The 288358-nt window shown below is 38.9% G+C and overlaps 1 protein-coding gene across 1 annotated transcript; it reads left to right on the forward strand.

The window, feature by feature from the left end:
- Positions 1 to 58379: 58379 nt before the first annotated feature.
- Positions 58380 to 176384, forward strand: LOC145979363 (uncharacterized). Its single transcript, XM_083112227.1, has 5 exons — positions 58380 to 58488; positions 130558 to 130696; positions 164820 to 164962; positions 171131 to 171269; positions 176108 to 176384. The coding sequence occupies exons 1-5, from the start codon at positions 58380 to 58382 to the stop codon at positions 176382 to 176384; spliced, it is 807 nt and encodes a 268-aa protein (XP_082968353.1).
- Positions 176385 to 288358: the final 111974 nt, after the last annotated feature.

Here is a 288358-nt window from a genome sequence, read left to right on the forward strand (position 1 = left end):
AGGATGATTAGGTGAAATTGATGAAAGGACAAAAACAAAGAGACACCTAGGTGGTGACCCAAACCTTTGGATCTTTGGTGGTGAGATTTGTAACAATGCAGTAGAGCACAATGCAACCTAATACAATCGAATGCAACACAATACAGTCTAATGCAATCAGATTCAATCTAATGCAACACAATATAATCTAATCAACATAATACAATCAAATTCAACGCAATAATAATTGAACCAAATACAATCAATGCAACACAATACAATCAAATGCAACTCAATATCTAATGTAACATAACACAATCAAATGCTACCAATTACAATCCAATGCAACCAAATAGCATCATATGAAACACGTAGCACAATCAAATGCAACCCAACACAATCTATTTCAACATAAAGCAATCAAAAAATGCAACAAATTACAATCTAATGCGACCAAATACAATCAAATGCAACTCTATACAATCTAATTCAACACAATCCAAAGAGAGATAACAGAGTGCAATAGACTGTAATATAGTGAAGTGAAACACAGCACAGCGTCTTGTTATAACTTGTTTTACAGTTATAATTACTTCCAATAACTGGTGACCGTGTAACATCGCAGCACTTACCAAGATAACGATTCAGCAGCTTTATGACCCGGGCATCAACGAGGCGCCATCTCTCGGATGGAATTCAAACCCCATTTCATCCCCTCCAACACATTCCCCGCATTGTTTACACCCCACTCAAAATTCCTCCTTCCCTGCAGAAGCAATCAGCGTCATAGGGAATGTCCCGCGTCCGTGACAAGTGGTGACATCTCTTGTCACTTCCAGAAACATCCATAGACATACAAAACGCCGAAGGTGGAACGTACCAGCTATTAAAAGGTGATATGGCTGCGACATCCTTCATCCCTCCAAGCAGTTTATTCATCGTAACCTTTAGTTTATATCTAGAGTCGAAAGTTTTATTTTGAGAAGCTGGTGAGATGTGTGGCCGTAAAAATATAGTGGTAGAGAGATAGTGTTGCCAACCTTAGTCTCTTGGAGATACATCTTGCTCTTTAGCACCAAATTAGATTTCCTACAGCAACGATCTACAGCCCCTGTTACTAGGGACCAAACTACTACTATTTGTACATGTTCTTACTATAGGTGCTATATTCTCAAGTGGTTCACTATAGCTTCACAAGTTTAAAAAGAAGACGCTGCAAATAGGTGTTGCACATCTCACACCACATTTCCCCACTCCCTTCTCTGCGGCGACGATGATTCGCAGTGTTGCAACCTAGAGGGAGCGGAATGGTCTGAGTATTTTTAACGAAATTTGAATGTTTATGTATTATTATTATTTATGTATTATGTAACTCCTTCTGATTTCGCAAATACCTTGTAACATTGTAAACAATTTCTATGGTCTGTCTTCTAAGGGACTTTCCAGAGCAGATTGTGGATTTCGTTGGACCCGGCATGATTTCATTTTCAGAGACAACAGTCATATAATTAGCCTCACGCACTCACACTCACCATTGTTCTCACACACACGAAACACACCACTTCAACAGCAGAGAAACGCCTCCGAAAACAAGAACCTCTTTCAAAGGAATGATGATGGGGTCAGACGGGGTTGAAAATAGTACCTGCAGGTGTGACGTCAGATGAAGAAAGATAGGGTTAAACAACGGTGAAATATTGTTCGCATACTGATATCGATAAGATATAAAAAAAAGAGGAGCTTGCATTTCAAAAATATGCAGCCAAGAGTAAAGAGCAAGAACATTTCAATGCTTTAGAAAAGAACACAGGCAAGCGTGTTATCAGATTGCCTTCTCGTAGTGATTGTTGTGCGATAAACAAAAGAACCTCCACCCCACTCGGCTTTTTTTTAAAAAAAAAACAGGCCACTGCTCGATGTCGCATTCATAAAATGAAGTCATTCGCCCTGTAGTTTCTCTTCGTTATAAACCTTAACGCGCGTGCGTAATACCTCAGTTTACGATCCACGCACCGCACGCATTTTCAAAGGCAGGATTAAATAATATTAACCACTGATATAATATGAACCGTCACGGCAGGTCACGCTAAACAGTGAAAATCGTTTGTCATATTTGTTTTAGCTTAATTTCGCTGAGTTAGCACCACTGGTACTCTCAAGGCCAGACCACTGCGTGGAAGAGTGGTGGGGAGGATAACGTAATAGGAAGTGCTCCGCAGCGATCTGCGCATATTGGGACTTAACTTGTTAGGTTATAGCTCTGTCCGAAAGGTTCAAAAAGCAGCACTCAATTATGGTCTTTTCGGAAGTGACGTCACCTAGTGCAGTTCGAAAACGCCAAGTAAACGAGCAATCGAGCCCGTAGGGTGTAGCACTCGAGATTGTAGTCTTCTTTACTATACTCTATCCTGGGAATCTTTGGAGCAGGGTCACGCAGCAGGATACATATAGCAAGGAGGTGGGTAGAGCGAAGCAGTACACGCATATACAAACAGCTGGGAGCTGATGTCGCTTTCCCCTCTATGAAATCCCGTTCCCTCGCACATGTTCGTTGCTCGAGCCTTTTCAAGGTGTGTGTGTGCGTGTGCAGCTTGAACTTTGTTCATTCCAAACGTTCATCTCCATTTTTAGCTCTTTCTTAATATTCCAGTTTGGCAACACTGGATGACGTCAGCGCGAGTAGGCCCATTGTGGTGTAAGGCCATAGCGTCTCTCTCACGTGCAATTCTCCAAAGTTCGAATGACAACGGGGAATTTTGTTCCAGCATTAAGAGAACGAGGATTGTTTTTACTGCCAAGAGAAATGTGTCATAAACTTGTACCAAGCTCATATCTTGAAGAAAGCAAGGGGTACATTAGACGGAAGATCTACCAACACGCGAACAGATCTCATTATCAGATACTAGGCATATTTGGGGTGAAAGTAAAATTTTAATGGCGGTGATGTTCGAGAGAGTTTGATTCTCGGCGAAAGACACATTTCAATGATTCTAATCTCCCTTTACACTCCAGGCTCAACCCTCATGATCTTACACCCAGAAAATAATCTTCAGCCGTAACCCCCTCAAAAAATATAAATAAGCATATTTTATAGGTTCACCGGGTCGATAGAAGCTTGCGCATTAACATCAGAGGCCACGACTTGTTTTAGTAATAATGCTAATAAACAGAGCAATGTTATAGTCCGTATGCCTTAATAGCGACCATCAACGCAAGCGCGCATGCGCTCGATGGACGAGTCCACTGCAAAATAGAGGTGGGGACTGCTATAGTGGTTTTCACATCGTGAAGGCACAATGGGCTCTTATGGACAATGCTTTTAAAATAATTTAAATGCAAGTTTTCATTGAAACCAAATTGAGAACATCTTTTCTATTCAAAACGTTAAATCGTGCCGTAAAATCGGAGGAATTGTTACGGAAAAAATCGACACTACTATGCAGTTGTCACTTGTGATGGTGGTGCTGAAAATTTGGCAATATTTTTAAAAATATGTCCTTAAAAAAATTAATTGGCGATTAAAATGTGGGGATTTTTTATTGGCGCAGTGGAAAATGTCGTCTCTGGCCAGATTTCGTTTTATAAGTCTACGTAAAAATTCACAGCGACAAAGTTGTAAAGATAATAATGATTTTTTTTTGTCTTCACTCAAAGGTTTCCAGAGGAATTACTTCCTGTAAATGCAGTTTGTTTTCAAGCCGATCAGCGCGCGAAGTAAGGCGACGCGCTGGCGTGAGTCTTGTAGTCATACTCAGGTGTTATGAGCAGTGATGTGCCGTAGACTATAAGTTTACGTCTACATGCGTTGTCTACACGTAATCTACATTGGGTTGTAGTTTACATAGACTACGTAGACAATCTAAATTGCATTAAAATTAATTTTCAAGGGTTTCATGAACAGAAAGTGACATTTTCAACTATATTGGTTCCTAACAAACTGAAAAGAATCCTATTTACAACAAAATTTTTCTTCTCTTCTCTCATCAACTATGGAAGAAGATAAATAGTATGAAAAAAACAACAACAGATGGCAGTCGTGAGGCAAAAGTGGTCTTTTTCCCATAAAACACTAGAATATTTCCTATATTAGGTTTCTTCCTAGATGAGAAATTGTTCGAATTTGGAAGGGAGCGTATGGAAAGTTCTCCTCACACATCAACAACTGATACGCAGTATAATATTCTTTTTATTCCACGGCGCGTTTTGCTAAGTTATCTCCTTTCGCTATGTTATTTACATAGATTACGTAATCTACGTGTATAAAATAGTCTACGTGTAGAATGTAGACTATCGTTGTTTACGCGTAGACACACATCACTGGTTATGAGTTCGTACGTGGCCAACAGTTCGGTGACGTTTTAACACTCTTGGTGGTCTGGTGAAGTGTTGTGTGTCGACATTTCGGTGATTTTTGCAAGTGGTTCATGAAGTGATTAATAGCGTCCTAATCTGTAAGTCTTCAGTCATCACAATGGATCGCAGGAAAAAGGGGTGAGAATTATAAGTGGGGAGAGAAAAACTATTTTAAGAATGTTCGAATATTTAAAGGAACCCTGGGTAAATATTTACTATAGTTCAAACACCTATAATTTCTTCGTTTCGTCAATCTCGGACATTCGTACTTACCTATCTGCTTCGCGGAACATTCCTTAACATGTATTGACGTTTTTTTGATCGAAGTAATTGCAATTTTTCACATTACGAGTACTTCTTTCTCGTAGCCTTTTCGCTTGCCTCAGACACAATATGGCGCGTACACTGTCCTACATAATCGCGCGTCGTGCTTATCTTTTGTCGATTTCCATTCGTTATGCAGTGTTTCAACCTTCGGAACCCAAGAAATACCCGTGAACAAAGCTCATCTGATGTACTTTTTTTAAAAAAAACTTTTTCGCATTTTCTTTTACGAAAGAAATTGTAATGTTTCGTGGCGCTATCCGTGAATGGTTTTTGGGGCTATCCGTCCCGGAATCGGTGGGAAATTTAAAGTAAAAAATTATTTTCGTTTGAAATTTTTGAGTCCTCCGATTCCGGGCTCCGCCCCTGGGGTAATTGACCTACTGCCCCCAACCGCTACCGCGGCCCCGCCTCCGCTCCGCTTCGGCTACCCGGCTTTCTCTATACAGTCCCTGTTAAAGGCATGTTGGCTGGAGTCACCTGCCCCCAAATGAGCCTCCAAACTTTTAAATTTGAAGAAATCAGTTTCCAGGATACGGAAAACTTACCTGAATTTCACCACGCGTCCACGACACGTCATGTTTCTAACTTTCGTTGCAAACACAGACAGTTCGAAACACTGGATACCCAATGAACGTGAACGAAACACAATCCCGAAGCGTGATGATGTACGAAGGTGCACGCGCCAAAGGCTATTGTCCGTCGGAGCATGAATTTTCAAAGAAGAACATGAATTTCCGCTATGATACATTTCCACATCACACAAAACACCTTCCCGATGTTAGACAATGCTACAGGAACTTATTATGGTAAGTACTTTCTTCTGTAAAAATGAAGAAATCTGTTAGAAGTATAGTAAATTAGTTCCGAACCCTGGACATAGTCTATCGTTAGTGAACTTTGTAATGTGGCTGGTGTCAGTAGGCGTACATCCTTTAGATTAAGAACTGAAAGTAAGAAAGGCTCACTCGTTACACCCCGGTAAAAAATGGTAACTGGACTAAAATACAAATCCAGCAGGGAAGTGAAATCTAATGATTTCATTCGCAGTGCCACAAGACGCAAATTTCATGCATTTCTGTTTAGAAATGTTCTCGCAACAATTCACTCTGTGATGAAGGAAGTTAACGACGATAAAGATTTGCCAAATTTTCCATATTCGACTTTCTACCGTTCGCTGCAAGAAATGTGGTTTGAATTCGAAAAGCGAGGAAATAAGGCTTTATTGATTGCAGAGGCATGTAACCGGTGTTACCGCAGGTAACAGCAAAATGTAAAGAAATTAAAAAGTTTGTTTCTAAATAAAATAACAACATTGTTAAATAAGTTAACCAGGTAAATATGAGATATAGCCCGAACGGATTTCTTCAAATTTACAGAAGAAACAACTTACTGAAATCAGTTTCTGTAGCATTGTCGAAGTTCTTCGAGGTATTTTCTTTCTGGGAAACTGAAAACTTCACCTTAGAATGCTGCAGAACAAGAAATAATCACTGGTTATGTAAGGAACTTGCATTTTCTGTAAAGCGACAACATTATGCCGTTGTTTCCATTATGTACCTGCAGATGGCGCGAGCGTCGAAAGTCACGGGGTCTCGCCAGTGTTTCCAAACTTGCTTTTTTCCTTTTGTGTTTTTTAACTATGCTTACCTAACCTAACCCAACCTAACGTAACTTTGCCGGAAATGATCCGTGGGGTTATCGTGAATGGTTTTTGTTGCTATCCGTCAATGGTTCGTGGGGCTATCGTGAATGGTTTTCGAGGCTATCGTCAATGGTTTTTGTGGCTATCCGTCAATGGTTCGTGGGGCTATCGTGAATAATTTTTGGGGCTATCCGTCAATGGTTTGTGATGACATAATGAACACGAAAGTAGGTATTTTTCGGTTAAGAAGGTTGAAACACTGCATACCCACTCCAAATCGACAAACACAAGCACGACGCGCGATGATTCATGACGAGTGCACGCCATATTGTCTGTTACCCAAGTGGAACAAGGAAGACAAATAATGACTCGTGATATGAAAAGGTGACACTATTTTATGGAAAAAGGCATAACTTCACCTTAAAGAATCTTCCGCAATGCAGAATGGGTAAGTATCAATGCTATAATTAGCGAAATAAATGAGTGAGAGGTGTTCGGGCGATATCGCATAATTACCGTTAACCGACAGCGTTGCAGTTGAGTGTATATTGCAGAGGACATTTTTTTCTGCAGCCGACAAAAGCGAAGAGACAGGCCGTTCCGCTACCCTCAAGAGGCAACAAGAGGAAAGGGCGCCAATGCAAGGGAACAGCGGGGAAAGACTTGGAGGCAAGTGTGCTAGGGGGTTATTCATATGCCTGTTTAGGGACCCCTGTTGCCGCTGCGGTCTACCGGATCAGCAAGTGTTGTCACATTGGATTTCCAGAAAAGAGCTAAATCCCACCTAAAATGGGGATACTATTTCTCTGAAGCAACTAGAGCTAGACTGCAAAGCCAAAGCTGGATTCAACTACAACTGAGACCGTTTAGTAAATAGACGAAAAGATAAGTACTTGATGCGATTCGTGATTTGGACAAACCTTGCTCCAAGAAACTAAGTTGGCAACAGTAGTACGTACATCTGGACTTCCTCCCACCGCTGGAGGAGGAGAATTCTGTCGCCTGCTCACCGCAGAAACGTCAAACTGACCCGAGTGTGTGATTCTTCATCCCCTTTTCACCTCATTGCAAAGAAACAGAGATGGTTGACAAGGCTCGACTGCTTGCTATTCACTGGATTTTCGCGGTAACTCCCTCATGGTGTAGCGTCAAATCATCGCCGACAAAACATCGCCAACAAAACATCGACGGTACAAAACATCGACGGCACAAAACATCGACAGTACAAAACATCGACGGCAAAAACATCGACATCAAAAACATCGACGGCAAAAACATCGACACCAAAAACATCGACGGCAAAAACATCGACGGTAAAAACATCGACGGCAAAAACATCGACAGTAAAAACATCGACGGCAAAAACATCGACGGTAAAAACATCGACGGTAAAAACATCGACGGTAAAAACATCGACGGCAAAAACATCGACGGTAAAAACATCGACGGTAAAAACATCGACGGCAAAAACATCGACATCAAAAACATCGACGGCCAAAACATCGACATCAAAAACATCGACGGCAAAAACATCGACGGCAAAACATCGACGGTAAAAACATCGACGGCAAAAACATCGACATCAAAAACATCGACGGTAAAAACATCGACGCCAAAAACATCGACGGCAAAAACATCGACATCAAAATCATCGACCGTAAAAACATCGACATCAAAAACATCGACGGCAAAAACATCGACGGTAAAAACATCGACATCAAAAACATCGACGGTAAAAACACCGACGGCAAAAACATCGACGGCAAAAACATCGACGGCAAAAACATCGACGGGAACAACATCGACGGCAAGAACATCGACGGCAAAAACAACGACGGGAAAATCATTTTTTGACAAAGTTTTCCACACTAATAAATTCATATCTAATCTCGAATATTTTGAGATGGGCTACCCTAAATTATAAAGTGTTTCAGTGAAACGAACAATGTGTAATGAGCCAACTCAAGTTGCCAACTTATAGTGCTACCGTGCTACCAATGTATAATGGTAATTGTTTTAAGAACGGTCCGCGAGGCCGAAACACGCCCTCTCAATAAAGACGTTATTATTATTATTATTATTGATTAAATTACAAACAATGAGATTGCGCAGTGAACGTGATTGTTTAGTTTCTGGTAACCATTTATCACTTCTCGCCGGCAGCGTTTGTGGTCGGGGGAAAGGGAAAGGAATGCTCCTCCGTGTGAAACATGAAAAGACCACCGACTATTGTTATTTCTTGTTTATTAGACGCAGGAGACCGAAAGGACCAATATACCGTGCGTCCATTTCGATCTGCAGCCGAGAGATCGGGAGAAGCGTGGCGGGCGGCGCTGACGGAGATGCCGACATTTGCGGCCTGAAAAATGAATAACATTCCAAATACCGAAAATTTCAATGTTACATGTGCACCCATAAAATAATATTAATAATAATAGTTTTAAGTCCTCTTTAGGCACAGAGAAGTTAATCGGGACTGGACGCAAAGTTTAAAATAGGATCTGAACCACCATGTGCTTTCACTGGGTATCGAACCCGTGACCCATTGATTACAGGGTAACACTGCGTTTCTTGCAGAGACAATTGGAAAAATTAGTTTCTTTTGCAAATAAAGTAACTGGTGATTGAAAGTATTTTTAAATTTTTCACTGCACTCTTACAAATGTTACAGTGATGGGTATCAATGACCATCTGAATCAAACTGTCCATCTAGTGAGTCACTTTCCCTCAGAATATTCGCTCTTATTCCCTTATGTCCACCTTATCAGGGACGGCGTTCCAGGCGGGCTAGGGGACAAAACATCTCTGGCTCCCTTCTCCCCAAGATTTATATAGTAGGTTAGACGCATTTCGACCAAAAATAGGAAAAACTAGAAGTTTTCTCACTCAATATTTTCCATTAACAAACTTCCATTTGGCCAATCATAACTCACCAAACTTGCTACAAAAATTGAATCACCATTATTAGGAATAGGTGTAACAGGTGCGAAAATATTTTTTTATAAGTAGGAGAACGTTCAACACCTAACGAACCTTTAAGCTTCATTTTCATAGCCGTGCGCACGGGAGGCAAAGGTGGCCGACTGTCTCCCCTAATCCTTTACTTAGAAATGCAATGTAATCTTATTGCAGTTATAATATTAAACTCTAAAAGAATGTTACCTATTTTTAAGTCGATACATGTCCAAGCAACTACGGGAGAATGGGTTGCTTGTATTACTTTTTATATAATTGAACTATTCCACTCCGTTTTCTAGGAAATTTCTTGTAATTACACTCACACATACTTTATACGTTAGCTATAAGTTGTGAGCTGTGTAGCTTAATATGGCTGGCGAATAAATGGCTCATACTTGGAAATTAATAAGTTATGTGTAGTTGTTTTGAATCTGAACCTGAGAGATTAATTTAAAGTCACATATAATTTAAACAGTGTGATCTTTTTTTAATAATGCAATACATATATAGCTTAATTGCAAGTAGTCCAACAAGGCATGGTATCTTCGAAAGCATCTTAAGAGATGCAGGATAGAAACTTATTCTTTAAAGATCCTATCTGTAACAAGATGGGCTTGCTGTGCGAATGCTACGACAGTCATAAATTCTTTCCGTAAATATTTGACATCAGGAAATAGTCTCAAATACAAAAGTAACTGAAGTGAAGGCAATAGAAGAGGACTGCTTTCGCAAATGAGAATGGCGGAAGCAAGGGGGGTCATTGGCCGTCTAAAAGTTTCAGGTTTATTAAAATTTACAAGTCAATGGTACTTTTATTGACCTCTTCGGGCCAGAGGAGCAATTTTTATGATTTCACAAATGTGACAGTTGTTTCACAAAATAGAAATAATCTTGGACGCTATTTTTATGGCCTAGAAAACTTTTTCATCCTCCCCAAAAAAGTTGAGCGGCAAGTTCGATTGTGACCCCCTAAAGTTAGATTCCAAGTTACACCCATGAACGTGGATAGATAAATTCCTCGTCAAACAAAAAAATAGATAATACGTGGCAAAATTATGTCTAAATGTGGCGGCGATTGGTTTCCAAAACTGGGGGAGGGGGAGGGGGAGGACAAGGACAGTTTACTTTCCCTTGGTACATAAGGTTTAGCATAGTGCGAGAGAAAATGTGGCAAAATGTATGAGATGGTGCAACTGTCCCTCCACGTCCCCATAATCTCCGCCTCTAGTTAAATGTGAAAGAACATTTTTCTACTTTGCAGCAAATCATGGGTTACCTTCGTAATGGGATTGATAACGAGGTTGAGTGCTGTATTTATTCCCTCAAATGTAACAGTTATTTAACAAAATAGTCCTGGATATTATTTTTATGGGATGGAACAACTTTTCGATTCTCGATTAGTGCAGTGGCGGCGATTAGGTTGGCATGGGGGTGCAGATGCCCCCCCCCCACTTTTTGCCGCTTTTGCCCCCGCATTATGCTAAACCGTATGTACGAAGAGAAAGTAAATTGTTTGTCCCCCCCCCAAAGTTTTGTAATCCAATCGCCTCCACTGCATTTAACTGTTGATGAATAACACAAAGCTTATAAAGTTCGTTAAAGGCAATTTTGAACGTTTCAACCATTGCAAGCAGTTGCTGAAGGGTTCTTATTGCTAATTCCCTTCCATATCACAACAGTAGTGAGCGGCGTAGGATTGTAGCTTTCCGTAGTTCATAAATTCGGAACTTTCTGAACTGAAACGGCCAAATCCAATTAACACATCACTTAGTGTTCTTAATAAAGCTTTCCTTTAATTTAGAAATTAATAAATCATAATTTTAATATTCTCTTCACATGTAGCTCTTCTGCTTTCACATGCTGGAATCGAAATGGCCTACTATGACAGTGCACAAATTATTTTCTGATCTCAGAAATGAGGTTAATATAAATCCAACCAACTAAATACTGCAATACGGTGCAAAAATCAGCACGCTTGGGGAATGTAGGCATAGCTACTCCTAAGACTCCGAAGAGCATTAACTTGCCCAAGCGTGCTGACTCTTGCACAAATTGCAGTATTTTATAGTGGAATTCGAGCCACTTAATGAAATGTACCCCAACCAGTGATTGAACACGGGTACACTTGGTTACAAGGCAACAGTCTTATTGCCAGACTACCTAGGTGTGGAACTCAATTTTAATATTTCTAATTCATAGTTTGTTAGCTCCTTGATTTCATAACGTCGTATTTCTCTCTCTCGGAATTTTTAGTGATAAGGATATACGTATACACTGCCTTTCACGGCCGAGGTGGCCGTTGGGCGGCGGCTAGCGCGTCGGAAAGTAAGAGCACATCTGCCGGCATTTAAACCCACAACTGTACGCTGACCTTGACATTGGACACGTCCGTGCTTCAGTATCCAGACAGCTGTTGTCCAGTTTGCACGTGTTTGTGAAGTGTTAAATTGTTAACAAGTGTTTTAGATTGTTTTGTTTTAGTTTACGTATTACCAGTTCTTTCTGCAGTCTAATAATGCCACGCTATCCGTACAATTTTAAACAAGGAATTTTTATATATGACTCTTACGTCATTACGAATTCTTGTAGTGAAGTTAGAATACGTATTGCAGCAGAATTACCAGATGTTTCTGTTTCACACAGAGACAGTGATCTGTTACTTGTGAACAAATTTAGGAAAATGGGGTCTGCTCTTGTTAAGGTAAAACGGCACGTGCTTGCTGAGGATAAAATAGACAACGTTGGAACATGATTGAAACATACTCCTCAGAAATCTCTCCGGCGCCTTGCACAAGAAACAGACATATTTCTAACGTCATCGTGGCGAGCTACCAAGCTTTTATACCGGAAGCCATATATCAGAAGGATTGAAAGAAAATATGAAGAAATAAATTGAAGCAATTTCGAAAGAGGAACTGATACGTGTTAGTGAAAATTTCTTATAAATATGTGGATGCAGGAGGACATCATTTCAGAAACAAGTTCTAGATCCGCCTATGTGTATGGCGACAACCTGTATATTTATGTCTAACACAAACCACTAGCAAAAAATTACAGCTAAATTATTCTCCTTATTTTCTTAAGTTCATATAAGGCTGTGTATTTTAAAAAATAAAACACGTTGTTTGTTAAAAACCCTTGATGCACAATCTACATTTGTGACAAAAATTCTAGAAACCCTTCTGGTGTGACTGGCAGAATTGATATCAGTTACAGATAAACCCTGATGTTTGTGAGAGACGATGTTTTGAAGGCTTCTGTCCAGTCGCTGTCACAAGGGGTCTGCTGTGTGAAGGTGGTCGGGGGAGGTAAAGCAAAGGGGCCCTCAGTCGGTTCGTACCATAGTCATAAAGGAACATTTCTTCCACATCCACAATATAACGAGCATACAACTATCCCGTCTATGAAGTTAAAAGCAGCAGAAGGAAACATGACACTTCGCATTGTTTACGATTCCATTGTTTGAGCTTTGGGGCAAGAATCAGGTGCTAATAATAATATTGTTTTGATGTCAGAAGGTGCGCGTGCAGCCCGAAATTATCGAATCAATGAAAATACCGCTCTTGCACAACAACCATGGCTGATAAGAAATCTAAAAACAAGATCGACCAATGTAGGCATGTTTGGTCGAAACAAAGAAGAGCTGTAGCTTCATGATGCTATTATCATAACACTAAATCCTATTCATGAAGCGAATCAAGATATAAATTTCACCTGGGCGAGTTGAAGTTTTAGCACCGATCTACTTTCCACCCCATTACTCACCCCCATCTTTCTACTCTGCTCCTCCTACTTTCCGCCTTCCACCAATAATATTAAAACATGACTGCATTATAAATTAACAGTTTTAATGACAAAAAAATAGCGGTTTTTGGTGTCCATGTTTTTGGTGTCGATGTTTTTGCCGTCGATGTTTTCGGCGTCGATATTTTTGCCGTCGATGTTTTTGCTGTCGATGTTTTTGGTGTCTATGTTTTTGCCGTCGATTCTTTTGGTGTCGATGTTTTTGCTGTCGATGTTTTTGCCGTCGATGTTTTTGGTGTCTGTTTTTGCTGTCGATGTTATTGGCGTCGATGTTTTTCCCGTCGATGTTTTTGGTGTCGATGTTTTTGCCGTCGATGTTTTTGCTGTCGATGTTTTTGGCGTCGATGTTTTTGGTGTCGATGTTTTTGCTGTCGATGTTTTTCCCGTCGATTCTTTTGGTGTCGATGTTTTTGGTGTCGATGTTTTTGCCGTCGATGTTTTTGGCGTCGATGTTTTTGGTGTCGATGTTTTTGGCGTCGATGTTTTTGGCGTCGATGTTTTTGGTGTCGATGTTTTTCTGTCGATGTTTTTGGCGTTGATGTTTTTGGTGTCGATGTTTTTGCCGTCGATGTTTTTACCGTCGATGTTTCTGCTGTCGATGTTTTTGCCGTCGATGTTTTTACCGTCGATGTTTTCGGCGTCGATGTTTTTGCTGTCGATGTTTTTGCCGTCGATGTTTTTGGTGTCGATGTTTTTGCCGTCGATGTTTTTGCCGTCGATGTTTTTGTCGTCGATGTTTTTGGTGTCGATGTTTTGTACTGTCGATGTTTTTGCCGTCGATGTTTTTGAAGTCGATGTTTTTGTCGTCGATGTTTTGGCCGTCGATGTTTTTACCGTCGATGTTTTTGTTGTCGATGTTTTGTACTGTCGATGTTTTGTGCTGTCGATGTTTTGTACTGTCTATGAAATGTAGGCGATGTTTTTGTTGTCGATGTTTTTACGTCGATGTTTTGACGTATAACCCTCTCTCATGAGTGGTAGTTCTTTCTAGGAGTGATTGTGGCTAAATAAATCATTGAGCGGATTGAAAAAAAAAATCAGATCAAAGGCATGTGTTGGGGGGGGGGGAGGCGGTAGGGTGGAGATGATAACGTCTGATGGCCGGTAACACTTTTGAAAAAGTCATGCCACGCCACTGATTGATTGAAAGAAACGATATTATACTTTGTCGACATTCATATTTACGAAAAATGAGTCAATTTACGAATGAGGGACGGAACATTGTTTACTTAGATGAAAGTTGGGTAAATGTAGGGCATACTGTGTCTGAAGTTTGGACAATGTATCCTATCACTGTAGGAAAAAAGAAAGTATTCCCATCTCAATAAACCGTAAGGAAGATATTAAGACATGGCTAACGTCAAAAAATGTACCTTATTCTGACGATTCTCTTACAAGAGAATTACTCAGTATTGTATATTCTGTGCGAGAGAGATTCAGAAGACTCGATTGCAGAAGAGCATGGGGCAGTTGTTTGTAGGTTTCCTCCACACCATTGTGAAATTAATCCAATTGAAATGGTATGGAGTCAGAAAAACGGGCATGTTGGACGACATAACATTAGTTTTAAGGTGAAGGAAACTGAACATTTGATAGGCAGCGCATTTAAATCGGTCACCTAGAAGCAATGGTGTAATTACTGTAGGCACGTCGAAGGGGTTGAAAATTATATGTTGAAAGCGGATCAACGGCAGGATGACATTGAAACTCTAATCATTAGATATATGAATGTTACTTAATGCTTGCATTTCATAAGAGTATCCCCATACTTTGTTAACTACGGTTAATAATAACAACAATAATAATAATGGAAAACTAACAACTATAACAAATGTAACAACAATTGTAACAATATACAATACATACAACATGTTTATTGTGAAAGGAAACAAGAGCGGTAATCCCGGCCGGCGATAAGAGCTAGCGCTTCTTAAATGGCTCCATAAGAGCCATTGTGCCTTCACGATGTGAAAACGACTTTAGTGTGCATTCGCTCCCTGGAAGAGTCCAATGCAGAATAGAGGTGGGGACTGCTGGTGTGCAAGCGCTCACTGGACGGGTCCACTGGCAAAATAGGGGTGGGGCTGTAAGTACGCATGGACATAATAGGAGTGGAATGAAAAAGGGAAAGAGATTCCGTGGAAATCTTCTGCTGCTGATATATAAGTTAAGAGGGCAGTTGAGAGTTGTAAAAGTCATCAGAAACACAACAATGTGAGCTATACTAAACAATCGATCTCATACAAAAGAAATGTTGATCTGAAATCTGCAGCCTTGTTTAGCGTATATTACTACCTATCTCACCTTTCGCCTCTAGGTTTGCTCCCTCGACCTATACTCCGTTTCAGGTGTCTGTAAAGCAAGGCCGACCATAACAGTAGGGAAGGGGAGAAAGCGAGAAGGTGGAGCAAAGCAGTACAGGCAGCCACGTCCCCCCACATGCACTCGCTTCCCCTCTCACGCGTTCATTGGTAGATCCCTCTCGAGTCACTACTTGAGCAGAGGACTTGTTTTCGTTCGCTTGCTCCAGAGACTACTGGGGATTGTAGTCTTGTTTTTCGTGGAGGAACAGTATAGTCTCCATTTCGCTGTTCTTTCATATTTTTTGTTATTCTTAAGGACATTTCGCCGACCTCCGAGGCATTGCACAACACGCTACGATGTCAGGGGGTTCCGGGTTCAAATCCAGGCATAGGCATGGGTGTTCTTTTTGAATGTCCCTTCATCAATTTCATCATATTATCATTCATCCTCATCTTTGCTATTACCCAAAAGTGACAGGAAAACGAAAGAAAATAAAACAATCAAAATCTTCTTCCTTTGTAAGGACCACAGACTCTACACAATACTCCTTCTGCCCTTGTAAGGACCACGGACTCAACACAAAACTCATTCTGCCGTTCTAAGAACCACAGACTAACCACAAAACTTCTTCTGCCCTTGCAAGGACCACAGATTCTACACAAGACTCCATAGGTCCTTCTAAGGACTATAGACTCCACACAAGACTCCTTTGGCCTTTGTAAGGACAACAGACTCAACACAAGACTCCATGGCCCCTTGTAAGGACCACAGATTCACCACAAGACTCCTCCTGCCCTTGTAAGCACCACAAACTCAACACAACGTCAACCCTTGTAAGGACCACAGACGCAACACAAGCGACACTCTACATGTCTCAAGTCGTAAAGATCAGGGAAATAGTTTCTGTTTACGTCCTTGGAGTCACAGCATCATCATGTCATACAAAACCGGACAATGATGATCCATTTTAATATAGGATGAAATCAAGTGTTCTTCTGCAACACAATGCTTAATTTCTTACATTTCAATCCTTTCTCTTCTTGATCAAGAAGGCAGGATCACTTGTAGATTTAAATCAGGCCAGAATGAGTCTAATTTATTTTGTAGAAGCATGCCTGTTAGGAAAAACCTAACAGACGCCATTCCATACATGCCCTTGTACGGTGATCCCACCTTTCGGTGAAATTGCCAAACAGAGTTTTGTTCAAAAGCCCTTAACAGAGTCTCTTGGAAGAATAAAGACTCTGCAACCTTTTCAAAATTACTCATCAATGAGTTTCTACAACATTGCAGATTTTTTTTAGTTCCACGAAATATATTTTCTAATATTGTACATACAATCTCTCTCTTTTACCTTTGTATCCTTGCAGGATTTTATTTCAGAAAGTAATCGATGCATGGGTCTCCTTATTGAATTCACTAAGCCTGTGTTCTTTGTTATCCCAACTTCAACTTCCAGACAAAGAGTTTTGCGGCCTAAGCGGAATCCCACTCGCTAGTTAACATATGCTCAACAAAAGAGATTCCTTAGCCAGTTCAATGCAGTAAAATAATTCAATACCAGTCTTTACAAATAGTATTGTTTCGAATTGGTCGAAAAACAAGGAAGTCAAACCAAGACTCCATCCGTCCTTCTAAGGACCACACACTAACCACAAAGCTCCTTCTGCCCTTGTAAGTACCACAGACTCATCACAATACTCCTTCTGCCCTTGTAAGGACCACGAACTCAACACAAAACACATTCTGCCCTTCCAAAGACCACAGACTAGCCACAAAACTCCTTCTGCCCTTGCAAGGACCACAGATTCTACACAAGACTTCATAGGTCCTTGTAAGGACTATAGACTCCACACAAGACTCCTTCGTCCCTTGTAAGGACCACAGATTTACCACAAGACTCCTCCTGCCCTTGTAAGCACCACAAACTCAACACAACGTCAACCCTTGTAAGGACCACAAACGCAACACAAGACGGACTGCAACCGACAGGTGTTGGGGTCGCGGAACTCAAACTGCATGAAGAACACCAGTGAACCCAGCTAACACCAATGGAAGTCATGGAAAGAAAACTATCAACAAAGAAGTTAGTCGCCGGAACAGGCATCAACCCTTTGTGCTATAGCTTAAACATTTGAAAGCCTTGCCCGCGAGATTAGCAAACAGCAGGATTCCCAAGTCTGGGCAAGCACTCTTTCCTCTGGTCATTTTACTTCAAAATTGCAATTTTAAGCCCTCTGAGTGGCCGAAACCTTGTAAGGACACTTTTAGAGGTGCAAAGGGGAAATGGAGGTGAGGCCTCTTTTAGTTCAGAAAGCAAAGTTTTTCCGTCGTCTCACGTTTTCCGAGACATACGTGCGGCATCAAGTGAGTAGTGCAATTGAAATCCATGGCTTTCTTTCCACGGGCCGAGGGCCATAAATCAGGTTGAAAACCGCGAGGGAACTCTCTTGCAACGACTCTCAGCAGAAAACGACCCTCTACAGACCAGTGTTGACACATTAAGAAAAAAATCCCTCTGTGGAGGGAAGTTTCCCTCGTCGCAGAGAAATTTCCCTTGGTGCAGGGTAATTCAGATAGAATATTAGGTGAAAAGGTGAAGAGAAATCAAAGGGAAATTTGAAGATATCTGACTCTTGTGTTTCAATCAAACACATTTGAAGCGTGGAAAACATTTTTCCTTTTTTGTCGCTTAATTCATTCTCTCAAAATGAACCATAATTAAAATATTCAATTGGCTTAAAATTATTATAATAACAGGAAGCTGGAAGAAAATAAACAGGGCAGTACGATTCCTGGGGGTGGGTCAATCATTTCCCGCCCTTGGTCCTCATGAAGCGGCTCTGAAGTTCACCTAGCCTCAAATAAATTATCTGGGAACAAGGCTTTGGGGAGTGGAGTAAAGCCGGCCAGAGCGTGGTGCTGATTACACTACCTCCAAAAAAAATCTCGAGATCGAAAATGAGTGTGGACTTACTTCACATCCCTCTATACGTGGGACGATGCAGTGAGCTCCGGGAACTTTCCCTTACCTACATCATATCTATCTATCTTATACAGGGTGTAATTTTAATGGCGCCCCCGAACCACAGATTCGTATAGAGGACATAAAAACAAACAACTTTTCTCAGTAAAATTTTTCTCGTTTGTGCGTCGATTCGACGATACAGCTTTTCAAAAAAGACTGTTTTGCCGCCTGGGTGCTGGCAACCCAACACAACATTTTAACTTATCTGTGACGTCATTTCCTGTGGTGAAACAGCGTACGGCAGTGTTGCAAGGAACACACAAATTTTGGGAAAAATGAAAAACTACCAACCACATAATTAGCTTTAAAACGAAGCGAGAAACGCCTCCAGTAAACCGAACATCATAGCCTACCAGCCAGAAGATTAGCAGTCATCTCAGTGGAAGGGGGAAGTGAACCAACGATATGAGAAATGGTAAAAACGTATTCAAATGAAGTGTCAATATCGGATTTTGTCTCAGCCTACATGTCAAATATCAACAACAATACATTTTATTGGACTTACAGCTTATATGTGGCTGCTTACGCCCAGCTACATGTTAATTAAATTTGGAAATCTCGTTGCAAGGTTTATATCTAAAGGTTTGTGTCCAGATGCCTTGTGGTACTTTTGTGCTGATAGCGAAAGAATCCGAGGTTCACGTTGTTACATTACGGCTAAAACACGTACAACCACAGTAACAATCTAATTATGAATCAGTAGCGAATATACTGTTCTGTTCACAGTTGCAAACTATTACATGTGTATCCGGTGCATAGATATACACAGTCGTCGGAGAGCTTGTATTACTACTACTTATATTCGTGTATTTTCAACCATTTTTGCCACTTGCCTCACAATGCCTGGAATATACAAATTATGTGTTGCTTACCTTTGGAATTTTGAGTTCTTTCATTTCTATTTTGTCATCTGTTCAGTGTGTCCTAGACAACTAGTATCAGAAGGACGAAGTGGATAGACTAAATTGTAAATGCCAACTTGGTAATTAGATTTGCAAATACTTGACATGTAAGCTGAGACAAAATTCGATATGATCACTTCCACTTGAATTCTATTTTCTTTCTACCATTTTTCTTATCGTTTGTTTACTTTCTGTTAGGTTGTAGAACATGTTTTCTCGTTTTGTTTCACGGTACATAATGTGGCTGATTGTAGCTATGTCATTATTCACTGAATATGTGTGTTCCTGGCAACCCTGGAACGCATCGCTTCACCACGGGATATGACGTCACAAATGCAATCAAATGTGTGTGGTTGCCAGCATTCAGGCGGCAAAACGGGCTTTTTTGAACGACTTTAGCGCCGGAACGATGCACCAACGAGAAAAATGTTACTGAGAAAAGTTGTTTGTTTTCATGTCCTCTATACGTTTCCGTGGTCCGTGGGCGCCATTAAAATGACACCCTGTATATACACACAGTGGATTCTTATTAATTCGAACTCCAAGGAGGCACGAGAAGAGTTCGAATTAAAGAGTGTCTACTGTATAGAGAATCTCTGCGTATAGCATACTACAGAGGACCAACAATAGATGTAGACACACGCCACTGCCCTCATCTCCGAAGATTATGTCCTGTTGTTCATAAACTTCCTCAATGGATCAGGTTTAAATATAGAAAGGATTGTCTCAGCCAGAAGTCTTCCTCATTTCTTTCGATCATCATTGGCCAGCAACATCAATGGAGCCCTCGCAATGCTCCACCCACGCTGGGCTCTGGACAATGTTCGAGACTCCATCAACCTCCCGGACGAACCTTCACTCAGCTCCAACGACAGGATCGTCTTCGTAATCGGATATCTGTTCGCCACAAATACGTGCGTTGAAAATAGGCAGACAAGTAATGTATACTCGAGTGCAACCTATCTTGACAGTGACGTCGTAACAGCATTCGCACTTTCATGTCTGCACTCCGAAAAAAGAAAAACAAGGGAATGAAATTCATTAGATTAAGATAGAAGGGAGGGAATTTCAAAATGTTACAATGCAAGGATTCTTGCAGAATATAATAACGTATAATAAATAACCATTAAATGAGCACGATACATAGACATAATAAACTGTACGAGACTAATTTGGATTCCGATAATGAATACGGGATGGCAACGCGCCTTCGAACGGCAAGCTCGCGAGACTTGAGCAGAAGAATATAGTTCCTTACTTGAAGCACGTTGCATCGTATATTGATACTGATATTGATATTTATTGATATTAATACGAGCCCTTCGGCTGTGCGTGCCAACTCCATTCGGCGCTGGTATGAAGTGTTTACAACTACGGGATGCCTCTATAAGGGGAAATTAATGGGTTGGCCCTCACGCCGCATGACAAAATGGTTCACAAGGAGTTTGCTACACGAATGCAACAACTGATGGAAGAGAATGTTTTCTTGTGAAAAAGCTGTTTATAGTGATGATGCACTCTGTGCATCTTTGTGGAACTTTGTTCTAAAGTGTCGTTGCACTGTTTTGACCGACTGATAAGCATGAAATTCCAGCACAGCGTAAGCTTTCTCAGCGCCTGTCGCCATTCTTAACTCACTGCTCAGTGCTGTGCTCTCCCGACAGAAATCTGAAACATACCTGCAAGAGGAGAAAACTGTTTGACTTTTTCTACATAACTGTAAAATTTCATGCCAATATATCAAATATTATAGCTACAGCAAACTCATGAAACTGCTCAAATCATTTATAATAACCCTGTACATTCTGTGAGTGTTGATTTCCTTATTTTCGGAAGCGATGGATCGGGACAAACCACGCCCACTTTTCGAGTGGATCAGGATCAGGAGTAAAATCCGTGAAAGTCCTGACTGTTTAATTTGATTGTTTGATTCCTTGTATCATCGGTCTATTTCAGTGGTTTCCAAAGTGTGTGCAGCGAAATGTTCCAATATTTTCACTGAAATTCAATCAATGATATGATTGCAACAAATATGTGCTTATCTAGTACTTTTTATATTTTTTTCTGAATTTAAAATATATGTTTGTTCTTTAACTTAAGGAAAGCAACCCAATCACTCTAACAGAACGATGCAAATGTTGGATACGTCTACATTCTGACTTGGGAACTGCGTGAAACGAAAATAATTGGGAACCCTTGGTCTAACCAGCTAACTGTAGACCAGGCGAACGAGAACAAGTCTCTGCGCAAGTACTGACGCGAGACGGCTCCACCAATGAACAGTGAGAGAAACGGGATTGTGTAATGGGCGACGGGAGTTACCCGGTTCTCTCTGTAAGCGTTGCAAACTTTTGAAAAGGATAATACCGAACGCACATGGTAAACGGACAGTATTTTTATCTCCCGGTCCGTACGATTGGTTTAAGAATTTCTTAGGGAAATATTAGGGATAAAACTGCAAGAGCAAATTTTGACAAGCCGTGCTTTTAGCGTACGGACTAAGGTATGGACCGTACGGTTGGCAACGCTGCTCTTTCACCACTCGATTTTCCTTCCACTCCTCTGCCGATATGCGCGGCCCTGCTCTAACTGGGACGGGGTATGTATATGTATTGTTTCGCACCATATGAGTAAGGAATAAGAACGTTTGCGGAAGCTAAAGATAGATGGCAGCACGAAGCCAAATAAGTTAAAGAATTATATTAGTGTATGGAAAAGTGTGATATGTGAATAGAAAGATAATAAAAAATGTGTGCATAAATAAATTATTTAAGCTACATGCGAGTTTTTTACAGGTAGAAAACAAATTATAAGCTGAAGAGAAAAATTCCGTTGTCTAACAGATCTGAATCTGTAAACCTGTTAGCTTATCTAAGCTCGAAGTGAACATAACAAATTTTGCAAATCCGTTTCAACAAAACCTTAGTCGGCAGAAAATGCAAAGACTATTCTATTCTTTAGGCCTGTATGTATGTATGTAATCTACACATCCTTTATACATGGTTATTAAAATTATTGGAGTGGTTTCGTGAGTTTGATGTAGCTTTAATATTTGACATATTCCCATGAAATTTTACAGTAATGTAGAAAAACTCACAAAGTTTTCTTCTCTTGCAGGCGTGTTTCGGGTTTCTGTCGGGAGAGCGCAGCACTGAGCAGTGAGTAAAGCTGGCGACAGGCGCTGAGAAAGCTTATGCTGTGCTGGAATTCCATGCATATCAGTCGGTCAAAACAGTGCAACGGCGCTTTAGAACAAAGTTCAAGAAAGATGCACAGAGTGCCAACTCTATTCGGGGATGGTATGCACAGTTTGGAACTACGGGATGCCTCTGTAAGGTGAAATCAACAGGTCAGCCCCCAGTGAGTGAATAAAATAAACTTTTAAGCGTGTGCGAGCGAGTTACACACGTAGCCCACAGAAGCAAGCAGAGATCTGAACATTCCACAACCAACCGTTTGGAAGATCCTACGGAAACGATTGCAACAGAAGCCTTACCGCTTACAATTGGTACAAGCCCTCACGCCCCAGGACGAAGTGATTCGCAAGGAGTTTGCTACACGAATGCAACAACTGACGGAAGAGAATTGTTTTATGAAAAACCTGTTTATACTGATGACGCAACTTTAAATTATGTTTTTTGAAAGTGGCACAGTGAACAAGTGACTGATATGCATGAAATTCCAGCACAGCATAAGCTTTCTCGCCATCTTTACTTACTGCTCAGTGCTGCGCTCTCCACAGAAATCTGAAACACGCCTGCAAGAGAAGAAAACTTTTTGAGTTTTTCTACATTACTGTAAATTTTCATGGCATTTTGTCTAATAGTATAGCAACAACAAACTCATGAAACCGGTCCATTAATTTGTAATAACCCTACTTCCAGCATATTTTGTGCCCCTCCTAGAAAAATATTCTGGCTCAGCCTATGACCTCTACTACACCCTGTATAATACCGTGTATGAAAATTATGACTGTGAAAACCTTTCCAAATCTTCTTCCTAACCAGGTCCCTGCTGCATGTAACTCTATTACTATTTTCATACTTTCGCCGAGAAACGAAATCATGGTTTAAAAATTAGTATCCCCGTAGGAACCATAATTATTCACTTACCTAGTTCTAAAATCCACTTCACGCCACCTGGCTAAAATTCAACCTGCTGCTTACCCATAAAATGCCACAGGCAACATGTCTCGTCATATAAATCTCTTTCAGGCCACGACCACCAAGTTGTGAAACCCAAGTAAGCCCGTGACGTCATTCTTTGAAAATTAGTACGTCCCGTGTCCGCAGAGTGACGCCACGCAGAGGGACTGTGAATTTAAATCCAGATTAATGAAGAAATAACGCTGGAAAGGTGTTGGTTACGAAAAGAATTCTAAAATTATGAAGGCTAGTAAACGTGCATCTTCACATTGAAATAAAAGTCTTCCGATTCTTGATTTCCTCGGCCAAAAGCAGGTCACCAACAATGGATTAAGACTATTATGTGATAAATTGAACTATTTAGTTAGATTTTTGTTAGTAATCGCTCGTTACATTCAATGAGTTGCTCTTAAACAATGAAACTTTACATAAAATATACTGTCCATAATTTACCAGATATCGTACACCCACTCAGTGGCGTATTTGTGACTTCATTTCGTTGGTAAAGTTTTTCTGGTGTTCAAATTTGCATATGTTACCAGTCAGTAAACATATTCCGGCATGAGTTTACAATACCGGACGACTCTCCAATTTCTATGAAATTTCGTATACTCACTAATTGAGACCTTCTAATCACGAATATGCATCTAATAATTGACGGTGAAGCATGGAAATTGTAAAATAACGTGTAGAAGTTGTAGAATAATCTTGTTAAATACCACGATGATTCTCCATACAAAGCAATTGACAACCATGATTCTTTCGCATTTCTTGTCGCACAACAGTTTTCCTACCTTGTGTTCGAGGAATGCCTACGAGGTTAGGTTAGGCCTGTTAGGTTAGGTTCCATTAGCATAAATACAATGAAAAAAATATTATTTAGGAATGTGAACTCGTTTGATTAGGTACGTTTGGCAACGGTGTATTGCACGCTGATTTTTTCATGTTGGGAAAATGGAGTCTTCCGTGGACCTGCTGTTCTTACGGTAGGGTTACGTTACGTTAGGAAAACATAGTTTATTTCGATGAATGAACAATGTCTAAATGTGAGTTTACAAAAAATAATAATAATAAAAACATTTTCGCATTAAATGACACATTTGAAAAATTCTGGATGTTATTTTAGTAGCTTTCTATAGGATCATATTTAAATATTTCATGGTTCGAGGGGGGGCATGGCCTCCATGACGGGCCTGGAGACATTCGCAAAGAACATCCATGCTCAGGCCGAGATTCGAACCCTGGACCCAAGATCGTAGCGCGCTGTGCTAAACATTGCTCCACGGAGGTAAGCATACCACAAAAATATCGTGTGCAGTGAACTAAATTGGGTGACGTGGTGAATGAACTATTGACAAAAATGGTATTTACTCGTCTTCTGTTTGAGGATAGGCTACAGCAATTGATAAAAAGAATGGAGTTCTTGTTCAAGTGAAGTATTCATTCAAGTGAAGTATTCATTCAAGCGAAGTATTCATTCAAGTGAAGTATTTATTCCAGCAAAGTATTCATTCAAGCGATGTATTCATTCAAGTGAAGTATTCATTCAAGTGAGGTATTCATGCAAGTGAAGTATTCATTCAAGCGAAGTATTCATTCAAAGGAAGTATTCATTCAAGCGAAGTATTCATTCAAGGGGAGTATTCATTCTAGGAAAGTATTCATTCAAGGAAGTATTCATTCAAGGAAGTATTCATTCAAGGAAAGTATTCATTCAAGTGAAGTATTCATTCCAGCGAAGTATTCATTCAAGCGAAGTATTCATTCAAGTGAAGTATTCATTCCAGCGAGGTATTCATTCAAGCGAAGTATTCATTCAAGTGAAGTATTCATGCAAGTGAAGTATTCATTCAAGCGAAGTATTCATGCAAATGAAGTATTCATTCAAGTGAAGTATTCATTCCAGCGAAGTATTCATTCAAGCGAAGTATTCATTCAAGCGAAGTATTCATTCCAGCGAAGTATTCATTCAAGCGAAGTATTCATTCAAGCGAAGTATTCATTCAAGTGAAGTATTCATGCAAGTGAAGTATTCATTCAAGCGAAGTATTCATGCAAGTGAAGTATTCATTCAAGCGAAGTATTCATGCAAGTGAAGTATTCATTCAAGCAAAGTATTCATGCAAGTGAAGTATTCATTCAAGCGAAGTATTCATTCAAGTGAAGTATTCATTCAAGTGAAGTATTCATTCAAGTGAAGTATTAATTCCAGCGAAGTAGTCATTCAAGTGAAGTATTCATTCCAGCGAAGTATTCATTCAAGCGAAATATTCATTCAAGCGAAGTATTCATTCAAGCTAAGTATTCATTCAAGCGAAGTATTCATTCCAGCGAAGTATTCATCCAAGTGAAGTATTCATTCAAGTGAAGTATTCATTCAAGCTAAGTATTCATTCAAGTAAAGTATTCATTCAAGCGAAGTATTCATTCAAGTGAAGTATTCATTAAAGTGAAGTGTTCAAGGTTGGAAAGTTTTTGTTTGCCTACCCAGCGTGGCGGAGTGGTAAATACAACGCCAGGGGAACCGGGTTGAAATCCCGGCCTGGGCATGGGTGCTAGTGTGTCCTTTCATCAATTTAATCATACCAGCACTGTTTCTCATCTTCGCGATTTGCCAAAATTGGCAGAAATGCGAAGTAAAATAAACAAAATTAAATAATAAAAATCAAGTAGCTTACCTAAATATTACACAATAGAATCCGCAATACTTTTTTTTATAAATAAGCATGAAATACTCGAAATTCTTTCCTTACTGTTGTTCTTTTATTAATATTCTAACTATTTGTGGCGTATGAATTTCGTATCACAGTCACATCACTTCCAAATACATTCTTTTTTAAGTTAGATCTGTTAAGTTTAGTTCTAGCATAAATACACTTTAGTTTTTCTGGGCTTGACCAAAAATGCATTATTTATATTAAGAACTCTAAAGCTAACTAACAACGAGAGCATTTCTCGTGACGTCAGTAGACGACGGTGTACAATACTGTGTGCCATAAGCGAGACCCTACTGAGGTAGTGTAGGCTTTGAACCCAGCATGCGCCACTGATATCTCACTTCCCTGTTCCCTCTCTCTTGACCTCCATTGTTGACAAAGCGACAGGAGAATGAGTAATGAAAGGAAAATTGAAGACTTTCTGCGACGTCAAAGAAGATATAAGCAGCTTGCGGCTTCCATAACTTTTATCAGGTCGAGCAATCTGAAATTAACCTCGAGTTGCCGTGAAGACTTGCGTGTTCCTCACCAGACGCTTATGTGATTGATGACGGTAGATGACGCTGCATCAACATAGCCTTTGTAGCAATAGAATCCCTTGTTCCTAAGAACAAGGATGAAAACCGACTAAGGGAGTAATCGTGTGTGGAATAGAACTTTTAGTCTTTTTCACCTCTTTTACTGGACATTTAATCTCTTTTGGGACATAAATTTTATTCTCTAATTCACCACTGTCACTTCCAAAACAGTTCTACTTATTTCTCATCACTCTCGGTCCATGTCCATCATTATTTTTGTACCCTCGTATGCACCTGCGTCGATAATAGTGAGTACTAGTTTTTCCGTATTCATTTACAAGTTGAGTTTTTCATTATTTTTATTCCATGGAAATACTTCTACTGTTCTACAAGGGGTCCCGGGTTCGGATCCTACTTTAAACTGTAGGTACAGTCCCAATTAGCCTTACTGTGCATCAAGTGGACTTAAAACACCAACTCAACTCAACTGTTCGACTCGCCACTGTCTTTACTATTTTTAGTGACAGTTTCCCTATATCTTTATTTTTGATCGCTCTCAGTACATGCCATTACTTTTAATCAGGGTTGTTGAAGGTCCAGGAACACATAAATTCTAATGGGTTCAATTGGGTTCCACTGCAGAACCGAAAACGTTTTTCTCGCACAATTTAAATTCGGTTCAAGTTGCGTATTGTTACATTGAAAAAAGGTTCCTGGATCGTATTTAAATTGATCCGGAAAAAGGTTCCTGGACCGAATTGAAATGCTTTAAAAAATTGAAAAGATTATACACTGCCTGGAACTCATTTACGTTTTCTGATATTCACACTGCGGTTGTAGAAAGCGTAGCACAGGGAATATATCAAAACGCTGTTGTTCTCTCGTGGGACACGTTCAAAAACTCCCTTGTCGAAGAGTTACTGTACGTAACGCAATGGACTATATTGAGTTCAAGCAAACCCGTCACGTGTTGCTCTGGCCTCTGGCATCCGATCGAGGAACCGCAGCCAATAGGAGCCGTCGATTAGGTAACGTGAGGCTGCTGTGTTCCCAGCAGATATCACAACAGGGACGGGAGTGCTGCTACAACCAAGTGAAGGAAGGCGCTCGAGAGAATGTGGCTACATGGAGAGGGGCAACGTGCTGCAGCGTTTGCATTCCGCCCATTTCTACCTTGTACCTTAGATTCTCGTGACAGCCAGCACCTGGATTAGTCTTTCATGCTCACAGGTGGATAATTGTTTATCGTCAGGTCCGTAATCGATCCAAGTTGCGTATTGTTTCATTTCAATACGGAACTTGGGCCATAATTAAACTGATTCGGAAAAAAAGGTTCCCGGACCGTATCTAAATTCATTCGAAAAAAAAAGGTTCCTGGACCGTATTTAAATTATTTAAATTGATCCTGGAATAAAGGTCCCTGGACCGAATTGAAATACTTTACAAATAAAAAGGTTCTTTACGGTCCAGAACCCATTTACGCTTGGTGATTTTCTCTCCTGAACCGGAATTGAATTTAATTAAAATTCCTAGACCTTTAACAACCCTGCTTTTAATGCCTAATTCTTCACCTTTGATGACTTTTGCGTAAAATTTGAAGTTTTTCTTGTGCGTCTGCAAGTCCAAGAAGCACACGTTTTTTAAATAAATACAATGAGTACCCGCCACACTTTCAAACATCCAAACTTATTCTTATAGAGTCAGTCAGTGTAGCCAAAGTATTAATGTTGTAGGACACTGATTTGGAATCTGTACCCACATAAATAATGATTCTAGATTTACCGATGAAAGCTAGAACAGCTTACTGGAAATACACATATCCTAACAAAAATGTCATAACAGTACTTTAAAGGCCATACAATGTCATAAAATAGTTTTAAAATGAGTACGCTATCATAAACACACATACAGTAGCATAGCATGCTTGAATGAAGCATGCACAGCCACATTATATAAAATAAACATTTTCCTTTGGAATCAATAAATAGGCTGAAAATTTTCGCGAATCTTTTATTTGCAGCGCGCGTTTAATTAACTAAATATTCCCCCAGCCATCAGAATATCGGAAACTAAGCATTGATTTTCCAAGAACTCGTAATTGAAAACCCAAAATTGCTGTAAATGGGGGGAGGATTGAAAGCGGATTGTGTCCTCTTTGCGTGGGTTTACATGGGCGGAAACAAGTGTCAAATGCGATAGCATTGCCATAATGGTTGAAATCAGTGATGTGCGTCTACGCGTAAACAACGATAGTCTACATTCCACACGTAGACTATTTTATACACGTAGATGACGTAATCTATGTAAACCACATGGCGAAAGGTGATGACTTAGCAAAGGGCGCCGTGGAATTAGAAGATAATTATACTGCGTATCAGTTGCTGATGTGTGAGGAGAACTGGTCATACGCTCCCTTCCAAATTCGAACAATTTCTCACCTAGAAGAAACCTAATATAGGAAATATTCTAGTGTTTTATGGGGAAAAGCCCACTCTTGTCTCACGACTGCCATCTGTTGTTGTTTTTGCATACTATTTATCTTCTTCCATAGTTGAATAGAAGACAAGAGAAATTTGTTGTAAATAGGATTCTTTTCATATCGTTAGGAACCAATATAGTTGAAAATGTCACTTTCCTTTCATGAAACCCTTGAAAATTAATTTTAATGCACTTTAGATTGTCCACGTAGTCTATGTAAACAACAACTCAATGTAATCTTCGAGCAGATTACGTGTAGACAACGCATGTAGACGTAAAATTATAGTCTACGGCACATCACTGGTTGAAATACACAAAGCGGATGTCCAACGGGCATTGCGAAAAAAGCTGTTTAAATGGAAGCTGATAGAGCGAACCGTTTTATGGAAGAGATGTGAAAGGTGTGGGACTGCAAGGGTGAAACAGGGAAACTAAGAGAAACCATGCAAAGAAAGGGAACTCTGAAAGAAGCAGATAAAGAGAGATTGGGAGAGATTACCAGAGATACATGGGAAACTGACAATGAGACGGAGAGAATGTTGGGGAAACAAATTAACTATCAAAGTGATGGGTGGAGAGTAGAGTTGGAAGTGGTCGAAAAAAAACGGAGTTTTTTCCGCGGCTTTTTTGGTTGGGCTTTTTTCGACTATTTTTCACAAAAATGTCTGAAATCAATTACAATATAGGAGTTGGCAGTATTTTTCCTGTTCCATGATTTTCGTTTATCTCCCTACTGTAAAATAGACACTAATTTCTAAATATAAAATACAATCTACAATATAAAATTCGTAGCTAGACATAAACAGTGTTTTCAAGAAAGCTGGCTTTTTTGAATGGGCGGTCCTTTCAGAGAGTTATCTTCATAATTCGGTAGGCTTGTTAAGAAAATCTATGTAGTATAAACATATTTACATAACTAGACTAGTTTTGTTTGCGTGTTTTAATACAACCTAATAGTATGATATGATTTTCAAAGTTTGAATTTATTATACGACACACGTACATGAAGCGAAAAAGAAAATACTGCTCTAGTTTTTAAAATCTAGTATCATTTTCTTTACATTAAATTTTGTGTTCAGTAAAATATATTTGTATTCTGGCTTTCCAGTACATCATGTATAATTTGGTTAAATGGCCGCTAAACCTGGTCACGAAGCAACTAGTGATATATTTTGGCTCCTTGTTGCAGTGGTTCTCAACCTTTGTGAGACCACAGCCCAGTAATTTATTTCTTACAAGTCGATGCCCTGATCCCAACAATTTCACTCATAAATACATTTCTGATCTTTAAAGTTTATATGAAAATTAATATGCACCCTTAATTAATATTAATATATCAACTATGGTATAATCATAGTTCAATTATGTATAGACTTGCTGTCAATTATAAAATTAGATTTAAATTAGTCGTCAACCCCTGGGTGCAACGGACCTTTTGCAGAGCGGCGGTTGAAAAACGCTGGCACTAAAACTGAAGCAGAAGCAAATAAGACTGGCCGCAAATGGCAAAAACGAATCTATTTTAGAAATCTGGACTGGACCTACAGTTTGAAATGAAATCTGTAGCACTCTGACTCCACTGAGGATTGAACCTCAGACCCCTTCTTATTACAAGGCAACAATATTACTATATGCCACCCCAGAGGCCCATTCATGATTATGAAAGGAACCTTCTATCGAAACGGCAGATTTTTTTCCGACAGTACTTGCAATTTTTTTCTGTAATTTACAGGCTAAATTAAATCTTAATCTCTGATGAAGTAACTAACAATCTTAAGTATAGGGAACATTCAGACCAAAGCAACACATTACAGTGGGGGTGTAACATTGAGTGGCAAGCGACAGTCTATAAGCAAGCATTCACCACACATGCAGAAACAAGACCGTAAAGCGACACGATGCGTGGCACTGAAGGAGCTTTCAGACTGAAGTCACGCATGACAAACGACACAGTCTCCTTCAGTATAAAGCAAAGCATTCATCCTTGCATGCAAGAACAACAGACTGAAGCGGCACGATGCACACCATTGAGAAAACAGTATAGTCCGAACAACATGCAAGTGACATGTTTAGCTCGTTGTCGCACTTCGGTTCAAAAGGTTGAATGAATTAGTGAGGGTCTGCTTCCAAGTGACACATGTCACTAGTTGCTTCGGTCTGAAAGTTCCCTGAAAATACTGTACAGATCAAGTGACAAGAGACACTAACAGCTTATGTTGCATTTACTTCTAAGGGTTGGTTTCCAAGAGCCACGTATCGCTTCAGTCTGAAAGCTCCGTTAAACAGGATATATACACACATTCACGTAATATGTATACTTCTGCATATGTGTTGTGAACAATAAACATTTTTAATTGTCCTGAAACATCGAATATTTTGATATTAACATTTGTTTCATATTTTATGACATCAACATTTAAATTGAGACACGTCTGTTTAATAGTCAGATGTGCTCATCAGGACTACACGTTCAGTTTTAACCCTAGCTTACCCGCACCGGGGAGCGACTCACAGGCCCACACTTTTTCATCACTAAAATTCAAGAAACCATTTTATTATTGAATCACTGCTTCCTTTGCTGATTACATAAGCAGTTATTTATTAATTATAATAACATAATTGCAAAAATTACTATCATTAATGTAAAATAATAGCCAATTATTACATGTGTCTCACATAGGCTATATTTTATCATTCACTAAAACTCACAAAATCCATAATAATTTTTATTAATGCTTTTTAGTTTGCATAAGTGTATTTGTTTATTATAATAATTACAATCATTACCAACCAATTATTCACTGTCACTGGCATGAGTGACTCGAATGAGATACATTCAAAGATGGTGCCTGATATACCCACCAAGTACATATTGCTTCCTAATTATATTACATTTAGGTTTTTATGAACAAAAGTAAGAAATATTGGGAACATCCTAGGAAACAATGTAATTTATTATTTTCAAAAAGTTGAAAAATCTAAAAAATAGAGGTGGTGGATCTGCGAAGGGCCTCCCCCCCCCAACTCCTTGGTTCGCTATGGCTAAAATTGTATCTAAACCACTATGCAATACCGTACGTGCCCACTGGGATTGGCCAATATCTGTCTCTTGGCTGCTACATAATGTAAATTTATTTTAGCTAGTTGCAAAATGTCACTACAACCCTGTAAATTCATAACAGTAACTTCAAGTGAAATAGGTTAGTTTATCGAAAAAAAACTGCCCATTCAAAAAAGCCGTCTTTTTTGCAACTCTAGTGGAGAGACAGAGACAGAGGAAGAGAAATCGAAATCAAGAAATTGAGAAAGAAATACTAAGGGGAAAAGAAGGAAGCGCTGAAAAAAGAACGATAACATAGAAAGCGATAGAGGGGGGATTAAGAGAGACGGAGATGGGCAAAGAGATGGGGAAGAGGAGGCAAGGGAGACTGAGACAGAGTGGTGGGTAAATCGGTTTCGTGAGACAAATCGAAGAAAACACATCAGAGATAGACAGAGAGAATCACGAGAGAAATCGAAACAAAAGATGAACTGAGAAATTTCATACCACGGAGAGAAACAGATATGTTCTGAAAGAGACAAATGACAAATGAACAGAGAAAAAGAGGGAGGGAAAAGAAGAGAAGAATAGAGAATCGGCAAAAAGCAAAACTGAATAGACAGAACGAAAGAGAGAGAAAGAGAAACAACCAGAGATTTATGAGAAACAGACAGTGAGACGGAGAAAATGCTGAACAGGTTTTGGGAAACAAATAATGTGACAAAGAGACGGAGAGGGAGAGAAATCGAAAGAACGGAGAAAGAAAAAGACTAAAGAAAAGAAGATGAAGCGCCGAAAGAAGTAGAATTTACCAGATATACATATATTCCGAAAGATAAACAGACACATAAAAGGAATGAGAAAGTGAGAATGGTAAACCGATTTGGCGATTGAAGTCGAGGAACTCACACACAGATAGAAAGAAAGAGAGAGGTCAGAGGTACGAGAAAGAAAATGAAGCAGAAGTTGAACTTGGATGAAAAGAAAATCAGATATCGAGGTGGTGAACTGGACTACAAAGACAGTGACAAACAGAGAGAGAGAAAGAGAGAAGCAATGATGGTGAGACTGTGAGATAAATCTAAACTATAGAAAGAGAGTGAGAAATAAAGAGAAGGACACAGAAAATAGTGAGAGGGAAGGAAATAGGAAAGAAAAACGAAGGGAAATTGAGAAAATAAGGGAGATCAAGAAAAGAAACAGAGAAGACGAGAAAGAGAAAGAAATATTGGGAGAGTATGTTGGAAGATAGATGAAAGGACAAACAGGACTAGACACAGAGAGAGAGAAAACACGCAGAGGCATAGGAAAAATCTATTTCTCTCGTACATACACGTCCATACTCTCTCATTTCACATTAGACTTTAATTAATGACTTCTCTTTCCTTCTACAAATGTAACTTGCGAATGTAAATGTGAACAAATTCCCCAGCGGCTTCAGAAATCTCTCACAAAACAAACATGAACATGACGGGAAGCGAGAACTCTGGTAGGCACTCACCATTTCAATCCCCCTCTTTTTGGTCCACCAGAAGAAATATCTCTCGTTTTTGCAATAGGTTCCCTGAGAGAAGAACTAACCAATCCGCGACAGAGTATCCTGAGAGTCACTCCACCATGCTTGCCGAGCGATGCGTGTAATCTACCTTCAAGGATAGAGCTTAAAAAAATTCGACGACAAACAGAGCAAAATCAAATTTCACGTCTACTTGAGAGTGTTTCTGCCGGTGGGGGGGGGGGATCAGGTCACGTTCTTCTTTTATACATACAGCGTAGTCATCCGCTACATTGTTAACAGATTGAACGACGAGATTGTTCTTCGTACAGCGGTGCTGGAAGCGGGGAAAACAAACAGACGCAGAAAAGGCACTCGAAATCTTCCGGTCAAAAAATCGCGGACAACGACGTGGAATTCGATACGTTGCGAAAAGAGAGGACGAATAGGTTCAACTGGCTCTCCTGTTTCAAACCAGGACTTCTGAGCAACAAGGAACAAATATTTATACGTCACGGTTGACACATGAAGAAACAAAGTAAACTGATTGGTAACAGTGAAATTCGTGGTGTAGTGGCTAGTGTAACGCGCTAATCAGCTAGAGGTCGCAGGATCGAACCTGAGTAAGGCATGGATGTATCACTGTGTTGGACTCATCTATATCCACACTCATCGACGCGATAAACCCAAGAGGTTAAGGTGACCAGCCGTCCCATATTAGCCGCCACAGCCCCTTTTTTTGAGTGTCTCGTTATTTTTTTAATACTTTAAAATGACTTAAAAGCCATTAAAGGCTGGATAATGCAAAAAATAGAAATAAATGCAAAATAAGAACAATGTATTTTGATTCTACCTGAAGAGAAACAGATTAATATCGGTGTAGCATTACTCTCAGAAAAAAAAAAATTTTTCATCAACTTTCCTAACTCTAATATAATACTATCCACAGCCCTGAATTTTCAGGGGTAAATTCCGATGATTTCAAATCAGTAGGTGATTCTGGAAGTATTTTGAATGCTAATAACGGAAATGACATCCATATTTTCCCATCACGTCACAATAAAAAAATTCATATTCGTCATTACAATACATCTACAGTCCCTACCAAAAGTTTAAGACCGCCAACTTTTTTCATATAAATGAATCCTGACCGAAGGTTTTTGGTACAAATATGGAGTGAAATTGTATGGAAGTAATATAGTGCGTGAGGCATATATTGGGGAAAAAAATATTGCTATACGTCTTGTAGTTGTTGAGATACGAAAGTGGAAAATCTAGTTTCTTCTTAACTGAAAAATCCAGCATTTTGAAGTACAGATGAATGTGTATACACGTAACCGACGTCGTTATGACAGTACTGAAATTTTTTCCAGTATTGTGGAACCTGAACGAAGGTTTTGGCGCAAAGAAAAAAAATAATAATGATAAAAAAAATCTCGTTTTATATTCTTTTTTCTAAAATTCGCAAAATAAAAAAATACAGCGAAAACTGAGAGGTCTTCAGATAACAATATCTTCCTCAGCGACTGCGCTGGAGTGAACAAATTTTATCAGTCATTAGTTGAAATATGTGTCAATAGATGGCGCAGAAAGACATATCTCGAGTAGCAGCATTGTTCAAGTCCAAACCTGTTTTCATTATGCTTATAATAAACAGGCTGTTTGAATCGCAAGCTACGTGATAATGGGGGAAAAATCTGTGCCCGTGGCCGTGAAATGGCAAATAATTGGTATGTACAGATGCAATAGGTCTCATAGAGAAATTGCAGTTGCATTGAATGTGAGTAAAACCTGCGTGGCGAACACAATAAACAAATTCAAGCAGCAAGGTACAGTGGTGGATAAACCACGCTGTGGCCGCCCCAGGGTAAGGTTCGTACGCGAGGACCAGATTATCTCCGAAGTATGGAATGAGATTACCAGAGCTAGGAATTTTAGGTGCAAAAATTTGCCAATAAAGGTGCAAAAAAGGTACCAGGAACCGTAGCCAATAGGAGCCGTTGATGAGGTAACGTGAGGCTGCTGTGTTCCCAGCAGATATCATAACAGGGACGGGTAGTGTTGCTACAACCAAGTGAAGGAACGCGCGCGAGAGAATGGGGCTACATGGAGAGGGGCAACGTGCTGCAGCGTTTGCGTTCGCCCATTTCTACCTTGTACCTTAGATTTTCGAGAAAGCCAGCACCTGGATTATTCTTTCATGCTCACAAGTGGATAATTGTTTATCGTCAGGTCCGTAATCGATCCAAGTTGCGTATTGTTTCATTTCAATATGAAATGAACAATATGAGTATGCTATCATAAACACACATACAGTAGCATAGCATGCTTGAATGAAGCATGCACAGCCATATTATATAAAACAAACATTTGCCTTTGAAATCAATAGATAGGCTGAAAATTTTCGCGAATCTTTTATTTGCAGCGCGCGTTTAATTAACTAAATTAACAATTTTTGTACAAAAAAGGTGCTAAAATAGGTGCTAATTTTCAGATGTAAAATTTATTGTGAGCAGTGTATACACATATGATTCAACTTGTCTGGATAAACACATAGAATATTCGCTGGTATTAAATCGTTTAATATAACTAAGCAAAGAAAATTCTCTGATACATTAGAAAAGGAAAACATGCTTCTTCTTACTTGCTTAGAATCAGTCACCTAGAAAACTGTTAAAATAGATTACATTCAAAATTTCTATGTTCTTCTGAGTCAGGCTACATCTGCGGTCACTAAGCAGATACTTGTAAGTTGAAAAAGAACGTTCAACGTCAACAGACACAATTGGTGCGTATTTTGTTTTCAACTGGTAATCCACATCCTTGTTGGTTGCGACTTCTTGAACATCAGGATTTTTGGCTAAACTTTGTTCTAACTTCTCTTTCCCGACCCCTTGCAACTCTCCTTGCATATCCATCAAAACAGCCCACTATGCTTCCTTTCAGAACACTGCTCCTCCAGTTTTGTGATTGCAGTAGTAAGGAAAGAGAAGCCATGTACAATATAGAGTTTATCTTGCAATTCCTGTTTAAGTGCAAGTTTTTTGGCTTTTTCTACAGCTGAGGAATCACTAGGCAAAGCATATAAAAATTTCGATATTGTATGGAAATGATTGCAAATAAACGCTGCACCTTTTAACCATGTACCCCATCTAGTGAGGATGGGAGAGGGTGGTAGTGGAAGTTTCGTAATTTCTACGTACTTCTGTATTCTAGATGGAGCCTTTTTCAGTATTTTCTTAATGCTAGAAACAAATTCGTTCACATATGTATATTCATCTTTAAGAGCTTCACAAACTCGGTGCAAAGCATGAACAATGCAGGTCACATGTTTTAAGTTACGATACATATTCTTCAGATTAGAAAATGTAAGAACTAACCACACTCTATCATATTTTACACCCTCCGGCCACAATACAAAACATGCATCATTGAAACTTTGCATTACACTAGCATTATCTGTTTTGCCGAGAAAATAAGTTTTTAAAAGTATGAGTTTCACTTGATGTCCAATGAGAGGTGCTACTAAAATGTTGAAAACGTACCTGTTTTGCCTATCTGTGGTTTCATCTAGTATGAAATAGACTGGATGGTCAGCTATTTGCCCGATCTGCGAGATTTTAGCTTCATAAAGAGGTTGAAGGTAAGATTTCCTTAAGGTGCTCTCATCTGGAACTAACTTCCCAGTATGTTTTTGCAAATATGATTTCATGACAAGATTGTTAAGTTTCGACAGAGGTATTCCACACCCTATAAATGTCCTTGCTGTCTCACTGAAAAATTCACTTGTATTTCTGGAACTCGAAGATGCAAGCGCCTCACCAATGCATTGCTGTCGCTTCTCACCTTTACCATCTCGTAGTTCTTTATTCCTGACGTGCTTCCCACTTTGTAGATGCTGCACAACCCGAGTGCGTTGGTGTTTGTCATCAACAGCAATAGAAATATCACACACATCACACCTCAGAACAGATCCATCACTCTGAATGCCGTCACCGCTAAACTGTTTAACGATGTCCTGCAGTTTCCCAACATTTACTTTATGTTTTGGCATGGTGAACAAGCAAATCCGATGCATCGATCAGTCGATCACAGACTGCAGTTACCTTGCTTGCTGAGACGGGAGAAGGAAACGAAAACAAAACAGCTTTCCTACAACAATTCGTAAACAATACAGCATAGGACAAAAAGAGCACAACTTCTAGCATTTGTAACGCGTCATTGTTGGCACTGTTTAAAGTCCGCGCGCTTACTACATTAACGTCCAAGAACTGAAGAAAGCCGATTCATTGTTGTGCGGTAAACAAGAATCGCGTGCCAAGAAGCCGTGCTCGAATGTGGGTGGAGTTAAACAGTGCGCGAGTTGTATTAAAAAAAATGATAAAGATGCAAAAAAAGGGCGAAAAGGTGGAAAAGGTTCTGAGATTGTGAAAAAGGTGCAAAAAGGTGCAACGGAAACACCATGAGTAGAGTTCAATACGTGCTTATTTTGGGGATGAGTCACTTTTTTACCCATTTTACACAAAAAAATTTAAGGTGCAGCACCTAAAATTCCTAGCTCTGGAGATTACGCACCAAGAATGCCAGAAATTGGTCAGCAGCATGGGAAAACGTGTTCAAATGTGCTTGAAACTTAAAGGTGGACCTATTGACTATTAAAATGTCACACTTCATTCATATAATTTCAGGAGAAATGTTTGTTTCCAAGTATATTTTCAAAGTTCATATTTAATGATTTTACATTGACCTTTATTTGGATCTATTAGTTAAAAGTGCATTAATATGCCCTTACACTTTCTTGATCTTGATGTGCCTTTCAATAACATTACATAATAATTCCAATTTTGTATTAAAGTGTTTATTTCATGAAAAGCAGTCGCATATGTACTTGTTCTGTTTTTCTGAAAAACACATGACAAGATGGTCTTAAACTTTTGGTAGGGACTGACTGTATTACCTACAGCATAAAAATTAATTTATGCAAGGGAAATGTAGGTTGTTTCCAAATCAATAAGTGATTATGAATGTATTTTGAGTGCTGACTACTGAAATCACATGCATGTTTTCCCATCACGTCAGGATTTTTCACAATTTCACAATCAAAAATTCTCATATTCGCCATTCCATTACGCCTATTACAGAACGCAATAAAATAAATTTAAACAAAGGCAATTTCGGTTTTTACAAACCAATAGGTGATTCTGGAAGTATTTTGAATTATGATCATGCACACGACATATATTTCTTCCCATCACGTCAGGATTTTTTCCTTAGATCATGATTTTTCCTCCACGTCATTAAGTTCAATGAACCCACTACATTATAACATTGAGTTTTGGACATTTTGTGAAGGAAATGTTTACGAGGGATTTCGAAAATGGAATTTACGTAATCAAAGTTTACAATTTTCATATCAATGTTCCCTGTGAAGATAAGATGGATTAAATGCTTACTATTCTATGTGAATTTATAGTTCAGAATTGGAGGCTTTGTATTGTAGAAAACCAATATTTTACCGCCATTTAAACAGAGCCATCTATTGAGGAAATGGTGGAACCTCACATTTTATTGTGAAATCAAGACAGTTAATATATTGCTATGTTTCTCAAAAAGAAAACTAGACGTGATGGGTACAAATGGATTTTACTTTTGGAATCAACATTCTGAAATTATTCATAGACAACAGTCATCTGCGAGGCCAGTGATTCGGCATCCTTTTTCGGAGGGACACAGCGCTAAATTCCCCAATCTTGCGGACTGCCCCTCTATAATGAGTACGAAAAGAAAGACGAATATTAAACTCTTCCTAATCGTTAAAAGCAGACTTAGAAAGCATCGAAACACCCTTATCAAGGTACGGACATGTTTTCCAAGAGGAAAACCAAAGACATTTTCAATCCAGACATCTGCAATCGTCACGAGTTTGGAAAGTTTTCCGAAAACACGTCACGAAACTCTGCCTTCTTGACAGTTCGCAAGAACGACGGTGAAAGAAGAGAGAAAAATAAAGAGGAATTAAATAGAATTAGATACAGTTAAATGGTTTCCTCCTCCAACTTTCAAGGCCCTTTTCTGTATGGTTTACTCTGCTCGCAAGCATCTGAGGGATGAGGGGGGAGGGGGCGTAACGTACTCAATTCAACCAAAAGCTTAAGAGAAAGCTCCACCGTCAAATGGCGAAAGTTTTATACTTGGCAAGGCACCAAATGTTTGCCAGATATTTAGACCAAATTACTCGAAAGTTGGAATAGTTTATTTTTTCGTTTAGGATCAATGTCAGAATCCATATGTTCAACTGTACAGAACACTTACCTTTGAGATTATTACACATATGTTAAAATTAAGATAAAAACGAAGTGACCATTTAGCCTGCATATATCATAAACTAACTAACTAGCCTTCTTAAATCCGAAGGTTCATGGCTGCAGCAACACAGGCCTTCCATCCGTCCCTATCCTGAGCAAGATCTATATACTCTTTTCCATCCCTACCGATTTCCTTTAGGTCCATCTCAACGTTGTCCCTCCATCTTCGTCTTGGCCTTCCTACAGGTCTCTTACCATCAGGTTTACCAACAAGAATCCTGTGAACTCCTCTTTCCTCTCCCATTCGTGCCACATGGCTTGCCCACCTAAGTCTTCTTGATTTAATCATTCTAATAATATCTGGACATGAATACAAATTATGTAGTTCTAAATTATGTAACCTTCTCCACTCACCTGTCTCCTCATCCCTTTTAGGTCCAAAATATTTTCCTAAGGATCCTATTTTCAAATACTCTCAATTTATGTTCCTCTTTCAATGTAAGTTACCAAGTATATCATAAAACGTGAGATTTCTTTAAACTGGTTAGTTGAGGGAAATTGTCGTAAGGTTTGATTGGTTGTTGGAGTTTGCATTCTCGTGGTTCGTTCCAAAGTTTGTAGACGAACCAAAAACACACTCAGTATATCAATATTGGTTGCACGAACGGATCAGACGAAACAATTGCATCCAAATATATATCAGCCAAAATATCTCGATTTGTTTATATCTTAGTGATAGAACATCTACATTCTTAATGGACGAATGGATGAAATCAATACTCTTTACTTGGAAAAGTAACTGTAAAGTAATTATTATTTTTGTTACTTGGAAATTTACCTGAAAAATCCGTCTCGTGAAAAAATTAAATACCGTATTTGCGGCGTATAAGACGCACCCCTTTTTTTGGACAAATTTTTGAGGAAAAAGCTTTATCACTTTATTTAAATAATGTACACTATTTCAAATGTAAAGTAATACGTAGGTTTACTTTCAAAAAATAATGTTCCTAATCTAACTTGGAAAGAATATATTTTAATCTTCTTCATTATACATCGGAAGGAAATTGTTTAACTTAGAACACAGAAAATTTCCAGAAATTGAGGTAATCAAAAACTGAGTATCGGCACCTTGTTTTTCAGAACTATTTTTAAGAAAAAAGTGCGTCTTATACGCCAGCAAATACGGTAATTCAATAAATGAATGAATGATGAAAAAATTGTTGGGTGCTTTGACACATGTGGCCATTTTGCACCCTTCAATGTTACTGGGAAATATCCCCTCATCTAAAATCCTTACCTAAGAGTTAAAATATAAGGGTAAGAAGCTCCTTGAGAGAAGTTAAAAGTCCAAAGGAACATTGCAGAGGGCAAACAAAACACATTAAAAAGGTAAGAAAACACCACAAGCTTCCTCACAGACAGTGGAAGGGACCAGATATTCTCAAAAAGCTAAAGACAATTGGTAAAGGATTGTCGTCATCTCCAAACAAGGATGATAAATAGTCGGAAAAGTAAAATCGACACATTCAATATGAATATGCCGATGTTAAATCCATTAAATAATAAAAAAGCAGGCACTTAATTCAGATGAATAAACAAAGAATTCAATAATTTAAAAATATTGTTAAGATAAATAATTAACGTGAGTCATGCAAATATTAGGGTAATGCCAATCAAGTTGTGCAGATGTCATGTTTCAAAAGCGGAATCTAAATGTAAACGAGTATTTCCCAATTTTGGCAGTTTCCGGTGCTCCAAACGTACCTGAGCATTACTCAGAACCTTTCACAGAACATCATGAACAAATCGTACACAATAACGCGCAATTTACGTTTGAACAATTCGGATAAATATTATGTGGCTGTTGCATAAAAAAACAAGTTTTGCTGTGAAAGAAATAAGCAAGAAAATTTCCAAGATTCATGTGCGGAGGATTGAGAAATATGAGAGCAAGTAATAATAGATTATGTCTTATAGAGATTGTTGCATTTGAGTTAATAACACGATGTTACTCGTATAATGAGAAGGCAAGTTGAGAAAGAAAGGTATGTTTTGTGACTTTAAGTTATTGTTAAAGTGCAGAAGTTAATACTGAGATTACCATTTTGTTTGAATAACAATTATTGCACTTTTTTTATTCTATTCTGACAATGTTATTAATTTGATGTGGTGCCAATACTTGAATATGGTTGTGCAACATCTATACTTTTCCAAAATTGTCTATTTACCTCGGCATCCGGGGCAGACCAGGGCCGGATTAAGGTGAGTGCTATTGATGCTGCAGCATTAGGCCCATTCCTGAAATAAGCTCGGATGAAAACAGACAAAAATTTTCCGAAAGCTGAACAGTTTTCTTTTGCTACATTAACCTGAAAATAAATCTTAGAATGAAATTTAGAGCCCCAATTTCGGACGCCTAGACACAGCGTCACTTATTATACAGTTACTATTCTTCTTTGCGCTGTGACGTAACTATAACGTCGTTGTGTTTATTGTTCACCGAAGATTTCAAGCATCAGACCCAATTTCGTCTTACTCCGGCCCTGGGGCAGACGCCCCCCCTCAAGCTACGGTTTGGTCATGTATACACGATTATTCACCAAACACCAGCAATGTCTTGGCTTCGTGACTAACAGAAAGTTTTGAAAAAAGAACGTTCATCTAACACGGATGAAAAACATTTCGCGTCTGAAAAAGCTTATAAATCGGTTATGAAATTCAGGGGAAAATGCAGATTCGACAACGCTTATGAAACTATAAAGAGAAGTGGGTGGTAATCTGATGTTCCTGTAGAAATGCCGGAGGTACACGTACCGCTGTTTTTTTTCTGTAGATGCCTGTAGGATTGTCTTTCTTGACACTTACCTGGAAAAAAGGAGAAATTTATTGAGATAAGCATCCGTAGTTGATAAATTCCTACATTACCATTGACGGTTTTGGATTGCTTGATGTCTTAAGTTCGCTTTATGCACAGATAGGGTAATCGTGACTGTACAATGTGCCTCCACTGGGTATCAAACCCAGGACCCTTTGATTACAAGGCGACGACGTTACCACTATGCCATCGGGGGTGGCAGTTTTAGAGGTAAGATGATAATAAACTCAGTAGGGCCAAAGATATTTAGCCGAAATCTTATCCACATACATATAACGTCCCTGGTTCAAATCCTGGCCTTGGCATTGGTGTTTTTTGTGAGTGTCACTCAGTTTCAACACTCATTATCATCGTCCCGATTAGCCAAATGTGGCAGAAAAGCAACAGTAAAACCTCGTTAATCCAGACTAATGGGAAGAGGGGATAAGTTGACCGGTTTAACAAAAGTCCGGATTAACTGAAATAACCTGAAAGAACAGTAGAAAGTGCATTAAAACTCAGTTTATAGCAACAAAACACTTTTATTATGGTGTATTTAAAGGGGATAGGCCTAAATACACTATACAGTGCAGTACAAAGTCTGCGGGAAACAGAATTTCATCAGTGGTTGACTGCATTTTCTTTGGGAAGTTCTCTTGTTCACTTCTAGCCACATTTAAAATATTGCATTCTGCTTTTTTTTGCCCTTTGCCTGTCCGGATTAAGCAAAGTCCGGTTTATCGGGGTTCGGATTAACGAGATTTTACTGTAAATCCATACCGAACGGTAAAAATGGTGGCCACTTTCTTTCTTGACTTCCGGTATTTTAGGACTTTGCAAACAGTTGCGATAATTACAATGAATTAGATGATAGAAAGTTGTGGTTTTCAGTACATTTCAAGGTAAATTTTATGTTCTGTACCTTCTTACACCATTTCTATTGAAAATGGCTGAAATATACGGCCAAAACTGATATTAATTGAAGAAAAGTGAAAGTTTGGCATTTTTTTAGTAGGGAAGAAATGTAATATCACAGCTATAATTCCTGTAGAGGAAACAAATACATCCAAAGTTTTACCAGAAAATATTTGAGCTCTGTTACTGGTTTCGTTTTTCATTATTTTTTTAAAAAATGTGGGCCGCAATATCTCTGGTGGGGACCTGATAAAAAATTGATATTTACAGCATAAAGAGTACTCTATGAGAGCTACCTGTAAAAAAATTTCGAGATTAACATTCCGTGGATAAAACAAGTTACAACAAGAGGAAGTTGGTCAAATGCTGGCAAATTTTTGTCATTAGTTACAAATATTTACTTTTAATGAATTATCATGCAATTTAAATCATTGTATTTATTAATAGCATCATGCCAATGGCATAGTAAACCCGTTGGTAGGTATTATGAATGAAAATATATGTAAGGCAGAGGATTGTCTGAACAGGTTAAGACAAGAAATAAAAATGGCCGCCAATTTCAAACGAAGTCAAGTTTTTTGGAAAATAATGCCTGTTTTGAACTACCCTACAACAACATTTTTTCTAATGCTCGAGAAACCAATGCTGGACCATTTGATATAGATTGACCCGACTGTACAATACCGAGGATGGGACAAAGTGCTTTAAGAGCGCTCCTTGGTCTTTTCTTGATGACGTAGAAGAGCGAGACAAAGTTCCGGAAACGTTTATTGGCCTGAACGAGGCAATTACGACCTGAGAGCACTTCCGGTCAGGCAGGAAATTGATTTCCTCGATTAACTTCCTGCTCTCCTCCCCTAAAATCCCCCAAAGGGGGAAATCTCGGGGGGCGCCCTCATCGAATTAATCAACCACTTAGGGAAACCGAAGGCTCTTCAATTTCAGTGCGAAACTGTCCATTAGGGTGCCCCGGAAACAGTGTCGAGTGCGAATTCTCACCCTTATTGCCATCAGTGGTTAACCTTATAGCACTGCACCGCGTTCATGAAGTCCGTAAAGGGGATAGCCTTATTGTGCTACGAGGGTCATCAATGAAACAATGGAACGTTTTGGTTTAAAACACAAACGACAAATGATATGGACAAAAAAAGATGATATAGAAACTACACACGCTTTTCACGAAAGCATTTTCTTTAACATTTTTGCTAGAATAAATGATACGTAAATGCTTCCAAAAACCTTATAGCAGATATCACTTTGCACGAGAGAATTTCACGGAACATATTGGTTAGCTTCTGCGATTACAATGTGTAATAGATACAGCACGAAAGGCACGAGGAGCTACACCATCTATTTCAGTGCACGGTGTTTACAATTGAAACAACTAAAATATTCTTCCATACGTGCACAGTAAACGTTGTAAAGTATATATTTAAGCAGTGCCATTGCTTTCGTACCTAATACATTTTAATTGGAAGCGATATTCCTCTTGGTTGAATAATTATCGTCGTTTAAAAGTGTGAAGTGATACGTTGTTAACATCTCACGCGGCCGCCATTACAACTGCACTCGTGACCTAGAGGTCGCTTGTGATTGGTTACGCTAAGAAAAATGCTACGGAGCGAGCCTATCCTGGAGAAATGTCATGAAATATGCCATGACATCTGAAAAACCATAAGATTTTTCACTTTACACGGCAGTATTTTAATCATGGCTTAAGTGTTAAGAAATATGCTAAGGAAAATGATTTCGTCGAAAGCGGGCCCCACAATGACGGTATCAACAAACTGATATCATTCTATAATAAGTGCTTGAATGGATATGGCGAATATGTGGAAAGTAGAGTATGGTATGTAGTTCCTGTACCATAATTTTTTTTTGCACACGTCAATTGTCGTTTGTTCTTTACACGAAAATGTTCCTTTCTTTCTGAATGACCCTCGTATATTTCACCCTCTGAGCAAGGACGAATCCAATCACCTTTTCCAGGGAGGGTCAAACAAACCCTTTCTCTCCGTGGGGGAAGGGGGGGGCAGGATTGATTAATTTGGTTCATTTTACTTCGCTTCTCTGTACATTTTTGCTAATCGCGAAGATAAGAATGATATGATGAAATCGATGAAAGGACATTCACAAAGAGCACCCATTTCCAGTCCGGGATTCGATCCCGGGATCCCTTGCGTCGTAGCGCGCTGTGATAACCACTCCTCTCCACGAGTGTAGGTTCCACGAGCAGAGAAAATAAGCATTTTGTCACGTAGGGCAATGTTTAATTCTGAATTATTTGAAAAGGGAATATCATTTATTTTACTTCCCACTTATCAAACACAATGAACAGGATTAAAATGTCTCTCCACTAGTCTTCCGTGGGGGTGGGGGGGCAGTTGCCCTCTTGAACTCCCGCTGGATACGCCCATGGCTCTGAGTGGTCGCCTCGAAGATTACGGGCTCCAATCAAGGCTTCTTCATTCGCGTTCCTTCACAGAATGTTTCCTTGTGATTTTCATCCACATCGTCTCGAGTAGTCAAAAGTTTTAAAACAAAAAAATTGAATCCTTAGCAGTAAGGTGACTCTTTTTAAGAGTCAGACACATTTCTAAGAATACATTAATTCCTCTCTCCTTAAAATTTAATAAATTGGCGTTACGTCCGTTTTGTACCCATACTACGTACTAATTTTGGTGCATCAAATAGAAATATCTGCAGTTATTTAGTTTCAATATGTATAACTTCTATAACAGTTGACATTATCTGTATTCGAGACGTGTAAGCCTTCCTTATTCTGCAAATAATTCTGTTCCATATAGCCCTTTCTTTCTTGCTCTAGTTCGGATTTAATATATAACAATTTATTTTAATTGGGATTAAAGATACCCTACCGTTTAACCGATGAAAGATAGCTATGAACCTGCATACTGGACCCCCATTGGTACGTGGTACACATTAAATCAAGTATTTTAATTACTAGAATATAAAATTCATTGAATAGGAATGGATGACAGTTTATTTAACAAAATTTAAATTTGGTATTAGAACAATAATATAATATATATATACATAAACTGTCGTTAACAATTATGGTCTCAACAATAACATTAATATATATATATATATATATATATATATATATATATATATATATATATATATATATATAACAAGATAATTTTCAATAGTTATCCTTAACTAATAATTGACTTTCTCTCCTTTTGCTGACTATTTAATTGGTATCATTATCATGGGCCTCCGGAAGGGGAGCAAGGGGGGCCGTGCCCCCCCTGGAAAATGAAAGTCAACCATAAATTATATATAGTTTTGACATATAATTTCATTTCAGCCACAACAATATTTATTAATTATTGTATGAATATGATAAATTCAAATTTAAGCAATGTTTTTGAGGAAACAATTCTATTATTGGGGAAAATATGTCTTGTTTGCCCCCCTAGAAAAAATACCTTCCTTGCCCCTCCCTGGAAAAAATCCTGCGGACGTCCATGATCATTATCCATCTATGTTTTATCTGATTGCCTAAACTAATATTTCTATGTTAAATGCCCCCTTTTTTTCTATTTGTCTGTAATGACGATCACTCGGTAAAGATCAACCAGCAAATTAATATAATACTACGAACAACTCTACAAAATTAAATAAAATAATATTAAACTAATTCTCTACGAAAGAAAATAAATTAAATCATCACCACTACGTGCGTCTAAGTCCTCTGTTGACCTCACGTCGAGTGCCCTGTTGGATTATGATTTTGAACGTGTGCCAGCTGGAAGTGGAGTGTCTCTGTTCAGGATTCTTTCCTCTAACCGGCAAACTGAATGACGTAACATCTGATCAGTGCCGTCTATTGGCTTTTACCTTAACCATACCTTCTTCCATTCAGAGAGAGAGAAACCAAAATCTTACACAGGCCATATCCAGTATCGAATCAGTTAAATTAAGAACATTTGTGACCAATAAATGTTATAGAAGCAGAACAAGGACCAACCATATTCTTTTTATTATATTTGTATTCAACAAACGCTGCCATCTGTCTGTAAAGGTTACTACTAACATCATAGTTCTCTCAATGTGTAGAGCATGACTTGACGAAGATAAAATGCCCCTGTGGCGCTGTAGTCGGTAAGCGAGTTGTCGATTCAATCAGTTGCTTGCATTGTTTCCCATGTTCATATTTGTCAAATTGCGTAGCATTGTTAAAATGCACGAAAGAAGGGGAAGCGAGAGGTGAAAACAAATGACTGTGCACTTAAGTTCGCAAGTTTCAAGGAAACGCTAATACGGACTGGATCTACAGTTTAAAGTGGAAACCCGAACCATTATGTGCCTCCACCTGGTGTATGGCTATTTCTTTTAATAAGAGTTGGATATATTGTTGACAATAATTAATTGAAGTTACTGAGGCTTAACATAATAAGCATATTGCAAAATCATATAGCAATTTAAGAAGAGAAAACTTATAACCGGATAGGTTATACTACTTCTTAGTGTTAGTAATATTGTAGATGTAAAACAGAAAAGAATTTCGGATAGGACCTGGCAACATTTGAGAGTGTCAATGGAGGACGGAGAAAATACCGTTTCGTGAAATGTTTCGTGTATCTGACTTTGTTCATAAATAGTTATTTCTTCTGTGTATGTTAGTTTTTACTTCTATATGTCTTCAGTGCATCAATACATTAATCTCCTCTAACACAGACTGTTATTTCTTGAGACATTACTGTTTTTGCTGTCCATGTGTGTGCTATAGTAATTTCGCTGTTTCGAGGTGAGTTAATCCGGTACGATTTGGTTGAATATTACATTCGTTTGTACCTACCGGTTACATGCTGTTATTTTGATATCGATATGTACACATAGAAAACTAAATGCATCATATCGATTGATGCACCAGAATGCATCGATTGATGTACTAAAGTGTGTTTTGTAGCTTCTTTAAAGAATCAGATACACATTTGATGCATTTTGGTGCATTTTTGTATGCCGTGAAAGAAACACCAAAGTGCATCCATCATTTGATTCAAGTGAGGATCCCTTTCAGTCAAGATGCACTTCAATGTATTAGTTGATGTTCCTTGATGCACCTTCCTGCATGTTTTTGGATGATGCACTTAAACGTTTGGTCTGAGCTAATGACCTTACGTAGCTCAGACGAAACGTTTAAGTGGATCATCAAAAAAGATGCATTCTGGTGCATCAAAACGCATCAGCTGATGCATTAAAGTGCATCTCGACTGAAAGGGATCCTCACTTGAATCAAATGATGCAGTTTGGTGTTTCTCTCACGACACACAAAAATGCACCAAAATGCATCAAATGTGAATCTGATTCTTTGAAGAAGCTACAAAACACACTTTAGTGCATCAATCGATGCATTCTGGTGCATCAATCGTTATGATGCATTAAGTTCTTTTTCCATGGAGAAAGTAGGAGTACCTGGGGGGGGTAGAAGTAAGGGGGTCCAAAAATCCAACTCGGCCGGGTGAAAATTTTGTTGAGATGCCTCTGCATTGATTGATTGATTAATTTAGTTTATTTTCCTTCGCTTTTCGCTAATTTTGAGTTACAAGTGACAAGATGTAGGAAATGAACTGACAATCAATGGCCATTGGATCAAACGCCAGGGTCTCATTAGTCTGCGAAATGCAGTCCAGGGTGTGCTACGTGGAAGTGAGTGTCATTTGTGTGTGCTACGTGGAAGTGAGTGTCATTTGGGCGTGCTACGTGGCAGTGAGTGTCATTTGGGTGTGCTACGTGGAAGTGAGTGTCATTTGGGTGTTCTACGCCACTTACACCACGAACCGCCACTGGAATATACGCACTATTACAGGTTACTAAATACTCTACACAAAATGTCTGGACATTACAATTTGGGTGTGCTATGTAGAAGTGAGTGTCATTTAGATGTGCTACGTGGAAGTGGGTGTCATTTGGGTGTGCTACGTTGAAGTGAGTATCATTTGGGTGTGCTAAGTGGAAGTGGGTGTCATTTGGGTGTGCTACATGGAAGTGAGTGTCATTTGGGTGTGCTACGTGAGTGTCATTTGGGTGTGCTACTTAGAAGTGAGTGTCATCTGGGTGTGCTACGTGGAAGTGAGTGTCATTTGGGTGTGCTACGTGGATGTGAGTGTCTTCTGGGTGAGCTACATGGAATAGAGTGTCATTTGGGTGTGCTACGTGAAAGTGAGTGTCATTTGGGTGTGCTACGTGGAAGTGAGTGTCATTTGGGTGTGCTACATGGAAGTGAGTGTCATTTGGGTGTACTACTTGGAAGTGAGTGTCATTTGGGTGTACTACGCCCCCTTACACCACGAACCGCTCCTGGAATATACGCACTATTACAGGTTACTAAATACTCTACACAAAATGTCTGGGCATTACAATGACACTCCAATGACATCATTGGGTTACACTGAGAGAGCCAATAACATGTAATTATTTTCCTCGCATCTAAAAATATATCCAATAACAGCTGTTAAACGTCCACAATAATGCTGGTATAATTTGATACCCAGGGGGATATCGACCGAAATGAAATTAAATAAATGCTCAAAGGGGTAGGAAACTAGGCGAATTTGTATCCTTTTATGACGAAATGGGGTAAAATGAACCCCAGGCGTTGTTTTTCAACGCCACTGGATTTCAAAGTTAACAAAGTACTCAGAGGAATCCTTTAGATGGTAAACACATCTGGAAAAACTGGTGTTATTAGCCGAAACATGATAGAAATGCATGGTTTCCCGTTTGTATTTAATCTATGGTTACCACGTTTTACTTGCCAATTAATTTGGTATACTTCCTTCGTTTCCGTTGTGATGTCTGAAGTGGGATTTTTTTTATCGCTTTCCTGTTAAACAGGATTATTAAAATTCCTGAACGTGAATATGGCCTCTGAATATGAACAAAAAATATTCTTCAAATTCAATTTTGGTAACAAATATCTGTTTTTGTTCACTGCCATCATAGTGGGAATTAAGGGGCTGTTCCCCCCAACCTATCCCAACTAGAGCCAAGCATTTCTGGCAACGAGGGTGAGTTTTCATCCCTGTCAAAGATACGCAGAAAGTCCCATTCTGTTATAAGCTCAATTTATGTTCAGAATGATTGATTGGTTGATTTTATGATGAGTATATCAGCACATAGGCTATTTCTTCCCGTCATGCAATACGAGGATTAGCTAAGTCAACACTTAGGACGGGCCCGAACAAGAAATAAAATACCTTTTAAAAACTTACTTACTCAATTTTTAAAACTAATTCATTCATTCACTACTAAACAAGAACAAAACCTCCAATTATAACACCATTAAACCCTGTTTTCATGATTATGAAAAAATATAAATATGCTGACCAAGGCAGTAATTTATTTTATTAAAAACCTAAAATAAAACGTAACGTTTCAACCTTCTAGCAAGGTCTTCTTCAGACTCTGCACCAAGTACAAATGTAACAAGGTACAAAATAGTACACAAAAATTACTCCCTCCAGACTATTAGAAAGTTGTTAGGAACTTTGGTGCAGGTAGCTTTCACTTTCCAACTGTACTTTCAACTAAAAGGCTAAACATAATTACTTTCATATAGAATGTGAAGAGATATTCATATAGAATATCTCACGCTCTCTTTCCTTCATTTTTCTTCCTTCTCCTCTCCTCTTTCTCTCTTGTCCTTTCCACTCTTTCTAACACCTTCTTCCATTCTTTGTTTAACTTCAGTCCCCCATTCCAGTTCATTATGTCTTCTTCACCTTTATTCTCTATTTCCTTGGCTTCCTTCCATTTTCTCACTAGCATTCTCTTCTCCCTTCCTATCTGCTTAGCCTCATCCCACTCTATGTTATGCCCTGTTTCTCTCGTGTGTTTAAATATCGCATTTCTCTCTCGCTTAAGTCGTACATCATCCCTTTGTTGTTTCACCCTGTCTTTCAGCCTCTTTTTCGTTTCACTTCGTAGATAATTCCTTCCTCTTCCTCCTAATGTCTCTGAGGACTACAATCTCCTTGCTTATTAAAAGCTGAGGCTGTAAGGGACACTCAGCACACACAAAAGGACACACACAGTCCTATGAGGATTATACTGGCCGTATGTTCAGACGCCAGAGCCTCGTTGGCCTGAAAGAAGCAGTTACCGGGTTGTACTACCTGGAAGTGAGGTTGACTTTTAGGTGGCTTACCAGAGGATCGCTCCCGAAGATGAAGATGAATGATGACTAATGAGACAGGCTGATTTTTTTAGTAGTGGCAACGATGCTACAGCGACGCTGTGCAACGGAGCCAGGCAATGTCATTATATCAAAGGTTAGTTACATGAAGTTACAGTTTTGCCACATGAAGGGAAATTTCCCTTTTGCAGGGAAATTTGGACCGAAATTTTAGTCAAAAGGGAAAAGGGAATTTCGATGAAAAATACCACAATTTCAGGGAAATTGTAAGGCCATCTGACTACATTATTACAGTTTATGTTAATTTTGAATTTCATATCTACATTTTTTATGTTATTATTTTCTATTCCTACTTGATTGATTGATTTGGTGTTCTATGTCCACTTTATGCACAGTAAGGCTAATCGGGACTGGACCTACAGTTTAAAGTGGGATCCGAACCACTTGTGCCTCCACCAGGTATCGAACCCGGGACCCCTTGATTGCAAGGCGACAACGCTACAACTGCGCTATCGGGGGGCCCCTCTATTCCTACTTGTTTCTGCTCCTTTAAGTTTATTGTACGTTGCTTTTATGCATCTTTGGATAAATTGTAACGATGAGGATTAACGATTAAACGGATTCCTGACCAGGATTCAAACCTGGGACATCTGGTCAGGAAGTGAGGAAACCGAAATGTGAATTTTTCTTTAAAAATATTCCTTACTCAAACGAATAACGAATTCAAAGGAATTCTTAACTACGTACTACTATTGCTTCCACCACCACCACTAATAACGCTGCTACTACTACTAATTATTATTATATAATTTGCTTAGGCGAAGGGAAAAATTGGTCCAAAAAGGGAAATTGTGCCCTCATATTGTGGCAACACTGCTCATTCAGAGAAAATGAAGTCACTCTTCCCACTCCATGCCCGTGCGCAGTAACAACAAGAACAGAGGAGTTCTGAGCGAGCGGTAAAGGAGTGCAGTCACGAAGTAGAAGCAGCGGATCTGGTTAAAAATTGAATGTGCCAAAGGTCGCACAACACGACAGTGTCACCATGGACTGCAACAGGCAACATTAAATCCCTGCGACTTCCACCTAATCCCTAAGATGATAAAAGCAATTCGTGGGATGCGCTTCCGAACAGTTCGAGATATTCTTCTGGCAGTATATCGCGGTCTTCACACTATCAACAGATTAGGCATTGCCATCAGCTTCCACATCGCTGGTGACACGTTGTACGAAACGCTGGGGACTACATCAAATACATGTAAAACGTAGAACCATGTATGTATCAGGAGCATATATTCTAGGCTAGCTCGTCTATCTGCGAAGCCTGAAATCTAGAGAAAAAAATACAGGAGAAAAATCGGTCAGAAATTGTAAATAATATTATTCCTATCAGTGAGATGATGATGGTGATTCTGGAGTTGGCAACCTGATTTCTTATAAGTTGGCAACCTGATTTCCTATGAGTTGGCAACCTGTTTTCCTATGAGTTGGCAACCTGTTTTCCTATGAGTTGGCATCCTGATTTCCTATAAGTTGGCAACCTGATTTCCTGAGTTGGCAACCTGATTTCCTATCAGTTGGCAACCTGATTTCCTACGAGTTGGCAACCTGATTTCCTATCAGTTGGCAACCTGATTTCCTACGAGTTGGCAACCTGATTTCCTATCAGTTGGCAACCTGATTTCCTACAAGTTGGCAACCTGATTTCCTACGAGTTGGCAACCTGATTTCCTACGAGTTGGCAACATGATTTCCTACGAGTTGGCAACCTGATTTCCTACGAATTGGCAACCTGATTTCCTAGGAGTTGGCAACCTGATTTCCTACGAATTGGCAACCTGATTTCCTACGAGTTAGCAACCTGATTTCCTACGAGTTGGCGACCTGATTTCCTACGAGTTGGCAACCTGATTTCCTACGAGTTGGCAACCTGATTTCCTATGAGTTGGCAATCTGATTTCCTACGAGTTGGCAACCTGATTTCCTATGAGTTGGCAACCAGATTTCCTACGAGTTGGCAACCTGACCACGGACCACGTGACATAGTGACACAGCCCAGTATACGCTACTGATATGTATGCTTTGTGGAAAATAAACAGTTGCCACTACTAAAAAATCAACCCTATGAAGCAATCAATGAAGGGCCACACAAAGCTTCAATCACCAAGTCATTGATGACACCAGAAAGGTAAAAGGGGGAGGCGAGAATATTTTCTGGGGAGGGAGAGTCACATTTAATAAGTCCCTATCGTACTACGTATACACAAATGCATATTCCTGTAAAAAGAGCATTCGTTTATTGTTTTCTTGGGAAGGGGCAATTAGGGGTAAGGATTTGTCCCCCAGAAGGAGCATCCATCCCCCTGGTCTCCTTTGGCACACATGAATTGGACACGGAACATAAACCCCACAGAGAATTATACAGGGTGTCCCACTCGCAGCTTTAACCTGGCAACGAACTGTGAACTGGACGTACCTTAGTCTGTGAGAAAGGCAGTCACATCACAATATGTGTCAGAAATGGCTATCATTGGCCTCCAACCGCGCTTTCCATAATTCACCAGCGTGCATCAGACTGGTGCACCAAAAATTCGGTGAAATACGGAAAGCTTCATGCTGCAGCAAATGGAAGCTAGGTTCGGAATGCGCGTGCATATTCACGTTTATTAGGAAAAAATCATTGATAGTGACTAAATCACAGAAGATATTTCATAAATATTATATATTTTCACTCAACGACATCTTATTTTGCATGTGCACTACGAAATTCAGTGGTATTCTTCTGTAAAAATGTCCAATATTGCCAATAGATGCTTTCCTGCATGTTGCAGCAGAAGACGGACGCATGTTTTGATGCATCGGTATACTTTATTTCACTTTGCGTGCAAGTGAAGGAGCAGTAGTATTAAAAATGTAGACAGTTTATACTTGCAACCAGTTTTTTCGCCTTCCGTGCAACAAAATCAGCGTGGCATTCCGTACTATTGCCTGCAGAACGCATATCATGAAACAGAACACGTTTCAGTGCAGACGACGCCATTTTGATTCACCAGCTGCACCAACTCTTGAGGCTGGTGTAAATTGATGACGTCATGGTTTAACCTGGTGAAAGTTATGGTGCGCACCGGTGAAATACGGAAAGCCGTAGCGTGTATGAGCGGTGCACCAGCGGGTCCATCGGTGGATTCTGGAAAGCGAGGCAAGACAGGCCTGAACACAACATCTTAGATTTTGTAAGGTGTGAACAAGCCATCGTTTGGCAGTAGTGCGACCAACCAGCATTCAGCACGTCGCTTGCTCAGCAACCTGACGTCACACCCCCTTTCGCTCTCGTTCTCAATCTGGTCTCCGTGGTGGAGTGGTTATCACAGCGCTACGACGTCAGAAGCCGGGTTGTTAAAGGTCCAGGAACCTAAAAATTCTAATGGGTTCCGCTGCAGGACCGGAAACTTTTTTCTCCCTCAATCTAAATTCGGTCCAAGTTGCGTATTGTTTCATTGAAAAAAGGTTCCTGGACCGAATTAAAATTGATCCTGGAATAAAGGTTCCTGGACCGTTTTTAAATTGATCGGGAAAAAAGGTTCCTGGACCGAATTAAAATTCATCCGGAAAAAAAGGTTCCTGGACAGAATTAAAATTCATTCGGAAAAAAGGTTCCTGGACCAAATTTAAATTGATTCGGAAAAGAGGTTCCTGGACCGAATTAAAATTCATTCGGAAAAAAAGGTTCCTGGACCGAATTTAAATTCATTCGAAAAAAAAGGTTCCTGGACCGAATTTAAATTCATTCGGAAAAAGGTTCCTGGACCGAATCTAAATTGATTCGGAAAAAAGGTTCCTGGACCGAATCTAAATTGATTCGGAAAAAAGGTTCCTGGACCGAATTTAAATTCATTCGGAAAAAAATGTTCCTGGACCGATTTTAAATTCATTCGGAAAAAAAGGTTCTTGGACCTAATTTAAATTCATTCGAAAAAAAAAGGTTCCTGGACCGTATTTAAATTCATTCAGAGAAAAGGTTCCTGGACCGTATTCAAATTGAACGGGAGAAAAGGTTCCTGGACCGAATTGAAATACTTTGCAGATAAAAAAGGTTCCTTACGGTCCGGAACCCATTTACGCTTGCTGATTTTCCCTCCTGGATAGGAACTGAATTCATTTATAATTCCTGGTCAGAAGTATCGGGTTCGAATCCCGGCCTGTTCTTTGTGAGTGTCCCTTCATCATATCATCAGTCATCCTGATCGCAATTAGCCAAAAGTGGCAAAAATACGAAGTAAAACAGTGAGTGAGACACACTGTATCGGATACAGGCGTCACAGCATCGCTATGATTTACAATCCAAGTCACGGGGTGAGCGTTATGAAAAGGTGCTTATAAACTTTCCAGCAATGCTAAAATGCCAAGGGGGTCCGTAAGGAAATTTCAACTTTAGTGAATCGATCAAGAAAGAAAACTAACATATTTGTTTCGCTAAACTTGAAGAGAAGATGCGATTTCCTGCAATCGTGCTCGAGGGCATTCCTCGCCGTGGATACAAGAGTCGGACAGAAGATTTGGGGCGAGATCCGGAAACAGGAGACACTCCATCTTCAATTGCATCCTGCCACTTCATGCTCCTTTCCTTAGGTTGAGCCCCGAGGTGTCTGCTATGCATCACGTGACTGATAAATCCATATCCGCTGCGAGCCTAGCACGAGGACTATATTGAATTTCTAGGTCGAAATATATCATGTTTCCTCTTAAATTTGTTCCGACAGTGACTTCGTCCTTTCTCTCTCTCTCTCTCTCTCTCTCTCTCTCTCTCTCTCTCTCCCCCTTCTCTCTCTATTTCTCTCTGTTTGTCTGCGTCTGCCTAGAAGCACCATGATCCGTCTATGAATAACACAGCTCCATTCCTCCCCTAACTGTTAATATTTTACAGCTTTCCCGAAGAATAGTCTACGTATTTATTGAAGAAGAGTCCTTAGTTATTAATGAACGCATTTATTGAAAAAGAGACCGCAGTTACTAATCTATACGCATTTCTCGAAGAATAGTCCACAGTTATTATTCTACGCATTTCTCGAAGAATAGTCCGCAGTTATTATTCTACGCATTTCTCGAAGCATAGTCCGCAGTTATTATTCTACGCATTTCTCGAAGAATAGTCCACAGCGACTATTCTACACATTTCCCAGAGAATAGTCCGCAGTTATTATTCTACGCATTTCTCGAAGAATTTTCCGAAGAATAGTCCACGCATTTTTCGAAGAATAGTTCGCAGTTACCATTCCATACACTTCCCGAATAATAGGCCAGAGTTATTATTCTATGCATTTCCCAAAGAATAGCCCACAGTTATTATTCTACGCATTTCCCGAAGAATAGTCCACAGCGACTATTCTACACATTTCCCAGAGAATAGTCCACAGTTGTTATTTATTCTACGACTTTCCAGAAGAATAGCCCACAGTTACTATACTATGCTTTTCCTGAAAAATAGTCTACAGTTATTATTCTAGTTTTCCAGAGATTAGTCCACAGTTATCAATCTACGGTTTTCTCCCGGGAAAATAGTTCACTGTTATTATTTTGCGGTTCTATTTTTGAAAAAAGAATTGTCCACATTCACTATCCTACAGTTTTTCGAGAGAAGTTAATAGTTATTATTTTGCAGAATTGTTCACAATTCACTATTCCACAGTTTTAAGAGACCCCTACAGTGCATGGCGTTGCCATTTGGCTACATCAAATTTACTGCATCGTAGTTATGTCAAATAATCGCTAGATGGGAGTTGTATGGCTTCATTTTATTCTCTGAAATATGAGTTTGCCGTTTGTAGAACTAGATGTAATGAATTGAACTTAAGGGCTCAATAATGTAGAATAATGTACTGTGACCGCGTTAGACTAGGTCATGGTCATTTTACGTATTATTTAGTAATTTTTATGTACAATAAAATGACATTTTTTTCTTTCGTATAAAATACACAAAATAATTTGAGTTTCAAGTTCACTTTATGTGACTGGATTACAATAATAACCTTGTTTCCAAATGACAATTATGCAGTCAGGGTCTTTTACAGTTCCAATATACTTGTTGCCAATTGGCAAACATGATACAAGAAGTAGCAACTGTAGCCACAGTAAGTAAAGCATTGTAGCACATTTGTACTGCTTCCTGTGAGCATCGGATGTGGTGTCATCGCGTGATTTGTAGTTGTGGGAGTTTCTTGTACATTGGAGTTTTATCTAGCGGTGTGTTAGGTGTGTTCCAGGACAATAGAGCAAAGTGTTGACAATACGAGGGGAGGCTGGTAAGTATTGAGCCTTGCCCAGAAAAAAAATTAGCTAGGAGGCTCAAATTTGCAGGGTGTACTGGTCAATTCTTCTATATCTAATGGTGCAAAAATCGACTTTCTATGATTTTAACTTCCCTTAGGTTTTCAGGTTCAAAGTGAAAATGGCAGCACCTACAGAAAAGCTCTCCAAGGGCGTCATAATGTTGCAAATCGTTGTCACTGTAGGTGTTTTATCAGATGGGGGAACAGATAATAGTCAGTTGGAGCCAGGTCAGGCGAATAGAGTGGATGGGGCAACACTTGAAAGCCTAAGGAGGTCTGTGTCGCCATTATTTCACCTGCAGTGTGTGGCGAGGCATTGTCATGCAACAGGATGACGTCTTTGGAGAGCTTTTCTTGAGGTGCTGCCTTTTTCATACTGGACATGAAAAACAAGTGAAGTTAAAATCATAGAAAGTCGATTTTTGCAGCATTACATATAGAATAATTGACGACTACACCCTCCAAATAGCTCAATTTTTTCTGGGTAAGGCTCAATACTTCTCAGCACTCCCTCGTATACGATATGTGGTTGACGACGGGAGTGTGAGGTCATTGGCACTATACTAGAAATCCCCAGTGGTAGCGAATTGGATCTTTATTTCGACGACAGTGACGTGGACACAACTTTTAATCCGAAATGTATAGGGTTGGGCATAAAAAAACTAGACTGCCTCATCTTGTCAGACATTCACAAACTATTATTTCATCTACATTTGCTCATTCCACTATTTTCCCCATCTGGTCACGTCACGTCACGTCACCCCTCCCCCGTATCTGCTCATGTTCTTGTTTCTAGAGCACATTAACTTAGGTTTTAGGAGAAAGTTATGTTTCAGACCAAGTGATATGAGGCTGGCCAGTTTATCGTGGACAACCCTGTATAATGTTGCAATTTAAAGTAACTCAATGCATGAAATTGTACATAAAATTAATATTTTTCACTATTTTTCGAATAAAACTTCATTTGTACATGTTTTATGTTGAAATTTGTATATTCTAAGAACAATAATCACAACTCAATGCACGATGTTGCCATTTGTCACATTTATGAAAATTGTTCATATAATTAACATTTTTCACTTTATTTTTTTAAACATTTTTTCATGTGTATATATTGACTAGAAAACAGAATATATTTTTTTTCATTTCATCAAAAAAATCATGACTTATAGGGTTAAGAATTATTATTTTTCGGTTTCCCCCTTGATGTCTTACATACATACCCCTTAATTGCTATTCTAGCGTGTTATTTTATGCAACGGATTTCGTTAACTATTTATATTCAATCTTCCTTCACGTTGAAGTGATTGTATTTTTACATTCCAAAGACGAAGAAAATATTGTTCGTCTTCTCTTCTTCTTAAAATGTATAACGCTAGTAGTTTGAGTGGATTCTTTTAGCATTTAATAGATCTGAAAAATCAGCGCCATCTGTTTCTCTTGATCTGGTGTTCATTTACAAGATCCTAAGTTTCACCCAAAGGTGTAGGGAACAAGACGCCTCGAATACTCCATATATCGAAGCGTATTACATGTACAGCGCTGCCACCTCTGGTGAAGCGCGAAAATACTTCCAAGCAGAACCCGGAACGCTGTTTGTGATTGGCTCTAATCTTCAAACGTGATTGGTTGACGCCTTGTTCTTTAGACGCAAGGGAGATTCTGCTCACGATCGCAGCTACTGCGAAAGACCAGCTGCGCAACAGGCAAGATTGACAACTTATGTTTTTCATGTTTTTTTGCTTAAAACCTGTTTCAAAACAGTTCGAAGCAGATGTCTTGCAATAACAAAACTTCCGCGTGGAGACGAGTTCATTCATGCATTCTTCCCAAATGTTTTTAGCAGTGTATTACAACGATGAAAGAAAAAGGCCTTAGATAGAGACATCTGTTGGGCTGCTGCTAAACTACTAGAAAATTACATACGTTTCGCGAAGCTGGTTCAGGCGGCTTGTTTTCCACCGTCTTTGGTCTTATATTCTTACCGTACCAGTACAATCAAATTAGGCAATTTGGAGGTAAACCTGGACATTCAAAAATATGAAACGAAAGTTGCTAGAATATGTAGTACTACTTGAAGTGTACTTGCCACAAAAAGTCCCAAAGAATCCTGTAGCGGGTTGCGGAGATATGATGTCATCAATATGGCCGCCGTCAGAATTTGTAGTGTAATCTTTAAACGCGTGTAACTTTTTATAGAATAGTGATAGAACCTTCGTTTTTGGACCAAATTAAAGATAATTAAATGAAGAATTTATAAAATAAAGTATATTGTCTCTATTCGACATGTTGTCTGAAATATATTAACAAAAAGAGGAGAAAATTAGATTTTTCATTGCCAGTTTTAACGTTAAATTAAAGTTTAACCTAGAAACGTAGACAAGCAGTGGCGTAGCTTCCGGGAGGGGCCCAGAATGCCTTTACAGAAAAGAAAGAACTCCATTTGCAGGAAAATGTGATAAAATATAGGACTACTAAAAACAGAATACGTAACCAGTGGTTATGAAAATCCTGCGAAGTAAATATACAAAACAGAGCAACGAAACAGGGTGAGGGAGTACTCAGATGAAATTGAAATGTTGAGAAAAGAAGCTTAGAGTGTCCAATACCGCGTGCAAGGAAACTGAGGGTTGATTTATATATCCTAGAACATTGAGTGGGTGTGGAGGGAAGGTGGAACACATTTTTTTAGTGCTGACAACTATGGTAGCCACAACAGGCTTTATCTCGGAAGGCAAGTCGTCTTTTTTGTTCCTCGCGCATTTTCCTTGTTCTGGAAAGCCTCTGCTGTCGACAGATACGGAGAGAAGGGAGAATATATGGCCTAAGTGTTGCATCTGGGAAGTTTAATGCAAAGTTGTGGGGTAAAAGACTGAACGAACTTGTACTGATTTATAGATGGTGGTTTCAGGATGATGAGGTTAGTAATACACATGGGTATATAGTAACTACATAGAGAAATATTGTGCATGTTAAAGTTTCATTACGTTACCAGAAATGTATGTGTATGTATAACTTCTGCTTTCTTACACACGGGTGTCCACACCTTACCAACCCCCTTGGAATAGGAATAATTTCCTACTACTTCTCCCTATACCTCCATTTTAATTGTAAATATTTTGTTTATTGCTGTTTCTTGTATCTTCTCTCTAACTTCTGATCTTCTTTCTCTCAGTATTAGAACCTCTTCGTTCCTGCTTACTTCCTCTCTTCTTGATCATTGATTTGTTCTACGTTTTCTCTTCCATTTTATGTTTCTTCTTTATTGATTCTCTGTATCGATCGTCTGCTGCTCCTCTTCCTTCTTTCTCCGCCTCTCTCTTTGTTTCTCTCTCTCTCTTTCCCTCTAGCGCTTCTTCATTCCTTTCCTACTCCTTCTCTAGCTTTCCTATTTCTTTCTCTTTGCCTTCGTGCGTGTTCTTCTCTCTTTATTTTTTCTCTCTCCCCCTCTGTCTCGGTCTTCCTCTTTCTTTATCTCATCTTCAACCATTATTTCCATCTCACATTTTCTATCTTCCTAAAGTCTTCTTTCGTCTGTTTGTGAGACTCCGTGTGTGTGTGTGTGTGTGTGTGAGAGAGAGAGAGAGAGAGAAAGATAGAGAGAGATACTGACTGATGAGTAGATAGAACTGAAGTGCGATTAAGAAAACAGACACGTACGAGGCCAGCATTTGAACATGAAACCTTCAGAACGGAGATCAACTCTGATATTGAGACGGTCGAAATCCATGTGATGCAGTGATGTGCGTCTACGCGTAAACAACGATAGTCTACATTCTACACGTAGACTATTTTATACACGTAGATTACGTAATCTATGTAAACAACATGGCGAAAGGTGATAATTTAACAAAGAGCGCCGTGGAATTAAAAGAAAATCATACTCCGTATCAGTTGCTGATGTGTGAGGAGAACTTTTCATACTCTTTCTTCCAAATTAGAACAATTTCTCACCCAGGAAGAAACCTAACATAGGAAAGATTCTAGTGTTTCATGGGGAAAAGACCACTCTTGCCTCACGACTGCCATCTGTTGTTGTTTTTTGCATACTATTTATCTTCTTTCATAGTTGATAATAGAAGAGAAGAGAAATGTTGTTGTAAATAGGGTTCTTTTCATTTCGTTAGGAACCAATATAGTTGAAAATGTCACTTTCCTTTGATGAAACCCTTGAAAATTAATTTTAATGCACTTTAGATTGTTTACGTAGTGTATGTAAACTACAACTCAATGTAATCTACCCGTAGATTACGTGTAGACAACGCATGTAGACGTAAACTTATAGTCTACGGCACATCACTGATGTGATGTCATGATTGCGTATCGTCGTCAAGGTGAAACGTTTCAGGGCACGTAGATAAAATGATATGTCAAATAGAAACCGTTGAAAGACAGAAATAGGAAGAGATATACAAATAAGTTAGAGATAGAGAGAGACAGGGAATTCGAGGGGGAGAGAGAGAAAGAGAAAGAGATGAAAGAAGATCGACATAGAGAGGAAAGAAGAACATTAGACAAAAATGATAGAGAAACATACAAAATTGAGTAAATAGGAATAGTGGGAGGAAGCAAGAAAAACAAAGATATGCTAAGACGAAATCTAGAAAATACACATGAGTGGGAGAAGGGGATAATAACTAGACCATTCTTCCTTATTCCATGAGGGGCAAGTGCCCCCTCCATCCTCGATCCTTACCGGCTGCGTTTCTGCAAATTATCCACCGTCACGTTCAGTTGCTTTTAAACAATTCAAGTTACAAGAATTGAAAGAGAAGTGCTAACAAATTGTACCGATATATTTCAAAATGGTCTCGGTTTTGGAGGGTTAGGAGCGGGGTTAACTTTAACCGCATTAGAAGCAGTAGTTTAATAACTCTGGCTAACTAACTATTACTTAACGAATCCAGATTTTCTTATAAATTGTTGCTAACATATCACACTGCACCGCACCAACTTGTCAACGAAAGGATGTCCTGTGGGACAACCCGCTATGCATAAAGCTTGGACCAGATAATAAATTATTCAGAAACTGTATGAATATTACTTATGATTTCCGTACAAAGTAGAATTCCACAAGAAAACATCACCTTTGAGGAAAGTTGCCATACGCGGTTGTTAGATGGCACTGCCGTCGCTGCTAACTAAAAAAATCTCTATTATCCCCTTGGGACATCACCGTGCGGTTGAAATTTCTGCCTGCAGATGCGAATATTTCATTCCAGACGGGAGACGTAATGCGGGCCCTGAGGGAGGCTGTTTCTCGCAGTGGTTACACACGGCCCTGCACATCTCGGTTCCGCTAAATCATGCATTTCACTGAAATTCCTCTGGAGTTTATATGTGATGGGGAAACGAAGGGTTTACAAACTAATGGAATGCTAAATACGGTTTTCAATGTCCCATGGGTTAGGGAGAGGGTGGGTTAAGTTGGAGGTCCTGTTGTAAAAGGTTTGGGCTGTTCGGGAAAGGAAAAAATCTCGCGTTCATTTCCCATCGCATTCGTCATTTCCGGTTTATAACTTCGTGGGTTTTCAGTTCATTCTGAGTCTCTAGTGCTCGTTTTTGTTTGGAGTCCACTTGATGCACGAGAAGGCTAAACGGGGCTGGACCTACAGTTTAAAATGGGATCCGAATCACTATGTGGATGTGCCTCCACTGGGTAACGAACCCGGGACTACTGGATTACTAGGAAATGACGGGGCGGACCTTGAGTCTCTTACATAGTTAATCCTGTAGAGTCCGTTCTTCAGTTTTCAAGCTACTTTTTTGTATGCTCTTGTCTTCATAACAAAATTATTTATTTTGCCATTAATCCTTTGCTTTACCGGCGTTGAGTATCGTTGAAATATTAAATAGTTTGGTTGGCATGCTTGCCTACGTCATTAATCAGTTTTGCAATTAATCCAAATTACGTAATTAAAATCGGCGAAATAGCTGTCGGACTATTCAATTTTTTTACACATAAATTTCATTAATTGAAATTCTTATTTAAAACATCTTATACTATATAATTTGATTTTCTTCACTCGTATACTATGCAGTCAATCAAGATCTTCCTTCATGGGTGTACCAATACGACATTGACACATAGCATCAGAGTTCATAATGGAACTCAGCCATTATTACACGACCAAAAGAGTTCCGTCAGTCCAAATAAAAAGTCAATACGTTGTTACTAACCTTTTCTTCAAATCAGAGAGATTATTCATTATGAATTTGTACCAACTGGACAAACAGTTAACCAAGTTTACAAATTGGAAGTGATGAAAGGCTGCGTGAAAAAGTTAGATGAACCCGACCTGAACTTTTCGCCAACTCGTGGCTCTTGCAGCATGACAATGTACCAGCTCACACGGCACTGTCTGTGAGGTAAGGTTTTAGTCAGTAAACACCTTTTCCGACCTGACCCAATGACTTTTTTCTTTACCCGAACTTGAAGGAAACATTGAATGGAAGAGATTTGGATGACATTCAGGACATCCGAATGGGGTAATATGACGATAGCTCGGATGACCATTACAGAAAAGGTGTTCCAAAATTGAAGGGTGAACTAGGCGCTAACGTTGGTTCATAGCTTTCCAAGGGGGAGTACTTTGAAAGTGAACGTAGTGATATTCAGCAATTGAGCATGTAGCACATTTTCCAGGACCAGTTCGCGAACTTAATTGTCAGACCTCATATGCACAGGAAAATATCCTCAGTGCACATGCACAGGAAATGGAAATCAGTTTCATTCTACAAAGCTCCAGAACTCGGTGGAGGGAAATTTGAGTTACTAATATTACTAAGAGCATCTTGCTTGTTCCTCTGTGAGCGTAATAGATCGTTCCTTATTTAATAATGTTTCGTTATTCACGAATTAACGGCAATTATACTTGCTGGGAAGTTCCATTGTCGTCGTCTCGGGTGATGGTTTGAGGAGAGGTGTCATCGACGTTACCGGATGGTAATAAGTAGGGGGTTGGTGTTGACAAGAAGATGAAGGTGCTTGGAGGGAAATTCTGGAGGCAAACGAGGTTAAAATTGCAAGAAACGAGCGTGGGTTGTCGCCTAGCCCAATTAATTATGATAAGCTTCAAGTGACAGGTGTCTTGGGGAAGAAGTTTCAGTCCGGGCAAAACCTTAGATCTTCGTCTCTTCAACAAGGTGAGCGCTGGATTGTCTTTTGTGTCGCGTAATATAAATACAGTGTTGCAATATGCAAGGCAAACCCATCAGCGGAGGGAAATTTAATGGGAATTTTCGCGAAAGGGAAATTTTGCAGAGTATTTATAACGTGGGAGGGAAATTTGTAGATTTCTAGGGAGGGAATTTTTCCCAAGGGTTCTGTTCAAGTCTGTTATTTCCTGGTTTCAATGATTAATCCATCACGAATCACCATAACTAATTAATAATAATAACATAGCAAATTATTGGGTGGGTAAGGATTCCACGGAACCATATAAGTTGGCGCTGCTCATTCAAAAGATAAAACATTAAAATACAGACCAAGGCAAAAATTTATAGTATAAACAATATAAACACTAAAAAGAAGATGATGTTTTGTATCTTTCATCAATTTATTGTGAAGCTTCGTCTGAAGGTGGAAACGTTACGATTTTAGTGTTTATATTTTTTATACTATATATTTTGCCCGGGTCAGAATTTTAATGTTTTATGAACATGGAGTCAAGGCTTAACTGTGTTATCATTCAAAAGGTTTACATTCGTTTCGTCGAGAAACAATTGTTTATATTCGAACACTGTTACGTGATTTCACGCAACCGTCTGCCATACAGACTTGCACTCCTGTTATAATACAGTACTGAAAATAGGGTTATGATGTAAGAAGTTATTTAAACCCTAGAAACTTCATTTTGGCACCTTCTTTCATGAAATAAGTAAGTTAAAGAACTTGACATGTTGTTTTATGTTGCTATTATCACAATATTACAGGGTTGTTAAAGGTCCAGGAATTTTAAATAAATTTAATTCCGGTCCAGAAGAGAAATTCAGCAAGCGTAAATGGATTCTGGACCGTAAGGAACAGTTTTATCTGTGAAGTATTTCAATTCGGTCCAAGAACCTTTTATCTGGATGAATTTAAATACGGTCCAGGAACCTTTTTTCCCCTAATGAATTTAAATTCGGTCCAGGATCCATTTTACCGGAGTAGATAGAAAATGTGCATTTGACCACAACTCTGATTTCTTGACTAAACGACCACAAAAAGTTGAAAAACTCACTTTCTCTCCCCGTTTCGCGCCTCATTTATTACGCTGACGACGTTTCACGGGTGCAAAAAGGCAGTGATGAGTGAAAGAGGAGCTCTCCTCTTCTCCTCCTCTCCTCTTCTCATCTTCTCATTTTCTCATTTTCTCATTTTCTCATTTTCTCATCTTCTCATTTTCTCATCTTCTCATCTTCTTATTTTCTCATCTTCTCATCTTTTTATTTTCTCATTTTCTCATCTTCTCATCTTCTCATCTTTTAAGGACCAAATGTTTGTAGATCGTGATCTTCGTAAACCTCTCTTCTTATCCTCTTATTTTCTCATCCTCTCATTCTCTCATTTTCTTATTCTCTCTAGCTTTAGAACATTGTCGTCAACATTAGAGATGAAGTTGGAGTGCTGGAATCAAGGGGGCCAAATGTTTATATATAGTGATCTTCGTAAACTTTTCTCTCGGGGGGGGGGGGGAAAGATGTGGCATATACACACGCGCGCGCTCTCATCTTCTCATTTTCTTATTCTCTTATTCTCTTATTTTTGAAAGATGAGTGTATTTTATCGTAATTTTCCAAGTCCGGGACCAAATGTTTATATATTGCGACCTACGTAAACCTCTCTCTCGGGGAGGGAACGATGTGCCACACACATACGTGCGCGCTTATGTATTGTAACACAAACAAACAAACAAATAATAATTGTTGTTTTTTAGGATGCCTGGCCCCTATAACCTCGCCGGGGGGGGGGGGGTGCATGGTGGCGACGAAATCATCACGAGTTTAGATTTGTACTGCGAATATTGTCAAAATTCAATCAACGTTGTTCGTTCTCAATGCTAGAATCTTACATAGATTATTCTCTAAAACGAAAATCAATAATCCTATGCCAAGCCCCCAAGGCATTCAGGCAATTTCTAATGTTCGCGTGGATAGCGACGCTCGGTAGAATTTTTCCTGTCCCACTGTGGAGCAATTGTGTTTCGTCGCCCAATGTAACATTTTCATCACGGACCAAACTATCCACAGCAACCCCTCCCCGAACCCATTCATCTTGCATCCTCTTTCGCCCGAAGAGATTTTATTTTTTTTCAGCTTTCCCACGGTTCTGAATGAAGAATCCATCACATCCCCGATAACAATAGAATCAGAGGGGAATATGACGGAAGCAAACACAGCAGCAACTTTCGCTTTTTGAGTTTTATACTGGGAATCGTTTGTTTCACACACCACACCCTGACGGGGCGTGGAATAGAGGCCGAGGGGAAATGATCGACAATACATACATGGGTGGAACTATCAACGTCCCGTTTATTGTTATTTGTCCCCACAGGATATTGTGCGCATCACAAAATCTTTTGTTGAAAAAAAATATAACATAAATAAATCAATCAACAAGGGTTTTATTTGCTAGGACATTGACTATAGCGCTCATTGTGTTTTCACCAAAGAGAGTTGCGTGGAGTAGGAAGGAGAGAAGGAGAAAAAAGGAGAGGAGTTCCTATATAACCTACCAGTTTTTTTGTACGTCATTATCATAGTGAACGTCAATCGTGGCAGTTCAGTATTCTTAATTGTTTATCTGGTAGTATATATATATATCATCGTGGAAGTTTTAGTGAGCTACAAGTTTTATTTTGAAGTTTCTCTATCTCTCTTGAAAGGTGAACGTCAATCGTGGCAGTTCAGTATTCTTAATTGTTTATCTGGCAGTATACATATATATCATCGTGGAAGTTTTAGTGAGCTACAAGTTTTTATTTTGAAGTCTCTCTCCACCTCTCTTGAAAGGTAAGTTTTTATTTTCATGATATATTAATATTTTTGTTTTGCGTCTGACACACACATATTCAGAGGAGTCATAAAAATTGACACACACTTACATGTCGTATATATTTTTAACCCCCTACAACAGTGCACACACACATACATACATACATACTGTTTGCGTCTAATATATATGTGGAAGGAAAAAATATCTAGCATTTTTCAACTTTTTTTCCTTCTGTTTCAGTGCGCTTTCCACTACCATTACCACAACCCCCCAAAAAATGTCTCTGTATATATATAAATAACAGAGAGAAAAAATGGAATCGCAACCAGGTCCCTCCGGTCTTTGCGTTAAAGTGGCATGTCGCAACTGCGGAATATTAATTTCTAAACGTAATATTGCCAGGCATTTGAAAAAATGTCGTCGACCGGATCATGATGTTGTAGTCTCGCCGGCAAAGAAATCTCGCACTGATGGGCATGAATGCGGTGCTTTGAATAAAAGTGCACGCATCATGACCTATAAATCTGGAAGCAATGAAAAGTATGACTCGAGCATCTTCCTCGACAACGTGAAATCTCTGGTAGTCGATAAATTACGTGATTGCCTCGTCAATGTTGCAATTAAAATTCATCTCGTCTTGACCTTGCTGTATGAGAAAGTTGTCTCGTCCGAGTCAAGTACTTTTAGCTTTTACGTAGGGTGTGAAAGCTTACACGATGACAATAACGAGAATCTTGACGAGATAGTGACACGGCTATTTGAGCACTTGACACAAAAACAAGAAGAGTTTGAAGGTAGAGGAAGTGGGTGGAGTCTTTGCGGTCACAACCACGTGTTAGAGCTTCGAGTGTGCAACTTCAACCCCTTACGCAGCGCTCAAAAAAACAAACAAACAAAAAAAAAGCAAAATGCAGTGTTAAACATACAAAGTAATGATCAGAAGAGTTTCCTATGGTCTGTCATCGCCGCATTACACCCAGCTAATAATGTTAACCCACAACGCCTGTCCAATTACAGAGGATACGAGGGGGGGATACGAGAATATGATGAGAGGAATTTCCTATCCCATGCCCCTGAATAAAATCAATCAATTTTTAAAAAACTATAGAGAGGAAAAAGGAGAAGATCTCGATATTTCTGTGTTTGGGGTTGACGATTGCGACAACATTCGTGTGTTAAGACCTGCGAGAAGCCAGAATAATGTAATTCGACTCTTGCTCGTAGATGGCCGTTACAGTTTGATACGGAATTTCTCACGATTAGTAGGAAGACAGATGAGCAAGAATCACGATAAGATCGACATTTGCGATCGGTGTTTGAGAATTTTTCGCGTGGGAAAGAAGACGAAAGAACAGCACAAGTGTTTTGGCTCCATGAATGCAGAACCCGAAGATGTCATGCCGGAACCCGGAACCAAGATGAAATTTCAGAAACACCAGGCTCTTCTCCACCATCCCGCTATCCTTTACGCCGACTTTGAAAGCTTCCAAGTTCCCATGACGTCTTGCGACCCTGATCCCTCTACCTCAAGCACGATCCAAATGTTTCATCACGAGCCTTGCAGTTTCTCCATCTACGGAGAAAAATTGAATGATGTCATCTTGTATTGCGGACCCGATGCGGCAAAACATTTTGTTAAGAAGATAGCGGAATGCGCGAGAGAACTTGCACCCAGCCTGAAAGGCTCTTATGTTTCTCCACCTGCCCTCACAACAGAACAACAACAGAGACATGACACGGCGACAAGATGCGCGGAGTGTGACCAGGCTTTCACCCCCGAAAATCACAAGGTCGTGCACCATGACCACCAGAATGGATTATTCCTGAACACAATCTGTAATTTGTGCAATCTCAAGATTAAGGAGTCGCATTTTGTTGCCGTGTTTCTGCACTACACGGAGAAGTACGATACGCATCTGTTCGTCAAAGAGCTCTACAACATAACTTCTCGAATCAGCATCATTCCGAGAACGAGCGAGAAGTACATCGCGATGAGAGTGTGGATCCCTCTCGAAGAAGGAGGAAGTGTGGAAGTTAGAATCCTGGATTCGTACAATTTCCTGTCCTCCAGCCTCGCCACTCTTGCAGCTCAACTCGGCGACGAAGATCTTGTGGCCACCAAGCAAAAGTGTTCTTCGGGAGGAGATGAAAATTTGAATCTGTTGCGTCGCAAGGGTGTCTACCCCTACGAGTACGTCAACGATTTTGACAAATTTGACGAGACGGAACTTCCACCCCGGGAGGCATTTTATTCTCATCTCACGGAGGACGTCTGTTCCGAAGAGGACTACGAACACGCTCGTAGTGTGTGGACGGCCTTCAATTGCCAAACTTTTCGTGATTATCACGACCTGTATTTGAAATTGGACGTGACTCTCCTCATGGACATTTTCGAGTTGTTTCGCAAGAGATGCATCTCGATCTACAAGTTGGATCCTGCGTATTTCTTCACGACGCCGGGATTGACTTGGGAATCGATGCTGAAATACACCAACGTGGAACTGGGGCTCATCGCAGAGAAGGAACAGTATGCCTTCATGGAGAGTGCGATACGCGGTGGCATCGTCCAATGTCCCCGAAAGCATGCTCAGGCAAATAATCCTGGTACGCCAGGTTACGATGCATCGAAGTCCAACACTTACATCGTCTACTGGGATGTCAACAACCTGTATGGCCACTCCATGTCCCAGTGTCTTCCCATCGGCGACTACGCGTGGATGACCGAAGAGGAACTCTCCTCCGAGGATTTTCTTCTCAACTGGAGCGAAGATAGCGAATGGGGCTGTTTCTTGGAAGTGGATCTCGATTATCCCGAAACGCTGCACAAGAAACATCACGGATTGGCCCTGGCCCCCACCAAAGAGAAGCCACCTGGAGGATCATCGGAGCCAAAACTCATACTAAGCATGGAGAACAAGACGAATTACGTTCTGCACTACCGACTCCTCCAATTTTACGTGCGTCACGGCTTGCAGCTGAAGAAAATACACAGAGGATTGAAATTTAGGCAGAGTAGGTGGCTGGAACCCTACATAGCCGAGAACACACGATGCAGAGCGCAATCGACATCGCCTGCAGACAAGGATCTGTACAAACTGTTCAATAACGCCATCTACGGCAAGACGATGGAGAACGTGCGTAATTACATCGACGCAACGTTGGTCACGGACGAAAAGAAATTCGAAAAGATTGTCGCGTCACCCTACTTCAAAAACTTCACTATTTTCGACGAGAATCTAGTATTCGTCGAGAAGAACAAGAAGCAAGTGATGCTCAACAAGCCGATTGCCATAGGTGCCACCGTCCTTGAACTATCAAAATTGCACATGTACCAATCGTACTACGACCAGTTTCAACCTTTTTATGGAGATAACATCCAAATATGTTACATTGACACGGATAGCTTCATTTTTCTAATCCAAACACCAAGCCTCGAACATGATCTGACTAAGATGAAGCATCTGTTTGATTTCAGTAACTTACCATCAGGCCATCACCTGCATTCGACGGAAAACAAAATGACCATAGGAAAGTTCAAAGACGAAGCGGCTGGTAATTACATCAGCGAATTTGCGGGGCTTCGTGCCAAAATGTACTGCGTCAAGATTGCAGATAAGAAAGAGATCAAGAAAGCGAAAGGGGTAGGAAAAATAAGTACCAGCAAATTCAACATGCAAGACTACAAAGAATGCCTGTTTCAAGGTGAAAGAAAACTCAGCACAGATCATCGCATTGCGAATAAATTACACGAGCTGTACACGACGCGCGTAACCAAGGTCGCATTGGATGCAAAAGACAACAAGTTACGTGTTCTCGATTGTCAAATCCACACGAGAGAGTGGGGCCACTGCAATGGAAGCGATAAATGTGACGTGTGTTAACTGTAATCGCATAGCCATGAAGTTCGCTGTGTCTTTTGCCATTCTTCAAAAACAGACGGAGGAAAAGAGGGGCCCTCAGGCGATGAAAAGTTGAAACTTGTTATTATGTCGTTAAGGCTCGCTCTAAACACGAGGCTCATTAAAATTCAACTCTCCTACTTTTTTCTTCTTCCTCGTAATATAATGACATAATTACATGTTAGAGAGCCTTTTGAATTTCATCGCCCGAGGGCCCCTCTTTTCCTCCGTCTGTTTTTGAAGAATGACAAAAGACACCTCATGTAGAAATTTAATTTAAATAACAGGGACAATGAATCTTTTTGGTTTCCGTAAACAAGGCATCATGGACACTGCACAACCAAATTCCAATAACCTCTTACCTTCCGTGTTATCTAAACTCAATGGTCTGTTGGTTATTCATCTCAATAGTATCTGGACGAAACTAAATGACGATGTGGGCAAGATATTTTATGTTTTTAATAACAATTTATATTTCTACGAGATTCCGATCGACGGGAAACTTCAAATCACCATGAATCCGGAGAACGAAGGGCAAAATATTAAAATTTCTACCGGCAAGAACATTTTTCGAATCAAGCACGACAAGATGCTTTCTAACATTACGTACGATGTTTCCGCAGGAGATTACCTGTACGTGGAACTCCTCGGAGACTACGACAAACTCATTCCTCTCTTCGTAGAATTACGAATCGTCTATCCTATTATAAATAACCGTTAACCAAAAATGCCTAACGACATTTTCGGCAACACCAAGCGTGTAGACCATGCAGAAGAGATTCTCATGTTGGACATTCGAGTTAAGAAGTTGAGGACTGATTTGATTGCTTTGCAGGAGACCTTAAACAAAAGTTTAGAGTCTGAGATCGCTACGCTCCAAACGCAATGTCTCGATCCTATTCTGAAAATCGATTCCGAACTGAAAACATTGATAAAAAATTATGTCGACGTACCTTCTTACGACAACATTCAAAATATACAGTTGAGCATGGATTCGCTTCAAAATGATTTGGCCAAATTACAGCAATTTCAATCGAAAAATGAAGATTTGGAAAAATTGAAACTCGAAATCGAAGAGCGAACTTCCGCAATAGAAAAGAATTTCTCTGAACTTCAAACCGTCGTGAATGATATTGATATAGAACGCTTGCAGGTTGTTGTTTCTAAATTACAAGAAGAATTCACCGGCACGTTGGAAGAAATCAAATCCAAGTTGCAGACTTTGGAAGATACAATGACGAACCTACCATCGTCGGACGAACTGCAGGTCATCGGTAAAAGCGTCGCGAACATAAAAATTCAATTGGAGGCTTATCAAGATTTCGAACATATTCAAACCACCATTGCTACGCTTCAGGCGTCTCTGGAGTTGATCAACGAAGAAATTAAAAATATTCACGCTGAAGCAAGTGTGTTGACGAGTATTCAGGACACGTTAAGCACAGTTCAGCAGAAGATCCAATATTTGGAAAATTTGAACGTCGAATCCAATCTTACTCATTTTCATCACGTACTGGACAACATACAGGGTGACTTGGAATTGTTACGAACGAGCGTGCCTTCAAGCGAAGATTTGGAAAAATTGAAAACGGCGGTGACGGCACTATCCGATTCGAGTGACATCAAAAGTTCGTTGAGCGATCTCGAGAGTAAAGTGGCCAATCTCCCCACCTCCAAAGAATTACACGCTTTGAAAAGGAACATATCACGTATGCTGAAACGACTGGAAACGGAAACGGCGAACGTGGAACAGATTCGAGACGAACTTGCTTCCCTGGTGTCGATGCTGCCCACTTCGCAGAGCGTCGCCGACCTTCACACGCAGTTTACAGAGATGCGAATCATCGTGAACGATCTTACCGAGAAGAGCTCGAAATTGAATCAAATCGAGAACCTTCAGAACATTGTGGTCAACATCAGAGATCAAGTTGGAGTGCTGGAATCAACGCAGGAATCAACGCTGACCTCTTTCGGTGCCAAGTTGCAAGAACTCAATGAAAGCTACAAGCAGTTGAACGTGGAAGTGAAAATCAAACCGTCATTTTCTACCGTAACAGATACCATAGTCGAACATTTGTTGCCCGTACAAAACACACTGGGTCAGCTTCACAGCAACCTCGTTAGCATCGATACTAAATTCGCTAAACTGCATTCTCTGCAAGCCATCGAAATCAACAGCGTACCCAATCAACAGAGAATCTCCACGTTCGTCGAAGGTAACAAACTGTACATGTTGCATCCTTATCATCCGTACTACAAGTTTCTCCTCGATGGTACGATTCAGATAAACGAATTTTCGTACTGGTCTCACGGCAGAAAAGCTAGCGTTCCCACCATGACTTTGATATCGAATCGTGGTGTCCAGAAAGCAGGAAACATTCCTCTGGCACGTTGGAACGAAACGCGCAACATATATGAAATACACGAAGACGAAGATCTCACCGTTTTCGACGTGAGTGCCGGCGATAAGCTGATCATTCAAAACACGAGCGAAGTACCACCCTCTTTGAATCCCATCACGCTTGTGCTTCTCTTCAAACGTAATCTCTAAAAATAATAAAAATGTCTAGGCAAGCTATCGTCCAAGAATTGCATAAACCTGCGCGCCGCAACTACAAACGTTTGGCTGTGGTAACCAAGGGAATCGACGACCTCTGGGAAAGTGACCTCGTGGAGATGAGTAGCGGGAAGTTAAAAAACGTACATAAATTGAACAAGGGCAACAAGTACCTCCTCACCGTCATAGACACGTTTTCGAAATTCGCATGGGCCCTACCTTTGAAGGCGAAAACGGGAACGTGCGTCACGGAAGCATTCAAGACAATTTTTCGCGAAAGCGGCGGCAGACGACCACGGTTTCTGCACACGGACAAAGGGAAGGAATTTTACAATGCCGTATTCCAAAAGTTTATTCAGAAACACAACATTCAACATTACTCGACCTTCAGTGGCGTCAAGGCCAGCATCGTGGAAAGATTCAATCGCACTCTGAAATCGCGCATGTGGTCACGCTTCACGCTTCAGGGAAGCTACAAGTGGGTCACTATTCTTCCGGAACTTGTTAACGACTATAATCACACACGGCACGCAACGATAGGCATGAAGCCAGCTGACGTTACCAAGTCTGACGAGCAACGTTTAATTTCTAGCGTTTACTGTCCAAAATACACCCCCACGACAAAAAAGGCTAAATACAAAATTGGAGAACAGGTGAGGGTCAGTAAATTGAAGCGAACGTTTGACAGGGGTTTCACACGAAACTGGAGCACCGAACTTTTTACCGTGGTTCGAGTTCTACCCGGGAACCGTCACACGTATATAATAAAGGACAGTGGCGGTGAAATTTTATTGGGGCGCTTCTATGAAGAGGAACTCTCTAAAACTAAATACCCCGACACGTACCTTATTGAAAAAGTTTTGCGCAAGAGAGGCAACAAACTTTTGGTGAAATGGCTGGGACTTCCGGAAACAAGTTGGATCGATTCAAACGAAGTGATTCTATGAGTACGTGGAATGTTGTGAAACGTTTACCTAATTCGGAAAGTGGAAGGAAGAAAAAGAACGGCGAATTGCTTCCCGACAGCATCCGCTGTCTGATCGTAGGTCCTTAGGGGTGTGGGAAAACAACACTGCTCGTGGACAATTTTCTCCTCGCACCGAATTGGTTAGATTGGAAGAACAGGCACCTGTACGTGTTCTCGAAAAGTTTGGAGCAATCCAAATACCAGCAACTGATGAAACTGTACGATGGTCTGGACATTGCAACGTTCGCCTCGGAAATAAAACCACTTGACGATTGTTGTGAAAATTCAGTTGTTGTGTTCGACGACGCCATCCTGGAAAATCAAAATGAAATTCGCAACTTTTTCACGCAAGGTCGTCACAAAGGAATGGATTGCTTTTACCTAGCTCAAACGTTTTCCAAAATTCCAAAACAGTTAGTACGCGACAATGCTAATTTCATATGTTTGTTTCGTCAAGATCACACCAACCTCAAGCACGCATACGATGACTACGTAGGCGGAGACATGAACTACAATCAATTTTCGGAAGGCTGCTCTTCTTGCTGGAATGGTGACGATTTCGGATTCGTGACGATCGACATGACGAGGAAACCCAACGACGGAAAATACAGAAACAAAATCAACGACTTTCTAAACGTTGCAACGTTGTGAGAAACGACGTATATAAATAACGTCATGACGAAACGAAAAATTGAAGACGAAAATCTTAAGCTTCGCGATTACCTCGCGAAACGCTTCAAAGGTTGGAAATCCGAGAATCGCGGATTCTACGAAGAGAAGAAACGTCAGGATCAACCTGTGATCGATGCCATCAGCGGTCTAGGTAGAGAAATTAAAAGTGTCACGGAACAAAATAAAAATTTGATCAATGAACTCGTACCGCTCGCAGCTAAAAGTTATGCTGTACCCACGCCCATTTCGAGCATTCCTTCGACACCGTTCGAACTGAAGGATGCACCGGCACGACGTCGAGCCATAGGCAGCACGTCGTCGTCTTCGGATAAAATCGAGTTGGGACCTTTGGCACGAGACTACCTGAGCACGGGGAAGTTCGACAAGGATGAAGTGTTCGGATTGTATCCCAGCATGGAAACCAACGAAGGCGGCGGTGTGGTGTGGAAGATTGGGAAATCGAAGGTGACCTTCGAAGGCAACGACATTAAAGTCAATTTAGGCGACAAGGATAGTTGGACCAGGTATCCGGGTACGGTGGGACTGTGGGAACTCGTCGCCAAAAAGCAGCCGAAAGATTACACCGACGAAGATTACCAAAGTTACAAGGAAATTCTGATCATGACGGATGCCTTGTACCAGAACAACGACGCCTCGCAGAATAGGGTGAAATCGAGCAGCGGCGAGAAGTACAGGAATCTCATCAAACCGATTTGGAACCAGGTCAAAACAGGCAGCGGCGTCAAACGCTACAACACGTTACCCAAAGAATTCGTTTGGGTGGACGACGTTAGGAAACTCGTGGACCGATTGTTGGTGATAGCCGGCGAGGAGAATGCAGGCAACCGTAATTTCTACAACGAGAAGGTTGGCATCGTGGACATGATCAGCACGAAATTTTCCAACTTCATCGTGAACGATGACAAGGGTATAGGTTACCTCATCAAAATCATCAACACGCTGCCTCCTAAATTTTGGAACGTGGCCGAAGGAAAGGGGCTTGTGAACGACATCATCAACAAGTTACCTTTCGAGATGCATTTACCAGGCTACCAGTACTGCGGACCGGGTACCAAACTCGAGAAAAGATTGGAGAGAGGAGACAAGGGTGTGAATCCGTTGGACGCCGCATGCAAAGATCACGACATCGCTTACAACACCACACAGATGGATCTGGATGCACGTCACGAAGCAGACAGAAAGTTAGAGCATGCAGCTTTTGAAAGGTTCGTCAGCAGAGACGCATCGCTGGGTGAACGGGTCGCCGCACTGGGTACCACCATCGCCATGAACACAAAACAAAAATTGGGGTGGGGTATATAAATAACATACCGTAAAAAACAACATGGCTTGCATAACTGATTTGCCACCCGAGCTACTATCTAAAATATTCAAAAAGGTAGTTAACAGAGATGTTAATAAACTTCTAATCATGGCAAGAATGACGCCGGAATTTCGCATCCCTTGTGAAATGGTTCTCAAGGACCATCTTCGGGAGATCAGCGGCCTGAGGTGCGGTGATCTTAACATTCTGCTTTCGGCTGCAGGGGAGAAATTGAACGATAGGTCGGACGAACTGTACGAGGCGATGCAGGGAAGAAGACGGTATACTGATGATTGGTACAAGTCTATGCAGGAGACGGAAGATATCACTACGCACATCATCGCATTTTCCGAAGCACGAACTTTCTTCCTCTGTTAAAAAATAATAATATATATATACGTGTCAAAAAAACTTGATATATAAATAACACACATCGTGAAAAAAATAATCTTCGGTATATATAAATAACACACATCGTAAAAAAAACAATTAAATTTCTCTAACACACACACTGAAATTTTTCTCTTCTTCGATATGACAACTGAAAAAATGAGTGATCTCCAAGCATTAAAACAAATGCTAAATTTGTCATTTGAGTATGTAAAAATTCGGGAATTGGAAGTCGACAAATCTTACACGATAACTTCCGGTTCAATCGTTTCTACCCAGTATGGCCCCAAGGTACGCCTGTTGCTCAACGCACAATACAGTTTATTTTTACCAGATCGATATGTTAATATGTTATCGGACGAGCAGCTATCTATTTTAATCGAGAACAAAACTCGAATCGTGTACAAGGGGACAAAGGAACTTTTTGGCAAGAAAACAAAGCACGTAATAGAATTTGTGTAGCGACTGCGGGGCCGTGAAAAAAAAATCTCAGAATATTTATATATAAATAACATACCGTAAAAAACTACACAAGAAAAATCTCAAAATATATATATAAATAACATACCGTGAAAATAACACATAGAGCATCAACATGAAGCCCAAGGGTGTCGTGTACCAGATACCATATTCGAATCTAAAAAATCTAGGTACCATCGATGGGTTACTCACCAAGAAACAACGCGAGAAGAAACGTTCTTGCTTGTCGAAAGGACATGGAATGAAATTGCTGCTCAGCACACCTCAATTGAAAAGGTTGCAGCGTTCGCGGAAACAGCAAAAGATCGGAGGTTTCATATTCAGCATCCCGGCCATCCTGGCAGCATTGGGGGCCGTTGGAAGTTTAGCCGGCGGAAGTGCCGCCATTGCGAAAACCGTCATCGACTCGAAGAAGAACAAGGCGGAATTGGAAGAACAGAAACGTCACAACCTGGCCATGGAGAAGAAGGGGAAAGGTATAACTAAAAAACAAAAAAGCAACCTCGATGCTTTGAAGAAATATAAAAAAAGAAACAGAAGCACTCACCAACCGAGACATTGAATCTCTGATCGAACCGTTACAAATCAAACACTTCAGAGGAGTTTTCATGTCCGACTCGTTACCTTCAAGCGTGAAAAAAAGAGAATGTGGAGTAGTCAACTTGGACGGTCAAGAAAATCCAGGCACGCATTGGATATGTTACCACAAAAACGACAATGATAAAGCATTCGTTTTCGATTCTTTCGGAGGTGTTCCACCTACAAATTTAATTCATTATCTGAAAACAAGCAAAACCTCCATATACTACAACGACGAACGCATTCAAGATTTCGGAGACGTGAACTGCGGTCATCTCTGCCTCTCCGTGCTCGCGTTTCTCTCTAAAATAAATAACCCTACGATCGAGGATTTCCAGAAAGCATTGTGGAACCTCAAACAGCATCACTAGGATGGGCGTATTCCATCTCACGAGCGAATCTTCAATCTTGAAACTCACGCTGCACGACGACATTGTCTATCCTAAATCCGTGGCTCTGCGTGCATTCTACAGCATGTACCTCATACCTAATGTTACGCAGCACAACAACAAAATTAGCGTCGGAAGCGAACACATCGTCGTCACGCCAGGACAATACAATCTTTCCACTTTGCAAGCTCAGTTACCCAAAGGCACGTACCTTTCTCAAAATTCGGTCACGCACAGAGTGGAAATCCTGTCGGCGACGGAGACCGTGGACCTGGGCACCATAGGAGAACTTTTAGGTTTCGAGAACAACACAAAACTCGAAGCTGGCATCAAGCACGTGGCAACAAACATTCCTAAATTTTTGGCCATAGAGACTCTGAACGTACACTGTAACGTGGCGAAAGGAATGATCACGAAATCCTCGGACGGATTGTTAGGAAGTCACAAGCAGACGGGAATCATAGCCACTTTCAAACCAAGTTCCGAATTCATGGAACCGATCATCTACACACCCTCTTCGCCGATCTATTTTCCAGTATGTCGCAACCGCATAGACGACATAGAGTTGGTGGTGACGAACGAGAAAGGAGACGTGGTGGATTTCGCAGGTGCAACAACTACTGCCATCGTGGAGATCAACGTATAATAAATAACCATACATGTAAAATGGAGCAAATCGAAAGTTACGAATTGCAATCTTTCCCTCCCAACCGTCGCACGTTCGCCAATCTCAACGAGGCGAACAGGGAGATCGAATACGACGTTGACGTAGGCGATGGGTTCATTCATCCTCACAGAGCGGACCTCTACCTTCAATTCGACGTGGTGAAGAAAGAAAGCGGAGACACGTTTCCCGCAGCAGCAAACTTGATACTCGTAGACAACTTCGTGCCTCACCTGTTCTCGCAGGTGGAGGTGAGGAAACACAACACCGTCATCGATAGAATAGACTATCCAGGCATCACGTCGACGGCAGTGGGAACTTTGAAATTATCCAAAACGGACGCAGCATACTATCAAGCGGGAGGATTCGAAGCCGGGACCAAAATATCGACGAGAAGTCACACAGTGCTTTTTCCCATGCGTCTGCTTCCAGGATTCTTCTCGGACTACAAGGAGATCATGTGGAAGGGAGGACTAAGAGTCACGTTTCGAAGAGCGGCCAACGACAACAACGCACTGATGCGATACGCTACTTTGGGTCCGGACGGCACCACGCCGATAGCCAACACTTTACCCGAAGCAGCGAAATGTGTCATCCAAAGCATGGAATTGAGAATGCCGGTGGTGGAATACGAAACAAACTACGCCCTCAAGTACAAAGCGGAGATCTTGAAAAGTCCGCAGGTACCGATTCACTTTCACGGTTACCAGTGCGTGCAAAAGATGGCGTCGGGAAGTCACATGGAATTCGACGTGACGACGCAGTTCAACAACATACAGTTCGACATGCCAGATTTCGTCGTAGTGCTCTTTCAGACCGGGAGGGACAAGAATCAGGAAAAAGATTCCAGCAAGTTCGACGACTGCAAGATCAAGAACGTTTATCTGAAGAATGGACGCAACGAAGTGTTCCCGCGCGAGAATTACAATCTTGACGTGACCAAAAACGATTACCTCAAACTTTACGAAGCGTTTTCGGCTTACAAACGCGTGACCGAGGGAAGCGTGGACATGTACTACACGCCTAGCGAATTCAAAGCACGGAGACCCATGACCGTCATCAACACATCTAAGAGAAAGCAGGTGGTGGTCAACGATCGAACCAACATCAAGGTCGTCTGCGAGTTCCACGATGCCTTGCCCGAGGATACCCTATGCAGTGTCATCCTGATTGCAGAGAAGTCCTTCGCCTACGACGTGAAGAACGAGAGGGTCACAGAGCAGTTTTAACAAGTTTTTTAACATCTTTTCTTGCACAATAAGTAATTTTCTGCACTAGCACAATCAGTTACAATGGCACAATACGAATTTCACTAGTTCAGATCAGTTACAAATGTCAATTTCATTAGCTATCAGCTACAATATCTTTTTGCACTATAGCACGAGACAATCAGAAAATTTGCACAAAAAATTTGTTGTTGTTTTTACACGTGAAAATTAACAATAAAATTTCTTTTTTATCGTTTCAGATGCTGTCGAAACATCAAAAACATATACACACACACTAGAAAATAAGCATGCAACTTTATTTGTAACACACACACATACATTCTCCATCTTCATCAAGAAAATATTATAATAAACATAATTATTTTTATCTATCTCATAATAAAACTCTATATCCAAAAAATATCACAACATCAAATAACACTAGAGTCGTTAGTACACGTTGCATGCATTACGGAGGTCCTCTGTAGGGTTTCATGGAAGTTTGGGGGAAAAAAAAAACACGTGAAACTCTACAGAGGTGCGGTAATCTATAACCGCAGCCATTAGAAAACTTTTACATTTTTGGTTGGGCACCACGCACCCTGGCGAGGTTATAGGGGCCAGGCATCCTAAAAAACAACAATTATTATTTGTTTGTTTGTTTGTGTTACAATACATAAGCGCGCACGTATGTGTGTGGCACATCGTTCCCTCCCCGAGAGAGAGGTTTACGTAGGTCGCAATATATAAACATTTGGTCCCGGACTTGGAAAATTACGATAAAATACACTCATCTTTCAAAAATAAGAGAATAAGAGAATAAGAAAATGAGAAGATGAGAGCGCGCGCGTGTGTATATGCCACATCTTTCCCCCCCCCCCCCGAGAGAAAAGTTTACGAAGATCACTATATATAAACATTTGGCCCCCTTGATTCCAGCACTCCAACTTCATCTCTAATGTTGACGACAATGTTCTAAAGCTAGAGAGAATAAGAAAATGAGAGAATGAGAGGATGAGAAAATAAGAGGATAAGAAGAGAGGTTTACGAAGATCACGATCTACAAACATTTGGTCCTTAAAAGATGAGAAGATGAGAAGATGAGAAAATGAGAAAATAAAAAGATGAGAAGATGAGAAAATAAGAAGATGAGAAGATGAGAAAATGAGAAGATGAGAAAATGAGAAAATGAGAAAATGAGAAAATGAGAAGATGAGAAGAGGAGAGGAGGAGAAGAGGAGAGCTCCTCTTTCACTCATCACTGCCTTTTTGCACCCGTGAAACGTCGTCAGCGTAATAAATGAGGCGCGAAACGGGGAGAGAAAGTGAGTTTTTCAACTTTTTGTGGTCGTTTAGTCAAGAAATCAGAGTTGTGGTCAAATGCACATTTTCTATCTACTTACCGGCTCAATTTAAATACGGTCCAGGAACTTTTTTCCCCGGAAATTTAAATACGGTCCAGGAACCTTTTTCCCCGGATGAATTTAAATACGGTCCAGGAACCTTTTTCCCCGGATGAATTTAAATACGGTCCAGGAACTTTTTCCCCCGGATGAATTTAAATACGGTCCAGGATCCATTCTACCGGCTCAATTTAAATACGGTCCAGGAACTTTTTTCCCCGGATGAATTTAAATACGGTCCAGGAACTTTTTTCCCCGGATGAATTTAAATACGGTCCAGGAACCTTTTTTCCCCTAATGAATTTAAATTCGGTCCAGGATCCATTTTACCGGCTCAATTTAAATACGGTCCAGGAACTTTTTTCCCCGGAAATTTAAATACGGTCCAGGAACCTTTTTCCCCGGATGAATTTAAATACGGTCCAGGAACCTTTTTCCCCGGATGAATTTAAATACGGTCCAGGAACTTTTTCCCCCGGATGAATTTAAATACGGTCCAGGATCCATTCTACCGGCTCAATTTAAATACGGTCCAGGAACTTTTTTCCCCGGATGAATTTAAATACGGTCCAGGAACTTTTTTCCCCGGATGAATTTAAATACGGTCCAGGAATTTTTTTCCCCGGATGAATTTAAATACGGTCCAGGAACCTTTTCCCCCGGATGAATTTAAATACGGTCCAGGAACCTTTTCCCCGGATGAATTTAAATACGGTCCAGGAACTTTTTCCCCGGATGATTTTAAATACGGTCCAGGAACCTTTTCCCCCGGATGAATTTAAATACGGTCCAGGAACCTATTTCCCCGGATGAATTTAAATACGGTGCAGGAACCTTTTCCTCCGGATGAATTTAAATACGGTCCAGGAACTTTTTCCCCCGGATGAATTTAAATACGGTCCAGGAACCTTTTTCCCCGGATGAATTTAAATACGGTCCAGGAACTTTTTCCCCCGGATGAATTTAAATACGGTCCAGGAACTTTTTCCCCCGGATGAATTTAAATACGGTCCAGGAACCTTTTTCCCCCGGATGAATTTAAATTCGGTCCAGGAACCTTTTTCCCCGGATGAATTTAAATACGGTCCAGGAATCTTTTTCCCCGGATGAATTTAAATACGGTCCAGGAACCTTTTCCCCCGGATGAATTTAAATACGGTCCAGTAACCCTTTTCCGGCTTAATTTAAATACGATCCAGGAACCTTTTTCCCCGGATGAATTTAAATACGGTCCAGGAACCTTTTTCCCCGGATGATTTTAAATACGGTCCAGGAACCTTTTTTCCCCGGATGAATTTAAATTCGGTCCAGGATCCATTTTACCGGCTCAATTTAACTACGGTCCAGGAACTTTTTTCCCCGGATGAATTTAAATACGGTCCAGCAACCCTTTTTCCGGATGAATTTAAATACGGCCCAGGAACCCTTTTTCAATGAAACAATACGCAACTTGGACCGAATGTAAATTGTGCGAGAAAAAAGGTTCCGGTCGTGCAGCGAAACCCAATAAAACCCATTAGAATTTATGAGTCTCTGGACCTTGAACAACCCTGCAATATTAAGGAATTTTAATAGTCGATGGTCTTAGTCACTTCTACCCTTTCAGCGCCGCATATTTTGTACGGAAAAAATGTACCCAAAGCACCCAAACAGTGTGCAAAACAATCAATAAAAACATCTGACGAAAACAGACGTACGCTTGGCAACATTGTAATGGCAGAGCGATGTTGCCGACAGTTGGGCAACATACTTTTGCTACATAGCCCCACCTGTCAACCAATCGTCTTCGAGGGTGTGAGTGCCAACAACCTCAGTTGCGAAACAAAAGCTGCAGGGGTAACATCGCTCTCCGTTACACCGTTGTCAAGCGTACGCCAGTTTTCGTCAGTTGATTTTATTGGCTTGTTTGTACGTACAGTGTTTGGATGCTTTGGGTACTAATTTTCCGTGCTTTGTGCCAGGGACGTATCTAGAAATATGTTTCGGGGGGGGGGGGCTCCGACCCAAGTGTCTCAATGTTTAAATTAAAAGAATTACATTAAATCAAAGTAATACTAATTACAATAAAAATAAATAAATATTATATTATTATTACACGAATAGGTAAAAATAGTGTATAAGAATATAGATATAACAGCGCATATTCATTACGTAGCTTACCTGTAGTTAAGATCCGAATAATGTACATAAAGACAAGTGCCCTGGCAATGAAATTAATGTCAAACAGATGAATAATTGAATATTTATTGAATAACAAGAATGATGCTACATGTAGTTGGAGAAAAGTAAGTTTCTGATTAATAATTTATGCATACTATTTTGAGTAGTAATGTACATAAATCTTCTTTGTAATACCATTCAAAGCCCAATATAATCCTTGTCTTGCAATAAGTTCGGAGGAAATTATACAACAAAGGCTAAACAAATATATTTTTCATTATTTAATTTTAGTACTTGATAAGTCTCTCGGGGGGGTCTAGATCCCCTGGACCCTCCCTAAATACGTCCTTGCTTTGTGTACTATTGCACAACCTTTATCCACATACGGCGCTCATCAACTCTATATCCCCCACCTTCTCGCTTTACAGAACGTTCATTTGTTTTGTCCAGCCAGCAACTTTCTCTGCCTTTTGACTCGAAAATGCCCGATGTCAGCCGAAGAGAATTCAACCGATCGCTGATTGGTTGCTTCCCAGCCGCCAGTTGGAATTGCGAGATGCATAGTGGCAAATTCCTCTCTGACGCCAGCTGATACAATGGAATGGAGAACATCCGAGAATGCTCTCCAATTGTCCAAAAATAGAAAACGTGAGGCAAGGCAGGAGATTATTTTCCCGCGCAAAAGGAAATTAATTACTAGGAGTACAGACGACTCGGTTCTGAAACTGCTGAAGTCCAATTAAATTGCAGCCTGCGGTGTTATGCAATAAACAACCCCTCAGGTGTTCAAATAGCTCGGAACCCTTCGCGGGATAACAAAAGGAAGGTGTAAAGGAGAGACGAGGTAAATTGACCCCCCGCGCCGTCACAACAGTGTTGCCAACTCATACAAATTTCAAAATTCGTAACTTAGCAACTTTAACAGTCATGTCAAATTACCAATGGGTAGGGACATTGAATTTTCGCGATGCGCGAAATCGCGGAAAGTGAAAAAAAGATGCAATTTTGAACATTCTGCACGTAACTACACCCCCAATGATGAAATATGCATGAGATTTATTCGCGAAGTAATGCGAAATCTGTGTTTTTCCACGAAATGAACGCTTTTTCGCGAAATAATCGTGAAATATCATCAACTTAAGTAGAAAACACGCAAAAACCGGCAATGGAGGTTGTGAGGCGCAAACTGTCGATTTGTAACGAAACGTTTGCCTAAAGTTTCCTACCACTTGCAGATGAAGAACATTTTATCTTCGATCACATTAGGAAGACGCTGCAAATTGGGATTTCCCATGCACATAATCTCAGTTCGAAAACTTCGCTTCCTGTCAAGCTGCATTCCTTTCTTCCCCCGAACTCAACTTCCAGTTTCATTGAACTTGCTAGCTGTAGCAGCGATAATATTAGTCTGTTCCTGCACATCAAGGGAAACAATGGTGTCATTCGTGTTCAGTCATGAATGAATTTTGTTTATCATCATGTGATTTTCAACATGTGGTTGTGTATGTGCAGCAGGGATTATTTTATTTGTTGGACAGCAAGGATATCCTTTAAATACATACAATGAATAAATCACTTGAGATATGCAATTTAGAAATGAAGTAATTTTGTGTTGATGTTTTCTTTTTTGTACTAAGTACTTGTGTATGTATACAGTATATAAAAATGAAGTAGTTTATCAATTTATAGCTCTTTTGTATGTTGTTTCCTCTCATGATGAAAAAGTGTGTGCCATTTGTTTCCCACCGCTGGTATATACCGCTGATCTATCATTTTATTTACCGCTCTCCTCAGTTTTTATTTACCATAAATTTGTCTCCCTACCAATGGGGCTTTTCATTGCCAAACTTTTCCGGTGGCGGCGCCACCCCTGTTGTTGTGTCCCTAAATAATTTCGTTCGTCATTTGGTTGCCCTAAGCTTTACGTTGGAGCGGGATGGGATGGCTATTGAAACGTTATTTTCAATGAAGGTAAGAATTTCTCGTGTAAGTCGATAATAAAAATGCGTTTAGCAAAGCTTTAAGATTATGTATCCAGTCATAAGTTTCCGAAAATTAGATCCTGCTGAATCTAAGAATTAATATATGAAAGCGCAACGGAATGGTTGCGAAAACGGGCTAGAACGTTTATGCACAAAGAACACTAAACGTGACGTCATTTGGGTCGTCTCTAGCTGCCATGGGTCGATAATACAAAAATTTAGATTTTTACACTATGCATTGCTTTTTTTCTGGTTGCGAGCATGTGTAATTCAACGGCGGTAGGTAAAAAAGGTAAAAAAATAGGTAAAGTGTTCCCCTGTGCATAGCACCACGCCATGAAGGCGTATAGGGGGTGTGGGGGTAACGCCCCACCCCAAAATTATAAAGAAAACTGTACTAAGTGCGTAAACCCATGATAGATATTATTATACACTATGTCTAACATTATGCCCTATCCGATAATTTAATATTCTCCCCTCGTATTTACGTCCTTCTTTTTCTTGGTAACAACAATTTCAAAATTATAATTCCTGTAAAGAATATAGGCATAGAGGTTGTGAGAGATGAAACAAAAAAAAAAATTGTAATAACTATTCTTGACGATAATTGTGTGTATATAAAACAAAGGACGATATTTACTAGATACGTGGAAAAGTATAATATCACGTTTAAAAAATCAGTTATTAAAAACAACTATAAAAATTAAACTACAGTCGCGCAGAATTATTATGCATTATTCTTTACCGGATTCACAACAATAGATCACTTAAATTGTGAAAATTACAAGTGACGTAAAAAAGTACTGTGCAAATTTTAAGGCTTTTTTATAGTTCCGATATCTCTTCTGTTGTTGACGATCGTATTTTCAAACATCTTACTCTTACAGCACTGATTATTCAACTATCATGTTCATACATCATTTCTGAGGTTAAGATGATATTAAACTTGCAATTTAATGTAATATCATCACGTCCGGCATCAAATTCCCCATGTATTTAAATGGGAGAACAACTGCCGATCAAAACGTGGGGACACAACATGGCTGCTGCCACCTACAATAGTTTGCTTTGACCAGACCCATTGCTCGGTCTTCAATTTCATATCTTTACGTTCCTTAGTATTCGAGATATCGACAGATCATGCATCGATTCTTTGCTGAATGATTTGGTTTATTTTACTTCGCTTTTCTGCCGCTTATGGCTAATCGCGACGATGATGATGTGATGAAATTGACGAAGCGACACTCACAAAGAACACCCATGGCAGGCCGGGATTCCAACTCGAGACTTCTGGCGGCGTAGCAGGCTGTGCTAACCAGATTTCTATCTGCTTCAAAGTAGTAGTAATAGTACCAAGGTCGCCGCAGGATTTTTCTCAGAGGGGGCAGCAGTGCTGAAAGTAGGGGAAAGGGTTAAGAGAATTCTCATAAAACATCCCCAGCCCTAGGGTAATTTTCATTGGCCCTTAATCCGCTGTCCTTTACGGCACTTTACGTCCATGTTTTCACGCTATAATGTCAAAATTTGAATTATATGAAGTTTTTCAAGAAATCTCGAGGGAGGGCAAATGCCCCCCCAGGCCCCCTTCTGCGGGCGCTCTTAAATAGTACGTTTTTAAATATGTTCTTCAGACACTAAGACATAACTAAAATATTATTAAATATGCTCAACTTTTTCTAAAATCGGAAATACAAATTATGATTGCTTGATTCGATATATTTTTTTACTTCTCTTTTCTGCCACTTCTGGCTAATCGCGAAGATGAGGATGAATGACGAAAAGATGAATGGGTAAAAGGATTATACTGGCCGCGAGTCCAGGCGCCAGAGCCTCGGTAGTCTGAAAAATGCAGTCCAGGGTGTACTATGTGGTAGGAAGGACATTTACATGTCTCTAAAAGGGTCATCCCTTACACCCCATGCAAACTACGAATCTTCAAATATAACCTATATTTGTCATCAGTGGCAGCGATTGAATCGGGAGGGGCATGGTGGCAAAACTGGGGTGGCACGGACAGTATATTTCCCTTGATAGATAACGTTTAACATAGTGTGGGAGCAAAAGTGACGAAATGTGTGGCGGAGGGGTCTTACAACTCCCTCACTTGCCCCCCTAATCGGAGACACCGTCTGTCATGAGTTTTCCTTCTTCCTTCATTTCAAAATATGTACGGCTTCCCCGATGGTGCAGCGGTAGCGTCGTCGCCTTGTAATCAAGGGGTTCCGGGTTCGATACCCGGTGGAGTCACATTAGTTAGTCCGGATCCCACTTTAAACTGTAGGTCCAGTCGCGATGAGCCTTACTGTACATAAAGTGGACTTAAAATACCAAATCAATTGCCGTTGTCTTGTAATCAAGGGGTCCCGGGATCGATACCCGGTGGAGGCAAATTAGTGGTTCGGATTCCACTTTAAACTGTAGGTCCAGTCCCGGTTTGCCTTACTGTGGATAAAGTGGAATTAAAACACCAAATCAATCAATGAAAATGTGTACTATGTAAATACCACAAACCATGGGACAACAAGGAAATGCCGAAGCTTGGTGCGTACGGGTGAGGAGACAGGTGTGGCGACAAAGCACAATACTGCCGAGGACACCAAAATAGCTACGGGGCAGGGGTGAACAGTCTGTGTCGAGAGATCAGAGGGGCACGACAGCTGAATGGTGAGTGCTGCCAGTGCAGAGACACAACTCTCCTGCAGGGCCGCCTGAGGGCGTGGGGTTTAACCAGTGATGTGCGTCTACGCGTAAACAACGATAGTCTACATTCTACACGTAGACTATGTTATACACGTAGATTATGTAATCTATGTAAACAACATGGTGAAAGGTGATAACTTAGCAAAGGGCGCCCTGGAATGAGAAGGAAATTATACTGCGTATCAGTTGCTGATGTGTGAGGAGAACTTTTCATACTCTTTCTTCCAAATTTGAACAATTTCTCACCTAGGAAGAAACCTAATATAGGAAATATTTTATTGTTTTATGGGGAAAAGACCACTTTTGCCTCCCGACTGCCATCTGTTGTTGTTTCTTGCATACTATTTATCTTCTTCCAGAGTTGACAATCGAAGAGAAGAGACATTCTGTTGTAAATGGGATTCTTTTCAGTTCGTTAGGAACCAATATAGTTGAAAATGTCACTTTCCTTTCATGAAACCCTTGAAAATTAATTTTAATGCACTTTATATTGTCTACGTAGTCTATGTAAACTACAACCCAATGTAATCTCGCGTAGATTACGTGTAGACAACGCATGTAGACGTAAACTTATAGTCTATGGCACATCACTGGGCCTAACCCAGGGTCCACCCAGAGGAATAACACCTCGAACCAGAAGACGGGACCGGTACACAGCCGCTATACCCGGCACTCACCTCTCCTCATAAGGTGCACCGTAAACAACGGACAGATTTAAATGTAAATACATAACTTCATATGATGCTAAAATCAATGGAATTTTCACTATCTTTGCGAATTGTAAGCTCGAAAAATGGTATTTCAATTATCCGACCTGGCAACCACCTGGAAAGATGGCCATTCGTTGGGATTTCCACTGCGATAACAGAAAATGCTCTCGGGGCATTGTGGGTGAGAGATCAAGCGTTCTAACCAATGAAGGGGGGAATGAACGTTGGAGATTGGCGGACGGGCACGGGTCAATTTTTACTTTAAGCAGCAATTTTCACTAACAAATGTACTGAAGTGAAAATATTCTGATTAATTCGAATTTTTCGGATTCCGAAATGTAACGTACCAATGAAAACGTGTCCTCCCGTTTCCCCATATCCCGTTTCGCCTTATTGCGTTTTCACCTCCCCCAATAGAATTTCAAATGATTTATGTGACACGAACTTTCTAAGGCGAAACGGGACATCCCATTTCGCCTTACACACAAAAAATTCCCACCTGGGAATATTATAGACTTGAAGGGTAATTCATAATGGAAGCGCAGAGCTTGTGATGTTGCCTACCTTGGCTCCCATTGTCCTGTCGGTTAGGTTAGGTTAATAATACATTAATAATAATGACCCTTCAAGTCGATAATATTCCCTGGTGGGAATTTTTTTGTGGATAAGGCGAAACAGTATAAGGCAATTTCCAGTACAGCAGAAGCTATTTTAAACCGGAAAGACACAACAGTAAAACAGTACCCTAGTGTTAAAAAGAACACACGAAAGAAGATAATATAAAATAAACAAAATATAAACATAAGCAAGCCAAGACAGTACCAAAGTAAACAGATTACTTCCACAATGCATTAGTCATGTACAATTTTTTCGAAGTTGGTGATAAAAGACGAATGTGAACTGAAAATATCTACTTCGTTTGAGATGATATTGAATTGGTTCTGTAGCCTATGGAATAATGAACGTTGTATTAGTGATAGTCTGGGAGTTGCAGTGTGGAAAGTCTCCTTGCTCCGTATTTTATGTCTGGGCACTCTGAGGGAGAGTTCGTGGAGTGGGATGCTGCATCTTAGGTTTTCATTAATTATCTTGTGTAGTAATTTCATATCTGCAACGTATCTACGTGATTCTGGAGTATTTATGTTTAAGTTTACAATCAGATCTCTCTTAGGTAGGTGTCTCAGGGCCGGTACTCTATATCGAACGATGGAGGAAAAAGCTGAGAACACTCTCGATCTTGGAGGTATGAGAAGGGGCATCCATGCTCCAGATGGGTGAACAGTATTCTAGAATGGGGGACACAAAAGTTTTGAAGTAAATGGAAAGTGCTTTCGGGTTATGGATTTCGGTGAATCTGTAAAGTAAGCCTAGCATACGCATTGCCTTTTTTGTGATGGTTGATATGTGATTATCGAAATTTAGTTTTGAATCTATGAGGATACCTAGATCTCGGTGTTGTGCTTCTTTTGCTAGAGGGAGGTCGGTGAGTGTATAATTACCTTCAAGAATGTTTTGCTTCAATGGAATTGTTATGTAAGAGCATTTAGAAGGGTTTGTGGACAGTTTTAATCGCTTACACCATTCAGAAAACTTGTTTATGTCATTTTGGAGAAGTCGCATGTCTGATGGCTGTTTTATTTCTCTCATAATCTTGCAATCATCGGCGAACATTGGAATTGCGCTTGAGATGGGGGAATTAAAGAGATCTGTGAGATCATCCAGATATAATACAAATAACAGAGGGCCGAGAACGCTTCCTTGCGGCACACCAGATATAACAGGAAGCCAGTTAGAATGAGTTCCAGTAAGTATAACACGTTTTTGTCTATTACTTAGATAGTCTTTCAATATTTTTAACGTGTTTCCAGTTATATTAAATCTGTCAGTTAATTTATGCAGTAAATAATGGTGATCCACTGAATCAAAAGCTAGTGTCACATAAATCACGCGAAATTGTATTGGGGGAGGTGAAAACGCAATAAGTCGAAACGGGCCGTAATCCTTGAAAATCATCACTTAAGAAACTAATTTAATGATACTGGCCAAAAGAAACGCCTACACACAATCGAACAAATGCTGTCTATGATTATACCATAATTTATATTTTAATATTAAATTTCAAGGAAACACACTAATTAACGTATAAAATTAAAAAAAATAGGAAACTATTTTCGAGTAAAATTGTTGGGCTTGGTGTTGGTGCATCGACACAAAAAAACGAATTTACCAGGCCGCGGGCTCACAAAGGTTGAGAACCGGTGGTCTAAGGCGTCTTGCTTTGGGCTCCAGCTACGAGACGAGTCTCCTAGGGGAAGCGTAACAACTTTTCTCCTGAGATTTCGGCCTGTGTATGGGGACCGGTGATCACCCACCATCGTGAGGAAATTGGGGTGAGTAGCGTAACCCGGTCATGGAAACAACAACGATTGAGGGTTCGTCGTGTTGACCCCACGTCATCCGTAGCTTGTTGGATGATCTTCTTGATGCCGATAGTCGGTAGGTAGGCTGTTCCGCCACCGGTTACATTAAGGTTTTCTTCTTAAACCTTGTAACGACCGCCATGTTAGGCAGATTTCAGTCGTATATTGGCATTTATCTTATTCGTATACTTTCAAGTTAAGAACTTGGATTAAATTATTTATACTTAATTGTTTTCATAATTCATGTATATATTTATGTTTTATCTTATGTTATAATATTATTCGCGTATTTTTGCAACATTTATTCAGAATTTATAGGCTAATAATTATCCCAAATAATATATGCAACGTTTTCATTGCTTTTCAAGCACAAGTTAAATACATTTCTTCTTAATATCGATTTTTGTTCAACAATGTACAAGATTGAAGTAATTTGTCTTCGTTATAAACTAAATCTTTATTTAATCATTTTTATGTGCAAGGGCAAATATGAATTATTTGATAAAATCAGTGTACTTATTTCTATATAGTTTAATATTGTAGAAAAGTATTTCTCCCTCGTTTTCAATAAAATATCGTTTTCCTATTGGCTGCTTATGTTAGGAGTGGGGGAACCACGCTACGTGTTCTTGGCGATGTAAAAACTTCCACGTTGGCATTTTTAATTGTTACCAACCTGAACTTTAGCTTACTATCGCTACTTAACATTGATGTGTTGTATAAATTATCAGTTTTTCTTGTGTTATTTTATGTTATGAGTTTGTATTATTGTAAGATAGATAGAACAATCTGATATGCTGCGCCTCGCGCTTGAGGTAGGCAGTTGAGGTCTTGCTATTAACTGTGAAGGCGGTGCGCGGACTCTCGTGTTAAATAAATTGCTTATGACTGCCTGCGAGCGTGCATGACCCAACAAATTATAACTTTTAACTTGTGCGAATCAGCATGTACGCGCGCGATTCGTGATTAAAGATTTTGGACATTTTAATTATTAAGTATTTGAATTTTATTTACTGTCACGTGTCGCAATTCGGTGGTTTCCTTCCTGGAGGAATGTGGATCGTCTTAATCCCGATCCCTGGGTGAGAACTGGTGCTCCCAACTGACCAGCCGGAGCAAGGAGCGGTGTGTTGCCACTTCGGATCTCCATACCCTGAACAGCCCTTTCGACTAGCTCCAATTCTCGCGATGAAATCCATTGCATGTTTTATACATGCTGCCTTCTTCATGCGATATTTAACGTAGTTTCTGTTAATGTAAGCGTGTTCTCAGGTACAGCAGGAGCTTCACTTTTCAACTCTTAAAAAAGAAATTAAAATTACGATAATTTTCTTCCTTTAAGAACAAAACTGGTAACATTTTCTACTAAGGCATGATCATGATATTAGAATAGAAGATGATGTTTAGTTAATGGCTGGTTACGAAATTTGCACTTTTACTAAATTTCACAATAGTGGCCCAAAAATTATCACGTTCGAACCCAGGGGTCCAGTGGCATAAAGTGGCACAAAAAGGGACTAAAAAAACAACAAAAAATGTTTTGACAGGAAATGAACTGGAATCAAGTGTTCCACTAAGGTTGGCTACACTGCTGCCAATTCTCGTGGAAAGGTGTTCCGGTGCTAACGTCACGGAGAGCAGGATTAGAACTTTTTAATAAGGCCGGGGGGCAAAGGAGGCCGACGACCAATTAATTAATTTCCCCGCCGCCTCTAATTGGCGTTCACCCGAAAGAAAGAAGGGATTAACTTCCAGAGACCCCTTCGGAGAAATTTCCAATAAAACTTTCTCTCTTTTTCGACTCCAGGAGAACGGTTATTCGGAAGCAGCTGGAGAAACCTTCCGGAATCGATATATCGATTACGTGTCCATTATTAAGGGGATTTCAAACTTTGGAAAAAAAACACTATCTTTTAGCGGTGCGTTTCTTTGTAGTCTTGTTCTCAAGCCTTACAAGTCTCGGGCCCTACAGCGGGTTGGGGAGGGTGCTCAAGGGATTCCTCCCCTCTTGGCTAGACCAAGTCTCCACCAAAGATACATTTTTACCCCTGCCAGGAACGAATTTGCTTGTTGGTTTATTATGCTGCACACAGAGGCGTTTTGAATATACAGTTTTTATATCATAACACCATTAAGCCTTGTTTCCATGATATGAAAAACTCAATATGCTGATCAAGGCAGAAATTTATTTTATTATAAAACATAAACTAAACGTAACGTTTCAATCTTCTAGCAAGGTCTTCTTCAGACTCTGCACCAAGTACAAATGTAACAAGGTACAAAACAGGACGAAATATATACACAAAAATTACTCTTAAATCATTGTTTAATACATCTAAATCACAAAAAAATGCCAACCTTGAATAAAAGATATGCTCCGTTTCCCGAAATAGAATTGTATTTCTCAAACTGGTTAAAGATGGCTGTTGGTCGAGTTGAAACATGGGAGAGAAATCTCGAACCCGTATCGATTTCGATACGAGATGGAGGTATCCATCTACAAATTCAAGACTTTGACCGCAATCAAAAGCTGAATCATCGGCCGGATCCAAGGGCGGAAGGGGAGACGGGCTGGAAGGGGGGTGGCGAATTGCCAAGAACAATAGCAGCAGTGATGTGCGTCTACGTGTAAACAACGATAGTCTACATTCTACACTTAGACTATGTTATACGCGTAGATTACGTAATCTATGTAAACAACATGGCGAAAGGTGATAACTTAGCAAAGAGCGCCGTGGAATTAAAATAAAATTATACGCGTATCAGTTGCTGATGTGTGAGGAGAACTTTTCATACTCTTTCTTCCAAATTCGAACAATTTCTCACCCAGGAAGAAACCTAACATAGGAAATATTCTAGTGCTTTATGGGGAAAAGACCACTCCTGCCTCACGACTGCCATCTGTTGTTGTTTCTTGCATACTATGTATCTTCTTCCATAGTTGATAATAGAAGAGAAGAGAAATGTTGTTGTAAATAGGGTTCTTTTCATTTCGTTAGGAACCAATATAGTTGAAAATGTCACTTTCATTTCATGAAATCCTTGAAAATTAATTTTAATGCACTTGAAATTGTCTACGTAGTCTATGTAAACTACAACCCAATGTAATCTACGCGTAGATTATGTGTAGACAACGCATGTAGACGTAAACTTATAGTCTACGGCACATCACTGAAAAGCAGTGACAATTCCAGACGCGTGTTCTTCAACGATACCCTTTGACGTAAATACTGGAAGTACAACTCAACTAATCTGGGGATGAAGAAGCTGATGTTTGACGAGTCTACACTCAAAAGGGGAGGTAGGTACAAACAGGCACGAAATACTTCCTATATTCCAGATCAGTATTTCCTTTGTATGCATGGTCGGTCCTAGGTGGGTCCGAGGACGATGTATATACAGGGTGACTCAATAAAAGCAGGCCTCGCGTGCACTTTTTGTGATGTCTCCTACATTCATTCACGAATCATCCTTATATTGTAGGACATGGCAGAAGCAACGCCTGTGAACACAACAAGACCTCAATGGAAGCTCGAGCAAAGAATATATTGCGTGAAACAAGGCTCGTTCAAGAAAATCCAGGAGACTTTCATGCAATAGTTCGAATGTGAGAAGAGCCCCTCCAAAAGCAGAATACAGAACTGGGTGGACCACTTTGAGAAGTATGGGACCGTGGAAAACCTGAATACAGCAAGTGAAAACTGTCCAAGCCACTCAGGACGTCCCAGGAAGCGTACAGCCGAGCTGGTAGAGAGCGTGAGAGAGTCAGTTCAGCAAAGAAAGGTATGGCGAGGTCCTCAAAACCTTCAAGAGTGAGCTACAGACCCTCTGGTTCAAGCAAGATGGAGCAAGCTCTCACACCTCAAACCTGTCCCGAGATTGGCTGAAAGAGAAGTTCGGAGGCCGTGTGATCAGTCTCAAGACTGATTTTGAGTGGGTACCTCATAGCTCAGACCTTAGCCCCCCCCCCCAGATTTCTTCCTTTGGCGCTATCTGAAGGACCGAGTGTATGCAGGAAAACCAGGACCATCACTGAACTCAAGGAAACCATCAGGGAGGAGATAAGACCCATTCCTCGGCCTTTTTGTAAGGACGTCTTGGACGACTTTGTGCTGCGCCTCAAGAGATGAACGAATCTAAATGAAGGTCATCTCGAATACATGCTCTAGAATGAAGAGGAAAAGACCAAAGACTTTCATGTTTTAATTTGATGTTCTAAACCAATAAACTAGTTATAACTGAAATTGCATTTAATTCCGACACAAAATTAAGACTTGAAGCCTATCGAAAATTGAGGCCCGTTTCTTTTGTTTCATACTGTAATATACGAAGGCCCGTAACAAACATTTTTCAGAGATTCGAAAAATAGTCCCTTAGTTTGAAGTATAGATGTTCTATGTTATAAATTTAGTATTCTCTAATAAGACTAAGATGTAGAACGTGTTCAAGGTTAAAACCAAGAACTGTTGGAGGCCAATGAAAGTTTCTAAAATAGTTTCTTTTAATTTCCGATGTGCAACTGTGTTCCGCACACTTCTCCCCCCTAAACATTTTTTTTCTTTTTTTTACTCCCTCTTTCATGGAACATTTTCTGCGAAAGAGTTGTCGTAGTCGGCCCCCGTGGCGGAGTGGTTAGCACACCGCGCTACGACACCAGGGGTTCCGGGTTCGAATCCCTCTCTGGGCATTTGTATCCTTTGTGAGTGTCCCTTCATCACATCATCACTCATTCTCTAGGGTTCGAATCCCGGCCCGGGCATGTTAGTGTCTCTTGATTGGGACTGGACCTACAGTTTAAAGTGGGTTCCGAACCATTATGTGCCTCCACCGGGTATCGAAACCGAACCCCTTGATTGCAAGGCGACGACGCTACCACTGCGCCATCGGGGAGGCCCCTGGTGTCTCTTTGTTCCAGTTTCAAAGGATTCTAGTTTCCATAGCTGCCACACAAGCGCAGGCGGCGCATCGAACGTTACACTTAGAAAGTATGCTTCTGCACTCTTGCGAACGAAAAGCCACTTTTGTCCATGACCAGCGGCCCTGTAAGAGACGGAAAAATTCCCTTCCGCGGAACCTTTTAGGTGCTTCTGAGAACCGAAGGGGCGGAAGGAATTCAATTTTGTCCGAGTACTGCTTTTCCTGGAAACACATATAACTTCATCCCAGCCAAGACTTTTCCCCCCAGGATTGTATTTTATCGTTGGACGAAGAGAAAGTGTTTTCTGGTTGGAGGAGGCGGAAGAAGTTTACTGGTGGAATGTTTTATTGCCTTCTGGATGGATCTTGGAAGCTCCACTCTGCGGACAATGCCCAACCTTTTCCCGGGCATTGATTGGAACGGAAGAGGAATTAGCTATCTTCCATTTCCGCCGTTTGATGTACGACCTGACGTCACGCTAAAAGGTGTTCCTTAATTTATTCGTCTATGCTCTGCTTGGAGCTTCAATTGTGACGTCATCTGTTTTCTTAAGGAGACGATTTACAGTTTCGCACCAGTTTATTTATTTATTTATTTGTGGCGGAGATTAAGGCTCATGCCTTTTCTTACACTCAACCACATACAAAATTTCATAATATAGAACATATTCATAAATTGATTCATATATAAACATTGCAAATAACGATCATACATATACCTTTCATGTCAAACAAACAGCGGTAAAAATATGTAGAAATCAATGAAATACATACAGGGTGTCGCAAAACTCTTTCAACAACGCTTGGGAGCTGGTAGATATCATAAAAACAAGTAACGTTTCCCTATAAAGTTTACCTCGAAAGCGCTTAGTTTCTGTGCTATAAGCGCTTAAAGTCTATCCTGTACGTATGCAACCCAACACAGCAAACGCTTGCTCTGACATAACTAGCAGGGGCGCGTGGCAGGGTTGCCACTAGCGTTCCTCGTTAAGAGAGACGACTTAAAAACAACAACTTGGGAGTCTTGCCTGAGCAAAATCCAAAACATTAATGATACTTGCGATGTTGTAAGTAGGATTCACAGTATTTTTAAACTGACCAAAACAAATAATGGGCAGACTGAAATTCAAGATTACTCATTCTAAAATATCTCCATAATTGATTGATTGATTTGGTTCATTTTAATTCCCTTTTCTGCCACCTTTGGCTAATCGCGAAGATGAGGATGATATGATGAAATAACAAATGACATCAATGTCTAGACCAGGATTTAAACCCGAGACACCTGGCGCCGTAGCGAGCTGTGCTAACCACATCACCACGGAGTGTTTCGTACATCATTCAATATCAACAATTGCAAGGGACACGTGATATAGGGGAAATCCACGAACGAACAAATGTAAGCATGATGTGTTTGCTGCCTCGTGTTTCGAACACGCAGACTGTAATGTAATTACAAATTATTTATTAGAAATAAAGTGAACTAGCGCTATTGCAAATCGAGTTCGTTATAAAAAGCAGGCTGAAAAGAAACAAAAATCACCGGCAGATAAATATTCTTGAGCCATTTCGGTGACTGAGTACGTTTAGTGATCAACACATGATCCCTCTCTACCGAATGTTCCGGACACGAGTTTCGACCTGGACAAAAATGTCACTGAATCTTATGTCCTCGCATTTACTATTTGCCCGAAAGTGTAGGAAAATTACGTACAATGAGAATAATATAAATTCACACGAATTATTCCGGAAATTCATCTAGATGTCAGAATCTCGCTCGTTTGCTACAAAACGTTGTTTCCAGGGTGAACTAAAAGTTGACATTTTGGTGCCTTCCGAAAATATTACTCTTACATTTCAATGTTGATATCAAGTTGCTACAATGAATGATAAATATGTACAATTTATGACGTGTACTCAATGGTTTCCTTTTGATTATTTTTTTTTCACGTTCCATGTTAAGAATGCTAAGCAAAGACACAAAATGAGAAAACTAATTCGCACACATGAAAAGAGTGTAAATTACGAGGATTTCTCTTGATGTATCAATATCAAACGATATCGTGAAGTGCAGAACAAACTAGTCAGGCAGTAAGTATGCACCGAACTCAATGTAATTCCTTTCAATGAAATATTAATGTCTTCCTACAACTTCTTTAATAGAGCATTCAAGATTAACCAGTTTGAGTGGAGAGAAAGACAGAGATAGAGAGAGAGAGAGAAAGAGAGAGAGAGAGAGAAGGGGAGAGAAAGTTTTTAATTCGCATGTTCCTAGTATTGCAAATAATCCTTGGAATTTTCTTGATACCAATTTTTGAAACACATAATTTTTCTTACATGCATATCAGTTGTCGGTAAAATTTATAGGTTGCCACTGTTTTCTAAAATAAGCTAGGGGTCTTGGGTTCGAATCCCGGCTTGGGCATGTATGTTTGTGAGTGTATATTCATCAATTTAATCATATCATCATCACCATCTTCGTATATTAGCCAAAAGTGGCACAAACAGCTAAGTAAAATAAAGCAAATCAATCAAGCAATGAATCAATCAATCATTAAATTAAAAGAGCCTCGCAATTATTTCCTTATGAGACAAACACGATTAGCAATAACGCTATTACAGATAGGAATAATTTTCAAATAAATTGTAATAACCCGGGTTCGAGTCCTGGTCGAGCCTGCATTTTTCGCTGAAAATTTCTACATTTCAGTCTGCGTGTTCGAAACGAGGCAGCAAACACATCATGCTTACATTTGTTCGTACGTGGATTTCCCCTATATCACGTGTCCCTTGTAATTGTTGATATTGAATGATGTACGAAACACTCCGTGGTGATGTGGTTAGCACAGCTCGCTACGGCGCCAGGTGTCTCGGGTTTAAATCCTGGTGTAGACATTGGTGTCATTTGTTATTTCATATCATCCTCATCTTCGCGATTAGCCAAAGGTGGCAGAAAAGGGAATTAAAATAAACCAAATCAATCAATCAATTATGGAGATATTTTAGAATGAGTAATCTTGAATTTCAGTCTGCCCATTATTTGTTTTGGTCAGTTTATAAATACTGTGAATACTTCTTACAACATCGCAAGTATCATTAATGTTTAGGATTTTGCTCAGGCAAGACTCCCAAGTTGTTGTTTTTAAGTCGTCTCTCTTAACGAGGAACGCTAGTGGCAACCCTGCCACGCGCCCCTGCTAGTTATGTCAGAGCAAGCGTTTGCTGTGTTGGGTTGCATACGTACAGGATAGACTTTAAGCGCTTATAGCACAGAAACTAAGCGCTTTCGAGGTAAACTTTATAGGGAAACGTTACTTGTTTTTATGATATCTACCAGCTCCCAAGCGTTGTTGAAAGAGTTTTGCGACACCCTGTATATATACACATGTACACAAACTCATACATAGGTTTATATACATAACAGGCGACTACAAAAAAAATCACTCCATGAAACTTTCTCTTAATCTTCTTTTGAAGATACCTATGGAAATTGATTTTCTCATTTCATGTGAAAGTGCATTCCAGTCCCTAACAACTGATACAGTAAAAGAGTTACTAAAACATTCAGATTTGTGAGTTTTAATTGTCAGAAGATTGGAATTTTGGGATCTTGTGTGTGATAACTCTGGGTTTCCTAAGGGAAGCAATCTGTCTGTGAGAAATATAGGACTTCCTGTATAAAGTAACCAGTTGTGCATTTACAGTAAAACCTCGTTAATCCGGACTAATGGGGGGATAAGTTGACCGGTTTAACTGAAATAACCTAAAAGAACATTAGAAAGTGCATTAAAACTCCGTTTATAGCAACAAAACACGTTTATTATGGCGTATTTAAAGGGCATAGGCCTGAATACACTATACAGCACAGTACACAGTCTGCGGGAAACAGAATTTCATCAGTGGTTGACCGCCTTTTCCTTGGGAAGTTCTCTTGTTGACTTCTAGCCACATTTAAAACCTTGCATTCTGCTTTTTTTTTGGCCTGTCCGGATTAACGAGGTTTTACTGTATTTCAATATCGACCGAATGGGCACTGCTACTAAATTAAAACCCTGGATGTATCCAAGAGTATGAATTTCTCTCCATGTTGCAAGTAGAAGCATTTCTTATGTTGATTTTTAAGCTACATACGATGTTTGAAAAATATGATGAATAAGAATTTTCGGAATGCCGTGTATTTTTTATGGGGAATGAAGTTCACCATCAAGTTACGGCTAATCACATGGAAGTTTCGACTTTTGCGTTGGTCAAATGCATCTTCAAACTGTTCTCTTCCCGTTGATATATTTTTCTATGTCATCGGAAGTTCGATATTCCCAAGAGAACAAATCAAATAATACTCCCATAAGCGCAATGCATTTCTCCTTCCCTCCTACGGCCATCCTGGCAGTGTTGCCAAACCTGATGCTCATAAAAGAGCTACACGACGGTATTGAAAGTTGAGGAAGGTACAGTCACCGTCAATAAAAATGGAACGCCTCTATCCTGAAATGCTCGCTTCCCCGTAAAGCATTATGTGTGTTGCCCAACGTTACGGCGGTTGTAGAAGTTGCCATTGAAAAGTTGCTCTTACAATCCACCTATCGCCGTAGGGTTAGGCAACACACACAACGCATTGCAAAGAAGCGAGCATTGCCGCTGACTGTACTTAAAGAATTAATGCGTTACAGGAAAAGGTTTAAATATGGGTTTTGGAGTTATCAGCGCTTCCGGGTGCTGCAGCCTGGCGGAGGCTATTGGAACTGGTTATCTGTCAAGGACAAAGGTTGCGGCGCCAATTCGCAAGAGAAAGAGGTATTTAGTTTCGGCCTTGGACGCTGTTATAGAATTGCAACCTCCGAAAACTTTTTTCAGGTATGTTTTAACTCAGCGTTTTCTGAATTCTCATCTGCTTTGTATAGGTTATGATATTAGAGGTACATGAAACAAATGTGGGCTTTTATAATTCCATGATTTGTTTGTGAAATACGTACGACTGAGAGCGAAAATAAATTGAAGAAGGAAAATAGCGTGATAGTCTAAATATGGGCTATGATATGAGGTCCAATGTTGAGATCACATTTTCAACAAATATTTGGATGTTTTTCTTAATTTCGATTTTTCCATTCCGCGTGATTTTCAAAACAACAGATTATTCATAAATATGAATTTTATAATGTTTTAGCGATAAATGATTGTTTTTTTAAAATTTTAATTGCTTTTCGTGATATTGCCACTAGTAGCCCATATTTAGACCACAATTTTGAAATACATCATTTTACCACTTTTTTGGAAATTGCTTTTTGTTTTTTAAAAAATGGAGACCTTCTATACTTTAGCATGCTATTACATTTAAGTATATACAGAGTTTTCCAAGACATTCGCTACGAGACTCGGCGGCAAGCGGTCCGGAGTCAGCGATTGTCTTTTCCGGTGAACGGGGTCCGCGACAGTCGCACGCTACAGTCTATTTTTTTTCGCTCTCTTTCTCTTTTTGTTGACGTTGTAGACTGACGCCAGTATAATCCTCCCTCGGAAGTTGTGTTGTGTCGTGTCCGTGTGTTGAAGATTGTGGCCCCACAAAAGTTTACATTACAACAAAGGATTTATCTTGTCAAGTGTTACTTCGAAAGAGGAATTGTGCGAAATTTCCTGACGTTTCCGTTCCACATAGGACCACTATATTAAACCTCGTAAAAAATTTAGAGTAACAGGGTCAGTTCTGAATAAAAGTGGAAAGAAAAACCCAAGTGTACTTTCTGAGGAAAAACTCCTCGGAAATTCGGAAATCTATCCTCGTCGAAACGCTGACCAGCAAGGAACTTCTTCTTCAGATGAAGAAAGAGATGGTAGTCACTTGGTGCCAAGTCAGGGCTGTTGGCGGATGAACAAATTCTTCCCAGCCGAATGACGTGATGACATTTTGAGTTTGTTGGGCCGTATGCGGACGAGCGTTGTCGTGAAGCAACACAATGCCTTCGCTAAGCATTCCGCGTCTTTTGTTTTGAATTGCACGACGCAGCCGGATTAATGTGTCACAGCAGGCATCTTTGTTGGTGGTCTGTCCTCTAGGCAAGAATTCAACCAGTCTTGCATTGAGAAAACAAATCACAGACCGGATTTCACGGTCGGCGGGCCGATTGATTTTCTTGAACATTTCAAACCCTCAGAAAACTACGAAGAAAAAGCATGACCTGCTTCCACGCGTGCCTGTGGCTAACTAATGGATGAAGGACGTTAGCGAGAACTCACACGGTCGCGACTGCATCGCTACAGCGGCAATATTTGCAAACGGTACTTACTTTATGAATACGCCTCGTATATATTTCATAGATATGCATTTTAAAGGCAGGTGCTTGATATTTTTTTCCTCCGAAAATGACAACATAAAAAGGGGGGCCCATATTTAGGCCTTTTCCTCTACAAGTTACTATTCTTCGTTAAATGTGTTGCAGTTCTTTATATAAAACTGTGAGCATTACGTCATTCAATTTGCCAGAAAAGAAATTTCAACTCACCACGCCCTCTGGTAAATCTAATTTAATCTTATCCAGAAAACAGGAACGGCTGTCTCTACCGGTGGGGTCTAAGTGGGTGAATACATTGTATCAAAATGCAAAATGTAGGCTCGCTACATTCCCTTACAGACTCATCCCAGCACCTACAGGGAGAATGAATAATAATTAGACTTGTGTTGGAAGTTTTGTCCCACCCGCTGAGCGCCCGTGGCCATGCTCTTGTTGGGAAGCCTCAGTGATCAACATTCCACATACGCATGGCTTCCTTCGTACGCGTGTGCGCTCTTTGTTCACGAGTGTCCGTTTTTTGGTTCTGTAGAGGATCTGCAAGTTCCTGCCCGGAAGCCTGTGGTCTGCTGGTGACGTGTAAGCCCTCTGTGAAGTGAAAAGGTATATGAATGTTCAACCTCTGAAACCAGAAAGACAATGCTTTGGTATAAATGCTGGCGAGAGGTACAGACATTCAATCTGTGTCAACGCGAAGAAAAACGACACAGAGTTCCACCAAAAATCTACTTAAGTATTACTTTTAACTTACTTTAGGGTTTAAGAAGCGGTATTGGTTCAAGGTCTTTTTCAATGGTTCTTTATTCCGGTAGAAGGTCATTTATCTTCTCATGATATAAGCAGGGTTATTTAAGATGGGCTAATCGGGACTGGGCTTACAGTTTAAGGCAGGGTTGTTAAAGATCCAGGAATTTTAAATAAATTTAATTCCTGTCCATGAGAGAAAATCAGCAAGCATAAATGGGTTCTGAACCGTGAAGAACCTTTTTATCTGTAAAGTAGGTCCAGGGACCTTTTTACTAGGTCAATTTAAATACGGTCCAGGAACTTTTTTCCAGCTGAATTTAAATACGGCCGGACCCTGTGGCTGAGTAGTAATCACATCGCACTGCGACGCCAAGAATCCCGGGTTCGAATCCCGCTCGGGCTTGGTTGTTTGTGAATGTCCATTCATCAATTTCATCACTATCTTCGCAAATTAGCCAAGATGCACAAAACGCGAAGTAAAATAAACTAAATCAATCAATCAGTCAATTAAATTCGGTCCAGGATCCTTCTTTCTAGCTGAATTTAAATACGGTCCAGGAACATTTTTTAGACTTAATTTAAATTCGGTCCAGGAACCTCTTTCCGCGGATGAATTTAAATACGGTCCACCAACCTCTTTCCCCGGATGAATTTAAATTTGGTCCAGGAACCTCTTTCCCCGGATGAATTTAAATACGGTCCAGGAACCTCTTTCCCCGGATGAATTTAAATACGGTCCACCAACCTCTTTCCCCGGATGAATTTAAATTCGGTCCAGGAACCTCTTTCCCCGGAAGAATTTAAATACGGTCCAGGAACCTCTTTCCCCGGAAGAATTTAAATACGGTCCAGGAACCTCTTTCCCCGGATGAATTTAAATTCGGTCCAGGAACCTCTTTCCCCGGATGAATTTAAATACGGTCCAGGAACCTCTTTCCCCGGATGAATTTAAATAAATACGGTCCAGAAACCTCTTTCCCCCGGATGAATTTAAATAAATACGGTCCAGGAACCTCTTTCCCCGGATGAATTTAAATACGGTCCAGGAACCTCTTTCCCCGGATGAATTTAAATTCGGTCCAGGAACCTCTTTTCCCCGGATGAATTTAAATTCGGTCCAGGAACCTATTTCCCCGGATGAATTTAAATACGGTCCAGGAACCTCTTTCCCCGGAAGAATTTAAATACGGTCCAGGAACCTCTTTCCCCGGATGAATTTAAATTCGGTCCAGGAACCTCTTTCCCCCGGATGAATTTAAATTCGGTCCAGGAACCTCTTTCCCCGGATGAATTTAAATACGGTCCAGGAACCTCTTTCCCCGGATGAATTTAAATAAATACGGTCCAGGAACCTCTTTCCCCGGATGAATTTAAATAAATACGGTCCAGAAACCTCTTTCCCCGGATGAATTTAAATACGGTCCAGGAACCTCTTTCCCCGGATGAATTTAAATAAATACGGTCCAGGAACCTCTTTCCCCGGATGAATTTAAATAAATACGGTCCAGAAACCTCTTTCCCCGGATGAATTTAAATAAATACGGTCCAGGAACCTCTTTCCCCGGATGAATTTAAATAAATACGGTCCAGAAACCTCTTTCCCCGGATGAATTTAAATAAATACGGTCCAGTAACCTCTTTCCCCGGATGAATTTAAAACGGTCCAGGAACCTCTTTCCCCGGATGAATTTAAATACGGTCCAGGAACCTCTTTCGCCGGATGAATTTAAATAAATACGGTCCAGGAACCTCTTTCCCCGGATGAATTTAAATAAATACGGTCCAGAAACCTCTTTCCCCGGATGAATTTAAATACGGTCCAGGAACCTCTTTCCCCGGATGAATTTAAATACGGTCCAAGAACTTCTTTCCCCGGATGAATTTAAATAAATACGGTCCAGGAACCTCTTTCCCCGGATGAATTTAAATAAATACGATCCAGAAACCTCTTTCCCCGGATGAATTTAAATAAATACGGTCCAGGAACCTCTTTCCCCGGATGAATTTAAATAAATACGGTCCAGAAACCTCTTTCCAGGATGAATTTAAATAAATACGGTCCAGGAACCTCTCTCCCCGGATGAATTTAAATACGGTCCAGGAACCTCTTTCCCCGGATGAATTTAAATACGGTACAGGAACCTCTTTCCCCGGATGAATTTAAAAAAATACGGTCCAGGAACCTCTTTCCCCGGATGAATTTAAATAAATACGGTCCAGGAACCTCTTTCCCCGGATGAATTTAAATACGGTCCAGGAACCTCTTTCCCCGGATGAATTTAAATACGGTCCAGGAACCTCTTTCCCCGGATGAATTTAAATAAATACGGTCCAGGAACCTCTTTCCCCGGATGAATTTAAATAAATACGGTCCAGAAACCTCTTTCCCCGGATGAATTTAAATAAATACGGTCCAGGAACCTCTTTCCCCGGATGAATTTAAATACGGTCCAGGAACCTCTTTCCCCGGATGAATTTAAATAAATACGGTCCAGAAACCTCTTTCCCCGGATGAATTTAAATAAATACGGTCCAGGAACCTCTTTCCCCGGATGAATTTAAATACGGTCCAGGAACCTCTTTCCCCGGATGAATTTAAATAAATACGGTCCAGAAACCTCTTTCCCCGGATGAATTTAAATAAATACGGTCCAGAAACCTCTTTCCCCGGATGAATTTAAATAAATACGGTCCAGAAACCTCTTTCCCCGGATGAATTTAAATAAATACGGTCCAGGAACCTCTTTCCCCGGATGAATTTAAATACGGTCCAGGAACCTCTTTCGCCGGATGAATTTAAATAAATACGGTCCAGGAACCTCTTTCGCCGGATGAATTTAAATAAATACGGTCCAGGAACCTCTTTCCCCGGATGAATTTAAATAAATACGGTCCAGGAACCTCTTTCCCCGGATGAATTTAAATAAATACGGTCCAGGAACCTCTTTCCCCGGATGAATTTAAATACGGTCCAGGAACCTCTTTCCCCGGATGAATTTAAATGCGGTCCAGGAACCTCTTTCGCCGGATGAATTTAAATAAATTCGGTCCAGGAACCTCTTTCCCCGGATGAATTTAAATACGGTCCAGGAACCTCTTTCCCCGGATGAATTTAAATTCGGTCCAGGAACCTCTTTCCCCCGGATGAATTTAAATTCGGTCCAGGAACCTATTTCCCCGGATGAATTTAAATACGGTCCAGGAACCTCTTTCCCCGGATGAATTTAAATACGGTCCAGGAACCTCTTTCCCCGGATGAATTTAAATACGGTCCAGGAACCTCTTTCCCCGGATGAATTTAAATAAATACGGTCCAGGAACCTCTTTCCCCGGATGAATTTAAATAAATACGGTCCAGAAACCTCTTTCCCCGGATGAATTTAAATAAATACGGTCCAGGAACCTCTTTCCCCGGATGAATTTAAATACGGTCCAGGAACCTCTTTCCCCGGATGAATTTAAATAAATACGGTCCAGAAACCTCTTTCCCCGGATGAATTTAAATAAATACGGTCCAGGAACCTCTTTCCCCGGATGAATTTAAATACGGTCCAGGAACCTCTTTCCCCGGATGAATTTAAATAAATACGGTCCAGAAACCTCTTTCCCCGGATGAATTTAAATACGGTCCAGGAACCTCTTTCCCCGGATGAATTTAAATACGGTCCAGGAACCTCTTTCGCCGGATGAATTTAAATAAATACGGTCCAGGAACCTCTTTCCCCGGATGAATTTAAATAAATACGGTCCAGAAACCTCTTTCCCCGGATGAATTTAAATACGGTCCAGGAACCTCTTTCCCCGGATGAATTTAAATACGGTCCAAGAACTTCTTTCCCCGGATGAATTTAAATAAATACGGTCCAGGAACCTCTTTCCCCGGATGAATTTAAATAAATACGATCCAGAAACCTCTTTCCCCGGATGAATTTAAATAAATACGGTCCAGGAACCTCTTTCCCCGGATGAATTTAAATAAATACGGTCCAGAAACCTCTTTCCAGGATGAATTTAAATAAATACGGTCCAGGAACCTCTCTCCCCGGATGAATTTAAATACGGTCCAGGAACCTCTTTCCCCGGATGAATTTAAATACGGTACAGGAACCTCTTTCCCCGGATGAATTTAAATAAATACGGTCCAGGAACCTCTTTCCCCGGATGAATTTAAATACGGTCCAGGAAACTTTTTCCCCGGATGAATTAAAAAATACGGGCCTGGAGCCTTTCTTCCGGCTCAATTTAAATTCGGTCCAGGAACTTTTTTTTAAATGAAACAATACGCAACTTGGACCGAATTTAAATTGTGCGAGAAAAAATGTTGCCGTCCTGCGGCGGAACCCAATACAACCAACCCATTAGTATTTATGGGTTACTGCACCTTCTACAACCCTGGATATAAGTGGAATGAATTTCGGTTACCTGTGAGTTGAGAGCGGCGTAAAGGGTAGTCACCCACACATCAATCTCTCTTCCACGTAGTACACCCTGTACTGCATTCTTGCAGACTAACGAGGCTCTGGCGTCTGGGCTTACACAGCCAGTACAATCCTGCTTGGGGGTTGTGTTGTGTCCTAGTCGAACTCCGTGGCGTAGTGGTTAGCACAGCGCGCTACGACGCCAAGGGTCACGGGTTTGAATTCGAACCAGGGAATGGGTGTTTATTGGTGAATGTCCCTTCATCAATTTCGCCACATCATCACTCATCCTCATCTTCGCCATTAGCCAAAAGTGTCAGGAGAGAGAAGTAAAGTAATCAAAATTAATCAAAAATGATAATGATTTGTGTGTTGCATTTTATCACCATGCATCCTCATCAGCGCGCAAAGATAAAAGTGGGAAAAGAACGAAGTAAAAAGAATCAAACGGGACACAGAAGCAGTGTTGCCACATGAAGGGAAATTTCCCTTTTACAGGGAAATTCGGACCGAAAGTTTAGTCAAAAGGGAAAAGGGAATTTCGATGAAAAATATCACAATTTCAGGGAAATTTTAAGACATCTGACTACATTATTACAATTTATGTTAAGTTCCAGTTTCATATTCACATTTTCATTTTTTCTGTTTATTTTTCCGCTCCCTTGAATATAACCTGTATCTATTGATATTTCTGTTAAGTACATAGCTTTTCTGCACCTTCGGATAATAGTAACGATGAGGATTAACAATTAAATGGATTCCTGACCAGGATCCAAACCTGAGACATCTGGTCAGGAAGCGATGAAAGTAACACGTATGAGTCATTCAGTGCCAAATCAACACAGATATGTGCAATTTCCAACCTGACCATCTCCGATTTTCATGAAATTTGGGGAGTTGAAACTATGCATGGAAATTAGTAACTGTGAAAATTTTTCGTCTCGTGCGTCTTGTAATTGTTAAATTATTCAAGGTCAAAGTTAGCAGAAATTGCCCTTTTTGAGCCCGCTTAGATATACTAAATGTGCTGTAACTCCGCCACTATTTCGCCTAGAAAGCTCAAATCAAGCTTATTGTACAGGGAATTGAACAAGCTTTCCAGTGATATATAACAAGCCCACCTTTCGATAAAGATATAATTTTGTCAAATGACCTTGACTTTTGACCTTGAATATCTCAAAACATGTCATCACCAAAAATCGTGAAAAAAATATATTTGGTCCCTCATGCCATACTCTAAAACATATCAAAAAATCATTCTGGGACTGCAATGGGATCAGAAGATACAAAATAATATGTGTTACTATGTGACTGATAAAAGCCTATTACATGAACTAGGACGAGTGAAAAGTCCTTTAACACCCCCTACAAAATATAAAGGAGTTATCCTGGTCATGAAAGAAATGGGTTAGGCACAGGGAGATCTCTAGCTGTGTGTGTCAAGCGCAGGTCCGGCATATTGTTGACCGCCATATTGAATTCAACGCAAACATTTCAAAGGAAAGTGGGTGAGGTGAAATATCAAATCAGGCTAGAATTCCAAGAGAAATGAAGCAGCGAAGGTTTTCCCAACTTATTTTTTGGCAGCAAAACGTTATACGCATATCTTTCACTTACGATATATGCACATTATAGTGTTGTCAATATGCATAGTTTCAACTCCCCAAATTTCATGAAAATCGGAGATGGTCAGGTTGGAGGCTGTGTTGATTTCGCATGGAGTGACTCGTATGTGAAAAATTTAACATATAAATAACATATAAATAAATACTACTACTACTGATTCCACCACCACACTAATAATAATAGTAGTAATGATAATTACAGCTGCTTCTACTACCACTAATAATACTTATTATTATTATTATTATTATTATTATTATTATGTGATTTGCTTAGGTGAAGGGAAAAATTGGTCCAAAAAGGGAAATTTTGCCCCTTGGAAACGGAAATTGTACCCTCATATTGTGGCAACACTGCACAAAAGAGGAGAAAGTGTGAGAGAGAGAGAGGCAGCATGAAAGAGAGATGCTATGCGAAAGAGAAATTGGGACACAGAATAGAAGAAAGAATGGAAAGCAGAAGAGAATAGACAGATAAAGAAAAACAAAGAGAGAGAGAGAAGAATAGAAGATAAACAAGTAAAAGAGACAGGAAGATTAGGGAAAGTGAATGATGGAGAAAGAGAGAGATGGAGAGAATTAGGGTAAGGAAGAGATAAAGCCTACAAGTGTTTTCTGGGCGAGGGGAATGAAGCCATGAGGGGGAAGGGGGTGAGGTAAAACCGCCAGCTTGGGAAACGCCACTGTTACAGCTGATACAATGGTGGAAGTAGTGCTTTGAGCGTGGAATGTTTGTTTACAGTGCATAATTTCTGCACATTACGGTGACACTGCGAATAGACAATTAATAAGAAGCCATGCATCATTGCGCTGCTTTCGGATGCAACAACAGAAGTGGCAAGAAATGTTTCTTTCTTCCTTTTTTAAGGAATGAAGAGGTCCAAGAAGAAAACGTTCCCCAGGTAAACATGCTTACAACATATTTACCAGTGGCGTATACTGAGTTAAGAACTTGGGCTATCGTACAATATCATAGTGTACGAATGGTCAAAAATTTGCTGGTGGGGGTGTTTTTGTTTCTATTAACTCATTTGGGGTGGCGGGTTGAAGGGGTGTGATTCTGTGATTAAAAATATATACCTCATAAATAAAACATGGAAATGTACACTGTCAGTAAGGAATGGATTTCAAGAATTTCATTCTTATTAGCATAAATGAGAGGCCCATATTGTGAAATATTATGTAGGCCTGTATACGAGAATAAAAATAAAATTTCAACCTACCTATTTTCACGATTTTAAGTTCAGGTACTCCTTGTTGGCGCAGTGGTAACGTCGTTGCCTTGAAACTAAGGGGTCCCGGGTTCGATGCATGGAGATTTAGATACAACTTTAACTGTAGGTCCGATCCCCATTAGCTTATCTGTTCATAAAGTGGACATACAAGAAAAATCCTCAACGATTTGGAGCTTATTGTCATTCGTAAGCCGAAAAGACAGCTTGTTAATTATGTCCCTCATTTCAGTTCACTACACAACACACAGCACGTATCATTCACAAAAATACAATCCACTCACTACTGTATTCACACGCTGCCACTAAATAAATTTCACGCACCAAGACCACTCGACGCGATCTAGACTAGAACTTGGTCCTTCATTTCGGTAATTTTTAGATGCACTCATAAACCATTCCCGCTCAGCCAACAATTTTCTACTGTATCTCTAGTTGTTTGAAGGTCAACGACCTCTTTTTCAACTCCTCTGCAAGCGACAGACACACTTTCCCCTTGCCTGCGATAATTTGGCTTCAAAATTCCGCATTCCTGGGAAAATTTGATTCTGGTACAAATTGGTTTGCAACATTGACACAGACTGTTGAGGAAGTTCACAGGGTTTTCCCCCCGCAATATGCAACCCTGTTCTCTCTCCTATAACAGTGGCGGTCCACAATTCCCCGATCCTGGGGAAATTGCATGCTGGGAAAAATTGGTTTGCAACATTGATCGGGGTCCTGTCAAGCTTGACCACGGTGACCCCCGTGGAAATGCCCGCCGGCGATGGGCCAGCCGTCTCGCGAATTCAAAGAAAGCAGTCAATGTTTCCAACTCGTCTAAGAAATCAGGTTCATCTTCTTATGGAAATGAATAATTTCATGCATGTTTTCTGATATATTTTTTTTGTGTATTTTATTCACTGAGTCTGGGCTTCGCAGATATCCTAGATGGCCCCGAATATACGCCTCTGATATTTACCTTTATTATACATGCATTGCTGTTGTGATTTTCTTAATGGTATGCATAAAATTAAAAAATTAAAATTATGTTAATCGGAATAGCAAACATCGTTCGCACGTTTCCTGAAGATTACTATTGCGAATGTTTATACAGGGTGGAGCATTTTCGACTACCTATTTTATAATGAAGACAGATGATTTGCTGATTACATTTACTTTCATTATTCATTTCTGGAACAAACATCACACCTTTGGATTACATAAACTGTATACATGAACAACGTGCACACAATTATTTCTTGAAAATAACATGTTTCAAATGACGCCCCTGGCAGGCAACACATTGTGCAAGACGGTCTTGAAAGCTACGCATGACCCATGTTCTCTGGTGTTCTGACTGTTCTTTTTCTCCCATGCGGTTTATTTTGAACACTTCCAACTTCACGCCATTGTTTCCACCATTCATTGATTGTCTTTCTGTTAGGAACTCGTCCACGGCATTGTTGATCACCATACTCCCTGCGGAATGCACGCTGCACCGCTACAATTGACTTCGTCAACACGAACTGCTGTACACAAAATATACGTCGCTGTAGAGGCCAATGTTCCATTCCTACTGAAATCCAAAGTCACAGTGTACACGAGGCAGGAGGAAACCGCAGTGTTGCACTGTTTTGCAGTGTTGCCAACCTCAAACTGTGCAGTCGAAAATGCTCCACCCTGTACATGTTGTGAACATTGTGGAATGTAAATTCATTGAACGAACAGGGAGACTTCAGACGTGCGACAAGAGACACGTGTAGCTTAGAAACCAACTATCAGAAATAAATTAGACCTTCCGAACCGAAGCGACACGCCAAGCTGCACGTGTCGCTCGGACTGGGCCGTTGGTGGCGCATGCACGGTGGATGTTTTGCTTCAGACCGAAGGGGTCTGTGTCGCATGTCACCTCCAATAAGGGAATTTACAGATCGAATGTATGCGCGACGACAGAACGAGCCAGCCAACGTTCCACACACAAGCCTGCATTGGTTAAATCCTCAAAGCGACACGTATCGCTTGTTGCTTCGGGGCGGCCTCCGGACCTGATACCAATGGATTTTATCCTTTGCGGTCATTTAAGGCATGCGAGACAATGTCCGCCCGGCTTTTCCCTCTGAGTCAGTGTTGCCAACTTAGCTCTTTTGGAGAAAGATCTGGTTCTTTCGTGCACTCGTTAGCCCACGTGCCTCATTATGATACCATCACCAGTTCCGGCCCACATACACCAACTTTTGCCATGATTATACATTTTGCACGTGACGTAATATTGTTACATTGGCTGAGTCACCCCATCCCCTCTTATATCCACAGCTACTTTTTTTATAGCGCCGTCTTGACGTGAAATTGGCATAATATTGTTATCAGAGAATCCTTTATTTTCGATTTCGTACGACCATGAGATGGTTGATGCCGCCGGATCTAGATGGTGAAAACTAAGAATAAATTGTCATCAATTTAGAGTTAACGGTAATAGCAGCGCCCCACCCCTATGACAACTAACATTACTCCAGGAAGCACTTCGTAAATCTAGCTCCTTGAAAGCCAGTTTCAACTCCATTTAAGGTGAAATTTATCTCTTTTATGCGCACCAGGATTGGCAACACTGCCAGGAAGCAAGGAGAAATGCATTGGGCATATGGGAGAATTTTTTGATTTGTTATCTTAGGAATATCAAACTTCCGATGGAATAGAAAATGATATCAACGGGAAGAGGGCAGTTTGAAGAAGTTATTGCCCAGCAGAAAAGTCGAAACTCCCATTTGATTAGCCGTAACTTGATGTTGAAGTTCATTCCCCATAAGGAATACATGGGATTCCGAAAATTTTTATTCGTCATATTTTTACAGGTCGTATCTAGCTTAAAAATCAACTTTGAAAAACGCTTCGACCTGCCACATGTGGAGAAATTCATACTCTCTCTCTCCCCCCTTCCCCCACGTTTTTCTTCAGTAGCATTGCCCATTCCGACGATATTCAAATAAATGCACGCATGGTGCGTAACTGTATCTCCTCGCTGTAAAGGCGCTCGTCAACTCGGCTCAGATTCAGAACATCAGCATTTTAAGGAACGCACTGTGTAATGTGTAGACATGATTATGCCCGACGTTCTGCAAAAGGTTCTGGAGAACTGGAAATGTCGCGTGCACACATGCATTGATGACGAAGATGAAAGATATCCTATAAATTCCTATAAATCGCTGGCTCTTGACACACCCTGTATAGGAAATACAAATTGGTTGACTAGAAGTCAAGCCACGAGACGTAATATCCGTCATGCAAGCGAACAGATACAAAAAAATAGGGGATGGGGGAGATATATAAGGAGGAATAGTTGTTTTCTGGAACATAGGGATGATGTACGACTTAAGAGAGAGAGAGAGAGAGAGAGAAATGCTACATTTAAGCACACGAGAGAAACAGGACATGACATAGAGTGGGATGAGGCTAAGCAGATAGGAAGGGAGACGAGAATACTAGTGAGAAAATGGAAGGAGGCCAAGGAAATAGAGAAGAAAGGTGAAGAAGATACAATGAACTGGAATGGGGGACTGAAGATAAACAAATAATGGAAGAAGGTGTTAGAAAGAGTGGAAAGGACAAGAGCGAAGGAGGAGAGAAGATGGAAAAAGAATGAAGAAAGAAAGAATAATGAAAAAGAGTGTGAGATAAGGAGTCCAACCACTTTCCAGACGAAATGAAATGTTTATCTAAATCGCCTGTCAGTTAAAACAACAGTTGACCGGAGAAGGCCACCTGCTGAAACACCTGGAATGTTCCAGAAAACAACTTTCAATATTCTTGTGTCTGGAGATGAGTGATTTTTGTGTATATATATCTTCCTGTTTTGTAACTCCATGAGATCAGTGATCGGTTAGTTCGTATGAACTCTCCAGCCTAATTATAACCTATTTTTGTGGGAGCAGGAAAAGGTATATTATCCATCTTGCCTTGACTCATCTCACTCAGCAGGTCGCTAGGTGCCGGAGCTTGCCCCGAGTTGATAGCTTCCTGGAGATGAGGCCTTGCTCGAAAAGGTTTATTATCCATTATCCACTTATTTCATTTGTACTTGGTACAGAGTCTGAAGAAGACCTAGCTAGAAGATTGAAAGGTAACGTTTAGTTTATGTTTTAAAATAAAATAAAATCTCCCTTGGTGAGCATAGTTGATTTCTGGTTATCATGGAAACAAGGCTTAATGGTGTCATCATTGGAGATAAAGAAGAAGAAAATAAACAAAGAAAATTGAGGAGAGGGAAGAGACAGAGAGGAGAAGAGAAGGATACGGAGATATGGAGTGAAACATCCAACCCTCAATTTCCGGAGGTCATTACGAAGGCGGTAATTAGCCAGTCATTAGCGTCTCCAGAATGCAGCTTCTTTTAAAAGTCCGTCGGGAATTTATCAGCCACACCTGATGCCTGGGTACTCATCACGACGCCCCTTCCCAGCAGGCACGTATCTAGAAATATGTTTCGGGGGGGGGGGTCCGAACTAAGTGTCCCAGGAGTAATAATAATAATAATAATAATAATAATAATAATCATGTTTAGATTAAAATAATTATATTAAATCAAATTAATACAAATTACAATACATAAATTAGTATTATATTATTAATACACGAATAGGTAAAAATACTGTATAAGAATAGAGATATAACAACGCATATTCATTATGTAGCAAACCTGTAGTTAAGATCGGAATAATTTACATGTAAATAAGTGCCCTGGCAATGAAATTAATGCCAAATAGATGAAAAATTGAATATTTATCGAATAACAAAAATTATGCTACATGTAGTTGGAGAAAAGTAAGTTCCTGATTAATATTTTATGCACATTGAGTAGTAGTGTACATAAATATTCTTTGTAATGTCATTCAAAGCCGTATAATCCCAATATAATGCTTGATTTCTAAAAAGTTCAGAGAAAATTAATAATCATTGATTATGCAACAAATGCTAATATTTTCATTACTTAATTTTAGTACTTGGTAAGTCTTTTGGGGGGTCCGGACCCCTGAACCCCCCTAAATACGTCCTTCCTGTCCTTCAAAGCCGTATGATACCAATATAATCCTTGTCTTCCAATAAGCTCAGAGGAAATTACTACAAATGCTAAACGAGTATCTTTTCATTATTTAATTTTCATATTTAATAAGTCTTTCGGGTGGGGAGGGGGGTCTGGACCCACGAAATACGTCCTTCGTGTCCTTCAAAGCCGTATGATCCAATATAATCCTTGTCTTACAATAAGTTCAGAGGAAATTATATAACAACGGCTAAACGAATAATTTTTTCATTATTTAATTTTAATACTTGATAAATCTTTCGGGGAGGGGTCCTTGCTTACCAGGTCTCCAGTGAGGGTGACGTCATCGATGAAGTTTCCCCCTGGTTGGTCTTCTTTCTCTCTTCTTGCGTTCGTCGTGGCGATGAGAACGAACAACCAGCTGCCTGTTTTTGGAAGAAAGGGTTTGATTGATTCATTTGGTTTATTTCTCTTCGGTTTTCTGCCACTTTCGGCTAACCGCAAAGATGAGTGATGACGTAATGAAACTGAAGAAGGGACACTCGCAAAGATCACCCATGCCCAAGCTAGGATTCAAACCCGGGATCCCTGTCGTCGTACAAACCACTTCGCAATGGAGATGGGCTCTGAAACGAGCGGGTTAAAATCAAAAAACTGTGTTCAGATGGGGATTCTTCCAAAAATGGACCATCATGTAGCGGCTCTGGGATTCCCCCAGCCTCTCTAATAAATGGCAAAGGCGACTGGGTCATGGTGCTCATCACATCATCTCCACTAAGGGACGACACTATAAATGTTTCGGATCCTCCTTCTGCACCCCGTACAAGACTAAACAGCAAGAAAGTAGTTTGCGAATTTTGATATGCGAAGCAAACCAGAACCCTTGTCTTAGACGATGAAACGAAAAATACTCTCACCTTATCATCCACAGACGACACATAGTTGAAAACAGGGTTGCCACATTGAGCTTTACAAATTTTCAAGTTAACAATTTATGCGTAAAGTACGTTACTTGTACTGCAAAAAAGTAACCTTGTTAGAGTTATAGCTACAGTAAAACCTCGTTAAACTTGACTAATGGGGGGTTAAGTTTACCGGTTTAACTGAAATAACCTAACAGAACAGTAGAAAGTGCATTAAAACTCCGTGTATAGCAACAAAACACATTTATTATGTGCATTTAAAGGGCATAGGCCTAAATACACTATACAGTACATAAAATGTAAAGCAATACTGTACATACAATGCAGTACGAGGGTATTCCTGTGTCAAAGTGGCTTCTTCCGAAAGCATTATGCTTCTTTCCTCTCTCTGCCTTTTGCCTGTCCGGTTTATCGGGGTTCGGATTAACGAGGTTATACTGTACTTACTTTCAAAAATACTATAAATCGCACAGAGCTCCACCACAAAAAGGCCAGTACATATCCCACCCTCCCTAGTGTCACGAGCCGGAAGAGAATGTCGTATAATCAAAAACGCCAGCAGTCCTCGGGTGACGAGAGGTCGCCGTGAGAGACTTGATCGAGGTGACGAAGCACAAAGGTGTTGCGAGGTTTGGGCGAACCCAATGAGGACACCTTCGATGAACCGACACAGCGCCGAGGAACCACGACAGAGACCAGGTACAGTTGGCACTTTGGGTTTATCATTATCAGTGCTTTGTTATCTTACTGCCTCGTGCGTGGTCATCTCCCCACTCGCTTATAAGAACACTAGCTCATTGTCTGGGTGTTTATTTATCCCAATCTTGTATTAGACAGGAAAATAATGAATTCTAACTATAGTGTAAAATGTAACTAATTTTAAATGTGACCGTGAATGTCAACAATTAGCTTAGCGACTCCGAAAACTATGGATTTGACACTAATATAGGTCATTTGTGGCATTTTATTTTTCACCCCCACTCACCCCCCATGCCGATAGGTGATGAACTTGGAGTTGAACCGCATTGGGAGTGTCACGAAAACAATGGATTCCATTCGCAACACAGCCTGAATGTTAGACAACTCGAGAAACACTATCGTTGTGCGGGTTGCATAGAGTCACGGATGTCTGTGCGAAATTTAATATCGGTGGTTCTCGATACTGTGTGGGTAATGCACCCCTTGCACCCCTTCCCACTCCCACTCCTAAGGGTGCCAGGGGTGTCTTACCTCACAGTATTTATTTCCAGATTGTAAGTCATATGTGTACCAAGTTTGGTTGAAATTGCTCCAGGCGTTGGAGACTTATACCGGAACAAACATACATACATCCATTTTTTTTATATGTAGAAGATTTAGCGTCACTAGTGTTGCCCACGGGACGAGACGGGACAGGCTTTTAAAAATTCGAGACGAGACGAGATTGATCATATGTCCCTTTGACAAACGAATATTTTCGAGACGAGACAGCATTTCACAGCATTTCCACGAGACGAGACAGGCCAAAGTCTCGTCTCGTGGGCAACACTAAGCGTCACCCATATGTAGGATATGCTTGGTCTCAGACAAAATAACTCCAATTAAATATGTTGACTTTGTCCAAAAAGATTGTTTCACAAAAAACCGATGAAAAAGTTATGTACCGGGATCAGGTCAGACATGACGACTGAATAGATCGTGATGCGCTCCATGAAGAGTTGTTGGGAATGGCAGAGGAAGGAGTGACTGACTCAGTGCTAAATGGATTCTTGGCACGTCTACTACTTTACAAATAAAATTGAAGAGCAGCATGTCGATGCACGAAACTCTTGTATATCAATGGATAAGCAAGACTTCCAGTTCACTTGTTAGTGATTCTCATCTCAACCACCATCTCCTGATTTTGATGGTATTGAATCAATAATTACATGAGTAACAAGGGATAAGGAAGTAATTTTTTCTGCCCGTTTTCAGTGATGAGGTAGAGTTGCGGAAGAACCTAGAAGTCCTATCTTTATCTTCTACAGTATCCGCCAAAATATACAGTACTGAAATTAAAAGACGAACATTACATTGTTGTCATCTGTGAGTTTATTTATCCTGAAAGAAACACTACATACACACTATTAGCGAGTTATAACTTCCTTTTCACTACTGAGAACACGAGCAGCTGGAGCTATGCCCCATCGACAAACGCACATGCGCGTTCGAGGTGCGCGAGTTTCAGTACTGTATATTTTGGCGCATACCGTATATGCGTATATAAGAATGGATGTATGTGTGGTATGTTTGTTGCGGCATAACTCTGGAACGCCTGGAGCAATTTCAACCAAACCTGGTTCACGTATCACTTGCAATCTGGAAATAAATATTGTGGGGGTAAGACACCTCTGGCATCCCTAAGGGTGGGGGTGACATGTAAAAACAATCGAAAACGACCGATATTAGTGTGGAATCTATAGCTTTTGGGGTCGCTAAGATAAATAGTGACACTCCCAATGCCGTTGAATTTATTTATTCTTGCTCCTGGAGGTGAAACTAAATATGTTGTTTATAATCAAGTTTTGAGTTAAATTAATATTATAGTGAATCTGTAAATAAAATTAGTTACATTTTACTCTATAGTTAGAATTCATAATTTTCCTGTCTAATAGAAGATTGGGATAAATAAATAACCGTGCAACGTTGGGTAATCAGGTAGTGTTTCCTATAAACAACTGTGTGCACCAGTGGCGTATACTGACTTCAAGATCTGGGCTATCTCACAATGTCACGTGGTCCTATAGGCTATGAATAGAAAAAATTACCAAGTCCTAAGATATCAGGTTGCCAACTCATAGGAAATCAGGTTGCCAACTCATAAGAAATCAGGTTGTCAACTCATAGGAAATCAGGTTGCCAACTCACAGGAAATCAGGTTGCCAACTCATAGGAAATCAGGTTTCCAACTCATAAGAAATCAGGTTGCCAACTCATAGGAAATCAGGTTGCCAACTCATAGGAAATCAGGTTGCCAACTCATAGGAAATCAGGCTGCCAACTCATAGGAAATCAGGTTGCCAACTCATAAGAAATCAGGTTGCCAACTCATAAGAAATCAGGTTGCCAACTCATAGGAAATCAGGTTGCCAACTCATAGGAAATCAGGTTGCCAACTCATAGGAAATCAGGCTGCCAACTCATAGGAAATCAGGTTGCCAACTCATAAGAAATCAGGTTGTCAACTCATAGGAAATCAGGTTGCCAACTCACAGGAAATCAGGTTGCCAACTCATAGGAAATCAGGTTGTCAACTCATAGGAAATCAGGTTGCCAACTCATAGGAAATCAGGTTGCCAACTCACAGGAAATCAGGTTGCCAACTCATAAGAAATCAGGTTGTCAACTCATAGGAAATCAGGTTGCCAACTCATAGGAAATCAGGTTGCCAACTCACAGGAAATCAGGTTGCCAACTCATAGGAAATCAGGTTGCCAACTCATAAGAAATAAGGTTGTCAACTCATAGGAAATCAGGTTGCCAACTCACAGGAAATCAGGTTGCCAACTCATAGGAAATCAGGTTTCCAACTCATAAGAAATCAGGTTGCCAACTCATAGGAAATCAGGTTGCCAACTCATAAGAAATCAGGTTGCCAACTCATAGGAAATCAGGCTGCCAACTCATAGGAAATCAGGTTGCCAACTCATAGGAAATCAGGTTGCCAACTCATAGGAAATCAGGTTGCCAACTCATAAGAAATCAGGTTGCCAAGTCGTAGGAAATCAGGTTGCCTTCTCATAAGAAATCAGGTTGCCAACTCATAGGAAATCAGGTTGCCAACTCATAAGAAATCAGGTTGCCAACTCATAAGAAATCAGGTTGCCAACTCATAGGAAATCAGGTTGCCAACTCATAGGAAATCAGGTTGCCAACTCATAGGAAATCAGGTTGCCAACTCATAGGAAATCAGGTTGCCAACTCCAAAATCAGCTTCATCTCACTGATATAAATAATATTATTTACAATTTCTGATCGATTTTTCTCCCGTATTTTATTCTCTAGACTTCAGGCTTTGCAGATGGCCCAGCTAGCCTAGAATATACGCCCCTGGTGTGCACTGATAAAATCAGTTGAAACCATAAATGGCATTCTGTATAAATGACCATTATGTAATAATTCCAGTTTTATGAGGGAAATGCTGGTAAAGAGCGATGCACGTAAATTAATCCATTCCTCATACTCATATCGTCTCGCAGCATTGCAGTTTAAGCCGGCGAATGGCCTAAGCGAAGAACTAGCACAGCCGCGATTGCTAATGAAACCTTCTTCAACTCACAAAGCTATTTACATTACCTATTATACCAGCTACATTACCTGTAATGTTTGTTATATTGCACGTTGAGATATCAACCTCCTTGGACAGGCATTTCCCACTTTAAAGCCAATTCCTTGATCTGACCGGAAAGTAAGGTCTTGGCTGATTGAAATCATCGGCGTCGGCAGAGATTTTAGTTCTTGTGGGTGTACAATTTTTTCAGGTGGTACCCTGCTTAGGTTGTTATGGCGGTTAAGATTCTGTTTCTCTCGCGTTACCTGGCCGCGGTGGCTCAGTCGGTAACGCGTCTGACTACCATGCTAAAGGTCCCGGGTTCGATTCCCGGCCGGTTCAAATCCGGGAACTTTTATAACGTTGGAAGCGGCCCCGGCGCCCACCCAGCGTCGAATAACATGGGTACCTGGGGGGTAAAGGCGGTCAGGGGCGTGATGCTGATCACATCACCCCCACTCACGACTGGATCAAGAAAGTGTGGGGCGTTACCCCCACACCCCCTATACGCCTTCATGGCGTGGTGCTATGCACAGGGGAGCACTTTACCTTTTTTGCGTTACCTATTTCTCTTCCTCTGTCTAACTCTCTGTCTCTTTTCTCATCTTCTCGGTTTCTCAATCATTTCCTTTTTTGCTTCCCCTCCTTTTTGTTCTGTTCCTGACCATCCTTCTCCCCTCCCACTTACTCTTTCTCTCTCCTCCTGTCCTTGTATTTCTGTTTCTTTCTATCAGTCCTTGCGGTTCTATTTCTTTCTCTTTCATCCCCTGTACTTCTATTTAATTTTCTCTTTCAGACCTTCCAGACTTCTATATATTCTGTTTCTACTCTGTTTTTTTTTTTCTTTTAGCCCTTGAATTTCTACATCTTTCTTTCAGCTCTTGGATTCATATTTCCTTTTCAGCCCTTGAACTTTTATTTCTGAATTTATATTTTCTATCCTCTTCAGCCCTTGGACTCCTATTTCTTTATCTTCTTCAGCCTTTGTATCCATATTTCATTTTATCTTTCAGAACTTGTACTTCTATTTTTCTGTCAGTACCCTTGAATTTCTATATCTTTCTTTAGCCCTTGTACTTCTATTTCTATGTTTCAACCCTGGAATTTCTATTTATTTCCCTCTTTCAGCCCTTGTAGTTCAATTTCTTTCTTTCAGTTACTGTGTTACTAATTATTTTTCTCTTTCAGCATTTGAATTTCAATTTTCTTTGTCTTTTTCAACTCTTATATTTTTATTTATTTCTCTCTTTAGGGCCTTGTACTTCTATTTCATTACTGGTTTTGGTAATATGTTAATTAATTTATGGCCAGCTACAAGGTGTAGGGTTAAGTGATATGTTTCCATGAGTGTACTTTTATGTTATTATTGCATGTAAGTGTATATGCTTATTGGATTGTGCTTTGCTGGATATTAGATTCCCCTGTTTTTTACCTCCCCGGTTGGGGGAGCTAGCTGTCTTTCAAAAGACCGGTGCAGTGGAATTTTCCAACGCTACGGGGTCCACGTCCACGGACGTTTACCCCGGCTACAAAAAAGGCCAGTGGGCTTTAGAAAAAAAACAGTGTTTCCTCCATTGATCGACGAAAGAGGAACGTCTCCTCAAGTTTAGTCCACTTATGGTGGCTAAACTGGATATAATAATGTAGCATCTGGTTATGCCAGCCCCTGTTGCTGTCCCAAGTCCCCTTTTAGAAAAAGTTTTGATTATGTGGATATTTCCGTATTTGATTAATTGATGCCCAAAAGAAGGAGTGAAGGCGTAAGGAAACGCATTTGTAATGAACGGAATATCATTTAAGCTGAGGATAGGCCCACCGAGATAGTTATGCTAACTCGGTGGTAAGGGAAGTGCCGATGGTTATGCCATAGGTGCGCAATTATATTGATTTGGAGATTTGGTAATTTGGTCTATGCAAGACACACATGGAAACGCTATGTAAAATATGTATATATATAACTAGGTATAATAAACCACTATATCCTACGAGAATGTTATGATTCCAAGAACTACGGTACTGTCCATTTAACAAGTTGTATATTCACTTTCTGTACATGTGTAAACGAACCAGGGACATAAAAATATAAATTATTGTGTGAAACCCCCCCCCCCTTTGTAATTCCGGCGCAAATATAATCTGTTCGCTTGGCACCCAGGAAGAGGTGAAAGGAGAGATTGAAAGATTAAAGTAGGAAGAAATCCAGAGGGCCGGATAGAAACGAGGGAAAGGGGGGGTTGAACCTTCACAACCCTTGAATTTCTATTTCTTCCTGTTTTTCAGTTCTTGTATTTCTGTCTCTCCTTCAACTCTTGTATTTATATTCCTTCCAAACACTGACGCGTAGTGCATTCTATATTCTATACCACTTCTCTCGCTTGAGATTCCTTCGGTGCCCATTTCTCATCTCATTATCCATCGGGGAACGTTCCAGCACTGGTCGACATCCACCGAGTGACAGATGTCTCATAATATGGGCTTCCTTCAATCTCCCTGTGACGCACGACCCTTTCGTTGCCCCACGTGTCTCTCCATCAACACGTCACATCCGGATTTCGCTACTATCCCCCCACACACCCTCATCCAGATCGATCTCCGATGGCATTTCCAGCTTTATCTTCTCATCTCATCTATCTATTTTTGAACTCCCGTCCGTTACGCGTTCCTTCTACACCCGTTCCTCTCGCCAAACGATCACAATAAGAAATGTGATAGATGAAAGGCAAGAAACAATGAATCTCTTGCGTGCCGGGACTTTTCCTTTGATCGACTCAAGAAAAGGAGGTAAAAAGGTAAAGTGCTCCCCTGTGCTTAGCACCACGCCATGAAGGCGTATAGGAGGCGGGTGCTATATGCAGGCTATACCGTTGAAAACTAGAAAATAAAGGGTATGTACATGGTGTCCCGCTGAAAACTAGGAAATAAATATTATGTAAGGTGTGTCCCGCTGAAAACTAGGAAATAACTATTATGTACAGGATGTCCCTCTGAAAACTAGGAAATAAAGATTATGTACAGAATGTCCCGCTGAAAACTAGGAAAAAAAGATTATGTACAGGGTGTTCCGCTGAAAACTAGGAAATACACATTATGTACAGGGTGTCCTGCTGAAAACTAGGAAATAAAGATTATGTACAGGGTTTCCGCTAAAAACTAAGAAATAAAAATTACGTGCAGGGTGTCCCGCTGAAAACTAGAAATTAAAGATTATGTACAGGATGTTCCGCCGAAAACTAGAAAATAAAGATCATGTACAGGGTGTCCCGCTGAAAACTAGGAAATACACATTATGTACAGGGTGTCCCGCTGAAAACTAGGAAATAAATATTATGTACAGGGTGTCCCGCTGAAAACTAGGAAATACACATATAAATAGTGTCTCGCTGAAAACTAGGAAATAAAATTTATGTACAGGGTGTCCCACTGAAAACTAGGAAATAAACATTATATACGGAGTGTCTCGCTGAAAACTCGGAAAATAACTAACATACTACATACATACATAACTATCATATTTACAGAAAAAGTATGAGTACAGTTCAACGTGGTTCCTTCAGTGACACGTACAAGTTTTCCATTCTATGATCACCCCATGCAACAACACACCTGCCTTACCAATTGCCCCTACTTATGTAACATATTGAACTGTGCTTGCTCAGAGAAATAAATAGAAACATGAAGCTGAAAGACAGAAAGAGTATAAGTACAAAGAAAATACAAAATAGAAAAACAAGGGTTGAAATACAGGAATGAGTATATGGCTGAGACATGAAGAAATAGGATCCCAAGGGCTCAAAGATAGATATACAAATTTAAGGGTTGAAAGATAGAAAAACAGATTCCAAAGTTGAAACTGAGAGAGAAATAGAATTACAAGGGCTGAAAGCGGGGAAATAAATTGAAATTCCAGGGTTGAAACACAGGAATATAAGTACAAGGTCTGATAGAGATAAAGAAATATGGATACAATGGCTGAAAAAGAGAGAGAAATAGGAATCCAAGAGCTGAAAGAGAGAAAAATAGAAATTCCATTGTGGAAAAACAGAAATAAAAGTTCAAGGGTTGAAAATGAAATATGAATTCAAGGGCTAAAAGAGAGAAAAAATAGAAATTCAAGGGTAAAAACAGAATAAATAGAAGTACTGAAAGGTCTGAAAGAGAAAATTAAATAGAGGTTTAAGGGACGACGAGAAAGAAATAAAAGCACAGAAATACAAGGACAGGAGGAGAGAGAAAGAGTAAGTGGGAGGGGAGAAAGATGGTCAGGAACAGAACAAAAAAGAGGGGAAGCAAGAAAGAAAATGATTGAGAAATAGAGAAGATGAGAAAAGAGACAGGTAGAGAAAGGAAGTGAAATAGGTACCGCGAGAGAAACAGAATCTTAGCCGCCATAACAATCTAAGCAGGACCCACTTGAAAAAAAATTGTACACCCACAAGAAGTAAAATGTCTGCCGACGCCGATGATTTCAATCAGCCAAGACCTTACTTTCTGGTCAGATCAAGAAGGACTGCGTGTCGAAGGACTTAAGGGAAGACTTACAGGACTTGAAAAGAATCATTTGCTAGGAAACACGAAAACTATCGCTTCAGAGAGACCGGCAACACCTGACAGCAATCCTCGTCCTCTCCCGTAAGATACGCCCTGTCAGAAATGTTTTCCTTCCGAAAAGCAAACCAGGTGTCAAAGCTGTGCAAACACTGCGGCTCTACATTGTGTTCCCACCGAGGAAAGGGTTCCAGAGGGGAACTGCTGTGTGGAAACGATCGACAAGGAGATTGTAGGGTGGTGGGAGGCAGGATGAAGATATATCAACAGAGGAGAGGACGGATACACAGAATGGAAAATTAAGAAAGATAAAAAGATAACAAGAGGAAAGCAGAGATGGCAAGCAAAATAGAGGTGGATATAACGGGAGAAAGACAGAGAGAAAGAAAGAAGAAAAATAAAATAGATATAACACAAAGAGAAAAGAAGAAAGCAGATATGGCAAACAAAATAGAGATGGAATTAAAGGGAAGAAAGATAGGAATAAAGAATAAAATAAAGGAAACAGAGAGAACAAGAGAAAAGCAAAGATGGCAAGGAAAGTAGAGAGTGAAATAAAGGGAGGAAGACAGAGAGGGAGAGAAAGAATAAAAATAAAATAGATAAAACAGAAAGAGAAAATATATAAAAGGAGAGATGGCAAACAAAATAGAGGTAGAAATAAAGGGAGAAAAACAGAGAGAAAGAAAGGAGAAAAATTAAATAAATAAAACACAAAGAGAAAGAAAGAAGCAGAGATGCAAGCAAAATGTAGATAGAAGTAAAGGGAGGAAGACAAAGAGAAAGAAAGAAGAAAATAAAATTGAGAAAACGCAAGGAGAAAAGAAAGAAAGCAGAGATGGCAAGCAGAATAGAGGAGAAAGTAAAGAGAGAAGGAAGGAAGAAATCAAAGAGAGGAAAGACAAAGATGTTTTGATGATTTAAACAACTCAGTACGAGTCCTATTTATGGTCAGATGGGCTAATCAAGGCCGGGAATCGAACACGGGACCCCTTGATTGCAAGTCCAGACTTATCTTTGCTGTCACTGAGATCGACAAGGGGCAAACGTGGAAAATAGACTCCCGATGAACACGAAAACCGATCTTTGGTACGTCGCCCCTCAGACGTCGAAAACCAAATTTATCTCTCTGAGAATTCAATCTTGTGTTCCGACAGCCCGGTTCCCACCGCTTTGCCATTCATCGGCGGCAAAGACACTGTTGCCAGGCAACCGCATCCGGGTCGCAGATGAAAGGGAGGGGGAGGACCATGAAACGAAAGCCGTGTTGGGTAGTTGATGTTGTCAGAGTTTAACGGCATCAAGTTTCTTTCGGAAGGGTTATTCTCTTGTCTGACGTCCCTAATTATCCCTCTTCTCTCATTTCTCTGAGTTCTCCACCTGAAGAAGATTTTGGAAGAGGTTTTCCACAGAAAATCCCTTTCTTAAAGATAGAGCTAAGGATTAGCGTTCCTTTTCCCCCTTGCTTCCACGAGCGATCGTATTTGGAAAAGGTTTCCGTACTAACAGAAATCCTCGTCGAATGATTCGGATATAATTTGACATCACAGCTGTGACCAGTGTTGCCATAACCAGACTGAAAAAATTCCCATACACTCAAGAGAAACTGGATCTCGTTTTGAATTTGAATTAACATGTTTCTGGCGCTTCAACACTTGGGTTATTTTCACACATTATACACGTTACTAAAATCAGTACCTGTACCTAGTTATAAGCAGGCCCGTAGCCAGGAATTATTTGTGGGGGGGGGGGCGAAGTCAATCTTAGAGGGGGTAATTTATTAATATATTGTGTCGCATTGCCAGATATAGCAGGGTACACAGAGGCACTTGCCCCCTCCCCCGAAAGAGATAAGTAGCAGAAAGGGATGATATCTTGAAACTGCAAGGAACAAAAAAAAATTTGAGCAACATCAAATAGCAATATTTCGATAATATTTTAAAGAACGTCAAAGGCAGAAAAATATGGCAAAATGAGGACTGACTACTTAGAAATGTAGATATAACCCCTCCCTTTCGAAACTCCTGAGCACGCCACTGCAAAGAATATATAAAGTTTAACATAAATAAGCTAATAGTGATTGTATCTACCTGATATTTACAGGTCGATAATGTTAATAGATGATTAATATGTACCAACAGCTTTGGGCCTCTCTGCAAAACTGATTAAGGGAGCCCTTTATAAATCATGCTTCATAATGATTCCCTCTAGTTTCCAGTATGCAAGATTTTTACTCACAAAGGAATCTATCGTGAATCCAACAACACCATTGTGTTGTTTTATGCAAGAAAAATCGAATTACTGTAATTAAATAATAATGGTTACATATTATCTACACTTTGATGAATTGTGTAAAAATTTGTAATACTTTTTTTTATACTTGCTAAAACATTAAAACATAGGTCCCTTAGTCCACCGCGGACTCTATTTCCTTCAAAGGGTACAGACAATGTTTGCCTACTGGTTACGTTAATCATTCTGCAAAATATTGTGTGAATTGTATTATATTATAGTTGAAATACATGTGTTTGACACCGGACAAACAAATAGGAATCCCTTGATTGGTCAATGACTTCTTGGATTACAGTGTCATCCTTAATATTTCATATTATTAAGTTTCATAGAAAGAAATTGTTTTAATATGGCGCAAATAACTTGACGGGGCGCCATGGCATTCTCTTTAACATTTTTTTTACTATAGATCGTTTGGCTCCCAGGGCCGACTCCCGCCGCCCCATAGCTATGGCTCTGAACTTGGACTATAAGAATAGCAGGCATTGCGAGCGAAGCGAAGAAGAAAATTTTACAAAATGTATTTTTATTTGTATAAAATTTGAAATGGAGGGGGGCAATTGCCCCTTTGTGCCCCTTGCAAGTGGCCTAGGCCGTCTAAAAGAAAAATGCAAGGAACACGTAAAAACTAATTCCGTCAATTGTCCTGCTATTCTTAGATTCTCCTAGTCTTGTTTTTTTACTTCAATGTTTGCTTCCCCTAGAATGGACTTCCGTCCAAGCTCGGGGTGGGGGGCAATGCCCCCTGTGGTTGTGGAAGGAGGCCAAGGAAATATAGAAGAAAGGGGAAGAAAACACAATGAACTGGAATGGGGACTGAAGATAAACAAAAAAAGGTGTTAGATAGAGAGGAAAGGACAAGAGAGAAAGAGGAAAGAAGAAGGAAAAGGAATGAAGAAAGAAAGGATAAGGAAAGAGAGCGTGAGATAAGGAGTCCAACCACTTTCCAGATGAAAGGAAATGTTTATCTAAATCGCCTGTCAGGTGAAACAACAGTTGACAGGAGAAGGCCACCTGCTGGAACACCTGGAAAAGAATGTTCCAGATAAACACCTTTCTAATAATCTTGTGTCTGGAGGGGAGAGATTTTTGTGTATATATATATATATATATATATATATATATATATCTTCCTGTTTTGTACCTTATTTTATTTGTACTTGGTACAGAGTCCAAAGAGGACCTTTCTAGAAGGTTGAAACGTAACGTTTAGTTTATGTTCTAGAATAAAATAAATTCTGCCTTGGTCAACATATTGAGTTTCTGGTTACCATGGAAACGAGGCTTAATGGGGTTATCGTAATTTACATGTCATGTAGAAAACCTTTTTTACACGTAACTGCACAATCCTGCAGACAAACGATGGAAATTTACAATTGAAAATGTAGAAAGAACATTAGTCATTTATTGTTCCACGTATTGTGTAAACAGCTTTGACCCAATATATGCATATTTTTAATTATTTTTTTTGGGCATATTTGAATGCATATAAATCTTTAGTCTATCAACAATCCGTTTGTCTGTTGCAGCATCCCTGAGTCTGGCCAACGAGATGTGTAAGAACAAGACCATCCTCAACCAGTGCCTCAGCGAGATGCCACAAATACTCTCGAAGTCTGTCCTCAAGGGGATTCCCAGTTCGAAGAAAGAAGTGGACATCGCTTGCAAGTGAGTAATGTTTCATGTTTAAGGCGTGTTAAACTTGGAATCGTTTGACATATTGTTTACATAGAGTAATAATTGCGAAAGAAATTCCTGCGAGCATTGAGGTGTGAATTAGGAATGGCTAAATCAGGACTAAATCTTACCTGGATATCGGATAATTCTCTATCCGTAGCCGGATATAGGATGTTCTGATATCAGGATTTATTTACATTATCCGATTTATTCGGATTATCCAGGGTGCGAAATCCTGTGGGGGACAGGGGGGATTTCCCTCCACAAACAATCTTGACCTTAAAAATCCCCCTCCACCAAAAATTTACCGGGGGGAGAGTTTTTCTTGTAACAACAAAATATAAGCAATTAGTATTTACTTCTTACGCACTTTACTAAGGATAACATCGAACACACACAAAATAGTGAGTGCAGAATGCTTTCTCTCTTTTTCAAGAGATTATTACTCTGTCTACACCAATAACAATATGCGTGCAATAAAAGAAGAATGCAAGTCAAACATAATTATAAATTATGGAGACTGTTTTGGTACCTCTGCAGAAGAAAAGCAATTGCAAGAAAATATTCTGAGTACAGGACAATCAGCTTGATATCTCACTCGGCGAAAATTCTTCTAAGAATTCTGAACAGACGCCTATACTCGAAGGTCAGTGGCGAGTTAGAGGAAGAACAGTTTGGTTTCAGGAAAGGAAGAGGTACAGTCATGGAAAAAAGTTCTTCCCCATAAGGCTTTAATAGGAGCAAGTAATTCAGGAGGGTAGGCAACACATATTGCACCCTTCGATGATCGGGTGATTTTGCCTGTCTTAACACCGAAAATGTGTTCCACGCGAAGGTCAATATGACAGGAAAGCAAAGAGGGTCACGTGACTATTGGTTACGTGGAGTGTTGTGCTTCTTCACGTCCCCAGTTCTTGATCCACATTGCAGAAAAAGTAGAGCTGCATGCAATATATGAAAATAGGTTGTTTTCAACTACACGCTTAATTATGATTTTCCCAATTGTAAATCTATCAGACGTGTCTCCCGATTTAGTCGGGACAGTCTTTTACTTTGAATTCCTGTTTGTCATAGGCGTAACTTGACGGGAGCAGAAAGGGCATTTGTAACCCCCCCCCAAAAAAAATCAGGTTTCTTAAAGCTGCTAAAACAGGAATTAAATACTATGATTTGACGCGTCCAAAAAAAGTATTATATTGAAAGATTTTTCCCAAATACGTAGATAGAAATTTAATACTTTGAAAGTGTCTCAGATTTGTTTATTGTCACAACTTAGTGTGGCACAGGTCTACTACAAAAGTGGAATTTCGTAACAGAAATATGAACCCACTCCTTTTATTTCGTAGCCGATTTCATCTTGAAACTGAAATTAAAAATATTAGTTAATAATGTAATTGGTAAACAATAAAAAAATGTGTTAGACCCAATTCTTTAAAACCTTATCATAATCTTTATCGCAAGTTGAAATTTTGTTGTAAGTCCACTGTATTCAAAAAAAAAAAAAAAAAAGGTAAAGTTCTCACCTGTGCTTGGCGCTACGCCATGAAGACGTATAGGGGGTGTGGGGGTAACGCCCCACACTTTCTTGATTTGTTCGTGAGTGGGGGTGATGTGATCAGCATCACGCCGCCCCACACTTTCTTGATTCGTTCGTGAGTGGGGGTGATGTGATCAGCATCACGCCCCTGACCGCCTTTACCACCAGGGTTTCCCCCAGGTACCCCATGTCATTCGCCGGGCTTGAACCGGCCGGGAATCGAACCCGGGACCTATAGCATGGTAGTCAGACGCGTTACCGACTGAGTCACCGGCACAGATAGACTAATCTGAAGTGCATACAGTTTAAAGTGGGATCCGAACCACTATCTGCGATCACCTGGTATCGTACCCCAGACCCCTTGATTACAAGGCCTTACCACTACGCCATCAGTGAGGCGCACACAATCTTTGTATTTCGACCTTTTTAAACCTATATGTATCATATAAGAGGTTGTTTAACGTTGCTATGCCTCTATGGATTATATTTAGCCAGTATTCGAGCACATAGCGTCAGGTTTCATAGAATATAAGCTTCTCTTCCATGTTTATGGTTTCCTGTCTGCAGTAGAAAAACTGGCAGGTTCCCATAGCTTTTCTTTCAATAGTCTTCCAATGGTTGCATATCATATCACTCAAATTTGATTCATTCGTTTCGAACACAATCCCCGATGGCGCAGTGGGATCATGGGCGCCTTGTAATTAAGGGATCCCGGGTTCGATACTCGGTGGGGGAACATAGTGGTTCGGATCCCCCTTTAAACTATAGGTCCATTCACGATTAGCCTAACAGGACATAAAGTGGACTTAAGACACCAAATCAAGCAACTAACACAATCCCGTTATTGTCCAGATTATCGAATCCAGAAACTTCGTCGCGAATAACATAAGCAGCAAGACAACGTGAAATAACCGAACAGAAACAGAACCTAAAACCTACATCGGATAGATTGGATTAAGTCGACGATACTTCACGGGTTCTGAAATGAAAAAGAATACGAAAGTTGAAGGACCTCTATATGCACCCACTTTTCCTCCACTCAATGGGGAAGATATCCTTCTAGCTGAGAAGCCTTTACGTAGGAGTGCCCTGAGGGAACTTCAAGGCCACGACGATAAAGTGCAATGACGGGACCAAAACATACGTCAGATAGCTGTGTTCCTCCTTATTTACGCCATTGATAACTGGAACACGTGACCTCGTCTTTGGTAGAGCAGAAGCCTGCTTGCTTGCCACCACCCTTTAGTTCAGTGACCTTCGCCCGTAGTCAGCAAGAGTGAATGACTCACCATAGGGCCGTATTCATAGTTAAATCTCAAGACACTGTGTAAGAGATTCTTAGCCAAGACGATCTTGGGAAGGTAATCTCGTCTTGAGACAGTGTCGTTTCATAGTTGCTTATGCAGATGATCTATTAATCATAACCGGATCGAATAATCGCAAAGGTTTAGAGTTCAATGCTAACAAGATCTTGAATCAAGTGGCCATTTGGTCTGAGGAATCTAAGTTGACCATAGCTAAGGAGAAGACATATTAAATCCTCCTTAAGGGAAAACTGGCTCGAGCGCCTATATTCAAGTTTCAGAACTCTTCAATTAAAAATGTTCAAGTCATCAAATACCTTGGAATTCACATGGAAGCTCAAATGAGCCTAAGAGCTCATGTGAACAGTGTTACAGCTAAGGCCCAGTCAGCTTTACACAATATCTTAAACATGGGTAATACTGCATTTAAGATACCATTCAAGATCGCAATGCTGTATTATAAAGCGATATTTGTTACAACTATATGTTATGCAGCGTCTACTTGGGCTTTCCTTTCTAGGAAGAAAGTTGTCCGGGACCGTCTGAGATCGGCACAGCGCAACGTCTTGTTGAGAATTCTTGGGGCCTTTCGCACAACGTCAACTATGTCAACTATAGTGCTAGCTGGTGTCTTGCCTCTTGATTTTGAGGTTCAAAGACACGCTTCTAGATATTGGTTTCGGAAGGGAGACCAAACTAAGATATTCATGCTGTTGGGAATTAATGTGAATACCATGCAGGACATTGACCAGGTTCTACAAAGCAAATGGCAGCAAGAGTGGAGACAATACTCGGGATCAGTACACACGAAGCTATATATGCCTGACGTTAAATTCTGGACAATGAACTCACTCTTTAAACCAACTAAAGGGTTGATACACCTCATTACAGGGCATGGCCCTTATAAGGCATATTTGAAACGCTTTGGCCTCAGTCTAGATGACCAGTGCCAAGTATGTAAGACTACTGATACTCCAGAACACGCTGTGTTTTATTGCAATAAATTTCAAGACCCCAAAATAAGGGAACTTAGAGCTAAGCTAGAACCAGACCTTGTAAGACAACAACTTACTTGTCAACGAACCTTTCCTACAATTAATGCTTTGGCTGAGCTGATATCTACGCTTGAGGAAATGGAATTCAAACACCATCAAAAGTCACGAGCCCGACAAGTGGTTCCAATATCATCATTTATTGAAAACATGGAACCCACTGGAACTAAGACTAGATCGAGCATGAGACTTGCTGCCCAATTAATGGGAGAAAGCAGCTGTGCACAAAATAATTGCTTAAATGAAATAAGATAGTATGAAGAAGGATAGTATGAATAGAAGAAAACACTACATTACATCCCTCAGAAGAGAACCCGACACACCAGAATTGGATGACTGAAACCAATATATATATTTCCAGTATCCAGATGCTGTCTACCAGTTGAGGACTGCGAGTAGAAGATTGAAGACAGAAGAGGAGGCTTGAGAACTCCCTATTCTTCAGGGATGTCTCTTCAATATAACTCTTATGAATATCTACTTGTCTTCTGATCTAACGATTCCTCATCAAGTGCCATTATTATTCTCTTATTTATGGGATCTAAGGGTTCCTCGAATATCTTATTCTATATTCTCATTCTTATATTGTATTCTTATATATTCATTATTTTATTTCTATGTTATATGTATCTTTATATTTCATATCTTGCTTATTGTTTGGAGCTACTCAATTTCACAATATTAATTTTTCAAAAACGTCTTGGTTTAAATCTTAGGTACCAAGACTCAGAGCACTTGCCTCTTCTCTCTTACGTACCTTCTGACCTCTCCACTTACCAAGTTAATCCTTATATCCTATTCCGGGATACGGATACCACACTCAGATAAGATCAAGAAAGAAGATCTGAGTGAGAGGGTACCAAAAGTGAGAGTGGCGAGTGGAGGCGGAGGATCGCCGCTCCGTATCCCATCCTGTCGTTTCATAGTCGTATCTTGAGAAACTCTTGGCTAAGAGCCTCTCTTCCCAAGGAAAGAAACTTTCTCTTCGCCAAGACGACGATCCTGGGATACGATTGCCTGAAGTGATACCAACTTAAAAGAACTGCAAGAGAAATTGTCAAAAGAAACAACAAAACACATTTTGAAATACATTAATAAATTACGTGAAGTTATGAACAGAGTCGTAAAAGTACATTTATTTCGATAAGTGATGATTTTGTTACAGAAGATGAATTACTTTCCTGGCTTTGTATGCTTTTCTTGGGTTAGCGATAGAGTTGTATGTTGGTAGTAAAACAAAAGAAAATCACGCAGCGGTGTTCAGTCAAGACGTAAATTCACAGCAGGCGCTGTGCTGTAGCTTCATGTTTTGTTGTTCATATACGTTGTTGAAAGAGAAACAAGAACAACAAAATAATTATCTACTCACGGATTAAAACTTATAGATACTCGAGTTTGGATTCAAATTAAAAATTAACCAGTAATTAGTCTACATAGAAACAAGTTACATCAAAACTCAGCGTACTCAATTCTGCGTTAATCTATGCTACGCAATTTTTTTTGTCTTGAGAAATAAGTGTCCCCCCCTTTTTTTCATACGATCGCTCTCTTTGAAATTCTATAAAAAAGAAATGGGTGGTCCGATTCTAATGAAATTTTATTACGGTGCAACCAGGAAGGTTTTAAACAATTCTTAATTTTCAGATTTTTAAAATTTGTCATAAAATATTCTTATCAATTTTTGCGAAACTACTTCTCTTATAGTATTGTAGTCCTACAAATACAATTTTGGGTCTTGATTTGAAGGTCTTTGCATCTGTTTTTCAAATCCATTATCATTGTCAATTCACGTTGCAAAACAGATTTTTAATCAACGGAGTACAGGGTGTCTACCAAAATAACAAATCCAAAATTCTTGATCTTTCTTCCCTTTTTCTTAACCTTATTTAATCGTTCACTACTTAGGCATAGTTGCAAATTTTAGATATTTTTATTCAATGAAAATCCAGAAGGCCAGTGAAGATGAAAACTGAAGCAGTGCTTGACTTGCTTTAATTATTAATGCATGTAAAAATTAATGCTCCAGATATCATCTTAGATGGGGAATGGCCACATTACGTTATGTAATATTTTTATAAAACTTTATGCATACAAAAATGTAATTCTTAAGAACCAAAGTAAACAAATTTTAAACACAACTCAATATAATTTAAATTTTCAAATATTCAATATTATTAAATCCCAGGACAGGTATATAACAATTTAACTCGCTACACTGTAAAAAAAAATAGCAAACATTCTTGACCACAAGCATGATTTCTTGACTATCTTGACTGGTAGACAGCCTGGAGTAAATATGTACATGGAACGTGTCCAACACTGTTAGCACTAAGAGCCTGCAGTTTCTATGGTTCAACGGACATCGCTGCATTGATATGTGCGAGAACCATTTCAATTCAACTTTTTTGGGACACAAATTTGATACATTATATATTAGAAAAATCAATTCATTTGTGAATATATATCCATAAGCATAAGATAAAAAAAAAAGTTTTAGTTGAGCAAAATGGGCATTTACAGCTGCAGGCATGCATTTGAGGAATCTTATGAACTTGAAGGTTACCAACCTTACCACTCTTTCACTGTAGCATCAATCTGTTTGAACATAATTTCCTTACATCAGTCTAATACTGGGATGCTTCTCCATTTTCTACCCAAGTATAAATTTGCAACAAATGAGAAAGGGCTATCTAGTCCAAACTTACCTGCACATTGTCATGTTCTTTTCAGAAAACCATAGAACAGATGTTGTTCACTTTGTTAATATTTACAATTTTTTTCCTGAAATCTACTTGATGTCCTCTTTCCACAATCATAAAATAGAAGAAATCATGAAAGAAACTAAAAACCAGTAAATATCTGATATTACCCGGACAACTATAACTTCTTCGTTTTGTCAATTTTTGACATTTGTATTTACCTATCTGCTTCGCGGAACATTCTTTAATTCATTCACGTTTTTTTGATCAAAGTAATTGTAATTTTTTTTAATAAAAGTGTTTTTGTAACTGAAGAACGTATGTTTCCGCAAATGGTTTGTGGGGCTATGTGTCGATGGTTCGTGGGGCTATGCGAGAATGGTGTGTGGGGCTACGCATATTTCTTTCGAAACCAATTTTTAACTATTGTAACCTAAACGTGACCCTACCTAACCTAACCTTACCGGGAATCGTTCATGGGGATATGTGTCAATGGTTGAATTTCCGCTATGAAACATTCCCACATCACACAAAACACCTTCCAGATGTTAAACAATGCTACAGGAACTTATTACCGTTAAGTAGTTTCTTCTGTAAAAATGAAAAAATCTGTCCGGGGAATATCAGATTAGTACCAAAACTACTTCTATGGATTCGAAATCCCAAGCGGAATACTCATAATGAATTTCCACAATGTGCATATAAATTGTTCACTCCTATTCTCAAGAGTATAAGCGAAATGCAATGACATAATTCGACACAAGTACAAGTAAAATTCATCAACGAAGAAAGCGTAACATCTAGAAGTTGGAATTTCAAATGGGTGGTTACAATAAACGTGAACAAGATATGCGGAGCGATTATAGCCTGACATTTATGCACAAAATGAGTGTATAGCAAAGGACATCAAATATTCAGAATATGTTAAGAGCTAAACTTTTGACAGAAGACAAAATAAATCTACTGTCATTTAATGAACATCTGAGATGTATCAAAGTTTAATGCAAAAGTGTATAACAATACACTGGGTGTGTTTTTTATTCCATCATAAAACAGAAGGTACAAGATTATGGGATTCTCACATATGAGGAGATGCACAAACATTACCAAACTAATTTATCCCATTCCCTAATCACAGCCTCTCTGCCTTTGCTCATTTACGCTGTACCATAGGCTATAGAAACAAAGTGAGAGTCAATGGTCACAATAAAATGTTCCAGCGAGCTATGATCAATTGAAGGGCTTGGGTGGAAAACATGGTAAGTGACATTTTGGTATTTTTGAGTTACAAAGTAAAATGTGCCATCCTTCAATTTTAGAGTGAAATTGCCACGTCATACAATTTGCATTGGACTCGGTGAAGCCTTCTGAAATTGGTAAACACAACACAAAAACAATTTATCTACAGAATAGCTTCTAATAATATTTTTTCATAATGAACTCGGAAATGACCAAGGTGTCACTTAGCATGTTTTACACACAGAGACCTTCAATTGCTTCCTATGAACATTTCCCTTGCATAAGTTACTCATTATTTTTCAAATCGTATAAGGAGTACATATTTTTTTACCCAGTCAATTAGAGTAACATTAGCTTGATGGTACACTATCATCAGGCCTTTTCCCATTAATGAATGATATCAAGAGAATTTGATGCACTTACTTACCTCAGTAACTCTCAACTGTACCAGGCTATACTGAATAGTTGAAAGCATATAATTCCTGTTGTAAATAATTTTTGGTGTGATACCACAGATTTTTATGTTACTTTTTTATCGATTGTCTGTGCATGTGTGCACGTGGTGCATACATACTCTCTCCCATGGCTTCCAAGAATATCCACATGATACAAATTCTTAAAATTGATTGATTGATTTAGTTTACTTTACTTCGCGTTTTGTGCTACTTGGCTAATTTGCGAAGATAGGGATGAGTGATGAAATTGATGAATGGACATTCACAAACAACCGAGCCCGAGCGGGATTCGAACCCGGGACCCTTGGCGTCGCAGTGCAATGTGCTAACCACTCAGCCACAGGGTCCGGCACAAATTCATAAAAGAACCAAAGGAATTAAGATAGTTAATTTTCCTAGACACATGGACATCACTGAGAAGTTAATTTTACTAGACACATGGACATCACTGAGAAACATTAAACTGTGTAATAAATCAAAATCAAAACTAATTTACAGGTAAAGCACTAATTTATTTTGAGAATAATCTTGTTCACTGGTCATACATAAAGGAAGGTCACATATCATTATTTTCTTTGACTAAAAAAAACGGGAAAGAACATAAGTTAAATGAAATTATGTTGTCCACGTATACAAAATACACATGTTTTTGGTGACATTAAAACCATGTAGTAAAATGCATGGTTTTAAGGAAAATACAGTTTTGCAGGATAACTTTTTGATATTCTTAGTATCAATCAATAGTATCAATGCACACAGCACTTGGATGAATACGAATTTAACGTCATGGAAAATGCTAAAACAGCGTTCACAATAAAAATCAAACGAAGAGATATCCAGGTGGCATCTCGTAAAACTAGGATTCCTACCACTATAATTCACTGTCACACACACATGCTGATGCAGAAAATTGTGTGCGAGAGAAAAAGAGAAACATTGAAAACTGAGTGAATAGTCTTTGACAAAGTATAAGCTGACCACATTGTTATATTCATATGAACAGTCTATTCACAAGAAGCTCCTTTCCAGCTCACCATTGTTACGATGCACACGTGTAGGCTCTATTTCTACAGACATGATATCTGAGGTTCCTTGAAAATTTCAACATCGCCACTGTATATGATACCCATATTGTGGAAAACTGCACACGCGATAACAATGTCTCGAACTGTTTCCAAATCTTCTGGACAAACGTGGAAAACGTGGCTTCCATATCCCAAAGGTACTCTCCACAACATTCCCCTGCTGAGCATGGGCATAGTTGTACCTCTTTCAGGATCAGTTGGTGGGTCTTGGAATGGACTGTAGAGGTATGGTCGATCTGAGCTGAATATCCCTTGCCATGAAGAATTGCATCTTGTCCTTTGGAATATCGAATTATCATAAATACTAAATTAATGCTTAACCACAAATTAACCCAATACACATACCTGATTATTAAAATGTCCATATCTTGTGCATTTTGAAATGCAGAAAATATTCATTTCTGAAGTTAATAACATGAAAATAACTGTGTTTGTAAAAGTTTTTCAGTATTATTCAAATCTAAACAATTGCTACATACCTGCCTAAACTACTTGCATAAGTGCACACGAGCAGGATGGTAAAATTATTCTCATCAGAAAACCTGTTCAGTATTTGCTTATAGGCACATGTAGAATATGATTTATGTAAATGCATGTGTGTACTATGAGAATATCGAAATGACAAAAGCAGAGTTTGGACCTATATTAATTTATGTCAAATAAAAATTACCTGAAGGGATACCGCCTCTTCTGTGTACACCTTTGGAATGGAAAATAGAAGAGAAATATTCATGATTTCACAATTATGCTTGTTCAAATATGTTCATGTTAAATCATATATTTTTGTGTAATCATATATACTGTAGTAATAAAATAAAATCAGCGACTACCTTCATACACCAGGTGATGAACCAAGCTTTGGGGCTATTTTCACCAGGTCTCGCGATTTGTCACTGTGGAAATTTATTTTTAAGACACAAATATTTTCTTGTATTCTATCTTTTGCACTGCATGTTAGGGAGGGCAGTTAGGTATTCCATTTGTGTGTCTAAAAATAATCAGAAACTTCTATAGTGCACAGGTTAGGTAGTTTGATTAACTGTTATTGTCTTGTTTATTTTCCCAAGTTAGTGTGAGTAATTTGACATACATACATTGAAAATGTGTGAAAGATATATCTGGTCTCACCACATTGTGCCAGTAGTTGCCCAAAATAGAAATACTAGGTACCCTTAACAATCTGTACTCCCTCAAGAAAGTAAATGCCTTGCATGGTTTATGTTAAATGTTGAGGTTTTTCACTATTTTTAGCTCGCACAGATGTGTCATTGTGAAATAAAGTACGTCTGTTACCTTACTGTGAAACAGCCTGAGGGCTTCGTGCAAGTGAATATAGCACCCAGCACGACATTCCACAACAGGAGCTAAAATTTTCCGTCGTTAAGTTAGGAGTGTTAGGTTTGGAGTTGACGTGTTCTTTCGCTCTTTTTGTGTGCACATAAACGGTTTTTTACTAATAAAAGGCGGCGAAAGTAACCGTAGATGGAAGGTTTTAACTTACGCCGGTCATACTTTGGAATCAAATACATCCGTTATTTGTGTTTTCCGCGAGTTGGAACCAATTTAATATTACGTAAAACATCGAAATCTGTCCATTAAAAAGAAAACAAAACAATTCTCGAGGGAGTACATTGGGTTAACGGCACCGAAATCCTATTGTATTCCATTATTTTGCTGCACAACTGAGTAACAAATCGATGCACTACTTCAGAATCAAATAATGTTCATGCAGAAGCAATATTATTATAATACAGGATTACACTTTTCTTTATGAATCAATAAACCGAAGAAAGAGAGGCAGTACAACCAATTAACAAGGTTTATGTTTCCTCAAACTAAGATAATTACGTAGAGAGTAGTTCAATTTACATACCTGATGCAAAACTGAGGCATAAAAACTGGACAAAACAGCTGTTGCAATGAGATAATCTTCAAAATATCCATCCTCTTCATCATAGTTTCTAACTGCAACGTCCATTTTTATTTTCTCAAGAGAACATTCGGTATCTCAAGAGACCTGTTTCGTTCTCTTGGCGAATACAGGATCTTAAGAGACCGAATATCGCTCTTATGCTGCCAAGAAGTGTCTATGAAACAGCGAATCTTAAGATGGATCTTGAGAGAGAACTGTGAAACGCCAAAAGTGTCTCTTGGCACAGACTGTTCTTATCCAAGATGGTGAAGTAAACCGTCTCTTGGCTAGTATCTTGAGATACGTTTATGAAACAGCATGGCGTCTCAAGAGAGGTCTCAAGACGCTTTCCTTTCTTGAGAAACGACTATGAATACGGGCCATATACTTGTCTGTGAGGCTACACAAGAATAGATATTTCGTTAGTGGCTGTAAGCATTGTTTCATCTGCAGTTATATCAGTTACCATTTCAATAGTTTCCTTCCTAATGGTTACTTTAGTGATAAACATGTAAATTAGTTCTCGAGAGTGAACGTTTTATCTATTTGAACGGGGGATTTTTATACAGCCTGCATGTATTATTTTTTCCTGAAACAAGAAGAAATTCGAAGACGCAAAAAGAGTTGTATTAGAGTAGTTAACAAAAGGAAAAAAGAAGAAGAAATCTAAAATGTAAATGCTGAAATAAATTATGGTAGAGATCGAGTGAATAACATTTTGTCACGGGGCCTCCTCGATGGCGTAGTGATAACGTCGTCGCCTTGTAATCAGTGGATCCCGGGTTTGATACACGGTGGATGCACATAGTGGTTAGTATCCCACTTTAAACTGAACGTCGAGTCCAGATTAGCATATCTGTGCACCAAACCAAAACTAAGAAAGAAATTGTCACAGTGTAAGAAAATGTCATGTTCAACCAGATACGAAACAAAAGGGAATAATATATTGCAGGTTGGAGTTCACATCTGTAGCATCTAACCAGCACAATTATGAATCGCAACATATCGTATCAGATCCATTTTTATTATACATGTATGATAATATAAGAGAAGTAGAGGAAAGAGAAAACCAAGCGAAACACGGACGCCTTCTCCAGAATTTCAAATCTCGTTACATAAGGTTCTGGGTTGGAGTCCCGAACAGGCATGACTTTCTTGTTCTTGCCCTTTTATCTGCTTCATTTCATCATAATTCATCGTTATGGTTTACCTGCAGAGGAAGAATACTGACAATAATTGCCAATACAAAGCCAATGACAAACAGAACAACTCGATTACGGAGGTGCCAAGAAGAAACGAGACTTGACAGTTTCTCCGTCTCTCGGTTTGTCGAATTGAAAATTGCTCTCCCGTTCTCGGTCTCGATTAGTTAAATATAGAAATCGAAAATGTATGTGAATGAATATACATGTATTTTATATATTCCGGTTTTGTAGGATATTTCGTGAGAGATGAAATAAGTACTCTTCCATCGTATTTATTTTTATAATTTTTATTCCCTGTTCGATGATCGCGACGATAAGGACGAGTGACCATTACATGAAATTGATGACGAAATAGTCAAACACCCCCGACAAGGACGGTACTCAAACCCGGGAACTTTGGCGACGATATCGAATGTCAATCACTTAATGAGCTTGACCACCGAGCCTGCTTAATGTTGTTTCTGTCAGGTAATTCGTAATAATATCCCACATTCACTATCATTTGCTTCATAATTTATCTTATTGTTGTGATTAACCTGAATTCAAAGAATTAGTTGAAAGGCAAAAATGCAAGATTGAATGTCTCTGATGTTACTTCGTTATAATATGACGTGGTATTATGATATGAATTTATTAATCATATAATATGCCTATTCATTCCATTGATTGATCCCAATTGAGCACACAAAATATGCTATAATGTCCACTCCATGGAGGAGTGGTTAGCACAGCGCGCTACGATGCCATGGGTCCCTGGTTAGAATCTCGACTTGGGCGTGGGTGTCCTTGGTAAGTGTCCCTTCATCAATTTCATCATAGCATCACTCATCTTCATCGTCGCTATTTGCCAAAAGTGAAAGAATAGCAAATCTAAATAACAAACATCCAATCAAATCGAACATCTCTACCGATTTAATTCTATACGGTACCGAATTCCCACTTTATTACTGCACCTTAAGTCATTTTACAGCATCTCAATTGTTTTCCGATTCGAAAACATTTGGAATGTTGATTTGTGCAGTTGATTGTGCATTGTTTCGTTGTTTGGATTGTTTAATTAAAGTCGCATTAATTAGTTTTAGACCAATCGTGACGGGGGAAGCAAGATCACAAAGAAAGCAAAAAAGACAAGGAAGAGACCACGGCTTTCTTTAAAGATAGCATCCCGTGAATACAACTCAAGTGACTGCAGAATATTATGAATAAAATTTATTTCGCTTTTTCCTTTTATTTCTGTTTCAGTTATTTTACTTCGCTTTTCTTCTACCACTCGCGTTACTCGAGTCGGTGAGGAAGAATTATAAACTCGTGAAATGGACGATGGTACAAAAAAATATATGCCTCTCCCACGGTTCGATTTGGTTTAGTTTGATTTGGTGTTTTTAAGTCCACTTTATGCGCAGTAAGGCTAATCGGGACTGGACCTACAGTTTAAAGTGGGATCCGAACCACTTGTGCCTCCACCGGGTATCGAACCCGGGACTCCCACGGTTCGAAACTGTCAGTACAAAATATTGTCTTATTTTTAAAATTTACGGTCAAATATGGTTTGTCACGTAGCAATTTTCGCTTATCTCTTTCTCAAGGGGTTCCATTGCATCTCTGATGTCGTAGTGGTAACGTCTTCGCCATGTAATGAAAGGCTTCCGAATTCAATACCAAATAGAGACGCATTTGGTTCGGATCCCATTTTAATCTGTAGGTCCAGTGCGTGAACTGGACTTAAACAATTAACGTGTGGCGTGTGGTCTGTGATGAGAACCATCATTTCAGCGAACCTCTTGACAATGACTCTAATATCACTTGAAAGAATAGTATTTCTTTACGAGTAGGTCTTGTCAAGAAACCAGTTCCTGAAATTTTCTTCTGGAGGCATCGTAGCACCCAGCTGTTTGTTGTGGCTGGGGCACGAGTCATGTGACTCATGCTATCAAAGCTCAATCCTTCCCGAGAACTCAGAATCACCAGGCAAACTTAAGCGAATATTTTGTTATTTGGGTTGCATAAACAACAGGCTTTAAGACGTTACGACATTCTACGTCCCGTGGCCCAGGTATTTTTTTCTAAGACTGTACAAGGGATGCAATTGGTTTAGTGAGGACCATTGGGGAAAGATATTTAGAGAAAGGAAAGGAGGTGTTTGTAGTATTTGTAGACCTGGAGAAAGCCTTTGATAGAGTGAATTGGGTTAAACTTTTAGAAATTGTGAAGAAAATTGGTGTAGATTGGAAAGAGAGAATACTTCTAAGCAACTTATAGGCCTACATGAATCAACGAGTTAAAGTGAGAACAGGAGACGAAATGACAGAAGGCTGTGAAATTGGAAGAGGAGTACGACAAGGATGCTGCCTATCGCCTACTTTGTTTAATATCTATTTAGAAGATATAGTGAAAAATTGTTTCCCGGGCACAGGAGGTGTCAAATTGGGAGGAAGAAGAATAAACTGCATAAGATTTGCTGATGACATGGCATTATTCGCTGAGGATGAAATAACCATAAATAGTATGTTAGAAGAGTTAAACAGCAGCTGTGAGCAGTATGGGATGAAGATAAATGTAAAGAAGACAAAGGCAATTGTCATAGGACGGAAACCAAGGAATATTAATGTGATAGCAAACAGTGAAAGAATCCAGCAAGTGGATAGCTTCAAGTACCTCGGATGCACTATAAGCAGTGACATGAGCTCCAACCAAGAAGTGAAAATGACAATCGCAACAGCAAAAGAAGCTTTCAATAGAAGAAAAAAATGTTTTTTGTGGACCCATGGACATAGGTCTAAGGACGAGATTAGTGAAATGTTTTGTGTGGAGTGTGATAGACGCATGATAAGAGGAAGAAGAAGAATTTGTATTCTATAGCATGTTATTGATTGGTTGTTATAGTAACCTTGTGTAAGATGTACGTGAATTGCTTCCACGCATTAAAGTTATGTTGTTAATTTGAACCTACGTGTTTGTATGTCTTGTAAATGTATAGATAAGAACACACAACACAACAAGGCTTACATCTATGGCGCAGTCGGTAGGATTCGAACCTACTACAGAGTGTAGCACTATATGGTGCAGAAACCTGGACGTTGAGAAGAAATGAAGAGAAACGACTCGAAGCTTTTGAACTGTGGACATGGCGAAAAATGGAGCGTGTAAAATGGACGGACAAGGTAAGAAACGAAGTCATACTAAAAAGAGTTGGTGAAAAAAGATCTATACTGGAGACATCAAGAAGAAGAAAAGAAACTGGTTAGGACACTGTCTAAGAAGGAACTGCCTGCTAAGGGACGCCTTGGAGGGAATGGTTGAAGGAGGAAAAGTCCGTGGAAGAAAGAGATATCAGCTTATGGATGATATTAAATTAACTGGGTCGTATGCTATTACGAAGAGTAAGGCAGAGAATAGGGAAAGCTGGAGATTGCATTGAAATACCTGCCAATTAGGCAGAAAACAATGAATGAATGAATAGTTTTGTATTAATACAAAAACTAAACAAAAGCTTGTACATAACAAACTATTTCGTAATTTATTGACATATTTAACCAGTTAATAAACGAATTAATTTGCTACTTTACACATATCTGATATATATAAAAATAAAAGTAACTAATTAATTACTTTATGTGTATTTAATAATAATGTTATTAAAAATTTTTAGTAATTAATTGACTCTTATATGTGTGTGTCTGTGTGTATATATATATATATATATATATATATATATATATATATGGGTTGTAGATTAAGATCTTCTCACCCCACACACCAGTCCTCAATGATTTCGCACCCTGGGATTATCCGAAATGTCCAATATATCCGACTATGTGCATTATCCGGACACTTTTATCCGATACGGGCTATCCACATATCTTATTCGACATGTTCGTATTTAACTTATACAAATCCTTCTACAAACCTGTACTGTCCAGATATCTGAAGAATATCCGAATTATCCGTTGCACCCGAAACGGATATCGGATAATTTGGAATACGAATATCCGTTATCCGGATTTTATATCCATCTATAGCGTGAATGTCATTTTTTCGTTAAGCCGAAGAATGTGCATGTTCCTGAAAAACTTTGTGCTCACTTGAAATCTCGCAGCATTTTGTATTAGTCGAAAGTTATGAAAGTGCAAGTACTGAATTGCAGCCACGATGGTTCAACTACGGATGAATGGTAAAATACGAATCCTGTGGGATTAAATTGTTTGTTCACCGAATCCGGACTCTACATTCAAGGCACGAGTTTTCAAGTAGATACCTGGATCTCAAATTTGGTATCTCCATCCCCATTTCCGATTCGGTATCCCAATCCAGAATATCAATTGTTTCCCGATCCCCATTCGACATCTCGATCCTGAATCCCAGCCCAGCACTCCGCTCCCGATCATGCTCACAATATTTACACTACATGTTTTCAACTCTGGATATGATCTGCTTGCCGGAAAGATGGATGGCGGGTCTGATTTCGCGCAATGAATCGTGGGCGGGAAGTTGTTCACTGAGCATCATCCATTCAAAGTACTACCACGTGGCAGTGAAATTTCCATATCAAGTATTGAATATAAACAATAACCTAAAGAGCATCTAATCTGTCCCTAGTTGGCTTAATCGCTATACTCCGGGCAGGGGCGCCGATTTGTCAAAATTATTGGGGGGCTCCCTCGCTTTTTAAAAATAAAAATTACGTCTTCGTATAGCAGTCTTTAAGCAGATATTATATTCCTAATGCAAATGAAAGGTAACATGAAACACGTGTGTCTGCTCAATTGTTTTTTAGATAACAATTAACATTTTTATTTAAAAGTAGGCTATATATTTACATTAAGAGGCCAACATAACAGTTTTATGCCGGCCTCGGTAGCCGAGCGTGGTCGGCTCAAACTCGCTTTGATCCGGAGGTGTCGGGTTCGAGTCCCGGCGAGGGCATGGGTGTGTTTTAATGTCCGCAACAGACTTGTAAAGAAAGGACATGTGACGGGTGCAAAGAACCTTAGTGTTGACGTACCCATAAAAATAGCTAGCTAATATTTACAATATTTAACAGTTTTATTTAATTATTTACATAAATGCTAACACAAATCACAGGCAAATAGTTTTAGTTTTTTGTTCTTGCTACAATATTTTACTTTTTAAATTTAATTTTGCAATAATAAATAAACACATAGCACGCCGTGCTTTAGCAATAATGCCTTTGATCATAGCCGTTCCCGCTTTCGCAATACAGACTTTTTATAAGCTTTCCTTGCGTACTTTACTGCAAGCCAGTGTTAAATAAACTCAAAGACTTTAGAATTATTTTCCCCTTATTCTTTGGACTAGAGGAAGAGATTTCGAGGATAACTAAATATCGTACATATCACTATTGCCTGAAAGTCGTGTTTACGACCTCAAATTGTTCAGAATTCACTAAACAACATACTGGTATAATTGTTATATCACCTCGTTATTTTGAAACTCTTTTTAGTAAAAATGTTAACAATACTCATAATTATATACTTAGTATATAGTAATAAGTCATGTGTTTTGCTGTCTCCGTTCATAGCCCCCCTCCAAAGTTGATGGTTTAGCGGTCTCAGCCCCCCAAATTTGATGATCTAGAACATTTCAAATGTGTATTTAAAGTTAAGTTCATGTGGCACAATTCAGAGTAAACTTTACAAGAGAAGCAAAATAATACATTAGATTCTCTTAAACAAAATTATTTGGGGGCTCTGCCCCCCAAGCCTCATGGAGTCGGCGCCTATGGCTCCGGGACACAAAAATGAGAGCTTCAAGGTCACGCCGTAGTCATGGCGTTGTTGCCATGTTGGGTTGACACCCTCTCTCCCGGATTACATTATTTATTACATTGTACAGGGTCAACGCAGTTAGTAATAAGTTGCATTTTATACAGCGTATATTGATAAACTTGTAGAATGAATTGTATCGTCTGCATATATGCTGTATAAAGAAACAAACTGCCGGAGTACTAATTGAGGCAAGTGTACGATATTATTTTATTCTTTATACTTGTTAATATTTTATTTTATCATTTAGTTTCAATATAAAATGACAGAAATAACAACAGAAACACTAAACGAAGTAAAACATTTAAAATACTGAGCAGAATTAGTAATACTTTGTTTCGTACACCGAAAATAAAATCTCGCGTTTTCAACAGTTGGGTATCCTCCAGGATCGTTACAAATAAAAACAGACTTGCGCACTACTTCCTCATCAAACTCATCTACTCCGATTACACTCTTTTCTATTTTCATTTCCTTCAGCATTATCTACGAGGGCTAGACAAAAGAGAGTAAGAATGATTTTTTTTCTATATCACACAGTGAACATGTAGCGGTGAAACAAACTTGCGCGAGAAGAACGTGTCTCGTGGAATCGGCAGATAAAATTGCAAGCGAGTATGCGCATTCGTCTTGCAACACTGCGCAATCAAAACACGAACGGTGAGAAGTCGCATACGGAAAATGGAGTCGGTTCGTGAGGAGCAGTACGCGGCTTTGAAATTTTGCGTCCGTCTGCAGAAATCCGCCACGGAAGCATACGAAATGTTGCAGCAGGCATACAGCGAAGATGTCCTTCCACAATCAACGGCATTTCGGTGGTTCAAGGAGAGCCGTGTTTCGACCACATAGGCCTGAACACATCCGTCGAAAACGCCCTGAGCTGCATCCATCTGGTTAACGCCTACACCAGGATAAAGCACGCCCTCATGTTTTCAACGTTGTTGCCCAATATCTGGTTCGACAAAACATTGTATGTGTCCCGCACCCTCCATACAGACCGGATCTTGCTCAGTTCGACTTTTCTTTGTTCCCTCGTCTGAAATCGGAGCTGCAGGCCAAGCGTTTCGACTCATCAAAGGCCGTTCTGAAAAAGGCGGAAGCGGTTCTTAGGACGATGTCAAAAGACGGGTTCCAGCATGTCTTCCAGGACTGGCAGACGCGTTGGGCCAAGTGTATACAACTCGATGGGGACTACTTCTAAATAGACCATATCAACATGGACCGTGCCTAATGTATTTCGTAAGTAAAAAAAATTCATTCTCATTGACTAGTCCTCGTGCTTTGAACAGTCGTGCACACGCCACATGCATCTTCAGTCACCTATTTAACTTGCTTGAAAGTAATATTACGGTATTTACCATTTCTCGATCATCAGCTAACGCTTGCAAAAACTGAACACGTGCAATAATACTGTTACTTTGTTTATTGGGGTCATGCCTGCCAAATCGTTTCTCTAATTGCTGTGGAGATATTTTCATTGTTATCAATACTATTAGTGACACTCGTGGTTAAGTAACAGCAAACTTTGCCGAATCACTGATATCAGGCCCGTACCCAGGGGGGAGCCAAGGAGGCCATGCCCCCTCCTCGAGCCATGACATATCTTGATGCAAACCTACAAAAATAACATGGATAATTTTTAAGATCGGTAAATATGCGATATCGCCCGAACGGATTTCTTCAAATTTACAGGAGAAACTACTTACTGAAATCAATTTCTGTAGCATTGGCGAAGTTCTTCGAGGTATTTTCTTTCGCGGAAACTGAAAACTTCACCATAGAATGCTGCAGAACAAGAAATAATCACTTTTAATGTAAGGAACTTGCATTTTCTGACATTATGCCGTTGTTTCCATTATGTACCTGCAGATGGCGCGAGCGTCGAAAGTCACGCGGTCTCGCCAGTGTTTCCAAACGTGCCTTTTTCTTACGAGATTTTTTTTTTTAACTATGCTTATCTAACCCAACCCAGCCTAACCTAACCTTGCCGGAAATGGTCCGTGGGGCTATCGTGAATGGTTTTTGGGGCTATCCGTCAATGGTTTTTGGGGCTATCGTGAATGGTTTTTGGGGCTATCCGTCAATGGTTTGTGGGGCTATCGTGAATGGTTTTTTGGGGCTATCTGTCAATGGTTTGTGATGACATAATGAACACGAAAGTAGGTATTTTTCGGTGAAGAAGGTTGAAACACTGCATACCCACTCCAAATCGACAAAACACAAGCACGACGCGTGATGATCCATGACGAGTGCACGCCATATTATCTGTTACCCAAGCGGAACAAGGAATACAAATAATTACTCGTAATATGAAAAGTTGACACTATTTTATGGAAAAAGGCATAACTTCACCTTAAAGAATCTTCCGCAATGCAGAGTAGGTAAGTATCAATGCTAAAATTAACGAAATAAACGAGTGAGAGGTGTTCGGGCGATATCGCATAATTACCCTAAGATCTTGCAAGAATTTACATTTTCTTCTTGTATAAATGAATGGGTCGTCTCTGGAGAGAGGCAGACTCCAGAAGTCTGCAGTCTACTATATTTAGTAATTTTAGTTTTATAACCATTTATGCGAAGCTACTAAATGTTCGAATTTGGTCGGGACAGTTCACCATATTTACTCCCTCTTTTGACGTCTTTCGAACTGCAGTCTTGATGACAAAATGTCCTCTTTTGTGGTTAATTCACATTCAGACATGTTCTTCATTATAAGGATAATTCCATAGCGTCGGTGGTCACATTCAGGAAAGAATTCCCATGGTGGAAGGGCCCACCTTCCCACCAACGATCTTGTTCTATTAAGAGTCCCAAAGCCATTTTCACATGTAAGCCTCTCGGTCCCGAGCCGATTTTGAGCAAAATGCAGAGTTTCAATTAAATGAGTGTAGATCGGAGACTAATTGCCCTAGAGAGATGAGTGATATACCGTTGTACGCGGAATGAACCAGAGATTCAGACGATATATAATTTATGCAAATTCGGCGTACATATGGAGGGGGAAAGGGGGAAATCCCCTGAAAATACTTTTTTTTAAAAAATGGGGTTTCGCCCCCTTCGACCCCCCGAAAAAAAGGATACGAAAAGTTCAAAATGCACATAGAAATTATCGATGGCATGTAAGAAACAGAAAAATATTTGCATCATTGTCGTATGACCAATGTAACTTGAGTTGTACCTCCAAAAGGAATGGTGGGCACGCCACTGATTCAAGCTTCAAAATGCAGCGGTACCTTGAAATGACTATAGCTCAGAAACTAAATGCCCTAGAGATATGAAAGATATACCGTTGTACGCAGAATGAATCACAGATTCAGACGATATATAATGTATGCACATTCGGCGTACATATGGAGGGGAAAATGGGGGAAATCCCCTCAAAAATACTTTTCTTTAAAAAAAGGTGTTTCCCCCCCCCCGAAAAAAATGTCAAAATGCACAAAATTCAAAATTTGTGCAAATTTGGCGTATATATGGAGGGGGAAGGGAGAAAACCCCCAAAAATTATTTTAAAAAATTGTTGAAATGTTTGAAATTTATCTTTTCCCTTGAAAAGAGTCGCAAAAGAGAAGTCCCTTTTCCCGCCTTTTCACCTCCATTTTCATGAAAAAAAAAGGTGCAAGAAACATTTCTGTTAAATACATGTGTTAGGAACAATATTTAAAAAAATCGAAATTCTAGCCAAAAATAGAAAAGTTATAACGTAAAAACTACGACCTGACACAGGGTATCTCGATCGAGATACTTGGGACTCAAAAGGTTACATTTTTTGCCCCACTAAAATTTTTCGAGGGTAAGAGTTTGTGTTATAATAACAAAGATAAGCAATTCGTTTGAACTTCAAACATACTTTACTAAGAATAACATCATAAACACATACAAGGAATGCTGTCAGCCTGTGTGAATGTTGTTCTCTCTCTCTCTCTCTTTAGGGCTGGTAACAGCATGGGGTAAAAACGTACTTCCACAGTCATAGATAAGATTTTAAAATTATTCAAATTGGACTAGTAAGAAATGTAGCCGTAGCTGCGAAGGTGGTTGTTATTGCCACCCTAGGCCCTTGAAAAGACTAATCTTCTTAAAGTATCTCATTTTTTTCCCCTCCACCTAGATATCTATAATTTGCAATCGATTTTGCGGATGCGAACAATAACACACACCAATAATTAAATAATATCTAACACTTATTTAAAACATTTCACCTAACTTCTAATTTCTTTACATTTTGAAGCAGTTGTTAAAGGAATTAATTTGCTAGTTTATAAATGTAGCAAAGTAATTTGTTTATAAATGTTTATAAATATAAATAAATTAATTAATGATATTAATTAATTATTTAATAATTGACATATATTTCATGACAATTTTATATATGTATATATATATTTGGGCTTGCCCCCCCACAAAAAATTCTGGATACGACCCTGACTGACATCAAAAGACTGTACCCGTTTGTATGGAGACAAAGCTGCAAACAGGACAACACTGCCGGGCGAGGGACGTAGAGAAGAGAGGGGAGACCGTTGACCTTGAAGCTTGCATTTTCGTGTCCCACAATACAGGGTGATTATAAAGTCATTATGCATTTTAGTGATAACGTCACGCAATATCTTTAATTTGTAGCTGCTAACTGTAGAAGAGAGAAAATATATTGCTTGTCTCTTGAGTTGAAATCCGCATGAACAGGGGCGGTTTGACTTCAACAGGTAGTTGGATATGTTGTGTTTGGAGGCCCCACTCACCCGATCTAACCCACTTGGACCTGTCTGTTGAGGGTTTATCAGATCTACGGTGTACAAGGTGACGATCCACAACAATGAAGAATTGAAACAAGAGATTAGGTACAACCACAGGTGCTGAGATTACACCGGATATGTTGCAGAGGGTGTTTCCGAACGTGGTGAATCTCTGGCAGCTGTGCCTATGCCTGGAGGATTATCACGTTGCGTTACACTGATTCTGTCTCCTATTGCGATATGTATTTCAGCACATACTGTACACTGTGTAATAAGACCTGTTTATACATAAATGTATAGTGACTTTATAATCACCCTGTATACAATTAGAGAACTAAATGCATCGATTAATGCACTAAAGTGTGTTTTATGGCTTCTTCAAAGAATCAGATTCACATTTGATGCATTTGGGTGCATTTTTGTATGTCGTGAAAGAAACGCCAAAGTGCATAATTTGATTCAAGTGAGGATTCCTTTCAGTAGAGATGCACTTCAATGCATCAGTTGATGCATTTTCATGCACCTTGATGCGTTTCGATGCAACAGAATGCATCATCCAAAAAGATGCATCGAGAAACATCAACTGATGCACTGAAGTGCATCTCGACTGAAGGGAATCCTCACTTGAATCAAATGATTCACTTTGGTGTTTCTTTCACGACTTACAAAAATGCATCCAAATGCATCAAATGTGACTCTGATTCTTTCAAGAAGCCATAAAACACAATTTACTGCATCAATCGATGCATTCTGGTGCATCAATCGATATGACGCATTTAGTTTTCTGTGTGTAGAAGCTGCTAGCCTAATGTCTAAATTGGTACACAAAGAAACAGAGAAGTGAAGAATGAGGAGGCAATAAGTTGGGAGGGAGGGGGGGGAGTAAAATTTTAGAATGGGGAATAAAGAGTTTGAGGAATGGAACCTCAGGATTGAGCCCTCGAGATTAACGCAGTAACAGATAAGATATGAAAATGTGGTTTCTTAAAATTTACAGGAAAAAAGACGAGAAAGTACTTACGGAATTGCGTTCTTGGGGACTTTCTGAAGCCGGGGAAATTGTTTTTTAGAATCGTGCAACGTATTTTGCCTGTAAATAAGGTATTTTTTGTCAATCATGCATCTCCGTTGTACGATAGCTCGTGCCGCCATTACCGTCGACTACGTGAATCAAATGTTCCGTGCGTTCGGTTATGTAATCCCCTCACAGTGTAGCAACCACGCGGAAGTTTGACAAGTGTTTTTTTTTCCCAATGTAAGGTAAGACTCTAGTTTACGTCCTTTTCCTAAGGAATACGTGTCATATATCGTTGGAAAGCTTATTTTATAAGGAATTCAACAACGTAAATCCCAAAGCGAGCAAAAATTTCCTGAAGGAGTAAATCGAGAAAAACCGATGTTGTCCGGATATGCGCAATTGAACGTACTGAGGAATTTTTAGATGATGAAGCACATATTTAGGGGTGAAATGAGTGCTAATGGAACCTAACCTAACAGGCCTAACCTAACCTCGTAGGCATACCTCGACCCCGTGAATGGATAGTGGGGCTATCGTGAACAGAAAGTGTAAAAAGAAAAAGGTACTTACCCGAAGAGATGCCGGGTGCCGCACCACGATCGCGCACCGCGAACGCAAAGAAGCAATCACCATGCATATAAGGACGTAAAGTAGAGTCTAGCCTCAATTTTCGCTTCAAAACCTTTCGTGAATAGTTTGTGCGGCATTTATCGGTTCATAAGTTTGGAAACACTGCACATCAGCTGACGATACTGCATATCAGCTGACGATAGACAACGTGAGTCAAAATTTGCGCGCCGAATTAGCAACGATCAATAAATGATTATAATGTTAAAAATAACGCTTTTTTCATGGGAAAAAAAAGTTATCCCCAGGTTGAAAAATCTTCCGCTATGCATATGAGGTAAGTAGCAATGATTTTTATTTGAAAACAAACGAGTTTAATGTGTCTCCGGCTTATACTACTGTTACCGAAAATGTCGGTTGGGTTTATCAAAATTGCATTTGGAAGTATTATATCTCTTTTTCCGGATTGGGCAATTTCACCGTTAGTTAAATTAATCAATTTATCCTTTCCTGAAATCGCAATCATAAAATTGTCCAATTATAGGTTGTCAAGAACAGAATCGGAATTCCGATTGGTTTCCATTCCGTGGCATCTTCTCCCACGCAACCCTAGACTGAACTACAAACGGACACTGCACCTAATACGTGTCCTGCTCTCTGCTGCATGCCAATCCCACCTGTCCGCACCATGCGTGAGGTGGAAGCAAACTAGAATTTTCCTCTACGTGGCTTTTTCCGGATGCTAACTCGCTCCCAGTATCCTAGGCAACCATTTCGAGTGCTTTGATCACGCTCTTCAATTGTTTAACTTCAATATATTATTTGGTCAGCATGTTCGTTCACATTCACAAAAACACTCAAAAGCAATTCCTGTGGGTTTTGGGCACGCCTGCCCCACTTAATGCGTCCCCATAAATATAAAATGTAGAAAATACCATTAAAATAATGAATATAATATCCATGTTTAAAATAGTAAGCTATTTCGTTTCATTTGAGGGCTTTTTGCGATAGAATTTTCCTTTTCCAGTATGTGCAAACGATAAACACACGCTGTTCCACTGAGTACCGACTCATACTGCACTGCTTTGTTACTATACTGTAATCACGAACTATCAACCGAACCCGAAAAACACAGGTGCGTCACAACAGCAGGGCCAAGAACTCAGACTGAAAGCACACGTCCGCACGATTGGCATTTAACGGCAGAATCGCTCAGACGCACGAGCATGCCCACGCAAGGAGTATAGAGACTGTGGCGCCATCTCCAATGACGTCACAGTGCTTCTCATACACCCAATATGTGTCCGTAGCATATTTCATTACATTATAACCATTAGTTTGTTTTTTATAAGCGAAAATCAGGGGCCGAGAGCGAGTGAAACACCCCGTAGTAGAAAAGATGTTTGTCACTTTATAAATCGCACAGAGTACTATCTATCAAGTGACCAGTTATTCTATGTAGAAACGGAACCTACATATTAATTTAATAAGAGGAATTCTGTTGATATTACCTGTAGAAATATAAGCCTTGTACTGCATTGCATTTGCTCGTATTGGTTATTCGGTGCCAATATTTATTCAATTGTTTACTTTCTTTATTTTAACAATATAAATATCGTCATAATGGTAGGAAACCCTGTGTTAAAGTAATAACGAATAGGCAGAGACTGTAATGTTAAATTTTTATCATCTCCTAATAGTTTCCGTGACTTAGAAACGAAGTTACAACTGGGCTAACCAGATACGCCTAAGATTCCCTTGACCACATTACTTATTGAACGCTCCTCGTATAAAACAAACCCGTTCAGTTAATTCAGAAACTCACAAAGAATCTGCTCGGGAGATCAGACCCGCATCTAACGGAAACTAGCCCCCCTGCCCCAACCCCCCTCGACCCCCTCCCAAGAAGCAACCGCCAAATGGTATCACGGTATTGGCAGATCCGGGACGACCAGATCAAAACCAGAGAAGAGAAAATAAGACAAGCAGGCATCGGAGAAGGCAGACAAACTTCCGAGGAACTCTTTCTCTCCATCATTTTCAATTTTTCTCCAGGCGATGAACCGAGGCGAGGATGATGAGTTTCTCGTCTGACCAACGCCGCGTTCTTTGGAGAAAATTTGTCCTCTGAAATGCGTCTTTGTAAATCCATAACTAGTTGAAAGAAAAGAGAGAATGAAACGAAACAAGCACTGCATGATGCATAACTTCATCATGTAAAAATAAGACTTTAAAGTTAAGCACTCAAAGACACTCAAACGAACAGTAAAATATTCAGATTTCAAAAAGATAAAAATACAGCTCGAGAACAATGGAAAATACAATAGAAAACAAGCAGTTTGCAAGAAGAATAAATAAAATAAAGTCAAATATTCAGCACTTAAAAATACACAAAATGTAGTAAAATATTCAGTTCTCCAGTTTTTGTAGTCTAGTTTTTTAGTCCACTTTATGCACAGAATGGCTAATCGGGACAGGAACTATGCCTCCACCTGGTAACGAACCCTGGTCATGTTCAGTTTTCAAAAACATTGGGAAATGTAGTAAATTAGTAAAAACTATTAAGCATTCAGAATGTAAAATACTAAAAATTCAGCACTGAAAAACAATGGAAAATACAGTAAAATATTAAGCATTCAAAAACAATGGAAAATGTAGTAAAATATTCCGTATTCCAAACCACTGAAAAGTCTAGTCAAATATTTAGCACTTTACATTTTGTTTCGGGAATATGTGGAGAAAGGCCGCGCATAACGGTAGAGAAGGGAAGAAAGCGACTAAGTGCAGCAAAGCAATGCGCGCTGCTGCAAACGGCTGTTAGCTGCAGCCGCGTTAGCCCCTCCATGCACTCACTTCTCTTCTCACTCGTCAGTACTTGCGCAGACTTGTTTTCGCGCACTTGCTCGATACCCAGGACAGAGTACAATATAGGTCAGTACAGAACCAAACTTTTGCCGTGGAAAACGGCACGAAATATAATGTCTCTAACACTGTTGCATCTCTCACCTCGATAGACGTTTAATTCTTTTTCAGAAGATTCAATGGCTAAATCTAATTAAGACCCATATCCCACTGGTAGTCAGTTAACTACGAACTTGCCGCCAACTTAATGAAATTTATGGTGGTGCCATCTCTCGACTGCACACATGTGAAGGTGTTACGTGCTTCAATTAACAGATGGCAGCACGGGTAATTGACCAAATCCTTCACAGAGGTCTTTGGAGACCTAATAAATGCTGAAATCCGTTTGGAGTTGGCGAACTTCTTTAGTCACCCACTTCAGCGCTTGTACGGCGCTCTGCTCAGCGTTGCCAACCCTAGCATAATGGCACTAAATCTAGCACAATTTGATCATTGGCACGTAGCACCCTGTGTTTGTATAATGGGGAGTATAGCATAATTTGCTTCTCTGTGAGAGAGAAATCCATTTCAAAGGACGATATTTGGAGAAATTAAAAATAAAATTATATCTAGATGTTATCCGGTTCAGAGACATCATTTTCCAACCACACCCTCTTCTATTCATCTTTTCTTTATTAACCCCAGTTTGCCTCGCATGGAGCATTTCAAGGCAAGAAATCGCTGGTACAAAGGGCCTCCCCGATGGCGCAGTGGTTGCGTCGTCGTCTTGTAATCAAGGCGTCCCGGGTTCGATACCCGGTTAAGGCACATGGTGGTTCGGATCCCACTTTAAACTCTAGGTCCAGTCCCGATTAGGCTTACTGTGCATACAGCGAACTTAAAACACCAATAAATCAAAGCTAGGTGTCGACAAATCATCTCAAACTTTCTGTAGTTCAATGTTGAACTCATCTCGGAAAGTAGGTGCATAACTTAAAACTACAATCATTCTAAAAATAATTACAATAATAAATTGGTATTACGAATTCTCAATAATAGTAATAATTCAGTAATAATTTATTGTTATTATAGATCCTAGCAGTTTATCAGTAATTAACAAAATGTCACCATGTAAACAGCGCTTTTTCTTATCGGGAGGTTGGCAACGTTGGCTCTGCTCTCTTGTGTGACTCACTACGTCGAAGGCTTTAGCGAAGTCTATATCACCGTGTCCTCCAATTAGGCTCGAGGCGGAAGACAGCTCGACTGACGGAAGTGACGTAAGCTCCAGAACCAGGGCGCGAATTAACGAAGGGGCGGTGCGGGACATTCAACACCAGAAGACAAATTTACCGTGGCGAACCAGGATTAATTTTCGTCCTTGTCAAGGGTGAATTTATACTCTCCACTCTATTTCCATTTGGCTTCCCGGTTCGGAACTGAAGGTACAGGGTTCGACTCTCAACCTGGGCATGTGTGAGCGTGTCTGTATAGAGGCGAGCAAGCCATAATAGAGTCATTCCATGCGAAATCAACACAGCCTTTGACCTGACCATCTCCGATTTTCATGAAATTTGGTGAGTTGAAACTATGCATGGAACTTAGTAAGTATAAAAATTTTTAGTTTCGTGCGTCTTGTAATTGTTAAATTATTCAAGGTCAAAGTTAGCATAAATTGCCCTTTTTGAGACCGCTTAGCTATACTAAATCTGCTGTAACTCAGCCCCTATTTTGCCTAGGAAGCTCAAATAAAGCTTATTGGACAGGGAATTGAACAAGCTTTCCAGTGATATATAACAAGCCTACCTTTGCATAAAAATATAATTTTGTCACGTGACCTTGACTTTTGACCTTTAATATCTCAAAACATGTCATCACCAAAAATCGTGAAAAAAATATATTTGGTCCCTCATTCCATACTCTAAAACATATCAAAAAATCATTCTGGGACTGCAATGGGATCAGAAGATACAAAATAATATGTGTAACTATGTGACTGATAAAAGCCCCATTACATGAACTATGAAGAGTCAAATGTCCCTTAACACCCCTTACAAAACGTGAAGGAGTTATCCTGGGTATAATTGGTCATAAAAGAAATAGGTTAGGCACAGGGAGATCCCTAGCCGTGTGTTTCAAGCGCAGATCCGGCATATTGTTGACCGCCATATTGAATTCAACGCAAAAATTTCAAAGGAAAGGGGGTTATGTGATATATCAAATGAGGCTAGAATTTCACGAGAAATGAAGTGACGAAGGATTTTCCAACGTATCTTACGCCAGCAAAAAGTTATACACATATATTTCACTTACGATATATGCACATTATAATGTTGTCAATGTTCCTGTGAGCACACTCGTTGACGCCTCTCACACTCGCATAGAACATTTGGTAATGTAGCATGTGCAACAACATCGCAAGCAGCAACTATGCCTTCTCTCAGATGGTCAATATCAGGGACCTTTAGTGCATGAACCATTCTCTTCAAATGTTTCTGAAGGTAAAAGTCCTCCTAAGATGTTAGATCTGGGGAATGTGCAGGCCTTTTAATAGATCCCCGTGTGCCCATCAATCTACCTAGAAAATTACCATGAAGAAATTGCGAAAATGTCTACATAGTGTGGTCACACTCTGTCCTGTTTCAAAACTCTCGAAAAGTGCCTTATCCCGTAAGCAAGGGTGAAAAAACCTGTTCACTTAACAAATCCAAGAAGCCCTCACCATTTAAGGTTCCGTTGTTGAATATGGACCAACCATTTCCGTTCGCCATACATTATACCACATAATTAGCTTACCAGCAACAACCATTCGACTGAACAAATCACAGGTATTGCATATTATTTTTTATTAACTTCACCGTGAACATAAAAATTTGCCTCGTCACTGAAGAATTTTTCATTCCAAAGGAAGTGTCACGTAATTGTTTGAGATACTTTTCCCAATATTCTTCACTATTCAACTATTTGGTGAATGTAGCTGATTAAAATCATATGCAATGGTGCGTATACTTCTTTCTCTCCCAAGATGTCAGCGTGATCTCGATGAGTTCCTAACACGTTAGGAGCATTCCAATGCTTTGTTTTTAACACTTCGAAAAGGAGAAAATGGTTACAAGCATGCAGTAATAAATTTTTGCTGGTTAAATATATGTTGGATAAACCTTCGTCACTTCATTTCTCGTGAAATTCTAGCCTCATTTGATATATCACATAACCCCCTTTCCTTTGAAATTTTTGCGTTGAATTCAATATGGCGGTCAACAATATGCCGGATCTGCGCTTGAAACACACGGCTAGGGATCTCCCTGTGCCTAACCTATTTCTTTTATGACCAATTATACCCAGGATAACTCCTTCACGTTTTGTAAGGGGTGTTAAGGGACATTTGACTCTTCATAGTTCATGTAATGGGGCTTTTATCAGTCACATAGTTACACATATTATTTTGTATCTTCTGATCCCATTGCAGTCCCAGAATGATTTTTTGATATGTTTTAGAGTATGGAATGAGGGACCAAATATATTTTTTTCACGATTTTTGGTGATGACATGTTTTGAGATATTAAAGGTCAAAAGTCAAGGTCACGTGACAAAATTATATTTTTATGCAAAGGTAGGCTTGTTATATATCACTGGAAAGCTTATTCAATTTCCTGTACAATACGCTTTATTTGAGCTTTCTAGGCGAAATAGGGGCGGAATTACAGCACATTTAGTATAGCTAAGCGGTCTCAAAAAAGGCAATTTCTGCAAATTTTGACCTTGAATAATTTAACAATTACAAGACGCACGAGACTAAAAATTTTCATAGTTACTAAGTTCTATGCATAGTTTCAACTCCCCAAATTTCATGAAAATCGGAGATGGTCAGGTTAAAAATTGCACATATCTGTGTTGATTTGGCATGGAATGACTCAATAATAAGATAATGCAAATAGATTTGCAGTATAAAAATTATTCATACTTTCCTTTTCTTTCTTCCTTCTCTTTCTACTCTCTTCGTGCTTTCTTCTGGGTCACTCACTGCATTTTGCAGACTAACGAGGCTCTGGCGCCTGGACACATGGACTGTGGATTTGTGTTTGTGCCGTCCATATGTCCTTGTGATTGTCCCTTCATCTAATTCAGTGGTTTCCAACTTCAAAATTATATCCAGCATTTGATTGGGGGTTGCATTTTTTTTGGGGGGGTGGGGATTAAAAATTAGAAAAATTGTTAGTACTGAACTAAAAATGTAGTACTTTCGCATGCCCTAAATTTCTTATATGAGGCAATAAAAACATTGGAATCACAAATCAAAATTGTATAATTACAATTTATTTCACAAAAACCCAATACTTATGAATGAATTGAAAGAAATTAAAAACACACCATACAAATAAGAATCCTTCATAGTAAGTGTTCAATGTGAAAATTGAGGCTGATCTGCTTCTTTTATTAAAGTTGGAATGCCCACTTCAATTTCTGTATTTGAAAGTCTCAGAAGGTGAAGCAGTGAAGAATCTGCCAGTCGGCTTCTGTAGCGGTTCTTGAGTAACTTCATTGAAGAAAAAAACATCCATGTCATTCTTTGTCCAAAACTACGAAGCGTTCCTGTGAAAGGTATTTGGAAAACTCTGGCCCCTTTTCTAGCCTAGTTTGAAGGAACACAAATCACACAATTCAAGTTGGAGAGAAGCTTCTTGTTCTTCGATGTTAACGCCAAGAGGATTGCTAAATAGCTGGATGCTGCTCATTTCATATGGCTCATTTCGATATTTGCACAAACTTTAACAATCAGTCACAGTACAATCCGAGTTGGAAGACTGGAAATCTCTTCGTACTTCGTGCGTAGTAAAACAGATCTATAGCGCCTCTCTGCAGTTTGTTTCTAAAAACAAAGAGTGAAGCCAGAGCATTGAACCTGGGACCCTTGGCGTCGTTGCGTGATGCGCTCACCTCTCTGCCATGGAGGCAGATATACTATTCCAGTGATGCAAAAACAATAACAGTATCTTCAGTGTATGACCTTTCTAATTAAATACGAGCATCGTTGAATAAATAGCCTTCAATATTTTATATTCACAGTTATCTATTTGTTATATTCTGGAATATACGTGTAAGTATAACTTTTCTACGTAGTTCATGCTCATGGAATCAACTTGCATTCGGCCATATTTGTGTCAAAGTGCCGAAAAACTCAAGGTAGGCAGCTGTGCTTCTTGCAACGGTCCATACTAGTGTGACGTCACTGAGCTAAAACAAACCTGTCACAGGGTCTCCCTGTAAGATAAAATTCGATTTCACTTTTAATATTACGACAGCAGTTATGAAACAAAATTGTAGTGTGTATCGCAGAAGCGTATATTCTAGGCTATCTGCGAAGCCTGAAGTCTAGAGAATAAAATACAGGAGAGAAATCTATAACAAATTGTAAATAAATATTATTCATATCAGTGAGATGATGATGCTGATTCTGGAGTTGGCAACCTGATTTCTTATGAGTTGGCAACCTGATTTCCTATGAGTTGGCAACCTGATTTCCTATGAGTTGGCAACCTGATTTCCTATGAGTTGGCAACCTGATTTCTTAGGACTTCGTAAATTTATTTCTATTCATAGCCTAGAACCACGTAACATAGTGCGATAGCCCAGATATTGGACTCAGTACACGCCACTGGTGTATCGTGCATCAATGTAAAGATGAGAATTCGAGGAAGACGTCGATATAAAGAATAACTGCAGTAAGAAATCGAATAAAGCTAATGCAGCCAATAGACGACGCCGCTGCAGTCACGTGAGACTACAAGACTCCCATGAGCCATCAAGGTCTGCAGTTGAGCTTCAGAACAGGAATGGCTCGATTTCTTTACTCCAGTTATTATTTACCATATCTTCTGTAAGGAATGTGTGATATATCGATGTATTCTTCGAAATCTCATCTTTACATTGATGCACGATACACAGCACAATTTTGTTTCATAACTGCTGCCACAATCCTCAAAGCCACTCCTTACGATGGAGAATCCTATGGTATAGGATAGGATAAGAACACGTAACAACTTCGTTTGGAATCAATTTTGCTTATTTTTTCTGCTGGTGACGTCACCACTAATATGGTCAATACTGGCATGCATTTCCCTGTTTGGGAACAGTGATTGCATTGGGTTGTAGTTTACATAGATTACGTAGACAATCTAAAGTGCACTAGAATTAATTTTCAAGGGTTTCATGAAAGGAAAGGGACATTTTCAACTGTATTGGTTCCTAACGATATGAAAAGAATCCTATTTACAACAAAATTTATCCTATTATTATCAACTATGGAGGAAGATAAATAGTATGCAAAAAACAACAACAGATGGCAGTCGTGAGGCAAGAGTGGTCTTTTCCCCATAAAGCACTAGAATATTTCCTATATTAGGTTTCTTCCTAGGAGAGAAATTGTTCGAATTTGGAAGAAAGAGTATGAAAGGTTCTCCTCACACGTCAGCAACTGATACGCAGTATAATTTTGTTTTACTTCCACAGCGCCCTTTGCTAAGTTATCACCTCTCGCCATGTTGTTTACATAGATTACGTCATCTACGTGTATAAAATAGTCTACGTGTAGAATGTAGACTATCGTTGTTTACGCGTAGACGCACATCACTGTTTGGGAATGCAATTTTGCTCTCACAATTTCCGTTTCCTTGATTGCAGGGGCTTCAAGACTGGCATGTCGTGCATCGACCAATACACGACCCAGTGCCTGAACGAGCAGCAGAGGAAGGTGATCAACAACGGCGTAGAAGGAGCTCGCCACACCTTCAGGTTTCTGTGCGATGTGCCAAGCTTTCAAGCAGGTAAGGTGATACAGCGAAGGCAGGTGAGATTGCGCAGGGCTGAATTTGGACAGGGGGGTTAAAGTTCAATTGAAATCTTGTAGATTCCAGCAGTTTACTCTTTTCCAGAATCCAAACTCTACAGTCATGAAGAATTTCTTCATTTATTTGATTTGGGTGCGACAATTTTTCAAAATGACGGATTTACACAATTGAGGCTGAATCACACGAGCTAGATTTCCCGTTAACAGAAACAGTAATAAAAAATTGGTTTATTTTTATCAGTTTATAAGTTATTATTGTTTTAGATCCGCATTGGTCGATTACCGGGATGGGGGATTTTTTTCGGTCTTGTCTCTGCCTCAAATCAATGGGAACCTGGGAAAACCCTGAGGAGTTGAGACGACCAGAGCATGGTACTGATAACATCACCTCCAAAATGGCCGAGATCGAGAATGTGTCCGAAAAGAAGTCCAGAGGTGTAAGTAATATCAGGGAACGTAGCCTAGTGTGGTAGTGCACCATCTTATTCAATACCTGACAAAAAGAAAAACTTTAGAAGTTGGTGAATGAACTACAACAAAGTACATTCCCCTTTGTCAATTACAAGTTGTGCTGTATGGCATCAAAGTTGTAAAGTACCTTTTGGGATTACGGTGTAAAATAAAAAGGTTGGTTCAAAAATATTTACTGGTTACTTTTTAATTCGAAAACGGATACTACTTTCCGAACGACCCTCGTATATGAAAAAAAAAAGCAGAAGCATGGAGAATACACCACTGATAAACAGAGCTATACAAATACACTTTCCTAGAAAAGGGGGGGGGGAGAAACAAATAAAACAAACAGAGTTAAAGCGAGAACTAGAGAATCGCGATATCCACTGGATCCACTTCCCCGCTCGAGGAAGTAATTTCGCTCAGACACTGATCTCCCTAGCAACAAAATGAAGATCATTAGCGGCCTCGTTAATGACATCTCGGGGCGAATTGTGTCTGAAGCCTCGCGTCTGGTTGATGACTGAGCGAGCCACATAGCTGTGAGGCTTCCGTTGCATCGGTAACACTCATCGTAAAGAGAACGCACCACGTCTACCAATCAAATGAAAGAGTTAAAGTGTAACGTAGGATGCTGATACTATCACTTTTGACGAAACTAGATGGCGCTAACATCAACCAATACTTTCAAGTGCTCAAATATGAATCAACTCCTCTCTAACCATATCTTTATTTGTCCTTGTAGTATCCAAAATTTAAGTTCCACAATGCAAAATGTTATAATTCCAAAAATATAGTATCTTCTTTATACATAAATGTTTTACCTCTTCTAACATTTAACCCATTAACGGCCATGATCCCTATTTGAGGATCACACAAATATTGCTTCACTCAGAATAATATATTGCATATGTTTCTTCTTCTTCACACATGGACACATCATTGAAGGTTTTTCTTGCATGACAAAACAAAAAAAACAGTTAAAACATAAATTTTAGATATATATATATAAATCATTTTTAAATGTAGTTGTATAAAGTTTTTGATTTTGATTTTCTTAACATAGCATGTTTATTCTTTCTATATTTCACCTTCATCAAGACCTTAATGTATATGAGACGCCATTTTGTTCTACAGCGTAATTTTTCATGATCCCCAATTGGGGATCATGGGAATTGCCATGTAAAAAAAAAAATTTTCTGTGGATGTAAATTTCCCTTTTGTGTAACAATAAGAGTTTAGTCTTTTATTTCAATCAAGAAAAACTACCTAGCTACATGAACATTCCTCCCCACACTAAGCATAATGAACTCTCATAAAATCAGCTATTCTGTCCCGGAGCAAGGCCAAGAAGGGGGGAAGGGGAACCTAGCGGGCAGAACAAAGAAGTACACGCTGTTGCGAAGGTTGGTAATTGCAGTCGCTTTCCTCCCCTCCATGCAATCCCATTCCCTCTCACATGTTCACTGTGAAGCCATCTTACGTCAATACTTGGGCAGATACTTGTTTTCGTTCGCTTGCTCTAGAGATAGCCATTGAATCGTGTTAGATGCAACAATGAGTCTGCATATGCGTCTGATCTTGAATCAAGCTTTAGATCCTTTGGAACTCCCCGACTTTGGTGTTAGTGGCAGTGATTCAGATGAAGAACATAGTGGTACAATAGATATTGTGGAAATTTCTCAAGAAGACGTGAACATTATTTCAACTGAAACAATTGGGAATCTGTGCTACAGGAACTGTTCGTATCAATCGAATCAGTAAGTTGCCTGTAAAAAACAGACAGAACACTCAAGAAAGAACCTCGTGGTACACACGATTTTAGATTTGACATTAGCAATGAGGTCCTCGGTATCACATGGAAAGGCAACAACATAGTGAAAGTGATGTCAAATCATCAGACACTGCATTCATTTCCGCAAGTGAAAAAATGGTCAAAGCCAAGAAAGAAATATGTGGCCATCCCCCAACCAAAAGCAATTTCTAAATATAACAAGGATATGGGCGGAGTCGATCCTGCTTGATTGGTCAATTCGGAAATATCGCACAAACGTTTGAGGGGGAAAGTGGTATTTTCCTTTGATAACAAATGCAATTGACGTAGCCGTGGTCAATAGGCATGCACTGTATTTATTAGTTCAAGGCAAAATGCCACTTCTCACCTTCTGTCGGATGATTGCTCGAGCATCATCGAGCTGACCTCTTTAACTGACATCAAAATCCAAGGGAGGCCATCTTATCCTAAGGGAGCAAAATGTGTTCTGCAAAATATCGAAATGATCTATTGGGACACTTCAAACAAAGGACTGAAGAGGAAAAGAAAATGTGGAGTTTGCAAGAAAAATGTTGGCAAGGAGTGCAAGGAATGCAATGTTGGTTTGCAAGTCGGTGTCTCACAAATATATATTTTAGTCGAAGACTTAGCATGTTGATTGTTTTAACGTGTGAAACACATAAACACTTCTGTAATTACAACATTACTTCGTGTTCATAATAATACATCTGTGTTGTTCATCATTGTCAGTGGCGACGATTTGGTTCCAAAACTGTGGGGGGGGGGGGGCAAGGACAGTTTACTTTCCCTTGGTAGATAATGTTTAGCATACTGCGGGGACAATATTAACAAAATGTGGTGGGGCAGGTGCCCCCCATTCCCTCTAATTCTTCTTCTTCTTCTTTTTAACTGTCCCTGTCAGCATTATCTTGTCGACTTTGGACATCGTTATTGTTTTGTATTTGTTTTAATGTTTCCTTCTAAAATTGATAGTTAGTCTCTCAAATTAATCAGAATCACAAACATAAAACGTTTATTATGAATAATTCACTTCTTTTGTCCTTTTGCTGTTTCTTATTTCTTTATTTTATATATATATATATATATATATATATATATATATATATATATAAATCACTTTATATTTCGAGTCTACATTTCCGAGAATATGCATACAGCATCCATACTAATGAAGGGGATAAATCTGTTAGAATGGATGAGAGTGATATGGGAAATGGAATTTTCAAACGTTGTAAGTCTTTGTAGAGTGTGATTTGTTGATCTGAAAAAAATCGACATTCTAGAAATTAATGTTGAGCATCAGGATTATTATTGCAACATTTACAATTTTCTTGAGTTTTAATATTTATTTTTGCTAAATGTGCTGGTGTACGTACGTGTCCTGTTCTTAATCTATTAATAAAAACTATGACTTGCCGTGGGAGTGTGTATGAATTGAACCAAGGGACCTTGGATTTAAATTCTGCAATCCATCTATATGTGTTGCCCACAAACTTAAATTTATCCTTGCACCATTCCTTCCATTGTTCCATAATTTTGATCTTCACTCGTGGTAATAAATCAGTATACATTAACCTATTGAAACTTATGAGTTGTAAATATCTGGCCTGTTTAGCATATAAGTCCACTCGATCATTTCCTACATTAATATTATGTGCTTTGACATAACTGAATTGTATGTCAACGTTCCTTTTGCAAGCCAATTGAACTTGTTGAATAATTAAAATATTAAGATATGATTGATGACATAATTTGGGATAGTATGTAGATAATACTTGAAGAACATTCAGAGAATCTGTAAGGAGAAGACCATGCTCCCTAATCGCTGCCACTGAATGTTGTTATACATCTATGTTATATATCTATGTATTCATGTATGTTAAATGTAAGACGAGATCGGGAATTACTTGTGTAAATGAAAATTGAGATATGTTACTAATTTACACGCTTTTGCCCATGATCCCCGAATGGGGATCAGCCTATAAAATACTTTTATGAACAAACTATGACATTTTTCGTTCTCTCATGATAACATTCACACTCAGGCGACCAAATGCAAACTTTTTTTTAAAAAAAACGAGAAAAAATTTTTGGGCCTTAATGGGAAAATATGTTGCTCAATCCAGTTGTTAACTTTAAAAAAAAAAGTTTGTGAATTTCCTTTCTTATTCACCATCATGCCCCATTTGATTTGTTTCTATAGTTTTGCTAAACATTCATACAAAACTAATAGGTTTTATTATATTGAAGGAAATGAAAACGTCTGGAACACTAACTGATGGATATTCTTCTTTTCCTTTTGGAAATACAAAGAACTGAAATTTGGTACAATGTTTGATTGACCGTTTTTTTTTTTTAATGACTGGACCTCTGAGACGATTACTGACTGGCCGCATTTTGTAAATGAAATGACTGTTCGTCTATTTGACGACTGATCGTATTTTGAAAATGTCTTGTCGCATGATACGATTTGCTGATTCTTTGTAAGTGAAAATGATTGAATGTCTCGTACGATTGTTGACGTACATTGGAAATAAAAATAGTCGCTTGGGACAAAAACAGACTGATCATATTTTTGGAAAAGAAGATAACTGGTCGCTTGGGACAAAGACTGGCTGACCGTATTTTAGAAATGAAAAAGGAAGATTTCTGACTGACCCTATTTCGAAATGGAGATAACAGATCGCCTGGTACAAAGACGGGCTGACCGTATTTTGAAAATGAAAATAACTGGTCGTTTGGGACAAAGACTGATTGACCGTATTATGGAAATTAAAATAGCTGATTGCCTGGGACAAAGACTGACTCGCCGTATTCTGAAAATGAAAATAACTGCCCGCTCGGGATAAAGACTGATTGACCGTATTATGGAAATTAAAATAGCTGATCGTGGGGACAAAGACTGATTGACCGTATTATGGAAATTAAAATAGCTGATTGCCTGGGACAAAGACTGACTCGCCGTATTTTGAAAATGAAAATAACTGGTGGCTTGGGACAAAGACTGATTGGCCGTATTTTGGAAATTAAAATAACTGATCGCCTGGGACAGAGACTGACTCGCCGTATTTTGAAAATGAAAATAACTGGTCGCTAGGGACAAAGACTGATTGACCGTATTATGGAAATTAAAATAGCTGATCGCCTGGGACAAAGACTGACTCGCCGTATTTTGAAAATGAAAATAACTGGTGGCTTGGAACAAAGACTGATTGACCGTATTTTGAAAATTAAAATAGCTGATCGCCTGGGACAAAGACTGATTGACCGTATTTTGAAAACGAAAATAACTTTTCGCTGGGACAAAGACTGATTGACCGTATTATGGAAATTAAAATAACTGATCGCCTGGGACAAAGACTGACTCGCCGCATTTTGGAAATGAAAATAACGGACCTCTTTGGACGATGATTGAATGACTGACCGTAGTACTTATTTAACGCATATGAATAGTTCCTTGGGGTAAAGAGCCGACCCCCGTGGCGGAGTGGTTATCACATCCCGCTACGAAGCCAGGGGTCTCGGGTTCGAATCCTGGCCTGGGCATGGATGTTTGTGAGTGTCCATTCATCTATTTTATCTTATCATCACTCATCCCCATCTTCGCAAATTAGCCAAAAGTGGCACAAAAAGCGAAGTAAAATATAGCAACTCAATGAACAATGAACTTGAGGTAAAGAATGGTCGACCGTATTTTCCACTGGCCGTCTTTGACGGTGGCTGAATGAATGACCGAAGCTTGAAAATGAAAATGACCATCTGGAATGATCGTATTTGGAGAAATGAAAATTGCATACCAAAATTTAAAGCCTGTAAAAGTTGTTAAAAATAAATGAGTGGTCAAATAATATTAATATTACTTACTGTGTAATAAAATATAGTTATATTACATTCCAGAGTATCTGAAACACACGCAGTGCTACAAGGGAATCACGGAGGACTGGGATCACTGTGCCAGTCGCTTCATGCGCCTGGTCACCGAGGAAATGAACAGAATAAACGTCTCCATGGAAGCAAGAACGGTGGAGCTATGTTGGTAAGATTTGTTGGTTTTCTGCTAATTATGAGCACAACTTTGAGAATTGTGGGTAAAATATCGTATCTGTTAATGCTACGCAAGAGGATTGTTGCTAATTTGATAGACCTTCCAAAACATTCGAGAAGTCTCATTTCCTTCATTTCATGTATCTTGGTAGCAATTTCCAGATTTCAAAAATCGATGAAGGATACGTTCCGTTGCATAATTTATTTATCTCCAATTACAGAAAGGCTTACACAATTGTACCTTTCTATTCAAATAATGAATAAGTACCTAAGAATATACGAGTACATACATAAAGTCATACACACACACAAACGTATTTACGTACATGTTTCGTCTGTTTTATAAAAATCCGGACTAATTTTTAAGTCGTCTAATTCGTAATCCCTTCAACCACACGGTGCGATGGCAACACTGCTATTGATAATATTCATATATACGTAAGATAATAAAGTAGATTAAGTTTAACCACAGATAAGGGTATATAAGGTGAAGGTTTTCTCGGAATCCATCGCTTCAGGGCAATGGTTCTGGTGACGTCAGGCTTGACAGCTGTTAAAATTTAGCAGTGCCATCTCTTGTTCTGTTTGTCAGAATAAGTGGAAGCAAGATTGCGAGTGGTGCCTCTCAGCGCCTCTTAGCGGATTATTACAAAACTTCTTGCGAATGGGGATTCTCAGCAGCAGGCCAGTGCACCGGTTTCCTGCCTTCGTTCCAGATCTGCTTATATACCCTTATCTTTGGTATAACATAACACACACAGTCACACATAGAAGAATAATGAAGAGTAGAATGGACTCAAATGTAACTAGTATGTTTCAAAAATTGATCTTAATGTTTTTACATGCAACGTAAGTGGCAGATTGAAATCCAATTCTGTTAACCATGAAAAATCTTGACCTTTTAATCAAATCCGTAGAAGTTTAAGTAATACATTGACAAGTAAATTAAGCAACAAAAATTGAGCAGTATAATAGTGACCATATCTCTCTCTCTAAAAAAACAAGAAGAATATAAGAAATAGACCAGGTCTAGTAGCAACTTAGCCAAATTTAACATATAAGTAAACCCTATTCCATATATAGAATGTCATTGATTGATTGATTGAGTTGATGTTTTAAGTCCATTTATGCACAGTAAGGCTAATTGGGACTGGACCTACAGTTTAAAGTGGGATCCGAAGCACTATGTGCCTGTACCGGGTATCGAATCCGGGATCCATATATATAATGTAATATGCTCACTTTGTACGACAGTTGTGGAAAATGAATAACTGTACCGAAAAAAAATGAAGAAAAGACGAAGACGTGAGAAGAGGCAGAATTAACAAATAGGAAGGCATGGCAACAAAACTTGCCGAAACTTCAACGTGCAAAGAAAACAGCCAAGATTGCAGATGAGATGAAATGAGATGGCTCTTTGAGGTTATGGGCATCCCTCAACCTTTCCCCACCCCCCTCCGCGCCCCCTCGGAAATTTTAAGTTACAAAAGAACAGAATGATTTGTATTTTTGTGGCTAATAAGAGAAATATAATTGACTTAGTATTCGAACAGAATAACCCAATTAAAAAACTGCATTAGATCGAAACAATTGAATGTAAAATACACGAACCAGTTTGTTTTCACATTCTACAATTTAATCCAAAGAATAAATGGTTCCAGTTTTTCAAAATTAAGAAAAAAATAGACGTTTACGCGAGACGTTAAACAACTTAAACTTAATGACTAAATATTACACACACATTTTAAAGGATTTCTTGAATGAGATGTTTAAAAGTTAATAAGAAAATATAATAATTAATTAAGATGCGTTCTGTTGCATAAGTCTGTTAACAATTTAACAATCCTTGCCTTTTAATAAAAAGCGTAGAAGTAATACATTTTTGTGCCACTTTGTGATGTATTGATTTGGAGGTTACCACCCAGATAGCACGTAAGCTTGTGGCAAGCTTGTAGCTTGTAGCTTGTAGCTTGTTGAAGTAAGTTCGACATGGCAAGCTGGATGCAAGTTCGATGTAAGTTGTACTCAGCAAGTGAATCTTTGCAAACACTTTTACTTTGCAGAAAGGCTATTACCGAAAGCTTAGTTATGACAAGCTTGGTGCAGGCTTACATTGGCAAGTTTGCTGCAATTTCGACTTAAGGTAACTAGATAGTTGAATGCAAGCTTGCAACAAGCTCACAACTTGCCGTGGAGAGCTTGGTGGAAGCTCCTTACTTCAAGCTTTCAGCAAGTTTTATGTGCTATCTGAGCAACCACTAGTAATAGATGTGCTATGTGCCTATCTTGTTCTCTACCCTGTTTGCACTGAACTTTGAATTAATTGATTGATTGATTGAATTGCTTTATTTTACTTCGCTTCTTCTGCCACTTTTGGCTAAATTGCGAAGATGGGGATGAGTGATGAAATTGATGGAATGGATACTTACAAACATCCAGGCCGGGATTCGAACCTGGCACCTTTGGTGTGCTAACTACTCCGCCACGGATGCGGGCTCGTTTAAGATTAAAATAACGACATCTGTATTAAGAGCTTCTTGGTAAAAGTTGATTATACGATTCCGCAGTTGCTGTCTGCATCATTACTTTGATTGTCCGTGACCATTTTCATTAACTTCGTATCTGTTTTCAAGCTATGGAGTTTTATTTATGCTGATGCGGAAGTTGTCAACAATTATTTGTGAATATTGTTTTAATTCTTGAAGCTCTTATTGGGTCAAATAAAGTGTACGAACATGGTGATGGACAATTTGCACGGTAATACTTGTTGCTGTTAGTTTTGTATTAGCAACTAGTAAAAATATATTATTTGTTTTATGAAAGAAAATACAGAAATCTACTTACGAATTGGTATATATTACACTATATCCCATAATACATAATTAGAACAGTAACAGTGATAATGAAATGTCTTTCTTCTTATCAAAGATTTTTATCATTAATACAACTTAATTGTGAATGTTATAAAAAGATGACAGTCACATACTCATGGATCCCACTGTACGAGAGGTTCATAGCAGAAATGGCGTAACTCCACTTTTCATGAAAAATGTATAACTTAGAACTGTGAAGTATCAACATTTCAGTGCTAGAAGTAAGTATCTCCTAAGTTTCAAATTCTTGCTCATAGAGGCAGCACTGTGTTTGTGCTCCAACAGCTAAACATAGGCTCCGTCCGAAAGGTCCGAAAAACAGTCTTGAAGTACCGTCATGTCGGAAGTGACGTCATCTAGCGCAGTTCGATAGCGCCAATTAAACGAGCAATCAAGACCGTAGCGTGGAGCATGCGAGTTGTAGGCTTGAATAATTGACTCGTGCACTTGATGTTCATTTGCTTGAAATCATGAAAGTTGAAAGTCGGCCAGAGTTAGTTGTAGTTCTTCTAATGTGTGGAAATGTAAGTAAAGGGTGGGGCGTTTTCGAATACCTATTTTATAATGAAGTCAAATGATTTGCTGATTACATTTACTTTCATTTTTCATTTCTAGAACAAACATTGCACCTTTGGATTACATAAAATGCATACATGAACAATGCGCACACAATTATTTCTTGAAAATAACATCTTTCAAATTACGTCCCTGGCAGACAACACATTGTGCAAGACGGTCTTGAAAGTTACGCATGACACGTGAAAAAACATCTGGATTAATGCGTGCAATCTCGTGCCTTCAGATCATCAGTTGTATCCGGTCTGGTTGCAAAAATTTATCTTTCAAGATAGCACCAAAGGAAAAAATCTGGGGCAGTTAAGTCTGGTGATCGCGGAGACCATGGAATGTCACCAAATCTTGAAATAATGCGACCCTGAAAAAGCTGACGTAGTGCGCCCATATGCAAGATCCTTTGCAGGCTTCGACGTGTTATTTGTAATGTCTGAGCATGACTCCTTGCCGAACGCCGAGGACTGTTAACCACAGCAACGAGCACACGTTCAATGTTCTCTGGTGTTCTGACTGTACTTTTTCTCCCATGCGGTTTATTTTGAACACTTCCAACTTCACGCCATTGTTTCCACCGTTCATTGTTTTTTTTTCCTGTTACGAACTCGTCCACGGCATTATTGATCACCATACTCCCTGCGGAATGCAAGCTGCACCGCTACAATTGACTTCGTCAACACGAACTTCTCTACACAAAATATACGTTGCTGTAGAGGCCAACGCTCCATTGCTACTGAAATCCAAGGTCACAATGTACACGAGGCATGAGGAAACCGCCCTCCCAATGCATTTGTTTTGCAGTGTTGCCAACCTCAAACTGTGCAGTCGAAAATGCTCCACCCTGTATAAGGACTTTTTAAAATGTTATGTGATTTCTGCAGTGAAAAGCAAGTGTTTGTAACGTGGAGAAAACAATGTATTCTTAGTTTTATCTACTAATCGTATTTGGCGCTGCAGTTGAATTACAATTCGAAAGACTTCCACTTCCAGTCCAAGACTTCAAGATTGAACTGCGAGACCATTCTCCAAGTACGCTCGCTTCAATCTACGGTGTTGCACCTTTCGGACACGGCCACCAGTGGCGGCGATTGGGGTTGTGCGAGCGGGGCTGTTACCCCCACTTCTTGCTACTTTCCCCCCGCACTATGCTAAACCTTATCTACCAAGGGAAAATAAACTGTCCTTGCCCCCCACCCCAGTTTTGAAACGCAATCGCCGCCACTGACGGCCACTATACTAAGCTATCTAATATGCCTTTTTCTCAAAACGGCTTTTAGTGGAGTAACACCACTTGTGCTCTGAACCCCTCACACATGAGTTCAATTGTTAAAACTTTCTTCTGTATCACGTCTTAATGATTATTGCTTGTCCTTTTGTCTACTTCCAGCGCAAAGCATGGCTTCCTCCGGTGCATCTACGCAGTCAGCCATTTCAAGTGTCAAAAGGACGCGGCCATTTTTCTAAAGGTGCTCGCCGACACCCTTTCCTACACTCGCTTCAGCTCCCTGGACTGTAGGCTCGTCGACAAGGCACTGTGCTCGAGTGCCGGTACCACATCAATTACCAGAAGCGAGTTTCTCATTTTTCTGCTGTCCGCAGCGTGTGTGCTGTCCCTCGCAATAACGTTTGACGGTCAGATCAGACCTCTACGCCTGAGTCATTAACGGATCCTTACCCAGAATGCCTTGCGTGTGAGTTTCAGGAACACAAGGGAGCATGTGGTGCTTTTATTGCAGGCAAAGCTTTGTGGGTGGACGTGTAGTGAGGTGTAATGGAAATATCCGTCCTTTGGAAGACGTGTGGCGTAACGTGGGACACTTCCGACGTATTTGTGTTCTATAAATAATTGAAAGCTTACTCTTTTTCAGGAACAAAAGGTTTGTTACCCCTTGCGCGGATATCTTCAACAATGATGTCTAACGAATAACACTAGCTTCAAATCCTGTGTGATGGGGTAACAATCAGTTGCGTGAATAATGAATTATTTTGAAGAGAACAACATTTATCCAGAAAATGTGCAAGTGTAAAAATCAGTTGGGTTAATAGTGTGTTACTTTGAAGAGAACATAGCTTGTCCAGAAATTGTGCAAGGGTAACAATCAGTTTGCGTGAATAGTGAATTGCAATGCTCGGGAGTAAAAAAATTATAAGTGACATTACTAAGTTGTAAATTTTTTTTTCAACCTTCACTTTTCGTGTGTAATGGCCATGTAATGCAATTATTTGGTACGGTCAATAAATAACCGGATTAATGCCGTGAAAACGCGAAATAAAGTGACAGAGCAATTAAACTTACGGGATATGTAGCTCAGGCTGGGGTACGACACATGTCTGCGAGATGAGTTCCAGACCGAGTCGCTAGGTGGCAGCACTGGCAGGGAAGGGATGTTGTGTATGTGCAATTTGCCTCCAAGGCTCAGCGATCCGTGATACAGATTTTAACGGTTTCCTACAGCGCATTGTGGCTATGGACGAGATCTTGCTCATCCGGAATACGCCAAAGAGTAAACGCGACAGGAAGGAGTAAGCAAGGTATCGTCCATTGCCACAATGCGCTGCAGGAAACCGTCAAAAACTGTATCACGTATCGCTGAGCCTTGGAGGCAAATTGCACATACACAACACCCCTTCCCTGCCACTGCTGCCACCTGGCGACTCGGTCTGGAACTCGTCTCGCAGACATGTGGCGTACCCCAGCCTAACCAACATATCCCGTAAGTTCAATCGCTCTGTCACTTTATTTCGCTTTTTCACGGCATTAATTCTGTTATTTATTTACCGTATCAAATATCACTGGACTCATTGGTAAACACAACACAACAATTTATCTACAGTAAAACATCTAATAACCAATCTGCTTAATGAACTCAACAATGACCAAAATGCCACCATGGTTTTTTCTCCCGAACCTTTCAATTATGTTGAAGAGAACATTTTACCCAGTAAATGCGCAATGGGTAACAATGAGTTGCGTGAATAATGAATTATTCGGAAGAGAACAAAACTTTTCCAGCAAATGTACCAGGTCGAAATACCACATATTGTGCGAAATGTACACAGACTATTGTGATGCGACTTTTAAAAACGCATTTGATGTTGAAGATCAACATTCAAACAATCCACGAATCCCCTCCTTTTGTTTCATTTTAAATTTTGAACGCTCTTAAGTTCATTCTCTATCGGCGAAGTTTTCCCTGTTTATTACGGGATTCACAATGGCGACGCTAAATAGGGGGTCAGGGTGGGCCATGCCCCGAGTGGCATAATTATTGCCATAGAAAGTACTCTGTTAACTTTCTAACCTTTAAGAATAATTGTCCCCCCCCCCCCATCGGGCCCCTTCTAGTTCTTATGACGTCGCTACTACGGATAAATGGGTGAATAAAACGCTGGATTCAATGTTCAAATAGCTCAAGCACCTCAAACAAGCTGGAAACGTGGTAATCCTGAATTTGGAAGTCAGCAGTCTCCAGGAAGGTTAAGTAAGGCATGTTTCCATTCGGGGGGGGGGGGGCAAACGAAGCAGCCCCAAAAAGGCACTGCTCATTGAAGAAAGCACTTCTTTAATTTGACGAACCCGTACCTATCTTTATTGTTAGGCTTACCATATTTTTTTGTGTCCAACCCAGGACATATTCGCGATCAACTCGTTACTGCTGAATTTGAGTTTCTTTTTTACAAAAATAAATTTAAATTTCATAAAAGCCTTAACCTTTTATTGGAACATTAAAGTATAAATTGTACAAGGAAAAATATTAACATTATTTTCTAAAATCAATCAATTAATTTTCAATTGTTTAATTGAATAATATATTTTCTGATGTTTAGGAAACCCCTCTGTTCTAGGTAGCATTATCTGTTAGTTGACTGAGTTGTACTTTTCACTAGACATGACTTTTTTTCAGAAATGGCTGGTATGTTTTAATAACATCATAAAATTCACAACATGAAAGTTCTGAATTCATTTTGACATTCAGCAGATGTTTAACAGTGGATACTAGAAGTCTACCGCTTTCTGCAGACCAAATATTCCCCATAATTGAAAATACTCTCTCAACTGGAGCAGATGTTCCAGGCTAAGACATAGCAAACTCAACCATTCTAGAAATGTTGGTACATGAAATGTCAGTCTTTTGAAGCATCTTAAAAATTGCTTGCCACTTCTCTTCAATAGTATCTGGTACTTTTTCAGAACTTGAACCACAACCTACCTTTTGGTTTTGAATAACCTCGTTCAACAATGTACGTTCTGGTCGAGAATATTCATTACCTGTAGCTATTTTCATGTTCAGATTCTGAAAACCCAGGACATTTTGCAATCCCGGACAGCACTCAAAAACGAGGACTGTCCGGGTTCATCTCGAACGTATGGTAAGCCTATTTATTGTACTTATCAGTGATTGAAATTAAATTATATGTGTTAAATGTATAATTTTCGCCTGACATTAGTTTCATATCCTTTTGCCCTTTCTGGACGTCAATAATCGAGGAAGTACATATGCAAATATATATTTTAAAAGACAAATAGCATTGGGGTTTTCAAGTACGCCTGAAATATTTGTTACTGGTGTCATTATGATAATGATATTCTTTTGGTTAGTTAAAATCATGGCACTTAAATGCAAATGCAAAAAGAATAAGTTCCTGCAATTACCTTCAATTGCAACGTTGTAGGGTATTACGACTATTGTAAAGTGTAATACAGTATCGTGCAACTTGTAACTTTCATTTTGGGTAATACATGCCCTATCACTTATGAGTCAGGGGCGGATTAAGGAGGGGGCTGATCTAAGACTTATAACAATATGTCAATTAACACGAGTGTAAAGTCGATCATGCCTTTGAAATATAAACAGGTGATCACCTTGTCTCATCTAAAATTAAGCGATCACCCTGGAAATTGCGTATTAACTAACATTAATCCTTGAGTAAGGAGGTCATCCGGCCTCACGAGAAAAGGTTAATCCGCTCCTGGGAAAAACCTGAACTTGAGGACCAAATTTTGTAACCAGAAATAAGGAATAATCGTCCACCACTAATATTAATTTTCATAAAAGAGTTTTTAAAAATGCATAAAGACTAGCAATAAAGGGTTTCGTTAGCTGAAAATGAGTGTCAAGGGTGATTGTGTAATAACAAAATGTAGCAAAATGATCCATAGTGCTTCAAGACACTTCTAGTCGCTACGGTCCGCAATATGAAACTAATGACGTAATGAAACGAACAGTAAATCTGTCACTTATAAGTTTCAAAGCATGAGCAAGTACTTATACAATATATTTTTCGGAACACTTTCAGCGCGAATCTGGTTAGTGAGCCTATCTACGCTGTAGAGCGTCAGAATGAAGGGTAGCGGTAGGTGTTGGGTTGAGATGACGTCAACGGCTCGCTTCGTGTGACTCGCTCCCAAGCTACAGCCAGAGATGATACAAAAACAATTTCACTATATCTGGATAGCGAGTTTGCCTACAGCCAACAGCCTGGCCGAGACCGCTGCATTGAGATGACGTCAACGGCTCGCTTGCTTTGGGAGTTGTGGAGCAGTGATGTCACAAAAATCTCTCTCTACCAGTTAAATAGGTGCAAAAATGTTGTCAACATATCGTAACATGGACAGTGTAATATCTATTGTACAGGTAAAAAACATAATTTTATTTTTTCGTGTCCGTAGATTCCGCAGTATGTTAGTTATAAGTTGTTTATTGGTAAATAAAGACAATTTTTGCCACAGATTATAGTGTTGTTATTACAAGACGTGTAATGGAACACAAGAGAAAATTAAAGGTAAGTCATAGTGAATTAGCTGATTGGTTCATTTTAATATTATGGGTGTGTTAGTATAATGGGGACAGAAGGAGAAGTATTGGGTATTTCACACCTATATAATTGATTTGGTTTATTTTACTTCGCTTTTCTGCCACTTTTGGCTAATCGCGAAGATGGAAATGAGTGATGAGATAAAATTGATGAAAGGACACTCACACATAACACCCATGCTGGTCGGGATTCGAACCCGGGATCCCTGGCGTCGTTCACACCCACCCTAAATTACATTATACTTATAAGTAGGCTTCAAAAATGAGCTATACATTTTTCTTCCTTCATGTAGCAATATTTAGATCTGTGATTATATAAGTATATAAATTCTTCTATCAGGAGAACGAACCGGTAGTGACGAAGGAATGTCTATGCTTTGCCAGCGGTATGCTTGATGTCGGTTGCATGATTGGGTCAGCGTATTGTGTGGAGAGGCGACGTATTCTGCACCGCCGCTAAAAATGGGGAGAATATTGAAATATATTTAAATTGCCATTGTAATAATGTGTAAAACAATGGCAAATTGCACCTGGGATTGTTCCTTGGTGCATCTTGATTCTTTTTTGTTTCTCTTGCACTGCTGTCTTTCATTCCACTCTCTGCCAACAGGTGTCTCTGACGTCTGTGTGCAAATGGCTGCCGCCTGTTCCTGACGTGCAGCGGTGTTTACTGGTGGAAATCATGTGAATAGTGGGTGGAAAATCTGTGTAATGGAATTCGCTCTATCGCTACATTACTAAAGTGTGTTCCAGCCGTGAAATCAGCTGGTTTTTCATATATACACATATAAAACAAGGCCCAGGATTAATCTAAAGTAAAATATGAGCGGTATAATTGTTTACATATCACCTAATACAGTGACGCATACTGAGTCCAAGATGTGTTCTATCTCACTATGTCACGTGTTCCTAGGCTATGAATAGAAATAAATTTACCAACTCCTAAGAAATCAGGTTGCCAACTCATAAGAAATCAGGTTGCCAACTCGTAAGTAATCAGGTTGCCAACTCGTAAGAAATCAGGTTGCCAACTCGTAAGTAATCAGGTTGCCAACTCGTAAGTAATCAGGTTGCCAACTCGTAAGGAATCAGGTTGCCAACTCATAAGAAATCAGGTTGCCAACCCATAGGAAATCAGGTTGCAAACCCATAGGAAATCAGGTTGCTAACTCATACGAAATCAGGTGGCCAACTCAAAAGAAATCAGGTTGCCAACTTCAGAATCAGCATTATCATCTCTCTGATATGAATAATAATATTTACAATTTCTGATCGATTTTTCTCCTGAATTTCATTCTCTAGACCAGTGGTATTCAACCTTTTTTCTCCGCGTACCCCTAAAGAAACTTTTCCACTCAAGCATGTACCCCCTCTTCCCTGAGTTATCCTTAATTCAAATTATACATAACTACATCTAAAATAAATTATGCAAATCATTACCTATTAAATTATACAGTTTTACCATAAAAAGGAGAATTGTAAAATCAATAAAGGAAAATTACGGGTATAGGAAAAAAAATATTATGAACTTTAATATTTCTTACCTGTTCATGAGATGGCTGAACTTGTTTTCTGCACACCAGCTCCTCGATTGTCTTGTCTTTATACTCGTTATGATTGGTTACTAAGTGTCTGTGAAGAAGGGATGGTTTCATACAGTTATTCGATAAAGTTTGATTACAAATAACGCAAAGGGGAAGAGGTGGATCACACGTATTCGATACAAATCCATATTTAATGTAAGATTCATTGTAATACCTGTATTTCACATTTTTCGAGATTTTCGACTTGCTCGTAGATCGTTCAACACTATTTTTAATGATATCCGGTGGAGGAGGAACCGATTCTGCAGCATATATAGGATAATACAAGTTCTGAGCATAATAATAAATCAGAGTTATAATCCTTTAGTCTGGTGGTCGGTGGGGGAGTAACATGAAATCCTCTCAATCGGTCCCTTTTTATATTTACTTTGAGGAAAATGTTGACAGAAATGTCTATTTTCTTTGCATCTCTTTATTACATTTTCAAGTTATCTCTGTCAGAAACAGGTTTCATTATTTATAATTATTTTCAATTGTGCGTACCACCTAAAAAATCTTCGCGCACCTCCAGGGGTACGAGTACCGCAGGTTGAATACCACTGCTCTAGACTTCAGGCTTCGCAGATAGCCTAGGTAGCCTAGAATATAGGCTCCTCACCTAAAACACAATTTGCGTTCCATTGTGTCAATTGGTGCAGTTATTTTGTTAGAGACCGTCCCCTGAACTATCGATTCACCGCTCCATACGAATCTTCCATTTCTGGAAGCAGTGCTGGAAATCATTTTCTGAATCCATGTTGATGACTTCCGTCGCTTTTGTTTTCACAGGTTCTACGGTCGTAAATCTGTTTTTTTTCAGTGCTGATATGACCTTTGGGAATAAGAAAAAAGTCGCATGGAGTGATACCCGGCGAATAGGGTGGATGTTCTAACACTGGGATCCCATGCTTGGCCAAAAAAGCCTTGACTGCCGTATGGACAGGAGCATTGTCATGATGAAGAATCCATGACTTGCTTTTCCACAAATCAGGTCGTCGTCTTCTTACTCGCTCACGAAGGGTCATCGGCACCTTAAAGTAATAATGTTGGTTGTTTTGCAATAGCTTGAATACTCAAGCGACGATCCTCTCGAATCAATTCACCGACATTTGCAATGTTTGATTTCGTTTTCGACGTGCAAGGCCGTCCAGGACGCGAGTCGTCCGCGATCACTTCTCGTCCCTCATAAGAAACTTCACATTGATACGCTGTTCCACTTTCACACTTAGCATTTTTCCGACGGAGCACAGATGTACGGTTCACCTCGTCGACAAGCTACAGCGGAACTGAGCGCCGCGCACCCTGGGAAATCACACAGTCGATAGGCAGGATATCACGTAATACACTCATGCACCGCTTGACCTTGACTTGCTTGCCGTTTGTCAACAGCAACATCAATCCGGTTTTTTTCTAGCCACACCTCGTATATATATATGTGTGTGTGTGTGTAGGTGTATATATATATATATGTGTGTGTGTGTGTGTGTGTGTGTGTGTGAGTGTGTGTGGGGGTGGGTGTGGGTGTGTGTGTGTGTGTGTGTGTGTGTGTGTGTGTATGTTTGTGTGTGTGTGTCTCAACTCTACCCAACACTACACTTGGTTGGTTAACAGGCACGTAGCCAGGGGGAGGGCTAAGGGAGCTGAACCCCCCCCGAAATCCTACAAATATCCAATTTAAATGTTATTTTTATTGTTAATAATAGAAATAAAGTTATAACCACAGAAAAAATTGCATTACATCGAAAAAGGTTTAGTGTATAATAGAGGAACCAGGATATATTTGTATATTCTACAATTTAATCGAAATAATGAATGGATCCACAGCTTCCAAAACTTTGTGAGAGGTCACAGAATATAAACTTTATGAGTAAAATTCACCACTAACTGTTAGCCTTTTCTTTAGCGGTTGTGTAAAAGTTAATGACAAAATACAATAACTATGATTTTCAGTACATTAACTGTACAAAACATAAGAAAAATGATGGACAACAATTGTGTTAGATATTCACTGATAGGTTGATCAAATAGCAAAGTCTATCCATTTATGTAATAATAACAATAAATTTGGATTGAAATTTGTATATTTTTAATAACTTATAATAGTTATTATTTTAAATTTTTTATATATATGGCCTGGCCCCCTCTACAAATATTTCTGGCGACGCCCGTGCTGATAAGGGATGAACCTTCCGCGGAATAAAATTCTGGCTACGGCCAGTTGGTTAGGATTCTAAACCCAAAACAAGCAAATGTCATTTGTCTGACGTCTTTTGTGAAGCTCACAAGGAGAATTTCTAATTTGTCCGTTTTCTCTCCTGAAGCTCCTAGTCCGTCCGTTCAGGCCCTTTGTCCTTTGTAGCGTCCGTAAAATTTTGCATTCTCCCTACTTCCAGACAACCAATCAGAAGTTGACAGTCTTCAAGAACTAATAGGAAGACTTACTTAAAGCCCGCATAACACGGAACTGGATTTCCAGTAGGTATGACCTAGTTGGCGCTGGACTGGCTACCAATTTGCTAGTTTTCGCCTCACACGATACTTATCAGCGTACTTGTCGACAGACTGTTGTTCCCATACGAGGGAAGTTGTAATGGCGGCCGCGTGAGATGTAAACAATGCATCACTTCACATTTTTAAAAGCCGATAACTATTCAACCGAGAGGAATAACGTTTCGTATAAAACGTTATTAGATACAAAACAATGGCGCTGCTTAAATACATACTTTACAACGTTTACTGTACACGTATGGAAGAACATTTTAGTTGTTTCAAATGTAAACACCGTGTACTCAGCATAGATGGTGTAACTCAACGCGCCTTTCATGCTGTATACGTTATACGTTGCTGGAGTAATACTCGGAAACCACAGACAAAAGAGCTCCTTTGCACACTCAGAGATTATCTTGACATGACGAAAATTTGCTCTGATTGGCTGTTCCACAGAATCCAGTCGAGGAAAGCAAGTAGCAATTAGAACATGTCCTATTCCTCCAAACCAGTCAAGCAGTCAGCCAGGGGGGGCATGATTGCTACCTAGAAAGTTAGTTCAGCTCCAACTAGGGCATTCCTACTAGAAATCCAGTTCCGTGTGATAGGGGCTTAAGAGAGATCTGCTTGTAAACTTAAACATGAATACTCCAGAATGACGTAGATACGTTGCAGATATGAAATTACTACATAAGATCATTAATGGAAACCTAAGATGCAGAATCCCACTCCATGCTCTCCCTCAGAGTGCCCAGACATAAAACACGGAGCAAGTTTCCATGATTATGAAAAAATAAATATGCTGACCAAGGCAGTAATTTATTTTATTAAAAACATAAACTAAACGTAACGTTTCAACCTTCTAGCAAGGTCTTGTACTTGATACAGAGTCTGAAGAAGACCTTGCTAGAAGTTTGAAACGTTACGTTTAGTTTATGTTTTTAATAAAATAAATTACTGCCTTGGTCAGCATATTTAGTTTTTCACGGAGCAAGGAAACTTTCTACACTGCAACTCCAAGACTCTCACTCATTCAACGTTCACTATTTCATAGGCTACCAAATCAGTTCAATGTCATCTCAAACCAAATCGATATATTCAGTTCATATCCATCTTTTATCACCAACATAGAAAAAATTGTATATAAGTAATGCTTTTGTGAAACACATCTGTTTACCTTGGAACTGTCTTGACTTCTTTATGTTTATATTTATATTTTGTTTAATTTATTTTATCTTGTTTCGTGTGTTCTGTTTCACTGTTGTTTCTTTCTGGTTTAAAATGGCTTCTGCTGTACTGGAAATTTCAATAAATAAATAAACAGTATCGGGAAGCCTGACCCAAGCAACAGGACGGTCAAATGTAAAATGAGAAAGTACTTTTGCCGGGATATAAACGACAATGAACAACTAGTTAGCACGGTAATAATTTACCTTTACTTTCTTCGTGGAAAACAAGACGTTAATACACACACACACACACACACACACACACACACACACCCACACACACACACACACACACACACACACACAGGTACTATAACTTGCGAATAGTGACGTTCGTGCTGCGTCGCATATACGGACGCGCGAAGTGCATAGCGATTTTGAATGACGTCATCGGAATGCATATTATGGGATGGAACCGCCGTAATTGCGAGCCTGCTAGGTAAACAAACGCTCAAATTGGAGCGAGGGAGATTAAACGCAACGGTTCATTGTGCATTGTTGCTCAAATAAAAGTTCCTGCTTGTCATTTAATTCCCTGAAAATGGATATATGCTTGTTCTGTACAGCAACAACGATTATAATGAAAACTAGGTGTACGAGCAGTGAAAAATTTTGTTGACAAGAAGACGCTCGTTATGGCTTGCGAGAACCACCGTGCCGACCTTGATGAAACAAAGAAAAATTGGCACCAGTTTCATAGATCGGAGACACATTAAAATCGGATATTTTGTGTTTCGCATAGTTCGTACTTACCAATTGTGTATTGCGGAACATAGTTCAAGGTGCCATTATGCTTTTTACACGAAACAAACGCAATTTTTCACATTCTGAGTGCTTTTTTTATTCCTTTCTTCGCTTCCGGAACACACAATATGGCGGGCACATCTTGACTCAAGTTGTGGGTATGCAGTGTTTCAATCTTCTTCACCGAAAAATACCTCCTATCGTGTTCGTCACCGGTGGAAATTATACATTATGCACGGGTAGCTGACGTATAGTCCCGGTAGCTGACGGATAGCCCCACGAACCATTCACGGATAGCCCCACGAATCATTTCCGATAAGGTTAGGTTAGGTTTGGTTACGTTAGGCAAGCTTAGTAAAAAAAGGGGGGGTTGAAACACTGACAGGGGCTACGTCATCAAACGTACGCAGCATCCGATTGTCGTAGGGCAAGCAAATGAAAGCAATGGCAATTGTGTATCGGTGAGATATTTCTCTTGAAAAATACATGATTTCCAGGTCAAATATATTCCACGATGAAAGAAAATACCTCGACGAACGTTGTAAACCGTGGAGAAACTCATTTCCGTAAGTAGTTTCTTGTATAAAGATGAAGAAATGTGTCTCCGATGTTTGAAACTGTTATCGAAAAATTACCCACTGTGCAGTGAACAACGTTTATTTGATGAATGCAGGAGTCGTTCGGAGCAAAGCTCAGAACTTTCAGTACCTTTTGTCAGATGTCACTCTCGAGAATATATTCTTCTTCCTTTGACTTTTCATTTTATGTCCAATATTTTTACCATTACCAAAGTCGCGAATTAGTAAACAATTAATACTAATATAATATGATTCTATACGTTAATCTCTGGATCACGGATGTTAGCTTAGTTCTGTAATATACATTGCTTACATAAAACATAAATCAATCGATCTATTTAGGTTTCAAAACTGAAATGACGCACTGAAGTGTAATGCATCTCTCCATATGAACAAATCGTATTTTTATCAATCCGCCAAATACGAGAGGCGTTCAAGCCAAACGTGGACTTTACGATCGTTCAGAATAACTGAAGACACCTAGGTAGACATAAAAGACTGCTCATAAGAGAAAATTGTCTACTGTTACCGCGTGTAGCGCTAGCATCGTGGGGAACGCTAATCACTTGTTAAACAAGATGGCGGACAAGCCTGTTTATTCAAACGTGTAGTCATGAAATTTGTTGTAAATGAACGCATAAAACCGAGTTAAAAATCACACAAGGCTTCAGGCACAGCACGGTGATCGGACTCTTTAGCCCCAGTAAAGCATTCGAATAGTGTAAACGGTTGAAAGATAGGCGGAAATCCAGGGGTGCCCATCCCCCCCCCCCCAAAAGCCAATGGCGCAATCCACCACCAAATCTCGTCATGCGTCCCCCCCAAATCATGTGGTAATCCACATGAAGTATTTAATTACGATAGCGTGTCTAAGTTATTGAACACGATACTTGATCTGCCGTCCTCCTGAAACAGAGGTTTCCATCCCCCAGCTATACCGTGGATTCATTACCCCTCAAAATATTTTGGTGAATACGTATTAATTCATTTTTTTAAAAATACAATAGCCTGTTAAACTATCCATATTTTTTAATGGTTCAAATTTTCGAAATAACGGAAAGCTAGCAATCTCAAGTGTCATAATTATGTAAATATGTATTTAAACAGTGTTTGTGGTTGGAGAACAAGATTTCAATATCCCACAATTTGGGTATTTAACACAAAGTCTTATACAATTTAAGATCGAAAATTACAGAACCCTAGCTAGAAATTCCTAAGGCCGGGACGAGAATATAATTAAGTACCTCCTTTAAAGAACTCACCCCCTCTGCTTAGGGTAATTACATTTTTTATTGTAATCCATAGCAATAATTACGTGGATTTCATCTTGAGTGCAAATTTACCCTACAACAATAAGTTAGAAATGCGAATTTGACACTATTTATTTTCCCATTTTATCGAGTAATGTGCAAGGCGTTACTATGAAGTACACAGTTAGTACTACAACTATTGCACAATAGCCTACAGGGAATCAATAACATATAAATATCATTAAACTGACTCTACAGGGAATCAATAACACAATAATATTGTTAATAGAACCATATCATCAAACTGACTCTACAGGGAATCAATAACACAATAATATTGTTAATAGAACCACATCATCAAACTGACTCACCTGCTTTAAATTAAGCAATATGCCGATACTAAACATTATATTTTAAGAAATATATTATTAATAAATATCGAGAATATTGTTTATGTCTTGTAAAGCAGCTACAGTATAATTTTTAACAATCGTCTATTGAAAATGACAGACACGCATTCCTGCAACACAACATTGCCAGGGAAGAAAACAAGAAAATGTTTATATCCATTTCTTTGCAGGCTTGCAAGAATATTAATTTAATGGAACGTCAATACTTTCATAGGATTCCTCGATATTTACTCTTTTCCCCATGTTCGGCTCCGACACGTGCGCATACCATATCGCTAAATATAGTTTCCAAATATAATGTTCGAACCCTAAAGAAATACCTTGACAATCTAAGATTTTACACTTTATTAAGAGCTCCATATCTCCTCTCCTCAAATTTAATATTCAATCCTCCAACCAAAATTTTGGACTTACTGTTGATATTGAAGAGTTCCTAGATATTACCCCCTCCAAAAGAAAAAAATTGGTTCCCAAACCACATTTTCCGCTACCATCTCAGACGTAATATTAATACACAAGAGTTAGATATCCCCGCCAAATTTAATGCTCAGCCTCCTAACTAAAATTCCCAGGATAATCTAAGATTTAACACTGATATTCAATAGGCGGATATTGCCCCCTCCCCCAACGTTTAATCCTCAATCTCCACCAGAATTCACGTGTCGATTTAAGACCCAATGTGTAAGAGTTGGACATCCCCACTTCCTTAATAATATTACCCGTTACAATTTCCTTGGCAGACTAGAATTTGCTATGTAACAGCAATGGATAGTTAATAACGTAATTCAACTTGTGCCAAATGCTGTACTGTTTCACATCAAATTTCCATCACAAAAAATCGCACAAACCCACCTGTGGGCATCATTGCTACCTCTAAATACTTCATTTGCTTCATCTAATGGATTAGATATGGTGTACCTAAGGTGTAAACGTATTTACATTTATTTTGGAAATAATATATAAATGTTGAATTTTATATTACATTAAGGAAAAAAAATCGATGACGCAATCTGCGCCACAATCCCCCCCCCCTCTGTGGGCACCCCTGCGGAAATCAGTCCAAGACTATTCCAGACGAGGTGGCCCGAAGCTCTCTAACAGACATGTCTTGCATGTTTCTGTCTTTACTTGTACATTGGCTTTTGAATGCAATTTTCAACGGAGAGCATTCGATGAGATGTCTTCAGTGTCTTCGTGTCCTCTGAATCCCTTATTTGGAGTGAGGGCAAAACGATTACGGAAGTATGGATTGTTTACTTCTTAGCCATGACCATAAGAAGCATCCCCATGTATGGGACTTCCTGCGTTTGGCTCGAGGCAACCAAAAATAGCCCTGTCGAAGGCCACCCCCTAAGTATAAAAGCCCCAGAAAATGGGTAAAAAGTGTGGCAGCCTCTGATCCAAGATGACCATCCACCCAGCCGAGTTGGCTGTCTTCAGACACGTGCGTTCATTTCGATCTTCAGCCTAGAAATCGGGAGAAGCGTGCCCGGCGGCGCTGACGAAGATGCTGACATTTGCGGCCTGTGATGCCCGCTCCGTTCACAAGGCTCGGGAAGAACAATGGATTTTCTGAAGGACCTAGGGTTTCAGTGCATTGACCACCCACCTTACTCACAAGACTTTTGCGCCATCTGATTATTATCTCTTCCCTAGACTGAAAAAAGTTCTGAAAGGACAGAAATTTAGAAGTGATAACGCGGTTATAGCAGCTGCCGAACAGGTTTTTGCAAACCAGGATATTTTTTTTTTTTTTTTTTTTTTTTTTTTTTTTTTTTTTTTTTTTTTGAGGGGTTAGAGAAGTTGGAGCCAAGTGCCAAGTGAGTAGACTTTCGGGGAGAATACGTTGAATAGCCTGAAACTTTCGTGCCTGTAGCTAAAGTCCTTCTGGGTCGGGCCGAGATCTTATCAGCCCCCCTCGTAACGTGAACCTTGCGGCTGGCATTCCAATCGTCTCACTGACACAGCACACATACACACTGCAATAACACAAACAAGTAACGGCAAGTAACGAAGAATAACACTCTTGCGCACAGTACGAAATTAACACGCTCTTCGTTTACATCTGCTCGCCACTATATTCACAGCTCTGTCTTCATCTAGTCGCGAAGGAACAAAAAACTCGAGCTCGGAGATTTCGGATTGCAAGGAAGCTCACGAAAACCATTGACCTTTAACGGTTTCGTCTGCAGCGTAATCTTGATACAGTGTTGCACATTCGAAATTTCGAAACGATCCCCATCGACACAAAACTCTTTCAAGGATATAAACTTAAGCAGGACGTTACTGGTCAAAACTATGATTAGAATGTTTATTATCTGTGGCTCTTAACATCGTTTCTAAAGCGTATTTACTTGTGTATATAAGGGCAGAACTTGGATGAATTACAGATGATGAATTATAACACAGGTTAGTGCTCGTTTTGCAATATTTATATAAATGTCTGCGTATGTCCATAAAAATAAGCGGGCATTGCAGGCCGCAAATGTCGGCATCTCCGTCAGCGCCGCCCGCCACGCTTCTCCCGATCTCTCGGCTGAAGATCGAAATGAACACACGGTATAAGAGCGTCTCAAACTTAAAAGTCAGTATGGGTTAAATGGAGCGCGGCGTTGCCAGATCAACAAACGGAGTCGCATCGAGTCGCTGTTAAACGCTAATGATTGCGACAAATTTACTTCCTTAATATCGTATAGGAAAACATCAAAATCTATGTATTAGATGCATTTTGGTAAAAAAACGTTAGTTACCTCAAGATTTGCATGTAAATGTTTATATTTCGACGTAACTATTTACCATTTTACATTTGCATTATATGTGTATTATACGCAACTATTGTTACTTCTTTCGTTGAATGTTCTATCCATTACATAAACAGAATTAAATAAATGCAAAAACAAACATTAAGATACATTTTTATGGAAAATAAAGCACACTGCACTTCCTACGAACCGGGGCACCTGCCTGCAACTGAATTTTAACCTCGGTGGCGCGCAATGAATTAGATACGCGAGACAGCCCGCATAAACAAACTACGATTGCGGAATAAATAACGGTGCTGTGGAGTAACAATGCATTCTAAAAATAACTTCAAACAATGGTCAACACTTTTCTCGCTTGGTCTGCATGTGTATCGCGACAAACCGAAAAGTTTCTCGCTAAACAACTTTTTCGTGTCACGGTCTGATGATTTATACAAAATATCCAATGTGTATATATATATATAACTCTCCTCGTAAGCAAATTAATTCACTCAGGCGAAGAATATCATATCTACAAACATCATAGATCCCGTAGAAAAAAATTGGCGAAGTTGTTCAAGCGGTTTGATATCTATGACTTTTGAAGTATTTACTAGAAAAAAATTAAGCGTTTTGCAAAATTCCATAATTATGAAAAATTCAGATCACATGAATTTATGACAGGTTATATAATGCCGTCAGTAAATAGAGCATAAAAAACTCTACAGGATAATGATTTCACTGTTTGAAATTTATGACTTTTACATTTTGTAAATTTTGTAACAACGCAGCGGTGGTAGAGAAGGACAGAGCTATTGACAAAACTCATGTATTAGAGAGAGAGAGGGAAGTACTCCATTTACTTCCATACTGACTCTTAAGGTTGATGGACAATAATCTACTCCTACAGCTTCTTAAGTATCGCTAATCAACCTTTCTTTCAAAGCAGCTCCCTTACCTTAATACTTATGCAGAGATCTCTTCATACATCAAACTACTATTCTTCATAATAAATCTTGTTATTGTTAACTATTACTTATGCGCTTAATTATGTCTACACCCTACAGGTTCTCCCACTTAGGATTAATACTGTACCAAGAAAATAATGCATTCTCTTTCAGCTCCAAGTCCAACCATCCGAGCTCGTACAGTGGGATCCATGAGTATTACTGTGCAAATTGTCCATCACCATCTTCGTGCACTTTATTTGACCCAATAAGAGCTTCAAGAATTAATGGGAAACTCAAAACAAGCTGTTGACAACTTCTGCGCCAGCATACATAAAACTCCATAGATTAAAAACACATAGGATGCAAGACAAAAATTAATGAAAATAGTCATGGACAATTTGCACGATAATACTCATGGATCCTATTGTACATAGAGTAAGGTGGGGCAAGACTGCGCAGTTTGAGTTCATAATTTTATATTCAAGCTATGAAACTACAGACACACATGAAAAAAGCAATACACATTGCACGATCCTTTGCTGATTCACAGTAAATTTCCAAAAGCTGAATGAACAATATTTCTGCATGAAACAATTACAAAACCGTGACTATGCAAATGCACGGCGGGGTAAGACTGCGATCAAGTTCGTGTAAGAATGCGCACTTTCTACACAGTCACATTTGTACAGGGAGGTTATTGCAGCATGACACCGCAAGAGCGTCGGCCGCTTGCCGGCCCAGTCATGCAACAGGTGCCGGCAAATTGCGTAACAGATAGCCCGTTACACAAACCGCTTGTTTTGTAATGTTTCCACTTTTCACAATTATAGTTACAATTACAACTTAAATAAGCACGTACCTTGCCGCAAGGATGCTGGAAAAGGTGTCCTCTAAAATACAAATATTTCTGGCACTTTATTTCTGTCCATATCGCTTCTGACAGCAATGACTCATCCAACATAAAGGATTCAATTTTTCATTCTTGTCTTGCCTTCGAATAAACAAAACCGTGACTCTTATTTTGCAGATAACACAAGATTAATCCTTTTGAACACTAGAGTCAGTGGCGTGCCCAAGATTTTCGAGGGGGGAGGTTACGTATACATTATTATGCAAAACGAAAGCGCAGATAAACGAATTATTTAACAGTGTCACTTAATTTTAACGTGTGAATATTTTTGAAGTAAAGTAGCGATCATACACTGTGTGCGTTTTTCTTTCTGAGAGCGCCATTTGAAATAAGCACTTTTCCCCTTTTGCTACTATGGGATAAACTGAATATAAAAGGCTATAACTGCTCAACAACTGCATCTTTTTAAGAAATTTAAATTCTAAATGTAAGAATGAACAAAAAGCAACATTTTATGTAAATTCCGACAATTGTGAGTCCAGGTGGAAACGGGGGCCAAATCCCAAAGTTCTATTTTCCCCGTAATTACGCAAAATTTCTGAACGTCGTAATTTCCATAATTTTTTTTTCAAAGTTGCGGCAGGAGCATTACATATCCTCATAGAGTAGTCTTTTGTTGTGCTTCCCTCAAAATTTGGTCCATCCAGTGTCTATAGAACCGACGCTAGAAGCGAAATTCCTCAGATGTCGCAAGAGCGTCAGCGGCTTATCGGAGTAGTGGTAAGCCGCGAGAAGCCTCTCGATACTACGCGAATGCGACAGCTGTCGGCTACCAGTTGTTTAGACGTGTTCACTTCGGTTTGCGTTTATCAGTACTCGTGTTGTTCAGTGCTAGTGTTTTATCGTGTGTTAATTGTTATTCATTCATTAGTTATGCCGCCAAACAAATATAGTCTTGAACAAAGAGTTTTTATGTACGATACTTACGTGAAAACGAACTCTTGCAGAAAAGTAGTCAGGCGATTCGCAAGAAAATTTCCTGGCAATCCTGTTCCGGACAGACATACTGTTTACAACCTCGTTAAAAGATTACGAGAGACAGGATCTCTTGAACCTAAGAAATGTGTTTCCAGACGACGTGTCCTTACGGAAGAAAAGCTAGACGAAATTGGTGAACGACTTGAACATACTCCAAAAAAATCCCTCCGTCAGCTTGCTCAGGAAACAGGCATTTCAAAATCCTCAGCACGAAATGCCACTAAATTACTTAGATTAAAACCCTACAAAATTACAGTGGTTCATGAATTGCAACCGCGCGATCACGCGACTAGAGTTCGATTCTGTAACTGGATGCTGGATAATATTGTTGCTGGCAGAGTAAATCCAGAATTAATCATATTTTCAGACGAAGCTTGGTTCGAATTGAATGGCCGAGTTATTTCACAAAACAATCGCTATTGGAGCGCAGAAAAACCTGACCTTGTGCATGAAGTTCCGCTCCATCCTGCAAAAATTGGTGTGTGGTGTGGTTTGAATGCGCACAGAATAATAGGGCCTATTTTTTATGAAGGTACTATCAATGGTGAAAGGTATCGAAGAGACATACTACAACCTTTTTTTGAACAATTAACGGACATTGAATGCCAGCAGTCATTTTTTCAGCAGGACTCTGCTACTGCTCACACTGCTTATGAATCACTTAATTTTATTGCCGAGATTTTTGAGGACAGAATTATCAGTACTGAGTTGTGGCCCTCTCGTAGCCCCGATCTTACTCCTTGTGATTATTATTTATGGGGAACATTAAAAAACAAAGTGTATCAGAATAACCCGCGTACAATAGAGGATTTAAAAGAAAATATAAGAAGAGAAATTGCCAGAATCACACCTGAGGAGCTTATGGATGTTCAGAGGAATTTCATACGCAGATGCCGGAAATGTATTGGTGTTGAAGGAGGTCATTTTCAACATCATTTATAACACAGAAGGTTAGTGATCATCATTATTATTAGTTTTAAATATAATTTTACACTTTCGGTTTGCTTTATGCGCCGCGATGCTGTTTCTGTTACGGACTATCTGTTACGCAATTTGGCGGCACCTGATGCATGACAAGGCCGGTAAGCGGCCGACGCTCTCGCGGTGTCTAAGAAAGATTACATGTCAAAAATAAAGTGCCAGAAATATTTGTATTTTAGAGGACACCTTTTCCAGCATCCTTACGACAAGGTACGTGCTTATTTAAGTTGTAATTGTAACTATAATTGTGAAAAGTGGAAACATTACAAAACAAGCGGTTTGTGTAACGGGCTATCTGTTACGCAATTTGCCGGCACCTGTTGCATGACTGGCCCGGCAAGCGGCCGACGCTCTTGCGGTGTCATGCTGCAATAACCTCCCTGTATAAAATGAAACACAAATCACCTTAAAAAGTTATTCTATCATATGGGATACATTTCTCGTGGCATTCTCATAGCAGGCACAGTGAATCCCGTCCTGCACTTGGGTTAGGAATCGTTAACACAAATCATACGAGGTGCAATTTTCATGCCACCATTCGTCACATGTGGAACACTGGATCCAATCCTCTACTGGAGGATCGCTGTACTTCTCATTACAACCTGGGCAATTGTACTCTTTCTTCTGACGTTCTCTGCTTGCTACATCTTCTTCAACAACGATGTTCCGTTTCTATTTCCCCTGAACTTTCTTCTTACTCTTCTCAGCCAACGAGGCTTCCAAGTTGACTTTGAATGGAGATCCAGTTAACACCTGAAACTGCCTTCCCTTTCGTCGGTGGTGGTGAATATACTCTGCACGTGGAAATGGTGATATCTGTTAACGGAAATGTGCCCGTATGATCCAGTATTGTTAACCCCACTTGTTGAAGGTTGCTCTCCTGGAGTTGGAGCTGATACATTTGTCACAGTAGAGGGAAGAAACTCATCCTCAGTAAAGATGTCCTGATTGAAAGGGCATAATCCAGTCACTTCAAAGCCCTTCATGGCATTCCCAACTGTAGCTGTCTTCCCATATGCCTTTGTAAAAATGGATGCCACTTGGAAAACTGTGATTGGGCGAGCCGGATGGTTACTCATCCACTTATCACACTCAGATGAATAAAACGACTTCAGTGGACCAAAAAATTATCTATCTAATGGCTGGGCTTTGCAAGCCACTGCCACACACTTGCACCTGCAAGCCACACACATGTGGGGTAAAACTGCGCACGTGCGCAGTCGTGCCCCGTGCTGCATTCCTGAACAAATCACGTGATGCTGCCCAGCCATTGCACAAAACGGTGGAAACTAATACACAGGTGGACTCGGCATTAACATAGCTTCTTCTATCCATCAACATCGTAATATTGTATACATTCACAGTGAACTAGTACTCAAAACACGTAGTACCAAAATAAATAGCAAACACCCTCAAAATCTTTTCACGTACGTTTCAAATTTCAAACGTATCTTCACCACTGTCCACAGCTAGCTACCATGTTGGACGAAGTAACGGTGGCGCAGTGGTGTCAACTGTGTGTGATTTTCACCTCGAAAAACCGGTGCGCAGTCTTACCCGCCGCGCAGTCTTACCCCACCTTACTCTACCTCTAGCGGTGGATTCGGGGTCTTTTCCAAACTCTACCGCGACAAATGGTGGAGTTCTGGATTTCCTCTCACTCCCTACCGTTAGAGCTCACTGAATTCGTTGCCATGAGCATTGAGTTAGTGAGTGGAACACTTGATCCTTGCTAACTGACAAATAACATATCGCTAACTTGAGGAACAGAAGATTCTTTCTGTTCGAACTTTGAACACTTACAGCTCTGCACGTTGGATACACTGAGAAGCTAGCTCTCTGCAATAGAATGCAGGCCTGCACACTGCACACAATTGTGATTTTTCATGAAAATGTATAACCAATATGTATGCACATATTGCTTACGTATGGTGACGAAATTTCGACCCACAAGTGTTGCCAGCTAATGCGAAATGCCACTAAAATGGCACTTTTACACTTAACCCATACAATCGACATAGTCGACATACAGTCCCAAACACATCAAATGCTGCACATGACACATATTGGTCAAAAATGACAAATTACAATGGCATCAGTCTTCAGGCGTCTAATTATGACCCTTCAAAAACTTCATACACATTTTTCTCACTAAAAAGTGCATTTATGAAGAAAAAAATTGACGCTAACTTCCATTAGTTATTAATTTATACACTTTTCTGCTTGGAGTAAACTGATTATGTTAAACATTGAAAAATATCTTCATGGATGAGGCTTCATAATGCAGAAATACCGGTGTAAATATCTCTTACGATTTTCATATTACAGGCGATCAAAGTTTGTGTTGGTTGTTTATAAACACTCTGTACTTCTATCTCACAAAAATGTACTAATGCTAACATTTTATGATCAAAGGTTTCTTGAGTCTTTTTCCTGGTGGAGGTTTGAAGGTGGTAGTCTGAGCACAACTGAACCTAAATCAAACCTGTAATTGTCTTCAAGTGAATATACATACAAGAGTTCTTAACTCCGTCCATTTTATGCAAAAATAGGCTAATCAGGACCGGATCTACAGTTTAAAGACGGATCCAAATCACTACATGCCTCCCCTTGGTATCGTGCACGGGACCTATCACTGCCACGTACAGTAATAGACTTGGCATAACAATACTCCATTGCCATCAACTGGAAAATCTCCAAGTTCATTAATATTTTGTTACAACCCTACTGAAAATTTTGTCTATTGTTTTCAGTACATCAATGGGTGTTTTGAAACATCTACTGTTTTCAGTAGATCAACTGTAATGCTACAGTCTTCTACTGTTTTTAGTTGGCCAACTGTTTCTACTGTTTTCAGTAGCTGAACTGTACTGCTAATGTTTTCTACTGTTTTAGTTGGCCAACTGTTTCTACTGTTTTCAGTAGCTGAACTGTACTGCTAATGTTTTCTACTGTTTTAGTTGGCCAACGGTTTCTACTGTTTTCAGTAGCTGAACTGTACTGCTAATGTTTTCTACTGTTTTTAGTTGGCCAACTGTTTCTACTGTTTTCAGTGGCTGAACTGTACTGCTAATGTTTTCTATTGTTTTTAGTTGTCCAACTGTGTCTACTGTTTTCAGTAGCTGAACTGTACTGCTAATGTTTTCTACTGTTTTTAGTTGGCCAACTGTTTCTACTGTTTTCAGTAGCTGAACTGTACTGCTAATGTTTTCTACTGTTTTTAGTTGGCCAACTGTTTCTACTGTTTTCAGTAGCTGAACTGTACTGCTAATGTTTTCTACTGTTTTAGTTGGCCAACTGTTTCTACTGTTTTCAGTAGCTGAACTGTACTGCTAATGTTTTCTACTGTTTTCAGTTACCCAACTGTTTCTACTGTTTTCAGTAGCTGAACTGTACTGCTAATGTTTTCTACTGTTTTTAGTTGGCCAACTGTTTCTACTGTTTTCAGTGGCTGAACTGTACTGCTAATGTTTTCTACTGTTTTTAGTTGGCCAACTGTTTCTACTGTTTTCAGTAGCTGAACTGTACTGCTAATGTTTTCTACTGTTTTCAGTTACCCAACTGTGTCTACTGTTTTCAGTAGCTGAACTGTACTGCTAATGTTTTCTACTACTTTTAGTTGGCCAACTGTGTCTACTGTTTTCAGTAGCTGAACTGTACTGCTAATGTTTTCTACTGTTTTTAGTTGGCCAACTGTTTCTACTGTTTTCAGTAGCTGAACTGTACTGCTAATGTTTTCTACTGTTTTTAGTTGGCCAACTGTTTCTACTGTTTTCAGTAGCTGAACTGTACTGCTAATGTTTTCTACTGTTTTCAGTTACCCAACTGTGTCTACTGTTTTCAGTAGCTGAACTGTACTGCTAATGTTTTCTACTGTTTTTAGTTGGCCAACTGTGTCTACTGTTTTCAGTAGCTGAACTGTACTGCTAATGTTTTCTACTGTTTTTAGTTGGCCAACTGTTTCTACTGTTTTCAGTAGCTGAACTGTACTGCTAATGTTTTCTACTGTTTTCAGTTACCCAACTCTTTCTACTGTTTTCAGTAGCTGAACTGTACTGCTAATCTTTTCTACTGTTTTTAGTTGGCCAACTGTTTCTACTGTTTTCAGTAGCTGAACTGTACTGCTAATGTTTTCTACTGTTTTTAGTTGCCCAACTGTGTCTACTGTTTTCAGTAGCTGAACTGTACTGCTAATGTTTTCTACTGTTTTTAGTTGGCCAACTGTTTCTACTGTTTTCAGTAGCTGAACTGTACTGCTAATGTTTTCTACTGTTTTAGTTGCCCAACTGTGTCTACTGTTTTCAGTAGCTGAACTGTACTGCTAATGTTTTCTACTGTTTTTAGTTGGCCAACTGTTTCTACTGTTTTCAGTAGCTGAACTGTACTGCTAATGTTTTCTACTGTTTTTAGTTGGCCAACTGTTTCTACAGTTTTCAGTAGCTGAACTGTACTGCTAATGTTTTCTACTGTTTTAGTTGGCCAACTGTTTCTACTGTTTTCAGTAGCTGAACTCTACTGCTAATGTTTTCTACTGTTTTCAGTTACCCAACTGTGTCTACTGTTTTCAGTTACCCAACTGTGTCTACTGTTTTCAGTAACTGAACTCTACTGCTAATGTTTTCTACTGCTTTTAGTTGGCCAACTGTGTCTACTGTTTTCAGTAGCTGAACTGTACTGCTAATGTTTTCTACTGTTTTTAGTTGGCCAACTGTTTCTACTGTTTTCAGTAGCTGAACTGTACTGCTAATGTTTTCTACTGTTTTTAGTTGGCCAACTGTTTCTACTGTTTTCAGTAGCTGAACTGTACTGCTAATGTTTTCTACTGTTTTCAGTTACCCAACTGTGTCTACTGTTTTCAGTAGCTGAACTGTACTGCTAATGTTTTCTACTGTTTTTAGTTGGCCAACTGTGTCTACTGTTTTCAGTAGCTGAACTGTACTGCTAATGTTTTCTACTGTTTTTAGTTGGCCAACTGTTTCTACTGTTTTCAGTAGCTGAACTGTACTGCTAATGTTTTCTACTGTTTTCAGTTACCCAACTCTTTCTACTGTTTTCAGTAGCTGAACTGTACTGCTAATATTTTCTACTGTTTTTAGTTGGCCAACTGTTTCTACTGTTTTCAGTAGCTGAACTGTACTGCTAATGTTTTCTACTGTTTTAATTGCCCAACTGTGTCTACTGTTTTCAGTAGCTGAACTGTACTGCTAATGTTTTCTACTGTTTTAGTTGGCCAACTGTTTCTACTGTTTTCAGTAGCTGAACTGTACTGCTAATGTTTTCTACTGTTTTTAGTTGCCCAACTGTGTCTACTGTTTTCAGTAGCTGAACTGTACTGCTAATGTTTTCTACTGTTTTTAGTTGGCCAACTGTTTCTACTGTTTTCAGTAGCTGAACTGTACTGCTAATGTTTTCTACTGTTTTTAGTTGGCCAACTGTTTCTAATGTTTTCAGTAGCTGAACTGTACTGCTAATGTTTTCTACTGTTTTGTTGGCCAACTGTTTCTACTGTTTTCAGTAGCTGAACTGTACTGCTAATGTTTTCTACTGTTTTCAGTTACCCAACTGTGTCTACTGTTTTCAGTAGCTGAACTGTACTGCTAATGTTTTCTACTGTTTTTAGTTGGCCAACTGTTTCTACTGTTTTCAGAAGCTGAACTGTACTGCTAATGTTTTCTACTGTTTTTAGTTGGCCAACTGTGTCTACTGTTTTCAGTAGCTGAACTGTACTGCTAATGTTTTCTACTGTTTTTAGTTGGCCAACTGTTTCTACTGTTTTCAGTAGCTGAACTGTACTGCTAATGTTTTCTACTGTTTTTAGTTGCCCAACTGTGTCCACTGTTTTCATTAGCTGAACTGTACTGCTAATGTTTTCTACTGTTTTTAGTTGGCCAACTGTTTCTACTGTTTTCAGTAGCTGAACTGTACTGCTAATGTTTTCTACTGTTTTTAGTTGGCCAACTGTTTCTAATGTTTTCAGTAGCTGAACTGTACTGCTAATGTTTTCTACTGTTTTGTTGCCCAACTGTTTCTACTGTTTTCAGTAGCTGAACTGTACTGCTAATGTTTTCTACTGTTTTCAGTTACCCAACTGTGTCTACTGTTTTCAGTAGCTGAACTGTACTGCTAATGTTTTCTACTGTTTTTAGTTGGCCAACTGTTTCTACTGTTTTCAGTAGCTGAACTGTACTGCTAATGTTTTCTACTGTTTTTAGTTGGCCAACTGTGTCTACTGTTTTCAGTAGCTGAACTGTACTGCTAATGTTTTCTACTGCTTTTAGTTGGCCAACTGTGTCTACTGTTTTCAGTAGCTGAACTGTACTGCTAATGTTTTCTAGTGTTTTAGTTGGCCAACTGTTTCTACTGTTTTCAGTAGCTGAACTGTACTGCTAATGTTTTCTACTGTTTTTAGTTGGCCAACTGTTTCTACTGTTTTCAGTAGCTGAACTGTACTGCTAATGTTTTCTACTGTTTTCAGTTACCCAACTGTGTCTACTATTTTCAGTAGCTGAACTGTACTGCTAATGTTTTCTACTGTTTTTAGTTGGCCAACTGTGTCTACTGTTTTCAGTAGCTGAACTGTACTGCTAATGTTTTCTACTGTTTTTAGTTGGCCAACTGTTTCTACTGTTTTCAGTAGCTGAACTGTACTGCTAATGTTTTCTACTGTTTTCAGTTACCCAACTCTTTCTACTGTTTTCAGTAGCTGAACTGTACTGCTAATATTTTCTACTGTTTTTAGTTGGCCAAATGTTTCTACTGTTTTCAGTAGCTGAACTGTACTGCTAATGTTTTCTACTGTTTTTAGTTGCCCAACTGTGTCTACTGTTTTCAGTAGCTGAACTGTACTGCTAATGTTTTCTACTGTTTTAGTTGGCCAACTGTTTCTACTGTTTTCAGTAGCTGAACTGTACTGCTAATGTTTTCTACTGTTTTTAGTTGCCCAACTGTGTCTACTGTTTTCAGTAGCTGAACTGTACTGCTAATGTTTTCTACTGTTTTTAGTTGGCCAACTGTGTCTACTGTTTTCAGTAGCTGAACTGTACTGCTAATGTTTTCTACTGTTTTTAGTTGGCCAACTGTTTCTAATGTTTTCAGTAGCTGAACTGTACTGCTAATGTTTTCTACTGTTTTGTTGGCCAACTGTTTCTACTGTTTTCAGTAGCTGAACTGTACTGCTAATGTTTTCTACTGTTTTCAGTTACCCAACTGTGTCTACTGTTTTCAGTAGCTGAACTGTACTGCTAATGTTTTCTACTGTTTTTAGTTGGCCAACTGTTTCTACTGTTTTCAGTAGCTGAACTGTACTGCTAATGTTTTCTACTGTTTTTAGTTGGCCAACTGTGTCTACTGTTTTCAGTAGCTGAACTGTACTGCTAATGTTTTCTACTGTTTTTAGTTGGCCAACCGTTTCTACTGTTTTCAGTAGCTGAACTGTACTGCTAATGTTTTCTACTGTTTTCAGTTACCCAACTGTTTCTACTGTTTTCAGTAGCTGAACTGTACTGCTAATATTTACTACTGTTTTTAGTTGCCCAACTGTTTCTACTGTTTTCAGTAGCTGAACTGTACTGCTAATGTTTTCTACTGTTTTTAGTTGCCCAACTGTGTCTACTGTTTTCAGTAGCCGAACTGTACTGCTAATGTTTTTAGTTGGCCAACTGTTTCTACTGTTTTCAGTAGCTGAACTGTACTGCTAATGTTTTCTACTGTTTTTAGTTGCCCAACTGTGTCTACTGTTTTCAGTAGCTGAACTGTACTGCTAATGTTTTCTACTGTAATGTTTTCTACTGTTTTTAGTTGGCCAACTGTTTCTACTGTTTTCAGTAGCTGAACTGTACTGCTAATGTTTTCTACTGTTTTTAGTTGGCCAACTGTGTCTAATGTTTTCAGTAGCTGAACTGTACTGCTAATGTTTTCTACTGTTTTGTTGCCCAACTGTTTCTACTGTTTTCAGTAGCTGAACTGTACTGCTAATGTTTTCTACTGTTTTCAGTTACCCAACTGTGTCTACTGTTTTCAGTAGCTGAACTGTACTGCTAATGTTTTCTACTGTTTTTAGTTGGCCAACTGTTTCTACTGTTCTCAGTAGCTGAACTGTACTGCTAATGTTTTCTACTGTTTTTAGTTGGCCAACTGTTTCTACTGTTTTCAGTAGCTGAACTGTACTGCTAATGTTTTCTACTGTTTTTAGTTGGCCAACTGTGTTTACTGTTTTCAGTAGCTGAACTGTACTGCTGATGTTTTCTACTGTTTTTAGTTGACCAACTGTTTCTACTGTTTTCAGTAGCTGAACTGTACTGTTAATGTTTTCTACTGTTTTAGTTGCCCAACTGTGTCTACTGTTTTCAGTAGCTGAACTGTACTGCTAATGTTTTCTACTGTTTTTAGTTGGCCAACTGTTTCTACTGTTTTCAGTAGCTGAACTGTACTGCTAATGTTTTCTACTGTTTTCAGTTACCCAACTGTGTCTACTGTTTTCAGTAGCTGAACTGTACTGCTAATGTTTTTAACTGTTTTTAGTTGGCCAACTGTGTCTACTGTTTTCAGTAGCTGAACTGTACTGCTAATGTTTTCTACTGTTTTTAGTTGGCCAACTGTTTCTACTGTTTTCAGTAGCTGAACTGTACTGCTAATGTTTTCTACTGTTTTCAGTTACCCAACTGTTTCTACTGTTTTCAGTAGCTGAACTGTACTGCTAATGTTTTCTACTGTTTTTAGTTGGCCAACCGTTTCTACTGTTTTCAGTAGCTGAAATGTACTGCTAATGTTTTCTACTGTTTTTAGTTGCCCAACTGTGTCTACTGTTTTCAGTAGCTGAACTGTACTGCTAATGTTTTCTACTGTTTTTAGTTGGCCAACTGTTTCTACTGTTTTCAGTAGCTGAACTGTACTGCTAATGTTTTCTACTGTTTTTAGTTGCCCAACTGTGTCTACTGTTTTCAGTAGCTGAACTGTACTGTTAATGTTTTCTACTGTTTTAGTTGGCCAACTGTTTCTACTGTTTTCAGTAGCTGAACTGTACTGCTAATGTTTTCTACTGTTTTCAGTTACCCAACTGTGTCTACTGTTTTCAGTAGCTGAACTGTACTGCTAATGTTTTCTACTGTTTTTAGTTGGCCAACTGTGTCTATTGTTTTCAGTAGCTGAACTGTACTGCTAATGTTTTCTACTGTTTTCAGTTACCCAACTGTGTCTACTGTTTTCAGTAGCTGAACTGTACTGCTAATGTTTTCTACTGTTTTCAGTTACCCAACTGTGTCTACTGTTTTCAGTAGCTGAACTGTACTGCTAATGTTTTCTACTGTTTTTAGTTGACCAACTGTTTCTACTGTTTTCAGTAGCTGAACTGTACTGCTAATGTTTTCTACTGTTTTCAGTTACCCAACTGTGTCTACTGTTTTCAGTAGCTGAAATGTACTGCTAATGTTTTCTACTGTTTTTAGTTGACCAACTGTTTCTACTGTTTTCAGTAGCTGAACTGTACTGCTAATGTTTTCTACTGTTTTAGTTGGCCAACTGTTTCTACTGTTTTCAGTAGCTGAACTGTACTGCTAATGTTTTCTACTGTTTTCAGTTACCCAACTGTGTCTACTGTTTTCAGTAGCTGAAATGTACTGCTAATGTTTTCTACTGTTTTTAGTTGACCAACTGTTTCTACTGTTTTCAGTAGCTGAACTGTACTGCTAATGTTTTCTACTGTTTTAGTTGCCCAACTGTTTCTACTGTTTTCAGTAGCTGAACTGTACTGCTAATGTTTTCTACTGTTTTTATTTGGCCAACTGTTTTTACTGTTTTCAGTAGATGAACTGTACTGCTAAGTGCTAATGTTTCCTACTGTTTTTGGTAGTCCAACTGTTTCTCCTATCTTAAGTAGTTAAACTATACTATTAATGTTTTCAGTGTTAAAATTGTACAAGCAACATCTTTTATTGTGTTCAGGATATTGCTGTCTGAAAACAGTACTCTTGTCAGTAATGAAAATTGTCTTATCTGTACAAATGAAAATGCAATGGACAAATCATATAAACAACTAAAATAAATGTATTGTAAAGCATGTGGAACTTACTACTTAGGAATGTATTCACACAACAAAGAAATTAAAGTGAACACCTTTTTATGTGTGTAGCTTCATTGTGGTTAACGCACTTGAACAAAATTGAAAAACATACTCTTTTATACATTGTAACATTCCAAATATAATATATTCAATTTGGGAATATTACTCGTACCTTGTCGTACGTCTATAGAGTTTATTTCGGAGAAAAGAAACTCTCTACCGCAAAATACGATAGCGCTACGGCATTTCGATGGTGTTGCCATCTGTCGTAGATAAGCTAAACTATACTCTCCTCCCCCCTTCCCCTTTTTTTCTTGCACGATACCCGATCGTCAGTAACACAGTTCGCTTCCGGTCTTCGAAACACCCACATACAGTCGACTAGCAGCGGGACAGGATCGCCTTGCCTACACGCAATTCCTTCGCCCACGTATTGCAATGGTGAGATGGGAATACAACTTTGGAAGCCACGATTTCTAGACTCGTGAAAAGGCGCACGAATGCAGTTACGTGATCCAGACCATGTGCTTGTGATTGTGATAAGGACCATCAGAAGGATTGCATTAAGGTATAGTGGACGTTTATAGATTTCGATCCTGTTACCGACTTGCCCTTTTTGAACTGTACAATTACTCCCCTCTCTTGTGATTATTGAGCGAACTGTTTGTTTGGAGTTTCTTCTCCAACACATTACCCCCCCCTTTTTTTGACTCTTGGATATAAATTAACGTGCCGAGTATAGTGCTTCGGATACTGAACTCTAATAATTTATGCACGCCTTTTTTTTGGAACTGATAACAATACCAAGTCAAAGTACGCCCAACACGAAGCGTTAGGCATTTTTACTCCAATATTTCGTATAAAAGTCCAATACCAAAGAAAGAGTGATTAGCTGACTATTCTCATGCCTTTTGGAGTCTGAATAATCGATTGTGACAAAAGAAAATAAATTTGTTTTCCTTACGCAAGGAATTGCTGTATAGACCTTGTTGAAAGATAGGAAGCAACGGTTCAAATCGCGTTCGTCAAATGACACTGCTCTTTTTTGTAATTCTTTCCCCTTTTCCCTCTTTAATAAGTCATATCCCCGGAACACCTTAAGCAGTAGCCTCAAAGCCATGCACAATATATAGATATATATGTAGTGTACATTTGCATGATTGTACGTAATTGTTAAGGATTCATTGTTATTGAAGAACACCTCCGTAGATTGTTATGGGCATTGTGTTGCCTTTTGTTAAGTAGTACAGTTACGGGAACGTAGATTTACAATTGGACGTGTTCCCGGTACTCGTTTTGTAAAGAATAGTTCCCCTCTTAAAAAGAGAGGTTGAGGGTCATGTAAATAATATTTAAGTTTCACGTTGTTATTAAAAAGTTAAGGTAGTCTAAAACTGTTGAAATAAAAGGAGGTTAAAATTGAAGTCCTTTTTCTTTTATCTTTGCTTGCTTGCTTCTGTCCTGTTAGAGTTAAATCGAGCACATTGAAAGAATGCAATATATATATATATATAAATATAGGTTTTTGAATAAGAGCAGGGATACTGTCCTTGAATGATTAAAGTCGTGCACATCTTTTGACTGCTCTACCCCCCCCCCTTTTTTCTTCTTTTTGAAGATTACAGTGAATAATAAATTATGCATGCCGGTTTAATCAATTAGTATTAAGAGGGTTAATTGTGATTAAGTTTTTTTTTGTGTCGTCATTTATTACAGGAAAATTTCTGTTGACAGCATAAATAAGCAAAGTACTAATTGGAACGGAATCTTCGCGATTTTTGACCGTTCCTCGGATTCCTGCGTTTAGCGGAACATGACGTTGCCTTTCTGTTGGTGATTTGCATGTTGAAACATACTTGCCCAACGAAAAGGTAGTGTCGGAAGGTGTTTGTGACCCTTGCATGGAGCAGGCGCTAACGAGGGTATATTTACCACGCGCTTCCATTAACTTATACATTAACGTACCGGGTTAGTTAGTTGCCTTAACCAGACAAGCGTCATAACATAAATTGACATATTGTTCTTCCTATATTCACACGAAAAGAGCAAAAAATTAGTTTAAACGAAGACCTGTCCTCAATGCTTGAAAAACCAATACAAGCAAACACTATTGACTACGTTGCTCAAGAGATGGCTAATTTCTGCAATTGCATTACACAGATATAATAACAACCATGGAAATTCCATGCTGAAAAAAAGATCAACTGATATGATCATGTATTAAAAATGCTAGCTGCTTTAAGGTTGAGTTATTTCTTAAGAAAGAATTATACTAACTTATTCATTAAGATATATTTGATTTCAGTAGTATTCATTAGAAAAATAGTAGAAATTCAGTTCATTTACGGGAAGGAAGGGTAATGTGGCCACTCTAAGGTTTGATAAATTCTTATCATACCTTTTTAATCAGCAAAGTTATCGAAACATAGACCAGTAGTAAGTATAATCACTTTACTTCCAATTTCTATATTATTTTTATTAATTCTTGTTGTTTAGAAATGTACACGTTACTTTTTTTTACAAAAAAAGTACGAAGTGGTCACTTTTCCCGTCTAGGTTGGGTAATGTGGCCAGCCCCTTCCCATTTTACCTGCATAGGTAAATGAACAAATCACATTGATTCAGAGTGTGCATTTAACCAACACAAGCTGAAGTAATACACATTAAGAATAAGTATTATGTTTTTTAAGTATTATCTGAAGTATGAAATCTTTACAAGATAAAGCAAATAGTAATTCGTAATCAATAGTCTATCAATAAAGGATTAAGCGTAGGCCTATTTGCAAAATACGCACTCAGACTCATCTTCTTCTTCGTCACAACCGGCGCACCCTTCATGTGCCCACTTGTTACATTTTAAACATCTAATCCATCCTTAATTGCCTTTCGAGTCGGTCTGTTTCGTGGCCACTTTGCCCGGAATGACACCATTACAAAACCTGTTGTCTAACATCTAACCTACATGACGTAGCGTTCTCAAACACACATCATTTAAAAGGTTATTTCAAGGTGATCAAACATCACAAGAGCATATAATTATAACACTTACTATTATTTAGCTATAATCAACAATTCGTACCACTTAGCCAAAATCAGACTTGAGAATAAACAATAAAATGAGTTCACATCTAGAAAAGTACAGCCTCCCGCTTCAAAGTCACAGACAATACTGACAGCCAGGGGGTGCTCGTTCGGCGGGGCAGATCGTATGCGCAGTTGTCCTTTGATGCATGACGTCACCATCGAAACGCTCGGCACGGAAAAGCCTGGTTCCTTATGCAAATATTGAGAAATTTGACAACGAATATCTTCTAAAATATAGTAGCAAGGGAAAAGTTACAACTTTTACTGTTAAGATTCATCCTTTCTAATCAATTTATCACAAAGTTGATTCAAATGTGTAAAATGTTTTTCAAGAAATCGTGTTACGAATGAACCCTTGTTTTGTTCTCTCCAGGCTTCCAATGTAAGGGAGTTTTAACTTAAGCGCGTTGGATTTCTTTTTGCTCTATGTTTTGAAATAAGATTATTTTGTTCTTGTCAACTGAAATCATGCCTAAATGCTATGGAAAGCTGTGAAAACTATTTTCAGAAAACTAACGGAAGAAATCTAAAATATCACAGATTGATTGATATAAAAAAATGCGAGATTGCCCATTTTTGTGAAAATGGCTTTGTGCGAGATCTAAAAGCAGAACTTTATAATATTGTATGTAAATGTAAAGGGTGTAATAAACGTGACTTCTTCCCAGGCACGTATCCAAGGGGGGGGGCTTAGGGGGCTCAAGCCCCCCCCCGAAAGTTTTCGGTTTACACTAGATAAAATGAGATTTTTTGTTTCTTGTGGTGTCAAATAAAATAATGTGACGTTAATTTAAGGAGAGAAATAATTATCGAGGCAAGACGGAGAATATTCTATAACCCTGTTATTGGTAACAGCTCGTATCCAAGGTGGGAATCAGGAGGCTCAAGCCCCCCTTCATAAAATTTTCAGTTTACGCTAGATAAAATTAGGTTTTTGGCTTTTTGAATAATATGGTGATAATTTGAGAGAGATAATTATCTAGGCAAGACGGAGAATGTTCTATAAGCCTGTTATTGTTAATAGCGCGTATCCAAGGTAGGGATCAGGTGGTTCGAGCCCCCCCCCCCCCCCGCTCTCCAAGGAAATTTTTCAGTTTACACTGATAAAATTAGGTTTTTGACTTCTTGAATAATGTGACGATAATTTAAGGAGAGGAATAATTATCGAGACAAGACGGAGAATGTTCTATAACCCTGTTATTGTTAATAGTGCGTATCCAAGGTGGGCATCAGGTGTCTCGAGCCCCCTCCCCCAGGAAATTTTTCAGTTTACACGAGATAAAATTAGGTTTTTGTCTTCTTCAATAATGTGACGATAATTTAAGGAGATAAATACTTATCGAGGCAAGACGGAGAATGTTCTACGGACCCTGTTATTGTTTATAGCGCGTATCCAAGGTGGGGATCGTAACTCGTGGACTCCCCCCACCAGGAAAGTTTTCATTTTACACTAGATAAAATTAGATTTTTGTCTTCTTGAATAATGTGATGATAATTTTAGGAGAGAAATACTTATCAAGGCAAGACGGAGAATGTTCTATAACCCTGTTGTTGATAATATTGCACGTAAACTTTTCTTACGCTTTCGGTGTTGTCGTAGCGAAATTGAACACTATGTAGAAGAGACTTGTCAGCATTTGGAAGCTGCACAACAAAGGTAGCGCCGCAGGTAGGGCGATTCGGATTCATTGTAATTTTTTAATCTCTGGAAATCGCGAGAGGGAACGTTTTTGAAAAAGAGAAGGAGTCGAACTACTGGGAATATTTACGAATCGTGATATCTGCGAAGCGTTCTAGAATATAATGAGGATATTAATACGCGGCTTCAATTTCCCGGTTGATCTGTACAACAGAATAGGTGGAGACTTCAGAGGTTAGTGTGACAATTCATACAGTCGATTAGTGATCAGTCAGTGTCCATTGGTTGCTTTATAAGATCTAGTGATTCGAAAATGAAAAGGACTAAATACCGTAAAGTAACGAAGTCTACCACTAGTTCCAGTTCGGTCCCAAAGCTAAAGACATTGACGACAGCGGAACTTCGAGTAGTGCTCGAAAGACGAAGAGATCGAAGGTCTCTCTCTCTAAAGTGAATATTTCGGCACTATCGGGCTGGGCATTGGAGCGATTTATTAAAAAAGAAATAAGCTGCACAGATCAACTGAAAATCAAAGTTTTGAGTGATGATTTGGTTGTGCCAGGACCAAATTTTGTGTATGCAGTCCGAGAATTTCATGGCATAAAAAAAATACTTTTGTTTAAGGCTACTGGGTTCGACACACACTCAACAGACAATTTTGGACACTTGCGAGTGCTTGTGCATGAATATGAACAATTTGGTGGGTTTCGGCTTTTATAAGAGCTGCAAACATGGGAGGACAAGACACATTAGTGGTGTTCAGGCTCGAATGAGAGAGAAATATTCGTGAACTGTCTGATTCCAGTTCCCTGCACACAGTTTGAATCTTGCGTTGTCGAGTGGATTGTGCATTCCGTGCATGTGTAACACCTTCGTAAAAACACTTCTGGTACATAGATGTTTTGATGCCTGATGAGAAGAAATGGACAAACATACATACTGAGATGGTTCCTTCACACAATATTAATGCATGGAAACAGAGGAGTTGAGTGGTAGAAAATGTCCCGATTTCACGTTTTGATTAAAATGACAGCCTTAAACAGTGGCGACGATTTAGGAGATAGTTGCTCCCCATTCTTTTGCCTCCACACTATCACACTATGGCCTCTTAATGCTTGTCTCCTTGTCCACCCCCCCCCCCCAACTTTTGGAACCCAATTGCCACCACTGGCCTTAAACATACAATTGTTAAACCCGTTTAAAAAATGGTGTTCAGCCTCCCCCCGAAAGGAATTCCTGGATACGTGCCTGCTGCTTCCCGTAAAATATCACTGCAGTCTCCACGTTCTTCTTCTTCTGTCTTTTCTTTGGCGCCGTCAATAGCTTCAACACGTTGTTTTTTATGTATATTTGTCACATATTTGTTTTAATTAGTATTCTGCTCGTTCCGCCACCTGAACGCAGCAGCTACGGCTCAAAGGGCAGTGTAGTTACACCGGAAGAAGGTTCGGAAATGGCAGGCTACAGAAGTAACTCATCCAAATTAAATTAAACAGGTATGTGCTCTCTCTAAATTTAAATCATAGTTCACAAATAATTTGATTAAAAGTTTTAAAAGTATCTGTTTTATTTAATAGTGTATTAATTGGTGCATTCTTCTCCAGCATAGCCATAGGCAGTGACCACACTACGGGGGGGGGGGGGGTCAGGAACGCCCCCCAATTCTCGTTCGACAATTTCTCTCTCTATCTTATCTGACCCCAGAAAAACGACAAAATAAATAAATTAATGAATGTTCTTTTAGCCAAAATATGCATTTTTGTGTCGTATGCAACGGAATAATAAAAATGATTGCCCCGGGAAAATATGATTTACCCCTCCATCTTTACTATTGCGCTGTCACTAGCTACAACATATTTTGATTTCTATTTTTCCCACATATTTATTTTAATTTTAGTATTGTGAATCATATTCCACTGTGATACCTCACGTACGAGCCCCCCCCCCCCACACACACACACACGTACGACTTCAGTTGTAAGTTTTAGACTAAGCTTGTCAAATATCCACTTATATCTTTGTATTCTTGAGCCATTTAAAAAAAAAATCATTTCGCCCCTTCTTCTGGACTATTTCAAAGGAATGTTTTCCCACTGGAAGCCCCTTTGCAGATCGAGATCCGGGGCTATAGCCTTCCCAAGCCACCGTCCCCTCCAATTACTCTCTTGGCCTCATGAAAGACAAATATATGTATTTCTACGAAATATTAATTTGACTTGGCAGTTTCTCTTTTCGAACAGGAATAAGTTTTAAATTTTAATACCTTATAAATTTACACTATCAATTTTGAGTAAAGGTTTTGCGTAACCCTAAAAGTACATTTAGAGACTGCAAGGTTAACTCTCGATATTTCAGATAGGCTATATTTAATAATTTTCATGACAATGTCTTGTAATAATTATTTGTTACTTCAATAACCTCCTCGCAAATGTTTCTCGCATATTAAAACATAGATGGCAATTTCTGTTTATTTCCTTGTAATGCTGACCTCCGTGGCGAAGTGGTTAGCACAACACTTTACGATGCCAAGGGCCCCCATGTTCGAATCCCCGCCCGGGCATGGGTCTACTTTTCTTTCATCAATTTCATCATATCATCACGCATCCTCATCTTTGCGATTAGTCATATGTGACAGATAAGCGAAGTCTATTAATCAATTACTTTTTAAACTCTTTAATTCTTCTTTAGCATGCCACGTCTTTGTTAAAATTATATTACGATTTGTAAAATGACGAAATTCTAAAGAAGAACACGCAACTTTCTTTGTAGCGCATCGGTCAGAAAGTTTCAGGAATATGGATTTTCAAAATACATTTTTTCACATGTACTTTGCCCCCTTTTAAAAGTAGCGCGTTTTCAATTATGTTACTAATCATTAAAAGGATGCCTAAATACCATCTTGGAGGATGACAATTATTATTTTCCCCCTCCTAAAAGTAATAATATACTTTCGCTCCCTGAATCTCCCATATAAATGCTAGGGGACATCTGCTTCAGCCGAGCCCACTGCTTCTCCGGTGACGTCACGCGTTCGTGCAAGATCGGCAATCTTCGGATGGCTTTACCTAATCTCTATATTCCTTGACTGACAGCATCCGTGGCGACTGTTTCGTCCGGCTCCCGCGAGGCGGAAGCACTATACAGCGAAGAAAACTCACATGGCCACTTTGCCCGCACTGGTCACTTTACACTTCCTTCCCCTACTGTTTTTTCAATTCACTTCAAAAACACTGAAAATATGGTGTCAAGAATTAATTTGTCTATTCTTGGAGTCAATAAATGATTTTATAATATATGGTAGCAAGTATTATGCATAATTATTTACATTGTTTTCTCAGTATAGTAGCCTTACTGCACAGTACAGTAGTCCTACTGTAGAATACAGTGCAGTAGATCTACAATCGGATTTCAGTGCATTACACAGTACACGGTAGAATACCTTTGAAAACAGTAGAAATTTCCAGCAGGGAACATTGCAAACAATATCATCATTAAAGTTGATACTAACAATGTACATTATGAATCTGGGAGATGCTCAATGGGTACTCTAGAATATTACTACTGCCCAGAAAGAAAGATATATCGGAGAGGTTATTGAAGTGCAGTTTTGCGTATGCGTAGCTTAATGTTTCAGCCACCGTCTTTCCTTCATCATAGCATGCAGGGGAACCTGTGGTATTAACGTGACCCCAGTAAGTCTCTGGCTGTGGATGTACCTCAGGATCTCTGTACACTTCCGACGTACTTGCTATGAGGACTTTGGCACCAAGTCTTTTTGAAAGGCCCACTGCTGCGTACAGTGGGATCCATGAGTATTACCGTGCAAATTGTCCATCACCATGTACGTACGTGCACTTTATTTGACCCAATAAGAGCTTCAAGAATTAAAAGAAAACTCAAAACAAACTTTTGACAACTTCTGCACCAGCATACATAAAAATCCATCGCTTAAAAACACAGGATGTAACAGAAAAAATATTGAAAATAGTCATGGACAAGTTGCCGAGCAATACTAGTGGATCTCACTGGCATAACAATACTCAATTGCCATCAACTGGAAAATCTATATTTTGTTAACACGCAACAAACAATATCATCATGTCTTAATCTTCTTGACAGAAATACACGTCAAGAGTGGAACTTCATAAATAATATATTTCAACTGATAACAAGGTGCATTTACATCTTAACACTTAAATACATACATAAAGTAACACATATAGAAGGTGCATAATAGTCGCTATGCACAGAGTATACAATTGGCCATAGCTGCCAGTTCACCATACATAATAATTCACGTTACGGTATATAACATTGATTACCAGCGAGATGACGTTTCCCTCTACGCCGTCGGGGAGCACAGTATATTTCCACTGTTACATTTTGTTTGTTTAGAGCAGTGGTATTCAACCTGGGGTACCTGTACCCCTGGGGGTACGCGAAGACTTTTTAGGGGGTACGTACAATTTAAAATAATTATAAATATTGAAAACTGTTTCTGACAGAGATAACTTGAAAATGCAATAAAGGTAAGCAAAGAAAACATACATTTCTTTGTCAACATTTTCCTCAAAGTAAATATAAAAAGGGATCGATGGAGGATTTCATGTTACTCCCCCCCACCCCACCACCGACCACCAGATTAAAGGATTCTAACTGCTTTTTTATTATTAATGCTCGGAAGTTGAAGACCTATAAAATCCCTAAAAATATAAAACAAGGACCTAAAAACGGAAAAAACGAGGTATAAATGTGATTTAAATTAATTAATAACTTCAGTATTAATTACATATTTAATGAATTAAAAAATACAAAATTCTCGTGGTATGGAGCACAGTGCAAAAAAAACTGAAAGCTTGAAAACAAGAGAAAGTTGCCACTTACAGCGCGACCTTCCAGACAAGTTACGGTTAAAGGACCTTGTACCCTACCTGTTTCAGTCGTCCAAAAATGTTTTTCTCTCGTTTCAGGGATGGTTCAAATATATTTATTTCTCTCTTTTTTATTTCTTTACTACAGAAAGGATGTTTAAGAGGTGATGATCTGATGATGATTCGAATTGAGAATGGGCAGTAAAAACGTAGTCGAAAGAAGGTGAAGTTGCAAAAAAAAAAAGCCGTTAAGACCTAAAAAAGGACCAATAAGCCAAAAAACCACCGAAAAAAGGCAAAAAAGGACAAATAAAACCCACCTTTTTCTGGCCTACAATGACCCAAAATGAACATAATTATGTTGGGCCTCGTCTTCGGACACTAAGAAAAAAAAAAAGGATTTTTCCTCAACTTTCTAGCCCTAATTATGATGCTCAGAACTTGTATTATCCTCTGAACATTGCTGTAAAAGTAGTCAACTTAAACAAGTCGAGTGCACTGAACTCCCGTATTTTCAAAAAAAAAAAAAAAAAGGGCGAGGAGGTGGGATCCACACACACTCAACTGTTTATGCACACCGAGGTGTCGTGGTTATCGCGAGGACGCGTATTGACTCGCCTTTTTGAACTGAAAAATGAGGTAAAATGTTTCCTTTCAAAATTAAAATCCGATCTGGTGACGTATTTTGAGAATGAACAGTGGCTTTGCCAACTAGCTTACTTGACGGACATATTCAACAAATTTAACGATCTCAATCTACAACTCCAAGGCTTCGACAAAAATATTTTTAAAGCCCGTGAGAAAGTGAGGGGATTTTATAAGAAAGTATTACTTTGGATTGATTGCGTTAATGAAGGAAATATTGCAGTTTTTCCAACTGTGTTGGAATATTGTGGACAAAATGATGTTAGTATTGCTGGTGAACTTCTGGAAATAATCAAATTCCACCTAAAAAATCTCAGGTTACAGTTTTTGAAATACTTTCCAGAAATTGAGAAAGACGATAACACACAAGATTGGATTACAAATCCGTTTTCCACCACCGCCATCGTTTCCTCTGATCTTCCTGTAAAATTAAAAAAAAGTCTGCTGGAAATGTTCACTGATAGATCACTTAAAATAATATTCGAAAACCTGTCTATTTGCGAGTTCTGGTGTTACGCACGCAAAGAGTGTATTGAACTTAGTGACACTGCCATCACACGCCTTCTTCCCTTCCCCTCCACTTATTTGTGTGAGCAGGGTTTTTCTGCATTGACAGCCATCAAAACGAAACACACAAATCGCCTGAATCCAGAATCACCACGTACTAACGAAGATTCAGCCACGAATCGGAGCTGGTGTGCAGAAAACAAGCTCAGCCATCTCATTAACAGGTAAGAAATATTAAAGTTCATAATATATTTTTGCTATACCCGTAATTTTCCATTTATTTTATAATTCTCCTTTTTATAGTAAAACTGTATTATTTAATATTTAATGATTTGCATAATTTATTTTAGATGTAGTTATGTATAATCTGAATTAAGGATAACTCGTGGAAGGGGGGGCGGGGTACACGCTTGAGTGGAAAAGTTTATTTAGGGGTACGCGGAGAAAAAAGGTTGAATACCACTGGTTTAGAGTATATTTGTGCGTCTACCACGATAAAAATTCTAGATCCACTCATACAAATGTTCAAAATCACAGAAAGAGTAACCCAGAAGACAGAGCAGTTAACCCTCGACACTACGTATCGGAAAAGCAGAATTCATCATACAACTTTTTGAAGATATTTGCATGCTATGTTACTTTTGCAAGCTCTCAAATGTGTTTTTTTAAATATACACTAGGTAAGGAAAATTGTATTTATACTTTGTAACTGCTTAATAAACTTATAATTAACATAAGCGTAGCTTGCAACTGTTAGTCTGTGCGAACTATTCAAGCTCTAACTTCAGTAGTGACATCTACCGTTGTTAAAATCTAATCATATCCTAATCCTTGCCACAGTTTCCGTCATAAATTAATAGTTAAATAAGGGAGTAGCAGAGTACTTGGAATAAACCACACCAAGCTTTCAGAGTGTCGTTTGTTGTTGTGAGTTGTTAAAGTTATTACATTCGCCAGCTCACACGCAACTCTGTCTGAACTTTTAACACGGTAGAGAGCATACACATTTTCATACAACGTGAAATGGTTGTTTCCTAAGTATTGGAGAGGCAATTAAGTGCTTGTTTGAACTCTTGTTTAACGAAACTATTATACGGTGCAGGGTAACTTCGAGTTACGTCAAAGTGCGAAGCAGAAACATGCCTTGTAGCGAGTACTCTTTGATGTTCAAGTGCAGCAGTAATTATATTTCGTACGGATAGATGGTGCTGGCACTAGAAATTTTAAAAACCTGTCATTGCAAGCATGATTGCACGAGTGTGGTCTGTTGAATTATTCGAAAGCTTTTTGCGCTTAAATGGCTTGAAATTAAATAGCCGTGGAAGAGACTTGGCACAATCTCTCTATAATGGAGGGGAAGATGTGCGAAGGCTTCTCTTAGAAGGTTGTGATCGTTCTTCTATATATGTGGTTCACATTGTACTTAATGAAGTTCAGCTTGCATATTTAAATAATTTTAATTTAGTCATTATATAGCCTGGACTTGATTTTCATTGTTTATCAGCATTTACACTGCCTTCATCAACAGTTTGAATTTACAGTAAAACCTCGTTAATCCGGACTAATAGGGGGATAAGTTGACGGGTTTAACGAAAGTCCGGATTAACTTAAATAATCTAAAAGAACAGTAGAAATTGCATTAAAACTCCGTTTATAGCAACAAAATACGTTTATTATTGTGTATATAAAGGACACAGGCCTAAATACACTATACAGCACAGTACACAGTCTGCGGGAAACATAATTTCATCAATGGTTGACTGCCTTTCCTCTGGGAAGTTCTCTTGTTGACTTCTAGCCACATTTAAAACCTTACATTCTGCTTTTTCTTTTTCTTTTTATTCTTTTGCCTGTCGGCTTATCGGAGTCCGGATTAACGAGATTTTACTGTAATTAGGGGTAGACCTATCGCACAGATATGCAGAGGTAAAACCGGTACGAGTGTGCATTCACACGTGAACTCAATTTTGTGATTGAGATTCTGTCGTTCCGTATTTTAACTCGTCATTGAGATTTTGTCCCTTATTTTAACTGGTGATTGAGATTTTGTGCCTTATTTTAACTGGTGATTGAGATTTTGTCCCTTATTTTAACTGGCGATTGAGATTTTGTCCCTTATTTTAACTGGCGATTGAGATTTTGTCCCTTATTTTAACTGGCGTTTGAGATTTTATCCCTTATTTTAACTGGTGATTGAGATTTTGTCCCTTATTTTAACTGGCGATTGAGATTTTGTCCCTTATTTTAACTGGCGATTGAGATTTTGTCCCTTATTTCAAACTCGTTATTAAGATTTTACCCCTTATTTTAAACTGACGATTGCCTGACATTATCTATACCCTGAAAGCTTTTCTGTCTTTTCCATTACTATCAAAAACATTTGGATTAATTAATAACGTCATTCACATACAAAGGAAATCATACTTTTTCTAATTCTTCTGATCTCTGTTTTCCATTTCAAAGTCTTTTACAAATGAAGAAGAATCTTTGAGAGTTCTCGCAAATCCGATTTCCTGTGTGCGGGTTGTTCTCTTACCTTTCATCCCATTTAATTACCTATTATATCTATTTTCCTTTGGGACACAAGTAATAATCGGTTCAGTTTCTACGTCTTAATTAGGGCTTTCGTCATAATTAAAACGAAGATCCCTCTTGTGGCTTTCTGGGAAACAGAAGAAGATCGATTGTATCTAATAATATTCTTCTTTGTATTTTCTATGTACGGGTGCATTCCCATAAATAGAGGTAAAAGTAAAAATTGACGGAAATGCAGTAAAATACAATTGCGACTGACTCAGTGGCGTAACCACAGGAAGGCAGGGGGGCATCCCGTCAAAATTGGACGGAAATCAAACATACAGAGGACTGAGAGGAGCAAACATTGAGGTAAGAATCATCGGCGTCGGCAGGAGGGCAGATCGAACAGGTCCGTCGACTCCCCCCAATAGTTAATAACAGAAATAAACGTCAGTTACTCATTATTCCAACAGATTAACGAAGGAAAAAATATGCTTTAAATCGAGGAAATTGAGGGTAAAATACAGGAAAGAGTTTGTTTTATCATCTTCTGCCATTTAAACAGTAGAATAAATAAATGCTCTCAGTTTTCAAAATAAGAAAATAGTTTTATGTGAAAGAGCTCGCAAAATAAAACACTATGGATAAATTTCCACCTAATTTCTAAAGCTTCTTTGAACGAGGTGTGCATAACTTAATAACAATGTATTTCGGAATATTAACTATGTACAATGCCAAAATAAATTAAAAAGAACAGTTGTACTGGATATTCAATCATTTGGTAGATAACGGAAGAAAATCTCCCCAAGAATATAGTAATAATTAAAATAATAACAATAAATTTAGATTAAAGTTCTTTTTTAGTTTATATTATTTTATAATAATAATAATAATAAGCACAACAATAATTATTGTTATTATTTCTACTATTCAAGTTTTAATAATTCCCTGACCCCCCCCCCTCCCTGCAAAACTTTCTAGTGAAGCCCATGTTAAGAAGCAAGTTACTAGTGTCATAATTCATATTTGGTTAAACGATTTGGGAGAAGTTGAATTTTGCGGTCTGCTCAAACCTAAATTGGCACAAGATAATTAATCTTGGTGGAACATTCCTTAAAAAACTAAATAAATATTTAGAAAATTACTCTTCTTACAAAGGAGAATTTGGACATGTAGACATTAATATTGAATTGGTAACTAATGTTTGGATTGGTAATACTCCCTTCTCCGCCAACCTACACCCCCAGAAGCAATAGGTACTTACCAACCAGACAAAAATATGTGGTTGGGTCGTGCTTCTGGATAGAATAAAGTAAAATAACACAGATATATAAATGTACCCATAGGCGTAGCTACGGGATGTGACGGGTGTGCCTAGGCACACCCTAATGGGCTGCTTTATCAAAGAGAATTAAAGACAGATATTTCAATAAGAGAGAAAAAGCGGAAGTTTATAAGAAGTTGAAAATGTCATTACTTGGTACAAACGTGTGCATTATCGCTGATGAAATGAGTGTCTATAGATTTTCGATTTTTTGATGTTATTGGAGAAAGAATATATTTATTGCATTCTACTCTGTACTACAGCGCCTTTCTTCTATACCTGTCACAAGCTGCACGTGTGAGAGAGCTTTCTCCAGGCTTACCCAAGTTAAAACTAAATTAAGAGCAACTCAGAAGCAGGATAGATTGGAAGCCCTGCTCTTGCTATTTCTGGAACAGGAAAAAGCTTTGTCTATTGATGTAAATTAAGTTATTGATGAGTTTAAGAACATTGTACCTTTTGAGAGACGTCTCTTGTTATAGATGACGTATTTTGATGTATTTGTTTGTAACATTTATGAACATTTTGTGTGTGTGTAATTTCTATGCAATTTGATTTTTTTCTACTACATATATTCAGAAATTTTCAACACTGTCATTTAGTGAATTTATATTCCTTTACAAACATCAGTGCAGTTCAAGAGCTAAGTGATTGTGTTGCAAAATATGCTATTAAAAAGATACAAGACCTCATTTTTTTTTCTTTGTGCACACCCAAATATAAAGTTCTAGCTACGCCTATGACTATACCAGATAAAATTAGGATAAAATGGTATAATATAAATGGCGGTAACGATCAGATATAGCGGAAACACATTTCTTGAAATTTACAGGAGAAAAGACGAGAAAGTACTTACTGAATTCAGTTCTTGTGGACTCTCTGAAGCTGGGAAAAGTGTTTTTTTCGAATTGTGCAAGTTATTCGGCCTGTAAGTAAGGTATTTTTCGACATTCATGTATCTCCGTTGCACGATAGCTCGTGCCACCATTACCGTCGACTACGTGAATCAAATGTTCCGTGCGTTCGGTTATGTAACCCCCTGTCAGTGTAGCAACCACGCGGTAGTTTTACAAGATGACGTGTGAGCGGTTTTTTTAATTCAATTTTCTGTTTGCCTAACCTAACTGAACCTAACCTAACCTTCCGTGAATGGTTTGTGGATCAATTTTCGCTTAAAAACCTTTTGTGAATAGTTTGTGCGACATTTATCGGTTCATAAGTTTGGAAACACTGCATATCAGCTGACGACACAGCATATCAGCTGACGATAGACAACGTGAGTCAAAATTTGGCCGCCAATTAGCAACGACCAATAAATACTTATAATGTTAAAAATAACGCTTTTTTCATTGAAAAAAAAGTAATCCCTAGTTGAAAAATGTTCCGCTATGCATATGAGGTAAGTAGAAATGAATTTTATTTCAAAATAAACGAGTCAAATGTGTTTCCGGTTTATCTAACTAGTACCAAAATGGCGATTCAACATATAATAACATAAAATTAGCACTAAAAAATAGGACAATAAAAGTGCAAAAAATGCAATAAAATAGAATTGCGATGAAATGCAGAAAAATAACATTATCAAAAAATGCATAGACTTGTGATAAAATGCAATAAAGTAAAATTGTGATGAAATGCAGCAAAAGAAAATTGCCACAAAATGGCCCTAGAACACAACTACAATAAAATGCATTGAAATAAACTTGCGATTTCATTAACGGACGTGAATACAGATGGAGCCTTAAATAGCTTCAAAATTTTCATTGCAGTTCACCACGCAACATTTTGCAAAGTTTACATACGTTGCTTTGGCATTTGGGATGAAAAAGTGCAAATTAACTCTGAAATACTAATCCGTTTAATTGTAAAAATCAGCAATTACACACCCTCATTCAGCCCGAAGCATCGCAGAGAAATTAAGTGCCGTATCGTATTCATTGGTGCATCCAGAGGAATACATTTGTTTCGGGAACAGCAATTCACTATTGACGCTTTCAAGGCTTCAACAACTGTGGTTCGGCTGAATTCACCATTCTCCGGTGAAGCGGTTCTTTATCGAATTAACATTTTAATTACGGGTGGATCTGAAATTAAATTTCTCCGTTTGCAGTCGAATTTGACCCGAGGTCCGTACCCATCAGGGAAACGAATTGAAAATTAACACAGTCGCTGTTTGCCTTTCCGCCACTTTAAAAAATGGCCGCCCTGTGCGATCTCTATTTGAATTACCAGGCAGTGAGTAAGTGGAGGCAGGGCGGGGCCTCCGAGATACTTATACTTATGTACGGCCTCACACCAGCTTCCGTGACGTCACAAAGTGCGCGTCAAATCTCCTGCATATGGCCTTGAAAGACTGAACAGCAGCAGCGAATCACATACGTGAGGCGTTGCCTAGTTCCGTGACAAGGTGTTTCGCTCAACCACGCTGTCTCTTTTCCGTGTGAGATTTCGACATGGCACCGCTGCAGTGCGCTGCTATTGGCTATCGCTATATGCAGGAGATTTGACGCGCACTTGAGTCAAGTATAGTCCATTTACATTTAACAAAGCGCATTATAAGAGTATAATATTTAGTTTTCTGAGTGAATAGTCCTCCCTTATTCGTTCAGAACGTTGCTTTCAGCTGAAGAACGTTTCAAATGTTATATGACATTGGAAAATACGTAAATAACATTGATAAAAGTAAAATCCAATCTTTACCGTTCTGCATAAAGTACCTCTATTTTTCAACGTACCAAGGGCAAAAAATGCGATATAGATAAAATTTTATCCTACATTTGGAACTTACTGTAAGTTCGTAAAGATGTCGTTAGTATATAATTGCTATTAAATTGCTGTGGAATGAGAACTTACTGACCAAGTTATGAATCCACGACTTTTGCGACACCGTCGTATGCGACACCAGCATTTCTGCCGTCATATGCAACACTGTATGGAAAATATATTCCATGACAGTTGCGACACCGTCATCTGCGACACAAAGTGTAAATAGCTTCCCTTCACACTTTATCCAGGCTTAGGACTGGCAGCATCATGGAAGCTGGTGTGTTTTTTAAAACTAGTGTTGCCCACGGGACGAGACGGGACAGGCTTTTAAAAATTCGAGACGAGACGAGATTGATTATGTGTCCTGAGACAAACGAATATTTTCGAGACAAGACAGCATTTCACAGCATTTCCACGAGACGAGACAGGCCAAAGTCTCGTCTCGTGGGCAACACTATTTAAAACCTTTATTAGTTTACCTTCACACTGGCATCATGGAAGCTACGTGTTTAAAAGCTGGATTTATCCTTTGTCAATGACAAATTTTTTAGATCCCTTGTCAGTATAGGAGCAGACTGCAATCCCGTGTCAATGTAGAAATTCAGAATACGTCGTTTCTCTTGTAGTTGAACCAACATCTTACTATTTTCATTCCAATTTCTGAACGTACGCCATTCTCCTCAAAAAGCGCTTAAGATCTCTATGCATTTCATAGTCGGAAAACGCTCTTTGTATTCTCTCATCTAATGTAATGTACTGACGTCGTCTACGTTTCCCTTTAAGATTCAAGGCCTTCCTCTCACATAAGTAGTCGTTGTACAAAGCTTCTAATCTTAGTCTTCACTAATTGGTACACGTTAGGACTTGAGTTTTCCGTCAATACATTAACTGTATGGTTTCATCCCTCGACTGCATTGTTAGTCCTGTGCCGCTGTCGGGAGCAGTTCCACATGGAAATGTCGAAAACAGAGTTGTTCATCCACTGTACAGCGAAATAATCCAAAACTTTTCTCAATATGTCGTGGTTTGGTGCATCTTCGTCATACACAGCCATCCATCATCGACGTCAGCCACAGGGAGGTAAACCAGAGCTCAACACATTCTTATACACAGCCGCACGTCTGGATCTGTTCTGTAATCGTTTGTCAGTCCCAACTCCTGCACCTTTCGCCACAAACATTGGTTAAAGTGATAATTACAACCACTGATCTGAGCCTCGGGAAATACTTTCTTCAGAGACGCTATTGCTGCTGGACGTACGCAATTGTCGCTAATTCTGGTCAACAAATTAGAAATCGTAGATGAAAATCCAAGCAGTGTCGCTTATGAAGGGAAAAAAACAGTTTTTGCCTTAGTGTCGCAAATGACGGTGTCGGAAATGTCGGAACTCCCCAAGTTATGTATGCAATATAATTTTGTAAAAGTTTACGTACAGATGGTTGAGGAAAGAGCTTGTAAGATTAGAATTCAGTATTAAATAAGCTTTCCAACTTTCGTAACTCAATTCCCGTGTCTAATTTGATAAATGTTTAATTTTCTAGAAATCTGGTAAATATTTGGATGCACAAGTTCCCATGGTTTGGTTGTAAGTTACATTTTTTAAAATCATTGTTCGCATCAAAATCTTACATGCAAGCAAGGAGAGAAAGTGTACACATACTAATGCAACAAACGTACTAGCCTAACCTATTCGCAATACCTAGAGGCTAAGAAAACAAATCTTAAATGACCTAACAGTAATTCAAGCCTATGAAAAGGGATTTGCGATCACACGGAAAATGAAACTCGTTGAGAATATTATTGCAACTTGCAAGCAACTTACTTTAATTAAGAAGCCCAAATCAAAGAGCAACAGGGCACAATAAACCTCATGCTCTATCAGGAGATTATTGTCAAATGAATATCGTATTCTAAAATCCTTATAATTATATCCCTTTTCGGTAAACAAGCTAGATAATGGCAAAAACCAAGATACAAGTCATTTTTCAGGATAAGGTGTAAGTTTTAATGTATATCAGCGTGTTTCATTCATCCCTAACAACGACAATTTACTTCTAACTGTACCTGAACATGTACTGAAATCGTGTCATGCAATATTCGCTGACATGTAAGTTGATAATTATATTTTCCCGTTGTACTTGTGATGTTTAGAACAGGTTGATATAATATCTCGCTCTCCTACTTTTCCACAGAGCATAAATGTAAATACCGCAAATGTGTTACATGAAATCACAATGACTGACTATGCAAAATGTACTAATCGTTATTCTTTAGGATAGTAAACTTTCACTTTAGCAACTTCTCTACAACTTGTCTATATATCCAAAAACCTTAAATGTTGGTGACACAAAGTGCACATTTTTATATAGTTATCTAACTACATCGCAATTATAATATTTTTTCTTCCTATCTTTGACAGAAATAATCGACAACGGAAAAATATAACATCGATTACTGAGCAGTGATGTGCCGAAGACTATAAGTTTACGTCTACATGCGTTGTCTACACGTAATCTACGCGTAGATTACATTGGGTTGTAGTTTACATAGATTACGTAGACAATCAAAAGTGCATAAAATTAATTTTCAAGGGTTTCATGAAAAGAAAGTGCCATTTTCAACTATATTGGTTCCTAACGAACTGAAAAGAATCCTATTTACAACAAAATTTCTCTTCTATTATCAATTATGGAAGAAGATAAATAGTATGCAAAAGAAACAACAGATGGCAGTCGTGAGGAAAAATTAGTCTTTTTCCCATAAAACATTAGAATATTTCCTATATTAGGTTTCTTCCTAGGTGAGAAATTGTTCGAATTTGGAAGAAAGAGTATGAAAAGTTTTCCTCACACATCAACAACTGATATGCAGTACAATTTTCTTTTAATTCCAGGGCGCCCTTTGCTAAGTTATCACCTTTCGCCATGTTGTGTACATAGATTAAGTAGTCTACGTGTAGAATGTAGACTATCGTTGTTTACGCGGAGACTCACATCACTGTTACTGAGTAAAAAGGTACAAAATTATCCACGTTGTGTTTGTGAAATAGGGTAATAAAATTTAACAAAGCCGTAAAATTCTATTGATGTATATTATATTTCTTTCACGTGATGTCTATCATCAAGATCATAAATCATGTGAACCGTAACATAGCTTGAAGAAGTAAGTGATTATCTTTCACTGTGGCTAGGAGTACAAAGTAAGAAAGATATTTGAATCAAGTAACTATAACTCGGTTACTCTTAAAACGTAACTTTCCGAACACTGGTTTGAAATAGTTTTCAATTTAATGGTGAAAATATATCCAGTATTTGTTTTCTACGAAAGCCCCAGCAATTTAAAGTAGAGTCATCCTTCGAGTAGTGTAAAAGTAATGTAAAAATAGAGATTACATCTTTTAAAAAGTCATCCCCTCCAACGAGGAAAGATCGCCAACCCGCCACTGAGCATCGTGGGTAATATTGCACGCATGCAACCACAAATCAGTACTCGCTAGTAATTTCTGCGGATTGTCATGGGAAGGTAATTAACGTAACAAAACAGGATTATCGTAAGTGAACGAAGCGGACGCGCCATGGTTGGATGTAACAGGTCCCCTATTGACCCGCATTACTTATATAATTGGCTGCTGTTTGCCCTTCGCGACCGATCAACTGCTGGGCCATTGATTGGTGCGTCGAGCACTCTGGTTTCAGGAGTGAAGAACTTTACCCGCGAGTGGGGTGAAGAAGCTTTCACCTTAAGTTGCAGTCGGTTCAATGCAACAGGACCTTCCTCCTCCACGCCTTCCCGTTCCCTCGAACGTGTTCATTGGTCGTCACAACTTGCGCAGAGACTTGATTTCGTTCACTCGCTCCAAAGATCCCCGAATAGTACAGTGATATCTTTGATTTCAAGATGGCACCACTGTATGCACTTGCCGACAATAATTAGTAATACCGTGCGTTCATTTCGATCTTCAGCCGAGAGATCGGGAGAAGCGTGGCGGGCGACGCTGACGGAGATGCCGACATTTGCGGCCTGTAGTGCCCACTTATTTTTATGGACATATGCAGCAATTTATATAAATATTGCAAAACGAGCACTAACCTGTGTTATAACACGCAAAAGTTCTTCTGCAAGAAGTTCTGCCCTTATATACACAAATAAATACGCTTTAGAAGCGATGTTAAGAGCCACAGATAATAAAACATTTTAATCATAGTTTTGACCAGTAACGTCCTGCTTAAGTTTATATCCTTGAAAGAGTTTTGTGTCGAGAGGGATCGTTTGGAGGTTTCGAATGTGCAACACTGTATCAAGATTACGCTGCAGACGAAACCGTTAAATGTCAATGGTTTTCGTGTGCTTCCTTGCAATCAGAAATCTCCGAGCTCGAGTTCTTTGTTCCTTCGCGACTAGATGAAGACAGAGCTGTGAATATAGTGGCGAGCAGATGTAAACCAAGAGCGTGTTATTCTTGGTTACTTGCCGTTACTTGTTTGTGTTATTGCAGTGTGTATGTGTGATGTGTCAGTGATACGATTGGAATGCCAGCCGCAAGGTTCACGTTAGAACAAAGAATTTTTATGTATGACACTTACGTGAAAACAGACTCGTGTCGAGACGTGTGTAGGCAATTTGTACAGAAATTCCCATGCGTTTCACCTCCACATAGAGATACGGTTAGACATCTTATCCTTAAATTACGAGAAACTGGATCGTTAAAGCAAAACTCGATGAAATTGGTGCAGATTTGGAACGTTCTCCAAACAAACCTCTACGCCGTGTTTCACAGGAGATGGGCGTGTCAAAATCATCAGCACATACAGCCACTAAGCTACTAAAATTAAAACCGTACTCTTATAACACAGGTTAGTGCTCGTTTTGCAATATTTATATAAATTGCTGCATATGTCCATAAAAATAAGCGGGCATTACAGGCCGCAAATGTCGGCATCTCCGTCAGCGTCGCCCGCCACGCTTCTCCCGATCTCTCGGCTGAAGATCGAAATGAACGCACGGATATAGAGCCCGATTCTTTAGGTGCAAACTTTTGATCGTTTAGAGGCAAAAAGAAAGGTGCTATTAAATCAAAATAAGTGCATGTTTATGTGCAATTCATCTGTATCATGTAACTTCTCATTTTAAACATTACAGTGAAAGTATTGTGAGAAATGAAGATATGCTCTGATTACATATACACACCAGTAGAATCCTCGAATCTTTTCTGACGCTTATCTCTGCTACTGGTTTATGAATACAAAAGGAATGAGTTATACTAATTGATGTTGTACCTTTCTACGTATATTGGTGAACTCAAATTTTAATCGTTTATCGGTCAGGAGGTGTTTGTATGCAGAAAATGACCTCTCCACTGTAACGTGCATTTAATGTAACGTTGTAATGCATATTATAGTTTTAGGAGTTGGTTCTGAAAGAAGTAACAGCCAGTCAAAGGAAGTTGATCTTACCGGTTACTCAGCACTGGGCAGTTAAGGTTAGGCGCCTTCCTCCACGTGTGAAGGTTGAAACTCGGAGACGGCGGTGGCTTAGCATACACCACTCAAAAGGCAAGGTCTTGGCCATGATATGACAATAATGTCAATCACCAGCTGTCAATCGTGTAGTGTCAATCATATGATCAGGTGTCAGTCATCAAGTGCCAGTCATCTGATGTCAATCAAGTGATATCATCATATGTCAATAAATGTGACACACATCCCGTGCAGATGTACCTAGAAAGTTACGCATCTAGTACGGATGAGCCTTGCAAGGCCTTTCTTATAGAAATACGACTGTTTGCGAATATAGCCACAAAAACAGGAAAGAGCACACTTCTGATTGACAGGCTGAGTGATTAGCCAAGGTCGACAACAAATTACATACTCTTAAGATTGGAGAATTAAGTATGTTGTGTGTGTCGGAACGCTGCCCGAACTGTTGCAGGGTGCAAGTTCAAGGTAAGGTTACAAATGAGTTCAGTGTTGCTGGAGACTTAGATGCTCCCTTCGTTATACAACTTAACTGATATGATTGGGTTAAAACATAGCTTTGGATTAGGATACTAACAACATAATATTTATTAGTTACATGTTAATAAAACTATATTATTCCGAATTGTGAGTGTCTCTAATGTTCCCTGAACCATTGCCCTTAAGATATGTCTCTCTCTAGAAGAGTGGCGTTTCACCACATCAACAGACACTAAGGGGGCAAACTTCAGAAACATTCTGTCCTCTAATGATAATCCGTCACCACTTACAACTCGTAATATGTCCGGATTTTTTGGCCAAACTCTGTTCCCGTTTGTGAAGAGCAAAGTGAAAATTTTCCAATTTCTTCCGAAAATTCCCTCGATTCACAGAACGTCACATATAATCGTACATTCTTACTTTAATTCGCTCACTGCAACCATGTCTTAAGGGCAGAATAGGTGCAAAATTCATGTTTAGATGCAGATGGGTGTTTTAGGTGCAAATTAAGGGGAATAATATACCACGGAATGGAAGCGCCCAACTTTATTTTTTTGTAGGTGCAGCAATTAAAAGTCGGGCTCTACTAAAAATGCTACTTTTGTTTCCTTCCGTTTGCAATGATGATAAAAAATCTTAAACCGAAGAAATCTATTGGTTCCGATAAAATTCCGCCTTACATTCTTAAAGGATGCGGCGAGCTACTCAAATACCCCCTGCACACGCTGTTCAATCTTGTGCTTTCCACAAGAAATTAGCAAAACTAACCCCGATACAGAAACAAATAAGGAAAATAATGTAGATAATTACAGGCCGATAGCAGTCCTCGCAGCACCTGCCAAGCTCTTAGAGCAAATTCTTTACAAGCACATTTCTTATCACATACGATCAGTGATCTCTCCTTATCATCATGGTTTGTTATGTGAAAAGTCTGTCTGTACCAACCTATCAGAAATCACACATTTTATCGCAACCGCGATGGATAGCGGAGCTCAAGTAGATGTAATATATAGGTACCGTAAACCATAGAATCATAATAGAAAAACTGAAATCATACAATCTATCGAATCCGACGTTACAATTGTGTCAATCCTACTTAACAAATCGCAAACAGTACGTCACGTTTCAGGGAAATACTTCCGATGAATTTGAAGCTACATCCGGAGTTCCCCAAGGCTCCAACCTTGGTCCCTAATTCTTTCTCATGTACATAAATGATCTTCACGCACATCTGAATCAATCGGGTAAACTACTTTTTGCGGACGATTTAAAAATATACAAAAGAATTTGCAGTTACAAGCGGACATAAACAGTCTTGTGGAATGGTGCGAAAGCAACAAACTAATCTTCAATAGCGAAAAATGTTACCCAAATATCATATACTCGAAACACTACATCAATAAAATACGAATATTGCATAAATAATCATAAATTAAAACGGGTAGAAACAATCAAAGATCTAGGAGTTATGTTTGATTCTAAACTCACATTTCACGGGCACGTTAACTTCATAACCAACGAGGCTTACAGACTTCTGGGATTTATAATGCGTACATGCAAAGAGTTCATAAATGTCGGAAGCATAATGATGCTCTATAATGCTTGGTTATATATTTTTCTCATGGAAAGTTTTTAAAAAAGAAGATACCTTAATATTCCTGTATAAAACGATAGTTCGTCCTATTCTTGAATATGCAAATGAATTATGGTTTCTGACTGCAACCAGTCACCTTCAAAAAGTTGAATCAGTTCAAAAACTTTTTATCAGGTTTAAAAAAAAAATACTATGACCAACATTACTCTGAATGATTAACACAGTTGAATATGTTTACCTTAGAAGAAAGAAGAAGAAAAATGAAAAGGATAAATTTTGTGCAGAAGATCTTAACTTTCCAAGTTGACAGTAAATACTTTTTGAATAATATATCTTATAAAATTCCCAGATATTCCCATAGGTATATCTCAATTCTCACATGCCTAAACAAGGCCATAGGTTTAGTAGCTGATCTTGTTGAAACCTACAATTTGAATTTATGTTGATGTATAAGATTGTAGGCTCCACTGTTTTATTTTATAATTATGTATTCAATTTTTTAATTTTGTATAACCAATTTTGACATAGTGATATACCTGCTTGTTTAATCGTTATCATCACTTAAATAAATATCATGATTATTATTATTAGAACAATACACAGCTAATTGCACAATATTATATAGCAGATTCTACTTATTAACCATAAAAATATATATCCAATAAATAATTTTCTTAACCCACTACTATAACTAACATATAACTAGATATAAGATAAGTCGAATAACATTTTATTACAAATAATAATTTTAACACCATTCAACCCAATATAAGTACCTTTATTAAATACAGATATGCTTCTAGCATAAACAATTATTAGTATCAGAGATATAATAGATATCGTTGAAAACTGTAAACTGAAGTGTATATATGCTAACTTGTTATGTTATGTTATTCTGCAGCTTATGTATTTTATTCGTGTAACTTTGTATTTTTGTATTTGACTTAGTGCTGCATTAGGTTTCATACGGTGCTCAACACTTAAAATAAACGATTATTATCATTAGAGCGACAATTGAATACGCAAGCATAGTATGGCACTCTCAAACCCAGCAAAGATATAATGAAAATAGAACAAATTCAATGTAAATTATTAAGACACCTAATGTACAAACTAGATGGCATTTACCCTCAAATGGAATCCCGCGAGAACTTTCTCAGATATTTTAACCTAACAACTCTCAACAACAGACGCATCATGCATCAGCTCATTTTCCTCCACAAAATTTTAAATAATCTCATTGAAGCTCCTTTCGCCCTGTCACAGTTCGACTTCTACGTCCCCTCAAGCAAATTACGACCAAGAAGGCAACTCTTCAGCCTCCGTCGTAATAGAACCAACGCTCTGACAATATCCCCAATTTGTAATATGTGTAAAACATTTAATGATACCATCAAAAGTGAAAACAGTGTGGACTTATTTTGCCCGACCGCAATTTTGAAAAGGAATATACTAAAATTACATAAATTACGATAGAACCTAAGACTTGTATGTTTGTTAAATGTTTTCTGTCTGTATACTACTTTGATCTGTGCAATTAATCAATAATGTTATCACAAAATTATTGTATAAAGAGCGCCATAAATGGGTAATATACCTGTTGCGTTCAATTTCTGAAATAAATAAAATTAATATCAGTTAAGATTCTGTAGCTGCCTACTGTAAGCAGTCAGCGATCGCGTCCTTATCTCTTCAGTCCGCAGTTTTAAAATAAAGTTTCCACATTGTGAGACAGAAGCTGAGTTCATTATGCCACCGAAAAGGAATTCCAAGTTTAATGATTGACTTCGAAGTGAATTTTCATTTACTAAGTATTTACTAAGAAGTATTAAAAATATGACAATGAGACAGTCCATAATAATTATGGTTTACATACATACTACTTTATCGGGTCCAGCCCTCCCCAACAGGTCAGAGGCATTTCACTACGAAATATGACAATCCTAATATTGCTACAACCCAGTGTAAATATTTGCACTTAGACAAATTTTCAACGAGTACAATGTGGAATTAGGGGTCAATGAACCCATCCTAAAAGTTTGAGGGGCACAATGTACCTATGTACCCCTCTGTCCTTACGCCATAGAGTAGATGTACAATCGCTATAGGCTATAGCGAAATGCATTTGTTAATAAGACAAAAACGTCAACGCATTTTAAATTTTTTAGATTTAGTACAAGGAAAGATTAAGTGTGATAGGCCTAAAATATATGAAAGCATCGGATACTAAATGTTATTCTTGTCTCACTTAAAGATCAAGTAATTATCAATACTGAGAATGGTTTCAAATTTCTTCTAAATCTTTAAAGCGCAAAAGAAAATGACTCTCGCAAACCACTAACGATAGGACACTGCTTTTCTACATATATCCGTACGCTAGTGCCATCTCTTGGTCCCGTGTGCATTTACAATGTTTCGGCGACAGCCACTGCAATCTGGTGGTGGCACGGAGAACTACTTCGGGATATTGCACTCGCAGGCATTAGGTTTCATTGTCGGGAAAACAAAGGGGTTATGTGCACAGGTAAAATACGAAAGACATCCCACATTACAAGATATATTGCAATTGTACAATACTAAATCTGTAAAAATACAACGATTTAACAAGTACTGACAAGTCTTGTATCATCAGCATATTGGAAACTGGACACTCTAATTAAGTACCCATATCAAGTGATTCATTCAAATATAGGCACATATGAATATTACAGTTGTATTAGAATTATGTGACTAATTAGATGTATTGTGAATAAATACATCCACATATAAGGTTACAAAAGTACGTCTACTAGAGAGAAGTGAAATTAAGCATTGTCTTCTAAAGCATAACTTTTAGAATGAGAGTAACAATAACATCTATTTTAGAGTAAAATTTTAAATTTGAATTTAACAAGTCCTTATGTTTTCTAAACATAACCAACAAAAGGAAAAGCCAGTTAAGTGTATAGAAACTTGATATTATTTAGTTGCATGCTTGAGAATCAATGTTTGATTTGATTTGGTTTTTGATATTTAGCGTCGCTTTTCTGCGACTTTTGGCTAATGGTGACGATGAGGAAGAGCGGTCATATGACGAAATTGAACATCCATGCCCAGGTCGGGATTCGATCCCGGAACCTCTGTTGTAGCGATCTGTGCTAACCAGGGTTGTTAAAGATCCAGGAACACATAAATTCTAATGGGTTGTATTTGGTTCCGTAACAGGACCGGAATATTTTTTGCTCGCACAATTTGAATTCGGTCCAAGATGCGTATTGCTTCATTTCAATACGGAACTTGGACTGGCTTTATACTGAACCGAAAAAAAGGTTCCTACACCGTATTTAAATCGATCCGAAAAAAAATATTCCTGGACCGTATTTAAATTGATCCGAAAAGAAAAATTGTTTCCTGGACCGAATTTAAATTCATCCGGAAAAAAGATTCCTGGACCGAATTGAAAAACTTTTCAGATAAAAAAGGTTCTTTACGGTCCAGAACCCATTTATGCTTGCTGATTTTCTCTCCTGGACCGGAATTGAATTTATTTAAAATTCCTGGACCTTTAACAACAATGGTGCTAACAACACCGCAAAGGAGGTTGGCTGTTATTGGTTAATTCAGATGGTAGCAATTGTGATGAAATCTTGCGCGTATGATGAAGTTAATAACTAAGCCACTACTGAGTAGGTATATATGACACCTTATTTAATTTACTATGTACCGAAAAATAAGCTGAGTTAAGAAGAGAAGCAAGGCTTAACAGTGTAACTATTGTTTATATTGATTTTATAACTAGGACTAGGATTTTCATGACTTAGCATATTTTTTTGCATGATAGCATCTGTTACCTGCTGTTATTCTTGTTTGGACCTCTTCGGCAATGTTATTATCTTCTGTTATTGTTGAATCTAGATATTTGAAATTTTTCAACTCGCTCAAACTTTTCGCTGTGTGTTTCGAACTCATTTATAGTTTGATATCTGATCTTGTTTCTTGTTGTTATCATGTATTTTGTCTTATCCTGGTTTATTTCCAGTCCAATCTCATGTTCACCTTGTTGTAATTGTTTCAGGGCATCTTCTAGTGCTTTTGATGTTCTGCTTAGTAAGGCCACGTCATCAGCAAATGCAAGGTATTGTATTGTCCAGGATTTATTTCAATCTTTCTAATTACATGTTCCAAACTTATGTTAAACAGCAGTGTGGAGAGGCTATTACCTTGTCGTAATCCTTTTCCAATTTGAATTTCTTCGGATAGTTGGTTTTGGATGCATTTGGAAATGTTTTAAAATCCTCACAAGTGAACCGAAAGCTGAAACTAAGACTGTATAGAACCATATGAGACCAATAGTGATGTATGGGTCAGAAACCTGGTGTCTGACAAGAAAGAAAGGGAGAGGAAGGTTTTACGTAAGATATATGGACCAATCAATGAACATGTCATCTGGAGAATTAGGACAAACGAAGAACTAGCAACACTTTACCAGAACCCAAGTATAACAAGTGAAATAAGATCCAAATGGAACCAAACAGAGCGATACGTAAGATCTACCAAGGGAAACAGGAAGGCAAGAGGAGTGTTAGGAGACCCAGGAAGAGATGGCTCGACCAGGTGGAAGAAGAACTCATACGAATGGGTATAAGAGGATGGAGAACTAGAGCGAAGAACCGAGATGAGTGGGCAGCTATCACCAAGGAGGCCAAGGCCCTGTATGGGCTGTAGAGCCGTGGAGTAAGTAAGCATATTTTTTTGGTAAGGGTGATTGTTCCCTAAACATATAGAAATTCATGTCATGAAGAAACGAATTAAATTAAGGTGCTTTTTAAGGGCATATTTTGGAATATTTCTGCGTGATAGAGGATATTTTGATGGATTTTCGGTCATATTCAGCATATTTTCGCTTTTTCAAGAAATATACAGTCATTTTCGAAGTGGACTCAAGTTTATATTTCTTTTGACTGCACCAAAATCTTTTTTAATTTTTATTTGAAAATTTGCAGAAAGTATTCATTGTACATTGCAACTTACGGCCCCTACACTTAACTAAAAAAAAGGCCAATATGTGAAAATATCTCAGCATTTAGATATTAATGTTTGATTGATTGATTTGCGTTATTTTACTTCACTTTTGTGCCACTTTTGGCTAAGTTGCGAAGATTGAGATGAGTGATGATGTAATAAAATTGATGAATGGACGCTAAGAAACATCCATGCCCACACTCAGAAAACTAAATGCATCATATCGATTGATGAACCAGAATACATCGATTGATGCACTAAAGTGTGTTTTATGGCTTCTTCAAAGAATCAGATTCACATTTGATGAAACACCGAAGTGCATCATTTGATTCAAGTGAGGATTCATTTCAGTCGACATGCACTTCAATGTATCAGTAGATGCGTTTTGATGCACCAGAATGCATCTTTTTTATGATGCACTTAAACGTTTCGTCTGAGCTACATAAACTCTGTAGCTCAGACCAAACATTTAAGTGCATCATCCAAAAAGATGCAGGAAGGTGCATCGAGGAACATCAACTGATGATGCATTGAAGTGCATCTCGACTGTAATAAATCCTCACTTGAATCAAATGATGCACTTCGGTGTTTCATCAAACGTGAATCTGATTCTTTGAAGAAGCCATAAAACACACTTTATTGTATCAATCTATGCATTCTGATGCATCAATCTATACGATGTATTTAGTTTTCTGTGTGTAGGCCGGGATTCGAAGGCGCCGTAGTGCGATGTGCTAAACACTCCGCCACCGGGGCCTCATATTGATGCTTGAAACACTCCAGATATAAGGGCATATTTTTCAAATTATAGTGTATATTGTGTACAATTTTAAGTCAAAAGAGCACATTTTATTTTGCATATTTCGGTGAGATCTTTAGGCCACAAAAATGCTATCCCTAGTTACAACAGACGCATAGACTAACCAACTCAGAATACATGTAGATACAGCATCTAATTACTAATTCACTTGGCTATAAGTTCTAAAAATTCCACATTTTTCGCTTGAGCAATTTGTTGTTGGTTTTCTTTCATTTTACCGGATGAACCAATATAAATTATTTACGTGGGTTTAAGTGACAGATATTCAAATGTTGGTTCCATAATATTGTCTCATGGTTAGACAGACGGATACTACTTTACTATGGGGGTGACACCTATAGATAATATATTTTGCTTTTTTTTACATTGCTAACGTTCTATTCTCCATTGCGGAACATTTCTTTAGGTTAAATAATGAGTTTCTAACCAAAATAATGTCTATTTCTTACATTTACGAGTACTTGCTGTTACTCGTTATTTCGATTCTGTAACACACATTATGGCGATAACGTACTGGTTCATCGCGCGTTGTGCGAGTGTTTTGTTGATTTATGCAGTGTTGCAATCTTGTACACCGGAAAATACCTACTGTAGTGCCCGGATTTGAAATTATGCTAATACCTCGCAAACCATTCACGTTAGCCCCACAAACCATTCACGTTAGCCCCAAAAACCATTGACGTTAGCCCCAAAAAACATTCACGTTAGTCCCACAAACCATTTTCCGTAAGGTAAGATTATGTTAGGTTAGGCAAGCATAGTTTAAAAAAAAAATACTCGACACGTCATGTTCTAGTGAAAACACGGCGAGTTCGAAACACTGACTACGGGGTTTACGTCATCTAACACACGGAACATTGTGCTCTCGTGCAGAAAGCGAATGGCGGCAGCAGAAACAGCGTGTCGGACAGAGATTTTAGCAGAAAACAACATGCATTCGCATTAAACTGGATCGAAACTACATTCACGAACTTCCACAACGCTACAGAAAATGATTTCCGTAAGTACTTTTTCCTGTAAATTTGAAGAAATCCATCACCCCTATAGTAAAGTGTTACCGACAAACGGACAATATCAATTTACTTTTCCGGATTTTCAATAACTAGTAAAACCAACACTTATGCTCAGTGGCGAACATTATGTTCAAGAGAGGGCACCAGAAGCTAAAAAACACCAACCACCAACCCCTTCAAATTCAAGTATGTCTGTAGATATGTGATAGACGACAAGATATGCTCAATATTTCATGACTTATGTTATTAACTAACACTCAGAATAGTTTTAATGTCTTGTTAAATTAATACTATAAAGTGTGAGCTTGCGTGAGTGTGTAATTATCTATAAATTATATATTGAAAATTAGTATCGTTCATTTCAAGTTATAAAAAATGAAAAAGTTTGTGATTCTTCTTGTTAATAATGGAAATAAAGTTAATTTAATTAGTATTCTAACAGAATAATCGAATATAAATTCTTTAGATCCAAAAAATTGAGTTAAAAATACAGTAACCTTTTTTCTCGCACAATTTAAATTCAGTCCAAGTTGCGTATTGTTACATGGAAAAAAGATTCCTGGACCGAATTGAAATGCTTTAAATATGAAAAGGTTCTACACTGTCTAGAACTCATTTACGTTTGCTGATTTTCTCTCCCAGTCAGGGATTGAATTTATTTACAATTACACACAAGCTTGACCGATTAAAAGTTTCCTTCTAAAAATGTCCGCGAGTACTTTTTTACATTGGAATGTCATAGCGCAGGGAATAAATCAAAACGCTGTTGTTCTTTCGTGGGCCAGATTCAAAAACTCCCTTGTCGAAGAATTACTGTACATAACGCAATGGGCTATATTAGTGTGGCGTCACATGGAGTTCAAACAAACCCGTCACGTGTTCCTCCGGCATCCGATCCAGGAACCGCAGCCAATAGGAGCCGTCGATGAGGTAACGTGAGGCTGCTGTGTTCCCAGCAGATATTACAACAGGGAACGGCAGTGCTGCTACAACCAAGTGAAGGAACGGGCGCTAGAGAATGGGGCTACATGGAGAAGGGCAACGTGCTGCAGCGTTTGCGTTTCGCCCATTTCTACCTTGTACCTTAGATTCTCGAGACAGCCAGCACCTGGATTAGTCTATCATGCTCGCAAGTGGATAATTGTTTATCGTCAGGTCCGTAATCGATCCAAGTTGCGTATTGTTTCATTTCAATGCGGAACCTGGATCCTATTTAAACTGATTCTGGAAAAAAAGGTTCCTGGACCGTATTTAAATTGATCGGAAAAAGGTTCCTGGACCGAATTGAAACACCTTACACATAAAAAGGTTCTTTACGGTTCAGAACCCATTTGCGCTTGCTGAATTTCTCTCCTGGACCGGAATTGAATTTATTTAAAATTCCTGGACCTTAAACAACCCTGCTTTAAAGCACTTTCGTGCACGTGCAAAATTTAATAATAATATACAATAACTGTTCATTTCAGTACACAAACTGTAAAAAAATAATGGAAAATAGTTGTACTCCATATTCACTCGTCTTGTGGATCAAGGAGCTAAGTCTTCCCATTTACATAAATAATAATAATAGTAATATATTTCCAACAAAATTTGTTTATTTTTATTAGTTTATATTTATTCTTGTATTATGACATTTGTAATATATAATTTGATATGATCCTCCCGAACCATATCAAGGATTCGGTCATATTTAATATTATTCTTAATTATTTTACTTTTTATATATTCACTGTTAAAAAAACGTTATGAAAGATGAGTTATTTAACATTTAAACTAATGACCTAATTCTGTAATTCGAGAAGTTTAGAATTTGTTATTTGCAAGCTTCTTGAAAGCAAAAGCTTTCATTGTTGACAATTAGTCAAAAGTATGTGTTCTCAGTTTTAGAATCAAACTACTTGTATTATGAAAGCCATAAGAGCTAAATTTCGGTTGGAATTATTAGTAATATAAGCCTTATGGACATTGGAAAGAAGTTTTTAAGAATGTGACAACTTTGTTGTAGAGAATATTATAGAAACTTCAAGGATCATAATTGTTGTTTTAGACATAGAAAAATGAACCTTATGGAACATACTGTTTAATCTTTAGAATATTGCCATTATACACAAATTAGTTCTGCATATCACAGCTGTAGCTATGTTTATCTTTTGTGTCACGGGAGGCGCTCTGCTTGACATGCGGGGGTATAAATACAGCTACGGAACCTAATTCGGGGGCATTTTCATCACCGACTCCGATGGATTAACATCTTAAATACTCAGCTCCGTTTATGGGAGGGTTCAAGAACTCAGTCTTCGTTCCCAAATTAACTTAGAGACATAGTTATTCTGTCGTATGGGTAGGTTCGCCCTGTGGACATGCTAACATGTCACCATACGAAAGAATAAGTTCATTTCAACTTTATTTTGAAGTTTTCTGAAATTTTAAATAAAATCTTCACAAAATAATGTTAAATTTCGACTCAGAACTTACTGTTATTCTGACGTATGGGTAGGCTCGCCCTGTGGACATGCTAACATGTCACCATGCGTGAGAATAAGTTAATTTACGATTTCTTTCAACCTTTGTGATAGTTCAGTTTCATCTCTTCGAAACTTATACGTAATATATGCATTATGCAACAGGACTTAAAGTTATTCTGCCGTATGAGTAGGTTCGCCCTGTGGGCATGCTAACATGCCATCATACGGAAGAATAAGTTCAGATTATTTCGTCTCCATGATAATTATTTATTGATCAGGTTATTCATTATTGATATCTGGCATGGTTAGGTTTCGCCCTGTGAACATGCTAACATGTTGCCATACCCGATATCAAGTCGATGTCTCTAATATTTTACGAATTATAGCAGTTTGTATTTCTGCATATATCTTGAAGCCAGACCATAATGTCCAATTTATATTAAAATCGGAGTCAATACTTAAAACCTTCGCCAGTCACGTCAAAGTTATGCTTCATTATGTCAAGGAGCGTTCATAAAGTTCAAAGCAAGCGCCTGGTCGTCTGTATATAACTGATATGACAGCTTGATCCATATTATGTAAATAAACTGCAAAAGTCGTGTAGATTTAATTATAAGAAGGAAATCTGTTCTGTCCTTTATTTATGGAGATCTGTAACTAAGATGTAAATTTATAAAAGTATCTTGAAAATAAACCATCTTCAGGAAAATAATTGCCCATAAAGAAGCCTACTGAAGACGCAGACCTTTCTTCGGAAACAGATGTTATTCATTTATAAAATCTCCCTTTCCCATAGCCTGTAAAATGATTTAGTACATAACAGTCGAAGCTTCGTATCCCACGTATTTGTACTACTATACCCGTACCTGAGAGGGGTCAGAGTATCCCATTAGCCCACTGAGTTTTAGCCGAGGTGAAGAAACAGATGGCATAGGATATTGAAAGGTGATTGAAGAAATAGGAAGGTAAAGATGAGGATGGACGCTTTGTCTTCGTGATTTTTTAAAATGTAATAGCTGCGATTGTATAGTTTTTCGAAGGCGATTTATGCTCGAGGACGCTGACGACAGAGGGTGGCCTAAAGGTTCGAGAGAGGAACCGCCACGAAGCCTAGTTCAGTATGAGAGCAGCCTAAAGTGTCGCGATGGATGTTTCCGCTCACTTTCTTCGTCTCCTTCGAAGTTTAGAGCTGGCGATCGAGCGCAGGTCTCTCCCCAGTCATGCAGCTAAGCAATGATGATTTTAAAAGGATGGTATTTGTTTTATTTTGATTTTGAGCGTTTTCCCTCATCAGTTGTTACGTTTTCCTTCCCAATTTTGCGTAACGCTATGCGTCGCTCTTCATAGTCATCCGCCTGTTGATAGTGGTGTTGATCGGCACGACGGAACGTTATGTCACCCACGAGTTACTGCTGATTCAAGAGCTAATGAAGTGGCCTCTGCAGTTCCACCTACCTTTAGTCTTTCGGGCGATGATAGAGGTTACAGAGAGCGTGAATCTCCCAGGGAACGGCATCGTCGTTTTGAAGAAGGGGCAAAGAGGAAACGTCTAGCAAGGAAGAAATATCGCAGTTCCTCCTCTTCCAGCACCAGCTCGGACTCTCAGGATCAGGCGAATATCAGAAAGAGAACACGAAGGCATGGAAATGTGAGAAGCGGGTCAGATGAGTCACCACCGCGAACTCAGGGATCAACGACGACAGGAACCCCAAGGATGGCAGACCTTAATTCCTTGTCCAAGTTCAAGGGAGACCTGGAAGCCCAGAATGCTGAACAGTATTTAAAAGAACTCAATATCAACTTTGATTTAATGCAAGTTCCATATGAATATCGATTGGAAATTATTCCTCGGTTATTCAAAGGCCAGGCTGAGCATTGGTTTCGAGCAAACCAGTTAGAGTTCGAGTCCTATTCTGATTTCTGCCGTCGTTTGAAGAGCAGGACAGTTGGAAGCCTGTGTGGAATAGGGAAGGTGCAGGCCAGGGAAATGCTCCCAGACAAAATAGAATTGTAAACCAACAACCCAGAGTCAGACAAGTTATGCAGAACCAGAGGAATGGATATTCCAATTACAACAGACGACGTAATCCTCCGAGAAGGGATGGCAGGAACAACTACGCACGTGGGCCGCGTCGTTCCAGATCTGATCCAGAAGACCATTCCCGTGACTCTTCACGTAACGCCTCTGAAAATAACTTTTTCGTTCCATATGCTCACTAAATAAACCAAATTTGCCCTTGTACATATGCAGGCTGACATTAAACAGCAGGCTGATTCCATTAATAACTTGAAGGCTGATATTAGCAAACAGTCTGAAACATTGAAGGCTGATATTAAACTGCAAGCTGATTCCATTACCAGCTTGAAAGCTGATATCTGCAAACAGTCTGAAGCACTGAAGTACTCCATATTCACTCGTCTTGTGGATCAAGGAGCTAAGTCTTCCCATTTACATAAATAATAATAATAGTAATATATTTCCAACAAAATTTGTTTATTTTTATTAGTTTATATTTATTCTTGTATTATGACATTTGTAATATATAATTGTTATTGTTATTATTATCTATTTATTATTCAAGTTTTGTCAATGGCCTGATGCCCCACTGAAAAAAATTCGGGTGACGCCTATGCTACTGCTGCCCAGCCGAATATCCTATAACCGACATCCCCGCCCCCCTTCAACCAATGCCACGCTCATTTCAACACAATAGATTTCATCTGGGCACAAGTGAAAGGGGAGATACACAAGTTGATTCACAACAAAACATTTAATATAGCACATATTGACAAATTGCTACTTAATGCAGTTCAAAGAGTAACAAAAGAGGGCTGGAAGAAATACGTTAGATTTGATTTCTGTTATTTAGCGTCTCTATTATGCCACTTTTGGCTAATCGCGACGATGATATGATGAAATTGAGGAAGGGACACTCACACCAATGCCAGATCGGGGTTTGAACCTGGGACCCCTGGTATCGTAGCATGCTGTGCTAACTAGTTTTGGGCGATATATCGTCCAGACGATATATCGCGATATTGAAAAAATATTGTCCAGGCGATATCAACTAGACGATACATCATCACGATATTCTGGCGATATATACCGTGTCGGTGATACATCGTCACGATATTTTGGCGATATATATCGTGTCAGCGATATATCGTTACGAAGGAGAACGTCAGCCCAATATGACAACAGTGCCACCGCTACGCGTGACCTTGATGTTATCATTATCGCATATCGCAGTCTTTCAACAAGTTACAGGCGTCCAACATACAGGAAGATAATTTATATATGACGAGGGCATGAGTCAACAACCCAAGAATACTGGCATATTCTAATTCTGCATGAACTTTGCGAGCAATTCGTCAACCATAATTTCACAGTAACACCAAGAATACAGCTTGAAACGAAAGGACGTGTTCGTACTTGTATGTCTTGCTACATCAACGATAGTGGCCCGAAAACACACGCAACGAAAACTGAACGTCATGTCAATATTTTGCTTACTGGAGTACTAAACTAGTGCCCACGCACACCAATTCAGTACTTAATGGCTTTTTAATTCCTGTAGTACAACAAGTTACAACTGATACATGATAAATTAGTTAATACAATATACAGCATCGTAAGTTTACGACAAGATCAGATCACTACATACCTTATATAGAAAATCCTTGTTGTTTATCGTTGGGCAGTGTTCCATCAAACGTGTATACTATATTAGAACATCCCATAGGCGCCGACTCCATGGGGCTTGGGGGGGCTCCAGCCCCCCCAATGTTAACGATGTGGGGGCAGAGAGCTCCCATATAATTTTGCTTTAGAGGATCTAATGTATTATTTTACTTCTCTTGTAAAGTTTACTCTGAATTGTGCCACATGAACTTAACTTTAAATACACATTTGAAATGTTCTAGACCATCAACTTTGGGGGGCTGAGACCTCTAAACCATCAACTTTGGGAGGCTATGACCAGAGACAGCAAAACACATGACTTATTACTATATACTAAGTATGTAATTATGAGTATTGTTAAAATTTTTACTAAAAAGAGTTTCAAGAGAAGATGTGAATGAACTAGGGTAGTGGATGAGACGTTCGGGCTACAAATGGCTCTAACATGACATTCAGAACGAGATCATTGATATATTACGGAGATCTGTTTTGCGCTCCGTGGTAGCAGATATTAAAAGTCGGGAATATTTTGCTATTATGGTTGACGAAACTTGTAACATATCCATCAGTGGACAATTAATATTCTGCATTAGAACTGTGAATAAACATTTTTATATTTTTGAGAAATTCATGGGCTTTTATGAGATTCCGAACTATGAGCCCAAAACTTAAAAAAGGGAGAGAATGAGTCATTGATTCATTTATTTCAGTGATCAGAGCCCCCCAAATAATTTTGACAAGTCGGCGCCCCTGGAACATCCTAAATCCGTTAAATTATACCATATTCCTTGTCCTGTTGACTAAAACGCACTAAATCCACGATTTTGGGGAAGAGTCTTTCGCCTCATCCAACACAATTTCACTGTAATGAACTACTTTCGTTACGTCAAGTATGATAAGTAGTGCCAGTACAGACACGTGTTAAATAACTCTAAATATATTCAATGCAAAAGTATAAGGCTTCTGTTAGTTTATTTGAATTAACAAGAATCGTGCTATATCTGAAAAATGTGTAAGGAATGATTTCGCACAATGATAATTCCGAATAGTGTATCCCTCCGCGGCAGAACTTGCAATAAAGAACACTAGATGGCGCTGTTTAAAACAATTATCTTGTCTATTAATTATGGAACATTTCGCTTCTTCAGCGAAATTTTCGAGCCAATTTTAATTAGAAATTTATTTTCTCACTTCAAAAATTAAGTTTCAATCCTATATATTTATAATTAATATAAATATTCCTTACATAATGTACTAGTTTTCAATGTCACACTAAATTGAATTCAGATTATGTTTAATCATTTTATTTCGTAAAAACAATATATGTATATCTTTCCATATTATTAAGAAGGAATTTGTTAAAAGTAACGGAAAATGGAACAAAAGACAAAGTAAGAAAGGGGAGGGAAGAGCTTAGGATAGTAAAAGAATGAGGAATGATAAAAGTTGAGGGGAAAGATTGAGAGAGGGAGAGAAAAAGTTTGAGTGACATTGATATTGAAAACTTTCTCGGGTTTGGTTCCCGAAAGAGCCACATTGCACAGTGATCGGGATTCACCTTAAACTGTAGGCCCAATCTCGTTTAGTCTATATGATTATTAATCTTTTAGTGCCAGTTATGCGGTGTTCGATTGTTTCTTACATCTTCCTCTGTCTGCGACCAGCCAATGAGATGTTGTATGGTATTTTCTTTGCGCTTGCTTGCATCGAAATAACAGGTTGATTCCGTTCTAAAATTTTGACTGAAGCATATACAAAATTGCACGAACAGAACCACAGTGAGGGAGCAAAGTGGAGTTAGAAAACACTTAAAAATTATAAATATGCAATAATAACCTGCGAAAATCGAAATACACAGCAATCGAGATTCTCCCTACCGCGTAGCCACCAGTGGGCGAGAGTGGGACGTAGCCCCATAATTATAACTGTGATATTAACATGTTAAATCATTCCGAGAAGAACGGAAAACCTATAGTACTGCAAAATTATATTTTTGTTAAATATAGCTTATAAAAAATATACCTTAAGTAATATATATTGTTGCTTTCAGGGTTGCCAATACCCCAAAGCTTATGATACACCCCATAGCTAGCACCTCTCATGCTAATTATATGCAGCAGGTTTTATGTATCAATCCGCGCGAGAACTGAGCTCAGAATCTTCGGTGCCAGTCTTGCCTCAACCGCCGAGCTGCTTACATCGCAGACACTGAGAAAATCCACAGTATTGCCAACCGCAGAACACATCAAAACCCGCATGCATGTCAAGCGGAATGTATTTTTGCTTCTTTTTGACTTTAGAAACATAAAATTTTAGAAGTACTTTCTGCGCATATATTATTTAATAAATGTGTCATTACTTAATATAAATGCGAAATAACTTCTAAACATGAGAGCATGTGTGTATATTTCGAGGACGCAAGAAGAAAAATAAACAAAGATAAAAGTAAACAACGATAGGCCCCTCTTGAATTTAATGAGAAATTATTGTTTTTGGTTTAGAAAGAAATACATATATGAAAAACTTGGTTGCTTCATTCGCAATACATCCGTTACTGTAAGACACACGCACTGCAAATTATACCAGCAAAAAAAGCATGATTTGTTATTGGTGACAATCAGGTGCATTGTCTGCTGCTATTACTCTGGTTTCAATTTATGAATCACTTCACTAAACCAGGATTCAAATCTTGGTCTGTCCATTTCTTCCTGATAATCACCCTTTCTTTGCACGGAACAGTAAATATGCGCCTTCAACAAAGACTTCATTGCCGCCAGTGGGTGAAACAATAAGCCTCCCCCTTCCCCTCTTCTTTTCTCGTCGGTTTCTTCAGCCCTGGCGGTGGTTTTGCACGGTGGTGTCCTTCAATGTTTGATTCAATGTACGCCCCCCCGCCCCCTCCCCCCACCGAGTTAAAGCACCTCTCGTCCAAATAATAAACATGTTTCTCATCACGGCGATATCTTTTAATACCGCGGAGATTTTTATGTCGTCAAACAACAAACAATCGTGTCCTCTTCCTAAACTTAAACCGCAAATCATGCAGCACCCGTGATACAGTTCGTGTGCACATTGACGGCAAATCACCTCACGCCCTGTTTTACTTTGATCATGTGGTCGTAAGGAGGATTATGCATTTAAAACAACTTGCTTGATTTGAAGAGCTTTTCCCTTCGGATGAAGCCCAAAATAACTCTCGGGTAAAACCGCGCGCTGAACAGGAGACCTCGATTCAGCTATTCTCGCCGCTGTAGAGCCACAATAAACAGGGTTAAATAGTGGGATGTGCAACACTGGTATCACAGATTCCACGCGCTCTGCAACGTATTCAGTATTGCTCGACTCGCTCTTGATCTTCAGCGATTTTTCAGCGCAATACAAACTCCAGTTGGCGAATCTGCGGATCCCAGTTCGTCTGCACAGTGATTGAAACCGATCAAGTACATACCTGCTAATGGATGTATTATTTTGTCTGTATTTTACAAATTAAATAACTGTTTTCTTGCAAGTATGCAGTTGTGTCGGAATAGAACCCGTCTCAGTGGAACTATATTCTGCGCGCACGTTTGGATCTACATATGCGAAAACCTGCTGCAAGGTTGACTTGACGTAAACATTATTTGAAGAAAATAACGTTTAAGCCTTTTATATGTACTTCACACGCCAGTTACACGTGGAATATGGATTAGTCCCCCCCTGGAACTGATTTGCTGAATTCCAAGAAGCATTAGAGTGACAGTGTTAAAAGTGGCGTATACTGGGTTAGGAACTTGGGCTATCACACAATATCATAGTGTTCGAATGGACAAAAATTTGCTGGTGGGGGTGTTTTTGTTCTTTAACTCATTTGGGGTGATGGGTTGAAATAATGTGATTCTGTGGTTAAAAATATATACCTCATAAATAAAACATGGAAATGTACACTGTCAGTAAGGAAAGGATTTCAAGAATTTCATTCTTATTTTCATAAATGAGAGGCTCATATTGTGAAATATTATGTAGGCCTATATACGAGAATAAAAATAAAATTTCAACCTACCTATTTTTGGCGCATTGGTATCGTCGTTGCCTTGAAACTAAGGGGTCGATACATGGTGGTTTAGATACAACTTTAACTGTAGGTCCGATCCCCATTAGCTTATCTGTTCATAAAGTGGACATACAAGAAAAATCCACAACGATTTGGAGCTTATCGTCATTCGTAAGGCGAATAGACAGCTTGTTAATTATGTCCCTCATTTCAGTTCACTACACAACATAGCACATATCATTCACAAAAATACAATCCACTCACTACTGTATTCACACGCTGCCTCTAAATAAATTCCACGCACGAAGACCACTCGACGCGATATAGACTAGAACTGGTCCTTGTCATTTCGGTAATTTTTAGATGCACTCATAAACCATTCCCGCTCAGCCAACGATTCTCAACTCCCCACTCTAGTTGTTTGAAGGTCAACGATCACTTTTTCAACTCCTCTGCAAGGGTTCAATTATGTTCTTGTCCCTGCCATATGACACACTTTCCCCTTGCCTGCGATAATTTGGCTTCAAAATTCCCCATTCCTGAGAAAATTACATGCTGGGAAAAATTGGGACTGTTGAGGAAGTTCAGAGGGTTTTCCCTCGCTATATGCAACCCTGTTCTCTCTCCTGTAACAGTTTGGCTCCACAATTCCCCGATCCTGGGGAAATTACATCTGGGAAAAATTGGTTTGCAACATTGATCGGGTGATTCTTAAGGTAGCCCTGTCAAGTTTGCCCGTCACCCTCGTGGAGTTGCCCGCCAGCGCTTGGCCAACCGTCTCGCGAATTCAAAGAAAGCGGGCAATGTTTCCAACTCCTAAGTAATCAAGTTCATCTTCTTATTGAAATGAACAATTTTATGTACATTTTCTGATAGATATTTTTTTCTGTATTTTGGTCACTGAGTCTGGGCTTCGCAGATAGCCTTGATAGCCCCGAACATACGCCTCTGCGTGTTAAGTGTTGTTTTTAATTACATTTATAACGCAGAATATTGTCATCCAGATATTTCTAAATACGAAGTGAAGATAGAATTTGGTTGTCCCTGCATAAAATTTTAAAATCGATGAAACTAAATCTATTTCTATCATTTACGTCACTTTTCTACCTCTGGAGTTAACCGTGACGATGAGGATGGGTGATGAATTGACGAAATATTCATTGGACAAACATAATGAGGCATCCGAGTTCGAACCTGGGACCTCTGACTTCGCAGCACTCTACTCTGACCACTTCACCACTGAGACCGGCTAAAAATTACAAAAAAAATATCAACCAATCCCCTATTCTGTGTCGAGATAAATAGAGTGATAGTATATACACAATGTAAAGTAGATTTTTTTAAAAAAAATCGCCCTTCATTTTATTAGCAAGTTACAATTATTTTTGCCCCAGCCCAATTTTTACTATGATGCAACACCCATCCTGATATACTGATAGCCCCTCCCCCATCCTGGTTGTTACTGTCATAGAACGACTTATATAAATGTTACATCGTAAGAGATTTCTTTCTCAGAATCCGTTTAAAAGTTAGTTAGGCTATCTCTGTGGATGGGAAAGTGTGGTGACACCAGGAATACATGAAAGTTTCAATGTTAGTTTTTTATGCACACCAAGGCTGATTGGGACTTGACCTACAGTTTAAAGTGTGATCCAAACCACTATGCATCAGCACTGGGGATCGAACCCGGGACCCCTTTAATTACAAGCGCACCCTTGCATCACAGGACAGGCAAAAGAAAAAAAAGCAGAATGCAAGGTTTTAAATGTAGCTAGAAGTCAACAAGAGAACTTCCCAAAGAAAAGGCAGTCAACCACTGATGAAATTCTGTTTTCCGCAGACTTTGTACTGCACTGTATAATGTATATAGGCCTATGCCCTTTAAATACACCATAATAAACGTGTTTGTTGCTATAAACGGAGTTTTAATGCACTTTCTACTGTTCTTTTAGGTTATTTAAGTTAATCCGAACTTACGTTAAACCGGTCAACTTATCCCACCCTCATTGCTCCGTATTAATGAGGTTTTACTGTACACCCATAAATACAGTGTTCGAATTGAAGAGGGGAGTCAATACATTTTCACCCTTCTAAATTTACTTTCCCAGCCTCTACATCTTTAATTTTGTTCCCATCAAGAAAATAGTTCTTCCTTCTTCATTTTTTGCTATTATTAATGAAGATTTAGAAGTATAATTACTCAATCCACATTGTCAGTTTTTACACTAAATTTCTCATTAAACTGATTGTTTACAAGGATATCTCATACATTTTATGCTCGCTCAACTCGCAAATCAATAATTTCTGAAAAAATAGTTTCAACTTCAAAGCACTAGCGCCCTATTAAATTAATATTATTGTTAATATGCAATTTATAAAGCTTTAAAATATTTGTCAACTGAAAGAATTTGAAGTTCACGAAGGTGAGTACAGAGGGCACTAATTTTTTGTATCATCTCTAGCAACATTTCGTGTACATATGAACATGACTCAGTGTTTCATTTCTGTCCATTTATTGAAACTAAAAGCAATGTGTTTCATGCCTTTGTATATAATACTAATATAGCATGTTAATTGAAAACTTGTTTTAGTTGCTAAATCCCGCTAAGTGATTTTTTTCTAGTTTTAAAATTTAATATTTAAACGAAAGTGCATAATTCCATGCGGATTTATTGAGTTTGTGTATTTTGATGTAACTCATGTAAATGCTAATAGAGGCTTGTATCATAATAATTTTATGTGCACCATAAAGTCGATGATAGTTGCAATTTCGGTAGGGAAACTTAAATAAAGTTGAAGGAATGTACCAGTTCAATGTTCCAATTAACTACATTTACCACTTTAATAAGACATTTTATCATCCAAACTATTGACGCTACGGCAAAATCGATCTCATATTTGGGTAAAACTCCGAAAGATTGTTTAACAAGGGATTTCGCTTTTTTAACGAAATTAGTATCTATTGTGGACATATCGAGTAATTATTGTTCGTTCTTTTCTCCCTTCCTGAACACGCAAAATGGCGGGCAAATCTTGACTAGCGTTGTGTTTCAAACGGCAAAGCAGTGTTTCAACCTTCTTAACAGCAAAATTCCCTCATAGCCCCGAAAACCATTCCCGCATAGCCCCAAAAACCATTCACGCATAGCCCCAAAAACCATTCTGGATCGTATAACCATCCACGAATAGCCCCCAAAACCATTCACGATAGCCCCACGCACCATCACGGTAAGGTTAGGTTAGGTTGCTTTAGGTTGGGCAATATGGTGAAAAAACTGTGTGTTTGGAAACACTTACCAGGGATTACGTCATCAGATGCTCGCAACATCCGGTTCAAGTACATGGATGGAAATGCAAACAACAGCTTTCGTGCATCGGACGGACATTATTATAGAAAAATACATGAATTAGCGGCCAAATACATTGAAAAATGCGAGAAAACACTTCTACGACCTTCCGAAATTACACAGAAACTCAATTCCGTAAGTACTTTCTCCTGTAAATTTGAAGAAATACGATTCCCGGCTTTGACAGTTTTACCCATATTTGTAATCAGCCGACTTTAATTGTGAAGAGACTGAAAAATCAACCGGAAATTTGTTCAACTCCCTATCTCCTTTTCTTTATCTCTCTTCCTTTTTCTCTGTTTTTCTTCCTCTCTCTATCTCTCTCTCTGTCTCTATCTCTTTGACTTCCTATCTCTGTTTTTCTGCTTCCTATCTCTTTATTTCTCTTTCTCTTGTTATGGCCCATAATTTTTCCCTATGTTTCTATCTTTTTCCCCTTTTCCTACTATAAAAATAATTTTGAAAATCTCTCATGTGGCGGGGCTACGTCACTGGCGGTGACGTCCCAGAGGAATGGCAGCAGTGATGTGCCGTAGACTATAAGTTTACGTCTACATGCCTTGTCTACACGTAATCTACGCGTAGATTACATTGGGTTGTAGTTTACATAGACTACGTAGACAATCTAAAGTGCATTAAAATTAATTTTCAAGGGTTTCGTGAAGGGAAAGTGACATTTCCAACTGTCTTGCTTCCTAACGAAATGAAAAGAATCCTATTTACAACAAAATTTCTCTTCTCTTCTATTATCAACTATGGAAGAAGATAAATAGTATGCAAAAAACAACAACAGATGGCAGTCGTGAGGCAAGAGTGGCCCTTTTCCCATAAAACACTAGAATATTTCCTATATTAGGTTTCTTCCTAGGTGAGAAATTGTTCGAATTTGGAAGAAAGAGTATGAAAAGTTTTCTTCACACATCAGCAACTGATACGCAGTATAATTTTCTTCTAATTCCACGGCGCCCTTTGCTAAGTTATCACCTTTCGCCATGTTGTTTACATAGATTACGTAAACTACGTGTATAAAATAGTCTACATGTAGACTGTAGACTATCGTTGTTTACGCGTAGACGCACATCACTGGATGGCAGTGAACATGAACAAGATTCCTAAATTTCAAGAAATTGATTTCAAGGAAAGATAAACTGAAATATCGAACAGGAGATGGCAGTGTGACCTATTGGCATTTGGATCCTGCAACAGGAAACGAAGAACAGCAAAATATGATTTGAAGGAACGTAGAATGTGGTAATTTACAAGCTTGACCGAAAATCGTGTGGCATCAATTCATGGTTCAATTGGTCACGACTTAATACTTATTGTTTGCCATCTCCCTTATTGATATTTGTAGAACGCTAAGATAAGATTATACTTCGAGTTGCATAAAATAGTAGCTTATTGAATTGGGTGTGAAGTTTTAGTACGAACATTTTTTATCGTCATACAAAACAGTAATTTTGCCTGTAGTATTATATGGATGTGAAACTTGGTCCCTTACACTGAAAGAGGAACATAAATTGAGAGTATTTGAAAATAAGATCCTTAGGAAAATCTTTGGACTTAAAAGGAATGAGGAGACAGGTGACTGGAGAAGGTTACATAATTTAGAACTACATAATTTGTATTCATGTCCAGATATTATTAGAATGATTAAATCAAGAAGACTTAGGTGGGCAGGCCATGTGGCACGAATGGGAGAGGAAAGAGGAGTTTACAGGATTCTTGTTGGGAAACCTGATGGTAAGAGACCTGTAGGAAGGCCAAGACGAAGATGGAGGGACAACGTTGAGATGGACCTAAGGGAAATCGGTAGGGATGGAAAAGAGTATATAGATCTTGCTCAAGATAGGGAAAGATGGAAGGCCTGTGTTGCTGCAGCCATGAACCTTCGGGTTTAAGAAGGCTAGGGAGTTAGTTAGTTAGTTAGTTAGTCGTGAGAACAAAAAAGTGCCATTTTTTTGTTTTTTTCTAATCGACCGCTCTCTTTGAAATTCTATAAATAATCAACTTATAGTCTGACCGTGATGAAATTTAAATACAGTGCAGGTAGAAAGATTTGAAATACAATTCTTAATTTTCAGATATTTTAAATTAGCCAAAAAAAATTCTTACGAATTTTGTGAAATACCTTTTCTTAGTATTATATAATCCTATAAATACCATATTTGTGTTGATTTGAAGTTACTTGCAGATGTCTTCAAAACCCATTATCATTGTTAATTCACATTCCGAAACCAGATTTTTACTCAAAGTAGTAAACATGTGTGTTAAACGTGGCAACACGGCACGCAGTGACAGCCCACAGTTTGCAAGATTCAACGGATATCGTTGTAGTGACAGCATATGCGGTATTGCTACATTCAACAGGTATCTTTACTCCCTTGAATAAAAATACGTATATAATCGTTTTTGCTATGTATTCCATGTAAGCCGAAAAACAGGTCAAATATAGGATATTTTTGCGTCATTTAGGTTCTGGTCAAGTGTGCCAATCAGGCACAGCGTGTTGGATTGGGACTCAACCTGCATGTATCTACCTTGAATGTTGCCCATGACATTCATTGAGGAATGTTGAAGCCTAGAACGATTCGAGTATTTCTTACTTTATTTTCTCGAATAACTTCAGTCTTACACAATACTCACGACTTCTTGCTCTTAAAGGACCTACCTATATGTGACCAGAAAAAAATATAAGGAACAGAGAGATAAGCCACAATCGATTCATATTACACTTGACCTAGATGAGAGGGTATGTAGTCGAGAGTGGGTGGGTGTTGGTGGTTTTCTTTGACACTCCACAGATGGCGTTCTGTTGTAATACGAGCCTGGTCACCTTTCAAACCAATTTATTACCTCGTTCTGTTATAGTTTTCTCTCTCTGTTGCTTTGACGTAATTAGCAAGACAATAAGCTCCAGTTTCGTGTCTTGTAGATACAATAAACCAGTTCAAGTTCTTGTTTAACAGAAACACACGCGAGCGAAGACTTGAAAAGATAGCAGTTAAGGAACCGTTTAAAAAACGCCACGCCCGAGGTAGAAATTAAGGCATGGGGTAAAAAGGAACACCCTTTTTCTCTGTGCTAAGAGATTTCTACGCTCGGATAGAACGGGAGGAAGTGGTGATGCTCGTGGAGGTTGTGGTTGAAGTAGTCCTGTAATTACCCTGTCATATGTTCGATTCTTGTTAGCACCACACAGTCTCTACAGGTATTGTTTAGTGTCTTCGTTGTCTAATGGTTATATCTTTGGTATGAGTGATCCCAAGCTCCTAAGTTGGAGCGCAAATATTTCGTTAGGACAATTAAAGAGCTATTTGACAAATAGTAGCAGATTCCTGTCTAGAAAGCCTACAGCGGCGAGGAAATTTGATGGGCTGATAGCACGTCATCCAATCAAATGTCGATTATCAGGTTTTGGCTTTGAAAGGTATATTGAGCCACGAATCTTAGTTTGTAGGTCTTTATTTTCTGAAGTAACCAACTGTCAAACTTATTGCAGGCTGACAGAACACCAACCCCTAGATCTACTACCAGAATAATCATCAATGGTTCTTCTCCGAGTGCCTGTATACAGCCTCAGATTTTTTATCAAGGCAAGTTCTAGATTTTAAGGAATATTTTGCTATCAATTATTGATAAGAAAGTAATTTTAGATTAACTTTAATATAGATGAAAGTATTTCAAACATTTTGTTGTCGTTAAGATCAGAGAAAATAACCTAGCCTACGCACTGGAGAATACATTTTAACAACTTGCATTTCCTTAAGAGTCCTTTACAACCGTTCCTTAAACACGAGACAAATTACTAAACCATGTGAACGGCATTTAAAGCTTTTGAACACATCTGTTACTCTACATGTATAGGCACTGAACGCTATGATCCAGGTCCTGCATAAGCTCAGTGTGCTTGAGAACATTCCCCTGCCCAGTTATGACCCAGAACGACTTTCCCCATGATGCCCCGCGCTGCAAATACGAAAAGTCAAATAGATTTTCACTTCCTTCACGAGAAGACCTTGTGACCTTCGACCTCTTATTACATTTTCGATATCTTCTGCTCCTTCCCCCAGCTTGGTGCTGGATTGGGGTCATTGGGAAAATGGGTTTGGTGGTTGTTCTTTGTCCACAGATTCTACCAAAGCGTGATGAGGTGTTAAACGTTAAAGAGCCTCGTGAGACCAGAAAGCGTTTACCGCGGAAGGTAGCCATTATGTCGCTGAACGTGCAATAATTGGTGATTTGGTGCGGTTTAGTAGTGATAGTGCGTTTCTTAAAAAGAAACTTTTAACCGTAGATTTCTAAAGGAAAAAGAAGCAGCTCTGTGGAATCAGCTGATTTAGAATGCAATGAAGTTTTCTTTTAGCAAACAAAGACAAATATATACACAAGTACCATCGGTTATAGAGTTCTATCAGGTTTGTTCCATACAGTGTGTTTAAAAAAGATTGACCCAATTTTAAAACATTATATCTGTGCAACCACGCATCGCCAGTGAATGAAACATGCATTACTTGAACCGCCGTGGCCTAGAGTTTTAAATGACTTCCGCTAGATACCACTAGTAGCACTCAAATAGACGTCAACCTTAGTCGTTCACTAGAAGGTGTCTATGCAACAGAAAACTTGGCACTACACTAGTGGCCCACAAGATCTCCAGGCATTACACCCTGTGACTTTATCTTGTGGGGATACGTAAAACAATGTGTTTTTGTTCCACCGTTACTCATTGACTTGGATGAGCTCAAGGCTGCAGTAAATTCTGTGGAATAAGACACTCTCAGATGCGTTTGGAACGAATTCAGCTATCGTGTTGACGTTATCCGTGCAACAGCATTTATAATACGGTGAGTGAAACTCGAGAACTTCCTTAATACTTTGCAATTTTCGGTGCATCTGTAACACTTTAAATCGGGTCATTCTTTTATAAACACACTGTATATATGAGTAAAATATTGCATGCATCACAGCCAGCTAATATATCACTATATAATAATAATAAGTAATTGAAGTGATCGTAATTGCCTTGATGATGTAAGAATAATCAAAAGTTATTATCTTTAAATATAATATCCTCTTGAAGGCGATTTATATTAAGCAGTGTTCGGAGTTACTTTTTAAAAGTAACTTAGTTACAATTACTTGGTTCAAGAAGTAACTGAGTTAAACTCACAGTTACAGAATGTGTGCGTGTAAACTAGGGATGGACGCAGAATCCGGATAACGGATATTAAATTATCCGATATCAGTTTCGTATGCAACGGACAATCCATATATCCGAATATCATGAGAATTTGTATATCTGGATAATCTGAATATCAGGAGAATGTGGATATTAGTAATATCCATATTTCCAAATATTTCGGATATCCGGATAGTACATATTTGATGAAGGATTTGTAGAATATCCAGATACAGTGAAATACGAACATGACGGATAAGATAGTATGTGGATAGGACGTAAAACGGATCAACTATATAACTGATAGTTTCTGATACTCCACACAATTGAGACATCAAAATATCCGATATCCGGATATTTAAAATACGGATAAAAAATATCGGATATCCAGATAAAATTTTATCCTGATTTGGCCACCTCTAGTATAAACATATACATTCCTGGTGGGAATTTTACCAGCAATGTTCTTAAAAAGAACTGCCCTAGGGATCACCCAGACTCTTATAAATGGGTATCTGTGGGTAAGGATGTCCGAAGTATGGTGCTGATTACATCACGTCCATAAATTCACATGTTGCAATGTGCAGAAGCTGTAACATTACACACCCCTCCCCCCCAACACACCACAAAAGCCTTCCGATAGCCTAGTGGTAACTTTGTCGCCTTGTAATTCATTCGTCCGGTCCCCGGCAGGGGCACATTGCACTTCGAACCAGGGTTGTTAAAGGTCCAGGAATTCTAAATAAATTCAATTCCGGTCCAGGAGAGAAAATCAGGAAGTGTGAACGAGTTCTGGACCGTAAAGAACCTTTCTATCTGTAAAGTGTTTGAATTCGGTCCATGAACCTTTCTTTTTGATCAATTTAAATACGGTCCAGGGACCATTTTCCCGACTGAATTTAAATTCGATCCGGGTAACCTTTTTTCCGGATCAATTTGAATTCGGTCTGGGGACCTTTTTTTTTTTACAATGAAACAATACGCAACTTGGACCGAATTTAAATTGTGCGAGAAAAAAGGGAATCCGGTACTGTTGCGAAACCCAATAGAACAAATTAGAACTTATGGATTTCTGGACCTTTTTCAACTCTTGTGTAAAGTAGAGTTATGCACACACAAATATAAACACACAGAGAGAGAGAGAGATAGTGAGAGTGAGAGAGAGAGAGAGAGAGAGAGAGAGAGAGAGAGAGAGAGAGACAGATAGGGAGTATGCGAATGTCCACAAGGCGCCGTCCACATGGCAATATGCAATTTCCAGTGGAGGTCACGAATTATGCCATAAGGCGCTTTCCCTCAGCGAAAATTACCTATCCGCTTGCTTGAAGATCGGGCATTGTGTTTCGCGACACAGGAAGACCAAGCCCTGAGCCATATCCAGGCAGAACTGGAAGCCTTAAACCGGAACTCCAGGGCTGGAACTCAAGGACGGTCCGTCACGAGAAGCATAATTCCAGTAGGAGAATGTTGAACTGGTTCTAATTTCTTCATAGCTGCACGTTGGATGATTTCACCAATGTAACGGGTCTACATGTAATGCCCTGGGGGAACGGGGGGGAGGAGCAGAGCATACGCCCTCGAGGTTTATTAATAACTAAATTATCTTTACTTACTGATCATAGGCGTCTAAAAGAAGTGTTAGTGATAATTCCCCTCCCTGGAAACTTCCACATCTTCTTTCATTGATTTATGTTGCTCTTTCTCTCTGTTTTTTTTCTCTGTCTTTCTCCAGATATTCTTAAAAACACTAAATGGTGTCCCAAGAGAAACGCAGGATTCAGTGCCGGATCTACAAATCTTGCCCCCCCCCCCCCCGCAAAATATTACCTACCTACCTTTACACACACACACACCAGTGCCGTAGCGTGATTATATGAAAGGTGTAAGGCTTCCTTAGATAAACCTGATCTGAATATTGGATAAAGAAAACCCAAAGATATTTTAACTAAATAGAATCTATTTGAATGTAAGTCATGCATGGGCATACTCAATTTCAAAGACAAAATGCACACACTCTATGTTATATATAATAGCATATGTATGTATTACTTAATGAAAATTCTCATTTATACTGTAACTCGATCCGACGATCCTTTAGTCTGAACACCTCCATCACGTCGTCGTAGAATCGGGAGTTTCTGGTCAATGTCTTTAGCAGCTCCTTTTCAATGGATATCAGTCCCAAGTCAGATTACCTTGCCTGAGTCTGTGTGCTGCGTTGAAATGTATGAATCCTCTTCAGTGCAGAAAACTACTTTTCCACCGACGAGCTTGAGGCAGGAACAGTGAGGAAGAATTCATTTAGTTCATGTAGTTTGTACACTTGTTCAACAGCTTCATTCAAATGGGTAGTACGCAGGTACTCATGAAGTTCAAACACACTCTTTACTCGATATTCGGCTTCAGAATAAATTACCTATAGCTCAACTTTCAACTGGTAGCAATTGACAAATTTCGCATACAGCTTAGTTAAGCACACAAACTCTTCTTCTGGAAAGCCCATGTCATATTTTTATTCTTATTATTCTTTTTCTTTCACTAAAAAGCCATTTGTGGGAAATGCGAAAGATACAATTTGCAAATGCAAATGTATTAGAAAATATTACTCATTATCATGGTTACGATATTTGCGCACATTTTGAAAAGCATATCAAGCAACTTAGACAAAGGAAAAGGTAAAAGAAATCTGTAAATCATAACGCTAAGTATTACGCGCATGCTTTTAACATTACGGGCAACTGGGATGCACGCGCCTAACTTTGCGGACGCTGCCGGATCTAGAATTGCCAGACATTCCTCTTTTATATTCAACTTCGCTGCTTCTAATGAAGGTAATATCCAACATTAATTTCTTTGTGAACTTAATAGTTAGTTTACACATTTAAAATGACACCCGTTTTGTTAGCTACACCTCCCGTCAAGCATTGTTGAAACAACACGGGAGTCGATTTTCTTGGATCTCTTCCGACCGTGCAAACAGACGCAGCGGGGACAGAAATCCTCGCCAGTAAGCACCCACTCGTAATGCGCATTACAGTGCATGAGAATCGGGGCGTTCTGTCATTGGTTGATAAGATACTACGTAAGCAAACACACCCGCCTTGGGCGAGTCCAAATCATTTCTTCCATTCACTCGCACGTAAGTCCTCTCAAGAGGCCTTACAGAGAAACAACTCGAATCAAAACAAGTCCTCAATTGTTTCGTTAAAAGTTGTACTTGAAGTCTGATATTGCTATGTGTGTTCAAGCGATAAATACGGGAATGAAATACGTTTTCTTCAATAATTTCAGCTTGTAAGGTGGACTTACAAGCCTTACGTGGACACTACGCCGCTGACACACACACACACATACATACACATATATATTGTAAGTGTGTGTGTGTGTGTGTGTGTGTCTGTGTGTAATTCTTCATCTCATTGTTGACAAAGCCAGATATAAGGGTATAAAGCGTGATTCAAAAGTCCCTTACCACCCCCTATAAAAAGTAGAGGAGTTAGGCTGGGAACAATTGGTCATGATTAGGGAGCAGAAGTTGATGAAATGTCATCTTTTTTCTGACATCTCGGACACGATGCCCATTAAATATACACAATATTACACTTCGTCTAGAACACAAAAAATGTAATTTTAAAGTAATTTTTTGCATTTCTTGACAATTTTCAGGTTTTAGGTCATTTTCCCCGATTTTCGGCATTTTCCCGTCATTTTTCGCAATATTCGGTGTATTGTTTCGTCATATTTTGTCACTTCTTTCATTTTGGTAATATTCTTGAGTCTGGCTGACAACAGACGAAGATTCTCGTTTGAGAACCTCCAAAAGACAGTACTGCAACTCTCTGTAAGGTATGTGGAAAAAATTGTTAAATATTTAGATGAGGTATTTCAATCAATTTCTGATGTTAAAAATTACTTTTCCGACGTACTTTTTCCTGGGGGGGCGTGTCTATGAACCCTTTCCTGGATGCGTCCCTGATTTTTGTTTCCCAATTTTTTATACAATTTGTTATATTTCTAAACAAAAATTGTCTTACGTGGATCGTGATAATTTCTTCTTCTTTATAGTGCCACAGAAATACACCACACTACATCACCAGGCAAAGATGCGGGAAATTAATGCATTTCACACCAATTCATTCAGTGTATACGACTTTTTCATTAAAATGTTTTAAAATTATTGGGTTGATTCCATTGAAAATCCTCGTTGCATATGTTAATTGAATGTGCATGTGGTAACATTTGGTGCCTTTTTTTGTTTTGAAAGCAAGATTGCATTTTGTTTCATTTCCTTTTTCGTTTCAATCAAATTTAATGGTCATTTTTTGCATTTTACGTCATTTTTCCCCCATTTTTTAGCATTCTATAGGTCATATACCTATATTCTTTAGGTCATCAACTTCCGCTTCCTAGTCATGATAGAAACAGGTTAGGCTTAGGGTGAACCACATTGGTGTTTTTTTTAAGAATCCGCCATATTGAATTCAAATTTAAATTTTTAAAGGGGAAGGGGGTGATGTGATATGTGACACAGTTTTCTCAAAACCTGAAGAATGATACATTTGTTAGAATCATGCAGTCATAACTTCTGAACATAAACATTAGCCTTGTCACTGTGAAGGACTTTTAATTCAATGGAAGCGTCACACTGTAAATTGTTCGCGACAACCATTTATAATGCGCAGCTCTTCATGGATGTATCCGATTAAAATCGTGTGCAATGGCATGCGAACTTCTCTCCCTAGACCTCACTTTGATCTCGATGCATTACCGATGCGCTAAACAAATTTTAAGGCATTTTTCTAACACCTCGAAAAGGAGCAAATTGGTACAAGAAGTCAGTCATAACTTTTTACTGGTTAAAGATACGTCGAAAAAACCTTCACCATTGCATTTCTCGTGAAATTCTAGCCCATTTTGATATGTCGCACAACCCCCTTCCCATTTAAAATTCTGAAGTTGAATTCAAGATGGCCGCCGACCGTGTGGGTGGCGTCAATGTGGTTCCCTCTTGGCCAGGCAATGATTGGTCATCGCCATTTTCACATTCCATGCTGCAGTGGCCTTGTACTGAGGGTGTTAAGTGACTTATTGAGCCACCCTGTATATTGGTTCCTAACGAAATAAAAAGAATCCTATTTACAACAAATTTCTCTTCTCTTGCATCATCAACTATGAAAGAAGATAAATAGTATGCAAAAAACAACAACAGATGGCAGTCGTGAGGCAAAAGTGGTCTTTTCCCCATAAAACACTAGAATATTTCCTATGTTAGGTTTCTTCCTAAGTGAGAAATTGTTCCACTAGCAAAATCTACACGCGCCTTCCCGCGATGATAATAATTACCGTAGCGACTCTTAAAAAAAAATAGTGTTATTTTATTGGATTAGTTTAATGGATACCGGTGCATAATTTAACTCTCATTAAACAAAAGTTTGAATTAAACAAAAGCTACATTCACAGCACATTTTAAAATCTAGACACATTAAAACTTGATACTTACTTTCCTTCTGGAGATTATGAATGACTATATCGTCAAATGTGCTTCCCCTGGAGATAATATCGTTCATGTGAATGAAGGTCGTTGTGAGGGTGGCTTTATATACTTGCCGTTGCTTAGCAACCACCGAAACACGCTGAGACGAACACCTGCGGGCCTTGAAGACTTGCCTGCAGAACTGCGCGTACGCAAATGTCGCTAATTCTGGTAAACAAATTAGAAATCGTAGGGGAGAATCCAAGCAGTGTCGCTTATGACGGGAAAAAAAAAGTTTTTGCTTTAGTGTCGCAAATGACGGTGTCGTAAATGTCGGAACTCCGTATGTACGAACACTCGACTATGTCAATGGCTGAGCCCCCCCTAAATACTTAACTGTCCCCCCCCCCGCGCACTGCGGGGTTTTGCGGCTTGTAGATCCGGCACTGGCAGGATTTAATTTATTAGTGATAGGGTAAACATTGCTATTGAATGTGAAATGGGATATCTGGCAAATGTTCTCCACGACGCATTTAACACTCTCGAATTCTTTTGACAAAATTCTGGATCACTTTCTCGCATAACTACGGCTCAGTGACGTCGAATTTCTCCTTTCAATTGAGGAATCGTTCTGATTTTCGCAGCAGAGGAAAAAATCGCACGCTGTGGCCAATTCACTTCGCTGTTCGCGATACCAGTCGCTCATTACTAGGGAGCGGAAGTTGATGACGTAAAGAATATAGGTATATGACCTATAGAATATCCTAAAAAATGGGGAAAAATGACGTAAAAAATGCAAAAAATAACCATTAAATTTATTAGTTTCAGGTTAGAAATTGAAATGAAAATGAAATTAAACAAAATGCAATCTTGCTTTCAAAAAAGAAAAGGCACCAACGGAAAGCACATGCACATTCAATTAAAATATTTAACGAGGATTTCCAATAGAAACAACCGAATAATTTTAAAACAATTTAATGAAAAAGTCGTATACACTGAATCAAGAATATTACCAAAATGAAAGAAGTGACAAAATATGACAAAACAATACACCCAATATTGCAAAAAAAATGACGGAAAAATGCCGAAAATCGGGGAAAATGACCTAACACCTGAAAATTGGCAAAAAAAATGCAAGAAAAAAGGAGGCACTTTAAAATTACCTTTTTGTGTTCTAGACGAAGTGTAATATTGTGTATATTTAATGGGATTGTGTCAGAGATGTCAGAAAAAAGAAGACATTTCATCAACTTCCGCTCCCTACTCATTACATTTCTGCGCAACAAGTGGATTGTTTCACGCGCCGTGTGGCAGGTGGCGCCATCCTGCTGCAACCACATGTCATCCAAGTATACCAAGACGTAGAGATAAGCTTTTATCACCTGCTTCTCTTTATTTTCTACCTTTCCTATTCTCACGCTCTTTCTTGTATTCTGTTTCTTCATCTTTCCTTCTCTATATTTCTTTGTCACCTTATATTTTTCTTCCTTCTCTTTACTTCTCTGTTTCTTTATCTTCCTCTCTTTTCTCCTATCTTTTCTTGCTTTCCATCTTCTCTCTCCAGTTACTGTGGTATTAAAAATTATAGATACTCGAGTTTGTACTGCAATTAAAAATTAACCAGTAGACCTACATAAAGAAGAATTACATCAAACTTTAGTTTATTTAATTTTACGTTAATCTATGCTAACCAATTTTTTTTGGAGTATGCCTTCAATTTTTTATCGTCGTGAGAACAAGAAAATGGCCTATTTTTTTTAGTTTTGCAAACGATAGCTATCTTCAAAATTCTGTAAATCAAAAACGGTTTGTCCGATCACTATGAAATTTTAGTACAGTGGAGGCAGAAAAGTTTTAAACACAATTTTTAATTTTCAAGTTTTTAAAATTTGTCAAAGAACAGTTTTCTTCAATTTGGCGAAACAACTTTTTCTCAGTATTGGATAACCCTATAAATACAATATTGATCTTGTTTTGAAGCTCTTTGCATCTGCTTTCAAAATGCATTGTCATTGTCAATTCACATTGCGAAACCGATTTTATACAGATTTTTATTCAGCGGAGTAAAGCTGTACGCGGAAAGTGACAACACGGCACACAGCGATGCCCGTTGAAGCGTGGAAACTACCGGCTCCCGCTGCGAGTCAATGCTTGCGACGATTAACGTAGAATTGAATAAGCTAAATTTTGATGTAACTCTCACTTATGTAAGTCTACTGGTTAAATTTTAATTGCAGTCTAAACTCCAGTATCTATAATTTTTAATCCGGTAGTAAGTCTCTGTATTTCTATCTCACTCTCTCTTTCTTTCTGTTTCTGTTTCCATATCATGTTTTCTCTTTCATTCTTTTCTTTGCCTCCTCTCTTCTCTTTGTTTTCTTCCTTCTCTCTCTCGCTACGTCCATTTCTTTCTTCTCTCTTTCTTGTTTGTGTATCATTCTTTCTCACGCTTTTTGTTCTGGATGTATTGTACTGTTGGGATGAGGGTTCAGTTTCAACACGACACCGCATAAATTACAAGTTCCTGCTTTTCACGATAGATGTCAGTGTTATAAACACTATCTGATATAATGACAATGTTGGAAACTTTTAAAGTATATTAGCAATCATTGCTGAAGATATTAAGTAGTTATTCACTGCAAAAACCTTCATTGATAGATATGGTGATAAGTTAACATATTTATGATAATTTGCAGCGCGAGTTGAACCCGTGGCAAGTAAAAAGTGTGCATGTTTCCTTATATTTAGATTACTTTCATGCAAGACGAAGGAGACCAATCACTTCTTTTGGCTTTAATGTGTACACCATGTTTCTTGATTGTCATGTTGCTAACTGTGGCAAGAATGTATCATCGAGGTGAGAACTCACTTTCACATTAACGTAGGTATGACGCAAATTTGAAGCAACATTTATGATAACCATTTACTGAAATTTTCTTGCAGGTTTTGAAACGTATAAACTCACAAGTCGTTAATTCATTCACGATTTACGATCTCTCGGCATCAATAAGGATTGCCACCTCGCCCAGTACATAATCTACTTGTACACTCCCCTTTCAATTGCAATGTTGCCAGTGTACAGAGACAGAATATCACTTACGCAAAGAAATTTCCCAAGGGACACTCAAGCTTCATCAAATGTACGAATATATATATATATATTTTTGGGGGGTGCTCTTGATAATTTTTTATTGCTCATAAGAATAGTCTCGATAAAGACTTCAACAGACTCAAAAATAAGCCGGTCTTCGTGGGGGAAGTAGTTAGCACAGAGCGCTGCGACGTCAGAAGTCCCGGGTTCGAATCCCGGCCTGGACATGGATGTTGTTTGTGAGTGTTCCTTCAGAATTTTAGCATCGTCGCGATTAGCCAATAGTAGCAAAATCAAACAAAACAGCTTCAAATATATGTGCAAATGTTGGAGAAATCTTGATTTGCTTTTATAACATACAATAAATAGCTTATTGAAATTTGAAACGTTTTTTTTTCTCATTTCAATCACTTTTTAATTAGCAACATAAAATATGGCTAAGAATAAACACAATTTTAAAATTCAAAAATGTATTTAATATAAATGAACAGTTGATAGTGAATACTGCGTCTTTTGTGTTCTTTTAAAGAACACAGCCTGTACATGAAGACAGTCAATCCCAAGATTGGAAACGGCATTTGTCGTTGGAAATACAATAATATGCATTTATAGAAGCAAAAATTTACAATGAAGTACAGAGAGGAACTTTGTTGGTAAAAATGTTCAATTGAATGAGCTTTAACGTATTTTTTAAAAAAAGCTATTACCACATTTCTGAGCAGAAAGTCCATGGTTTACACTTTCAGCACAAGTTTTCTTTAATATGGCAACCATGATATAATCAGTGAAATTTATCTAAGGTTGGAAACACTGGATATTCTCCATAAAGCACTGCTAAATACAGCAAGCTTATGGCAAATGTTGAGTCTCCTTGTTGTCGGAATGGCCAGCAAGGATGACGCGATACGTCACGACAAAGAGGTTATATTTTCAGGATCTACGGACTCTGGCAATCAAAGTTGAACCGCACCGGATCTCCTAACGTTCCCTCACCTCGGCACCAGGGTGTGGTGGACAACGCTCCAAGGATCGGCCACACCTCTGCCCCAGGATATCGTATGCGCGTAAGTGCCACATGTCTGGTTTTGCAACTGCTATTTTTCTTAAAGAGCCAGGCTTGCCAGAACTCTGCAAGGACTGTCCAGTGGCGTCGAGGACTGACTCTGTTCGGGTGGCCTCAAGGCAGGGTCGTTAAAGTTCCAATAACCCATGAATTCTAATGGGTTCCGCTGCAGGACCGGAACCTTTTTCCTGGAACGATTTAAATTCGGTCCAAGTTGTGTATTGTTTCATTGAAAAAAGTTTTCCTGGACCGCATTTTAATTGATCCTGAAAAAAGATTCCTGGACCGAATTTAAATTGTTTCGGAAAAGGGTTCCTGGACCGAATTGAAACACTTGACAGATAAAAACGTTCTTTACGGTCCAGAACCCATTTACGCTATCTGATTTTCTCTCCGGGACCGGAATTGAATTTATTTATTTAATTCCTGGAGAGAATTGAAATTCCTATCTAAAAACAGTTCCTGGACCGAATTTAAATTGATCCTGCAAAAAAGTTCCTGGACCGAATTTAAATTGTTCCGGAAAAAGGGTTCCTGTACCGAATTGAAACACTTAACAGATAAAAAGGTTGCTTACGGTCCAGAATTCATTTACGCCTTTTGATTTTCTCTCCAGGACCGGAATTGAATTTATTTAAAATTCCTGGACCTTTAGCAACCCTGCATCAAGGGTGGGAAAGTTTTCTCAGATGGACTTTGATTCGGTCGCCATGGCTGCTGAGATGAAATTCCTCTCTCTCTTACTTGTCTTGTCTTTTTCTTTCTTTCCTATCTTTCTCCATCTTTCTCTCTCACCCTCTATCGCTTCTCCTCTTTATTTTCCTTCTTCTCACTCAACTATTTCTTTCTATCTCGTACTCTACCTTTTTTATTTTTTATTCCTCCTCTCTCTCTCTCTCTCTTCTTTCTTTGTTTCTTTTTCTTTCTCACGCCCTCTCTTTAATCTCTCTCTTCCTTCTTTCTCCTTCCACATATTTTCTCTTTCTTTCCTTCTCCCTCCCCTTTTTTCTCTACATTCTTTCTCACGCTGTTTTCTTTCTACTGTTTTCATTTATCTTTCCTTTCCTTCTCTCTCCCCCTGTTTTCCTTTTCTCTCACGCTGTCTCTATCTTATTATTTTCTTTCTTTTTATCCATCTCACTTCTCCTGTTTCAGTTTCTCTTTAGTGCCATCTCCTTCTTTCTTTTTCTTCCTTCTCTCTCTCTCTGTTTCTCCATCTTCTATTCTCATGCTCTCTCTCTTATTTCTCCAAAACTACAGAATGCATGCATGGGATTCATTCACAAGCTCTAAAGAGACCACACTTCAGGACACTTACACAGTTTGAACTGGCTAAATAAAAACAATTTCTCTAACTTTGAGAAACTCAACACTGTAACTTCCACCAAAGAACGGAATTCCCTCCCAACCTCCATCAAAAACCATAAGCTATTAAACTTACCTTCAAAGCTCTTAATTACGATTAACGTTTCAGTTACAAATACATCCACTGTAATACCTACCAACTGTATGCATACAACCGCGGTATCTGTTCGAAAAAATGTATTCTCGTAGGGATATCCATGAACATGCTACCCGTAAGCGGATTTACCCCATCCTTCAACCACGGCCTACAAATCATCTTTCTCCTTTTCGGCTCCCAAAGTATGGAATGCATTGTTTGCGAACATCCCATGCATAAACAACCCCGTAAGTTTCAGAGGTAAAGATTCGCAGAGTAGCGATCCATATTGAAGGTATGAAATCACAACATGAAATTGTATTTTTATTATTGATTATTATTTTGTATTTGTAGTTAAATACTTTGTGTATTTATTTATAACACCATTAAGCCTTGTTTCCATGATTATGAAAAACTAAATATGCTGACCAAGGCAGTAATTTATTTTATTAAAAACATAAACTAAACGTAACGTTTCAGCCTTCTAGCAAGGTCTTCTTCAGACTCTGTATCAAGTACAAAAGTATTTATTTAATATTGTGTAACTCTTACAAGTATATACTACGTAGTATTTCTTTACATTTAGCTTACTGCTCAATAGGCAGTTTATCTCTTATGTAATACAGTGGAACCTTGATAAATCGAACTTCAACATCTCGAATTCCTTCATAAGTCGAATTTTTTGTAATCCCCTTGAATTGTCCATAACGCTCAATATTAATTTTACCTCAACAACTCGAATAAAATCTTCATAAGACGAATTTTTGTACAGTTTATGGAATGCTGTTCGTCAATAACTCGGAGGTAGACTATGGAAAACCTCTATGAGTCGAAGTTAAATTCTAAGCACCTATAACTCGAAGTTTTAGTCGCACGGACCTCAATAAGTCGAAGTGCAGGGTGGTGCGTACGTACAATGTCAGGTGATCAACAATCGTGTCGGGACTTGAACTCCCCCACCCTGCCGTGTATGTAACCATCATTGTTAATGTGCTTTAGACGTTCAGAAGGGTCAGTAAACCTTAAACCTCTATAACTCGAAGTTGGCGATTTTGGCCCTCAATAACTCGAACCTTGGTAAGTCGAAATCTTTGATACCTCGATTTTTTTCTTTTTCCCCTCAAGTTCGAGTTATCGAGGTTCGACTGTATTACATTTACATTGGTTTGGTGGCAGGCAGCCTATAGGCTGAACCTCGCCCGCTTAATAAATAAATTTATTATTATTATTATTATGTAGCACATGTTTACAATATGCAGATGATATAAAAAATTAAGAGTATTTTAACAAATAATGATGTCGCTCAACTTCAGGCTGATCTCGATAGAATGACACATTAGTGCAAGATTAATGAAATGGAAATTCACTTGGAAAAGTGTAAAGTTTTAAAATGTACTAAGAAAGTTCATTATATAGTCTCCAACTATTTTATTTATGAAAATAATATCCAAGTGTTCGACAGTCTGGGTAAGATTGTGGGAAGGAGACTGGCAGATAGACCAAGGCCCTTCCAGGACTGTCGAGCCACGGATTATTATTATTAATAATATTATTGCTATTATTCTTTAATTCATTGTTTCAGCGGACTCTGTCATACATGTACTAAAGATGAAAGTAGATACAGTCCATTAGTTTATACATGTAGTCCTTTTCTTCTTCCTCTTTCATTCAATTTATATTTTTATATTCAGTCGACATATGACATTAGGATTACATGTAACCAAAGAAAATTGTCATAATACAGTTTTACATTGCAATCATCTTGCAGACAAGCGTCTGTTGTAAGAACGACCTAAACACGCTCGCTAATAAAGACGAATTTATTATTTTTCTTCTTCTTTTCATGTTTCTCACACTCTCTCTCTTTCATCTCATTCTCTTTTTTTATTCCTTCGGTCTCCCTTCTTTCCTCCTTCTTCTTCACGCTCTCTTTTTCTTCTCGGCTTTCTCCTTCTTTTCTCAACCCTGTTTCTCCTTCTTCATCACGCTCGCTCTTTCATTTCTTATTTCTTTCTTCACCTGCTTCTCTATCTTTCTCTCTCACACACCCACTCGTCTCGGCAGTGTCTTCTTCTTTTCTCGTATCTCTCTCTCTTTCTCCATCTTTCTTTATCGCGCTGTCTCTTTCTTCTCAACTTTTTCTTTCCTTTCTTTCTTCTCTTTCTCCTTTTAGTTCCTTCTTCCTCTTTAATCAAGAGAATAAATGGTTACACAGTTCCATTAGAGTTTCATTGGATAGGTAACAAAACTTAAACTTTATGACTAAATTTTCCCCAAAGTTTCAAGCTTTTTACGTAACCAAGGTGTTCATTGCAAAATAAATTAACTATGCATTTCACTATAACTATGCTGGATATTGATTTATCTAGTGGATCGAGTAGAAAAGTATCCCAAACCCTGAATATAATAATAATAATAATAATAATAATGCTTATGATAAATGAGAATAAAATCAGTTTATTTTTATTAGTACCAGGTGGTTAAAATTAAAGTGACGGTGTTCAGAGTGGTACAGCACGGGCTGTAATGAGAGTAGCAGTCTGAAACTTCGTAGATATGCTAATGAAGCAATGCGCTCGCGAATTATGCAAAAAAAAAAAAAAAGTTCCAATTCTCGCCACCAGGGTAAAAAATGGCGCTCTAAGCAGTCAAAACTTGGTATAGTTACAGGAAAAACACTATAAATCGCAGAAAACAATACTCTTTGTAATAAAATATCGCTACAATTTCACTATTCGAATTACATGAACATTACTAAAGGAAAAAGCAACAAGCGTCACCAACAACAACCAGGGAGCTCACACAATGGTTAGGCAATGTCACCGACTTTGACGTCAGAGTTACGGAAAATTCCACGTTTTGACTGCTTACAGCGCCATTTTTTACCCTGGTGGCGAGAATTGGAACTATTTTTTTTTTTTTTCATAATTCGCGAGCGCATTGCTTCATTAGCATATCTACGAAGTTTCAGACTGCTACTCTCAATACAGTCCGTGCTGTACCACTCCGAACACCGTCACTTTAATTATAACCACCTGGTATGTAATAGTCATTATTCTAAAATGATAATCATAACCATGATAGTAATAATAATTAATATTATTTCTATTATTCAAGTGTTATCAATGGCCTGTCCCCCTCCCCTACAAAAATTTCTGGTGACGCCCATGTGTAGAAATGTAACATAAGAACAAAACAAATAAAAACGTGGCTTCTGGCAACGCTGACAGAAACAACCGTTAAAGATCAGTCGGGCCGCTTAGCAGCAATCATTCATCCTCCCGCCAATGTTCACGCTCTGGCTATACGCCCTTTTGACCCATCGTTGCAATCGTCAATAAACTACTAATTTAAAAGCAGCACGCACCCGTGGCAGCAGCCGTGACGAAACAGTAATGTCGCCAGGTAAGGAAAGTGTTACTTCCACGGAAATCAATTGGCACAGAAAGCTAGTAACAGCTCGCCTCGGTATCTCTACAAAATAGTATTCCCTGGAAACTGTGAACGATCTTCTGTCTGTTTCCTATTTCCAACCTGCGTGCACTATGCTTTATTTTAGTTCCTTGACTTCATTTTTCGTCTCTTGACGTGAATCGAAACGATAAATGAATGAGAATATACGAGGTTAATTCCAAAAGTTCCCGGAATTGTGTTCCTTTAGTTGAAAAGAATGCGATGTGACAACCTTGCTCCAAACTATCGTACCTGGCAACCTTGTGTTAGGACAGATGGCGGAATAGTCGCATCGCTTAGTCTACAGAGACACACGGTGAGGCGAGGATGTGCAGAAACCTTCTGGGGAAATTTCATTACGCTGGTTGTCATTTCGGTTCGTAGGCAGAGTTCAAAGTGAGGGAAGGTGGGGTGGTATCTTGCCAGATCTCATTTTCACTATGTTAAATCAAGTTTGTCCCAAGTTTGAACCAAATATTTCCCTACCTAACTTTCTCCACTTCAGTCGATTATAGTAGGAAACGTTCCGTATAAACGTTTTTGTTTCAAACATCTTGTCTTTTCCATAATAAACACAATCATTTTACAAAAACAAAAATGAAATACGTAACAACAATATGAGATAGAGGAAATACATTACGTTTCAAAAAAATTTAATAGCCTACAGCCTACATTGAGCATTTTTAAAGCTAAATTATTTATTCCTGTTGTTTCAATTAAATTACCATTTTAAAGCAATAATCACATGATCTAAGAAGTTGAAACCTATTAATCGTACTTGCTGCCCATGAATAAAGCAAGAACTAATGGGAAGAAAAGAATGTAAAAGTTATTATAAACTTTATTTCCTTAATAATTATTGATTAGGGACTGCAGCCTGTCAATAAACTGGTACCTTTCTTTCTCAGTGCTGACATCTGTACTGATATCTCGAAACTACCCATGAAAGACGCGAACAAGGAAAATTTTGTCGTTGGCAAGCAATAACTGGTTTTGCGTTATTTATTTAAAGTTTCCCTGCGTATAAAAAACACAAAATTCTGTGAATTAATACTTGCAAGACTAAGTCATGGTAAATAAACATGTTACTATCGCAATTCATACATTTTCAAAGTTGGTTAGAGAGAGATTAGGTTATTATATTAAAGAAAATTGCAAGGGAAAATACATAATGAATGGCGAATAAGTTATTAAAAAGTTGAATTATAAATTCATTATTATGTTTATTATTACTTTGTTACGTCTCGTTATTATTGAGTAGTTGGACATTGACAAAGCTAAACAGTGGCGGCGATTGGGTTCCAAATCTAGGGGGGGCAAAGTTCCAATCGCCGCCACTGAAGCTAAGATTAAAATGTAACACTCTTCTTATGTTATGACGTCAATTCTAGCATGTGAAGCAATTGTGTACTTCCATAAAGTGGTTATGGACTAACCTTTAGATTTTCGGTTTGACTTCTATGGGAATGTAGATGGGCAGGCCATGTGGCACAAATGGGAAAGGATAGAAGAGTTTACAGGATTCTTGTTGGGAAACCTGATGGTAAGTAGGAAGGTGAAGACGAGGATGGAGGGATAGTGTTGAGATGGGCCTAAAGGAAATCGGTAAGGATGGAAAAAAATTGGATTGATCCTGCCCAGATGGAAGGCTTGTGTTGCTGCAACCATAAACCTTCGGGTTTAAGAAGGCTAGAGATTTAGTTATTTTACTACGGGAATGCTACCAATACTTTATATGTAGAGCCGCGGTGCTCTAGTCTGGTCTGACTGCTATGCTGGAGACCCGGGTTCGATACCTGGGCTGAGTGATCTAAGATCTGAATTTTTCCGGCCTTGTCCCCGCACTTTCCTTGTATCTCAAAACACTAAAACCAATTTTTGAAAAAGGCTAGATATACATTTGTGAATCCATTCTACTGTGCATTATTTTCCATTGTTCTGAAATTATTTTACCTTCTATGCTATTTTATTATTATTATTGTTATTATTTTTTCCGTTCAATACTATGTAAAGGCTATGTTCTGAACAATGAATATTTATGTATATGGTTGGATGCATATATGTTTCTTTCCTGTAGTACTTCACTTATAATCTTGTGTGTATAAATGCGTTTGTGTGTGTGTTTATATGTAATCTACACTTTTATATGTTTATTATTTGAATTATGTAAGCTTTCCTGTAATTGGAGATTCTCTCTGTAGGAAGCAAACGAATAAATAAATAAATAAAGTGGCTCTGGAGTTCACACAGTCTCAAATCAATAGATACCTGGGGGCAATCATGGAGGGTAAAGACGTCGGAGCAAGATGCTGATCACATCATCTCCAAAATGTCCGAGATCGAGAATGTGTGGGGCCTTACCTCCACATCCCCTACATGTGCCTTCATGGCACGGTACAAGGGTACTTTACCCCACCGATAAAACTTTATTTTGGGGGGAATTGGACCGTTGCCCTACCACTAAATCCGCCAGTGGATAATGGTGCTGGCCACATCAACTCCTTATGACACGGTGCAGTGGGTCAGAAATGAGTCCCAAAGTTTTGGTCCCTTCTCTCGCTCTGTTTTGTCTTTTCGGAAGGCAAAGAAGCTGACTCTTTAGCCAAGTCGTGAAGTTGAAGTCTTCGACCCGCAATTTGAGAGGAGAAATCACGAGTTGCATAAGATTCCACAGGCACGACATGAAGACTGATTTCTGGTTCTTGTGAAACTGGTTTTTGTTGAATTCTTCTTTGCTTTTCTGGTAGAAACAACCAGATTTACAGTATATTCGTGAGGGAAATGGTCCGCAACAAGACGGTGGGTATCTCAACAGTGAAGATTACATCTTAACGGGGGGCTTAAGATAGTTCTCTACGCCTCTGCATAACATGAAAGCGGAGAGCTCCGAGATGAGCATACAATATACTACGAGCTCTAGACAAAGTCTACAATATTAGAATTTGTCTGCTTGTAGCTATAGAATACACGTAAACTGTAATCGGTAATATTCGGAAATGTTCGATTCTCTTCGTTTCCCAACAGAAAGGACGCGTGACTTGTTCGGACTTACTCGGGTAATGTCGTATGTACTCGGAAATTTCGACAATGTTTGTCTCTTCTGTTGCTACAAGAACTTTCTGGCGTGCAAAGCACAATATAACCTTTCTTAATAAAATATCTATCAAGAAAAGGTATGTTGTATTTTCCACGCCAGAAAGTTCATGTAGCAACAAAAGAGACTTGAACATTATCGAAATTTCCGAGTACATACGACATTAGCCGATTAAATCTGAGCAAGTTTCTCGTCCTGAGAGTTCTGTAGGTACGAGTGAATATTATTGCAGTAATTGTTGACATACCACCTGGCATCGTTTTATTTATAACAAAATAGCAAAAAGTGTAATTGGAGATTCTAAACTAATCTAAGTATGGCGAGTTTTATGTTCATTGTTTTAAATCTCTCTACTTATCTTCCTTTTCGTAAAAAAATAGCACTTTCTATTAAATTTACATGTCTAAAAATAGCGACTTCTCTGCTCATTTGCCTACCGAGATTTATAATACACAGCCCGCCATCTATTGACAACTTTTGTTTATAAAATATGTATTTTTATGTTTCTAAGTTCATTTTTCTCCTAAGATGTTCATTTTCGGAAAACTCCTTCTTAGTGCACAAGAGAAAGACACATCTAAAGTTTCAGGTGTCTAGGATCAGGAATTTGGGCTGTGTGTTGATGGCTCAATGAATGAGGACAAACTATAAGCATTTGTCCTCGCCAATGCTAGTTCACCACCTCAAATTAATGCACCTCTGCATATCCGACTTGTAAATGAGTGATTCGGGCATACTCGGCTAACATCGTGGTAACTCGATGTTTTGTAATATAACTGGTCAAAATCGACCTAAGCATGATGTAAGTTCAGTTTGCGAAATTAGATTTTGAGAAGTAATATCTCTAAGGCCTCCATAGCGACAGAAACATGAAAGAGAGAGCTACAGGACATGACGTATTAAGTTATTCGATATAGTCGTTCCCGTTAACATAATTTGCATGGACTGATTCATGTCTAACCCACGACCGATTGTTTCTTGGAGCATGCGCAAACACATGTGTTACGTCATCACTCCCTGCAATTCTTGCATTATTCAAAATGTATATCATTGTTTCACAGCTTTTAACATGTTGACGATTCAGTTTGCTACACCGCTCTCTTTCGGTGTGTTAGTAAAGTTACAGCGCCTTGAATAACGTAGTGTGGAAAACGGCACAGTTCTGCACGCTCTGGCTGGTTCCACTCGAAAATGATCCGCTAGAGGCGCTGGTGTTGAACCCGGTGCTTGGTATTCGTCTGCTTATAATGGAAGTAAATGGAGTTTTCGCTGCAACGTCTGATTCTTTTACATGAAGCATTTCTATGAATGTGATAATTGCTATGATATTTGGTACAGTGGTAGCGAAGATATTAACGAACATTCTAGACAGTCGACCACGTCCTGTTATCGTCATACTTTCGTTAATAATACGGGAGAAAAAATACGCGTGGAATGCTCTTGGCAACTAAATTTTGTGTATGAATTAGGTTCATTATTATTATCATCATCATCATTTCTTTTAAAGATGTACGCACTGAAGCATTTTTATTTTGGATATTTACTGTATCTTTTCTTCCGTTTTAAACTAATCGCGGCGATAATGATAATGATGATTCCATGAAATGACAAGGGGAACTCCACAAAACTTTCTTAGTGCCATCGACATGAGTGTAAGGAAACTTTCAAACCAATGGACATGCGACACGGGATGTTAACACTGTCACACTAGTGACACACACTTCCAGACTGTAAAATATCATTCATTGCACATGAGGGTCCAAACAGCAAACGACACGTTCATATGGCGTATTCGCGTACTACTTGTTACTTCGGTCGGAAAGCTCCTTAAAGGAAGGGTGCTCAGACCGAAGCGACGCGCTACAGGGGCAGTTCCCAACTAAGTGACAAGCGAAGTGGTGCCTTCAGTCTATTGGCAAGCGTTCGCTGCTAATTGTGCGAACAACAGATAGGCGACACGAAAAACCGCACATTACAACAACAGATCTAGGCGACACGATAAGTCACACGTGTCGCTTTGTCGCTTGTGCGTCGCTCAAACTGGGCCATTTCCTCAATAGCTTGCAACATGTTGCCGTGGTTTGTTGTTCGCGCACGCTCGATGCAATGAGTGTCTTGCTTTAGGGAGATTGCGCACCAAAGCGACAAGCGACACTTATCGCTTGAGGATTTCACCAACCGAACGCTGACCTGTGCTTCCCGTCATGCCGCTACGATGTGAAATGTTGCTCCTGATTGGTTCGTTTCCAAGCAACATGTGTCGCTTCGGTGTGAAAGTTGCCTTGGAACGAAGGACCCGTGTCGCTTTGGTGTGAAATCCTCGTATCGTTTGTCGCGTGTCGCTTTGGTGTAAAATCTCCTTGAGGCAACGGTGCAGTCAGAGCTTGTGTCCCTACGGTTCGAAAGGCTGCATTGATTACGGACTGCTCGCTTCCAAGCGACACTTGTGGTTTGTCGCCTCAGTATGAAATATCTCTCAGGATACTATTTATATTCTAATAACATAGAAAAATAAAACTCTAGTACACAATACAACACCTGACGTCCGGAATCACTTTGCGATGTTTCTTCTTGTGTTACGCATGCTATTTATTTATAAATTTTATTTTACTTTTCTTTCCAAATTAATGTCATTTCGTGACTGCAAATCACTCAAAAATATAACTGTTTCCGTCAATTCACGTACCGCCTTTCAAGACAAACAAATCTACATAATACGTATATTCCAAAAACTAACAAAGCCGCATTACTTTCATAAGAAAATTAGCACCGAGATTGATCGCACTGCCATCTGTGTTTCTCATCCGTCTGGGGAACCAGTTTCTTGGGTCGTTTTCCACACTACGTTATTCAAGGCGCTGTAGTAAAGTGAGAAAGAAGTGGGAAATGAAAGAGTAAGTGATGCCAGAACTAGTGATTATAATTTCCCCAATCCTAAGTCCCAAATTACCCATTTCATGCAAAATTTCCCTTTATCCCAGAAAAATTGAAATTGTGTTCACAAAAACTTCTTCAATTATTACTATTACTACTTCCATCGATCACATTTATAACTGAATTTATACTGTACCAATAATTGGAATTTATGGTGCCAATAATTTGGAAAACTGTGTTATAACTGAGATTTACCAATGTTATTTTCATTTCTTTTTCTCAAGAAAAAGACCTCGCTTCATGACAAATATATTGTTTCAATGTTCAACAAGGGGTGATTTTTTTTTGTATAACATTCCATAAAAATTATACGACGTACGCTTTTAGAAGGAACATGAGTTCAGCCAATACGCAGCCAGCGCTCTTCCACTGTTGCCAAACCAACTGCTAGCGGAAGGGGAACACAGAGAATTCGTTATGTCCAATATTAAACTTTTTATACATAATGCATGCACGTGATATTTTAGTAAAATTAAACATATATAGTGAATAATTCTACACAGGATTATATCATATCACTGCAGCATATAAAAGAAACTCGTACCTGAAAGAAGTTTGAAGGTGTTTATTATAGAGGAACTGCAAGGTCATCATCATGACTCCCGTTTCTGTTTTCTGGCATCTTTCCCAGGAGATTTGAATAGAGGTTCACCTATTTCTGTGGTAGATACGTTACCCTGTTCTGTTTTATAATAAGCAACACAGTATACGCACATACACCACACGCTTTAGCCGTAAGTTCTCGACTCTGAGAAAACATTGTTTCAGCACGCACTTTTTCCGACGCCAATACCTTGAAGTAAGAATACAGTTGAAAAATAAGATTTCTGTCTTGTGAACCCTTGGTGCCTGTACCACTGGTGATAGGTTTCAAAAGCGACATTATTAATTTGATTTGATTTGCTTCATTTTAATTCGCTTTTCTGTCACTTTTGGCTAATTCCGAAGATGGGAATGAGTGATGATATAATGAAATTGATGAATGGACATTCATAAACATCCATGTCCAGGCCAGGATTCGAATCCGGGATCCCTGGCGTCGTAGCGCGATATGCTAACCATTGCACCATGGGGGCTGGTGCGACATTATTTAATAATACTCACGGAACACACTATTGCACAACTATCGAACATAAGGGTTGTATTGGACAGCGCGCTACGACCCGAGGGTTCCCGGGTTCGAATCCTGGCCCGGGTATAGGTGTTCTTTGTAAGTATCCTCTCACAACTGTTCTTCTTGGCGTACGAGTGTAATTATCTTATGTTGTAAGTACCCTTATCGATCCAGCTCTGCTGATTTCTGTTGGTGGAGTACAGAGTGACAGTGGTCCTTGAATACCTCAATGGCTTAGGATAACTACACACGGAAAACTAAATGCATCATATCGATTGATGCACCAGAATACATCGATTGATGCATTAAAGTGTGTTTCATGGCTTCTTCAAAGAATCACATTCACATTTGATGAAACACAGAAGTGCATCATTTGATTCAAATGAAAATTTATTGTAGTCGAGATGCACTTCAATGCATCAGTTGATGTTCCTTGATGCACCTTCCTGCATCATTTTGGATGATGCACTTAAAAAGAGTTTATGTAGCTCAGACGAAACGTTTAAGTGCATCATCAAAAAAATGCATTATGGTGGATCAAAATGCATCAAGGTGCATCAACTTATTTATTGAAGTGCATCTGGACTGTAATAAAACCTCACTTGAATCAAATGATGCACTTTGGTGTTTCATTCACGACATACAAAAATGCACCCAAATGCATCAAATGTGAATCTGATTCTTTGAAGAAGCCACAAGACACACTTTAGTGCATAAATCGATGCATTCTGGTGTATCAATCGATATGATGCATTTACTTCCCTGAGTGTAGACGGATATCATAAAATTCGCCCCAAGTAAACAGTGCACTGGACGTACGTATAAAGTGTTGAATGGAAAATCTTGCCTCCACTACATAAAGCGAATGTGAAGGGAAACGATCTTATGAAACATTCATAACAAAATATATTCTATATATTTTTCACTATTTTCGTATTATCAATTAGAATGAATATGTGTTTTTCTTTATATCATTTTTTCAGAAATCAAAATGGTATGTAAATAAATTGTATTTCTCTTAAAATTTTTATTTTAGATAAATTTATAAATACAAAAAGTAGTATTTTAAGGGTTCAGTTCGTCTAATGTCTTCTAACAAACATTTCGTACCGTTACCAAATATAAATTAAAATACTATTGTTTAATTCGAGAATTATTAAGACTTCTAACTCACAGTTATTCAAATAAAGTATTGTAGTGAGTTTTTCTACAAAACCACTAATTTTATTTTATAATAATAGATATATTGATATATTATGAAAGTTTACACTATTTGGAGCAATACTGAAAAATCCGGAAGTTGACATGTGCCACCATTCCCGAGATATATAAAATTTAAAAGAAATATCCAATATGGCGGACTCTTTTCAAGATGGCGACAGGCATGCAGATGGCGTTTCGCTAATTAATTCTACCAAGCCTCTTGCTTTTATCAAAAAGTCAATGATTCCGGGACTTAACGCCGGATTGTGATAAAGAAACACTTTTTTGGTGCTGTCCTTCATTTGGAGACACATTTTATGGCGCATCTTTCATTAAAATATATTAAATCTTATATCGTTTTAAAGCTTATAAACTAGCCTACAACTTTTATTCGAAACAATTTCTTGTCATTTAATTTGATCAAAAGTTACAAGGCAAAAACTTTAGAAAGTACTAAAAAAAGAGCTTTTACGGAATTATTCCCGACATGGACCTTTTGTTGTTCTTCATTGACTGGGCTAATCTTCTATATATATAAAAATGGATTTATGTGCGTGTGTCTATGTTTGTTTTTGACACTCCCAATGCCGTTCAACTCCAAGACACCCCTGGCACATCTAGGGGTGGGGGTGGGAAGGGGTGACATGACATCAAAATCGACCGATATTAGTGTGGAATCCTTAGTTTTCGGGGTCGCTAAGATGAATAGTGACACTCCCAATGCCGTTCAACTCCATGTTCATTTTACACCATAGTTAGAATTCATTATTTTCCTGTCTAATAGAAGATTGGAATAAATAAAATTCCCGGGCAACGCCGGGCAATCAGTCACTTATAAAAACATGCGTCGTACTATTGTAGTGGAAAAAAATATCGGATTTTTAGCAGTGCATTTGCGCAAGTCGAATTCAGTGCCCAAATCTTTACTTCATACACAAACACTTACTTTTTAATTTATGATTAGTGATTCACTTTTCAATTATGTTACACTCTAAGTTTGCATCTATTATAACGTAATATAGTGTTAATTTTTTCTAATTATTTTAACTTCTTTCCCAACTTACGTTCAGTCGCTTCAACTTTTTAAATTACTAATTAGTGCTGCCATCTCTGTTTGATTTTTAAAGTTCACTGCTCTTCAAGTTTGAAACAATCCTTCAAACCAGAAAGTGAAATAACATGAAGTAATAGAGGTAAAGGTGGTATTATGAGCCCCCATTTTGTTTTGCATTTTTTAAAATTTGATTTTTAACTTTTTTGTTCAGATTCTTATGATAACTTTAACTACAACATTTCATACAACTATTGTTAAAATATAAACCAATTTGAGCAACTTTAAGGATATGAAAAAAAAAAAAATACAAAACAAGTCAATTTGTGGAAAAAAAGTTTTGTGCTGGTAATATGAGCCCCTAGGAAAAAATAATAGAATAACTGGTTTAGAAAAGTGTATGACAAATTAAATCATACAAACAACATTTTATTCATTACAAAACCTTTAAAAAGATATTATGATGTGAAATACCATAAAAGAGTTCATAACAAGATCATTGAAAAAATCATTACAAAACCAATTGTAAGGGTAATTAAAAATGAATTGAAAGGGTCATTAAGAAACCATTTGAAAAGTTTTATTTTGTTTCTTTGTAATGTATATTTACAGAAGTCGCAAATGTAAATATCCTTCTCGCATCCAGCGCAGTCGTTGTGTGCCCACATTTCACATTTCACCTACAGTTCTCCTCGGTCATCTGCCGAAAATAGACCCTCGCAGAACAGACAAACTGCTTCTTCATCACCGGGACTTTCCACTCCGATTGGTGTTTCTAAGACATTTTCCCCAGAATCGATATCTGATTCACAGGATTCCTCGTCTGAATCTTGATGAAGCTTCGGTTTCACTGCATGCCTTTTTTTTTTAGTTTGTGTTTGAAGAGTAGGTCTTAGAACAAGAAACATTTTTGATGCCTTTTTCAATCCCATATCTTTGTTTCTTACAGTCTTGATCGCCTTAACCATATCTTCAGTATTCCAGTTTCTGTCTTTTGGTCTTGTTTTTTGGACCTAGCACTTTTCGTGACATCTGAAAAGATAAAGTTGAAACCACTCCTGTAGTGTATATAATATGAGCCCCTTAAAGTTTGGGGGCTCATATACCAAGCACGATGGGGGCTCATTTTACAACCCTTGCCATACTGGAATTGGAACATGCATAACGAATCTTTGTTACTTGCAAAATTACATAGTATCTACACAAAAATAATCTTTTAAACATGCTTTATCCAATGCAATAATGCACTAGGATGAATTTAAATGAATAAGTACTGCAATTAAAAGCAAAACACTTACCTTTCAAAGTTTTTCAGATCGAGAAAACAAAAAGAACACGTTCACTCATAAACTATCAGCTGCAACTGAACGAGAACTCTCTGGCGGCAAAAGGCGTTACTAAATTAGCAGTTCAAATCATCGCCACCAGGCTGAGGCCACTCCATGAACAGATATTGGGGGGGCTCATAATATATGAATAGCTCATAATACCACCTTTACCTCTACATATTTAAAGTTACTTATAATGACCATCAGTAAAAGTGTGATGTCATTGTTGACCAGAGTCACAATGCTAATGTATTAGAGTTATCTATATTCATATTTAGAGGTTTGAAAAAAAATGTCTGTCGACTTTGTTCATTATGTACAAACTTCTGTAAAATGTTATCAAGCCACTTTCAGCAGTGTAAATCTCTTATACAAGAAATACATTTTCTGTCGGATTTTGTCACTAAATAAGTTCTAAATTATATAGAAATACATCTTGATGCTCTTCAAATATAGCCATGCGTGCCAACTTTCGAAATACTATGCTAGTAAAAGTTAAAGTTTTATAAATAGTGCATGCAATAATCGTCAAGGATATGTTCCAGTTTTTCCCAACGTTATATTGCAATGTAAATAATTGCAAGCCATGTGTTTCATGTACAGAATGGTATTTAACTGTAATACATTCCCTTTACTTTCGACCTTGCTTTATCTGATTTCTTATGTATTAAGTGTCTCTAAACCAGTTTTCACTTTCAAACTGTATAATTTCACACTTTCTGCTTGCGTTCAACGGTCAACAAACTTCCTTAGTTATGATAGTTTCAAATTCATATACATCATTAAGTTGTTATTGGTACTGACTGGGAATTCATATTTATAAATAGCTGTGATGTCTGAAGTGAGATTTATTATCGTTTTCCTGTTGAACAGGATCGTTTGAGTTCCTCACTGTCAATGTGGCCTCTGAATATGAACAATAAACATTCTTCCAATTAAATTTTGGTTATAAATCTCTATTTTTGTTAGTACCATCATGGGAATTAAGGAAGCTGCCCTCCCAGTCCCCCACCTCTCAACTAGAGCCAAGCATTTCTGGCAATCTTTTTCTTTCACAAGTACGTATGCATATTCTTCTCTTCTATTTGTGTTCTGTATTTATTCTACAGAGCATTCCCCGACATTCGCTACGAGAGTCGTTGGCAAGCGGCCCGGCATCAGCGCTTGTCTTTCCCGGTTAACGGGTCCGCGACTGTCGCTTATATTAAACCTCGTAAAAAGGTTTAGAGTAACAGGGTCAGTTCTGAATAAGTTAGTTAGTTAGTTAAGTTGGTGTTTTAAGTCCACTTTATGCACAGTAAGGCTAATTGAGACTGGACCTACAGTTTAAAGTGGGATCCGAACCACTATGTGCCTCCACCGGGTATCGAACCCGGGACCCCTTAACTACAATGCGACGACGCTACCACTGCGCCATCGGGGAGACCTCAGTTCTGAATAAAAGTGGAAAGAAAAATGGGGAAATAAAGTATACAAAGACAATCCGCACACCATCCGTGAGTTAAAAGAGAGTATTGTACGAGAAATCGGGAGAATTACAGTAAACGAACTTGCACGTGTAAATGCCAATTTCCTTCGGAGATGCCAGGAATGTGTTGCAGCAGAGGGACATCATTTTCAACACCTTCTGTAGTCAAGGTTAGCACACAATATGAAAACTTAAATTTTAATAGCGACTGTCGCGGACCCGTTCACCGGGAAAGACAAGCGCTGATGCCGGGCAGCTTGCCGCCGAGTCTCGTCGCCAACGTCAGGGAATGCTCTGGATTTTTCTTGCATTTTCTTTGAAATTCTGTTACTCTAGCATTCTAAATTTATTACATTTTCTTTATCTTTCTCTGCAATTCTCTATCCCTATCGTTCTATTTTTCTCGCATTTTGTTCTTTTTGTCTTTATCCGAAATTCTATTTCTTTAACGTTCTATTATTCCCAATTTTCTATCTGTATCTTTCTTTGGAACCTTCTTCTCTGTCATTCTATTCTTCTTATATTTTCTATCGCTATCCTTCTTTGTAATTCTATTCTTCGTATCTTTCTTTGCTATTCTTTTTTATCATTCTATATTCATATGTTCCTTCTCTTATTTGCATTTTTTGTTCTTGTCTGCATCTCAGTCTTTCTCTCATCTTTTCTCTTTCCTTCATTTCATCTTTTGTATTTCTCCATTTTTCCTTATCTCCTTGCTTTGGGGGGGGGCAAACTCTGGGAGAAGCATATGATGTACCAGAGGGTTATTGAATATCCCCTAGTTTATAAGGGCTTCGGAGGCCTCCCCCCCCCGGAAATTAAAAAACAACAACTTAAAAAACTCTGAGTTCTAGATCTTTTACATTTGAAAATGTTAAATTTCCTCGCTTAAGTAAACAAATATTAATTAGTATATTGGTTGTCAGTTTTGAAAGAAGCAAAACAGTACGATTATTGCATTTTGCATTTCATTATTTTTTTATTGATACAATACTCGTATTACTTTTAAAAAGTTACGGTACAATAGTAAGCTTCAGAAATTTTAGAAAAATTAAATTGAAAAGTTCTTTTGATGCCTCAGCAGTAACTGTTGACTGAACACAAAGTCAATTTACGTTTTTCTTTCTTCAAACTGTACACACCAAGCAAATCGTCTAAGTCCCGCTATTGCGGCGCAATTACCGCACATGCCATCATGCCAAACGTCAAGATTTGCGGTATGGCTTCATAACAAAAATATAGTAACTGAACTTAATCATGCGTTATTTTTTTAGTCTTTTTTAAGTTGGGGGGCCAGGCCCTCCCTGGCTCCTCCAGAACTCCGCCTATGTAAGAAGGGATGAAATCAATGAACACTACGTTATAGAGAAAGTTGAAAACAGATTGATGATATGCAAGAAATACATAAATTGTGTAACGTGGCAGGTTATTGTCTCAATACAAACAGTGATTTACTTGCAAAACAACCCAATCAGAATACAAATGGCAAACTAACACAACGAATGCGAGTTCAGTATACTTAAATGCATTCTTAAAACGTTTCTACGGCCGTGCTCGAGCATTTCTAAGGAAATATTTAACCTATAAAGAGGTTAAGTACATGTTCGTAATGATGTCGTTCCCGTTAATGATTTTGAAGAGGCGTTCGATTGGTTATTCCTTTCCGTTTTCGTTACGTCAGGATTGAAAGCTGCAGGAAATAGCAAGGATATTTTATCCTTAACGATTAATAGATTTCCGCGCTTGTTGGTTTTCATTTGCCACGCAGGCCGAAGTAGGGGATTGAATGAGGCGTGTCGAACCATGGGTCTTGAACACGCCGTGTTGGAATCCCCTGCCTTGTGCATGGGTGTTCGTTGTGAGTCCCCCTTCATCAATTTCATCATATCATCACATTATTTGTGTTTTGTAACTTGGAGCCGTGTTGGAAATATCTGAGCTTGAAGGTTGGCAATCCTGGTGTTACGTCAGGCCGCACGAGATTTACTGCAGACGTTGCTTCGGTTCATGTCCAGGGGCGCAGACTTGTCAAAATTATTGGGGTGGCTCTGATCACTGAAAAAAACCTGATGAATGACTCACTCCCTCCCTTTTTTAAGTTTTGGCCTCAGTGTTCGGAATCTCGTAAAAGCCCATGAATTTCTCAAAAATATTAAAATTTTTATTTACAGTTCGAATGCAATATGTCAATTGTTCACGGATGGATATGTCACAAGTTTTGTCAACCATAATAGCAAAATATTTCCAACTTTTAATATCTGCTACCACGGAGCGCAAAACAGATCTCCCTTATATATCAATGATCTCGTTCTGAATGTCATGTGAGAGCCATTTGTAGCCCGAACGTCCCATCAACTCTCCTAGTTCATGCACATCTTTTGAAACTCTTTTTAGTGAAAATGTTAACAATACTCATAATTATATAATTAGTAAGTTGATGGTCTATAACATTTCAAATGTGTATTTAAAGTTAAATAATACATTAGATGCTCTTAAGCAAAATTATTTGGGGGGCTTTGCCCCCACATCGTTGACAATGGGGGGGCTCGAGCCCCCCCCCCCCAAGCCACATGGAGTCGGCGCCTATGTTCATGTCACATGGTACTGGGATTTTGTTTGCAAGGTGGGGGTGCGTTTTTAGTGTGGTAAGCGCTATTCATTGAAAATGCATATTGGGGAGTGTATCGACAGTATCGTGGCGTTCTTCGACCGGGAGGTGTATATCCGTGAGTTGCAGGCAGTGATGTGCGTCTACGCGTAAACAACGATAGTCTACATTCTACACGTAGACTATTTTATACACGTAGATGACGTAATCTATGTAAACAACATGGCGAAAGGTGATAACTTAGCAAAGGGCGCCGTGGAATTAAAAGAAAATTATACTGCGTATCAGTTGCTGATGTGTGAGGAGAACTTTTCATACTCTTTCTTCCAATTCGAACAATTTCCCACCTAGGAAGAAACCTATTATACGAAATATTGTAGTGTTTTATGTGAAAGAGACCACTCTTGCCTCACGACTGCCATCTGTTGTTGTTTTTTGCATACTATTTATGTTTCTCCATAGTTGATAGAAGAGAAGAGAAATTTTGTTGTAAATAGGATTCTTTTTATTTCGTTAGGAACCAATATAGTTGAAAATGTCACTTTCCTTTCTTGAAACTCTTGAAAATTAATTTTAATGCACTTTCGATTGTCTACGTAGTTTATGTAAACTACAACCCAATGTAATCTACGCGTAGATTACGTGTAGACGTAAACTTATAGTCTACGGCACATCACTGGTTGCAGGAGAATGGTTCAGTGACCGAAAAAAGTGTCAAATGCAGTGGACGATATCGCATGAATGTGTGGATGAAGTTAAAAATACGGCAGCGAACAGAGAGTGATCAATTTCTTTCATTTCCCACATAGTCAATAATTTAGGCCTCGTAATCACGAATCTGCAGTTAAAATTCGGCGCTGACATCATGCACGAGTAGCCCCACAAACCATTCACGGATAGCCCCACGAACCATGCACGGTAAGGTTAGGTTAGGTTAGGCAAACATACTTAAAATTTTGGGTCGTAGTAATGTCAGGATACGCCAGGAGCGTTAGTTTTGCTGCTGTTTGCGAATTTTTACTGGAAAAATGAGCGAAAGTAGTCCCGAATAGGAGTTTCTTGTTCTTACGAAGGTCATACTTTGCGATCAAATACGAATCTCCGTTATTTATGGTTTCCTAACGCTGGAAACACTTTTATCTTACGTAAAACGTTTAAATCTGTCGATTAAAAAAAATCGACGTAATTCTCGAGGGGGTACCGTGGGTCGACGGCCCCCAAAATGCAGTCCAGGGTGTACTACATCAGTGGTTTCCAACTTCAAAAGGTCCGAGGGCCAAAATTATATCCAGCAGTTGATAGGCGGGCAGCATTTTTTTTGGGGGGGGATTAAAAATTACAAAAATTGTAAGTACTGAACTGAAAATGTAGTACTTTCTCATGACCTAAATTTCTAAAATGAGGCAATAAAAACAATGGAATTACAAATAAAAATTGTATAATTACAATTTATTTCACAAAAACCCAATACTTATTGATGAATTGAAAGAAATTAAAAGACACAACATACAAATAAGAATCCTTCATGGTAAGTGTTCAATGTGAAAATTGAGCCCGATCTGCTTCTTTTATTAAAGTTGTATTTGAATTTCTGTATTTGAAAGTCTCAGAAGGTGAAGCAGTGAGGAATCTGCCAGTCGGCTTCTGGAGCGGTTCTTGATGAACTTCATTGAAGAAAAAACACTTTCACACGTGTATGTACTGCCGAACATCGATGTCATTGTTTGCCCAAAACTACGAAGGTTTGGAAAGCATTCGTTTGAAAGGTATTTGAAAAACTCTGGCCCCTTTTCTTGCCTCGTTTGAAGGAACACATCGCCTTGCAAATCACGCAATTCAAGTTGGAGAGAAGCTATTTTAATTTTCAATCTTACGTTTCTTTGGAGATATTGCTCATTTCGAAATTTGCACAAACTTTAACAATCAATCAAAGTACGATCCGAGTTGGAACACTGGAAATCTCTTCGTACTTCGTGATTAGTAAAACAGATCTCTATAGCGCCGCTCTGCAGTTTGTTTCTAAAGACACAGAGTAAAGCCTTCGCGGAAGAGGGCGAGTTCATTCCACATAGCGAAGGGATGGAATGCATGGTGTGAAGAGAAAGTTACGTCACTTTAGATTCTTCTGATTATCATTATTGACTGCAAAATCAATTCTACCTGTGATATTGTCTTTCTTCAGAGAGCATCCGTTCCTTCAGTTAAAAAAAGAACGTTTTTTTAATAAAAATAAATAAAATTAATGTATTTTGCAAACTGGCTTCGCGGGCCGCAAAAAAAGGCAACGGGGGCCGCATGCGGCCCGCGGGCCGCCAGTTAGAAACCCCTGTACTACATGAAAGGGAGATGACATTTGGGTATACTTGCTATAAACTTGAAATATAATTCGAGATTACATTTTAAAGTTCAAAATCTTAAATTTACTTTTGTTTCATGAAAAAATGAAACAATATCTCCCACTCACTTGATTTCAGTCAATAAATTACAGTGCATAAGCGTTTACATAGCTTATTTGACGCCAGTGGTCTCTGGTTCAAATCCCAGCCTGTTCCTTGTGAGTTCACCTTTATCATAAATCATCATTTAAAGGCAAATATGTGTACGTTAAACATGACAACCATGCATTTAAATTTTTCTGAAAATGAATATAAATCCCCTAGATTCAGCGTCTTTTCGATATAGTTTGCAACTATGACAGACACCTGTCTCGTTACAAACTGTTCGGATTTGTTCTGACCTTCCTTATTATATAGGACCGAGACTTGCTTTATTTCATTATCTCAAGCCGACCTCCGTGGTGGAGTGGTTAGCACAACGCGCTACGACGCCAGGGGACCCTGCATAGGTTTTCTTTCATATCATATTTCCTCATCGTCCCGATTAGCCAAAAGTGGAAGAAAAGTGATGCTAAATAACATCGTTATCTTTAGGTGTATTTGTGCCCATTGGTTATTTAAAGTTGCTTTTGTACCTCTCTAGGATAATCGCAACGATGAGGATGAAGGAGCGAGCACAGTTTGTTTTAATGCCAACTTTTTGTGCATGTATGTCAATCAGAACTGTATCAGAGGCACTGTGGTTACACTCAGAGAACTAAATGCATCATATCGATTGATGCACCAGAATGCATCGATTCATGCACTAAAGTGTGTTTTATGGCTT

This window comes from Lepisma saccharinum, chromosome 26, assembly GCF_977018435.1.
Source record: "Lepisma saccharinum chromosome 26, izLepSacc3.1, whole genome shotgun sequence".
Classification (NCBI taxonomy): domain Eukaryota; kingdom Metazoa; phylum Arthropoda; class Insecta; order Zygentoma; family Lepismatidae; genus Lepisma; species Lepisma saccharinum.

What these genes read in the sequence shown, in the direction of transcription:
- LOC145979363 (XM_083112227.1), top strand. Translation starts at nt 58,380, where the DNA reads ATGGCAGCACCTACAGAAAAGCTCTCCAAGGGCGTCATAATGTTGCAA. An exon ending in TAATAGTCAGTTGGAGCCAG is followed by an intron (nt 58,489 to 130,557) that starts GTCAGGCGAATA and finishes TGTCTGTTGCAG; the next exon opens with CATCCCTGAGTCTGGCCAAC. An exon ending in TGTGCCAAGCTTTCAAGCAG is followed by an intron (nt 164,963 to 171,130) that starts GTAAGGTGATAC and finishes ATTACATTCCAG; the next exon opens with AGTATCTGAAACACACGCAG.